General features: G+C 35.3%; 1 protein-coding gene, 1 long non-coding RNA gene and 1 pseudogene across 2 annotated transcripts; all 3 read left to right on the forward strand.

Annotated features, from left to right (window-relative positions):
* Window positions 1-306: 306 nt before the first annotated feature.
* Window positions 307-15,864, forward strand: LOC113598515 (uncharacterized). The gene is made up of 3 exons (XR_003419140.2): window positions 307-1,570; window positions 14,520-14,750; window positions 15,761-15,864. It is a non-coding gene; the product is annotated as an uncharacterized LOC113598515 (long non-coding RNA).
* A 64,281-nt stretch (window positions 15,865-80,145) lies between these two features.
* Window positions 80,146-81,116, forward strand: LOC106973052 (40S ribosomal protein S15a-like; annotated as a pseudogene).
* Window positions 81,117-97,143: 16,027 nt separating this feature from the next.
* BMP5 (bone morphogenetic protein 5) lies at window positions 97,144-211,770 on the forward strand. The gene is made up of 7 exons (XM_015070141.3): window positions 97,144-98,361; window positions 154,982-155,174; window positions 174,399-174,547; window positions 193,173-193,367; window positions 204,558-204,634; window positions 206,237-206,347; window positions 209,771-211,770. The coding sequence occupies exons 1-7, from the start codon at window positions 97,872-97,874 to the stop codon at window positions 209,918-209,920; spliced, it is 1,365 nt and encodes a 454-aa protein (XP_014925627.1). The 5' UTR covers window positions 97,144-97,871; the 3' UTR covers window positions 209,921-211,770.
* Window positions 211,771-288,358: the final 76,588 nt, after the last annotated feature.

A 288,358-nucleotide genomic window follows, 5' to 3' on the forward strand; every position in this document is an offset into this window, starting at 1 on the left:
TGTACGTTATTGATGAAAAATCTGGGAATTAAATTAAGAAAGCAATTCCACTAACAATAGAATCCAAGAGAATAAAGCTACTTGGGAATAAGTTTAGCAAAAACAAACAAACAAAAAAAAAACAAGGCTACACTTGGACTACACTAAAAACTACACAATATAGCTTAAAAAAGTTAAAGAATATCTAAGTAAGTGGAAAAGCATCATGTTCATAGATTGGAAGACTTAATATTGATAAAATATCAGTATTTCTCAAACTGATCTACAGATTCAATAAAATTCCTATCAAAATCCCCATTGATGCCTTTTTTTTCTTTGCAGAAATTGGCAAACTGAACCTAAAATTCATACAGAAATATAAGGAACCCAGGCTAGACAAAAAATGTTCACAAAGGAATAAAGCTGGAGAACTCACACTTTCTGATTTCAAAACTTACTACAGAGCTGCAACAATCAAGACAGCGTAGTATTGTAAAATAAACATCTAGATCAACAGAATATAATTGAGAGCTGAGGAATAAACCCTTACCTTCACAGTCAATTGATTTTCAACAAGGTGCCAACAGAACTCAATGGGGGAAAAGACTCTTTTCCGCAAATGGTGCTGGACAACTAGATACCCACATTCAAAAGAATGAGTTTGGGCCCTATTCTCACTCCATTTGTGAAATTTGAGCTCAAGATGGATGAATGAATAAAGTGCAAGAGCTAAAACGTGAAATCTTAGAAGATAATACAAGAACAAATCGTTATGATTTTGGGTTGGTCAATGATGTCTTAGATAAAACCAAAACAGCACAAGCCATAAAAGAAAAACAAAAGTTGGACCTCAGAATTAAAAACTTTTGCTTCAAATAGTACCCTCTATGAAGTGAAAAGACAACTTACAGATGGGGAGAAAATATTTGCAAATCATATATTGAATAAGAGACTTGTATCCAGTATATATGAAGAATTCTTGCAACAAGAAAACAACCCAATTAAAATTGTCAAAGGACTTGAATAGAAATTTCTCCAAAGATGATAGAAGAATGATTAACATGCACAGGGATGTATGTGTAACAACATGAGTCATTAGGGAAAAGGTACATCAAAACTACAATGAAATACTACTTCATGAGTACTATAAAGTCTACAGTCAAAAAGGCAATAGCAAGTACAGATGAGAATAGGGAATTAGAACTCTCGTATATTTCTGGTGGGAATGTAAAAGGGGGCAGCCCCTTTGGCAAATACTTGGGCAGTTTATCAAAATGTTAAACATAGAATTACCACAGGGTCCAGCAATTCTGCCTCTAGGTATCTACCCAGGAAAAATGAAAACATGTTTACCAAAGACTTGTACATGAATGCGCAGAGTAATATTATTCATAAGAGACAAAAAGTGGAACAACCGAAATATGCATCCATTGATGAATGGATAAACAAAATATGTTAAATCCATACAATGGAATACTATTGGTCAACAAAAAGGGTCCACATACTGATACACGTAGCAATGTGGATACATTTCCAAAACATTCTTCTGAATGAAAGAAGTCAGACACAGAAGACCGCATACTGTGTCAAGGTATGTAAATTTCCTCTCAATAAAGTGGTTAAAAAAACATGTATAATAAGATTCTAGTTCTGTTTAACAGCACATATATATCTAGGTGCTTAAATACCTCTATCTATTTTACTTAAATATATGTATATGTATTTAAATAAGCATGGAAAAATATGGGGTCACAAACATTCAGTAAACTGTTAATGGTTTTTCCCAGGGAAGGGAGGAAGAAAGGTTGAGAGACAAGTATTCATATCCTACTTTATTCAGTTCTGATTCATTTACATAGGTTGTAATACACAAATTGATTTAATGTGTTTTTCTTAAAAAATAGAAATGAATCCATTACAAATGAAGAAAGAAAAAGAGAGAAAAACAGAAAGAACAAAATAATGAATTGCTGTAATGTATCAAGATTGCAGCTCTTGTTAGTAATAGATCTGTTCATTCATTTGTCAATTAAATGACAAATAAAAGAGGTCCTGGAGATAAACATTATAGGACAGGATTTTAAAGACCTGCATCTAGTTCGTGTATAACTGTAAAAACAAAGACATATTTATAATCTGAACACTGTTCCTTTTTAAAAATATTCAGTATTTCTGATCATTAATGTTATTTGGTGGCAAGAGGGAAAGTGGTATATTTTTTACATATTGCAATTTAAAATATTTTTCCTTATGATGTTAAATAAAATAAACCTTAGATCCATTTTTGTTTTTGCATATGATTAGCAACTACAATGGTCTTTTGGATGTTTCTGTGGTTATACCAAACAAAACTGTGGCATGCTGAATTTACGTCTAGATCCCTTTATTATCACTATTTCCTATTCCTTTAACATTCCAGCTGCCTCACCATTCTTTAGGATGAATTATCAGTTATTTATCTAATAGTTATTTATGTAAATATTTATCAGTATAACAAACCAATAATTGGTTTTTGATAGCAACAGCAAGAGTTCTGAGGTAAGAGAAACAAATGAACTTTATTTGCTTAATTTGCAGTAAGAGTACTTGGGTATTATTCATAACTCTTTTGTCATTGGCAAAAAGAGTTATGAATAAAAGAGTTATTATTCATAACTCTTTTGTCATTGGCAAAATAATTAACAGTTTGTAGTTCTGAGTTCACTTTAGTCAGAGTAATTGCAAATACAGTTAGCCCTTGAACAACAGGGGTGTTTGGGGTTAGGGGCATTGACTCTGGCTCAATCAAAATTCCTCATATAACTTTTGACTCCCCCAAGACTTAACTGTCAATACCCTATTGTTAATAGGAAGCCTTACTGATAACGTAAACAGTCCACTAACACACATTTTGTATGTTATAATAATAACATACAATATAATAAAGTATGTTCGAGAAAAGAAAATGTTATTAAGAAAATCATAAGGAAGAGAAAGTACATTTGCAATACTGTATTGTATTGAAAGAAAATTGTGTGTAAGTGAACCTGAGTAGTTCAAACTCATGTTGTTCAAAAGTCAACGGTAATGCATATACCATCCTCTCTGCTTAGTGGTTTTCTATGTAACGATAAACTGTTACATTTGAAGAGGTAATGGTATTTTACAAAATTAAAAATATTTGATATAAATTAAAATAGTCCTCTGGAATTGAAACGTGACATATATAGCATAAGAACCAAAATATGTTTAATATGCTTTTTTTATATTTTAAGATTTATTTTAATTGTTATAGCCATATTTCCTGCATGCACTCATTCATTATATATTTATTGAGTTATTCTAATTTTCTGGCATTCTACTAGGTGATGTAGGAGGGAAAGTGAGTAGGATATTGACCCTGCCTTCAAATACTCATGATCTTTCTAAAAAGACAATCTTATAAACCAGGCATTGAAGTCACTGATAAAAAAGTATAAAATTGTAAACTACCTCAACTTGGATTTTAAAATACTGTGTAAAAAGAAAATATATCTCATTAAAGATGACACAAATTTAAAATATATTTTTAAAATCCAATACTGTGCATCACAAAGAAAAGCAATGTTAATACTTTCTATTTTCCCTTTTACTCCCCCAGAATTTAAAACAACCATTTTAAAGTGAACAGATACTTAAGTTGACTTTGAAGAATATTAGATCCAACTTTACATTTTTAAGGGTAGCTCATTAGAGTAGCTGATGTCACCCAACTCTATTTAATTGTCTGATCTCCAGACCCCCTCCCATTTTCACTCAAAATAGAAGTAATTGATTTTTTTGTTGCTGGGGTCCTCAGCTCACATCTCTTTGGAAGCTCTTTATCATTTTGAGTTATAATTATTTATATATACATTTTAGCTCCTTGTACAGACTATAAGGTTATTGATAACAGGGGCTCTGCCTATTTATTCTTGCATTTGCCATAGAATCCTGTGCAGTTCTTATACAAACAGGTGCTCAGCATTTATGGCACGCATAAATGATCTGCTACCAATCCAGGAAACTCAAACTTCTGAAATTTACATGCCCTCTCAATGAAAAACTTTGACTTAGAGAATGTTTCTCTGAAATCCCTGGGAAAAGTTCATCAGAATCTAAATCTACCATGTCACTTCCTTTATACAGTCCAGTGCAACTATTCTTCTGGCTCCATAAAAGTGTCTGGGACATTTGCCAGAATGTGTTGCCTTCAAATGTAAAGCTTCAGCACTTTAGAAATTGTTTTCCCTTTTAAATACTTTTCCAATAATTAGAATTTCCTGCCATCAGGTAGCACTAACAAATGCAATACCTTAAAAAAAGAAAACGCAGTTTTCCTTGAGATCCAGACTCTAGTTTTCAAAATAACCTAAAATTATCAACTAAGCGTAAATAACAGTAAACACATGTATTAACTAAAGGTATTTGAAAAGACCATGAACAACTTTGGGATTTGCTCACCGCATTTTTTTAAAGTTTTATTATGTATTTTGAGAGAGAGAGAGAAAGCACGAGTGGGGGAATGGCAGAGAGAGAGCAAGGATCCTAAGCAGGCTCTTCACCACTAGTGTGAAGCCTGATACGGGGCTCGAACTCGCCAACTGTAAGATCATGACCTGAGCTAGAGTCCAATGCATAACTGGCTGAGCCACCCAGATGCCCCTTGCTCACTTCATTTTGAGTATAAGTTGCCTTTGATTTTAGCTGGCACCAGTCTTTTCTGTACCTCTAAGAAGGAAAAGATATTGTCGATTAAACAATAATATAATGCTTTCTTATCATTTAGAATTCTTTTCAGCTTTATTGAGGTATAATTGACAAATAAAATTGAAAGATATGTAAACAGTACATTGTGACGATTTGATATATGTATACTGTGAAAGGTGTCCTCCCCCATAGAATTATATCCATTTCTTTCTTTCTTTTTTTTTTTTTGTTCAGCTCTAGTATATAATATGGTGACTATAGTTGATAACATGATATTATATAACTGAAATTTGCTGAAAGTAGAACTTAAATTTCTCACCCCAAAATAATTTATTTTATAATTATTGAAAAGGGTCTTTTGTAATTATTAGATACAGGTGTTTATATTATATTACACTTCTCCATTTACGTGCTTTTTTGGCAATATGGTAACTTTTTATTCAGTGCTGAGTCATACCACAATCTTTTTGAGGGTGTTTTGTGGCAGTTTAACACAACATGCATACTCAAAGTGCACAGTTATTAAAATTATGCTAAAACAAATAGGTACCTCAAAGTTTGTGCACGCTTAGGCATAAGTTACATTGCTAGTGCCACAAGAATGACGGCAACTTTAAGATGACTAATAAAAATACTGATTTCAGAGACCATTTACCATTTTATCATGAAAGAATTTGATCTTAAATCAATGAAATACAATATCCTTAACTTTTACTGTGTTAATTCAACTTGAATTTTAGATGATGAACAAAATCCCTTCTCTGAAATTTGGGCTCATTTTGTTCAGCAATGTCTATTTTTACTCTCTTTTTGAGAGCCCTTATTTCCAACCTAATCAAAAAAGTTCTTTAATTTGCTCTCTCAGCACTGCTGAGTATCTACGTTATAGCCTTGGACCCAAATGAATGCTGCTTCTTCTAATCTCATGAAGTACAGTGTGCTCTAAGGATTGACAACAGTTAGCATTCATTTAGTTGTTCAGGCCGGAAACCAGAAATATCTATAGGCTTGTGCCATCAAGGCCCATATGGTGTCTTTAATTATCTGCCTGTCTCTACTATGGACAAATGTTTGTATCCCTCCAAAATTCATAAAATGAAATCCTAACCCCCAATATGATAGTATTAGGAGCTGGGGTTTTTGGAAGGAGATTAGGTAATGAGAATGGAGCCTTTATGGTTGAGATTGGGGCTCTTATAAAAGAGACCCCAGTGAGCTCTCTCTTCCTCCTCACCAAGTGAGTATATGATGAGAAAATGGCAACTCAGAAGATGGTCCTTCTTAGAACCTGACGATGCTGGCACGACGGTTTCTATACCTGTGAGAAATACATTTCTATTGTTTATAAGCTATTCTGACTGTGGTGTACTATTTTACCTGCCTGAACAGAATAAGACACCCACTCTAGACTTTAAATTCTGATACAATAGAGACCATCATATTCTGTTTGTCTTGCAAACTCAGTTGCTGGTCCATAATATACATATTAAACTAAAAACCCAAACGAGAATTCACTTACCTTATTTCTTTGAACAAGTGAACCCACATATTACTAGTTAGGGACTAAGATTGAAGGGACACTTGGATTTTAATTTCCTTGATTTTAATAAGATTTTATTTTGTATGTATTTTGTGCTTCATAGGGCAAACCATGAGGATACCTAGTAAATGCTTACACTGCTCATAGTTACATAGAATTTTAGAATTAAAATGGAACTTAGAAATCAGTGAATTCTAAATACCAGATCCAAAGAAGTTCTGTATTATATGAAGTTTTAAGAAAGAACACCAAGGCAGTTGGTTAGGCACTAGACTTGACTTTGTGTCTCCTCAGTTGGTGGGAAAGAGTCAAATGTTGCTCACAGAACAGCTTTATATATATAAAAAAATAATAAAAATTGTTGAGCAGAACTTGCCTCTGATAGAAAGCTAACAAAAAATTAAATATTTAGCTCAAACCTTGTTTGACAAAGTTAATATATTATGGACATTTCAACATTCAAATTCAAAGAATATCCAAATCTGGTTTTCTTTGGAGTATAAAAAGCACTTTGGAGGATATTGAAAGATATAATAGATGGAGTGGGAAGAAAAAGTTATGGGAAGTTAAGTCTTTCATTTGTTACTTTTGACAAGCTAAGCCCAAGTAATAAGAGGCAAGGTAGTATTCTAATAAAGCATGCCTCACTGGTTATAATCGAGTTAATGTGTTCTCATCTCCAGCACATCAAGCTGCCAAGAATTTTAATAATCACAGTGCACAGGAGGATTAGGGAAGCGATATACTGTTAAGTTGGTTAATGAAGTAAAGTGTTATGAGATATGTTTTCTCAGATGGGGAAAAAAAAACAGGCAAAAACTGACTTTGGTTTGTATATAATAGCCATTTGCTCCTTACTTTAAAATAAGTTATCTAGAAAGAATGCTTGCAGTCCTCTGTACCTTACGTTTTTGTCTTTGCTGGTGCCAATAGTTTACCAAAAGTGTCCTTGTTAATAACAAATATTTTGGAGGGAAAGGGAATAAGGAGTATTCTTTTTTTATAATTATTCTTTTTTTTTTTAATTTTTGAGAGAGAGGGAGAGACAGAGCACGAGCTGGGGAGGGGCAGAGAGGGAGACAGAGAATCCAAAGCAGTCTCCAGGTTCTGAGCTGTCAGCACAGAGCCCGACTCAGGGCTTGAACCTACGAACCTTGATATCATGACCTGAGCTGGTCAGAACTGACTGAGCCCCGCAGGCACCCCTTGAACAAGGAGTATTCTAATGCTTATGAAACTTTTTGTATGCACCAGGTTAAGTGCTTAGCCCTACAGTGACCCTGTTGGATAGGTATTATTCCACCTTAGAGATCAGGAATGTGAGGTTCATGGACATGAAATATCTTGCCCAAAGTCAATTGGAAAACAGGAGAACAGGTAGAATCAAGGCTTGATTTGATCACAGGTCTGTGTCAGCTCCCAGCTGGTTTTTTCTCTAGGTCCTCCTGTCATTTCTCACTCTGCTGCTGCCCCATACAAGTTCTGTGTGTGTTTTAACTCAGATTTTGGTTTAGTGTGTGGAAAATTGTGTTTACAGGACACAATAACATGAAGTGAGTCTTTCTTGCCATCACAAACAGCACTTCCTACAACAGTGATAGGAAAAACATGGATCATGTAAAAGTTATTCTTACTATTTGCCCCAGAGCTGCAATCAAATTTTACTGTATCTAAAACTAATAGACGAAATTTAAAAAGTGATTAAAATAAAAACAAAGACATACCACAATCAAAATATTTATTTTTTGAAGGTTAAATCAGATAAACTAACATACTGGTAAGAGTGAGCAATGGGGAGTCCTAAAGGAATAAAACTTCAATTTTAATGTATTTCCTCATGTGCTTGCCCCCTGCCATTACACTATTTTACAAGAAAAATAAAGAATAAAGCTATCCACTTTATCCCTTATCCCTCATTCTACTCTGCCTTCATTGAACCAGTCTTTTGGTTAGCAAAGCTTTCTCCAGGCCTTTGGCTCATCTGTCATTTTCATAGCTAGAAACCAAATGATCTAGTTAATGTTTCCACTTGATTATTAAAGAGCTAACTATCACTTGATCAGAGTGGAATTTGTTCTTTCTCTTCTAGAAGAACAAATGTTTAAAATATCATAATTTAAATCAGGACAGAGTTAATCAATAAAAATGTCATCAGAGAACTGAAAATAAAGGCCGATGTACATACTGATAAATTCAAACCCATCTATCTAAGACCGAGAAGCTATTAATAACATATGCTTAGCCATAATTTGTACAATTTTATTGAATATAAATACTTGCATCAACCACTTAGGGAGGCTATCCATTTTAATTACTTTCTATTTTTAAAGTAATGTTTCACAGCCTTATGTCCAAGGTAGTAACTAGGTCAGCAATTTATACAACTTGGATATTATCTAATTTTCAGTGAACTCATTCTAAATCAAAGTGGCATATTTTAAGCCTGGATTTCTTCAGGTCAACATTCTTATCTGAATTTCAGGGAAACCTATCTAAAGGCTAAAGACGAAAATCAACCATGCTAATGGCTTATGCTTAAAGAGTAATCTTATGACTTGACATGAATCTATAATAAATATATATTTCTCCAGGCAATTGTTAACATGTTCAGTTAATTCTTTGTTTAGCAAAGTGAGTTAGAAAATACCATTACCTGTAAAAGGGACCATAACATAGTTTTGATAATTAATTAAAAACAACTCTTCCATTTTCAGTCATTCATCCACACAATATAAATCTATACACACCCACATTTCAACATCATAATCAATTTTAGAAAAAAAATGTTAAAAACTCCAATATCCCAAAACTTTAGGACTGATATTTAAAGTTATTATCTTCTGTATTCCAAACAAAAATTACTCTTTTGGTTAGTTCTGTTTATTAAACATTGCCACCAAGAAAGTGTCTGCATATGACCAACAAAAACTTAAAAAAATAGCTGTGGTTCAATATAGATATTATGTTGGATCTTTGAAGGTTTGAGAATTGGTATATATATATTTTTAATTTTTTTAACGTTTGTTTATTTTTTGAGAGACAGAGACAGAGCATGAGTGGGGGCCAGACAGAGAGAGAGGGAGATAGAGAATCTGAAGCAGGCTCCAGGTAATGAGCTGTCAGCACAGAGCCTGACCTAGGGCTCGAACCCACAAACCACAGGATCAATGACCTGAGTCAAAGTTGGACATTTAATTGACTGGGCCCCCCAAGCACCCCTGAAAATTGGTAGATGTTAAACAGAACAAAGCTATAGCTGTATCTCCTTACAGAACTGGCTTAAATTCTAAGATTCTAGAATTCTCTCATAAAGTTTGTTCCTTATCCCTTAATTTCGTGTGGAATTTAAGAATACAAAAGTAGAAACAGTTTTGGAAAATTTCTTTATCAGTAACTATAAGGAAAATAAAACCTCTACTCTGGGCATAATCCTATCCTTTTAACCAGTAGTGTGGGGTTTTGGAAAGGGTTAACCACAACAATATCCTCAACTCCAAATTTGAAACCAATTGAGAGATAGGCACAAATCAGACAGAAGGAGGCTCAAATAGAAGTTTTAGTGGAGATTAAAACTGGATAAAAAGACTTGGTGCAGGTATATGGCCACACTGGGCTTTCTAAACCTTGACTTCAGAATTAAACAGGTTTGCTCACCCAGGGGCTGGCACCATGGAGCCACTGCAGGGCCCCTGACAGGGGCAGGGTGCTTTCCCCTGTGGTGGGGAGGGCTGCTGTTATTGGAAGATGTGTTGATTTAATGAGAGAAAGAGCCCCAACAGTTGAGCACAGCATCATAAACTCCTTTCCCCAAATTTCCCAGTCCAAGAAGAAGAGTGAGAGAGTGTGCAAAGAATATGCCTACTGGGCACTAAAAAGGTCCTCCCCATCAAGACAAAGGGAGGCATGGGGAACCCGTGTTCCCCCTCAACTCTAAATTTAAGTGGGAGACCACTGCCTCATCCTTTTGGATTGCTCATAAATTATTTGAAATGGATGGCTGGAAACCACGGCAGGGGTTGGACTGAGGGGGTGGAGGTGCACTCTACAACTGTGTTTTGCAGTAAAAGTTGACACAGGACTATTGCATCCTACACTGATTTCCTCAGAAACAACAAATTATGGTTTAAATCACCATCAGCAGAGGTGCTTAATCAGCAGAGGTGCTGGCTAAAGGGAAGGAAAATAGGAAATCAAGAATGAAGGAGGGAGTATCAGTCATAGTTTAGAACAAGTTGCTGAAAATAACTGTGGTCTCTATATATCCTTAGTGCATTTTCTTTCTCTTTTCATTCTTTTTCTATTGAATCCACGGTATGTTTAACACTTTGCCCAGGATATGGAGGAGATGCTGGCAAGAAACTGTAGGTATGGATCTTTCTTAGGAATTCAGGATTCAGGGAACAGAATTTCTACATCATTCTCTTATGGATGGTCCCTACTCTGTAAAAATTATTTTAAAATTCTATTAATATAAACTCTGTATGTTGCTAAGTATAGAAATTAGTACAAGATGGGAGTGCCTGGGTGGTTCAGTTGGTTAAGCATCCAACTCTTGATTTTTGGCTCAGGTCATGATCTTAGGATCATGAGATTGAACCCTATATTGGGCTCCGTGCTGAGCATGGAGCCTGTTTAAGATTCTCTGTCCCTCCCTCTCTACCCACCCCTCTCAAATAAAAAGAATATATATATATATATATATATATATATATATATATATATATCATAATAAGAAATTAGTACAAGATAGAACAGAGCTCTGCATGTTGAAGGAATTAATGGAACACAGAGAATTGTGGTTCTCAGTGATGATTTTCATTTTGTTAATGCTTGGTTGCAGCAAACTAACAGAAAAATACCGGAAACAAACGTTGGTATAATATTTTCATGAAATAGTAATAGATACAGATTTTGCCTCATGAAGTTCCATTGTATACATAAAAATTTCTGGCCATTATTAGGAAGTCACATCTTTATTTTTAGAATAATCTTTGTGTGCTACATCAAAAGAGATTGACTGCAGAGGGTGATTGTAATAAAACTGACTTTCTACTTAATCACAGTGGTTCCTTAATTAGGGGACTCTCTCTTCTTTTCATCTTCCATTTTTTGAGGTTGATTTAATATTCATTTCTAGTATCCAAATAATGGTACCATCCCCACCAAAGAAAGAAAAGATACATTTAATGCAAATTCCATCCTATGATGGTATTTTATAAAAAGTACCTTCCTAATGAGTTCAGATATTTTAACCTGGTGTGTGGCCTCTAATGGATCTAATTAGATTTTATATGAATATTTTTCTTCCCTACAGAATATATCTTTAAATATACATTTTCCCTTTTTTCTTCTCTCAGCATGTATATTCATTTATACATTTTTTCTTTGTTTTCTACTTTTCCTTTCCATCCTTTCTCTCTCAAGAAAAATAATTATTCACATGGGACAACAAAAGAAAACCCAGGCAGGAAAGAAAAGTTCCATGGAGTCTAATCAAACATGGAAACTGAAAAACAGTGTCCTCTATTCAGAGAAAGATAGAACACCCTTCCCTGGTGAGGGCTTAGGACAGAAGAGGCTTTGTGAAGAATTCTGGAATAGATGGCAAGTAGATTGTCAGAGTGGCAATGGTAGCCATTTTCATTCCTGGAACAGGATTCTCTCTGACCTACTCTAGACAGAATAGTGCTCTTGTGAGACTATTCCCTGAGTCCCCTACTCCCCAAGAAAATCAGGAGCAATATAGATCTGATTCTGCTTTTCCTTTTTTAATTTTTTAAATGTTTATTTTTTTGAGAGGAGAGAGAGAGAGAGAGAGAGAGAGCGAGCACGAGTTGGGGGGGGGTGGGGGCAGAGAGAGAGGGAGACACAGAATCCAAAGCAGGCTCCTGGCTCTAACCAACACGGGGCTTGAACTCACGAACCACGAGATCATGACCTGAGCCAAAGTCAGACCCTCACCTGTCAACTGAATGAGCCACCTAGGTGCCCCTGTTTTTCTTTTAAATATGCATTTCCAAATATGACATAAAATGTATTGCAAAAACGCTGAACAGAAATAAAATATGATGGCAAAGATTGTAGGTGATTTTAACTGTTTTCTTCTGAGAATTTAAGTTTTTTTCAACATTTTAAAATAATATTCACTACTTTCAAAACCAGGAAAATGTGTTATTAAAAATTAAATACAGTTCAAGCATACAACTGCATCTTCCCTTTGGGCTGGGAAAGCTCAGAGTATAAGTGTACTTTCTGAACTCTGTCTTGCTGTTGTGATTGTATGAAGAAGAGCTACAATAGTTTCCCATTCTCATTTATTTGCAGGAGAGTTTTCCAAAGTCTCCAAACCTGATTTTATTTTTTTGTTTTGTTTGTAATTTTTATTGGAAAACATTTAGAATTAGCATTACTTCGATCTTTTGCAACTTAATTTTTTAAAGAATCATATTAATCCAGAGTCTTAGATAACCAATAGGTTTTCAAGGGTAAGAAGTTAATTAATTGAAAGGAAGATCTGACTTTTATGATACAGATTTTTAAATAAAGCTGTTTCAGTGATATTGAAGTAATTTGTCACTTATCTGAACTTCATGAACTGAAATAAAGCAAAAGTGTTTTTGTATTCCAAGTATTATAGACAGTTATTTAAATGGTGGTCTTCATTTACTTAAAAATATATGATTAGAATTTAATTATTTGTGCATATGCCAGGGTAGTGAAAAATAAGTTCTATTAAAGAGCACATACATAATAATCAGGGAAAAATTAATTCTTGAGTAAATTTCATCCTAAGGGTCCAGCAGGGAGATATGTTAGGGCCCAGATAAGATGTACGAGTTGGTCTGAAAAACTAATGGGATTCTCTAAATCAGGAATGTTCTCATCATAATCTAAGAGCATAGGTTTCTTAGACTCGGAAGAAAAAATGTGATTGCTAAAGTGATGTATTAGTTCTTGGGGGGGAGGGGCAAAGTTTTGTACTTGTGGAGATTGCAAAAAGAGGGAGTCATAACAAGGGCCTTTCCGGATTTGCACCCAGAAAGCGTGATTTTATCCTATTCATGTTAGTTCTTCCCTGTACCTATGTGGAACCCCATTTAAAATCTCATGAGAGCGTTGAGGCATGTCCTTTACATTCAGAGAAGAGACATCTAACTCAGATGCTGAGAGGTACCATATTATTGGTTTGTCTGAGAGTGTCCTGAGACGTGGGAACTTCAGAGCTGAAATCTGGGTAGTCCCAGACAAACCAGGGCAGTTGATCTCTCTACTCCATTTTCAGTAGGGGATTAGACATTTGTCACTCACACAGAGTGGGCAAAGAAATGCCACTGTGCATCAGTGAAGTCACCCTAGTATCCAGATGGGAGACATATATTTTTCTTTATCTCTCAGTCCCACAGTACCAGAGGAGGCAGGTCTGAAATCTTCATACAACTTCTTGCCATATCTCCTTGATCAAGAGGTAATTATGTGTTCCACCATTCACAGGAAAAGAACAAAAACAACTCAACAAAAAGGTGATCTTGATCACATCACAATAATAATTTACACTGGAGCTCAGATCAGAGAAAGATGTGTTTCCAGAAAACTCAGCTCCTGTACTAGACCCAAGTGGGTGATTGATTATCCAGAGGCACAAGTTTATTTTAGGCACTTCCTTTGATAACATTTAGAAGAGAAAGTTGCTGGATTAACTATCAGGTGTAGGTATAATCCACTAGTTTAGGGTAACTGAGCCAACTGATGTTTTGGACATCTTTCTGTGGAGGGGTATGATGACCAGATGTTTTTTAGAATCGGATTTACATTTATTAATCTTTAAAACATTGTATTGCATTCTGTTTCAGGAAGGTAGTTTGTGTATTCTGTCTAAAGCTTTCTTCAGCAGAAATATTTAGTCAGTTGGCATGGACTTTCTGATTAACAGTAATTTGATATCTTATAATCTCCTTCTATTCTGAAATTTATGGTTTATTTATTGAATGTTGTATTAGCCTAAACTTCTACATTTGTCAACTGCTGCTTGTTTCCTTCCAGGTCACAATTTTTTTGAGTAAATTTCTGGTGCAGAATTATATGTTGACTGATTGAGCTTCCTAAGATTCTCTACTTTGACCTGAGGGGTTTTCCTTGAACATCTTGGAGATTTGGCCCATTTCAGTGAAGAAGGGTCATGGTGCATTGTCTTTATTTGTTTTTCATACTTGCAGCTCATTTTTTTCCAGTTTGGACTAGAACATAGTATCGTCTCCATTATCTTCACTTTTTGTTAATATGTTTTGTTTTCCAGAGAGAAGGAAGAAAAAGAGGGAGGAAAGAAAGATCAAGGAAAGAAAGAGAAAGAAGAGAGGGAAGAAGGACCGAAGGAAAGCTGACCAGGAAAAAAAAAGTGCTTCTATCAATTTGGTTACTTCTTCAAAGAATGTGAAAAGTCCCCAACAAAAGTATACAAGACTTTATTATTTTGCTGAAGAAATGGATATGTTCAGCCTGCTATTTGGGGCAGGACTTCAAGGGCTGGGTATCTATTAATAAATTCTCATAGGATATATTTCTTGGTCTGGGTGGCTTAAAATCTAAATTCTATCATTTGACTTAGGTATGATCAGGCTGCTAGTGAACTCAATGAACTCAATTAAAATATATTGAAGGACCATGTCTGCTGTGGAACCATCTGGTTGTGAAATACAATTATAAAACACAAGGTCATCTGAACAACAGTTTTAGAATCTAGTTAAAATAGATTGGGTGTCTACTATGTTTCAGGTGCTGTGCTAATTATAGTCGAGGAAGGATATCAATTTGAGGAAGATGCTTCAAAAGGGTATGTGTATGTTAAACACAACCAGTTAGTTATTATGTAATATTTTCCCTAAAAGATCCTTAGAAAGATGACTATATATATAATCTGTATTCTTACTAGCATCTTGCTAAAAGAGTGACACTTTCAATTCTTTTTCCTAAAAACTCTGATTTAATTTGGCACACAATAGCATGCTGTTAATTATTAATTTTCCTATTATTGGCAAATTGTACTAAGTTTATTTTTATCATCATGATTATTACTAATCTTAAAAAATAAAAACTTGAAAATATTAAAAAGTAGACCAGAGCATTTATCGTGTGCCAAACGTCGTGAAAGTCTAGTTATTATTTTCTGTCAATATCACAGTTTTAATAAGGAGTGGAAAACATTTCTGTATGTTAACATATTTCAGCTCTTTCGACAAACGGTATTTGGCGACCTGCGAGAGGGTCTATTATAAAACCTGGGAACTGTGAATCACAACAGAAGGGATAAAAATAATGTTTTATATGTTAAATTTTAAACACTGATCATTTTTTATTATAAATTTATGTGTACCTTTTTTGTTTTCCTTTTCCCCTCCTTACCTTCCATCGCATAAGACTTAACAGCGATGCTGCGGATCTAAACTCGTTGACCTGACACCTACTTCCTAACTAATTAATTATTACATCACACGGTCAACAAAGGAAATTACTTAACTTTTCTGGCCTTTTTCTCTTTAGAATGAAAGACACAACCCTTTTCGGATATGGAATCCTTGGATGAAATGTGCTTTGAACAAAATTCTCCGTTTAGTTTGTTTGACACTACTCAGCCTTGTAATAGGGTTGTCAAGTTTAGCTAATTAAGAAAGCTTGATGGAGGGGGCCTGGGTGTCTCAGTTGGTTGAGCCACATTTCTCTTGGTTTTGGCTTAGGTCATGATCTTATGGTTTGTGGGTTTGAGCCTTGAGTTGGGCTCTGGGCTGACAGCCTGGAGCCTCAGAGCCTCGGTTGGAATTCTCTCTCTCTTTCTCTCTTTCTCCCTTTCTCTCTCTCCCTCTGCCCCCACCCCGCCCCCCCCCCCCCAGCTCGCACATACTCTCTCTCTTAAAATAAATAAATAAACATTTAAAAAAGCTTCAGGGAATGAAGATATCGCTTCTTTTTTTTTCAATATATGAAGTTTATTGTCAAATTGGTTTCCATACAACACCCAGTGCTCATCCCAAAAGGTGCCCTCCTCAATACCCATCACCCATCCCCCCCGTCAACCCTCGGTTTGTTCTCAGTTTTTAAGAGTCTCTTATGCTTTGGCTCTTGAAGATATCTCTTCTAAGAGATACAATTCCTGTGTATGTTTAGAGTGAGATTTACTGAGCACAGTCCTAAGAGGCACTTGTGTTAGACTTACATTGACCTCGTTTGCTGGTGTTTGCAAAAGGAGTGTTTAAGTTATCTGTTGTGGGAGATTTGTGCCTTAAACAACTTTCCTTTCCCAATCTAAAAGGGTTGAAAGTCTGTGAAGCTGAAATTAATGACAGTTCCTAATGTGATGTGTCCAAATTTTTGTCTTCTGACTGGTTGTGCTTTTATTGCTGTCACTGGTAAAACTTTGAGACCTATTGCTTCTGGGGCAGGTCAGGTGTGATTAATGTGCTTTGTGAGACTCATGTAATAAATCTATATACTTGTTAACAAGTATATATCTATCATTACACAGGCCAAGCCATAGATTCCTTTGCAACCTGCCTGTGAAAAAGACATCACCTGGTTACTTCAGAGCTCTGCTCCCCTCCTGTTAAGGATGCAGAGTTGACTCTTGGCACAACGAAGCTTAGAGAAACCGGGAATGTTTTATGGATGCTGTCTGGCAGTTTTGATTCAGAACTAGAGGAAGACCAACAGGTGTGAACTCGTCTGCATCTGGCATCAAATAGTTCATAACTTGAAGTCTGCAACCTTATTTTGGTGAGACTCTTGAGGACCACAAAGGAGAAAAAGCACATGGAATTCTTCATAAAATCCAACAAAACAACATAGGAATAGGTAGTCACTTTAAATGTGGTAGGAAAACATATGCTTCAAACGAAAGGTCGCTCAGCATTATTGCCTTCACTTTTACGGAATGGAGAGCTGCTTTTATCGCCGTTATTAGTCAGGGCTGTTCCAGAGTCTTTGCTCAGGCATTTAAAGGTGCACAGAATAAAAGGCAGGAGTGCAAATCATCAGCCTTTGTAAATATTATCATTGCATACCTGAAAACCATGGAGTGATGTTTTCCAAACTGTAAAAATATTAAAATGATCACAGAATTAAGGTATTTAGGAAATGACAACAAAAAAGTATCATTCTTTATACAAATAGTAACTAGATAGGAAAACAAATATTGTCATAATAAAAACAAATGAGATTGTCATAATAAAAACAAAAATAACTTATCTACAAATACATTTAGCAGCAATTAGGTACTACTGTGATAAAGATAGCTGTAAAACTCTAATGAAAGGAATAAAAGAAACTCAAATGAAAGCAAAGACAAAACCACCTTGTTCCTAGATAAGAATATTCAATATTTATAGCTCCCTTAATGAATCTCCAAAAGGCAGTAACAAATAAAATTAAAAGATATTTTGTTTTATTTAGAGATAAAGTGATACTACAATTTATTTGAAAAGAAATTAACATGTGAAAATTCAGAGGGCAATTTCTCAAAGGGTGAATAGTAAAAGTGCACTAGTCCCCACTGGATGTTAAAATATTTTATAATGCAGCAGAAGCTAAAACTGTGTTTTACTGGAATCTGAATGAAAGACGGCTAAAGGGAAATGAACACAGAGTTCACACACTATTCATGGATGTTTGTGTCCAGATGAGGTGGGTTAATGAAAAGAATCAGAACAGATTCTGTCACTCACCTGACACTGCTTACCATCTTCACTGCAGCAAAACAAGCTGGTCCCAGGTCAGCTGAAAAAAGAGCTCACCAGTAAGATGGACTCCAGAAGAAATAAGCACCATGTAGGAGAATTTTCCAGGTATGTCACTGCTACCACATACATGAAAGCATAGCAGAGTCCCAATGTGGTTATGCTTAGGAAAAAAAAAAAAAAAAGGAAGGAAAGATGGCAAAAAGCAACAAAAGTGGTTGCTAGCAGAATAGGGCTCTAAATGATTTAAAATATTTTACAGTACCTTAATTATACTTTGGTTTTTCAAATATTGTAAGAAATTTCCAGGTCTCTGTTCAGATAGCAGTCTGTCTTTCACTGTCCCTGCTGGCGGGAAGGGAAGGTCTGGTTGTCCTGTTCTGGTCCAGGTTGTTTAGATTTGGTGATGAAAGGAAGAGCTACTCCCAGATCTGTCATTTCTTTGTACAGGTATATTCCTTTGTACAGGTATATCCTTCCTTTCACCAAATCTAAACATGTGTGCCTCTCTCTTTTCCTCCCCTTTTATTTATTCCCTTTTTTCCTATGGGCTCTTCTCCATCCTTGATTTTCTTTTAAGAATTATAATCATTTATGCCTCTTGTCTTGAGGACCAGGTATTTATTTTAAAATATATCACATTCATCCATGGGATCTCCCCCTAAGTTGGTGTCCTTAGTAATAGGCTAATAACATGTAGGTGAAAAATGTATAGGGATAGTTCTTTGCTTTTTATTTAAAATTTATTGGAAAGCATTATATTCTCATGGCACTTGGTTTGATATCATTTGTGAATTAATCAAGTTACATGAGCTGGAACGAAGAGTCCGGTCTCCTGTGCTACACAGTTCAAGAGTGTGAGAAGCGGTGAGCCATTGACACAGAGGATAGCAATATGGTTTCCGTAGAGGCTCTTTGTCTTCTGCCATTCGCTCTCCGTTTCTCAAATTCCCTGTCTTTAACTATGCTCGACTCTGTATCTTACAACCTCTCCACCTCCTGTTCCAGCATATGCTCTTCTTGATTCAGTTTATTTCAGAGTCACGCCTATTTGCTCATGGATTTCCTTAAGGATCTCCACTTCTTATGCCAAGGTTGTGCATTTATTTTCTCATCAAAAGGGGGAAATCATCATTTGCCAAATGATTTTTCTGTTTTTCAGTTCATCTCTAAATGACAGCTCATGATTCAGCCTGCGTTGTCAACAGCCTCTGTCTTCCACTCTTGTTACTATAGTTATTATCTGTGAGACATCTATCATTTTCAATTTTCTCACACCAGTGGTCTGCTGGTTGGCTGAATTTATTCCATCTCTAGCCATTTCCTTTCTTATTAGATATGCCCTTAGATTCAGAGTCAGTAGCAAGCCCTGTTATCAGTAACAAGCAATTATTTACACTTTAATTTTATTCATTTTGTAAGCTAGAGGTTGGATATTTGAAACTTCTGGTTTAATTTAGTTTGTTCACTGAATTCAGTTGATCAGTCTGGCTATCTGCTTCCTGTTCTATGCCTTTCCTAAGCTCGATATTTTCTTACCAAACACAAAGATTTTGTGTTTTATTTTCTCTTCATTTAGTTTAGTTTCACAAGGGGAACTTGCTACTTTTGAAAATTTTATTGACTTCCTTACAAAGGTAGATAAGCAGCAATAAGAAATAATACATTATAGTATAGCACGATATAATACTGGTTCTTTTATCGCATAGTTAGAACACATTTAAAATATTTTTTAAAAATTCCAGCTTCATAAAAACCCTTGATGATGTCAGTTGTAAATAATCCACTTTGCAAATTCCACCTGTAATTAATATCAAACGTATCAGCATTACCATGTGCTAATGTAAGGTTTTTTACTTCTTTCACTTTAAATATCCAATGTTAATTTTGTTTCCTTATAGTCTTCACCAGTGTTTTTCAAACTTCAGTCAGAATCACCTGGAGGACTTGTTACCCCACAGACTGCTAGGTCCCACCCCAGAGTTACCAATCCAGGAGATCTGGGTTGGAGAAGAATTTGCATTTCTAACAGTTCCTAGGTGATGTTGACCCTGCATTGTATGAATCTGTGCTAATGTAAGTGTTTTGGTAAAAAAAAATTGTATTTTTTTCACTTAATTTAAAATTTGTATCACTGCTCTCCGTTTCTTAAGTTTTAAAATCTGATGTTTTATATATAAAGCTATATCTAAAAGCTCATTACAACACAGAGCTAAGTATGTTCCTGACATTCCTTGCATATTTCAATTCCTTTTCCCAGAAGCAAGCATTTTTGGCTCTTAGGGTTTCATGAAAATCAGATCATTCTAGTGCTGATCTGTCAGGCAGCCAAAGAATGATGTCTGAAACTACTGCACACTGAAAGGCACTAGACTTGGATCTTGTTTGTTTGTAGCTATTGCTCTGAGCCTACAGGGGTATCTTTGTTTATAACTATACTTATGACCAAACCTTCCTTAATACTCTGTTCCTGGGTGACTTCTTAGATTACTAGGCATTGATGCCTCTGATCTCCTAAAGTTAAATGATCAGCATCTTTAAGCATGTTGTTACCCTCTTCAGGCATTTTCATTCAAAAGTCTACTTTTGTATTTATCCTGTTAGCCTAGTGGAAACCTATTTTCACCTTCTGTATGCTACTGGTTTGATTTCCTGACATCCTTATGTTGGCTTTACAGTCTTCAGTGGGTGTCACTGTGTTCTTCTATAGGCTCAGCTGTGGCCAATGAGATACCTCCTTCCAGTGAAGAATTATGGTAATTGACAAAACGGGTTAGGGTTTAAACAATATCCAAAGAGGGGGCGTGTTCAGCAGGCTTACAGATAACCTCCTTAATTCTCAGGTTTTGATTACCTGCCACTCTGGCAGCTACCCTTTTTTCTATTAACTCCACAATGTGTGACTTGGAAGAGAAAAATATCTTGTGTGGGCTCACCTACCGAATCAGTATGAAGTGTAACTCTATGGCATGCGGATGTCTTCTATCTGGAGAAACTTGGATACCACAGGTAATTACTGTACTGCTCTCCAAGCCTTTTTTTCATCCAGGAGGGCTTGAGGCACTGTCTGCACTGTGTCAGTGCTTTTGGGAGTCTGGATTGCTAGGTAAACTTTTGTATGTGTCCTTAGAACCGGTTGATGGCTTAAATTCGTGAATTCACTCAGTTCTTGGGGTCCTCTTGGGAGAGTTCTTTCATTTTGGGTTTCCTTTCATTTCTCCTTTCTCCTTTCCTTTCCTATGTGTTCACTCCCAACATTATTATAACTCTCTTTACCTAAGTGTGAATCTTCTTAAAAATTATTTTAATTATTTTTATATAGTTAGGATTTTCTTTTTAAGACTGTGAGTCTTGTATGCTGAATGGTTCTGTTTGCAACTTTTCACACTTTTTCCATTGGAGATCATAACAGAAGCAGTGTATTTCACAGATCATGTAGCGTGTTAATTATGAAACTAAAGCCAGGTCCGTCTCAACAGTTAGAAAAAAAAAAGAAATCATTATTAATAATCCATAATGGCGTCTGAGGGGGCTAATAATAAGAATAATTTCTTTGCCTCCAAATTTCAGAATTTACTGAGAACCAAGACACAAGCATTGTCAACTGCCTATCAATATATCAGCTTATTTCAAATAAGGTTTAATGGGAATTATGGCTGGGATCTGGGGCCAAATGGATTTTTCAATACTTCATTCTAAATTTAAGTTACTATCCGTAGCCAGAGTTGGATGACGACTGCTCCCTTCCCCACTCACTCCAGCCTTGGTGACAAAGGATGCTTCTATAAACTTACAGCTTGATAGAGCAGAAAATGTGTGTTTCTTGAGGAAAAGCCATTATGAGAGAGAAAGAGAGAGGATCCCAGAAGGGGGCAAGTAGAGTGTGCTTAATTCCTTCTCTTGAGTTCCCTAGTCAAGATGAGATGATGGGATTCTATATGAACAGGAAATTTACTTCTGTCATCTCTAAATTTTCTGGGACACACAGCTGTCCAAGAAATAGTAGGTATAGACCATGCATGTCATAGAGGTCAGACACAAATTGTAAAATAAACTAAATTTCTTAAGAGTAATAATGCTTTTTTTCTCTTCCTGCATTTTCAGTATCACAAGATAGATGGGGATAATGCTCTGGGAAATATACAAATATGATTAACAATCCAAAAAAAAAGTACTCAGGTTTGTTTTCTTTTAAAGCAGAGGTATTAAAATTAAAATAAAAACAGCTGCACGAGGGAACAGAATTTGGTAATTTCAATAAACCACAAAACTGGTGAGGTCCTTATTTGAACTTCTTAGAATGAGCTTGGATATAGTAAAATTAAAGAAGTTAAGTATGTAGATAGATTAAGAGGCCGTGTAACTATTGTATAGTACTAATATCAATAGAACTTTTAGCGCAGATTTTACGATTTTGAGGTTTTGTTCATAATCATTATCCATAAGGCAGTGAAATACTCTCTTGGGAACAATTTCATTTGACAATCTGAAATAGCATGAGTTTATGCATTCTGCTGGCATATGATCATGCAGGATAAAGATATCCATAAGGCATGCTCACTTTGAGATCATTTCAGCGTTCAAGTTGAACAGATGGACCGCAGAGATCTGCCAAGTGAAAGAAGTTGACGAGGCTGGGAATATTGCCATTACCTATAAGGACAAATTTCAAAGGAGGATTTTTGTCTACCTAACTCCAATAATTCTAATGAGCATACATCTATATTTTAGGGCTCTGTGGGTACTTAGGCAATATGTTCAGTCTTGTCTCTGTTAGGCTTAATAAGGGAAGATGAGTGCAGTGATTGCTTATTTTAAATTATATGTGAATTTAATTTGAATTAGAATTAATGACATTATAAATATCTGCCATTAATTCAATTGAATAATTTCAAATCATTTATTCATTAAAATTTATTGAAAGCAGTAGGTACTGTACATCATGAATTACAGGAGATATAAAACTGAATATGACATTGTATCTTCAATAAGGAAATTCATAGGTCCTTTGGGGAGACAGGCTTGCAAACCAATAATTAAAATCTGTATATGAATGAAGTATGATAAGTAATACCACACATTAGCAACACAAAAGTACATTAGTTCATTAGCTGCACGAAAAACAAGTAAACAACTCAGGAGAAATCAATGAAGCATTTATAGAAATATAGAGAAAACACATTTTCATGATATTCTTCCACAACATTCACATACAATCTCTAATGCGTCACATAAGACAATTTTTCAGATGATGAAGTTTTGATAATATTATTAAGCATAGCTCATTGAATGGACAAAGACTATTTACTTAAGGATATTTTATGACAAAAAGAAATGAGTAAAGATTTTGTTCTGTGTTTGTGTTTTTATTGTGGTGGTTTTAATGGTGGAATGGGGTGGCATAATGTAAAGGAAACTGTCGGTAATTTTCCCTATGATTTTAATTACATCAATTTTCAAGATGAGCCCAAGGTCAAATTTTGGGATTTAGCTGATAGGATCCATGCTTTCATTCTTTCCTCTATGTTTAAAAATTAGATAATTATGAGATTGGATTTTGCTGAAAATGTGATGCATTTTCAGGTTACTTTTCTATGATGTGGAAACTCTAAAAAGACATCTGATGAGAAGCAAAAAATTTGTGTTTCTTTGTTCTGAAGAACCAATTCACAGGCCAAGTTGCACAAATAATTGTTGTTCACTAGATGGCAGAATACTAAAAGAATACTCTGGCATAGTGAGGCTAGTTTCCTAAATGTGCTGGGCAATTTGATTTAAGGGCCTTTGTGTCACTGCAAAATTCAGTGACTCATTGTTCTGTGACATTAAATATATATGAATCTTCTGAAATATCCCCTACCACAGATGAAGGTAGTTTCAACAAATAAATAATAGAATCTTAGATTTGTAAGGGACTTTTTATCATCCTTGTTAACTCTGGCATGACCGCAGACCTATGCCTTCTTCTGTGTTTCCTAGGCCAGTTATTTTCATTATAATTCTCCTGGCTTCCTAACTCATAAACCTAGGAAATATCTAGGAAATATTCTTGAATCCTTTCTCTCTCTTGCCCACCTTTAACACAATATTAAATAGCATGAACAAAGTTCTGTGGATCTACTTCAACAGCTGGTCTTTGTGATATGCTCCCCCTTCCTCTTATTTTTTCCTCCTAATACATTCAAGGCACTGCTCTGGTTAAGCCATCCATTTTTTCCACAGTCTGTTGTAACTGTTTCCTACCTGTCCTTTCTGCCTTGAGTCGTGGTGTGGCCAAGGTAACCTCCAGACTGCCTCAGCTTATCTTTCCAAAACACACATTTCAACACATCAGGCTATTTTTAAAATACTGTGAGGATCACTTTTCACCCATCAGGCAAAAAATTTAAAAACAAAATTTGATGAAAACTCCCATTAGCAGGAATATGGAGTAGAAGGCATTCTCTTACACTGATGGTAGGGCTACTGAACATCTCTATTTGTGACAGGCAATTGTGCAACATTTTGATATTAAAAAAATAAATTTTTTGAACAATTCCTCTGCTATTAATTTTGTTGCAGCATTATTTCTAAAACCCAAGCCCGTAATGAACCTTAATATTAATCAGTAGAGAAATGTTTTAGTTTGGAGTGTTTACATAATGGACTATTGTGTAGTCAGAATAAAGTGGATCAAATGTGTTGATAAGGAACCATCTTCAAGGTAAATTACTACTTGAAAGAACAAGGTGCAGAGTAAAATGCAGTGTATGAGTCATTTGTGTTAGAATATTTATTGCATGGTTTTCCCACATATACCCATGTAAGCGTGTGACACATCATAGCATAGTGGCTAACAGCATAGATCCTGGCGCCCCAGCTGCTGGGTTCAAAGCCTAATGTTGCCTCTTACTAGTTTTATGACCCTGGGAAAGTTAGTGAGTCTTTCTGAGCCTCAAGTTCATCTTTGTGAAACGGAAATGATAATAGTAACTACCTAATAGCACTGTGGTGAGGATTAAATGGGTTAATACATGTAACTTGCTTTGAATGGCATCTGATACATAATAAGCTCTAGTGTTCACTGTGAATTTATACAGTAGTCAATATCTTCCTAGAAGGATCTGTAAGCAACATTTCTGGAATTTAGGTCCAAGGGGTAAAGGATATCTCTTTTCTTTTTTTTCCTAATATACTGCACAAGTACTATTAAAAGGGAATACCTCTAGAAAAAAAAATCTTTCAGTGGTTCTCTGTGGCTTTTGGGTGAATTTGAAATGAATTGTGTCATCAAGACCTTTCACGATCACTTATGGTTTCCCTGTTTGGTTTCAATTTGTGTGCCTCTCCTATCCTGTGGTCACAGATTTTATCCAACACTCTTTGAATTTGTTATGTTCTCCTGGATATTTTTTCCTCCGATAGAATGCCCTTCTCACCCTTACAGAAAGCCCTCACCAGGGCCCTGTGCTTCTTCACAGGCTCTCATAGCACTTGGAGTGCTCCTGTGTTATATAGCTTGTTTACATGATGATTGCTAGTCCAAATATTTACCTCATCCATTTATTGTGAACATTTAAAGCCAGGAATTATGTCATTTTTTTATCTTCTGCATTCATTGTTCATGACAGTGACCAAGTATTTGCTTGATAAGTATTAAATTAATGAATAAATGAACTGTAAACAAAATCTACTCCCCCTACAGACACACCCAGAAATTCCTTCTAAAAGAGTTATCAATGCTGGAAAACAGAAACCTCACTGCGTACTTCAAACTGAGTGGATTAGGGATGTGGTTACACAGGTGTGGGCAGGCTTAATGAGTAAAAAGGTGATACTAAGGTATCTAAGTTTAATAACTGCAAGATGTGAGAGCACTACCGGGAAACAGTAGGGTTATGGTACCTAGGGGTCTGATGGAAGGACTGGATGGGGATGGTGCTTTGGAATTTGAGGGAAACTACAATTTGTCCTGGGAATCTGGACAGGGGGTGTCTGGTCTGTGTCAGATCTCTGAAGGTGGTGTGGCCCAGTGGGCACTCACATTGCTGATGTAGAATGATAGATAGGTGTTGAATTGCCCCAGACCATGGCCCAGTTGGTAGGCATATGGCTTGGCTGGCTCTCCAACTACCAAGGTAGTGCTGCTGGCTACGGTTGGTAGCCTGTTTGGAGAAGCTGGGTCTAGGAGGGAGGATTGGTCCACAGTCTGCAGCTACACAGGCAGTTCAGAGAGGAAGTGGAGAATAGGAAGGCAGTCTTTTCTTCCTTCCTCTTCCTTCCAGTTCTCCTTCACGGCAGAATTTCTTGCATCTTTTCTTTCACTGCAGTTTTCCTCCATTGGCATCTTAACAGGAAGCCAGCCAGTTGATAAGGGAGTCTGAAAACTGTAGTTTGAAGAATTTCATCTCCACCATCTCAGAGGAGTCTACAGAAGGTTAGACTTGTTTCTGAAAGACAGCAACTGCTTCAAAGTGGAATGTGTTAAAGATTTCCTATCCTTCCCAGAGTTGAATTTGTAGACCTGCAATACAATTGACAATATCTATCTCCCCTTTAAGTTCCTGCCTCAGAATTTCTGCAAAAATACTTCAAATTTATGTAACACTTCATGATTTTTCAGTGTAGTTTCACATATATTTCCATCTTACATGTGAGTTTAGATCATCCTGTAGTTCTTAGTCGTTTTTGGGTTTTGTTTTTGTTGGTTGTCTTGTTTTCAAATTTTATTTAAAAAATATTTCTAGAGTTACAAAGAATTTGCAAAAATATACAGAAATGTATTACCAACAGCAATGTATGAGTGTGCCTGTTTACCCCACAGCATTTTTATCAGGTTGTGTTTGCATACTTGCAGAACTTTGCCATTCTGAAACACCTCAGTGTTGTTTTAATATACATTTCTTTAATTATCAGTGAGTTTGAACATTTTTTCATGCTTTCAGAATTATTCCTATTTATTTCTTATGAATTGTCGGTTTATATGTTTTTTTCCCTATTTTTCTGCTTGATTGGATCTTTGTCCTTCCATTTTTAAGAGTTACCTATATATTGGAAATTTTAGCCCTTTGTAACATATGTTGAAAATATTTTCAATTGCTTTTTGACTTTACTTTTGATATTCTCTGCAACAAAACATGTATTTTGTTTTAAAATGGTATGTAATCAAATTATCATTTTTTAAAATCATCCCTGGATTTGGACTCAACATCAAAAAACCTTTTCCTACCCAGTAATTAAAGAGGACTCTTCGATGCTTTCCTTTAGTACTTGTATGGTTTCAAATTTTACATTTAGATCTCTAAACTGTTTGTAGTTTATTCTTGTGTGTGATGCAAAATAAACATGTAATTATCTCTTTTCCCAAATGACTACCAAAATGAGAAAAATTTATTAAAATATCCATCTTTCCCCTGATTAATTTAAGATGCTACCTTCATTATATACTAAAGTTCAGCGTGTGTGTGTGTGTGTGTGTGTGTGTGTGTGTTTATAAATATATTTGGATCTGTTTATGGGCTTTCTATTTATTTCACTGCTGTATGTGTCTCCATAAGCCAGTACCAAACTGTTGTAATTATACACACTCTATATTATGTTTAAGTATCTGATTGAGTTATCCCTCCCTAATAGTTTTTCTTTTTCATTTTTGCCCTGAATATGTATGCATTTTTCATATGAATCTCAGTATCAACATTTCTAATTCCATTGAATAAAAATACTTGTTAATGTTTTTGTTGGGACTGTATTACATTTATAAATTAATTTAAGGAGCACAGACATCTTTATAATGCTGCATTGTCCTATATTAGAACAAGTAGTGTTTTCCCATATGTTCAAATTTTACTTTTATGTCTTTGGAGTGTCAATGTATTTTTAGAGAATAAAATACATTGGACACATTTCTTTTTTTAAGTTTATTCCAAAATATTTAATCTTCCCTTCTGTTAGCATAGGTGAATCATATATATCTACTATCATATATAACTACTTGGTTATTGTTTGTATATGTAAAGACCATTAATTTTTTGTCAGTTTTTAATCCTGCTACCTTACTGAATTATTTTTGAGTTAGTTTTATGATTGATTGTAAGATTTTCTGGCTATATTATTATGTCATCTGTAGATAAAAATACTTTTACAGCCTGTTCTTATGACTTTAATTTATTTTGTCTATAGCAGCTAATACTTCTAGTACAATGTAGAATAGTTTTAGAGTTAATGGGCATACTTGTGTTGTTCTCATTCTTAGAGAAATGTCTCCAATGTTTCTCTACTAAATTAGACACTAGCTTTAAGACTAAGTTATACATATTTTACAAGGTTAAGAAAGTATCCCTCAATTCCTATTTTTGAGTGAGTTTTTTTTTATCATGAATGTTTTTCAATCTTAACAAAAGCTTTCTTATTATCAATGGCAAAAAATTGTATGAATTCTTTCCCTTAGAGATTCATCAATGTGGTGTACAATATTAATCGATTTCCTAATATTGAACCAACGTGCATTCTACAAATAGATCCGGTTGTTGATTATTATCTTCTTATTCTGGTGCTGGATTAATTTGCTAGTATTTTATTTAATGTTTTTGCATGTACATACACTGGTGATAATGGTATGCAATTTTCTATATTTTTACTATCTTTGGGAGATTTTGGCATCAGTGTAATATTTGTTTCCTAAAAGGAATTTGCACCTTTCCTTCCTTTTCTCTGGAATAATTTATAGAGCATTGGGTCTATCTGGTCTTTGAAGTTTGGTAGTATCCTCATGTGAAACCATTTGAGATTCGTACTTTTTTTGTGGAGTAGTTCCTGTAGTGGGTTCAATAATGGCCCCTCAAATGCTGTTTAGTCCTAATCCCCAGAACCTGTGAAGGTGACCTTATTTGGAAAAGGAGTCTTTGGTTCTTTGCAGTTGTAATTAAAGATATCAAACTGAGATCCTCTCAGATTAGTGTGGGCTCTAAATCCAATGGTGTGTGTCCTTACAAGAGGTGGAAAAAAGGGAAGGGCACACAGAATCAGAGAAAGCCAGGTGAAGACAAAGGTAGAGAGGGGAGTTATCCTGCTGTGAGCCAAGGAATTCCAGGAGCCACCAGAAGCTTCAAAAAGCAAAAATCGGTTTTCTCCTAGAAACTTTAGAGGGAGCTTGGCCTGATGACACTTTGACTTCAGATTTGTGGTCTTCAGAACTGTGCTAGAATAAGTTTCTCTTGTTTTAAATGACCCAGTTTGTGATAATTTGTTACAGCAAACTTAGAAAACGAAGACAGTTCCTTAATAACTTTATTACGTTTATGGAAATGGTCTTTTAAAGCATTCTAACTCTAATGGGGTCAGATTTGGTAGTCTGTGTTTCCTTAGGAGACTAATTCATTTTATCTAAGTTTTTCAATGTATTTGTAAAGATATCTGTAAATTATCCCCCTATGATTTAATTTTTTCTTCTGTTTCAGTATTTTTCTCATTGACATTTATTATTTATTGTATTTATGCTTTTATTGGTCAAGTCAGCTAGTGGTAGCTCTATTTTTAATTTTTTTTTCAAAAAAATAAGGATTTTAATTTACAAATCAGATATACTGTTTTCTGTATTCTGCCTCAGTTTTCGCTTTTGAAAATTATTTCTTTTTTTGCACTTTCTTTTGGCTTACTTTGTTGTTCTGGTTTTTTTTTCCAGTTTTTAAAAATGGGACAAAAATGCATCTATTTTGATTTCATTTTCACCAATGAAAGTGTATAGTGCTATACATTTTCCACTGATCGCTGCTTTAAATGTATCCCACAGACTGATACGCAGTGTCATTGTCATCATCATTATTTTCACCCAAGTTCTTTAATAGTTTTGCTTTTGCTTTTTCACTTTCTGTTTGGGAATTTCTGTGCTTGGAAATGTAAATAAAATTGGTCTAAGCCCCCAACCCTCATACCATCCAGTGTGTAAAGGTTGTCCTGTGGCTCCTGTGAATTCTCAGCATCCGAGGTAAGTGCTACCTAGTCCAAGGTAGGTCAGCCACATCTAATCTGAGAAGCAATACAAATATTTGGGGAATTTCTTCTCTTCTGTTTAGAAGGGAAATATTAGGGAGTGAGACAATTGGTCCCATGTTCTTTCCCCTATTTTCAACTGCATCCAAATAAATCGACTTTGCCCATGACCTTTTTCTCATAGTCCCCCCTGGGAAGATTGTTTATTTTGTTAAAACATGTTAAGTGGACCGTGGAAAACTAAAACAGGATAGATTTAAATTACAAAAACTACCTCAGAAGTCAATTCACAACATATGTTTATTAAAAGGGTAAAAGTTTTTTTTTTAGCATTTAGAAATGAGTTTTTAAAGAATCTATAGTTAAACAAATTTTAAGGACCCCTTTGTAAGAAATTGTAAAGTTCCTAACTGAGTAATTAAATTGTTTGACTTTATAAATTAGTAAGCTTTATAAACTAGTTCGTTTAGCTTTAATTTTAATATTTGGATGAAATCTAAAACCAATAATAACCCAAGGCATCGTAGAAAATTTTAATTGAAACCTAAATTCAAAAGGTTTAATTGAGTCATCTGAGAATATTGTTGGCTTTTTAAAATTATTGTTATGATAAAAAATAGTGCTGGTTACTGTAAATAACACCTTTCTTTCCTGAATCCTAATATATAACATGAATGTTAATTTGAGAGTAGTTCTAAATGAAGTGAAAAATCAGAAGCTAAAATTATTAAGGTACAAAAATATTTTATCAAATGAAAGAATATGCACTGAATTCTTATGTTTACATAGGAGAACAAAACAAGTGAAGACAATCTTGGCCTATTAAATTATCAGTACAATATTGTGGGTATTGACTGGATATGATGAGTGGAATCAAATAGTTTAAAAAAAGAATAAATCAGCAACACACTGAGAGAATGCAAAATTAAAATGAATAATTAGTAATTTCTATTGAAGCTGATTACTAATAGTAACTTCATCTTTAATTGTATAATGGAAATTTAACAGCTCAGTAGCATTCTCAGTAATGTGCACTTTGATAATATTCAAATATAAAATCCATGAAAAGTGTTGAATAAAATACAGAATATGTACCCTTCTTTATAAGGAAAATTAACTCATGGGTAAATATGCCAGGTTTACAATTTACAACATTTAATTGGGCATTAATCAAGTATAACATAGCACATTAGCTCTTGTGTATTTTAAATAAATACTCTGAAAGGGAACATTTAAACAAACCATCTAAAGTTTATTTGGACGGCTTGTGGGATTTGGAAACTGAGAACTAAAATTTATTATTTAGGATCTTTAAACCTAATTCCTGCTTTGAATTGTGTTGGTAGAACCATGTAAATTTTAGTCCACGAAGGGTGATTTAAGTCCCAGTTTCCAGATGAAATAGAGAAAGGAAATAGAGTGAAATCTATCTCTACATAAACAAGTCATGTCCCTTATTAATAATGCTTCAGCTCTACAGGATAAACTGGTAGGATTTATGATACCTCAATCCTATTACTCAGTAAAATCAAAAGAAAATGCAAATCGTAATCCAGGATTTTACTTGGCTAAATAAGAGGTTATTTGGTTCAAGGGACCATTGTGTGTAAGATGAGGAGGAGAAATGGCAATTCTAAACAAGAACTCCAAGGGTGTAAAAGGAGATCATTTTCACCATCTCACATTTAATACTAGAAATACATAGGAAAAATGAGGAAGGCAGACCGAGCAATGGTACTTTGCTTGTCAACCCTGCAGTTCACCTACTTTCATTAGGATGAGGATGAGTTAGTATGTTGGTCTCCAGATGTTTTCCAGTGGTTATTTCATTATTATGTACATTTATATATAGTATATTTTATACTATATATAATTTTCTAGAAATTCTTGGAAATTATCAGACTATTGGAGATGTAAAGAACTGAGCTATTTTCTGCAATTTTCAGATTTAGTGCCTGCTAACACAATTCTGTAACTTGAACACTGCTAGTTTTAGGTGAGGTACAGGGACAGTAGTGAATCATGCAGTTGCTTTAGAGTCATTCAAGCCTAAGACATCTCGATTCTGTGAAGTCAATGCTTCCCTGAACACCTAATTTGAACTAAAGTGCAGATCTAATATGTACCGTGTAACCATTTAGAATTTTAACATAGAATTCCCTGATTTCCGAAATCACACACAACCTCTCATTTTACTCTTTACATTTCATTGGTCATCTCCTTCTTTTTCCACTGTGGAAATGGTCAGAAAATTCGGCTGAGTTTGCTGCTACAGGATTGGGAAACTAAGAAGGGGAGATTCATGTCTTCAACAAATATTTACTGAGAAACTACGAAGAGACAGGCTATAGGATGATGTTGAAAGGTTGTTTTAATTCTTCAGAAAACCTCTAGTAATGCCTCAAAGATTTATGAAAGAGGGAAGAATTCTAAGCAAAAATCATTAAACCCACACCAAATGGGCTAATCCTGTTTTGGAGGAAAACAGTGACCAGTCATCTGAAACTACAGTAAACTTGCCAGATGTCCAGAAGAATGAGGGCTGTGCTCTGTTTTCTAACATTCCAATATTGCAATCTAACCAGTCCAACACTTTAATATATATGTCAGCCCTTTTTCTGAAAGGAAAAGCGAACGTTCACACTTGAAGAATTTTTATGAAATTCAGCTTCACCATAAAAAAGTTGTTTATTTTATGTTTATTTTTATGTTTATTCTAGGGATTTTAGTTGGTTTCATATTTTTGGCTTCTTCTGTTACTAACAACTTTCCCCACGAGATGGATATTATATCATTTGCCAAATTCATTGAATACACTAACCTTTCACAGCCATGTGACATGGTGAATCAGTAACATGTAATATGTAATATGTAAATTGGTCCTTTTATATGTTCTTGTATTCTCAGGCTTTTTTAATATTCTGGTGCCAGATAATATGAACAACTATTTATTCATTTGTTCATTCATTCATTCTTTGACAGACTAGACTCCAATGGGAATGTCTGTTCATTGTTTTCTTCTAAGACTTGCTGCCTCCCCTGCCCAAAGTCTACTAGAGAATCTGGACTAGGGACAAACTAAAGCATCCTTGCTACATCTAGTGAAAAACTACAACATTTAGAATTTTGCCTCTGCTAGTATCGCTGTGTTCTTTTGTATGAACTAGAGAAAGGGATAGAGAGGGAAGAAATTAGAGAGATGTGTAGAGAGGAACTAAGAAAAAAAACATGGATGAAGAGCCTGACTGCATTCAGATGCCAGGTATATCTGAGACCCAGTTCTAGTCCTACTTTGGAATGGTGAGAGATTCCTGCATCCTTTCTGTAAAGTCCCTTGCATTTAACCTACTCTCAGTGGGGGAGCCTCTTACGTGTAAGCTATTTACTTCGAGCTAATATAGTACAGTATTACTAAATGGATATTATTAGACTGCTAATAGTTACTGGGCTATATAGTAGGTGCTGGGAAACAAAGACAAATGAGATATGGCCATTGATCTCAAGCACCTCTGATTTATACAAATGCTCACTAGCACAGGGGAACACAGAGAAAGTATTGCTGTAAATAGCGATGGATTTCTCATAATACCTAAAAAGGTCAATAGGGGTCTCTCATGATTCACTGAACCACTCTTCACAATGACTTACAAAAGCACTAAGTATTAATGAACTCAACACCCTTTCTTTTCATGATCTTGGAAATAAGTTATACTAAGCAATTGTATATGAATAAATGAGAAGGATTTGACTTTATGGTGCTAAAACAGCTTTTACAATCCACTACAAGTCTGAAAATATTTTCCTTGTAATTTAAAAGTTCAAGTTTTCATTTCAAATACAGAATTATCATTAGAACTTTTGTCTTAGTTGTTAGTGATGGGATTGCAGTATACTCATGGGGTGCTAGAAGGCACTCTAAGATAAAAGACTGTCTCACATAAGGTACTTACATATGTATCAGGACTAAAGAACACATAATCTGCAAGAAACAGAAAATGTAGATGAAAACGAAAAAGTTGCCTATATTCCTATTGGCAGTATTCTCCCTGGATATAGGATGAATTACTTGCCTCATTTTTTTCCCTCTTCTTTTGTATGTGCTTTTAACTAGGGCTATGTGAAATTCTTAACTATTGGAGAGAGCTTAGCTCTTGATTTTCAAAAGTATTTTGCTGATTTCCCTTATTCAGTTCTTGTTATCTGAAGTTGCATGTATGCTGTGGGCTCAGGGCCAGCTTAACTATATTGCCCTCTATAGATTATTAGCTGGGTAGGTGATTATAATTGGCTTTAGCCAATAAGTTAATGAAAGATTGGTCATGTGATGTGCCCTAGGATAGGTGTCTGTGAAGCAGACCTATATCTGTATACATCGGCTTAGACTGCCATAACAAAGTATCCCCACTGGGTGGATTACACAACATAAAATTATTTTTTCATGGTTCTGTAGGCTGGAGGTCTAAGATCAAGGTGTTGTCAAGGTTGATGTCTTCTGAGGCCTCTCTCCCTGGCCTATAGATGGCCATCTCCTCCTCTGTGCTTTAACATGGTCTTTACACTGCGCCTATCTGGTGTCAGTATCCTAATCTCCCTTTCTGATAAGGATACCAGTAATATTGGATTAAAGCTCCCCTGTATGACCTCACTTTATTTTAATTACCTTCAAATCCAGTCACTTTCTGAGGTAGAGGGGCTTAGGACTTCAACATAGGAATTTGGAGGGACCCGATTCAGTTCACCTAACTGGCACTTAACTATAGTGCCATCTATAGATGATTAACTGGTAGGCACTTAAAGATCACAGAGTAGGGTGCCATGTCACAGGATATGCCCTGGGCTAGGAATCCCATGAACCGGACCTGTTTTGATATTACCTTAAAAAGAGAGGCAGATGACTAGATATGTGGCTTCCCAGGCCTGGACTTGGGCTTAGAAGCTGTGTGGGGATACTGGTTTGTCTAAGATCTGGCCCTGTTTTAAATCACAGTGGAAAATTCTTTCTTAATCCTTTCATGTGTAAAAAAATATTGACAAACCTAATTAATGTCCTAGATTAAAGCATGCGTGTGTGCGCACCACTTTCTAAATTAAGTATTTCTTGGATGTTCATTACTAAGTACTCTTCAGACTTTTAGCTTACAGGGAGTATGACACTAAAATACACATAGGTACCTTTTGTGTTTCTCTTAAAGGGTGGGTCCTTAGAGAATTGTATTCTCGGTTAAACACCAAAAACAGCCCACTAGGTTCAGGGACTGCTAACCATCAGCTATTAAGTAGGACTGCTTCTAAAAAATGAAACGCAAAAGAAGAGGGCCATCTGGGATACAAGAAAATGTTTTTATGAGTCTCCACAGGATCTTAACAAAAGTGCATGCAGTGAGAGAGAAGTCCAAATTTTTGGAAAACCAAAGGGTAATTGAGAAAAAAGAAAAATAGTTTCTGAAGAGAAGGCTGACAAAATCACTTAATACTTCCCATATGATAGATGTTTTTTTCCCAGTTAAAATCAGTTTTGTTGTTAATCTCTTTGTGTATCTAATGTGTAAGTAGTTATTTTGAAAAATTTCTTTCTGGCTTTCCAATGTTTTCTCAAAGATTATTCTATGCACATGCCATGTACTTTACTACTAAAATCGTTAATGGGTCAGGCGGTTGGTAGAGCTTGCATCCTGAATGAGCCGCTAGGCTATGTAAGGGGACCCTGGGAAGTTACAAGAGGTGCTTTATAATCACCCAAATCTCTAGTAGTTTTGCCCATGAAACTGTAGCACATCGACAAGCATTTGAGGAATATAGTATTTTCCATTAACTATAGAAAGACTATTTAAAGGTGACTGATTAATGCAATACAGATTTCACTCATCTGTTGTAAAAGTGGAGCATCTTCCATTGAATTAGCCATTAAATGTAGGTCTGGAAAAAAATTGGATGAGCCGTCTTCTATTGAGAGGGAAAATATTGGTCAAATGCCGTTTCTCTTAATCATTTGTAGCAGCACAGAAAGAGACTGGAATTTAAGAAAAATTAATCTAGAATCTTAGAAGTTGGACTAGCTGCTTGGAAAGCCTATGCTTGTTGGCTTTCTGAGAGTAATGATTTCTTATACCTTGGTTTGTAAGCAGGGAGGGGGTAAACGTTCATTGGAACACTGTTCTTGGGTAGCTCTAAATAATAATACACAGTAGAGTATGTTCCCTGGTAGGAATCTTATAGGCCTGACCCCAGCTCCCAGTTGAATAATTGACCCATGCTTCGCAGGCACTCCTTGCTTTAACTCCTGGCTGCTCTCAGTATGAAAAATCATTTCACTGCCGTTCCCAACTGTTTCCTGATGATGATGATGATGATGATGATGATGATGATGTGTGTGTGTGTGTGTGTGTGTATGCATGTGTAGTTTGTGGGGATTTTTTTGTTTGTTTGATTGTTTTTGTTTGGCCCATCTCATAAAACAAATATGAACTAAGAAGTATTTCTACAAAGTGCTAAGCCAGTGATTCAGCATAAACAGAAGTAATTAAAATTTGTGCTGCATGGTGGATTGGAGTGCAGGCTCGTAAGTCAGGCTACCTGAGGTTCAAACCTCCACCTTGCCAATGTACTCTTGAGCAGGTTATGTCATCACTCCCTGCCACAGGTTTCTCCTCTACAAAACAGTATAAAAATAGCGTGATTGATCTGGATGCTCGTAAGAACTGAATTGATGAATACACATCAGGAACTTGGGGTAATATTTATCATCTTGTGAGCCTGGTTAAAGTGTTAGTTAGCGTTGTTTGCCATATAAAGTATGTTATAATTAGCCATCCTAGCAGACATTTTTGTTCATGTTCCAAATCTATATGGTGCTCCTGATCTTCCTTGATGATCTTGATCAGGGTCTGTGCAGATCTGATGGGTTTGTATGGACCTCTGGGGAGTATATTTAGACTCTGGTTGCTCTAGAAAGCCAGCATCCCTCCCTCTGTCCTCCACTTTTTCATCTCTTCTTCCTTCCATCATCAAATAGATACGTTCCAAATTGTAGGCATTACACTGGGGTTACAGGTATTAGTAGAGCCAAATCTTGACTTCAGTGAATTCACAGTTTAGGTGGAAGAGGGAACAGAGTTTGGGAAACAGATAAGTAAATAGACAATTTCAGTACATTCTTGCACTGCTGTACTAGAATTCAGCCCAAGGTTCTAGACGAGCTGCTATGAGGGGCGTCTAGTCCAGAGTAGGGCAGTGGTCTGGATGGGAGGAGAGACCCTTGGGGGAAAAGCTTCCTGGAAAGGTAAAATCTGATTCAGCCTGGGTACTGAATGATGAATAGGAATTAGCCAGGCTTGAGGGGAAGGCAAACAGGTGGGTAGGCAAGGGAGAGGAAGGAGGTCATAGTATAGGGAGATGCATGTTAGCATGTTTAAAGATCTGGAGGTGAGAAGGTGTTTGGCATACTTGGAAGGTATAAGTAGATCAGGGAGGTGCCAGAGTTCACCAAGGAATGGGGGCGTGGAGTATCTTGTAAAGGCCTTTTCATCCATGCTAAAAAATTGGAGTTTTCTCAAAAACCTTGAAAAGCCATTAGAGGTTTTAGGAAAAAGAATGGTAGGAACTGATTTAGCATCTTCCTAGTACTGTGGAGAACAGATCTGAAGGTGCTACGATTAAAAGTAAGCAGGTTGGATGTAAGGACACTACAACAACGTGCATGGGAAAGTACAGCCTGAGCTAAGGCAGTGTCAGTGGGTTAAATGAAGTAGACAGGATCAGGAAGGTAGTTCTAAGAACTCTGTGGTTGTTCAGGCTTGGTAAATGAGGAAAGAGCGGATGCGTGAGGATAACTTTCAGTGGCTCAATTGCAGCAACTGTGTAATGAAACCAGTCACTGAGATAAATAACTGGGAGCTGGGGTCAGGCCTATAAGATTCCTACCAGGGAACAGGTTGGCACAGCTGCATTCATTTCTCAATCTTTGAATGTGTTTAAGTGGAAATATCTATAGGGTCTGGAGCTCAAAAGTACATGGAGTAGAAAAATTTAGGAGCCACGAGCATATAGATTGTACACGAAGACCTAGGATTACATGGTCGCATGCAGGGGTGTGGAGCAAGGTGATGATAAGCCAAAGACAACAGATTTAGAAGCAGTAACATTTACAGTGTGGTAAACTTTACACTGGCAGGTGGGATGGATACTATGAGTTTGATATCAAAATCCAAGTGAATATGGGAATATCCTAGTCATAACGATCAGGATAGCACCCATAAACTTCAGAGGAGCAGAAGCTTTGTACATGAACATGGAGAGGCAAAGGACTAGGGTGTGGGAGAGAAGTCACCACCAAGAAGGCTGTGGCAGGAACTACCTCCGAGAAGAGCCAGGTTTTACTGAGAAATGTAGGTGCAGGGTTATGTAGGGAAAGTCTGGTGAGGAAGATCAATTTAGTTTAAATAGAATGAAGCTCTTCAGGAAATAGAAATAGTTGAGTGTTAAGAGAAGTGGACAAATGATTTTGGAAGCATAGCATAGCAGTGTAAGAATGACAGTATGGGAAGAGGGAAAGTGGTCAGACAGGTGATCATTTGGTGGTAACCAAGCATGTCAGTAGAAGTCTGATATAAAAGTGTTCCTGGGCAAGTCCGGGCTGAGGTGGAGTTGAGTGTGTTTTGACAGTAGGACTGTAGACCTTGATGTCTTAGAGCTGCAGACTTCCCTCCTGGCACTAGAGCCTTGGTTCGACCCAATGTTCTTGTGATCGGGTTGAACTAGTGGTTTTTTCCTTGATTCAGAGTTGAGGAGCTTAGCAGAGTGTGATTTTGAACAGGCCCATTCTGCCCCTCTCTTCTCCCTACCTGTTTAGGGATGAGAGGTTTTTTTTTTAATTTATAGGGTGCACTTAAAAGGATAAAGCTAACTAACCTTTCTTGAGTATCCACTATATTCTCATCACTTTGAATAGTTTATATTACCTCAGTTATTTTACAAATAAAGAAACAGCCTTATCAAGTATAAGGGACTTACAGCCACATGGATATGAAGTCACAGAGCAGGAATGACAGAGTATGTCTGTTACTAAATCTTGTTCATTCTCAATTGCATTCTGGGCAAACAGCTTTCAAGTGCCATCTGAGTTTCCTGGATGCCTTGACAACCACTCAAAGCATCTTAGAACACAAGTGTAAAGAGCTAGAAACTGAGTTGCTAAAACTTGACCTCTAGATGGTTGGAATTCTGGACCAGGCTGGGAGCCATCCTGACACTCTCAGGAATTGTCATTATTGACAAAGAGCCAAATGACTCATGACCAGCCCATCTTATCATTTGACCCTTAACTCACTGGGCATGTAAGTGCCTATTGGTTCAGAAACTGTCCTAGGTGCTCTAAATGTGAACATAATGACAATAATATTGACAATATTTATCACATTTGGCATTTATTCAATAATTACTAAAAACTAGGTGCTGGTAAAAGTGCTTTATGCGTTGAGAATTCAGTGAGTTACCGTATGAAGAAGGAACCATGCTCACCACTATTTTACAGATAAAGACTCTGATCTTTTTGTATTGTATTGATACTTAATACTTTTTGTATTGTTTGTATTTTCAACAATAAGCATGTGTTAACTTCCTAAAGAGAAAAAATAACTAAAAGGTAAATCAATCATTGAATATATATATATTGTATCCACCTACTTGAGATCAAGGTTTGTCCGCCTGCCTTGGAGGAAGGAGGGTCTGGAGTATGCTTTTCCACCAGGTGCATTTATCACATAATTGGCACTTCGCTAAGCCCATTAAACACCTTGTTGATTGGCCCAATAGTCCTTAATTAGAATACCAGTTACTTGTTATAAAAATAAGGCTGGGACAAAATAATCACTGTTGTTTCTTTAGATCACTGGCCTATAGTATTTGCCTACAAGATTGTGCTACCCATCCATCCTTTTTTTTATGGGTAAGCCTGTATTTCTGAGAATAAGTGTCTCCTTTTTAGGTTTGGGGGCTTTATAGGCTTGAATTCAAAGTCATAAATGACACTATAATGAATTCTACAGGTGTTAGGTAAGTATTCTGGGACGAGGCCAGTGTGTTCAAAAGATAGAGAAACTAGAGAAGGAAAAATATTTACCTAAATGTAAAATAAGAAGTGTTAAGGTGATGTGAAGCTGCAGCAAATTTAAAGTTATTTAGTCTTTAGAGGTTGCTCTGCCCTGGATAGTCATATGGGAGGTAAAGTATTCTGTTACCCTAATAGATTGTCATACCTGACGTTTTAGTCTTTTCTCTTTTTCAGTATACCATAGGTCAATATCATTGTTAATATTGGTAGCATTATTTTGTCATTAGTTGTAAAAGTAGGGTTTTCTTCTCATAAATACATCCTCTAAAAAGATTTCCTCTTTCTCTAATAAGGTTCAATTAAATTTAGAGGTCATGATATTTGGTAAAATATATTTCTGGTTTGCCTTTATACATAATGGCACATGATTTTTATGGAAGTAATTTGGGGAATATATAATTGGGGAAGCAATTATAAGTCTATCGGACATACTGAGAAAAAGAAACTGGAAGATATTAGTGAAAGTTGTATCCTACTACATTAAAAAAAAGAATAGGTTATCCAATAAATTCAGAAAGATTATATGGATTATTCAGAAGCCTATGACTTAGCATACATTGTATATCATTTATTAGCTATTAATTATCTTAATAATTCACTTTGACTATATGTCTTTAGTGTATAACACGTTTATGCAAAATCCTCCATTAATCAAAATCTTTATCACTTTCACAACAATTTTACATTTGTTACCTTATTTGATGCTTTCAAAGATGTTCTTGAAGCCTGGGGGCAAATTATTCGTCCTGTATTATGGTGTTCATGTAATTATCATGAATAATTTGAAACTGTAGTTAAAAAAAAGAAACGAGAACCCACCTATCATTTCACTACATTACAATTATTCCCATGTATTTTAATTCTTTACAAGTCTTTAAGCCTATGTGTTAGTAATGTGTAGCATATGCAGAAAGATATAGTCTAGTTCACGTATTCGGTAAATAGACCTTGTATGCTGGGAGTACAGAAAGAGAAAGACTATGTTTCTATCTTTGTGGGGCTTATGTTCTAGTAGGTAAAATAGTATGTGGATCTATTTATTTTGTTAATATTAAGTAAGGATATAATATTAGGTAATTATTGGTGCTTCGAAGAGAAATAAGGGAGAACAGAGGGAACAGAGTGAAGGGAGGTTATGTTTTACAAAAAGTGGTCAAGAAATACATTTCTGATGGGTTAATATTTGAGCAGAAACCTGAGTGAATGCAGAGTGTGCATTTTGTGACATGTAGGGTATAGGGCATTTCTGGCAGGGGAGAACAGCACGTGCAAAGACCCTGAGACAGGAGTGTCCATGAAAAACTAATAAGGTCAAAATGGTTGTAAAGGACTATAGGTTAAGACAATATTATTAAAGGGGATTATTTACCTCATTTTCTATTGCTGGTCACCAGAAGCTTGACTCTGATTATCGGAAATATCTACCCAATTCAAGTATTTATTTGTAAAAATATTTAAAGTGAAAATTTAACTTCGACTTTTCAAGGACTTCTAGATATTTTGAGAGTGACTTAATCTATACCCTGTAAAGAGATTTATATAAATTATATTAAGTCCTTCAAAGTTATAAAAGGGTATATAGTAGGTTTTTTTCCTTAGAAATGAATTATTAACCTTAGATATGATGATGACAATAATTTCTGTGATAATTTAGTTAGGTGTCTCTTCTATACGTTCCACTTTAATTTGTCTTAGTTTTATGATAGCTCTCCATTTGGCCTCTATTGCTAAATCTTTGCTTATGACTTTGCTCAGAGTAGCATCTCAGCATTGGGACTTTTCAAATTGTTCACTCTACTTAGTTGAGGGTGGGAGGTATCTATTTTCTTTGGAAAGATACTACCAATGTTCGTATTGTTCCAAAAATTCACTATGGAACCACTTCTTACAGGGATAGTGAACCTTAAATGTTCATTACCTAATTTCTTCTGTAACCCCTCAAATTATTCTGAGACTGAAGCTCACTTTCATCTAAAAGGAATGCATCATTAAGGAAATTCTTATCTTTCTGGCATGGAAAATGGAAATCCTTTTCCCTGCTGGGAGGTAGACCCGGAGATAAAGAAAGTAAGAATCAGGGATAAGAATTCACCCTTCCCTGGGAGGAGGACACCAGGTCCAGGAGAATCTTGGAAAAAAGGCACATTCATGGTTCATCTCTGGATATACCTTGAGAAATTCCAAGCACTATACTCAGAGTGGTTTGAAAATGATAAGGCAAGGCAATAAATTAGAATTGGTTGAGGTAAATGTCTAGGTAATTGGGACTGAGACAGTAGTCTGCATATGGAGTCTAGGCAACCTAGTAGGTTCCTGTACCCTACTGGCTGAAACAGAAGTGCCTAAAAGAACCAGATTGTATGAGGGGGCTACAAAGATTGTGTCTTGGTGCAGTGGATAGGCAACGACTTCCGCAGCTGACACTAACACCGAGATGAAATGAGCCAGATGTGGCCAAGTACATCTGAGCAGATATGGGCAGAGAATTCTGAGAGACTAATTCAGTTAAACTTGATTATAGGAGAAGGTAGTTTAACTCCTTGAGTCCAGAGTTTCCCTTGGGAAGGAAGCAGGAAGAGTGAGGAAGGGAATAAGAAAAAATTCAGTGAGTTTATATAATGAAAAATCTGAGTTACTAATACCAAAAAGAAACTATTTTAAACATAAAAGGACCAGGCTCCCTTGAAAGTATTTAAAAGATTTTTTTTAATCTACTGAGTGGAAATGGAAACTTGAGACAGATGACATCATCTTTGGATTTTAAAAGAGCTTTTTTTGTATATCTGAGTTATAGTGTGCAAATTTCAACTCTCACCATAGTAGTATATTTGGCATACTACAGAGTAAAAGACTTATTATAAGGCATACAAGCTGCCATGAGTCCAAACTGATGAATTTGTAGCTTTTCAACCACAAACAATCCTCAAGAGAGGACATTTATGAAATTTCAACAACTCTTCCTTATTTTTATGTCTTTGAAAATTTCTACTCCCATCATCATATGGTCAAATTATGGTTGGAATTCCTCCCAGGGCACCCCTAATGTATCTTTGTGAATCTTTTAGTTTCTAGAATTTAGTAACATCTACCTTGTTTCTCTAGTGTCTGCCCCAGCTCAGCAATCCAGGGTCTTGAGGTGGCCTCCTACATACCTTGAGCCTGTCCCAACTAGTATCAGCATATCATCCGTGGGGCTATCTTCCCTCTCAAAGCTAATGTTGTTGACTCTGGATAATACAAAGCAGATTGTACAGCTAGATAAAATCTTAGTGGTTTATTTTACATTGCAATCTGAAGCTGGTTTAATGATTCTCTGGTACGCAGTCACTCAAGAATTCCACCATTTTCCATCAACGTGAGTACCATCTCAGAATCCTTTGGTCCTAGCCACGTAGATAAAGGAAAGAGTATTCAAGAAACATTTTGGGGGTTAGGTCTAGAGGGAACATACATCAGTTCCATCCACACATAAATGGACTTGCTCTCCTTCTCAGGAGGTGATAGGACTTTTTAAATTAAGTGCATGCCTGAAGAGAGGCTGGGAAATATATAATAGCATGTGTGGGTGGGTGTACAGTTGTCTGTCCTCTGGACTAGAAGATCAGGTAACTTTTTACCTCTGCTCACATACCATTCTCAGAGGAGACAACAGGAAATTCAAGCAGTCACTGAATCCAACTCAAAGCTCAGGATCTTAGGGCTCTGTCATCCTTGCCATCAAGCCCAAATATACCTTCTCTTGGTCCTTTAGTCAATAAACGAAAATAAGGAATCATCCCTCCCTCCTCTCATCCCTTATGTACAGTAATGATCAGGATAGGATAAACTTGGTAACATTCTTATTGATAACATTCTTATTTAAGGAGGAAGACCCTCAGAAGTTATAGGTCCATGGCCATGATGGACTCTTGTGCAACAAGCACTATAAACTATTTGGGGAATAGTTTAGTGGGGAAGACTCTTGGTCAGCCTCCTGTTTGTCATCCAGGAAGGAATCTCTTATCTGGTATCATTTGAGCCTCTTTGCCCTGTGAGAGGATTTTCCTTATCGATTTTCTCCTTGACCATATCAGAAATCCCTGCTGGTATCTCTATCCCTTTAAAACCTGCCTCTTACTAGTAAAAGTTTAGGAGCCCATGGAAACTTGTAAGTCTTGATCAATCAAGGCGTTATTATTTTTTCATTTGGACTCTTGGTTGTTTAGATAATATGTTTAAAAAAATTTTGACACATATTTATATCTGAGACAGCACAAGCAGCAGAGGGGCAGAGAGAGAGAGAGAGAGAGAGAGAGAGAGAGAGAGAGAGACATAGAATCTGAAGTAGGCTCCAGGCTTCGAGTTTTCAGCACAGAGCCCATTGTGGGGTTCAAACTCACTTGCGAGTTCATGACCTGAGCTGAAGTTGGGCACTCAACCAACTGAGCCACCCAGGGGCCCCTGGATAATATATTTTTCTAAAAACTTCAGTGGGCTTCTGAAATCTTTGCTTCCAGTCCTTTCCACTAGGGAATCATCATACTCAAAGAACTCAAAGTTCTTTTCCATACATGATTGATTGATTGATTTCTTTCTTTTTTTTTATTTCTGATTTATTTCTTTGTTTCCTTACCACTCTACCTCTCAACTTAATGGGTGCTTGCTTGAGACTGTCTCAAACGTATGTGGGTAGGGAAGTCACACTTGTATTATGATCATTGCTACAGACTTAAAGATTATTGGTTAGGATCTTTTTTTCCCTCAAAGTTTCTTTCAATCTTTTTTTTTTTTCTCTTGCTGTTGATGTCCAAAAACAAATGGTCTTCCAATGTTTCTAGGCCCAGTTCACAGTCAGGGAGAAAATTTGGAGGTATGAGACCTGAATTCATATGGCTTGTTCACAAGACTCAAGAAATGTACTAATGAAATTCTTTTAACTCAACAGGCAGGCATTGCCTTTGTGCCGAGGGAATATGCTAGAGAAATTTACAGAATTTGAAAGTGGGGGAAAGGCAGTGTCTTGAGGAACATGTGGCATCAGTCCAAAATCTCAATGTCCCTTGGGGCACAAGCGTCAATTGTAACTTTAGTTCACATATTTGCTGAAGGTGATTGTTCACTTGAAACAAAGGTAGAGCCGTGAGCATCTTCTCAAATAAGAAAATTCCTGCAGGGTGCCTGGGTGGCTCAGTCGGTTGAGAATCTGACTTTGGCTCAGGTCATGATCTCACAGTTTGTGGGTTTGAGCCCCACATCAGGCTCTGTGCTGACTGCTTGCTCAGAGCCTGCAGCCTGCTTCAGATTCTGTCTCCTTCTCTCTCTCTGCCCCTCCCCCGCTCATGCTCTGTCTCTCTCTGTCTCTCAAAAATAAATAAATGTTAAAAAAAATTTAAAGAAAATTCCTGGGACACCTGGGTGGCTCAGTCAGTTAAACATCTGACTCTTGATTTCAGCTCAGGTCATGATTTCACGGTTTGTGGGTTCAAGCCCCACATCAGGCTCTGCACTTAATGCACAGAGCCTGCTTGGGATATTCTGTCTCCTTCTCTCTCTTCCCCTTCCCCACTCACTTTCTATTTCTCTCTCTCTAAAAGTAAATAAGCATTCTATAAAAAAAAAAAAGAAAGAAAGAAAATTCCTAACAAAACATAGTGACGTTACTTTTAGGGTACATTACTAAATGGCCATTAGCTGAATTCCTCCTCCCTGAATTCAAGCTGTTGGCAATGGCTTTGTAGTTTCTCTAATCAAGAGAGGCTCGCATTCAAATGTCACCAAAAAAATAAGTAAATAAAACAAATTACTGACACTGAAAGTAAGCAAAAATAACAATTAGATTCTCAAGGGCCTAATAATCTAAAATGACTATTTATAACATATTTGAAGAAATGAAGGATATGATAGAAAGTTGGGAAACATATTATAAAATATCCAGCAGAAATTAAAAAGAATCAGAGAACATTTAGAAATCAAAAATGAAAATTTTCAGGTTGAAACTTTAATGAATGGGTCAAACAACACATGAGACACAGCTAAGGAAAGAATCCTTGGACTTACACTTTCCCAATAGTAGATGATCCTAACATTAAATGTTACCACAATTAAAAATATTTACCATATATAGACAAGTAATATTAATAAGGAATTTAGGGGTGCCTGGGTGGCTCAGTTGGTTGAGTGTCCAACTTTGGCTCAGGTCATGATTTCACCATTTGTGAATTTGAGCCTTGCATCGGGCTCTGTGCTGACAGCTCAGAGCTTGGAGCCTGCTTCAGATTCTATGTCTGCCTCTCTCTCTGCCCCTCCCCACACATACTCTCTCTCTCTCTCTCTCTCTCTCTCAAAAATAAACATTAAAAAATTAATAAGGAATTTAAAAAACAAAAAAATATACATGACCATTAAAGACAGTATTTAAAAAATTACATTCTCACATGTATTTTAAAAATGCAAATAAGTAACAGCATGTGTTGTGTATTAGTTTGGCAAAAATTAAAGGGTGATAACAAATGTTGGCTTGGAAAACTCCACACACTCCTCTTAGAAGCAAAATTTGACTTAACTTTTGTGAAGGACACTTGTTTCGAAGGGTGTAATCCTCTAAGACTTTGACTCAGACATTTCACTCAAAAATTTTTTCCTTTAGGAAAATAATTACACAAATGTATCAAGATGTTATGTAAAAAAACTATTCCTTGAAGGATTCTTTGTAATAGGAAGGAACTGTAACTATTGTAAACAGTTAAAATATCCAAAAGAGGTTTCCTTAAATGTGTTTTGTTGTTACATTGAGATGGCAAATAGCTGTTAATAATAGTTGGGTGGATATTTATTGACAAGAAATGATATTTGTGGTGTAGTCAATGAAAGAAGCAAGTTTTATAAAAATATTTGTGATACTTCTATGTATTTCTAAATGTGGGCACACTTTCATACATATATGTGCATAGGAAAAAATCTGAAAGCAGATAAAGCAAAATTTAAATGGCCAATATCTCTGAATGTTTGAATTTCAAGTGATTTTAAATCACTTTTTCTATGGGACATTTTATTTTTAACGTTCCTTTTATTAAATGAACATACATTACCCATGTGATAATTTTTATAGAAGAACACAACTTCCTGATTTGAGAGGCAGAAATGGTGACATCATTAACTTACTCAATTACTGATGCAGTCGAAAAATTCCCCCAGTATGTTTCCTTTTGTTGTTGTTGTTGTTGTGATTTGTATGCTCATAGCCTTTACAGATTTATTATTTTAGCTTTTTCCTTACTTAAGGAATTTAGAATCTTCATGTATTTAAATAAATAAACTTGGCTTCTCATTACACTTGCATTTACATGACATCGTATGACCATGTTTACGTGCATAGCATTAAGAAGGTAAATTGTGCCAGTCTTCATAATGGAGAGAGTACTTTCATATACTTATCTCTGACAGCCTGTCGCCCCCAACAGCTACTCCAAACCATCACAGCTCGACTCAAGCCAGATTCTGCCATTTGCTCTCCTCACACTCAGCAGATAATCTACTTGTGCTGCAGACTGAAACTTTCATAGCCCACCCTATCTCACTCCTCCACTCTTTTCCGTTCATGGTCACAGAGACGTTTATCTGCATCTCCATATATCCAGATGTCCATCACACCTCCCTCCATTCAATGGAACCTATTGTCCTTCCAATTGTGTCCCAGATCCCATCCCTGGTCACCTCGTTGGTAATCTTCAGTCCATCTGTGGTCTCCCATTTTCTTCTGTATGTTTCTCTTTATTACTTTACTTTCCTCTGCACATGAGCAAGTTAAATTTCTATCAGCCTAAAATGAAAACAAAGCAAACAACCCCCCTCTGCAGAAAAACCCAAACTTTTCCTTGAAATTTTCTTAGCACAGTTACAGACATAGAACATTTATGATCATGTTGATCTCTATTAAATACTTAGAGTCTGGCACTATAATAGTTTATGGGTTTACATAGACAAACAAGGCACACACCTTTGAGGAGTTTATTATTGTCCTTGTGTGTACTAAGAGCTCTGGGTGGGATTGACACAATTGCTTACAAAAGGAGCTTCACCTGGGTTAGGGTCAGGTTCTATGAAGTCTATTGGGGAATCTTTGAATAAGGAGGAGGTTACTAATTAATTAAGTGAAGATTCTAGATCATCTTCTAGTCTTAATGTAAGGGAACTCTGGATGTCAGTTGGCTAGTAGATGCCATGCCCCTTCTTTCCTTCACTGTCAAGATTCTGAAAAGAAGGCTGCAGGGTTACGTCTACTGCCATCAGGCTTTTCTTCTCTTCACTGAACCAAAATAACAGCGATTTTCTGTATAGTTCTCTTTCTTGACTTCTCAGACATGTTTGGCATTTGACCCCCTCTCTCTTCCTGAAACTCCTTTCTTCCTCCACGTCAGAAATGCTTCCCCAGTCTCTCTGGCTACCTTTCCTCAGAGGTCATTTATGGGGCTCTTCTATTTTCTCCTCTTCCTTGTTGTCTCTCATTTTTTATCCAGCCTATTTTGTCTTCGTTTGTGACTTCTACTCCCACATGTATGTGAAAAGTATTGAGGAAGGAATGGGTAAAGATGGATTTAATCCATAAACAAATCTTAGGAGAACCAAGGAAAGGAGAAGCTAAGTGTCATTTCCAGGATCTCATGTGGACTAACCTAGAAATTTCCTGAATTCACCCTGGATGTCCTAACTCCACATCCCATCCAAGTGTTCCTATGCAATCCTGAAAATAGTGGAAACCATTTCACCCCACAAAGTACTAATATGAAACATGAGCGATATTTCAGTGGGTGCTTTCACCCTCTTTCAGTGGCTCTTTTTATAATGTGTTTATTATCACCTGTAAGAATAAAATTTCTCTTGGATATCCTGATGCTTTAATGATAAAATTCTCAATATCAGTGAGACTAACTTAAAACCATGCAGTGAGCAACATGGGGTAATAGATATTAATAAATAAGCTCACATTGTCCAATGTTATAATCAAGTATATGCATATTTATGCACAGAAGTATATATAAGTGCATACATAAACTATACCAATAGGCAGACCTATTGTATGGAATTTCTACAATGTATACACTTTTTTAAACTTTTTTTTAATGTTTATTTTTGAGAGAGAGAGAGGTGTGTGCATGAGTGGGGGAGGGGCAGAGAGAGGGAGACAGATATCCAAAGCAGGCTCCGCGCTGTCAGTATTGGGCTCAAACTCATGAACCATGAGACCATGACCTGAGCCCAAGTTGGATGCTTAATTGACTGAGCCACACAGGTGGCCCCTACAACTTATACATTGACATGATTAACATATATGTGTAGTTTTGTAGCGAGTTAATTTTTTCAGAATGCTTTTGTGGCCTCACGAGGTAGGGCACCAGAAAAGGGCAGGTTGCCACAGCCTTGGCAGTGTGTTTCAGCTGGTTTGTAGTGCTGCTGGCCCCATAACTCACAAGACGGAGCCCTTCCCTAGCCCACTAGGCCGCCCCACTCTTCTGATGATCCAGCCCAGTTTGTGGAGCGATCTCCACGCCTCGTAGGCCCTATGACTATACAAAGAGGTGACTCAAGCTTTACTCCTGTTGTTCTTGCTTCCTTCATGGTGGACAGAGGGCAAGATGCGGGTAAACTGAGTGGCAGGTGGCATGTGTGTGTGTGTGTGTGTGTGTGTGTGTGTGTCTGTGTAGGCAGTCAAGCTGGGTCCCTCACACAGGTGGTCACAGTGAGCAGGGCTGGCTGAGACCCATTCCGTCAGAATGTGTGCAAGGGAAGAACAGCCTGTTCTCTCCAGCATCACTTAGGCACTCAGCATATCCAGGCTGGAAAGGGCTAAGGAGCTTCTGCTTCTGTCCTTTGCAGAGAAATTGAGAGAAGGAGAAAACAGCCTTGGTCAGGAAGCCACCGTAGGGTCTCCTTGTTGGAGGTCCTGTGTGCCTGTGTTAGTCTCATCTGCCAGGTGGATAAGCCTGGGCCCACTTGAACTGTAAAAAGTAGCCATTGTAATATGTGTGTGGTGTGCACATGTGCATGCATGAATTTAATTCTTTGTGAATATAACCTGATCTGTTAATGTAGAGTTTAAAATGTGATTATTTAGGTTGCTGACTTTTAATGCATTTCCAGAAAAGCAAATACATGTAAATAGAGGAATTCCTGAACATGCATAGGGGGGAAAGTAAAGCAGACAAAACAATCCTGAAAGGATGAACAGTAAAAATCTAACTGTTTCTGAGCATTCTATATGCTTAGTGTTTTCTTTGTTTTACTCTTTCTGTTTTTCTGAGTGTAAAAAAGTGTCAAGTACTATTTTTATATCTAGGAAACATGTCATGAATACGAAAGTTCAGTCTGTTTGCACTAAGATCGGTGGCCTCCAATCTGCAATACCTAGTAATTAATTAGTACCTGTAATAGTGATTAAAAGGATTAGATCGTCAACTATTACTAAGATTTGTTTGGCTAGTCTTCCTTAACTAGTCATTTTGCTGAGGTTTTGCAGGATTTGTTTTTAAAATAAAATTTTTATAGGCAAATACTTTGGGTATTGCTCAATCAGAACACTTTATTCCATCAAATTCTCAAGCTGTTAACCAAAGAATGAAATCACGATGAGATCATTAAAAAGGCAATTTGGCGCTTTAGAAGTCATTCCACACACTATTTAAGAAAGGCTCTTATCTATGCCAATGAAATCATGATGACTAATAGTTCCAAAATCGATATTATTATGATGCATTAAAGTTCCACCTAATTATAATATGTCAACATTTGAGCATGATTTACAAATTCTATCTTGTCAGAGAATTTATTGTCTTCATTACCAGAATGAGAAAAATAAAGAAAGTTAAATGACATACCCAAGGACATACATCATTATTTTAAATATCTGGAAATGGAACTCTGGTCCCTGACATCTAATTAAGCGTTCTATTCATTAGAAGCATATTTCCCACCAACTGTGCCCTTTTCATTAAATAATCCTTATGGAATTCACTTACTTAAAATGTGCTCTGTGAACAGTAATCATAATTTGGCTTTTTTTGTATACTTTAGTTTGGGTTTGGAGAATTACTCAAACCCTTTCTCAGAGAGGTCATGAGAAGAGAGAGTCAGACTATGGAGAAATAACATATAATACTAAGATGTAAATTTGAAAGTGTTTGGAATAAAAATCTCATTATAAGATTTTTCCCTCCCAGATATTAATTCCATTTAAATCTGTTTTCTCGAATTTTATAGTAAGCGAGACAGATATAGAACTTTCTCCTAGGCTTTTAACATTTGCTTCGGATTTGAGCTGTCACTGTTGCAAACTTTCTTCCTTGCATTATTTTGGTCCCATTGTATTTTAGTGCTCTTGAAACCACGAGGAAATTAAAAAAAATGGAATATTTTAATATTTTAAAATTCGTGGGTAAATTTGGGATACATGGAGGTCTTGCTTTATATTTGGTTTGAGTTACTTTGTTCACTTTTAGTTTTAATAAAATGTGAAACAAGACCAAACTCTCTAGTGTATAAGCCTGTTTATTTTATTGTGCTCTGTTTAGTTATTCAAGAAAAAAAAGTTACAGAAGTATAATCGTTGCCATCTGTTGTATTTGAAGTCAAATCTAGCCCAAAAGTCAAAAAAGTCATGGCAACAACCTATGAAAACAACTGCAATAATATCAACTCACTATGGTTACTGGTGAAACTTTATTTTTCTCCCAAATGAAGTAAGTTTCCTTAGAGGATTATTTTAACATTTGATTTATATCATTATTAAATTTGCCTCCAAAATCATCAAAGTCTCTAATAACGCTGTTATTTAACTCTGCCTGATAGGAGATTAGCAGATTTTTCTGTCACTCTGACTCAAACCTCCTTAGAACTCCCTCTTTGGAGAATATTATTTTAAAGAACTTCTTAGGATATGATTTTACGGAGAAATTTGTGTATATATTCCTATGCATTTTCCCAGAGTATTCAATGGTTACTGTTACAGGAAAATATAAAAAGCATGCAAATTTGGTCTGGTATGGGATTTGCATTGTGGCTTAAAACATTTGTTCATATAATGGTGCTGCCTGAGGCCATATTTTTGTCATGTTTTTCTTTAGAAATTGTTCTTGTAAAACATTAGGTGGTCTTCAAGGTAGACATGTCTCATATAAGATTGCTCTCTCTTGAGACAATAAAGGCATATATATGGCACCAATTGGCTTCTTTTGAAATCAACAGAGCTAATATTTAAAGACACTCATTGGAATTGCCAATGTATTTACTTGCGTTTTTACTTTCCAAAAGGAAACTTGAATTACCCTACCAAAGGGGAAAAAAAAAGATGTTCTGCTACATTCATACATACATATTTTAAAATCATTTTAATCCTTCTAAATATTTTTCAAAAGAAAATATAATCAGGGACACCTGGCTAGCTCAGTCTGTGGAACACACAACTCTCAATCTAGGGGTTGTTGAGTTCAAGCCCCACAGTAGGTTTAGAGATTAGTTAAAAAAATCTGGGGCACCTGGGTGACTCAGTCAGTTAAGCCTTTGATTTTGGCTCAGGTAACAATCTTGCGGTTTGTGAGTTGAGCCCCGTCGGGCTCTGTGCTGACAGCTCAGAGCCTGGAGCGTGCTTCGGATTCTGTGTCTCCTCCTCTCTCTGCCTCTCCCATGCTCATGCTTTGCCTCTCTCATTCCTTCTACCTTTTATAGTGTATACAAAAATAATACAAGATATAGTCCTTAGGAATGGAGAAGACAAGCTATATCAAAAATCACTCATATCTTCACCTAAGTAGGGTGTTATTGGCTCAATCTTGTATGGCTACCCTTATTTCCCTTAAAGTGTTTCCTACAGTTCACTGCCTTCATGCAGATGTATTATTTGTGCCCACCTCATCTGTCCTGAACTTGTCTAAATCCTAAAATGAGAACAATTTATCCTGTGCCACAAGAATTAAGAAATAGACCCCAAGTGACAGGACTTCAGAGAAAAGAAAGAAAACCTTTGTCTAAGAACATTACATAATTTGATACTTGGGCTGATAACTGAAGAACTGAGGAGAGGATATGGCCAGATATTAGTTATGAAATTTCAAGTTGTAAATGGGAACAACAAAAAATCCAGTTTGTGTGGCAAATTTTATTCATAAACGACTTAACACAGGGAATTAAAGTCTCCTAAAATGTACAGCAGGGCTGAAAGAGTTTGCTCTAAGCTGGTCCTTTAGGATAAATTCCCAGAGCATCACAAGACTGACACAGGAGAATCATCTCATGCTTCTTCTAAGATTGCCATGGGGACTACTGTGTCTAAGAACACCTCGAGGGAGCTGGTATTCAGGGGGTGAGAAAGCTGCTCTTGCTGCTGTTGTAGACTCTGGGCACTGAGCAACCTGGAAAGCGGATGGGGCAGTGATTTACAGAACATCTCACATCCTCATGGACTTTGCTTTTGGGCGGTGGAAATTGCCTCTGGCTCACTTTTCTCATTCTAAAATTTGTGCAAGGACATCTAACTGGTGACAGCTAATTTGCATCCAGAACCCCAGCTGAAAGATAGATCAGGGCATAACACCACAAAAATTGGCAAATAATACACAAGAGAGCTTCCCTTTCCACCTCCCTCAGAAAACTGGTGTTTTAAACATTTATTAGCACATCACTGATACATTGACTCAGTCTACAGTATCTTTCATAATCTTGCACAGCATATGTAATATGCAAATCAAAGTGTAAAATTAGATTTATAAGATTAAAATTTTCACAAAATATTTGATGTTAATGGATAAAAGCAGTTCCTTTTTTTATTTTTTGTAAAGATTCACAAAAACAAAAGCACAGGACTTCACAACCTCATTCTGACATGGTGGAATAAGGAACTTAAGTGGAAAATTAAAGTAACAGCTGGCACTTTGAGGCTCTTAAATCATTAAACCTACTTATATATTCCTTTTCAAGAACACCACATTTAATAATAACCTATTGTCTCTGTTTTTGCCGAATTTTATAGTTTGAAGCTGTCTAAAAATGGAGATATTATGTAGATATAATGTGAGACAGGGACTTTTTTCCTACTATCCAAACATCGTAAATATTATCATGTCCAATTGGAATTAAAAATATCCTCAGCAGCAAAAAATACATATCATTAATGGCTGAGGCAGTTTATGAGTATAAATATTTTCAGTTTATGCCACAATGAAAATTATTCTAATATTAGTCTTTTTAAAAAGTTGTATGTAGGTTGGTAGAAAGGATTTTAATAAGCCCTTGACCATTTTTTAATAATTAGTGATAATTGGATTTATTTTCTGTTTGTTTTTTAGAATTAAAAAAAATTGTAATGTTTATTTACTTTTGAGAGAGAGACAGAGACAGACTGTGAGTTGGGGAGGGGCAGAGAGAGGAGACACAGAATCCCAAGCAGGGTCCAGGCTCTGAGCTGTCTGCACAGAGCCCAATGTGAGGCTCGAACTCATGGACCTCAAGATTATGACCTGAGCTGAAGTTGGATGCTTAACCGACTGAGTCACCCAGGCGCCCATAATTGGATTTATTTTGATTCAAGCCAAAGTTACCGTTTTTTTTTCTTTTAAGTTTCAACATATTCCTAAGTGCTATATGGATATAAATTGAAGAAAAATCAAAACGGCTTGGTTTTTGTAGAATTAAGGTTAGATCTTGTATGGGAAGACACTCTACCCTCTCTTAAGCTGTATTTAAGGTCACTAAAAGGATGGAGCTTTAAAGAACAGTGGAAAGAACGACACCTTACACAGAGTTAATGACAAGAAGCAAATGTGATTGTGTGGACTTGACATTTACTTAGCTCTCAGAGCGAGTCTGACATTGTCCTAGATTCTGGAGCTAGACAGATGAAAAGCTGACTAATTGTGAGGAGATCACAGTTGCCCTTCTGTATCCTTTGGCTCTGAAGATGATTGACATGCCTGAAATCTGAGCTTCCCTCAGGCAGCAGCAGCTTCTTTGGGTTATGCTGGGAAATGTTTGAATAGGAGGAACAACAGCTAATTCATCAAGCAAAACTTTAAGATGATCTGAAGTCTCCAGGAGAGAACTAGGGATGTCAGTCGTGGGGTAGGAGTCTGCCTTACAGCAGTGTTAGCAGCCTGGGGCGAGTCTTCCGGCCTGGTGAGCAGGCAGACACTGTAAGAAGAGACTTAACTCTGAAAAGCTGTGTATCAAGGAAGTAAGAGAGCCTGAGAGAAGGTTCTACAGGCAATGACTGTGCTAGACTTTGAGGAGGTTACTTCCCTTATTGCCAGTGAAAGCAGGGAGACTTGCTTGTCAACTATTACCAATGAGCCAAGCAAATATTTATGTTTTCATCATGACAAACGGGAGAGACTGCGCTTGTGTAGATGGGCTGATTTCCCAAATTTCCTGAGTGAGAACTTTTGGCAAGAGAGAGCGGATACCCCTAAAAATAACCAATCCTTGGTGACAGTGGCCTTTTTTGAAGCTAGAGTTACAATTATAAGAAAAATAGACCAATGTCAGTGACATGAAATCCTGTAAAGTTAACTTTACTCTTCCCTGCTTTTGAAAACATTTAATTGGAAATCTGTTTGAAGGCCTTTCAGATAAAATTATTTCCTGAAATCTAACTTCTAGCTTCATCTCTTCCATTCTGGTGGTAATGACAAAATAATAAAGAAACCCAGAATTAGTGCTGGCAACTAGGAAAAAAATGTAGTAAATTTGCCATAAAATTTCAGGAACTTATGCTCGATATGGTGTAGCTGGATGGGATCTCTAAAAGCCAAATTTGAAATTTTCCCTTTTGGTGAGGTAGGTTAGCATTGAGAATTCTGGAAAATTCTGAGGCACCCTTGGGAGTGGAAGAAACGTTCCACTTGGACTCACTTTCACATCTGAAACTGAAGGCATTTAAAAGGACCTGCATCCAAGGACCCATGAGACCCAGCTAACTACAGACTGAGAAGTAAGATGCAAACCTTATTTGACAGCTTTATGCTAATAAGATAATTTGAAAAGTAATGCAAGACAAAAAACTAATAAAATAAATGGAGTAGAAAGGAGAACCACACTAGAAACAGGTAGATATACAAAAGGAATTAGCTGTGTGAGCTAAGAAAGTTAAGCATTCAATAACATAGTTAAAACCCACATTATAAGCTTCAAAGATTATAGTCTAAGGTCAATCTAATGAAGGAAATTTAAATTTCCATGGAAGGCCTGGTAGCTGGGGATTAAAAAAAATGAAGAACTAAGAGCAGCACTTGAAAACAGATCATTGCTCTTATTTAAAAAAAAAATAAGAAAAGGCAGTAGACAATAGTCAAATAAAGGAAGAACACTCTCTCAGACACAGACTTTAATCTACACAATAGGTCTCCCCTGGAACAAGGGAAATGTTAATGAAGAGAAAGTAACATCTAGACAGAATCTAGTGAAATCTTTGAATTTGGAAATCAGAGAAACCATCCTATAGCATTTGGTCAGTAGATAAAATGTCAGTTTTAAAGAAGGTGAAACCAGCAGAACCCCCAAACAACACATTAAATACATGGAGATAATGAAAAATCATTTGTATTTTTAATTAAAAAAACTTTTTTTTAACATTTATTTATTTTTGAGAGACAGAGACAGAGCATGAGTGGGGGAGGGGCAGAGAGCGATGGAGACAGACTCCAAAGCAGGCTTCAGACTCTGAGCTGTCAGCACAGAGCTCCATGCAGGGCTTGAATTCACCAACCGTGAGTTCTTTACTTAAGCTAAAGTCAGATGCCTAACTGACTGAGCAACCTAGGCACCCTAAAACATTTGTATTTTTGAGAGAGAATTTGTGATCTAAATTTATCAGCTAAATTGGTATTCATTTGCATGAATATGTCTTTTTATAAAAATGTTAGTGAAAATTGAAACAAAAAAGTGAAATGTAGTTTAAATACTTAAAATATATGCAGAATACAAATGTCACGAGAATACTAAAAAGTGTGACGTACACTGAAAAATAACAACAATAATTAACTGGATCTAAGGTCTCTGATGATATTATTTATAGCATAACAAGGATTTAGAAGAAGTAATGTATGGAGGAATTATACCAGCATGAACATACATGACTAATAAATAATTAAGTCAAAATTTAGAAAATTTTAAAATGAAAAAGTAAGATGGTAATTTTAATAAGCATAAAATCAGAATGAGTAACCAGAAATCACAAAAATGAGAAAATTATAGGTAAAAGAAATGGTTTGCCATATAAAAATATATAAAATCTTAACTAATCAAGTAGAAAAGAATATACTTCTGAGAACAGACATACGGAGCTTAGAACTAAAGTCAAAGATAATAGTTATAAGATCACAACTTTTATAATTTTTATTGTAAACTAGTTACAGAGTGTTTTATGTCAAGCACTGTTCGAGAAATAAAAGATATATCCGTGTTCTACATCTAGCAATAGGGAGAGAGATAATAAGGTATAACTATAATAAGTAAGTACATTGTATTAGGAAATGATAACACACTCAGGGAAATATTAAAAGTAGAGTAGGAGAAAGGTGACTGGGATTATGGAATGCAACTATCAGCTGGATAGTTTGGTCTGAGAGCTCTCAGTAAGAAAGTGTTATTGGGACAAACACTTGAAGAAGATGAAAAATTTCATCATTGATATTTTAGGGAAGAGTGATCGAGTCAGGGGAAAGAGGTAATGCCACATCATTTCCTCCTGGACACACAGCTAGATGATTCTTTGTAGTCTGAGAGGGGACATAAAATGAATTCTTGAATGTGGACAGAAGGGATTTATGCCTTTTCTAGAGGGTGCCCTTAAAACCTGTAGTCCAATTTTTGACTGACTCACTCTTCCTTTTTCTCTTGGTTGGTCTCCTCTTTCTCTATCTTCTTTCTCTCTCATCCCTCCCTCCCAAGCCTCCCCCCCCCCCCCCACCTATTTTGGTCCCTTGGATGGAGGAAATTAGGCAGAACACTCTAAGATGGCCTTAGGAAACAGCAGAGCCACAAGGTGAAAGAGTCTAGATTCTTGAGTCACCCTTGGGAGGGGAAATATTTACAAGCCACTCAACCTGGATAACACTGTAACATTGTGTTGAGCTATCAAGGATTTTGTTTGCCTGTTTGTTTTTAAGCAGGAAACTATTGTTACTTACACTGACTAATGCGGAAGCAATTATAAGGACTTTGTCTTTCCTGTGAGTGAAATGGGGAGCCAGGGAAGGCTTTTGAGTAGAGGAGTAAGTTGACCTTACATTTGAAGACTTTCTCTCTGGCTGCTCTGTTGGTAGTACCCTGTTGAGGTGCAAGAGTAGAAACAGAGAGATCCTGTAAGAGGCTGAAGCCATAACTCTAACAAGAAATGATGGTGGCTTACAACACTCCACCAGCAGTGGAGATGATGAAAAATTCTTAGCCTCCAGTTAGATGTTGAAGGTAGAGCCAGTGGAGTTTATTTTCATATTGAATATGGGAGTGAAATAAAGAATGATGCCAAGGTTTTTGACTTGGGTAACTGGAAGGATAGTGTATTTATCCCCGAGATGGGAAAATTGGTGGGTAGAGGGGGTTCGGTGGTAAGATGAATTTAGTTTTAGACATGTTGAGTTTCAGGTATTGAGTAAGCAATTGGATATGAGCCTAGTTTCAAAGTGATTTGATAAACTGAAAGTGTTAAATAAATAACTCAATTGTATTATTTATTTTAATCACATAAACTTTGAAAAATACTCTATATGACAAACTGTAACTATCAGAAATAGTGTTTGGATAATATCAGATGTTTCTATTAGCAAATGTGATCCTTGAGAATGATATTCTATTTTAGTTTGCATTTCTTCAGTTGCTATTTAAAATAGGATTTTTCATATTTAGTGCCAATCTCTGTTTCTAAGTTACTTAATATCAATTTACATGTTTTTCTTTTTTAAAATCTTTATTTATTTATTTATTTATTTATTTTGAGAGAGAGAGAGACAGGGTGTGAGTGGGGGAGGGGCACAGAGAGAGGGAGACACAGGATCCGAAGCAGGCTCCAGGCACCGAGCAGTCAGCACAGAGCCCATGTGGGTGGGGCTCGAACTCAGGAACCGGGAGATCTGAAGTCTGATGCCCAATCGACTGTGCCACCCAGGCACCCCACTATCAATTTACATGTTTTTCTTTGAGGTATATGTCTCTGTATACAGATTTATAAAACCCTTAGTATATTATGATATTCGATCATTTGTCTCTGATGTATTTTGCCAGTATATTCTCTCAAAAGCTCAGAAATCTGATCCCAAATCACAAATAAAAAATATTAATCTTTTTTCTGTCTTTTAATACCAATGAGAAAACAGAAGAAAATATCTCTTTTCAGCTTCATTTACTTCTCTAATTTGGATCTTTATAAAGATATGTTTTCCCTTAAACTGTTTCAAGAAATTGGCTCCCCATTTTCAAAATAATCTTTCTATTTTGACATCAAATCCCACATAATGCAGAGATTGGGATCAATGGAAACGGAGGTGGTTGATAGCTTCAGTTTATGCTTTGACATTTTGTTGGATAGCAAGTATCATCAATGGGTGACTATTAGAATCTTCCAAGGATGTTCTGAAAGCCGAGACCCCAGGATGACTTTGAGGTCAGTCCTAGAGAGCACTTTCAGTAGTCAGGAGACTAAAATGTGAATTGGTAGCAGAGAAGACTAAAATATTTATTTATAAATATTTTTACAAAACAATAAAAGTCATGAGAAAGGTACAGAAAAAAAGATTTTTTATAAATGCCTCCCCCCACCCCCTCCTCCCCTGCCATTTTAAATGTGACAAACTCCTCACAGGTAGCTTTTGCCTCATTGTGAAGCCAATACTTGGTATCTGCCAGTTGAAATAGTTTTGTCTCTAACTTTCAATCTGAAGGGATTTCCGAAATCCAGAACCTTCTCTGTGACTTATACCCTTCCCCTGTCCTTGAACAACTTAACTTTTTCTCCTCTTCTTCATTCCCTTCCTTCTCTCTTGCTCTCTATCTCCTTCAAGGGGAATATCTATTTTAAGTATCAAAATGGCTTTGTCATCTATATTCTCTTAGTTTTATATTGTTCATTTATTTCTGAACCTATTGTCATTTCCTTTTTGTGTTGTTTAGTTTTGCTCTATTCTTTTATCTAATTCCTTAAGTTGTATAATTAATGCATTAGTTACCAGCTTTCATTCTTTTATAAAGCAAACATTTAGGCTGTCCACTTCCTTCTGAATTCGCTTTAATTGTATTTAACAAGTTTTACATGTTGTAATTGTATTATATATCAAGTTTAGTATATGGCTATTTTCATTATAATTTCTTTATTGGCTCATGGGTTAAGATGTGTTTCAAAACCCTTAAATAAAATTATAAAACATTTTATTTTATCAATAGTGATTTCTAACTTAATTACATTCTGATCAGAGGATGTGTTCTGTACTAAACCAATTCTTTGAAATTTATTGAAAACTGACCATGTAATTGATTTTTTTTTTTAAGATTTAAATGTTTATTTATTTTTGAGACAGAGAGAGGCAGAGCATGAACAGGGGAGGGTCAGAGAGAGAGGGAGACACAGAATCGGAAACAGGCTCCAGGCTCTGAGCTGTCAGCAGAGAGCCCGACTCAGGGCTCGAACTCACAGACCGTAAGATCATGACCTGAGCTGAAGTCGGACGCTTAACCGACTGAGCCACCCAGGCGCCCCTGTAATTGATTTCTTAAATGATCTATATGCTGTGTTCAATTTAGTAGCATATGTGTTCCTTAATTACTATTTTAAGGTTTAAAATCTCATTGATCAAACTTGTTAATTGTGCTCTTCGGTGTTCCATGTACCCCCTCCTCCCCCCACCCCCACCCCCCCCCCCTGCACCCGCTTGATGTATCAATTACTAAGAGATACATATTAAAAACTCTACATTGGTTATTTTTTTCTCTTTCTGGTGCTCTCAATTTCTTTGCCTTATCTATTTTGTGACTTTATTAAGTGCATGGAATTTGAGAACTATTTTAACTTTCTTGGTAATTAAAACATTTATTAAAATCTATTTATGTCTAATCACATTTTTAGCTCTAAAGTTTGTTACTAGTAGAATATCATCGGCTTTCTTATGGCAAATATTTACATAATTTATCTCATTCAGTTCTTTGACTCTCAATCCTCTGGTTCATTAAATTTCAGAGTGTCTCTATTTAAATAGCTTGAGTTTTAAATTGAATCAACATAGTATTTTCTCGGATTTCATTTGTGACAGTAACCATTTAAATGTATGATGTATGATGTATTATGACGTATTTTAATGTATTGGTGTACTTGAATTTATTTCATTTCTACAGTTTTGTATTGTTTCCATCTTTTTTGCTGCTTTTTTTAGATTCAATTTTCTTTTTTCCCCTTATTTCACACTTTTCCTTTCTGTTTAATATTCTGTTAATATTCTTTTAATTAGTATCCTAGAAATTATAGCATGCAACATAAATGTAATGTATTCTGAAGTGAATTAATATCTTTGCTCTTCTGAGATGGCTCTGACTGCCTTGAGCCTATTTTTGGCTCCCAGGCCATTCTTATCTAGTGTTAATGCAATCTTACTGTTTTGTTTTTTTAAATTCTCACAGGCAAGACTTATTCAGATACCGTTTTCACTGCTCATTCCTCTCTGCATCTCAAGCCTTCCTTTTAGAATCTTTTCCTTGCCTTTTAAATGAGGCTTAAGAATTTTTTTCATGAGGAGCCCCTGGGTGGCTCAGTCGGTTAAGCATCTGACTTCAGCTCAGGTCATGATCTCACCGTTGAGTTTGAGCCCTGCGTCAGGCTCTGTGCTGATAGCTCAGAGCCTGGAGCCTGCTTTGGATTGTGTCTCCCTCTCTCTCTGGCTCTCCCCTGCTCATGCTATGTCTCTCTATGGTCTCAAAAAATAAATATAAACATTAAAAAAATTTATAAAAAAGTAAATTTTTTCATGAAGCTCTGTTTCTGGTATGCAAAAATCTTAGTCTTTTTCACTATTCTTGAAAGATAGTTTTGTTGGAAACACTTTTTTTTTTGCTGTTACTAAGATACTGAGAGACATTTCTCTTCAAATTTGAGGACATTCATTCCTACTTTCTGTGTTGCTCTTGAGTATTTCAGCTGAGTTTAGTTAGTGTTCCTTTGTAGGTAATCTTTCACTTCTTTCTAACTGCTATTAGTTTCTCTTTATTTTTTCCATATTTCTAATAGTGGATTTTCTTTGTTTTTAGTTTTTCTCTTTTCAATTTTGCTTGAGATTTATTCAGCTTCCCAATTCTGACACTTTTGATAAATTCTATTTCTCTTAATTCCCAGCAGAAAAAGAAAAGCATATTTATGGTGCACTTATAATTGTTTATGTTGCATTTTCTAGTGTAGTCCTGTCATAAGACAACTTCCATTTTGACTATGTATCATTGTGAAATCAATTGTCTACCTATAATTTTATACATGATGATTGGAAGAATTTCCATGGACAGTTTCTGGCTTTGTTCACTTTTCCTTGTTTTTTCTCCATTATCCAAGTATTTCTAGTGCCTACCACTAGAAGAAAAACTTACATTGCCATGTGACCTCTGGCTCTATACCTTTATGTCATGAAGCTAAGGAATTAGCACAGTGAGCGGTAGAATTATTCCTAGAAGCCAGTCCTACTCTGGAGTGGTAGCAATAACTTAAACATACACAAGAGTGATTGTTAACCCAATACATATATCCCACTAGAGTCAAACTAAATGAATAACTAATTCAATATCATTTTAGATAGATCCCTTGAATACCTATCACCTCTCTAAGGCAGCCAATAAACGGCGAAGTGTGACAGAAGGGAATGTGGACAAGAATGAGCCATCAGTCTTAAACGTTTGCAGTTAAATGTATTTCTTGAGAACATTTTACAAAAACATACGATCATGTGAACACAGTGATCAGGTTTCCTTGGGATCCTGAAAGGGTCTTAGGCAAGTGGGGGCCCAAAATTTGTCCTTCTGTGGCTCCATTGTAGCTCTACCTCTGTCTAGTCTCTACCTTCTTCAAAGGTATATCCTCCCTTAAGGTCACCATTATTCTGCATTTTTCTTGACTTTATATAAATGGAATTATACAGTATATATTCTTTTGTTTCTGGCTTCTGTCATTGCACATTATTTGGTGATATTCACCTGTATTGTTGCACATGACTATGATGTGTTAATTTTCTGTGTAGTGTGACATCATGTGAATAAACCACATTCTTCCACTGATGTAAATTTGAGTTATTTTTAGTTTAAAAATATTACAAATAATGCCACTATCAGCATTTCCATTGTGTCTCTCAGTGTATGTGTGCAGGTATTTCTTTTTAGTTTATACCCAGTTGTAGAATCCTTAGATTCTAAGCCTCTTCAACTTTAGTAGATAATTGCAAACTCTTTTCCAAAGTATTGTGTCAACCTCACTTCCACAATCAGTGAAATCAGAGTTTCCATAGCCAACACTAGTCATTCTCATAGCTGGGTAATGAAATAGCATTCAAGTTACAATTTTCATTCCCTCTATGACTTTTATGTGTTTACTAACCATTTGGATGTCACCTTTGGCAAAGTGTCTGTTAAACTCTCTTGATCATCTTTCTATTGAGTTGTTGGCCTTTCTCCTATTGATTTGAGGAGATATTGATAGATTTCAGATAAAAGATAGTGATTAGTAATATAAGTTGCAAATATTTTCTCTCTTGTACTGAGTTTGAAATTTTAGTAATTCTGCTTTTATATTTCTAGACAATCTGCTCAGTTCTTTCCAAATATACTTGATCCATTTTTGGGAGACTTAATGTCTTCATCTTTTTAATTTGTCCTTTTTATTTATTAATATTTTGTACACAGAACTTCAATATTTGAAATGGAGTTCAAATCTACTTTTATTTTTTTTTTCCTTTTGTACATTTTCTCTTATGATTTCTTCATTTATTTGTGTTTGGGAGGGGTGAGGTAAAGGTAAAAGGAAATGAAATCTTGGTTGTCTTTTGCTAGTGAGAACTGATTGTTTTTCCTGTTATGTGCCTATGTGTGTTAGCAATCTTAGAGTATGTGAATTCATTTCTTATAACTGATGTGATACACTGGAGTTTGTATTTAATTTGCTAAACACGGAGACACTGAGAAGTTAAATGTGTGAATAACACATTTAGATTTCTGATATTAAAAAGAAGAGAGAGAGACAGAGGGAAAGGGAGAGAAAGAGTGTATAAAAGAATTTGCATAAATAGTTTTAAGTTGGGAATCAGGATGTTGCTGTAATCATATTGGTGAGGGATAGAATAGACAGGTACAATAATAGTGGTAGTAAGAAAGGATACAGTGACTCAGAAGTAGCATGTATTTATAGTTAACATTGGTATAAGGAGAAATGGAAATAATAAGAAATACCATTGGGTCAAGACCCACATCTTTTCAAGAGGTACTTTCGTTCATTGTTGATGGAAATATAAATCAGACAAATTTCTAGGTAGGGAATATGGTAATATATACCAGAAACTATAAATACAAAAGTATAACAGTATACCTTTTTCCAGAAATTCCACCTATAGTCATAACTAAAGAACTATTTAGACAAACATGTAAAAATATATGAACAAATGTTTTTACTGTAGCTTTGTTTCTGAGGTAGCAAATTAGAACAAATCTATACATTAGAACCACCAAAAATGAAGATATAAATCTACATATTTGAACATGGAAAAATTCACAGTCTAATAAAGTAGGTCAGAAAATAGTATGTAAAATATTATACCATTAAAACAATATTATGCACTTATAGGATGTACATGAAAAATATGTAATTTAATAATGCATATATCAGTATATTTTTTCTATTGCCTTATATTTTGAGAATGACAGGGATTACCACATTTTAGAAGAGTGGTGATGCCATTAATGTGTACTTCAAAGAAGCCAGTTTGGGCTACTGGTTTAGTGGGGGATGTGACGAACTTAGATATTGTATGGGGCTTGGTTGAAAATACAATTGGGTGTATTTGAAACTCAGTTGGAAAGAGTCTGACTACAGAGAATTTAAGATTAAGTGGCTGATTGCAAATTTTTTTCTAATATTAGAAAAATATTTCCAGGAACTTCCATACTAACTTCTAAATGCTTAGTTAAAAGAGTGATAAAAGTCTCTCTTTTGGCAGTATTCATCAGCCTCTTTCTTTTATGGGATTAAAGGTAACTCTTCCCCCAACCCTCATACTATTACATATTATTATATTTATCATATATTAGTAATTCCATATAGATTAGGTGGGCTATACATTTAAAAATATATATTGTATAATAAAGTAATAATTCTGTTGGTCCCTATCTATGAACAAGTCACCTAAGAGGGTGCTGTAATTAAATTCCACAGTTCAGTAAAAATCCTGTCACTGACACTTCCTAGCATATCACTTTTCAAGGCAAACTTTGAATAACAAATTCTTTGATCATTTTCCCATTTGAAGTCTAGCCTTTATTTAAAAAAAAAAACTCCCAACATTTTTAAAAATTTTATTTTTATTTTTTTTAATTTATATCCAAATTAGTTACCATATAGTGCAACAATGATTTCAGGAGTAGATTCCTTAGTGCCCCTTACCCATTTAGCCCATGCCCCCTCCCACAACCCCTCCAGTAACCCTCAGTTTGTTCTCCATATTTATGAGTCTCTTCTGTTTTGTCCCCCTCCCTGTTTTTATATTATTTTTATTTTCCTTCCCTTATGTTCATCTGTTTTGTCTCTTAAAGTCCTCATATGAGTGAAGTCATAGGATTTTTATCTTTAACTGACTAATTTCACTTACCATAATACCCTCCAGTTCTATCCACGTAGTTGCAAATGGCAAGATTTCATTCTTTTTGATTGCCGAGTAATACTCCATTGTATATATATGCCACATCTTCTTTATCCATTCATCCAACAATGGACATCTGGGCTCTTTCCATACTTTGGCTGCTGTTGATAGTGCTGCTATAAACATCAGGGTGCATGTGTCCCTTCGAAATAGCACACCCGTATCCCTTGGATAAATGCCTAGTAGTACAATTATTGGGTCATAGGGTACTTCTATTTTTAGTTTTTTGTGGAACCTCTATACTGTTTTCCAGAGTGGCTGCACCAGCTTGCATTGCCACCAACAATGCAAAAGAGATCCTCTTTCTCCACATCCTCACCAACATCTGTTGTTGCCTGAGTTGTTAGCCATTGTGACAGGTGTAAGGTGGTATCTCATTGTGGTTTTGATTTGTATTTCCCTGATGATGAGTGATGTTGAGCATTTTTTCATGTGTTGGTTGGCCATCTGGATGTCTTCTTTGGAGTGTTTTGTTTTTTTTTAAAGAACAAAGTCTTTCATTTATCATAATATTATGGAGATTCACCTAGTGTATTTATGGATCCTGTGAGAATTTGGTAAACCGTATGGACTGAAGAATTTCAGTTTCACAGGTAGGATATAGTTCACAAATCTAAACCGACCAAAAGTGGGATAAAAAATAAATGTGTATTTTTAAAACTATTAGAGTTTAGGGGTGCCTAGGTGGCTCAGTTGGTTAAATGTCTGACTTTGGCTCGAGTCATGATGTCATGGTTCACGAGTTTAAACCCCACATCTGGCTCTCTGCTGTCAGTATGGAGCCTGCTGTGGATCCTGTGTCCTCCTCTCTCTCCGCCCCTCCCCTGCTTGCATTCTCTCTCTCAAACATAAATAAAAACATTAAAAAATAAAAAATAAAACTATTAGAAATGGTCTCTGCAATATAGTTAAAAAGCACCCACTCTTCTCCATTTTCCTAGTTCATGAACTAACTTTTTCCCCTTGAATTATTGCCTCATCTGGTCTTCTCTCAATGTCTCCTTATTTCACTCTCTTTCACATTACTCCTATGGGTAGTTGGTTAGGTAAATAATCTGCTAAAAAAAATCTTCGCCCCTCCCCACCAACTCCTGAAAGACCAAATTTTCTTGCATGGAAAGCAAGATCGTCTACATTTTGACTCCATCCCGTTTTCCTGACTTAATTTCCCTATGTGCTTCAAAGCATGCCCTACAATTTAGATACTCAAATTTTCTGGTGGTATGAAGTGAATTCTCTTGCCTTTTGCTTATCTACAAGTGCTGGAAATTTCTTCCCCATACCCTCTTTACCTTCTTAAATTCTTATTGATAGGCAGGAGAACCAGTCTGCAAAATCTGTTGTGGCAATTCATTTATCTAATGAAAATTTATGTGTCTAATGTCTAAGTAGATTTCCTGATTCTCCTCCCAATTTTGGCTCAAGCACAAGGTTGAAATGAGTGACTTTTTCAGTTAAAGGAAGACCATTCTGTAATAAAGAATAAAGTCTTCCTGGAGAACTCAGGTTGAGTATCACTGAAATTGTCACAAGTTCGCTTTTATCCTTTGGGTCCATGCATATTTCTGCTCTTACCCATGTATTTTCCTCCCAATCATGTCAACACCCATGATGAATAGGTAACATTATTTGATTGTACTGGTCACAAATTCCATCCTTGTTCTTTGGTCTGGGGAGGAATTTTTCTGTGCCGTTTCATGAACATTCAAATGAATAAAATAATTATTAAAGTATAATTAATAAAGAAAAAGACTTGAGGTCCTGGAGGAGGGAGAGATGATGATTTAAAGTAAGAAAACAGGAAATAGCATTTAGCTCTCTATTTTTTCTCTGGCATTCTGACAATAGGAAAAGTTATTAATGATACACTTGAGTTCCAACATTAGTGTGGTATTGGCTTTATTAAGTTAACACATGCATAAAATACTAGTGAGAAAGTGTTTCTCTCCAAATTCAACCCCCATGCCCTTCTCCAAAATAATAATAGTAATAATAATAATAATATTAATAATAATGATAATAATTAAAAAGAACAGAATGGAAAAATCTGAGTGTCTAGAGAAAAATTTAAATGTATCCACTTCCTCAAATTGGCCATGACCTTGGAGTCTTGCATTACACTCAGGGTCATTGCCCTTCATTAGTCCATGGAGACTAATTTGGGTCAATGCCTGGGAGTTTTCTACATGGGGGAAAAAATGAATGGATGTTTTGCATTTGTAAGATGCTTAATTTTTAAATAGATTATTTCTAAATCTGTGGGAAATGTTCTGTTTCAAATTTCAGTTGGAGCAAGATGAATTAAAAAAAAGAGATGATCTTCCTTGGATCCCTTAATAATTTTCTTTTAAAAATTACTTCCCTCCAGATACTTTATTACATAATAGATTCTTACTACTAAATGCTTTTAACAGTAATGATTTTCTTCTGGGCAAAATGTTTTCATTCTTTGTTTTTATCATGATTCCTTTCGAATCACGCATTAAAGTACCTTTAGAGGTGTTGACATCATCCCTTCTTCATTAATTATGTCTTTTGGTGCCTCTCATTTCTGTAGATAGACACTTAGAGAATAAGATATAGATAGGCTTTTGTCCTTTGGTTTTCCTTTAAAAAAAATCACTTCATGAGACTACAAGTATTTTTCTCTTAAATACTGTTTATTTCAGTTTGAGTACTTTTAAAACCTCCATTTTGGTATCTTTATTTTTAATGTTTTTTAAAAAATGTTTATTACTTTTATTTTTGACAGAGAGAGAGAGAGAGAGCGAGCGAGCACGTGGGTGAGGAGCATAGAGAGAGGGAAACACAGACTCTGAAGCAGACTCCAGGCTCTGAGCTGCCAGCACAGAGCTGGACTTGGGGCTTGAACTCGTGAGCCTGTTCATGAGATCATGACCTGAGCCGAAGTTGAATGCTTAACTGACTGAGCCACATAGCCACCCCTAACTTGGTATCTTTTGGCAGAACACTGAATATTCAAGTTTGGCTGCTGTCTGGCTGCCAGCTGTATCATTCTATGCTGTCATGGGCTTCCTGACCAATTCTCAATGATTTCTTGGTTTAGAAGCTCTCTTTGCCATAAAATCTCTATTTGACTTTTTTGATCTAATAGGAACGTATTTCCTTGGTTCTTCAAAACACTGACCCAGCCTGAGCCCTGTCTCTGACTGTCCTCCTCCTCAGGGGTGATCTTTTCCATTATCTCTTTGGAATTCCACCCCTTTTCTCTGAACAGATGAGTCACGTTTATCTAAACCTTACCTTTCAACTACCTCCCCCCCCTTCCGCCCAACCCCTTCTTCTTTTTCTGCTTATGTTTGGGGCCCCTCTGGAAATCTGAGCCTGGGGAAAAGAAAAACAAATACGCTGAACTTTTCCTCACAATGTCTTGGCTCTTACCCTTTCTTCGCCTCTGCAGCAGATACAAAGCCTCCGTATCCATTTCACACAGATCCTTCTCCCCAGAGCTCTTTTATTCCAAAGTAAAGTGAAGAATTTATAGTCATCTGGTGAATTCCAACATAGTAATTCAGTTTTTAAATAGAAATTTTACTGCTTAATATTTTGACTGGGCTTATCTTATTGATAAATATTGTTAATTACATTAATAATAACGATTGCTATCAACTGATTGTTTTTTATGTGCCTAGCGATGACTTAAGTAGTTTATATAAGAAGAGTTTTATAAGAAATCTAGCTTTATCTAATAATAATCATCTCTTCATTTAGACAATATTGTTTTCATAAATATGCTACAGACAATCAGTAAAACACGTTTAGGATCAAGGCCCTTGGATCAGAGACCTGGGTTAAATTTGAGCCTGCCAAGTAGTACATGTACAAGCTGTTAAACATTGTTTTATCCAACAAATATTTTTGAAAGTATACATGCCTTTATTTATTTTTAAGTTAACTTAAAATTGTCTGTTGAATGTTTAAATTTCATTACCTAAGCTGCATCATTAATCTAAACAAATGCTAATATCTAGCTTAAAGAGATATTGTGGAAAGTAAATACGATTATATATGCAAAACACATAGTTTAATGCTTAGCACATAGCAGTAGTCAATAAACTGTAGTTATCTCCCCCTACCCCAGCATTTGTCAAGTGGCTAAATTCCTGGGGCCAGGAATCTGCCAGAATCTCAGTACTTATATAGCACGGTAGTTTATAAAAATATTTTAGCATTAAACTGGCTAGTATAGAAAAAATGTAAAGTTATAATAAACTGAAAAAATAATTCAGATATATATTCAATCGGTCTTAAAGAAACTTCTAAGTTTTCATACTTTTCCATTTTATTTTTTGTTTTCCAGATAAAATCATTATTTTATCTGATGAAATAAGTGTTTAATTATGGGTTTGATTCTCTCCTTTCAGATAAAATTTAAAAAGCAAAGGCATTCAAGATATAATACAGCCTTTGGCTAGTCCCTCAGAACATTTTCAGAACACAGTAGAAGAAGGGCATTATAAGTTTAGAAATTTTTGAGGAAAGCAGACTAAGGGAATATAATACATGCTGACTTATAATATTAGGCAGTCCTATCAAAGAACAAAGATGAGGAATCAGTTCTATTATTTGTGATATCCTGCATGTAATTAGTAAGATTAGGTCCAAATCCTTAGCATGGAATTACATTTTCCAGCCTGCTTTCCTATTTTTCTGTATTTTCCCATGCAGTGCACGCAGGCTGGACCTTTTACTATTCCAGGAACATAGTACACAAGTGGGTGCTTTTGAAACTTTGCTCATGTGATACACTGGGTTAGGATTGCCGCTTCCTCTCCTACCCAACTCCAGTTGCCCTCCATCAACATTCTACTCAACTTTCACATCTTAAGTCAGGGTTACAGTTGCTCCTTTTCCATTTCTCCTTGGCAGTGTTGATCTTCATGTTTCCATAGCAGTTTTCTCAGTATCGCTGGTATGGCTTTTACTTGAGTCTGTCTTTTGTTGTGATTTTTTTGAAATATAAAATCTGAGTTGTTGATAATATTGAAAGAAATTAAATCATTAGTTAACCTCTCCTCAAAGGATACATCAGATCAAGGCAATTTTATGAGTGAGTTCTAGAAACCTTTAAATAAATGAATCATTTCAGTCATATAAAATTTTCAGATAAGGGAAAACCAGGAACACTCCCCCATTCATATAAATAACTTTGGTATCAAGATTAGATATAGGCAACAAAGAAAAGCTAATTATAGACCAATCTACTCTTGAACACATATGCAAAAATAAAAATCCCAAGCAAAATATTGACAAACTGAATTCAGATGATATACTAAAAGTATATATGGAAATTCTTATATTCCAGAAATTCAAGTTTGGCTTGATATTAGAAAATCTATTAATGAATTTGCCGTAATACCAGATTAACGAAGGGAAAAGAAATAGATGCTTTTCTCAATAGAAGTACATAAGTGACTTGATAAGATTCAAAACCCACTGATGATTAAAAAATAAAGACCTTGGGGCACCTGGGTGGTTCAGTCAGTTGACTGTCCAACTTTGGTCCATGTCACCATCTCCTGGTTCACGAGTTCCAGCCTTGCATCTGGTTCTCTGCTGTCAGCACAGAGCCTCTTTCGGATCCTCTGTCCCCCTCTCTGTCCCTCTGCCTCTCTCTCTCACACACACACTCTCTCTCCCTCTCAAAAATAAATAAACATTAAAAAAAAAAAGAAAGACCTTAACAAATTGAGAACTAAAGACTGTATATACTGACCATCTAGAACAAATATTGTGCTTAATGGGAAAATGTTAGAAATGTTCGTTTTTGAATCAGGAATAGGAGGAATACCCAGTGTCGCTTTATATTCAACATTGGGTAGAATCTCCAGGTCATAAATATAATTATACATGATGATTCCCATTTAGAGGACCACATGTCTTTGCCAGGAGCTGGTTATTGGAGCAGTCTGGGAAGAACAAGGCAGACAAACCCAACTGTGTTTTGTTGAGTATTTTTTTCTACTTCAGTCTCCCTATGGATATCAATGTCTAGCACTATGCTGTGCAGTATGGTAGCTAACATGTACGTATGGCTATTCAGCACTTGAAATGTGGCTAGTCTACACTGAAATGCACTGTAATTGTAAAGTACAACACTATATTTCAAAGACTTAATGTAAAAAGTACAAAATGAGTTACTAATATTTTTTTTGATAACATGAAATGCTTACATGTTGGATATATTGAGTTAAATGAGTACATTATTAAAATTAATTTTACTCCTTTCTTTGTACCATTTAAAATTGTGGCTACCAGAAAATTCAAAATTACGTGTGTGGGTCACTGAGTGGCATTACACTCCTTCTAGACAATGCTGGTGTAGAATTACTCCAAATTGCAAGATGGGAGGGGCGGAGGGAAGAGAAATGCTGGCAGGATGGCGAGAGAGCTGAGCTCTCCCTCTGTAGTGGGCAGCAGCCATCACACCTGGGAGGCCCCAGCTCTACAAGGAGAAGCCAGGGCTGAAGGTGCCCGAGTTGTCCAGTGCAGGATTTCTGGTTCCTGTCTGTAGAGGCTGAGGCGGTGCCACTATGGCTGCCTCAGACTGCAGCCAGTTGGGAGCTGCACTGGGGCCATGACTGTCATCCCTGGTGATTGCCATGAACATCTTAAGTGTGTGCTGGGCCTTTGAGGCTCGAGCAAAATAATATCCTGCTGTTAATAACTTTCTGTCTCTCTCATTAGGCTATACAATTCTTGAAGAGGTCTTGTATCTTGCCATCAGTCTATTCCGCACTATGTAAATGCAAGTATTTTGCACATGAAATACACTCCAAACTTACTTGCTGAATCAGAGTGAAATTATTTCTTAGTTTAAAACTTTCCATGGGACCATTGTTCTTAATCTTCTCATTTGCTTCTACATTTCTCAGGATCATAAGCAAGGACGCTTTCTATAGGTCCCTAACACTGCCCAGAAGACATAGGATCCCTTTACAGTATGCAGATACACAGTGCTCTTAATGTATGCTGGAGACTCTACTGTTAGTATCATTCTTATTTGTGTATATTGAATTCATTTTTTTAAAACTGATTTTTACAGTCCTAATTAAGAGGGCTCTGTACATATGATCTGTGAAATTCCAAAATGATGATAATGATGATGATGATGATAGAGGCATTTGAATGTCTCAGTTCCTGCATAGATAGTAAAATAATTTTATATTAGTTTTTTGCAACTGCTTTTTTTTTTCTTGACTCTTCTTGTACTCCTATTGCTGACAAATAGATTCATGTACTTATTGTATTATTGGACATGTACTATATAAGGAAGGCTCAGTGAGGGCTGAGAGATACACAAGGCATGTTATCTATCTTCAAGCTGCTTACTCTCTCACAGGAAGAGTTAAACACACCAATAGCTTTAGTAAATACGGTGTGTGAAAAGTGTGATAGGAGCTGTTGGAATTCAAGACTCTCAGACAGTCTGGGAAAGAAGGGTCTCTTCCACTTGAGGAGATCAAAGGCAAATATCATTGTTGAGATGGTGTCTGGACTGAATCTTAGATGGTGAGTGGAATTCGGAAAAGTGGGGAGGATATTATCTTTAGACAGAGGGAATGGCATGACAAATGGTAGAGTGTGGTACAAATGAAGTTTAATTCCATGAGCCGAGTGGGAATTTTGAGTGCTTTTTTTTTTTTCTCCATAAGTAAAAGTAGTGTCTGTCTTATGTGATAGGCAATAGGGACGTATTGAAAAAATGTGAAGATGCATGATGTGATGAAAGCAGTACTTTGGTAAGATAATGTAAAATTGTTGTGTGAGGTGACTTAAGGAAGGTTAAGAAGGTATTACACTTTAGAAGAGTGTTAGTAGGGGGAATGAAATAAGCAATGTGAGAAGTGTTTCCCAGAAGGAATTGACAGAATGTAGCAAATGACATTGCTATAGGTGATGTAGAGAAGGAAGAGATAAAACCAGAGATCTGAGACTAACATGTTGACTGACAAGAGAAAAAAAATGTGTTTTGCCATTCTAAATGCAACCAACTCTCCAACTTTCTTTTACCGTAGCTTTTCCTTCAGTAGCAAACCTATCTCTCCCCTTCTTTTACACTTAAGATTTTTTTTTTTTTGTAAAATAGTCGTCCTCACTTACTATTTCATTTTCCATACAGTTTGAAATCTGTTTTCCATCAAGGCCACCCCACCAAAATTTTTTAGGTAAAGGTCTTTGAAGATCAATCTCTGGCTTAATACAACAGGCGATTTCTATTCCTTATCTTACTTGACCTCGCTGAGCTATTTGAGAATGGTAATTAATCCATGCTTTTGAACTCTCTGGTATCTTGGGTTCTGTGACACCACTATCTCTTTGTTTCTTTTCCTACATATGTGGCTCTTTAAAGAGCTATGCTTCCTCAACCTGTTTCATAAACCTTGATGTTTCTAACCTTCTATTTTCAGCCATCATGTCTTATTAGTCCACACATGAATTCCTACGGTTTCACTCATCATTTCTAATGTTTTTTAGATAAGAATTTATTGAGCACCTATATTTGCCAGGAATTCTGTTGATAAATCCTAAATCCACATCACCATCTGTAGCTCAGCCCTTTCTTCTGAGGTCCAAATCCCAGATGCCTTTCTGCCTGCTTGAGTTAATCTCTTGATTGTCTCCCAGGCTCTGCAAAGATAGCATTCTCCACTCTGATCCTTCCACAGACCTGCTCATATTCCTCTACTTTTTTTCTTGGTGAATGATAATATCATCCATCCAGTTAAACCATTTAAAATCCTGGGAACCTACCTGACTCTGCATTTCTGTAGATGGTAGTATGGATAGAAGCAAAAGGCCAGAAATGAGATGCCTTCCTTTCATGACATAGAATTAAATATCCCCTGCAGAAATGAGAGTAGAAGGAAGGAAAGTTTTGAATAGAAAGTATTTAAATAAGAAATAACCATGTTTCCATAATATTTAGTAAAGTATGATAATAGAGATTAAAAATTGAGACTACAGTGAATTATCAAAAATAAATGTTAAATTTATTATTATTATTTTTTGCCCACCTGAGTTTATGGCTTATCATTATGACTTAAATTTGTTCAATTACACAATACTTGTTAACATTTTCTTCAGAGGCTCCCCATAACTTTTAGGATAAAGTCTCAAAAGTATAACATGAGATCCAACACCCTTTACAAATCTGAATCATGCTTACCTCTTGGGCCTTATCCCTGTCTACAATCATCTTTGCATCCTATCCTTGAATATACATGCTTTTTCTGACCTCAAAGAATTTATATTTGCTCTTACATCTTCCTAGAATATTTCTCAGCCAGTGTTCATTGGTTCTCATTAGCTAATTAATTAATTCATAAACATTTACTGAATAGCTAACAATGTATGTAGCATCATCTAGCTCTGAAGTCCCCGCAGTGAAAAAGCAAAAAATCTCTACTTTCAAGGATACCAGGTGGTCTTGGAAGTTGTGGAGGGCTTTTTCTAAGAAATGAGCATATGAGAGTAGCCCTTGGTATTCTTTCAGTTTTTAATGTTCAGGAATTGCTTTCCCATGTTTTGAAGAACTCTTCCTTTCTGTAGTCGATCTTGGTTCTTGCCAATAAGGGAGCAATCAATAAGATTCTAAATAAGTATGAAGGTTTAAAGTGGAGAAGTTTGGAAAAATAAAATGTTTTTATCTCCACTCTGACTCTGTTAAATCAGGATTTTCAGTTGGGGTCCAGGCACTTTGTGGGGTCCACAGTTCTAGAGCTTATAGTGATGTACATATAAGCTTGAACACTATTGCTAAACAATCTCAAAGAAAAAATGAACAGGAGCTCTTTTAGTAATTTGCATTTTGTTCAGAACATGGCAACTTGGAGATGATCCTCTTAGAAATTCTTCTGGGATCACTTTAAGTCTGCGACAGACACCCACAACAATCTGGGCTTAGCTCTATCAAAATACAATAAATCGTATATTTCTATCTTCTCCACTAGACCTAAGGGTAGAATTGTTATTGCTAAGGGTACAAAACTGTATTTTATATCTTGGTATTGCTCAAGGCATCTATGGCATCAGAGTGCAGAAAACTTAACAGATAGTGACTCTTTATGGAATAAAAAAGGACTCTGGGTTTGAAGGAGAACAAATAAATTTCATTTTGCACATATTGAGACCAAGGGGCCATTGACTTATTCAGTTTTAAGTACTCAGTGGGCAACTAGAAATGTGGGTCTTAAAGTAAGAAATAAGTCAGAACTAAGAATGTTAGTTTGGTAATAATCTGCAGGATGGTATTCGTTAAGCCATAAGAAATAGACATTATCTGTTTGGGAAAAATGAAACTAAAAGTGGACAAATTGCAAAAGTTTGTACATATATTATACAAATTATAAATAACTGCATGTACATGTATGTCTACATATACTTAGTGGGGCAGTAGAAGATGAAGAGATAGTGAAAAAGACCCATCAGAAGCTTTTCTAAATATACAAAGAGAAGGAGGAGAGTCAGTGGCATATGACTCAACAGACGGAATAGTGTCAAGGTGAAATAATGGGTTGACATTGTTAAATATTGCAATTATAATGTCAAACGCTATTGGAATATATCAGAAAAATCAAGAATGGAGAAAATACATTTTATAGTATAAACAGGATTTCAGAGTTGGCATGTAAGAAAACAGTTTCAGCTAAGTGGTGGGAACAAAATATTAATACTGGTAGTCTACAAAATGGATAATGATCAAATGGTGGAAGTTCATCTGAGAGAGAGATTGATAATTTGAGGGACTGGAAGGTGGAAACAAAAGTTTGTATTATACTGAGACCAATGTTGGATGGTAGAAAACATTAAAAATGGAGTTGGTGGTAGAGGATAACCTCAGGCAAAGTAGGCTTGTATGGAATTATTCCACGTGTAGGAGATTGGAAAGGTTCCAGGCAACTTTTTGCATGACACAGAAAAGGAAAAGAAAATATCTGGTGTCACAGAATCATTTGAAGATAGAAAGGGAATTAATTTCACAGTTGTTAAATGTTCTCAGTAAATTACCACACGGGCTGAAGAAGGGTGTTGAATCGGGATGGGAAGTTGAGTTTACTAGGCTAGCCTGGAGAAGCCACTGTAAAAATATTACTATCTACAATGTGGTAATAGTAATAAATGACTTGTGGTGTGGTGATGAAGGCCTGACTGATACAGCATGACTCTGTGAACAGAAGCAGAGAAAATGTTCACTTGGTAGGCTTCAAAGAAGCAGATTTGTGAGATGGGAATGTTAGAAATTTAGGGAGATGAGGAATTCAGAGACTTGATGAAGGATGGTTCTGAAGTGAGTCATCTTTTGGACTATGCCGAGTAAGGCAATACTGAGTGAATGGATTGAGAAATATGGTAGAGGGATCAAAGGTGAATACAGAAATAATAGGTTTAGTAGCTGTGAGGGTGACAGAGTAAAACACATGGGATAACAGGCAATAGAAGTGAAAGGAGAGTACTTTTAGTATAATGAGGGTTTTTCCATGTTTTTCTCCCCTTGTGGCCTGAATAGGTGTCTTACCATTAGATTCTGTGTGATTCCTGGACTTTTAGTTTCATAAGCCAATACAATTTCAAATTTTACTTACATGATGTTGTCAGTTTAAAAATTTTTATGTATTTTTGACAATTCAGGACAATACAGAAGTCTTGCCATCTGCTAACACTATAATGTGCTAACATAAGGTATATTTTAATATAAAAAAAGCAAGAAAGGCAAAATCTCAGAATAAAAAAAATAGTCTTTCTCAAGAAAGCACACTTTGCAATTATATTAATTCCTGTGCTTAAATTTACATACACATGCATACACATCTGTCTCTCCATCAATTTACTGATCTATCTTTATTGTGGTATCATCATTACCATAGTTAATTTTTTGTTCATTTTGTCATAAAGCCTTGCCATGGACTGGTACAAGACTGATAACTAAAGTTTGGGTCCTGAGAAGGTGATATTTCATGTGAATTCTGAAGGTATGGACAGTGGACATAATTTCAGTGCATATTCAAGAAGAGTATTCCCAGTAGAAGGATCATCCCTGTGGCAGGAGAGAATGTGGCAAGTTTGAGGAACTGAGAGAATGAATGTGACTGAAAGACAGAGGGTAGCATAACATGAAAATGTAGAATTAAGCAAGAAAAGTGAGCAAGGAGTTGGGGGAGAGGTTGAAGGTGACATGATCAGAATTTTTTCTTCTCATTAACTGCTCACCTCCTGCACCACCAGCTACCTTTGAAAGATCACTTATAGGGGAGCATATGTGGTTCAGTAGTGTCCTCAAAAATTCATGTCCACTCAGAACCTCAGAATGCCTCTTTATTTGAAAATAGCGTCCTTATAGATGTAGTTGGTTGTAATGAGGTCATACTGGATTAGGGTGGTCCCCAAATCTAATATGACTGATGTCCTTATAAGAAGAAGAGAGAGACACACACAAGGGAGAAAACCCTGTGAAGGAGGGAGATATTAGAGGGATACATTGATAAACCAAGGATTGCTGACAATAAGGAAAAGTTGGAAGCGACAGAGAAGGATCCCTGCCCACCCCCCCCTCCCCACCCCTCCGAGACTTTAGAGAGAGCAATGGCCTGGCTGACATCTTGATTTCAGACCTGGAGCATTCAGCGCTGTGTTGTGTGTGTTGTTATACACCAGCCAGTTTGTGGTAATCTGTTATGGCAGCCTTGGGGAACTAATGCAGGGAAATAAAAGCAGCAGATTGGAACTTTTCCTGTCCTTGTTTCCTGTTCTCTGGGCCTACAGATGTTCAACAGTGACCCTTTTCTTTTATAAGTATTTATGTGGATGATTTAGGCCTGTTGCTACGCCGCATCACCAGGGGCCTCTTAACGTACTATCTGATGTAGGTGATGCTTTCATTTGTGGTTTCTTTCTTTTGTAGGCTCTAAGAAGCCTGGGGTGATTTTAAGTTGTATTGACTGTAACCAGGTCACTCCTTATGTAGCCTTTCTGGGCTAGGCTCTAACACAGCTCAGCATTACAGACTCTCCTCTATTTGTGGCCCAGATCTGGCCTATGAAAACCCCCCAAAATATCTGTGGCTTTATCAGATGCTGGGAATACAGGTCTATCTCAACTCAGCCACCTCCCTTTGCCCCATTATCAGAGCAGTTAGCCATTGGTTTCTCGCCTTTACATTTTTTAGGTCAAAGTAGAACACCAGCCACTGTAAATCCCAACTCTAAGGCATATATGACCATGTTCTCTGAGGTGTCTGAATGAAATCCTTGTAATTAAGTTTGATGTTAGAGGCAGACACCCTCCCCAATTCTTTCCCCTGAAAAGGAGAAGGAATTCACAACGTGCCAGCAGTTTTTTTTTTCTACTTTTGATCCTCCTCTACTCCTAAGGTGAAGAACTTACTGGGTGTTTAGCTGGTTTTTATAAACCTCCTTTGAAAATTCTTATGTTTGCTTAGCACTTCTTGTTGATGTCTGATATTTGCCATTTTAAGGGGTTGGTTAAAATTTCCACTTTCAAGATCTTTTTCCTTGTGATCAGTGTTTATTGCTGGCTTGTTTCTTAGACAGCTACTTCTGTGAGAGCAGATACTTTTTTTTCTAGCAAATGTATTCCCAGTACCAACCTAAAGGCTTCACTTATGGTAAGACACTAAATAAACTCTTTATTGTATAAATGAATGAATGCAATTATAGAAGAAACATGTTTCCCTGGTACTAAATTTTAAAATAAAAATGTTACACAATGTTTTGAATAGGGACATACTTAGAGATGGACAGTGTTTTCAACATCAGTGTTATAGCAATTCTAAGTTAACATTCTGAGCTTACATTATACTATATTCTTTGATCAAGTTGTCTCAAGGAATGTATGGATGGCATATCCATTAGATTTTTTTTTTTTTGAGAGAGAGAAGGAGAGAGAGAGGGAGAGAAAGAAAACAGGAGAGGGGCAGAGGGAGAGGAAGAGAGAAAATCTTAAGCAGGTTCTATGCCTAACATGGAGCCTGTTGTGGGGCTCGATTTCAGGACTGTGAAATCACGACCTGAGCTGAAATCGAGTCAGATGCTTAACTAAATGTGCCATCCAGGAGCCCCCATTAGATTACCTTTTCTAAATACCTTGTTTTTTGGCAATTTTGAAAACTTAGAAAATGGATTTTGATAACTAATTTCTTTGATGAGTAAAAACTGTTGATATCTCTAGCTCTTTCCACCATCTTTCCGTGTCACCATAATGGTGTGCATGAATGGCCTGGCAGATGCTCTCAAGAGCATGAACAATGCCAAAAAGAGAGTCAAATGCCAGGTTCTTATTGATTAGGCCATGCTCCAAAGTCATGGTCCAGTTTCTAACCGTGTTGATGAAGCATGGTTATATTGGCGAATTTGAAATCGTTGAAGATCACAGAGCTGGGAAAATTGTTGTGAACCTCATGGGCAAGTTAAACAAGCGTGGAATGATCAGCCCAGATTTTTTTTTAAACTTGAATTTCAGTTATTTAATGAAATCAATTCTAAACAGGATATTAAAATTAAAAAATAGAGCCATGAAATGACAAGCTTATGTTATGGGTAGAAATATGATAAATTATATATGAATTAAAAAGATATTAAACACAACAAAAGCTTTTCAAAAATGTTTTCTTAGAATTCAGAATTTATGAAGGTAGATGAAGAAGAGGTGAAGTTTCCAGGAATGAACTTTGATGAAGTAATTGATATCACACAGGTAACAAAGCTTAGAAACCATGAGAAATTATTTTTCTACCAGCATTTTTTTATGTGATTGATTCTTTTCTTTAAAGACTTTATTATTATTTTTTAGAGCAGGTTTAGGTCCACAGTAAAAATAATAGGGAAGTACAGAGATTTCCCATATACCTTCTACCCCCACACATGCATAGACTTCCCTGCTATTAACATCCCCCTCTAGAGTGGCACATTTGTTAAAATTGATGAACCTACATTGACACATCTTAATCACTCAAAGTCCATAGTTTACCCTAGAGTTTACTCTTGATGATGTATATTCCATGGTGATCAGCCCGATTTGATGTATAACTGAAAGATCTAGAAAAATTGCAGAGTAATCTGCCCTCATTCTGCCAGTTTGGTTTCATTGTACTAACAATCTCAGCTGGACCATGGAGAAGCAAGACAAAACACACAGGAAATAAAATTCTGGGATTCTTTCTAGGGATATGATACATATGTGCAAATAAATTGCCTCAACTGGAAAAAAAAAGTTGATATTTAAAGTTGATTGATGGCAGATCCATATTCTTTAGAAATTGGACTATCAAGTGATATTATTTAACTTTCCATTGTAAATGTTGAGATATTGATGCTAATAACTCTCCTAAACTAAAGGGAATATTACTCATGTAAGAAACTATACATTAAATGCAATCCCTATCAAAATACCAAGAGCGTTTTTCAGAGAACTAGAACAAATACAACTCAAATGAATATGGAACCACAAAAAGCCGTGAATGGCCAAAGAAAACTTGAGAAAGAAAATCAAAGCTGGAGGTACCACAATTTTGGGTTTCAAGATATACTACAAAGGCATAGTAATCAAAACAGTATGATATTGGCACAAAAACAGGCACATAGATCATGGAACAGAACAGAAAGCCCAGAAATAAAATTATGCTTTTGTGGTCAATTTATGACAAAGGAGGCAAGAATATAGAATGGGGAAAAGATCGTTTCTTCAATAAATGGTTTTGGGAAAACTGGATAGCTTTATGAAAAAAGAGTGAAACTGGACCACTTTCTTATACCATACACAAAAATAAACTCAAAATGTATTAAAGATCTAAATCTGAGACCTGAAATAAAAATCCTAGAAGAGGACACAGGCAGTAATTTCTCTGACATTGGTCATCACAACATTTTTCTGGATATGTCTGCTAAAGCAAGGGAAACAAAAGCAAAATAAACTATTGGACTACATCAAAATAAAAAGCTTTTGCACAGCAAGAGAAACAGTCATCAAAACAAAAAGGCAATCTACTGAATGGGAGAAGATATTTGCAAATGATGAACCCACTAAGAGGTTAATACTTACAATATACAAATAAACAACTCAACATCAAAAAAACAATCTGATTAAAAAATGGGCAGAGGATCTAAATAGGTATTTTTCCAAAGAAGACTTAGAGATGGCCAAAGAAACATGAACAGATGCTCAACATCACTCATCATCAAAGAAAATCAACCACAATGAGATATCACCTTATACCTATTGGGATGGCTAAAATGAAAAACACAAGAAATAACAGGTGTTGGTGAGGAAGTGAAAAATATGGAACCCCGTACACTGTTCCTGGGAATGTAAATTGGTATAGCCACTGTGGAAAACAATATGGGGCTTGCTCAAAAAGTAAAAATAGGAATAATATATGGTCCAATATATTCTACTACTGTGTATTTACTCAAAGAAAATGAAAACATGAATTCAAAAAGATACGTGGATCTCTGTTATGGTAGCATTATTTACAATAGCCTAGATGTGGAAGCAACATAAATGGCCATTGATAGATAAATGGATAAGGAAATGTTGTATGTATGTATATGTTGTATACATACACACACACACACGCACACACACATATAAACTGGAGTATTACATAGCCATAAATAAGGTTGAGATCGTATCACTTATGACAACATGGATGGACCTAGAGCTTATTATGCTAAGTGAAATAAGTCAATCTAAGAAACAAATATATGATTTCACTGGTATGTGGAATCTAAAAAAAAATCAAACGAATAAACAAGCAGAATCAGACTTATAAATAGAGAACAAACTGATGGTTGCCAGATGGAAGGGGTATGGGCAAAATGGGTGAAGGAGAGTGAGAGGGACAGGATTTGAGTTACAGAATGAATAAGTTACAGAAATAAAAGGTACAGCATAGTGAATATAATCAGTGGTATTGTAATTATATTAAATGGAGACGGATGGTAGCTACACTTGTGGTAAGCATAACATAACATAGAAAGAAGTTGAATCACTATGTTGTACACCCTGAAACTAACATGACATTGTATGCATGTAGCTAATGTATTAATGCATTAACTAAAGTATTTAATATATTAACTACTACATAAAATCAATGCCTAACTATATTCAAATAAAAATTCTTAAAAATAAATAATCCATCACTACATCATACCTTCCAAACTAAGAAGCTTAAGCCAATAAACATTTCTTATTTTATAATACTTTATACTTTCTGGGTCAAGAATGTGACCCCAGAATAAGTAGATGCCCATGGCTCAAGATCTTAGCTGTTGGTATTTGTGGTATCATCTGATGGGTTTGATGGGGATGGATGGGGCCAGAGATTTTGCTTCCAAGATCATTCATGTGGCTGTGGATAGGCCTCAGAAGATATGCTTCTAAGTTCACTCACGTGGTGGCTAGTAGGCCTCAATTTCTCACCTCATAGGCTGTCTGAATGTCCTCACAGCAGGATGGCTGGTGACTTGAAAGAGAGAGCCAGAGAGTGGGAAAGACAGAGCACCTGAGGTAGAGACTACAATCTTTTTTTAACCTAATATTGGAAGAAAGTCCCATTACTTCTGTATTTTACTCATTAGAAGCAAGTCCATAAGTTCAATCCACAATTAGGGTGGTGATTATTCTAAGGCTTGAACACCAGGAAGTGATTTCTGAGGCTGCCTATCATGGCAAGAGTATGTAAAGCGAAAGCTAGAATTTTCATGAGCAATTCAAATTTCTGCATTGTAGAATGTGTGAAAATTCTTAACTTCAATAATTTGAAAACCATGCTTATTATTTGGCAATTCTCGCAGAAAAGTTTTTCTATGATTATTTCAAGCAATTTTTGAGAGTCCAATGGTGGGGGACACTAGTCTAGTTGGTCTTGAAATTGGTTTATAACTATTACACTGAGGCAAACAACCTAAATTTATTGAAGAGAAACCTGCCACGATGTTTTGCAGAGATATCTAATACTTCATTTTCAAATATTTTCCTCTTTATTTTTCATAGTGCATATGCATAAACTTTCTAAATCTTATAGTTTATTAATTTTTCTTTCAGCTATGTCCAGCTGGTTGCTTATTTTTTTTTAATGTTTATTTAATTTTGAGAAAGAGAGAGGGAGAGAGAGAGACAGAGCAGGAGTGGGGGAGGGACAGAGAGAGAGGGAGACACAGAATCTGAAGCAGGCTCCAGGTTCTGAACTGTCAACAAAGAGCCTGATGCGGGGCTCAAACCCATGAACTGAGAGATCATGACCTTAGCCGAAGTCAGCTGCTTAACCAACTGAGCCACCCAGTCACCTCCAACTGGTTGTTTAAATCATTCATTGATTTTTTAAAAGCCAATAATTACATTTTTAAAATTTCTGTTTGTTTTTCATATCTTCCTTTTTGTTTCAATGTCCTGGTGTTTTTTTTTTTTTTTTTAATTATGGTTCCTATTGTCTCTAACTATTTTAAGCATAGTTTTTAAAATAGTCCTACTTCAGATGGTTTTATTGCCTCCAGTTTTTGAATGTATTATACCACCCACTATTTATTTGATGACTCCTGCTTCTGTTAGATCATTTCTTTATGTGGTTTGTAAATTTTGATTTTGAACTTCTCTTAAATAAGGATTTTACTCCCTGTTGGAATTCTGGGGACCATAGGTTGTTGAAGGGACAACAGGTAGTCATGTTTGTTCAATTGGTTTAGGACTAGTTTTTAATTTCTCGACTTGAGGATTTTGCTACCATCCTGAAAGAGGGCGTATTACCATGAAGTCTGTAGTTTTCATCTTTAAAGGAGAATTTTATTTTTTTCCACTTAGACTCTCAGGCTAAATGAGATATCCAGACTTCTCCAGGTGTAGTGATCTACCACTCAGGAATCATTCTTTCATTGTCCTTGTTTTTAATAGGGATCTCAGGTACTACATATAATCTCACATAAGTCCCAAGGTCATGTTCATATCCCAAATGGCCATTTAATCTGAAGTTCCTAGAAATGAGGCTTTACCTGAGCCTGATAACTTCTTGAACATCTACTGTGTCACTTTATAAATTTGTGCTTTTACATTTCTTCTTTGTTGCTGGCACCTAAGATTTTATCTTTCTTTTCTTTACATCTATATATATATATATATACGTATATATACACATATACATATATATACATATATGGTAAATATTTATTTTTATTTTTATTTACCTTATTTTATTTATTTTATTTACCTTATTTATTATTATTTATCCTTTATTTACCTTATTTATAAGGCTGTCTATTCTCCCATTCTTAATTTTCCTTATTTTGTTTTGTCCTTATACTTAGACATCATAACTTCAGATCTTGCCCTAAATGAAATCTATGTCTATGTATAGCCTTTCATTTCTTCTCACCCACCAATTACTCCCTATATGTGTCTAGGCACCTACTGTATCATTTTTTTACCCTATAATTTAAAACTATATACATAAAACACTTATGGGGTGAGAAGGCATAAATCCTTCTAGCTAAAGAAATGCAATTAGTGCTTTGGGGAATTTGAGTGTATCATTGAAAAATCCTGTTATTTAGGGTGGTGGTGTGGTATGGTATAAAGAGAAGTAATAGAAATGTTCACAACAGAGCCCTAGGATATAAAAGTCTCTTTGTGTTTTTCATTACGAGGTCATTACTTGCCCTTCTTTACAAAATAAACAGGAAGAATTGTTTCCAGGTACTAAAGTTCAAGAGTTGGGGGACAAACTTGCAAAATAAAAACTGAAATACTTAAAGGACTCAAACTGAGAAACAAAAATTTAAAGATGGAAACTTTCGTATGTTAACAGAAATAGGATTGCTATTTCTAAAAGCTGCAAGTATGTCTAAATATTTTCATTGAAACACTGTACAGTAAACTTTTGCAACTTTACAAATTATATAACCAAAAGGTGGCAGTGTTCCATTTGGTTTCCTTTGGAACCTCATTTGTGAGAGGTATAATTTGCACATGTATTCTGCCTCTAATTTGCTTTTAAAACAATATTAAGTAATATTGCTATTACCACATGTGCCAAAAAATAATTATGATTGAAAAGAAAAAAAAATTTGACAATAGGAACCTTAAAGGATTCATTGTATAGAATGCTTTCATTTGAATAGCCCCCAAATAGACATTTTCAAAAGTAGTATATGGGTGCTTCACATCTCAGATAATTTATCTGTTACTAGATTATCTCTTTGGTGTTCTATTCTGTCTTGACTACTGATTGATGCATCCTGTAACACTATGCAAGCATTGATTTCTTTTTTCCTGGTCTAAGTTGTTAATGAGGGAAACAATTTGGTTTTTGTGTTCATAGCAGACAATATATTTTCATCAGTATGACTAAAAGTTTTCTTCAGGGAGCAAATCAGTATTTACGACCATTGATGAGCATGTTGGAAATCTCCACAAATGTATTCTTAAACTATTAATATTACAATGAATGCTAAAATAAATGACTGAAAAAGATTTCAATTCCAAATTTTAAATCTGTTCCAAAATCTTAAACGAAAGCTTACTTGAGGCAAAAATTCTCTTTTTACAAGCCTATCCTGGCAAGAACTGACCTAACAGTCAATTATTATAAACAAAGTCCAGGTTTCTTAATTAAAATACAAAATATTGGCTCGCCTGCTTAGCCTGAAATAAGTTATGTTTTGAGGAGACTGCAATTATGGTGGCGCCTTCTAGTGCCACTGATGGTCAGAGCCTGTCAGTGTTTGTATAAAACCCCATTTTTTTTTTTTTAGCCTTGCAACAGTGCTGTGGATTGTTACTTCATTAGTTAGAGATTGGCATCGAAATTATAAAACAGAATTTGAGCGATTTTGTTTCGAGTTCGGCCTGAACACCAAATGACTTTCTTTTTTATTCTCACAAATGTGGGAAAAAGTAAACTCTTCCATTTATTATGGTTACATTTTTGGGCGTGGGGATTTTATCTCTGTCTACCTATGACATATAAAAGTTAGAGTTGGCTATATTTGGCAGATGATACTAAATACAAATTAGTGAACCATTCATGGCACTTTAAGTTTTAAAACAACTTATAAAGGAAGCCTTTATGTGTTTGAAGGATAGCTATTTTTAGTTGGTGAAACAAAATTCATTTTTATGACTGAAGTTACCAAAATGAATAAAAACTCATTTTCCAGCTATCTGTGATAGTGTTCAAAGTCTTTTTAAAGGGATTTATTCATCCCTTTAAAGCCCCTTTACCACCTAACCTAAGAAGAATGTCTGAGATAGAACAAGTTTGACTTGTTCTTTAAATTCATCTTTCTTCCAGTCCCGTGCCTTCCAATTGAGAGAAGGCAAATGATAGTAAAACTGTCTCCAGTTGGTCAGTGAGAAGAAGAGAAAGATTGATGAACTGATTTTTAGATCTTAGACTCCTATGATGGTTGTTTACTTCTCCATAGTAATCTCATGGCATCTATATAACTTGAAAAAGTGAAACTATATCTTTTCAGTTCAAGAAAACTACTGTTCAAAGCACACATTTCTAGATTCACACTTGTTATAGTTCATCTGGTGCACTTGGCTCTTGTTGTTATAGGTCACATTGGCCTAAGAAAACGTCCTTTAGGAGATAAACATTCTGACCTTTTGTATATTAAATCGCAGCATGTAGCTTGTTGAGTTGTGTTATCAATGTGATAACAGTCTATATGGACCAGTCACAATCATGACTACATTTCTTAGAGTTTAATACTATATTGGTAAAGTAATAAGGAATGTGAATACTTACTAAATTTTGCTTAACAGTGAGTATTATTTATCTACGGGTAAATATGTTTAAATTTTTTAAATTTTTTATTTATTTTTGAGAGAAAGAGAAACAGAGTATGAGTGGGCGGGGGACACAGAGAGGGAGACACAGAATCTGAAGCAGGCTTCAGGCTCTGAGCTGTCAGCACAGAGCCAATGAGGGGATCGAATGCAGGAACCTTGAGATCATGACCTGAGCCGAAGTCGAATGCTTAACCAACTGAGCCACTCAGGCGCCCCATTAGTAAATATGTTTTAAACAAATGAATGAGCATTCATTCTATTGGGCATCTATCTGCCAAACATTACATTAGGCATGGGGATAGAATGATATATAAAAAGAAAGTCTAATCCTCTAGGAATTGGTCACTAAGTAATGAAATCTAATGGTACCTGACATTTATTATGTGCCAGGCCCTGTGCTAAATCTTTTTACATTTGTTAACTCATTTAATCTCATAAAACCCTGTGTGTTAGAACTGTTATTGTCCCCACTTTCAAGATCGGAAAACTGAGGTAGAACATGGCTACATAGCTACGAAATAGTCAAGCCAGGATTTACATTCATTCTGATTCCTGAGCATAGGCTCTTTGTCACTGTTTTATCTTGCCTTTCCAGTTATAATATATAGATTAATTATTTCCCAAAATGTGCAAGTTGAAGACCAGCCCTAGGATGTGTTTTGCAAAACAGCAATTATCTACTTCATAAATGATTCCATGGGAAAATTTGTATGGAAAATACTGCATACTACCACCATTGCCACTAAAATATCTTTACTTATTCTAAATGTGTACCTGCGTGCTAAATCCTTTGGGTGGTCTCTCTGTAAAGGTATAAAAATTGTCCAGTACACCTCTCAATGACAGCATTCTGAATAATAAATCTTCCAAGTGCTGTCATAATGATTACTTTGCACTTATGAAAGAACTGTGCCATTTAAGAATCATAAGAATATTCTAGAATACATATTAATAATATACCCCTTTTTTAAGATGAGGGGACTGAGTGGAAATGTTGAGAGTCCTTTCTCACATGTAACAAAGTAGGCAGAACCAGACCTGCTACTCGAAACCACGCTGATGCAAAACCTGATGCTCTAAATTGTCAAGAATGAATGTCTTCATTGTGGACCACATCTTGATAGGCTTGGGCTATATGCTTTGGACCATCCTTTTTCCTAGCCTTTGGTCATATGTTGCTTATTTGAGCTAATTCTTCCTCTCTTTTCACTCACCAAGTTCAGATGTGGACTACCTTCTTAACACTAGAGGAAAACCTCAGGGTAGATGTGCATTTAAAATCTTCTCCCTTGTACAATGGAGGAACAGTTAGTTAATCAAGCTTATTTTTCTGCCACTGCAATGGGATACCATAAAAACAGATGTGAGACGGACTGATAAAATAAGGAGGGGATATCTCTACGGAGAGAGATGCTTTATGTCCTTCAAGATGTTAGGAGATTGTGCATAAAGATAACAGCATTGAATCCCTGGCTTCATCTAACTGTCTGCAGACATAACAACCATCTTTTGGGGAATAATCTTTTCATGATAAGTTTTACATGTTTTTCTCCCCATCAAGGGATTAAACAGGAATACAAACACTGAGTCTCAGTTTATCAGTGTGGACCAACCAAAGGGGAAACTTACAGGAATCTAAGTTCTACTGTGCCATGAGCTTATGATAATAAGTTATGAAACACTGATTTTTTATGAAGCAGTTTCTCATATAGTGTTTCATTTTAATGGATTCCACAACCCCATGGTGAGGTATTTTTCCCCCATTTCACAGATGACGGAACTTAGATTCAGAAACATGACTCTTTACTATTGCTCCCTAGTTGTATGATTCCAAAGTGACCTCTCCAAGGTCATTCAGACAGTAAGTGGCAAAACCAAGATATAAATCTAGTTACCTGGTGGACATTCTCTGAGTACAAGTTAAGTGATAAAGTGTAGTGAATACTTACTGGAAAATTTAAGCATCCAAATAACATAAGGACACTTAAAAGAAAATAGTATACATATTATAGGGCAATGAGTCTAAGCTGCTGTGCCATGACTTTATTTATTTTATGCAAAAAATTCTGACTCAGCATATATAGAAGAGTCAATACTTATGTTTGGTTGAGGAATCACACCAGTGTATTTTTGGTCTTATAGTTTTAGAACCAAGCACCCATTAACATCTGTAGATTTAGAACAGTAAAAGCTCAGAATAACTGAACTGTTCCAGAATTCCATGGAAATAACTTTTACCACCTAGAGAGTGCTTGAAAACCTGACCAGTTGTGAATGTTGACATTTGTACCACTCTGTTTAAGGGACATTATCAGATTGGTCTTTGTCCAATGGGTCTTTCTCACTGATTTAAGAAGCATGTTTGAAAATATATGTAAATGAGTACAACATCTACATATGAAGAATTCCTGGATTACATTAGAAATTGTAGACTATTTGGTTTAACTTTATTTACTTAAAAATGGTTGGAAGATAACATGCAATTGATAAGCATCATTTCCATCCATTTTCTAGAGAATTTTCTAGCAGAAGTCTTAAAAGACATTTTAGAAGACAGTATTGAGTGGTATTGCATATTGGGGGATTAGAGCCTCCTATCTAGAAAACTGTATTTCATATTCAGAATATAAAAGTAATGAGAATAAAATGTTCATCTTTGGACGCAAGGTAATTATCCATTATGCTAGGTATGAGCTGGCATCCGGATATAATTTCAGTTGTAGGCTAGGTTATTTTCTTATACTTTCAATATAAGGCTACATATCTCATTAAAATTTAGTTATTATTATTGTTACTTTTTGGCTACAAATATTAAAAAGTTGTGAATGTTTCCAAAGGATTCATATGTGTATCTGAAAACACTGACTGAGATTTGGATTGATAAGCTACAATATTTGCTTCCATTTCTACAGTAGCAATTCATTTATCAGATGGGAAAAGTATTATTATACTGCAGTCTGATGCTATCATTGCCTTGCTGGTAAACCTGCAGTGATAGAAGATTTAACTGTTCCAGAAGGAGGGAGAAAGGGCTGAAGATTAGGAGTAGGGAGGTAGGATTCCCCTGAAGAAAGAGAGAGGTGGTGAAAGGGGAGAGATAAACAAACAAACAAACAAAAACCAGTTACACACTTGAAAGAGGGTTCTAGATAAGAGAACTAGGAGGATAGGCTTTTAAAACTGGAGACACAGATAGAGTTTATTATAAAATGGAGGAACAAAGATGTCAAGAGAATGCAAAGTTTAAGAAGAGAAAATCAATAGCTTTTAAAAATAGAAAGTAACTGGGGAATGAAGATGGAAAGGAGATCCCGTGCAAGAGGGAACTTCAGAGATACACATGGACATAGGAGGCACCCACAAATGTGCACGTGCACGTGTGTGCATGTGTGTGTGCGCACACACACACCACTCTGAAAACCCAAGAAAGTAGGAAAATTTCAGAACTGAACATATCCAGCATAGGCATGAAGGACACCTGTTATGTGAGTTCTGATGACTGTTTTAATTGAATTTAAAGACTTAAGTAAGGGGGAAAACCTTGTTCACATTCTATTATAACCCAAGAAAGAGCTGCATAGAAGTGAGATGTCACCTTAAGGAACATATTCTTATTCATTCTGTGATACGACAGCATTTTGTGTATTAGAAATTGAATTTTTAGCTTGGTGTTCAAATACAAAATATCTAAGGAGATTGTTCTAGAAACAAGAGACCTCTAAATTTGGGAACAGCAGGGATGGTGTTTTTATTATTGTAGTAGGTGCTGAATAAGCTGTATTCAGTGTGTAATGGGTGAAAATGTTTTTTTCTGGATGTAAGCATTGTGTATTTGTTTAAGGAATTTATTATATACCATGGAATCTTAGCAGCAATCAAGGAAAAATCAAAGGTCTTGTTCTAATTTGGAAACTCTATTATGACACCGAAACATAGCCTTATTATGTATGTAATGGTTTTGATATTTCCAAGACTATTTGTTATGGGTTCTTAACTTTGGCTACATATTAATCAGTACTAAAAAAAGTACTGATGCCTGGGTCCCTCAAAAATTATGATTTAATTAGTTTTTGGTGTGGCCCAGCCATTAGCATTTCTTAAAAATCCTCCCTGCTCCCCATTTGTGATTGAAATGTTCAACTTGATTTGAGAAACTTTGTGTTAGAGGAATCTTACGTTTATATTTTGAATATTGGTAATTATTGTCTATCATCCTCATGATTATATTTCTTCAGCATGTTATGTCTTAGGAAAAAGAGTTTACATCCTCTCATATTTCAGAATATTAATGGGTTTTGGGTGACATATGCATACACATTTTTTCTGTTGTTAATGGACAATTTTTTTGAAATAGTTGGGGTTAATTTATTAGGCTCTAAATTTATCTTAAACCTTTTGATGAGGATCTATGAAATACTGTCTGTTTCCTGGGGGGAAAAAGACATTATGTGAAAGTAGGGCCATTTAATTAAAATACTATAGATAATAGGAAGCATGCTATCAAGGTAGTTTTGCATTAGGTAATTTTAAATTTTATCATGCGTGTATATATTTATTTATTTTGCACTAGATAATTGAAAACTTTCCTTAAATTGTCTTATTTGAACATAACATGACTAGTGCCATTTATAGATTTATTTTCCACTGAGGTTAATTTGCTCTTCATGGTAATTATTGGGGTAAATTGGCAGCTGTGCCCTTTCTTGAACTGTCACAGTCCTATAGATTTTGAATTTGTCCATATGTTGGTAAAGTCTTCTCTCTGTAAAAGTGTAAACTATAGAAAGTATGAATTTAAAAACCTTTATTTTGGTACTCTCTAACTTGTTCTATCAAGTGCCTTTTCCCATGGTCCCGGCATTTTCAGGTCTCAACTCATCCCAGTGTCTACTGGGTGTCTCAACTCCATATATACCAGAATGAGCCTTGGCATGGGTAGCGTTAATTACTAGTGTTTGTTAAACAGAGAGTGGTCTCTGTCAAGGTCTCTTGCATTGTACTATAGGCCATAAAAAAGCACCTAAAAGGACCAAACAAGTAAGCCATTGCAACTCAAAAGAATGAGGTATTAATTGACAGGGACAAAAGTTGCTCTTTTGGGTCAAGGACCACATTAATTGAATAGGCAGTAACCTAACCAGCTCTCCCTGTAATGATAGACCAAGGTATTCTGCAATTACTAATGTAATTCATTGCGTGATGCTTTTCCTTCTAAGTCATTATGATTATCTAGTATTGACAGAAGTTTGTACTTCAATTTACATCTGGGATGAGGCATATAATAAGCAAATTTCTTCATGAAAGTAGTAACTACTTCATGAAATGAAGAGCCTAATCACTAAGAGATAAAGTGATTGGTCAACTAGTATGCCTAATGAATCCTTAGCCCTATGCTTCCAGAGAGTACTGTCTTAAAAACAAACAAGTAAATAAACAAAAACAAACAAACAAACAAATCCTCTGGAATATTGTTCATCATTGTTAAAAAATAGATTGTTTGACCAGTATTAATTGAGCTGCTAATATATACGGTTTGACAGTGATGAACAAAATAAAATAAGCTCCTAGTTTTATGTAGCTTACATTCTAGCTCATTTCTCAAGAAGTAGAAATATCTCAATTAATAACCATATTTGAATAATTTGATGCCCTTAGATTAATTGAAATGATAGTATATGATTATAAACTCTGTGGGGACAAGAAACTTGTTTGAAGTTTTTGTTGTACCTAAAGTATATAGCACTTAGTAGGCATTTAATAAGTATTTGCTGAAGGAATAAATAATTCCAAACGGTGGGCTATTGCAAATGAGTTTTGACATTATAAATTGCTTTACCAATGAAGATATTCTTACATGGTTAACTGCATAGCATACCCAACTATTTAAAATATTATGTCATAATATTATGACATATTATTAAAATATAATGTCAATTCATAATTTGACCAATTGTTCTCAAGGCAGTTCATTGGAGTCTATTTGTCAGATATAGTCCTTAGGTATTTCATTAATAGTGTTTGATTCGTAATGATTAAATGTTGGCTTATTCTCCCTATGTAACTATTAGAAAACCTTCTCTCATGAAATGATATAAAACTATCTTAGGAATGTGTAATAATGCAAAGCATATTGAAAAATTCTGTCTTAACTTAAAAATATTCACTAATGTCACCATTCATTAAAAATAATAACAGACATTAAAAATTTTTGGTGACCGTATTTAATTATTCATTTCCAAGTTTTCCTTAACAAATAGTAATTAGATAGAGGGAAAAGTGTAGGCTGTCGTGTTTGCGACCCCTTTCAGGTACTACAGACAAATCTAAGGCAGATGGTGGTGGGATAGCACCACTCAGCCTTCCTTTGGACCACTGCTAAGTGTGCCATATTCTTGTATATGTGCTATGTTTTGGGCTCAAAAAGAGTGAGTTGAAGGCAATTTAATATTACAGATGCTGCTCTGTTCAGTACTTGTGCATGTATTCACCAAGAAGATTCCAGAAGGCTATGTTTTCCCCGAATTCTCCCATTGCTGCCAGCCTTTCCAATCTCCTCAGTGATCTCCTTTCCAACCTTTCCCCTGACTCCCTCCAGTTGATAGCTTCTTAAGAATTTTAGAATCACATTAAAATTATTTTGGAATATTTTCCAAACTTGAGAGATAATTTAAGAATGCAGATATCATGTATATTAAGGTATCTTTCACTGCAGTCATACCTTTCACTTAGGAATTTTTGTTTCAAGGAGAAGACAACAACAAAAACAGAAGTGAAACAGAAGTGAAAGACCCTTCCAGACAAAACAGATTTACAAATACTTTAGCTTTCTTTTGAGCGAGTTTCTTTTGAAAGTCTGTCTACTGGATGTAGTTGGTTTACATATTCACAGATGAAATGCATCAAATTTTCATGAAGGAAAGAGAAAATGAACAGAAAGAATGGCAGTGAAGAAATACTTCTTATCTGGATTCAACTGTATCTGTACTCGACCAGAAGGTCACTTCCATTAGTATATACCTCAGACAAATATTATGTTATGAGAGGTAGGTTTTTATGAAGGCTCCTCTTCTTGAAATGTAATTATCTTTAGGACAACTCTTGTGATGCCCTGGTCTTTCTCCAGTCCCAACTGCTTTCTCAGCATATATTTATTCAGTATGTTCAAAGACTTATACAATTCTTAAATACATGCTCTGAAATTTAAAATGTTTATACTTTGCAGTTGCAGATACTTTATCTTTCAAATTGCTCTCATGTAAATAAATAAAAATCTACCTGGGAATCCAAATGATGTAGTAAAATGCATTTAATTGAATATGAATCTGACTTTTCATTTGGTGGTTAGCATTTCCCCTTTATTCCTGGCAAGTTTTTTGCTTCTTTATTTTTTTTCCCTCTCATTGCACATGTTGATCCTTTTGAAAAATGAATGTTTGCCAAATCTAGTCTGAGTTGGAAGGGAAGGTGGGGGAGGGTAGATACTAAAAATTCTGTCCAGAAATATTGGCAACTGATTTCCAATGTACAGGTAGGCTACATGCCTGGTTAAGCAGTTAAATTACAATGACACTGATTGATATTATAAATCACGCTCTGAGAAAATGAGTTTTTGAGACTAGTGACACCTAGACTCATTTTTATTTTTCACTTGTATCTTAAGGAAAAAAAGTCAGCACGTGTGGAAGATAATAAAAGTTGTTCTTCCTCTAGTGTGGCCAATTTTTACTTATAACTTTATGCTGTACTCTAGAGACATGAAGCATATCCAGAACTTGATAATTTATTTTAAAATGTAGACAACAACTATAGTAGACTTTATCTGGGATTGGTTTTATAAATGAAGAGAAAAAGATTTTTTTTGTTTGTTTGTTTTTGTTTTGTTTTGTATTTTGGTCTCAAAGTGCCTGATTTGAATCCACAGCAATGACCAAAACATTCTTCCTTTGGTTTGGATATGAAATAAACAATTTCAAGAATTTGAGTGGTTTAATCCATTTCTTATTGAAACAGTATTCTTTCACTGACTTATAACCTGTTTATATGATGTGTCTTTTATAGAGGTGTTCCACGTATGTCAGTACTTGGGTCTGCTACTGTGTGTACATCCTACATGACTGTCAATAAAGAAAGTTCAGCAGGGCAAACATTAAACAGAATTATCAAGTTCAGGGCAGTGAGTTTGTGTGAGAAAAATGAGGCATACAATAAAATTCTGCAAGTCCTTTCAGTATCTTGCCTTCACCAATAAACTGAAGACTTGTGAAAAATATGACTATGCTTTAGACACTGTGAGGAAATATTTAAAAAGAAATTAAACAAGAAACCAGGCGCCTCTAGGTAGAGTAAAAGAAAAACATTAAAATTTCATAATAGTTCTAGAATTTGCTCGATAAATCTACACTGGTATCAGAATAATATCCCAGACAATGAAAGTACTGTGAGCCCTAAGGTTAAGTGAGAGCTTGTAAGGAAAATTATAGCTGCACAAAAACATTGTAGACTTCCAAATTTTAAAGGCATTAAACATTAAGGATAAACACATACTTTGCTCATTTCCTTGGATTAAGTATGGTATTTTAGAAAGGTGTGCACTTTCCCCATTATGCCCATCAAATTTTGAAAACGCAAATTTCAATCTGCATGTAGTCATAAAGAATATTTGACTTGTGTTTATTTGCATGGGTTAAAACAAACCAAAGTACTGAGTATAACTTATGGGAAAAATCTAATTTGTAAGTGTGTTTACATTTCAACTGAAAAGACTTAAAAGAATCATGACACTGTATTCTAGGGTCTTCGTATGTCAACTGTAACTGACTTAATAAGAGAAATATAAATATATTTTTCTGTTTAAAATTTTTGTATTTAAAATCATTAGAGCTGGGCTATCTCCCCACCATTATTGAATTACTATAACTACTGCTTTGGGAGCTAGAATATATTTACTGGTGATTAATTCTCTACTGTATTTTATTCTAAAAAGATCTGGCTGTCATTAAGAAACAACAAAATAACCTCAATTTACAACTCTCCCTTTTATTTTTTAAGACATAAACTTCAATAACTCATAAAGGCTAGAAATAACCTGAAATATATAACTGAGATGTATGCTAATTTAGCCACAACCTGAGACTTAATATAGAAGTGTATTAAACGTGTACTATGAAAAGAGAGATCTAAGAGAGTACTATATAAAATTGGTGGCAAAAAAATTTCAGCCTGCTGCTTGAAAACTTGCTCCCCCCCCACCACCCCCAGAACTTAAATGCCCCACATATCACTGTGCTATGTTAGATGCGTGGCTATAAAATTGTGAAAATGAAGGCTTTTCTGGTAGCAAAAGGGTTAAGTTCTTTTTGCTTTACCAGTTTCAAATTACAATGAGAAGCCTCTTCTTTCCCAGCAGGGTTGTGCTTACATTACTCTTTAGATCTCCCTTGAAGAGGGCTGGTATATTTGTGCCTGCTGGAGGTGGAATTAACAGTTAGAAGGAGAAAGGGATTGAATGGACTTACAGGAAGGTTTTCAAGTAAATTCAGGGAAACACATTTACTTGAATAGTACAACCTTGAGTGTTACTTTACACTAAGACGACACAAAAGATGTTAAAGTTATCACCAAGCTGCCGGACAAATCTATATTCCAACACCAAGGTGCAGATCAGCATAGATCTGTGATTCAGAAATCAGGATTTGTCTTGGAAAGAGCTCAAGGGTTGAGAAGAACTCAAGAGCAAGTGAAGATAACTTTGGGAACTACAGTTTATCAGAAGATCAACTTGCGTTAATCCAAATACCAAAGGCCTGATCATAAATTTATATAGGAATGCATAGGTCATCTGATCAAATAATAATAGCCGTCTTCTGCTACATCAATGCAGCAAAAACTCTTAACAACTGTGGATAATTAGAAATCCAAGTTTCAGCTTTCTTAGAGATAACTACTCTTGACATATTCCAAAATATTTAAAATAGGACAGGAAAATCCGTGAGGATGTTATGTTCAGAAATGTCACTGTCATGAAGAATAGGTAAATTTGTTTTTTCAGCTACTGGGAAAGCGTACCTCCTAGGAACTTTTACATTTTTTTTAAGAGGACAAGAAGGACTAAAAATATCAACTTTTGCTTTTGGACAAAAATGCATCTGACTGTATTTCTACTTAGGAGTATTGTGGGTTTCCTCTGGAGCTGCTGGGTTCTAGTGGGTTATGCAAAAGGAGGTTTGGGAGACAATCATGTCCACTCCAGTTTTATTTATAGAAGACTACGGAACCACGAAAGACGGGAAATACAGAGGGAAATTCTCTCTATCTTGGGTTTGCCTCATAGACCCAGACCATTTTCACCTGGAAAACAAGCTTCCTCTGCACCTCTCTTTATGCTGGACCTATACAATGCTATGGCCAATGAAGAAAATCCTGAAGAATCGGAATACTCAGTGAGGGCATCCTTGGCAGGAGAGGCCAGAGGGGCAAGAAAAGGATACCCAGCTTCTCCCAATGGGTACCCTCGTCGCATACAGTTATCTCGAACGACTCCTCTGACCACCCAGAGCCCTCCTCTAGCCAGCCTACATGATACCAACTTTCTGAATGATGCTGACATGGTCATGAGCTTTGTCAATTTAGGTATGTTGTTCTTTTATTTGTTAAACTCTGCTATTACAAAGTGGAAGTTTTACTAATAGTAAAGTAGCTTCCTGGTAGGTGGTCATGTTTATGTAGAGTCATTTTCTATAACTCTCCTCCAGCTTCTGTTTCCTTTCTCTCACTGAAGCAATGTAAGATTTTGCTTTAGGCAACAAAGTCATACACACACACACACACACGTATGTACGTGTATATATTATATATACATGATTTTTTAAATATGAAAAACTAAAATTAAACACTTATGGTTGGGCAGACTTGGGTCTTTTTAGCTCTTGTTAAAATTTCAACCTTGCTTTAATGTATGAATAAACAGGCAGTAGTCTACAAAAAAGGAAAATTTATGAGGATAGCTATGCTATGGGCACAAAGGTATTAATACAAATAAAAAAGAAACAAGCATTTACAGACTGAAAAGTAAGAGTGACACTCTAAAACATTTTTTGTTAGCAATTTAGCAAACATATAAATATACATAGGTATGCCACCTAAAAACTCTCATTTGCGGGAGATAACTACTGTGAAAATATTAACATGCAATTAACTAAGATCAAATACTATTGTAAGAGATTACTATCAAAGATTTTCAGGGAGAGATTCTGAAATGCTATGAAAAATATTTTGGAAAAGAAGCTTCAAACTAACATTTCTTAACTTCTTAATGATGAAATGATATCCTTCCCATTTGATTATTTCCAGAAGCAAGAGAAATATAAAACATGCTATGTGGTCTTTACCTATGCAAAATTTTCCTTTAAGATGAAAAATGAATTGAAAAATTCTTTAATTAGCAACATTACTAGAGAATACTTTTTTAAATTATATTTTTCCCAATGCTGGTACTTTCATGGTAGTTTTTAAATAGTGACCATATCAAATGGTAAATTAGTGTCCAATATTTTATGTCTCAAAAATATTAAAGAGTTAACACTTCAAAGTGATTTTAAATGGGCTTTAATTAAAAAAAATGTTTTACTCGAGTCTGAAGATGAAAATTTACTATCTTCAGACATTCAAAATATCATAGGATATATTTATTTTTAAAGATACAATTTCATGAACAAATTGAATCAACCTGATAAAATTAGAACCATTTTAATGTAAAAACTTTCAAAACTTTGAAAACTGCAGTCTGCTTTGACATAAAATTGACATGTTTTGTTATACTTAATTAAAACCTTCCTCATATATCTCAAAGAAAATAGTCTTTGAAAAGTCAGATAGCAACAAATTTAAATACATGAATGTTTTTATAATACATGTTGCTTAAAATGCTCTGCTCATTTGCTCTTAGCAATTCTACCATGAAGGATAAGGTGCTTAATAAATCATGTTTCGTGTTACTAGAGACAAAGCTCTCATTATGAAGTTTTAGTAAGTCATCATTGGTTGCCCTAATCAGGTGTTCTGGAGGCCTTTTCTTCTACATATAATTAACAGGTTTCGTTAGGAACTTTCAAGCCATTAAATATGGCTTAATTCTAAATTAGTTTGATTGCTTTTTCCTAGTATAAGTGGTAAATGCACTGTGGCTCATGGTATATTTTACTTTGTTGCAATTTCTAAAGCATTAGTCAATAATTTAAAGGAGTTTTAATATTTTAATAGAAAAATTTCAACCAGCATGATTTACATATTCATAAAATAAAATCATTGAAAAAATTAGTTCAGGTCACGTAAAATCTGACAGGGAGGAATGTGTTATGTACTTTAAAAAACAATAGCTCAGTCATGAATCTGTTCTAAAATATATTTTATTGCAATCAAATATTTTGATCATTCACAAAATAAATATATTTTAGAAAAGAATTAAGCATGATTTTGGAATGAATGTGCCATTACTTTTTATACATTTACACAGAATAAGAAAACCAAAACAATAATAAACAGTTTTATTCGTGACTTCTTGGACCATTTTATCATTAAAGAATACTTACATTTTTTTAAATCAATGAAATTTTGGTTGTATTGTTTGGATATAACAACAAAGCAGCTTGCTAACTATATCGTGAAACACGATTATTCATTTTACTCTGGAGGAATAATATCAGATAAAACCTTCAGGAAATATTTATTTTTATCATGCTTCAACTGCTGAGTAGTGATTTATCTTCAATCATAAACCATACTGGCTTTTTTATTTAATAATTCCAAACTAAATGTCTCACGTGAAATTACTGACAAATTGATTCTGATACTGAGTATTTCTTCGTAGTCTCTGAGGAAAATTGAACCATAATTTTATTTTATCCTTAGACCATGCTTTCTAACATATCCAAAGCTTATAACCAATCACTACCTAGTAAAACGCTTTAACTTCTGTATTTCTTCCATACTAAAATAGCTCAAAGCATACTTAGAAGAGGGAAAAGTGTAATATCATGATTAACTGCATTAAGAATTTCAGTGGTTCTTAATGTAACGTTCATTAACAAATAGTATCTGCCACTTTTATCATGTTCTTAGAAGACTCAGGGGGATTTTATTTATTTATTTATTTATTTATTTATTTATTTATTTATGTGTCTTACAAGATATGTGCATCGTGGGGGCTAAAGGCAAAATACTAAATTAGCAATAGGCAAGGGATTTGTATTGAGGAAGTCACTTGGATGTTTAAATATGTGAAAAGAATCTGTTGACAGTCCCCATAATAAGTGAATTACATTAAAAGGATGTAGCAGTATTCTTTTTATTTATGCTTGTGTGTCATTTTCAAGTCAAGTAATGGATTTTCTACAATTATCTTGTCATTCAGGAAGACATTTTTTCTAACGTTAGTTTTGCTCAAGAACAATTAAAATGAATTTAAAATCTGTATCATATTTAACCAATGAACCGTTTTTTAAAATTTCAGATAAGATTAAATTTGTTTGTTCCTAAGTGAAAAATAGATTAAAACTTCCTAAAAGATAAAAATAAAATGTGAAAAAATTGCCTTAAGGTCAATGTAAACATGTAAATAGGAACACAAACACATTATTTTGACCCTTATGTTGTTTTAGTGATTTGCTCACTTTGAAGAGATAAATATTAATTGCTGTGTGAAGAGAAACTTCTCACTGTATTGGATTCACTATTTTTAGGCCAACTTTTGTCAGTCTCCTACTGTCCAGATTTTATAGGTTTACTCTTCTGCTTTGTCCCTGAAACTGGTGACTATCACAGGCATCTTTACTTAGTCAACACCATGTTATTTTGTTAAGAACAAAAATATCTTTTCGATAAAACTTTTCTTTTTTAACCATCTCTCTTTCAAAAATGTTAAGGATAGTTTATATATCAGATATCTATGCCAATAAAAGGGAAGGTTAGGTAACTTGCTTACAATTTTTAATTATATCTTCTGTTTACATTAAGATAAACACATAGTGTATTTCTAAGGTCTTTAAATTTAGAATGCAATTTTACTTGGAAATCTGGCAAGGGTACAATTAAAATGATGTCTTATTGTAGATGTTTTGAAGGAAATTACAAAAAGCAATAAACAAGGGAAATTTACTTCTGTATTATTCCCTGTCTACGTGTATTTCTCCGACAAAGAAGAATTTGGAGTTTTTTAATGATTTCTCATCGGTTGGATTGGAGTCAAAAACTTTAGGTATATTTCAAGAACATATATTAATTCAAAAGCATGAAAGCACATAAATATGATACCTGATTTTTTAAAATTTTATAACATATTTAGCATGTTATGATATGATGCAGAAAAAAAATACTTTTAGAACTTTAAATTAAACCCTTCTCCCTTTACTTCCCCAAATCATTAAACGGACCTAGTACTGGAAGAAAAAATGCTTATGTTCTCGGTTGACAGCTTTGAAAGACATCATTGATATTTATTGTTGCTTTTGGCTGACTCAAGTGCCCAGTGGACAGGAATTTATGCACAGATCTACCTAAAGATGCCTATCTATGTAGTCTCTCCAACAGGGTTATTAACACTTGTGTAACATAAACATACCCATAAACACAAGATTTTTTTGGGGGGGGGTGACGGGAAAGGAAGAAAGATGATCTAAAACCATTGTAGTACATATTCATGGGTTATACCTGGAATAACAGATACTAACAATGGGTAAAACAGTAATTCTTGAACACCTTTAACTTTTGAAGAGAAAAGAAGTTGCTGAGGGTGGAAATCTCCTTGCTCTATTCTTCAACAACCTTTGGCATCCATAAATGTGACCCAAGGGATTCTTGTTCATTGTCAAATGATGGGCCTGGCCGAAGAGATAGGTGTAATCATATGGTTTAATTAACAGCTTTTTCTCATCTTAATGGTCCTTCACAAATAGCCCAATTTAAAAGTTGAATAAGAAGTAACAGCTGGAAATGAGATGGTATGATACATGAACCCAAAGGGCTTGGGAAGGTATCACCCACCACCTCCAGCTCCCCCTTTTATTCTTCCATTTTTTCAATATTGCCTCCCTCTCTCTTCACCCCCTCCCCTCACATTATTTGGCCTTTCCTGTTTGCTCTTTAGTTCTCTGGTCTCTCTACCTCCAGGCTTTCTTGGCACCCCTCTCCCTACGCCCCCCACCCCTTCCCGAGGTCTGCCTTTGGTCCTTGTTTCTTCATAGCTGGAGGCTTAGATTAGCTGAAAATCAATTAGTTACAGCTTGATCATTTAGGGACAGTCTCCTGTTTCTCTGGTGTTGAGAAGGAAAAGGTTATGATGTGCCAACTGTGGCCTCAACTCATCAGGAGAAAAGCTCCCCAGGGCATCAGGACTTCTCTGGCTGTGGCCATCCCCTGTGATTGTTTCTTCACCACCCTATTCTTCTTTGCCTCCTCACCTCTCCTGGAGGATCCCATTGACAGAATTTAATTGTTTTTGCCTTCCCTACTTTATAGCATAATTAAAATTTAAAAGGGGACATTTAAGGGGAAAGTAAAAAAAAATGAACAAAAATAACACTGATAGAAAATGTAATTCTCTGTTTATAAAACTCCTTAGCTTACATTATTTTTAACACTCGTGTCCCATCTGAGAAGAGATTATTTCCTTTTTTTTTTAATTGAGAAAGAGGATGAGGGAGGATAAAAAGATCAAGGGGAGAGAATAATGAGGATGAAACAGAAAGAAATACGGTAATTTTTTAACAAGCCCTTAAAAGAAAGAGAATGAATGAAATGAGTCACTAGAGGCCGGTCTTTGGGTCGTGCAGGTGGAGGATGTGTTGGGAAATCCTCAGTCTACCTCATACTGACACAGCAGCTAATTCAACATCCCCAACCACATCAGCTCCAGGGGGAAACCCTTTCATCTTTCCACACTAAAATACCGAAGTGGGGAAAAGGGAGGGGGGCTGTGTGTGTGTGTGTACAAGGAGCGTACAGACAGGCTACTCACATTTACAGTCATAAATAATGCAGTGGCTCAGCTTGAAAAAACCACAGGTTAAAGGAAGGGGCTTCCCTGACGCACAGAGAGGGGCTGAGATCAGAGGAGCCACTGAAAGGGTTGGAGCCAAACAATGAATCCCTTGTTCGAAGTCGTATTTATGAGTGCTTCTTTGCACCTTCACTTCATATTTTATTGGCTGGGCTGTGGGGTTTCCCCATTTGCTCATCTCTTAAAATAATACCCTTGGCTGAGATATCCTTTAAAATGCACTAGTCAGCCCTGACAACTGGCTCATTTATTTGGGGGGAAAAGGGAGTCTTGTTGTGATTTTGATGTCCGATTGGGATGTGTAAGATCCAGTTGCCGATCTTAAAGTGATGACAGAAGATGAAAATAATACTTGGGGTATTTACCTGCCTTTCTCAGAGATATTTACGAGAATCCGAGAATCCACGTAATCAAGTAGTAACCCCTGATTTGCGTGAGTCTTGTCTAAACGAGGGCATAAAATTATCACCCAAGAAAGTAGAAACAAAATCTATTAAAGTTTGCAATGCTTAAGAGACATTTCTGATTAGCAAGAAGGATCTTTAGAGGTTTGGGGGAGAAAGGAAAATAACAACCCTCCATAACCAAAGAGAGGAAGGCAGTGAGTTATGTAAACATCACATAAAACTTAAAAACCAAGACGTGTGATTTTACGTAATGTAATTGGTATAGAAACTAAACTGGGATATGTGCTATTTTATAAGTTCTAAGACAGTGAAGACCCCTGTCTTCATAAGGTTGTGGCCTTTATTATTTTTTTAATTTATTTTTTATAAGCAGTAGAGCATTGGTGCTTGCATTAGAAGAAACAACTCTGTGTTGTAGAAATAAAGGAATCTAATTAAATTATCCCTTAGATATTGTGTTTATTTAACTTCTTTCTGGAAGTAAATAACAATATTTATTGTTCTTGTTGTTTATCGGCTATCCCGGAGGTCTTAGGGAATAAAGAATATAGTTTGAGAAAGTCAAGATAACCAGATGTAGATCTCATTTCGATTTTATTCAGAACCAAGAGACCTGTCAAAACCAAAAGATTTATTAGCATTTACAAGCCCCTTCAGCTATTCTTATGCTGTATGATATGAGAAATTCAATTTTATTTGTGAGGCATAGTTTTCTGTCCCTATGGTAACTTTGTGATTAGGCTTCCTATGTAGGAGACATAGTTATTGCTAGAGTCTTAAGTCCGTGGCATATTACTGGACACATGCCTTTAAGGTTTAATTACAGACTAAACCTGATTATATTCCTTTCTGTGTTTCCATCACAGGAGCAGAATAGCATAGAAGAAGCTAGAATACCTGGATTAGAATCCCATATTCCATACTTTGTAGCACTGTGACCTTGGGCAAGTTACTTAAATTCTCTCTGTGCCCCTAGTTCCTTATCTAAAAAGTACCAATAATAATGCCACCTTCCTCTTCCTGTGTGGAGAGGATAAATGAGGTAATAGGCATATAATGTTAAGAATAGCATTTGGAACATAGTGAGACCTCAGGAAATAGCTCTTATTGTTGCTAGAGTTGCATTTGTATCCAGTGTCTGCACTACATCTGCAGGAGTGGCTAAACAGCTTGTGGAGCCCACTGCAAAATAAAAGCGTGGGGCCTCAGTGTTCCAAAATGATCAAGAATTCCAACATAGGGGAAGCAGAGTATAAGCTCAAGTAGGAGGTCCTTCTGAGTGGGGAGTGTGTGCAACTGCACAGGTCACATGCCAGAGAAGATTACATGTTATGACAGCAGGAATCATGTCCTATTCATCCCTTTTTATCCCCAGGGTGTATCAGGGTCCCAGAAAAAAAAAAGAGCCAGCATGAGCAAACTGAGTCATCTAGGAGAGTTTACCTAATGTTGTAATATTTATTGAGTTGTGGGCAGAGATTTCTGGCAAAACGGGATAAATGCGGCACCTGGAACAGCGAGGGAGCCTTCCTTCACTACTTCTGGGCAGGGAGCAGAAACAGTTACCAGAAAACTCAGAGGAGAACTTTAGGGGGATGGTATCCTGACAGGAACTGTAGCCTTTGTGAGAGATGCCATGTAGCCAACCCCTAAAGACTCAGCAGGGAGGGAGACCCAGGAATAAATACCCAGACCACACTTCTTAGCCATGTTTTCTTTGGCCGATCCTCACTGAAAGCCACAGGGCCGTGGAGCCTACTGGTGGAGCTCATGAAAGTCAGCCTCCTGGTGCAGAGAGCAGAGAGATATGGAGAGTGGACCTCGAGGCAGACACTGAAGATATTTGGCACAAATAGATAAATGAATATTAAGTGTTTCATTACTATAAGTTACAGAATCACATCAATTTCAATGCAAGATAATTATATATCTATATAGACATATAGATATATATCTGTGTGTGTCTATATACACACACATGCGTTAATCTTCATCCTACTAATTTATTATAAAATGCAAGAGATAATCATGATTTAGCATGGACATTATTAACTCCACAAGTTGGTGGGGTGGAAAAATGGGCATGGCATGCTGAAAAAATTTTTTAAATTGTATATGGGTCAGTAATTTCATGTGATCTATTAAGATGATTTCAGAGCAAAGTGAATGAAAAACAAAAATCAAAAGTCCAAGGAGATGTAGCACTTTTAGATCACAAAACGAACAGTGGACTGCAGTTGCCAATCAGAAAGCTTAGTGCAGAGAGCACTAGACTACATGCAAATATGCAGAGCAATTGCCGAGCAAATATGAAGAGCGATATATTTTCTCAGTCTTTCCATCTGTTTGTTCTCGATCCTTTGTCGTTCTTCCTGAAGTGACCCATGACTGTGTGCTAAGGCATTGTGAGTTCTGAGTGGAATCACCCGATATCCTTCGTGTTAATGTTTCAGGCAGCAATAATGTTGGGATGAGGGAAATTGGGATGATTGTTGTTCTTAGTTACTACCTTCACTCTCTTCTGGCAGTGTTCTTGTGACTCACAGAGGCAAAATTTACTGGAGGAGCAGGTATTTCTGCTATTTCATTCTCATAAATAACCAACTGCTGAGCCTGGAGGCCCAGAGCCATCCCCCTGCCCTTTAATCACAGACAAGCACAGAGTAGACAACTCCTTTCCAGTATAGCCTATGTTCCCCTTCAAAGCTGCTAAGGATGATAATTTTAACCTGATTTTATGTCTGTAATTATCAAAAGCAGAGGAAGAGAGGGTTCAGCTTGGAAATTGTATAAGCTCCTCTACAAATAACCTTGATGCAGGCATTGAGGACTTATTTAGTCAGGAAGAATGAAGGTCAGCCATTAAATAGCCTTCATGGTTAGTGTTTTGTAGATGCTTTCTTTGCTCAGAGGGAAGAGGCATTACTTAGTTCTTGATCTCTCTCAGAATAGTGTAAATGTAGGTAGGGGCTTTGGAGTCAGACTGGTTTGAAACCCATCTTTGCATACAGTTCCACGTCCTTGAGCAAACTATTTCATTTTACTAAAACTGTTTCCTCATCTGTCAAGTGGAGATCCTAATACAGAATTGTACATAATAAAGTAAGGTTGGAGGCCTTTAAGACTACATGAAAAAAGTACTCAATTAACAGTCCCCACTCCTACTACAACTACTTCTACTAGAGTCTATGGTGTTCTTTTAAAAAAAATTTGTTTAATGTTTAGTTATTTTTGAGACCGAGAGAGACAGAGCATGAGCAGGGGAGGGGTAGAGAGAGAGGGAGAGAGAGAATCCCAAGCAGGCTCTGCACTGCCAATGTGGAGCCTGACTTGGGCTGGGTCTCATGAATCATTAGACCTGAACTCGATCTCGTGGAGTTGGATCCTTAACTGACTGAGCCATCAGGTGCCCCAGGGACCCTGTCTCTCAGTTGACTGTTGACAGACTGTATTCTTCCCTCATCAGGTTGTCTTGGAAAAAAAAAAAAAACAACAGGTGAGTCCCTGAGAGAGCCAAAAGGTAACTGTGGGGTTTCCCTTTGAGGACCCAGAGACAACATTTTCTGTGATGTGCTACCTAAAAGTGCTTTTCATGATACCTTTGGCCAGATTCTTAGAATGAACCCATGGTTTTACTTTAGTTCCAGATATTACCTATTCTATTTTTTGTTTGTTATGGGGAAGAGGAAGCTGATTGCAGGCTAAAGTAATAATAAACAATTAGAAAATATTTGGTTGGGAAGACATGGGCACTCTCTAAAAGGCCCTTTGAAAGAAGGGGAGAAAAATCTTGAAGGGTTTTAATGCTTATTTTCATAAGTCAACCTGTTTTTTTTAGTTTTAATGTTTTAAAAAGTTGATCTATGTTGAAAATCTTGGTGAATAAACTCCTCAACTCTAAACAGAAAAGCCACTCTGTTCAAATAATTACTTAATCCAGGAACTTTTTGTATTGTATATAACTCAAATCATGTTTGAATGTATGTTTTTCTGATTCGTAGCTGTTCACATTACTATTTGCATTATTATTATCATTTTATTTCTACTTAATACTTTAAGTAGAAATTTAGCTTTTAGTATTTTAGTATTTAGCTTTAAGTATTTTGACATTCCTAAACTATTTGTTTGGGCTGTTTATTTTTTTTCAGACGACAGTCACTTCTTTTTATTACTTTTCTTGAATTGCGTTCTGTGATATTTTGAAGCAGGATGGAAACTTATGAGTTTGATCTGAAAAGTCAAACAAAAGGCATATGTGTTTATAATATCCATATTATAAAGTCATCACACTGACTTTTGTATTTTATATAATACATTGAGTGGAAAAATATGAATTTTTTTGTTATTTGATAGCTTGCTGAAAGATGGTCTTTGTTAACTTTTTAATTATGATGAGTAAAGTTCTTAAAAAAAAAGTTCTAACTATATATATTGACCTATTAAAATCAACATATAAGATTTTTCTCTTCCCTACTGCCATGTCAAAACATTTACCATTCTACCGTTACCTTTCACTTTGAGGAAGAATTTATTGGAATTAAGCAAACCACTATCATTCTGGTGTGTATGTATGTGATACATTTAAAGTATATGACATTGTCACGTATATATAGTTTTAAGTTATAGTATAGTTGTAGCAGTAGTAATTAAAGCCACAAAAACAGCAATAAATATATAATTACTATGCCAGAAACTGGACTGAGTGATTGGCATGCATTATGTTAATTAATTTGCATCTCAATCATATGCATAAATATTTTTCTATTCCTGTTTTGTTGATGTGAAAGTTGAGACTTCATCAGAGGTTAAATAACTTACAAAGGTCACCCAACTGCTAAATGGTAGAATCAGTACTGGAACCATGATGTGTCTGGCTACTACTTTTTAGCTTGGAAACCCACTTCTGAAAACTAGAAAAACAGTGCAACTTTTAATAACAAGAACAATAATGGTTTCTCCCTCTTGAAAGCATTTTTGTGTACAATACGTAGTTTTATCTGGATCGCTGCAGCGTATGGCACTTGAAGAAGTAGATGTGATTCCACAGTATATAACATCTCTGGAAACCTGAATTCTGACAGGTCGTTCATTCAGCCATTTGACAAATATAAGCTGATTACCTACTATTGGGCCAGGCACTGTGCGAAAGACTGTGCCTCTTTTACTGCCAAGATCACGAGGCAAGAGGAACAAGGTCTAGGCCCAGAATCCCTGATTCTTATGCCAGGATTTTTTTGCTCAATATCACATACTTTGAAAAAAATCCACACAAAAATTCCAGTACCAAGTAAAATGAAAAGCACTAGCAAACCTTATCTGAAAGAATATGTCTTGTTATTTAAATAGCCAGGTGTATATTTAGAAAACATTTTCCAAATCTTAATCCCTTTAAATGAATTTAAATTTTTTTTAATGTTTATTTTTATTTTTGAGAGAGACAGAGACAGAATGCGAGTGGGTTGGGACAGAGAGAGGGGGGGACACAGAATCTGAAACAGGCTCCAGACTCTGAGCTGTCAGCACAGAGCCCGACGCGGGGCTTGAACTCATGAGCTGCGAGATCATGACCTGAGCTGAAGTCGGATGCTCAATCGACTGAGCCACCCAGGCGCTCCTAAATGAATTTAAAATAAATAGATAAAAGCCTGTTACCAGCAAGCAGAACCTAAGGAAGACTTTTAGTCCAAAAGACATAGAACAAAGGTAGAACCAAGCTTCAGCAAAGCATAGGGGCTTTTTCAGAAATCTGTGTTTGTAGCTATAGGGCTTTATCAATATGGAGGCTCCAGTGATTTTAAAGGTGAATCGAAAAGCTCTGGATGCTTCCTGCATATCCTGGAGCATGAGTTTGGCTTAAACACTCATTATTTATTTGTGTTGTACTGAGGATATAAGGGTAAAATGTCATACAATTTTTCAAAATTAAGTTGTTTGATCTTGTCTAAATCTTGATCCCTGACCTTACCTTACTTCTTCAATGGTGTGCTAACAAGGTTGTGTTCTGTGTATACTTAACTGTTACTGTGCATGATGTGGATTCAAGTTATAGTAAGAGTGAAGGGAGACACATTTTCTAATATAGAAACTGGTAGAGAGTTCCAAGAATTGGTATAAAGGCCTCTTTGATACATTGCTTTCAATTTACTCAGGATATTAGGCATTAGGCAATTATTACTTCAAGTTTGAAGTGATTATGGAGGAAAAAAAAACAGACTAATGTTTTATAACTGTGTTACTCTTTACCAACAGTCTGCTGTAACTGTGAAGTAAATGTTGCAGCAAAATCAGATCTAACTCTGCTGGTACTCCAACACAGTTATTGGTGTTTACCTATCAGTTGATACAAACAAACCGCCAGATTATCCAAGTGAAATAATAATAGAACTGAAGATGTGCAATGAGTTCTGCTCTACTTGGAATTCACTGTCTTCCACAGGTAGCATGTATCTGGTGTGAATGAAATACAAGACAGGGCACTAACAGTATTTCAAGTGTTAACTCATTTTATTCTCACAAAAAGATCCTACTTTAGAGATGAGGAAAGTAAGACCCAGCGATGTTAAGTCTAGTCCAAAGTCCTACATCTTGTAAGAGGAGGAAGTGAATTCAGAGTCCAAGCTATCACTGCTCTGCTTTGTTACCTTTGTGAATGTAATTGGGAAGGCTGCCATTGGGACATTGTTTCAACTCTTTGTAAAGTTCTTTATATTTCCCCAACATTTTGTGCATTGGGTTTGGAATATTTTCACTTCATTAGTAATGCTTTATATTTAAAAAAATTTTAATATTTATTCTTGAGAGAGAGAAAGAGAGACACAGAGAGACAGAGTGCGAGTGGGTGAGGGGCAGAGAGAGAGGGAGATAGAATCTGAAGCAGGATCCAGGCTCTGAGCTGTCAGCACAGAGCCTGATGCACGGCTCAAACCCATGAATCGTGAGATCATGACCTGAGTCAAAGTTGGACGCTTAACCAACTGAGCCATCCAGGTGTCCCGGTAACGCTTTATATTTTTATAGAAAATTACTGAATAGTGAGTTTAACCAAGAGTCTTATCCCTGGAGTTGGGTTCCTACAGAACTTCTAAACTGATGTGCTGTGGCCTCTTGAAGGAGGCAAATATTCACAATACTCACAGGCAGAGGGGCAAGCAGCACTTAGCAGGCACCAACGGTACTGACCTTGGTGCCATGGAACCAACTGAGGGAAGGAAAGGTGGTCTGTGTTGATTCCCAACTTCAAAAGATAGACTTGGCATGAACGGGGGTAAAATAACAACATTAGCAAAACAGAAGAGAGGCAGAATATCAAAACTGCAAACAGTAAAAGACCTCAAAAGCTGGGGTTGAGGCTTGAAGCAAACTGATAGTGGGCTCATTTAGATGCTGGAAAGCTGCCAACCTGCTAACCAGTATTGAAGCCACCTAAGCAACCTGTCCTGCAGACTAGTATGAGTGTCCTTGGTCCACTGTTTCAGACCCAAGCCTGGACTGGCCAGAGAGTCTCCTGAGAAGACTATGAAAGTGGAACTTGGGCTATAGGACGCCCTACAAATTAGAAAATTCTTCTTGCTATAGATAGAAACTCTGGCACTTAGACTGTGCTTCATCCTACTAGTTATGGCTGAATTCTTTGTGTTCTATGCAACATCGAACTCTCCACTTCTAATGCACATCTCTTGATCTGTAGCAGCTACGACCCTATCTGTTACACGTGTGGAGTCAGCTTCTTTCTCACAGCTCACTCATTTCCCACTCACCACACAAAAGCTAAGTCTATTCTTTCTGCTCTTCTGGTATATTATGAAGTAAAGACTAAGGCCTTGGGATAATTTTTTTTTTCCAAGAGGAAATATTTTTGGGCTGACTACATTTCTCAGAACAAAATGATACAGCTTATGAGGACAATTCATTTTCAGCTCCCCTCAGCTCTCAATACCAGGCAAGGAAATTCAAGAGGAACTGTAAAAAGCAGGTTTCATAGTTAATATATCAACTTCCAGGTGAACAAATGAGGACTCATCTCTGCTTTGCAAAACAAGCCAAGAGGCAGCTGCAGAATAAAGACGAGCATTTAGGATGTCATCTGCTACCCTAACAATTCTGTTTTCTTTCTCACTTTCTCTATTTGCCTTTACCTAACCACACCTACGCAATCTAGGTATAACCTGATTGTAATGTAATGAGTGTAAGTGATCTCAGTATCTGATTTCTAATTACTTAGGCTGAGATGTACTTAGAAAGACATATGATAAAATTATCGCTTATGAATAGGTCAAAAATTTAACTTTCATTCAACTAACTTCCTTGACACGTAATAACTCAAACACATGGTAACTCATAATTATTTAAATCTCTTGGGCACTTCAATCATGATCAGAATTCTTTGTCAATATTTCCTAAAGTGGATCTCATTGAAAGCACTTCCGCATCTTCTTAAGAGGTGTTATCTGAAATTTTATAGTCAACTTAGTTTGAGCCCTGCTGAGAAACCATAATTGAATAGGTTTTGTTTTTTTCCAAGAGGAGACTTCTCAGTATCTTTCTTATGCTGATTAGCTTTGTGATTCTCTGCAAGGAGGACATGGTTTTGTGGTTTCACCGGAGCCTTAGACCCTGGAACTCCCCTAACAGCCCCATGATTTGCCTACTGTTACAGGGAACGCACTCTGAGAAACACTCTTCCATGTGGAAATACTATTTTATAAAAGCCGTTTTGGAAATATGGAAAACAGAGCATTACAACCATATGATTTGTTGACACTGTGGTCATTTTATATCCAAATTAAAAAGAAATTGGAAAGACATTTTAATTCCACTGTCTAGAACCAAATATTGTTTATATTTTTATATATTTCCTTCTATTCTTTAAAAATATACCTTTTACATCAGGTTGAACCTATTTATGTAATGTGTTGTACCCTTAGTTTGCTCTTCAATTTTTATGTATTTTTATTTATTTTTTTTTTTTTTACTCTTTAAGTATTATTGATATAAAGTGTTATATTAGTTTCAGGTGCACAATATGGTGATTGATGATTCTTTTTTTTTTGTTTTTTAAGTTTATTTATTTTGAGAGAAAGAGGGAGAACCAGTGGGTGAAGGGCAGGGAATGAGGGAGAGGGAGAGGGAAAATCCCAACCAGGCTCCGGCTGTCCTCTTAACACAGAGCCTGAGGCAGGGCTCAATCTCAGGAACTGCAAGATCATGACCTGAGCGGAAACCAAGAGTCCGGCGCTTAATGGACTGAGCCACCCAGGCACCCCTAGGTCTCACTTTTTAGGTCTTTAATTCATTCTGAGTTTAATTTTGTGTATGGTATAAGAAAGAGGTCCAGTTTTATTCTTTTGCAAGTAGCTGTCCAGTTCTCCCAGAGCCACTTATTGAACAGACTGTCTTTTCCACATTGTATATTCTTACCACCTTTGTCATAGATTAATTGACCACATAAGCATGGATTTATTTCTGAGCCCTTAGATTGTTCTTGATTTTTAGTATATGACTTTTCTCATTTGTTCATTTGCTCTTTATGAGCACATATTTTATGAGCACATTTTTAATGACAAATATTATTTCACCTGAATAATTTACCAGTTATATAAACATTCTTTAATTATAGAGCATGCAATTTTTCTACTTTTTACTATCATATACTCCGTTGTAATGTATATCTTTATGAGTTTTGTAAACATTGCTGACAATATCTGATCATTTCCTTAAGATCTGTTCCTACAAAGTGAATTATTAGAACAAACGGTATTATTTTTCAAATCTCCTGAAATATATTACTAATTTTTTTTAGTAAATTTGTTTCTTTTATATGTGCACCTACAAGTAAATGTTAGTGCTATTTTATCAGACGAAACCTAAATTAAATATGACATTTATATTCTTAATAATTGAAAACTTATATTTTTTAAAATTTGTATTTCTTCTGAGTTTTTTTTTTAACATGTCTATTAGCCATTTATGTTTTGTCTTTGGGAAGTTCTATGCTATTTTTGTTCTCTCTCTCTCTCTCTCTCTCTCTTTTTTTTTTTTTTTTTGTCCTATTTCATCGTTGCTCATGCTTAGGAATTCCTCCTAGGATTAGATATTTAAGAATTATTCACCTTTTCCCCATTTTTATGCCTGATTTCTTACTTTTCCCCCACTTGTAATTTACATATAGCAGTCACATAAAAACATTTTCAGATAATTAAGAGTTTGTAAAACGTATCTCCCACATTCCATTTTGGAAAGAATTGCTCACAGCCATGCTGTGGCAGATTACTGAAATAGAAATTAAGAAGAATGGGGAATTCATAGTCTTCGAGGAGACACATTCTTAGAATTAAAATCAGCTGAGCAAATGGATTTGCTCTAAATAAACTTATGCCCAAATGATCTGTAATTTAATTATAGAACATGCAGACACCTATGACCTATGAGCATTTGGAATGCAGGAGTGTCATAAGTATCTCATTGATTATATTACTTTAAAGGTACATTTTGGGATCAGAGGGAAGGAGTACTAAGTAAATACACATATTATTTTTTGACCTATCAGCAATTGCCAACATTTAGCCATAAATTACACTGTTTCTAGTTTAGTATCCTAGTCTGAGTTTTGAGTCTAAGCCTTATTTACAGAATCCCAAGATATTTCAGCATCACTTTTTGTCATCAGCAGTTATTTAAATGATCACAGTCATGCAGAATATTCACAACCCACTTTCATCACCTTGACCTCTTTCGCACCTTCCAGGTTGATAGCTACATCTGAGGTTATGGAAGAGTGCCAGGGTATACCTGCATTTTTGTCTTGGCTAAATCTGGTCTCTAAATCATGTTTCTTCATTATACATGTTCATCATTTTATCAACCTCTCTTAGCTTTGAGAAGCTTTCTATCATACATATAATAAACTTTTTGAGTTTAATACTGTAACATAGTGTAGTTTTAAAAAAATTATTTAAGAAACAAAAGTGAACATTTAGATATGATTGTGTATTAACTACAGAAGGAACTCAACCAAAGCAACTCAAATAATTAGATAAATTCTGAAGCAAGGAATGAAGTGTATCAGGGCTATACAAGTAGATGAAAGCAAGTGTCAGAATTTCATAATAGCAAGTCTAGAATTCAAGGAAAAGTGAATGGCATGAACAGAACCAGTCACTATGATCATAAACTATTTAAAACTCAAGAAAGCTTTAGCACTGTTCTTTATATGAAAGTAATAAATCAAAATGTATAAAACATCAATTTCTGAAAGTATGTGTGAAAATTTGTGGAAACAAAATTGTAGTATGAAATCTTATCACACATTTAAAACTGCATAGTAAAGCACACAGACAAATGTAAAGTAATGTACTTGAATAATGTAATCAGTGAAGTTGAATTAATTGACACACCTCAAGAATTGCACTTTGAAATACATTGACACATGTTAAATGGTGTAAATACATACCTTTTTTTTTTATTCTATGGTATGTTTTAGAAAAAACACTAATCAGATAATATATAAATGTTAAAATATTACAGAGACAACTGCATGGCTTTGTCAGTTGAGCATCAGGCTCTTGATTTTGCCTCAGGTCATGATCCCACGCGTCAGGCTCTGTGCTGCTTAAGATTCTCTCTCTCTTCCTCTGCTCATGAATACATGCCCTTTCTCTCAAATAAAAAATTATAGAAGTTATAGATAGCCAAGAAACAAAACCATTTTCAACATTATCAGTTATTAGGAAAATACTAATTAAAAGCACAATCAGATACCACTACATGTCACAGAAATGGCTAAGATGGAAAATGGAAAAAAAAAAAAAGTCAACCAATTCTGGCAAGGATGTAGAGCTGTCATAAATTGCTGGTTAGGAATGCAAAATGATACAGCCAGTTTAAAAAAAATCATGGCATTTGTATTTTATATTCATATATGTATATTACACATATACTTGCCATTGTGATCCAGAAATCTCACTTCTAGGTATTTACCCCAGAGCAATGAAATCTTATGTCACACAAAAACTTGTACATATGTTTATAAAAGCTCTATTCATAATTACCTAAAAGTAGAAAGAATTAAATGTCTTTCCATAGCTGAATGGTTAAACAAATAGCTGTACTTTCATTCAATGAAATTCTCAACAATAAAAAGGAGAGAACTGTTGATATGTGCTAAAACAGATAAATCTAAAATACATTTTGCTAAGTGAGAAATATCGGACCCAAAAGATTACATATTGTATGATTTCCTATTATGAAGTTCTAGATAAAGCAAAACTCAAGAGACGGAGAACAGATGAGTATTTGCCATGGATTAAACATAGGCAAGGGATTGACTACTATGGAGCTGCAGGACTGTGATGGAAGTATCCTGTATCTAATTGTCATGGTGGTCACAGAACTCTGCATTTGCCAAAAGACCTAATATCCTGTTTCATGTGTAAAAGTAAATTACAAGGGATGCCTGGCTGGCTCAGTGTGTAAAGCATGTGACTCTTGATTTCAGGGTCCTGAGTTCAAGCCTTGTGTTGAGTGTAGTGCTTACTTTAAAAAAATAAAAAGAGGTAGGCATTTCATATGTCTTATTTGCAATTACTCATAAAATATATAACTTTAAAAAATACATCTTTTGGCTAAATTAAGAGAGGAATTAAATGTTTAAGGAATAAGATTTAGGAAATACCATACATGAAAATTTACTAAAACCTAACAGTGGTTGCCAAAGCTAATCTCAGTGATAAGTTCATGCCTTTAGAGCTTGTGTACTCAAAGAAAAAGATGACAAATATAGATTAATAAATTAAACATTCTATTCAACATAATAGATCTTAGAGGATGACATATAGAAATAGAAACAAAATTTACTGAATGAGAAAAAAAATCTGTAGAAGTAATATAGCTAAGAGCTGTTAATTCAAAGGACCAAGTAATCAGCAAACTTCTGGCAAATATGATCAAAATAGTAAGGAACAAAAATAATAAAAAGATAAATGATATATAATTATAAATATTTATTTAACACTTTATAGAAGACTACATTAACTCTATGCTAATAAGTTGAAAATCTCAGTGAGGTACTTCTGGTACTTCTCAGTGAGGAATGAGAAACATAAGTAAGTCAACAACATTGGTAGTTATTAAAAATTTGATCATGGCCCTGTAGAAATTTTTAATAAATTAATAAACTTGGCTAAGAAAATAGGAAAAAGAGATCATTTATAACATGGCAGAAATCTTAATTAAAATTGCTTGCAAATCAAAATTAAGAATCCTGTAGCAAAGTCTTAATTAAAATACTTGCAAAATGAAATTAAGTGTAAGCTTAAATAGTCATTTATCTTTACCATTTGAATTTGATCCTGGAAATGAAAGGATGATTTGGTATCAGGGAATCTGTCAATTTAATAAATTATATTATCTTGATTGATGGCATACCTATAATACTAGACACTCAGAATAGATCATTTTAATATTCTCTATGTGATAGATTTTATTTTCTATAATAATCATGAAATGAATCCAGTAAAATAAGACCACAAAAAATACAGTAAAATTTTATTGAATGAGATATATACACGTGTTCATATGTATGTATGTCAATAAAATAATTTAAAATTACATATAAGAAAAGAGGTACTAAATCAACATTCATAAATTATATTAGTACATTTTTTTAAAAAATGGAAATAAAAATACCAATGTCAGCATATTGGTCAAAGATGTAAGAAATAACCTTAGTGTTTCTGTTTTCAAGTCTTCTGTAAATTTGTCAATGATTTTGTTAAAAACTATCTTTATTTGCATTCAGCAACAGTACCACCATTTTTGTTAATTTGTTTTCACTGTTTCTTGATCAATGAATAATTTTTATAAATTTAACTTTGACAAGTTCCTTTTTCCTACAGCAACAGATATGCAAATAGTTAAGGAAAGTCTTAAACATATGGTTAAATTTGTTTGAGATCCACAAAAAACCCATTCCGCCTTTCTAGAAATTGCAATACTGTCTATCTGTGTTTCCTTGGATTACTTCTAGTGGCTTTCAAAAATTGTCATGTTTGAAAATTTCCTGCTGAAATATCCTCACCAGAAAATTCATAGTAAAATTCTGTTGTATTTGGTAAAAACTTCTGAGGTTGATAATGGTTCAGAATTGTTTGAGCTTGCTCTGGATGCTATTTTTGTGGCCAAGTCATGTGACACTACATATTTCTGCATTTAAACAGATTAGGTATAAATAATGAAAGCACAGTGATTATAGAGGAAAAATATAAGCAAACTTAAGTTCTTACCCATGTGCATCGAGGTCGACTATATAACCAACAGTTCTTTATATTAACTTGCAAATGATACAGTGTTTATTAAAGGATAAATAATAAAAAGTGCTAATTTGAAGCTTACATATGTATTATGAAAACACAACAGTAACAACAGCAATTTTTTGAACTTTGATCAACACAAAATTATTTCTTTGAGGAATATTTTATCACTGACACTGTTTAGAATTGCTGAGGTCTGGTGATAATAAAAAGCAGAGTAACTTATAGTTGGTTGCATTATTGTCTTTAATGAATCCCTTTCTTCCCTGGCTTTGGTGTGGATTGTTCAAACTGCCTACTCTTGGGACACCAATGATCTTAACAGAAAGTTAATGGAGTACAATGAAATTCAATTCTTGATCCTGTTGGAGAGAGAAAACTAGGTATGTAGAGATATTTTAGTCACATGGTGAAACTTCCACAAATTGATAGCAAATATTTTAACATTAAAACCTGTCTATGAAAAACAAAACAAAACAAACTAAACAACAAAACAACAGTATCATCATCAATATTTAACAGGTCTAGGGGGCTTGGGTGGCCCAGTCGGTTTGAGTGCCAACTTTGGCTCAGGTCATGATTTCATGGTTTGTGAGTTGGAGCCCGCATTGGGCTCTTTGCTGACAGCTCAGAGCCTGGAGCCTGCTTCAGATTCTGTGTCTCCTCTCTCTCTGCCCCTTCCCCACTTGTGCACTGTATCTCTCTCAAAAATAAAATAAACATTAAAATTAAAAAAAAATAATTAACAAGTCTGAAAGTTCTGAAAAATGCAACAAGTCTAACTACACATAATTAACATTATCATTTATTTTGGAATCAACTGAAAAGGTACTAAAATAGATCGGTTTGGCTAAATGAGCATACATAATCCTAAAACTAAAAACACACAGATTTCTTGAACATAAACAACCAGTTTAAAACTCTGATGAAAAAATTACACCCCAGTGACAGTAGAAAAGTAAAATCAAGCACTAACTTAAAGACATAAAAAGTTTAATAGGAACCCTTAGCAAGAACATGTACAACCTTTATTTACTTATTTTTAAAATGTATTTATTTAAATTCAGTTAGTTTACATATAGTGTAGTATTGGTTTGAGGAGAAGAACTCAGTGTTTCATCACTTACATATGACAATAAATAAACATTAAAAAAAAGAAACACTACCATGCATAAAAATTTAATATATAATAAATGCCTATTTAGAAGTAAAAAGAGACAATGTTTATTAGTTACTTAAGATATATTTTGACAGATGACATTGTATTAGTTTTAGTTGCACAGCATGATTTTCATATATGTATACATTGTGAAATGATTACCGTGATACATTTAGTTAACCTCTGTCACCACATGTAGTTACACATTTTTTCGTGTGTGATGAGAATTTTTATGATCTATACTTATAGCAACTTTTAAATATACAATATAGTATTGTTAACTATAGTCATCATGCAGTGCAGGTGAACATTTATTTTGAAGGATTCATTAGGGGAAAAAGTTCTACTATTAATGGAAATGGAAAAAATCTTGGAAAAAAGATAGCTGGTTTTCACTATATCACAAATGAGCATTTTTCCCACATAAGAAAAGGAGAATAGAATTTGAAGATCAATATCAGTTGGATAAAAAATTTGTGACAAACACAAAATATAAATATTACAAATTAAATGTATAGTGAGCTTACATAAATTAGCATAAGCACAGGACTCTAATAAATAAAAGCAGGGAGTTTAATAGAGATATGGATCAAACCACTGTTAAGGAATATGCAACTACTTATGCGTATGTTTTGAAAATCTATCACAGAATTCCTGAGAAGAAAGGAAACAACCTCCTCCCAAGAAAGCTTAATCTCTGGGAGTTAAATTTATAGTGATTTACTAATTTTTTTCTTTATATGTGCTGCTATTTTTCAAAATCATATATAATGAATATGTATTTTTATCATTAGACATATGTCATTAAAATACCTACATCAAAATTTCTTTACTTTCTATATTTCATATAAATTCCAGAATTTTCTGCATGCCTTCCATTTTTCTTTATTGAGCAACTATTACGTACAAAACAAGATTTGTATATAACATGCTTCCTGAATTGGATCAATTTAAATATAGTGAGGGTAGATAGATACACAAACAGAACAATTTTCCAAATTTTCTTATTAAGAAATGCATGGCAAAATAAAAAAATTATCCTTAATTTTTTCTTTTGGCAATGGGAGGTATGAAAATCTGGGTGAAGGCCTTTTTTTTTTCTGAATTTACTGGAAAATTAATAGAATCATCAACTCTCTTATTGGTTCATGAAGTCAAGATATTTTTGCAATGAAATATACTTCTTAAAATCTGATATAGCCCAAACTTAAAAAAAAAGAGTTTTCATACTTTTTAAGGCCTATTTCCTGAGATTTACCAGAGGAAACAGGTAGAATTCTTATCAGATGCTTCTTATGACATTTGTCAGATAAAGAACACTACAGCCATGACTAGTGTTTAAAATTAATAAGTAATTTTTGTAATAGTTGATCCTTTTAAGTTGTTTTTTACTTTTTCTCAAAATTATACACGCACGTGTTTTAAATCATGATATGAAGATTTGTTAAGAAAAATAAGAAGTACTCTCTATTTTCAAAGCCCACAGATTCCTTTAAAGTTTGGTGACTGTGCTACCCATACCCCTCTTGAGAAATGTTCCAATAATATTCCTTGGGGTTGGAAACTGCTTTCCATACCCCTTCCAGAAGTATTACCACCCCTTACTTCCAAGAAAGGACTGGCTTTGGACCCCCTCCATGGTCTTGGGAAATCTTTCTGTTCTGCCTTGCTGCCCCCACCTCTTTTCCCTCAAAAGGGTTAGCCTCTCTCTCCATCTCTGAAGTACTCAGCATAATCCCCTCAATGACATTAAGTTATAGACATAAAAAAAGCCAGGAAGGGAGGTTGCCTACAGGCCACCTCTGCTTTCTATCATAGAACTTAATCAGCCCCCGAAAGAAAAGATAGCACAAAGACGTATCTTGTGCTTGGAATGGGGAAAGGAAAATTAAGAGAAGAAAATTATAAACAGCTTTCCTTGTCCTTATTCTATTAAAACAGTCAAAGATGCAGCAAACCACAACACTGACAGTGCATGTCACTATGCACTCTATGATATATATAGAACTATGGGACACAAAACCTCCTTAAGGAGTTTATAATCTGTTAGATTAAAACAATAATTTTGGAAATGAGCACCTATTACTATATACTTGCTTTGCATCCACCAAATGCTGGATGCTGTACATTCATTTTATCATTTCAACCGCTCTACACCCTGTGAGGTGAATCCTGTTTATTATGTCCCATTTGCAGATGAGGAAGTTGGGGCTTGGAGAGGCTAAATAAATGGGCAAAGTCACACAACTAGTAAGTTAAGAAGAGGAAGGTGGAACTTATTCTGTTAACCACCATATCAGACAGCTTCCAGATATACATTTAGTAGATGCTGAATAAATATTTAATGGATGAATTTATGATAACAAATAGTTTTTATAGCAGTGCTGCTGTCAAAAAATAAACATTTTTGCAAGAGAGCTTTTGTTGGAAAAGAGCATGATCACTGAGAGCAGATGGAGAAGGGGTGGTGGAAAACATGTGCACAGAATAAGGCTCATATTGGATAAGGTTGACATTGGATAGAATTTGGGACTGCAGATATCTGTGGGATGGAGTAACAGCTTGAGTAGTGTGAGGATATAGGAGTTTGCATATATAATTGGGATCCAGCACTCCTGCTTAGGGAGTTATGAGGAAGAATGTTGGATATGCTTATATAAAGTCAATAATGCATATATATAATCTATAAGTGGATATATGTATGTATGAATGTATATACACGTGTATATATGTGTGTATATATAAATATATATGTGTGTATATATATATATATTTTTTTTTTTTCATGTAAAGTAAAAATAGTTAACTTTTATATATGGCTTGCTATTCACCAGGCCCATTCTAAGCAATTTATATCTATTATCTCGTGTAATCTTCAACAAAAATATTTACGATAAATACTATTATAGTCCCCATTTTACAGTTTAATTAAATAAAATATACAAAAGTTTAGTCAAAGTTGTACCACTAGTAAAAGGCAGCTGGGATTAGAGTCCAGGTCATCCAAAATAGATGATATATTAGAGACAAACTTGAAGTTTTGCTCTAGATAAAAAAACAGAAGAAAAACAGCACCAGCAGATTTTGACAATTGCCATGTATACTGTGAAAGGCTCCAAAATGTTCTTTGACCCTAAATTCAGGAGGAATCAATCTGATAGGCCCACCGGAATGCAATGCAAATTTAGACTTTATTAATAGATGATCAAAAGTAAGGTAGAAATAGTCCTATTCTTATCATTGGTCAGATAAATGTGGGATTGTTTTCATTATTCCTAGCCCCTATTATTTAAAAGACATGCAGAGAAAATTCAGTAGGTTCATGTGAGGTGAATAAAGGTTGTGAGGGTGTTCTAAACCATTTAATTAGTTCAGGAACACTTGGAAGGAAATCTATAAGCTTTCCATCACACAGAATTATATCTGAACTCCTTATTCTGCCTTACAAGTTTCCAAGTAATTCAGTTTCTGGCTAGCTCTCCTACAGTTTTTTCTAACTCTTCCTGCAGTTCTGGTTGGCTCATTTGCTTGTCATCAAACAAGCCAACGCCTGCCAACATCCTGCCTCAGGGCCTTTGCACCTGTCACCCACACTGCCTAAATGTTCTTCTCCTATGTATGTATGTATGTGACTTACTCTCACTTTTCTAAATTTCCACTTCCTCAGAGAGTCCTTCCTCAGTCAACTTATCCAAGATAGTATCCATATTATTCTTTCCTCTTCTGCTGATGTGAATGTAGGCATGTATGCATCCATAATGTGGTACTTATACCATCTGATGTTGTTTATCCATCCATCACTTCTTAGTCATTGTTATCACGGTTTTCATCACTAGACTATGAACTCCTTAAGGACAGGAATTTGTCAAGTTTGTTCATTGCTGTACACCCAATCCCCAAAACTGTGTCTGGCACGTTGTAGGCTCACAGTAAATATTTATTGAAGGAACAAATGATGACCATTTAGCCTAGAGAAGGGAAAAATGCAGCGTGGCTAATAATTATTATCATATACTTGAATTGAGCTTGCATAGAAGTATGGCTAGACATAATATGGAATAGCCCTGAATTACTGGTAATCACACTTGAGCTCAAGATGAGGGAGTATTTCGTAACAGTCCCAATTTTGCAGAGATTAAGTAGAGTCTCAAGGTAGTGTTCCTTCCCTGTGATGAAAGGCACTCAAGTAGCATCTGCTTAATTTCTTAGTGAAGATCTAGAGGGGATCGTGTGCAGACTAGATGAACTTTGAGAACAGGTTTATCTCTGCTTTCTTTCCTAACCAAAGAGAAGAGAAAAATGACCCCTGCAGCGTCTTTTGTCCCGCTCGATGTGTGGCTCATATTCAGAATCATAACATTTTAGGGCTGACAGACACTAGAGGTCTTATAGAAAATGAAGTTGAAAGCTAGGAAATGATATCCCCCTGCAACAGGCTTTATGTGGTCACCCACAGACCACAGCATAAGGTCCCAGCTCCTCAGTCATCAGCAAAATATTTATTAAGCTCCAGCTACATACCAGGCACTGTTTGCAACCCTGGGGTTATAGCAGGAAATGGGATAAACAAGGACTGTCTTCTCATTGTGATGCCATCCATCATCTGGTAGCTACGGTTATGAATATGTGTGTAAATGCATGTGTGTATATATTAAAAACACGTATGACTATATTGAAGTATGAGTAGTGTGCCAATCAGCTAAAGTTGGTGTGTTATTTCTAAATGACAAAGACAGAGGATAAAATGTGGTGACTGGGATGCAGGGCTTTCTCTGTTTACAAATTCACATTCTTTTGGCCTTTGAATGATTATACCAAAGTGACAGCAGTTGGTCAACCAGAAACCAGGAGTCAGCTGAATTTTTGCAGGATATTTATTCATACATTAGGGTGGTCTTCCGGGAAACAGAACAACAAACAGAATGTTTTACAAGCAATGTTATAGAAATATACACAAAGAAGCATTCGGTTGAAAGCAGAAACTTTTGCCTTACACAGGGATGGCTCAGTGTAACTTAGGCTATGCTAGCAGTTTTGACTAAGAAAGAAAATAGGACTCTTTAGAAAGTTGTCTTAGAAATAATGGCTTAAGAGTCAAACTGGATATGTTAGAATCATTTATCCTTATTAAAAAACCTTAACTGGAGTATAATTAAAAGCACTCTTCACTGGGAATATGAAAACTGTAGGAGTGATGTGATTTGCCCTACGAGTCCTTTTCAGATTTTGGAGCTCAGCCTTTACTTTCACGATATTAAGACATATTGCTGATATTTTGTAAGTGGAGTGTGAGACACTCCATAAACATTTCGTGCAGTGAAGAATTTTCTGCTTCTTACACAAATGTCTAATCCTCTCCTGGACATGGCTTGCAGGCGAAAAAACAAAATCTAGATTCTAAACCCACTCAACAGAAAAATAGAAAACACATAGATTGTTTTCTCCATTAATATTTTTCTTTTTTAAGTTTATTTATTTTGAAAGAGAGAGGGAGGGAGAGAGAGAGAGAGAGAGAGAGAGAGAGAGAGAGAGAGAGAGAGAATCTCCCCCCAACATGGGGCTCCATCCCACAAAACGTGAGATCATGACCTGAGCTGGAATCAAGAGTCAGATTCTCAACCAAGTGAACCACCCAGGAGCCTCAATGTTTGTCCTTTTTTATATCAAAGGATGGTTGTACTTAGTTATTTCTGCCTGGGATTTTAAGAAGTTCCATCTTCCATTTTGATAAATACTGTGGCTGATGTCAGTGCCCTGTATTCGAGGCTATTGTGTTCCTGGTGATATCAACTCCTGACTCTCCTGTACAGATAACTTACTTTATAATATTGACTTCATGTGGATGTTTTGGAGGCTCTGAAAGTAGGCAGAATATATCATCTAAGAGTTTTATTTCAAGACAGGAAACAATGCATTACAAAATATTTAGCATGAAATGAAGTATTGGGTTTGCCTGGGCAGTCAGGCACATTGATCCTGGGCCTGGTCAAGATGAGTATGGGGACTTGGGTGCATTTTAGGATGCATTGACTGAATCCCGATTCCTGGACTTTCTTGTTGTGCAAACTTGGACAGGTAAATCTCTTGGGACCTCCTATTCCACATCTATAAAATAGGAACTGCAATTCCCACTGTATGAGAAATTGGAACTGTAGGTATGCAATGCTTGGGACAGATCCAGTCCATACTTAGCCCCTGGTGGTTACTTTTCCTCTCCTTGCTTTGGGAAGGCAATTCGTCTTCAAACTATCTTTTAACTTCCAATGTTTACTTTCCTGAAGTGACAGTTACCAAAATATATAATCTACCTATGCATGATTATAATAATATCAGCTAATGCTTACATGTAATATAAAGGAGGGATAGAAGAAAAAGAATTTATTCTTAACTATTGTATATTTAAATATATAACGACTTGGGTCTTACTTCAGTAGACCATAAAATCAATGCCTAAACCTACTAGAAATGAAAATACTGAAATGTAAGATATTTAAGTAATGTCAGAAGAAATGTTTTTAAGGAACACACTGAAATTAGAGAGCATTCAGGAGGAATATGAGCATGTAGATTCGTGTTAAGATAAGTATTAAGTAGGAGTATAATTATGCTATCACAATGAGCCTTTCAAGTTGCCTTCTTTACTAATTTTTCTCTAATAATATAATGAGGACCGTCGCAAACAATTACCATGTGTCTTTAGCCAAATTCTTTCAAATATTAACAAAATTAAACTTATCCAGTCACTACTGGTATTGCCTTTCCCATTTTATATACTAGGGATATATCACATTTAAATCATACATTGACTACAGTGTAGAGTATCAGGTAAATACTTGGATAATTTCAGGTCAGCACCTTTATTCCACATAAGCTTCCCTCTCTACATTGAATTTTTGTTGAATTACTGGTATTTTCATGTAAATTCTTATAAAAACTTTTAGTATTATTATGTTCTAAAGAATGACCAGTTTATATTTATGGAGGTTTAGTTTGGTGGCCATTCAAAGGCAATGTGGGGCCTGAGAAAATTCTTCCCTAAGGGAAACTCTGGGGTTGCTCTTCCTGCGAAATGTCTAAGCTCTGTAAATTTCTCAAACTCTGTCTAGGGACAGGATTGCTTGCTCTGAGATTTTCAGTACCCTAGAACACTGGGGGTGAGGGGTGGGCTTGGGGAAGAGACAGAATTATATTAGGTGTCTTTCTTCCCAAATAACTTTGTTCCATAAAAGTATGGGCATGAGGAATTAAAATAACTGCCTAGTGGTACAATGTATGTTTTCCAAGAAGACTGACATGGGAAAATTTGATAAACTGAGCACAAAGGGTTCATAACTTATCTCCCAAGTCAGGAGGGACAGAAGCACCATGCTTCTTTCTCTGAATAAGAGAAAATCAGTTCTTGCTTCTCTGTGTTTCTCTGAAAGTATTCTTGCTGTGGTTTGTGATAGTTCAACCTCATATTTTAATCCAGGTAAATATATTGGCTATTTAAGGAATTTTAAAGTACACTGTTATTATTACCAATAGATCTGCCTAGTAAATAAAAAAAAAATCTTAAAGCCAGTAGGAGACGCTCATATTTATAGTAGATGAAGTGTTGCATATTCACACATTCCATGGAAATCTTGCCACCTTCTGATTATATCATTATATCAAAGCTTCCAGACCCTAGTTTTGTTTCAAGAGTTGTTCTACAGACCCATTTTATCTGTTAGGTGAATTTTCCATAGAGTGATTTAGTTACTTGCAGATGTCAAGTAATTTGTATGGTAAAATCATAACTTGGAATAATTCATAAATTTCCATGTTAATTTTTTATTGTCTTAGCATATCTGATTTGTTGTGAAACGCAAGTTTCTTGGCAAAAATATAAATCTCATTATAAATATCCATTGAAGTAAATATGACAGCTCTGTTTCCTATTATGTGCATGTGTAGTGTAAAGATATTAGCCATAAAATTTGGTGAATGTCCTCTAGGGGATTTCAAACTTTAGTATGTTTTAAATAACTTGAAGAATAGCGTTTGTTTATGGTTTTTCGTGTGGATAGGAAATAATAAATACAACTGACAGTCATGTACATGGTGAATTAAACTGAAGCTATATGATATACACAAGGTGTCATTTTTTTGTGTTTGAAATGCACTTAAAATGAATTTAACATGTCAAAATCAACATTTCAAAGTATACACTTTTAGCTAAACATCTAAATATTTTAGAAAATATTTTGGTAGGTGTTAAGCAGCATTATTACTTTTATCTTACTAAGTTTTATGTCTTGTATATTTCATGTGGTATGAAATTGTGTTTTTCTGTAGAGTTTCAGAATTACTTATAGCAAGAGTTAAACTGTACATTGACTAGAATTTCAAGGGCATGAAGACAAAGTTTCAGTAGAGTATGTAGTTTGTAAAATTGTTAATAATAGCATTGCTACTCTACTTATCGAAAACACATTGAATTACAGCAATCTGCCGTGAGCTAGTTTGGAGTCTGAAGTTTGGGAAAAATAATGTTACCTGTTAATGTGTAGATCTCATAAAATAACTTTCAAGGAAAAAGTCAATTATAAAAAGGAAATTACTTCTGGTTTAAATACACAACACTAAAAATGAGGTCACAAATATGCATAATCTGTTATAGCTATAAAATGGTATAACTTCACGATATTACATCTTCCCTCTGCTGATAGATTTTATTTTTAATTGAAAAAAGGCCTTGCTGTCCTCAGATTGATATTACAGGAAAGAGAACCCGACAATGTTTTTATTCAATTATCCAAATCAAAATTTGATTAATGAGGCATGATGACAGCAGCATAGTTAAAAGAATTGATAAATTATCAGTGGATCATCTCCAAATTCTGCCTGCTTTTCCTCTTCTGACTACAAAATCTTTCTGGGGGAAATGGCTTAACAGAGAGAACAGAACAATCAACTCTTGGGCTCCTGCCGTGTTCAGATAAATAATATGATGCTTTATCCAAAGGGTGGGTGGAAACTTCATTAAAATAAAAGCAACTCATCCTGTAGCATCAAAACTGATTGATATGTAGGTTTCTCCCTCAGTCCCTTTCTCTCTGTGTATATGTTGGTAGAGATGTGAAGGGAGCTATTTATGGTCAAGTTTGACATCATGAGAAATCTGGGAACTGATACTTATTTAAAATTTAAGGACGATTCCTTTGTAGTTAAACAAAAGTGCCATAATCTGAACTTTAATATTATTCAGACAATTCAAGTTTCTTTGCAGGATGTGAAGGATATTATTCAGGGCAGGATATTAAGAGTACCAATTCTGGAGTCAAGCAAACCTGCATTAGAATCTTGGCTCAGGCAGTACTGGAAAGCCTGGTTAATTCATTCAACATCCATTTATTAAGTGAATACCAAGTGCCAGGTACTGCATTCGATGCGATAGTATGCCAGATAAATCATTTTGCTGTTCCAGATTAGTCACTTTTTTTCTTTCTGAATATCAGACTGCTATACAGTGTGAGTAATAGCTCGTCCATTTTATTAAATGAAATCATTATATAAAGCTTCACTTCAAAACTAGTACCTAATTTTTGTTGTTATTACAAGAAAAAAGTTCCACTGAAGTAGAAACTAGTCTATTATTTATTTTAGTTTTTCAGTTATTAAAGTTGAAATAATAAAACCTGAAAAACAATAGTATGCTCATATTACCTTTAGGTAGTAGCTTGACTTATTACAGATTCTTATATCTAACATACACACAGTGTATTTAGCCTTCACTATTTGTAAATGATTGTGCTTGCAGAATAACCAAAGAGATAAAGACAGCATATTCAATGTGAAATCCAAGGACCTTTTTGTTAGGGTATCGGACACACAAAAAAATGTAGCTGAATTTGAAAAAAAAAAAAAGCATTACATTGAACATTATCAAATGGTTAAGACAGTTTTTGCTTATGCAAAATGGTTATGCAAGTTTTTGAAGTTTTTGCTCCAAATATTAAAATAGAGATGTCACTTAAGTTTTAGTTGGCTATATTTCTTTTTTCTTAATTAAAAAAATTTTAATGTTTATTTATTTTTGAGAGAGAGGCAAACAGAGATGAATGGGGGAGGGGCAGAGAGAGGGAGACTGAATCTGAAGCAGGCTCCAGGCTCTGAGCTGTCAGCACAGAGTCCGACGTGGGGCTGGAACCCACGACTCCAGAGATCATGACCTGAGGCAAAGTCAGACACCTAACCGGCTAAGCCACCCAGATGCCCCCTAATGTTTTTTAAATGTTTGTTTGTTTGTTTGTTTATCTGTTTATTTATTTAATTTTTTTAACGTTTATTCATTTTTGAGAGACAGAGAGAGACAGAGCATGAGCAGGGAAGGGCCAGAGAGAGGGAGACACAGAATCTGAAACAGGCTCCAGGCTCTGAGCTCTCAGCACAGAGCCTGTTGCGGGGCTTGAACTCACGGACGGTGAGATCACGACCTGAGCTGAAGTCGGATGCTTAACAGACTGAGCCACCCAGGCACCCCAATGTTTATTTATTTTTAAGAGAGATAGAGCACGCACGTGCTAGTGGGGGAGTGGCAGAGAGTGAGAGAGAGAGACAGAGACAGACAGAGAGAGAGAGAGAGAGAGAGAGAGAGAGAGAGAATCTGAAGCAGGCTCTAGGCTCTGAGCTGTCAGCACACAGCCCAACACTGGGCTCGAACTCACAAACCATGAGATCATGACCTGAGCAGAAGTCCGACACCTAATGGACTTGGCCACCCAGGTGCCCCATTGGTTTTATTTCTTGACTTCAGAAATGTATTGATTTGTATAGTATATAAAATACTTAAATACTTAAAGGAAACTGTTTTTAAATTTTATACCTGTCTCAAACAATCTAATGAAACAGTCAGTCTGCTTTAAAAGCTCATCATTTATCATAAGGCTAAAAATAATCTATCCTAAGTGAGTATACTTAGAAAATAAAGTGTGTTTGCATGGTAGAATGTGGCCATGCAAATTACATGTTTTTATTTGATAAGCCTATGAACAGAGAAAATTTGGACAAGTGTTACTTTATTTTTATTTTTTTTTTATTTTAGGTTTAAATGTTTCATAAGGATCAGTATCAATAGTCAGAAAACAGATTTAAAGATGTCTATTCTTAGGAGACTATCTCTGGTGAAAGCAAGCAGTTAGTTTCTCTTCAGTCTCCTAGCAAAAAATAGATGATATATATTCTTGTGGCTTAACGGAAAATACGTAAATAATATTTTTTCTTCTGACTATGACAGACTAATGGTCTTAGACTTGAATGTGAATGTTAAAAAAAAGAATAAAACCAAGCAAAATAACCCATAAATCTGGGGAAAAATATATGAGGCAATTTTTCTAGGCATTGAATAGCAGGCAGTGGAGACTTATAATCTTTAGTGGAATGAGTACTGAAGAGGTGAGATGCATATTTGCTCAAGTTTTCTGTGTGGAGGCATTTTTAGGGGCTGTATACAAGAAAATAGAACCTAAGTGGAGAGCAGCAGCCATTGAGCTGAGGAGGTAGTTGTTTAGAATCTGGGCTCCTGAGGCAGTTGACATTTTCAGGGAAAGGTACTACAGATGAGCAAGCTATGTGGAGGCACTGGACTGCCCTCATGAACTTAGTCAAGGGTTGGGCTCTGCATGTGCAGATTGAGGCTCTCTAACAGACAGCAGTGGCTACAGGGATGACTGTCAAGCCAGTGGCCAAGTCATGGGACACGCAGGAGACCAACCCATACAATATAAGCCCACCCAGAATATACAGAAATTGCTGTCTTGGACTTACGGCTAGAACCCCAGAGAAGTCAGACCTCAGGAGTAAGGATACCAGGGATAGGGCTCATACCCTAGAACTAAAGATGAACTAAAACAGATCTACTCTAAAAACATCAGAATTTTATAATTATGAAGGCTGACAACATTAAAAGGATTCATGAGAAATGTAATTGTCTTTTAAAACTCTATAAAATATATTATTCATAATCATGGCTAAAATAATGATGTGTTCAAATGAATGAAAGTGGGGATATTTCAAAGCAAGGCAGTCTGCATTCTCATAAATTCTAGAAGAAAATCTTCAAGGTCAGGCAAATGTTATCAGTATTGCAAAGGACATTGATGTAAAATCTGCAGTTACTATTATACCAGAAGTTGAAATTTTGAGTGGTTTCACTCTAAGATAAAGAATAACTGGTTGGCTCAGTTGGTAAAGTGTGTGACTCTTAATCTTTAAATTGTGGGTTTGAGCCCCACATTGGGTGTAGCAGTTACTTAAAAATAAAATCTTGGGGTGCCTGGGTGGCTCAGTCGACTTCAGCTCAGGTCGTGATCTCGCAGTTGATGAGTTCGAGCCCCATGTCGGGCTCTGTTCTGACTGCTCAGAGCCTGGAGCCTGCTTCAGATTCTGTGTCTCCCTCTCTCTCTGCCTCTCCCCTGCTCATGCTTTGTCTCTTTCTGTCTCAAAAATAAAGATAAAATTTTTTTAAAAATTAAAACAAATAAAATCTTGAAAAAAAAGAATACGGTAAGAATATCTAAGTTTATTATGTCTATTCAACATTGTATTGTAGTTCTTATCCAGTAAAATAAGTCAGGAGAAATAAGAGATACAAAGCTTTAAAAAGGAGAAGTAAAACACTATTTGCAGACAGCACATGCATGTACAATATCCTTTAAAAAATCTGCACAACGCTAAGAAAAATTAGTGGATTTTGCGAAGTCACAGCATACAAGGTGAATATAAAATAATAAGTGTAATTTTATATCCTGTCATCAAAGGATTGGGAAATCAAATTTTAAAACACTATTTATTATGCCATTAAAATAAATTTTATAAAACATATATAAGACCTTGATAAAACATAGCAGCAATAAAGAGATTTAAATAAATGTAGGGATACATTGAATTTACAAATTGGACAGCTCAAAACTGTTAAGATGATAATTTTCCCAAACTTGATTTATACATTTAATGGTATGACAGTTGAAACACCAAAAATCTTAAAAAAAAAATCTAAATTGACAAACTGACTTTAAAATTGTATAGAACTGAAAAATACCTGAAATCATCAAAATAATCTTGGAAAAAAGAAGAGCAAAGATGGAAGTCTTGTACTATCTAATTTCAGGACTTAGTATAATGTTACAATGATCAAGACAATGTGGCATTAGAGTAAGAACAGGTAAATAGAGCAATGGAACAGTGTAGAGAGTGTGGAAATAAATCCACAGAATTACATTCAAAGCATTTTTGACAAAAGTGCTAAGGAAGAAAGGAAATTCAATGGAAAAAGAAAGTCTTCTCAAGAAATGTTACTGAAACAACTGGATAAATGTACTGAAAACATTAACCTCAACCCCTACCTCACACTATACACATACCAATGAGATGGATCATATAATTAAATGAAAAAATTATAATGCTTTTACACAAAAATAGGACAATATCTTAATGACCCTGAAAGAACTTAGTAACTTCTAACGCTCTCTCCTTCCTTTTATCTTCATGTCTAGATAAATAGATAAATTGATCTTCATCAAAATGAAAAACTTCTGTTCATAATTCGCCATTAATAAGATGAAAAGTAAAGTCATACCCCCAGAGAAAACGTTATCAATATACACATCCAGCCAAGGGCTTGCATCTAAAATGAATATTATATTCATACAAACAATTAACAATAAACTAAATAATACAATACTATACTGACAAGAAAACTGAAAAGGCACTTCACAAAGAATGAATGGCAAAAAACATGAACATGTTTATAAATATATAAGAAACATTGGTGAAAATGTATATAAGTGGCAAAAAATATGCAAGAGTATTTAATATCATTTGCTATGAAGGAAATGTACGTCATAAAAATCATTGCCTAAAGCAGCAAAATTTTAAAAGATTGCACCGAATGTTGGGTAAAGATGTAGAGCAACTAGAATGCTCATGAATTGCTAATGGGAGTGAAAAATGGTACCACCAGTTTGGAATACTTTCTGGCAGTTTTTCAGAAAATTAAAAATGCACGTAAGGCCCAGCAACTGTGCTTCTAGGTATTTATTCAAGAGACATTAAAAAAAAATCTAAGTACACAAAAAGACTTTTACTAGAATATATATATATATATATATATATATATGAATTTTATTCGTAATATCTTTGAATTTGAAATGGCCCAATATCTGTCAATAAATAGATTTATCTATTTTAGGCATGTTATGATATATTCACAAAATTAAATAATAGTTAGCATACTTAGAGAATGAACAGATACCAAACATGAATAGGTACAAGGCACAAATGGATCTCCAAAACAATTTGTTAATTAAAAGAAGCCAGAAATTCAAGAATAAGCAAAACTAAGATTTTATGATAAAAATAAAAATAGTTATCTATGATGGTTGAGATTGACTGGAAAGGGACATGGGGGAACTGTCTGAAGTGAGTAACTTCTACCTTGATTGGAATGTTGGCTATATGAGTGTATTCACGTATCCAAATTCATCAGATAGCACAACTGTGGACCTAAGCTGTGCATCTCACTGTATATCAACTTTATCTCATTTAAGAAAAACTTCCATTAAAAAAAACCTTAAATATATGATTTTAGGCAGTTAACTCTACGTTGTTTTTTTACATCAATGTGGAAACAACCTTCTAATTACAAAATCCTTTATTATAGGCAAAGTATGCCAGAGCATACTTTATGCACTGTGTGGGTATTTGTGTGCGTGTGTATGAGACAGAGAGAGAAGAGAGTGAGTGGGAGAGAGAGAATGGAAGAGAGGGAGGGACGGAGGGAGGAGAAGGAAGGGGGGTAGCATTTTTGGGGTGTGGATGGCCTATACTAGCCTCTAGTAGGTTGTCATTTTACTGGATTTTGACTTTACTGAAATACTAGCACACTTTACTCAATATCATTCTTAGTTTTGTCTCCTTTTCTTGGCCCCTGCCAACATTTCAGATGAATATGAAGTGTTATAAAGATACTTAGAAAACTGCCACAAGAAATTTAAAAAAATGAAGGAACCCCTTACACAGTGTGTGATACTCAGTGTGTGCTAAAAGTCATCTAGGAGTTAGAGTAGACAGAAAATTGAATGTGTATCAGTGATCAAGTATGAAAACAGATATAGTTCTCTCAACAGTTTAATATTTTCCATATTATTTTAGAAAATATTTAAAACAGTCTGACTTAGAAAATAAGGTTAAAAATCAAACGGAGTAATAATTGTTAAAGTATCTCTAGTGAACAGATTATATTGGGAAACTTAGTCAAGTTTCATTCCCATAAATACCATGATATTAATAAGATCTACTTTTAGAGAACAATTTCCTAACCCTTCATCTACTGGTGCGTTTTGTTTTTCAAAATAGTTCAGTATAATAGGACTCTAATAGTTGCCCTTTCTGTGGTTTCTATATACCTATTTGTTAAAGCTTATTTTGAGTTGTGTAAAATTCCAAAATGCAATTAGAAGGAAAAGGGATGAGAAATATGTGTGCACTCATAACTCATAAAGTTTGACAGAGGTGTAACAGAAAATATGTGATTTTTGTAGATGTTCCACCAGGAAAATAATAGTACAGAAAATATATTTTTTTTAAGACAGAAATAACTTGGAGACGGTCCAGATCTGGAGAACATCCACAGAAGTTTTTAAAGTAACATTTAATGAGACAACTTAAAAAGACTAGAATGATTTTGCTCAAATTAAATATCTATCTATCCATACATCATCTATCTAAATTATATTTAGATATATATATTTAGTTATATTTTGTAAGTTAGCAAAGGATTCTTTTAACACATATGATTTTCAGGAGTTCATCCCATACTTTCAATGCCTAAAAAAGCACATTGGACGGAATTACACCTTAGAAATGTGAAGAACTTTGTCCATAATTAATTAGTTTTAGTCTTCCACAATAGTTCTTCTGATTTGAATTTTTATATCCCCCAAGTTCAATATAAGAAATGTTTTTAAACTGTTGTGTGAGTAGGTATTAAAGATAGATCTATGAACTTCCTAACACTGATGTTTCACACAGCCTTATATACTGTACTTATAAAATGTACAGCCAGGTGAGTCCAGAATTGTAAGCACCCTCTGAACTGTGTTTGTTGCACACCAATCTGGGGATGAGAGGACAAACTAGACAATCTGGGAAGTCTCCCGGTGATACCTACTCAGATGTATGTGTGTGGAGGGGATTTAAGGTCCCTACAACCTAGAGCTCAGCAACTGAGAACAGATCTGCAAAGTCAGTAGCCAAAAAATCTCCTTCTTACTACTGATTCATCACATAACTAGGTTCACCAAGAGTTAGCAAGTTAGATTTTACGCTGGACAATGAAACTCTTGTGTTGATCTAAGTCCCTTTAGAGTGATGGGGGAAGGTTTTTGCTTTTGTTTTTGAAATAGGCTCTCGATTCTTTGCAAAATAATTCTATATGTGTACATGCACCAGGATTTCGTTAACGTTTACTCATTAACGCTAATAATTGTGTTGCAAAAATTCAGTAGCAATCACTTTCAAGATGATTTTGAATTTTAGTAATGGACTTTATATAGTATTGAATTTAAAAATTCATTTATAGCCCTTAATTCATTGTATGGAAAACTTTAAAAGCTCAATAAACACCAACTTTACTTATTTAGTAATTGCTTTTCCTCTGGTATTTTTTAAAGCATTTATTTATTTATTTATTTTACATTTATTTATTTTTGAGAGACAGAGAGAGACAGAGCACAAGTGGGGGAGGGGCAGAGAGTGAAGGAGACACAGAATCAGAAGCAGGCTCCGGGTTCTGAGCTGTCAGCACAGAGCCCAACCCAACGCGGGGAATGCGAATTCACAAACCGGGAGATCATGACCTGAGCCTAAGTGGGATGCTCAAAGGACTGAGCCACCCAGGCGCCCCTAAAATATTTTTTTAACGTTTATTTATTTTTGGGAGAGACAGAGCACGAGCAGGGGAGGGGCAGAGAGAGAGGGAGACACAGAACCCAAAGCAGGCTCCAGGCTCTGAGCTGTCAGTACAGAGCCCAACGGGGGCACAAACTCAAGAACCATGAAGTTATGACCTCAGCCAAAGTTGAATTCCCAACCGACTTAACCACCCAGGTGCTCCCCCTCTGCTATTTTTATGAGTGTTTTTAGAATCCTGATCAAGTTCACACACGTATTGTTTTTTGTTTTGAATTTGAGCCATTTGTCCTACAACTTAATAGATAATGAAATGGTCTTATGATTCTACTCAATATTTAAGAAAGAAAGAACAAATTAAGTATTTAATTGTGTTACATCGAAACACATATTGAAAACATACCAACAGTGGTATAGATTACATGACTATTCTTTTGTTCTAAACAAGTGCTCTTTAACTTTAAATTCATCTCTCACTTTGGTTTTAAATTTAAATTGAAAACTGTTTGTAACACTTTCCCCCAAATAGTTTCTGACAGAAAATTCCTTCTTAGTCCCTTGCCACTGAAGTGTTTTTCAAGTGTTGCAAATCTGCTCTATCTGTTGCCTTTCCTCTTGAACACAATGAAGGCTATAGTTGGCATTCTAGAAAGGAAAAATGGGTTACTGGAAGTTGGACAGAATCCAAGCCTCAGACAGAGAGATGGAAAAACAGAACTATATAATCCTGAGTCCTGAACAATGTAGTTTAGTCTTAAGCACAAAAATCATTTCTATAATGTATATTCTGTTCCCCTCTTCACAATTTCAAGCTGACTACCTTGTGCCAAATAGGTGCCACTGAATATGAAGGGAATTTGATTTGCAAGTTGAATTTATTTGCAATATAGAATGTTGTGCAAAGGGTAAAACAGCATTGCTTAACCAAGTCAATATTTTCCTATACATGTGCATTTTAAATACAAAAGATGATCCCTGCTTGGTTAGGGAGTTTTGTCCCATCCATGATAATTGATTTTGTAAGATTTTGAAGAAATCTTGAATTGTCTTCTCTTTTCACTATTGGGAACTTGGAGGAGGGGTGTGGATTTGGGGACAGGGTCTTTGTTCTCATTCAGTTATTTTTTAGGTGGTATATCAAGTATAATGTAAATGTTTCCCTGGAAATGGAGTTGTGTCAAAATACTAAATAGGACTTCTATTCGCAAAAGGTTTTTCAAACTAACTGCATCTAGAGTTTTGTACCCTTTGTTTGTTACATTCTGAGTACAGATAGAGTCTGTTTCTGAAATCGCATCTGTGCTGTCAACTTCAATGTGTTCTTTTATTTATTTTTTAAAATATATCAATGAGGGCATATAAACTATGAATGGCACTTTTTTTGGAGAGTTGTATTCCCCATAACATATAGTATAGTATCAGCCGCATGCAAAGGTTCAACAAAATGAGAGTTGATTGAATTTTTATAGCCATAATTCCTATGAATGGAGTATAGATCTGAAAAAAATGTACATGGGCCAGTTGAGTGCAAATTTTCCTTTGAGAAAATATAGAATCTTAAAAAAATAAAGACAGCCCTCTATGTCAGAGACAAGAGGTGAATACTGTTAAACACCTGAGTATGTCATTTTACTTATCAAGCTAATGTAGGTACCCTTAATAATATTTACTTTTATTTAATTTTCTCACAATATAACTAGGAGTGAATAAAGGGCAGGATTCAAGGAGAGAGGAAACGAAGTGCCTGTTTTTGAAATCTAATCTAAAGTGGCTTTAAGAGAACAGACAATTTCTTATTTCAACAAGCAAGACATTAATCATAGATAGAAAAAATGCTCTAATTTAATTAACGGTAATTTCATGTTACTTTCCATGATCTTTATTTTTTCTAGAATTAAGCCACCTCAGGGAGCAATTAACCAGTTGTCTGCAGGAAGATAACTTTTTGTTCCATACCGCCCTAGTCTCCCTTCTGTTCCCTGGTCTTCTCTACCTCAAGTGGTGGCTGGGTAATAAACATTCAGTAAATGCTGGCTGAATTTCTCTTCTTTCATAAAATGTGTATTGTGTTAAAGAAGACTGTGCACTTAGCATAATGTCTCAGAAAAGGTAGTTATTATATATATATGTATATAATATATACGTATACGTAATATACGTAATATGTAATACGTATACGTAATACGTATACGTAATACATAATATATAATATATATTATATATATATACATATATATGTATATATATATAGTCATTATTATTATTGATTCTCCAAACATTATAAAACTATTAAATGTCTATCAAGGCTGGGGCACCTGGGTGGCTCAGTTGGTTAAGTGTCCGACTCTTGGTTTCGGCTCAGGTCATGAGCTCGTAGTTTGTGAGTTGGAGCCCCGCACCAGGCTCTGCGCTGACAGAGTGGAGCCTGCTTGGGATTTTCTCTCTCTCCCTCTCTCTGTCCCTACCCTGCTGGCACTGCCTTGGTCTCTCTCAAAATAAATCAATAAACTTCAAAAAAACAAACAAAAATCTATTGAAGCTTCATAAACTCATTAGGATTTTATGACTGAATATAGAATATCCTCTGTTGAGTAAGAAGAAAAGTGATATGGGGCACCTCGGTGACTTAGTCGGTTAAGCATTCGACTTCGGCTCAGGTCAGGATCTCGTGGTCCATGGGTTTGAGCCCCGCGTTGGACTCCTTGCTGACAGCTCAGAGTCTGGAGCCTGCTTCAGATTCTGTGTCTCCCTCTCTCTCTGCCTCTCCCCCACTCATGCTCTGTCTCTCAAAAAATGAATAAATGTTAAAAAATATTTAATAAAAAAAGAAGAAAGGTGACACTATAGCTTCTAATTTCTACACCATCATTAATACAGTGAATGCCACAGACTTTGCTTAAAGTTGCTGTTCTGTCTATGTGTTCTGTGACATCCCTTGCTTGAATTTATTAGCAAATGGGTATTAATGATTTTTTAATCCCTAACTCTCAGGTGCATTCAGTGTCTTCTTTTTCAAATGAATTCCTTTCACCGGTTCCATTATCACTGTCAGCTCTCTCCTGTTTAATCAGTATTCTCATCACCATTTTCAACTTTAGTATGTTTCTTTCAAAAGAGAAAAAGAAAGCTAGTTATAAGTGGACATACGTGAAACATATCTTAGCTATGAGATAGCTTTTGTTGTCACTCTGTGTTAAGAGCAGTGTAGAGGAGACTGCTCAGGGATGTTTGTAAGCTTTCAGGGTTATGCCTTGTTTGCCCCTGTGATCACACATCAAGGGGTGAGAAAATAAAACAGAACTTTAAATGTATTTTTCGTTTCTATGCAAGAGCAGTTTGTGGTGTACTTGGGTGTGATTGTAGGAATAACACTTGCATTTTGCAGACTCTAAACATCCCGTACTGTAATCAGTGCCGATGGGATTACTGAAAATGCTCCCTAGTGTTAAATATATCAAATCACTCTGTGGTTTATTTGTAAAGGAAAGACGTCCACAGGAAAAGTGACAAACAGTAGATTTTTGGAATTAGTGTAAACACTGAGGCATAGAATAGATAAAAGATAAAAAAAAAAAAAAGAAATTTAGTGGCTTATTGGAATATTTCCTAACAGGCATCGAAGGGGGCAGATATTGATTTGAAACTGTGCTCCATGGATTATGATATACGTGCACCTGGATATGTTGTTCTCTCAATTGCATATTTTACATGTTATCAGATATATTTCACATATAAGTAAATATAAAGCCAATTACTATTAAAAGTAATAGGAAGCGCAAAGCTGGATATTTAAGTGTTTAGGTGAATGTTTCCAGATGAGCTAAACATAGGTTCTGGATATAACTGTGGTTTAATTTACTTGACAGTTTTTTTTTAAGTTTATTTATTTTGAGAGACAGAGAAACAGAGGGAATGAGTGGGAGAGGGACAGAAAGATAAGGAGAGAGAGAAGCCCAAGCAGGCTCTGCCCTTTCAGAACAGAGTTTGAAGTGGGGCTCTATTCCAAAAACCACAAGATTATGACCTAAACCTATATCAAGAGCTGGGTGCTTGATGAACTGACCTACCCAGCTGCCCCTGCTTGACAGTTTTTAAAGGCCTCTTTCTGGGGAGGTATTGCCCTGGGAATTTGGGGAGATGGAGTGTGGCAAGGCTAGGTCAACTGAAACACAGTGAGAAGGTGCAAGCTTTTCCTTTATTCTCAGTTTCTAGGCTTACCATGGTCAACATACAGCACTGAGGAATAAATTAAAAAAAAAAAATTCTGTGGGAGAAAGTGACTATTCTCAGAGGACCCAGGCAGTGGGACTTTGAGGAGAGGGCAGGAACTCTATAAATATATGTCAGGAAAGCTACTGGGAGATACAAGTCTGGTTTGAGCTCACCTAGACTTTGTCAAGTTCAAAGAGTGGTATGAATGGGGAACGCCATCTTTGTGATGCTAGCCATCACATGTCTTTCTGTTCAGTCACACCCAAGATGGACTGTTTGCCTTGTGCCTGGAGTACAGCTGTTATCCTGAGACCTCCCTCCAAAATAATTCTGGGAATTATCTTCGTTTCCTTTGTGTTAAACTTCCTTTCCCTATAGCCCATGCTTTCATTTTCTTTCTGGCTTCTTTCCTCGTTTTGGTGGAGCAACTTGTGTCAGAAATTCCTAAAAAATGCTTTTGGGAATCTGATTTTTTATATATTCCATGTCTCAAAGTATCCTTGTTTTATCTTCATAGTTGATGTATAATTTAGTTGAGTATGGAGTTCTAGGGTAGAAATAATTTTTCATCATGATTTTGAAAGTATTTGTCCCTTGGTCTGCTAGATTGCAGTGTTGTTTTTGAGCAGTCTGTGTCCATTTTGATTCCTGATCGCTGTGTATGTGATTCGTATTTTGTCTCTGGAAGCTTGGATAATCTTTGTCCACAAAGCATATATTTTCTTTTTTTTTTTTTTTTAATTTTTTTTTCCACGTTTTTTAAATTTATTTTTGGGACAGAGAGAGACAGAGCATGAACGGGGGAGGGGCAGAGAGAGAGGGAGACACAGAAACGGAAACAGGCTCCAGGCTCCGAGCCATCAGCCCAGAGCCTGATGCGGGGCTCGAACTCACGCACCGCGAGATCGTGACCTGGCTGAAGTCGGACGCTTAACCGACTGCGCCACCCAGGCACCCCAACAAAGCATATATTTTCAACCTTGACACTGTTACACTTTCGATCAGTGAAGTGAAATATTTCTTTGATGATTTTCTTCCCCCACCCACATCTCTCCTTATGGAATCATGATTATTAGGACCAATTCTGGGTTAATCCTTTGTGTTCTTTCCTTTTTTTTTTTTTTTTTTTTTTTTTTTTTTTTTTTTTTTGTTCAGTCCTTCTCTTCTGTTTTCCGCTCCTTTGACTTTGATTAATTTCTCTCCTTTATGAAGAATTTTTCAACTTAATATTTCAAACTCAGATGGATTTTAGCTTTATTTCCAAGAGATGTTTAGCAATGAATGTGTTGTTGTTGTTGTTGTTGTTGTTTTATATAGCATCTTTTGTTTCATGAATGTAATACCTTCTCTTAGCTCTTAAATGATATTATGGTAGGATTTTAGTGGTTTGCTTTATTTTAAGTTCCTTCAAGTTCCTGTTTTAAAAAGCTACTTTGTCTCTATATTTGCAGGTAGGGAATTTTCTCAGATATCTAATGATGTTTTTGTTTCTCTGCTCTTAGGTAACAGTGAAAGATTAAAAAGTTGATTAGGGGAGTGCCTAGGTGGTTCAGCTGGTTGTGAGCGTCAGACTCTTGATTTTGGCTCAGGTTATGATCCCAGGGTCATGGGATTGAGCCCCACATCACCCTCCACACTGTGTGGAGCCTCCTTAAGATTCTCTCTCTCTCTCTCTCTCTCTCTCTCTCTCCCTCTCTCCTTTTGCCCCTCTCCTCTGCTTGCACTCTCTTTTCTTTCTAATTTTTTTTAATTAAAAAAACAAACCCTTAAAATATTTTTAAACATTTATTTATTTGTGAGACAGAGAGAGGCAGAGCATGAGCAGAGGGGGGCAGAGAGAGGGAGACACAGAATCCAAAGCAGGCTATAGGCTCTGAGCTGTCAGCAGAGCCTGATGTGGGGCTTGAACTCACAAACTGGAGCCAAAGCCAGATGCTTAATTGACTGAGCCACCCAGGCGCCCCTAAAAAATATACTCTTAAAAAAACCTGATTAGAAGCTTTATGCATATGGGTAGAAATTGTTAGTATAATTTTCTCTTCAAGATACTCTTGCTTTGCCATTTTATGGAGACTTAGTCCTACTTCTGGAATGGTCAGATTTCAATGAGAGGACTCTTTCATTCTCTTTTCTGAAGGGCACAAGCCTGGCTGTCAAACATTCTGGGAATCAAACGGCAGAAGAGGCCTGGGAACTCAGCTGTCATTATGCATAAGTTTGTCTAGTTCCTGTGTTTCTAGTATCCTATCCCACTCTCATTGTGTCTGTTGATGCCACCATTTCCCCTCTCCAGAAAACTTCCAAACTGTGGCTCAGTGGGGAAGAGCAATCACTGAACAGCACAGATGTGGGATGTGGAGAACCATCTAAGAATCCATCTCCTTAAACTTCTAATACTCAAGGATCCTTATTTTAACCCTCACACATTTTTAGTAATATGGGTTTTTTTTTGCTTTTTTGAGAGAGAGAGAGAGAGAGAGAGAGGCAAAGGGAAAGGGAGAGAGGCAATCTTAAGCAGGCTCCATGCTCCGAGCAGAGCCTGACGCAGGGCTTGATCTCAGGATTGTGAGATCACGCCCTGAGCCTAAATAAAGAGTAAGACTCTTAACACACTGAGCCACATTTAATATGTGGTTTAAATAAGGTTGGCCCTTAGCTTTTCCTGTTGCTGAATTTGGTCCTTTCTGTAACAGTGCATATGGGTTAGTTGGATGGATTAAGTAATATGAAGAACATGTCAACCTTTTAGCAACAAAAATATTAGAAAATAGGCCATCTGATAATTAACATACAATTGGATTGGAGACTCAGGAAGTTGTTAAATTTGAATCTAAAATGAGATAGTCTGACTTGGATCTCAGAAGACTTATTGTTTATTCCAGGTGTGCATCTTAAGAAACTTGCAGGATTTGTATGGTTTGAACTCAAAGCCACATATTGCTCAGTGATGAATTTTGCTCTGAGTTTTGTGGTTGACCTGAAATCCCAATACAAAGGAAAATCCCAGGAGTGTGAAACCAGATCAGCCAAAATATGAGATTATTCATATGAATACTCTGTGATCTGAGACCGCTAAGGATCCCTTGGCTCTAATTACATTGTGGTCTCATTCAATAAATGTGGGAAGATCGTATGATTTCTTTATTGATTTTGGCACCTGTTACATCTTTTATTAGATCTAACACATGTTCTGAAGTAGGTCTCCAATTATAGAAAACATCTTTTAATACAATGTATAGATTCATATAACTCACCGTTATATCAAAAACTGCATAAATATTACCTTCTATGACACATGATTCATTCTTCTAATTATTTTAAATACAATTTTATTAATAACCATAAAATAAGAGCAATGCTATTTAATTTTTCTATGATCTTCCTCTCCTTCTCCAAGAGTAATATACTATTTAAGGATCATAGAGATTCTACTAGTCTAGCATATATTTTTAAGCTTTAAAGTAGCTAGTGGAAACTGAAAATAAATATATGACATTAAGATTCTAAGTTATCATTATTTATTTGAATTCCTTTCAGAGAAGAAAGGAAAAAAGGAATATATCACTAGGAACAATACTATTTTGTAATATAGGCAGGGCTCATTTAAGAATAAGTGGCTGAGGGGTTTTGCTTTTGGCTAAGTTGGATTAACAGGACCTGTATATTCTCCCTCCTGAAACAATGAACCAACCAACCAACCAAAAAAAAAAAAAAAAGGAACCAGAACCTGATGCATATTCCTGTATTCGTTCATTCCACATGTATGTTGAATACCCACTGTGTACCAGAGATTGAGTTAGGAGGTGAGTATACAAAAATGAGCCAAGCTAAAGTGTTGCTGTTGTCAAGCTTAAAATCTAGTCAGGGAGACAGACAGCAAATAAACACTTCGTAGGAAACAAACGTGGGCACCGATGGCCACTTGTGGTCCTCGCCTAATAGATCAGCTACCATTATATTAATTATAGAGCATATATGTGATATATTTTTATATATCATTCTATCCTTCTTAAAAATGTATAAAACCAGGTAATTATGTCTCTAATAACTTCATATGTCATTAAATACAACCACATTTCTCTGTGACCTCTTTGAATGCACCAAATTTCACTGATGAAACCCTATTGGAAGAAACAATGTATAGTTTGCTTTTGTTTCAAAATGACATACCAAACCACAGATTGAACTTGAGTGAACCCTATTAAAGGTATAATACCAATTTAGAATTTAAAGTACTTAATTTGAGAAAGACATTTATATGTTCAGCTACAAAAAATTCTCATATCTTTCACGCTATGCAAACTCTGTTTTAACCTTCATTTTTCCTCCACAGAGAAATTCCAAACAAATTTATTCAAGCTTTTCTTTCTTCCCATTAAATATAATTATTTTTTGCTGGATAAAATGTTTCTAAAATTCTCCAAAATAAGCACTGAATACATTAAAAGTATGCTATGAAAAAGATATCCATTATGTAAATAAACATATTGAAACTCTAACTATTGGTACACTTAGGGCGAGTGGCTTCAGTTTGACATTGTATATATAATGACATAAAAATTATCTCTTAATTACAATCAAAGGAAGTGAGAATAGATTTCAGGCTTGGGGAAGGGCTGTTGAAGGGGTAATAGACTTTTGATGTCTGTCTTGTCACAGTAGCACAATAGCTAATTCCTGTGACTCCTGACCTTTTAGTGTCTCCTAACCAAGTATTGGCATTAATCTACTGCTTATCTGTCACCCACCACATTGTATAGTTCCCATCTCTGTTTTCAATTATCAGTCATTAGAGAAGGCACCGAACAATTTCAGAAGAAAACTCACAAAACCTTTGACCTGTTTTTGTCAGATAACCACAAGTATTCACTCTAGATAAACTATCATTTCATTGTATTCAAGACGTAAAGGAAGGTTCTTTGCTGTATATGCACTTACTGTAACCTCTATCACCTTCAGGTGGTTAAAAATGGACTGTTTTATTTTACTGATGGAACAGAAGAATTTGCAAGGTCATTCAGTGAAATCTGGTGAGATTAGAATGGTTGACCTCTAGCTGCCAGGCAATCTATAAAACCCACAGATTTTTCTAGTAAAGAAAACATGTGAACTAAATATTTACCAAAAGGTGATTATCAGACGGCTGGGCTTTTATGTTGACTTCTTACAGGCAAACACAAACTTTTCTCAAATATTTGTACACAGTGTGATTGAAATCTGTTATTAATATACTAAATATATTCACTTGTTATTAAATAATCATTTTTCATTACAATAAGTGAATTAATCAGGTATTATCTTCTGTTTTAACTATCAACTAATTTTTGAAATTTAATATTAATATCTAACCCACAAAAGATGAACATTTGTTTTAAGTTCCCATTAATAATTTCTGGTATAAAAAGCTTATAATAAAAACCATAACAAAATATTTTCTGTGTTTAGGATGCATTGTTGATCCTCAGGGATAAAAAGAACGAAGTGACTGTCAGACTCCCTTAAAGAGGAGATGCGTCAGAACCAGCAAATTTGATTAGACTAATGGGCAATATGTGAACATCAAATTATGTGCAGCTGTGTTCTCTATCTCATAGATGTGAAATATCTAAACAAGGCATCAAGTAAACACAATTATTTTCTATCCATCCACCCTTATAAAAATCTAGCTCTAGCCTGAAGTTTTTTTAACACTACTGAACAAATTAAAAAGCCAATAATATTTATTCCATTTATGAATATACCTATATTCCAGGGAAACATACTGACATTCTGATGATCAAAATGGTTGTGTTTTAGGACAGGTAGCCATTTTCTATCATTAAACTTTTATTGACCATTTGCTATAGAAAAAAGTCATGTTTGGGGGTTTGTGCAGGAATATGAAGATAACAAACAAAACAAAAAGAAAATATGGATATTTCTCTAAAGTATCTCACCCCTGGGGTACTTACATGGTGATGTAATAATTACAATACAAGTGGAAACTTACTAATATGATAGCTACCACTTTCTGAGAACTTGCTGTGTTGCAGACACCTACACGAAGACTCTCTCAAATATCATTTAACCTTTACAACACACTGCCTTTTATTATCGACCTCCATTTTAAAGATGGATAAATACAGGCATTGCGATGTTGAATAACTTTCCTAATACCACACTCTTTAATAAGTTAGGTAAATTAAATGGAATTCAAGTTTGTTTGTTTTTTTACTTCATATCCAGCACTCTTAAGTATGGCATTCTGTCATGCCCATTATCAAAAGGGAGGTACAGAAAAAGTGCACAGGTACTGAAAATGTCTCCAGCAGGAAAAATTAACTTGGACAGAACATTTCAAAGTAGTATTTGTGGCACTGGAAATGGAGATTTTAAGCAGACGTAGGATTTGGAGCTCTGAAAGTAGGGAATGCATTTTAGTTAGAGGAAAAAGTGAGGAAAACTATCCAGTTAGGAAAGGAAGGGGATTATTGAGGAATCATTAATTCATCCAACTTTCTTTCAAAAGTGTCAACTATACACTTGCCTGTGATATTGGTTACAAAAAAATAATTTCCTGTCTTTGGTTATTAGAATACAGAATGCATCGATGAGAATGGGAATAGTGAAAAACTGATCTGTTCCCAGTAAATTCTTACCACTCCTCGTATTGCACTGCTTATGCTCAGATTCCATATTGTGCAATGACAACGAACTATTTATTGTTCATTCTTTGGCTATAAGCTCCCAAATCTCTTTCCATCTATATGAATCCTTTATCTGGCAAAACTTCTTTAAGACCAAGCTCAAAATGATCTCCTCCTGAAGCCTCCTATACAATGTGTTGTTCCTTCCTTCATTATTCTGCCTTATATTACACTTATCCCTGGAAGCCTCAACACAATTGTATCACAATTGCACTTTTCCGTGTCTGTCTTCCTTATCATGGGCACATATCTCTTTTCTTCTTATATCTCTGTAGCTTTTAGGGATTGACCTAGAATAGTTATTCAATAAATATTTTGGGATTGAATAAATGGAGAAGTAGCACAGTCGCTAGTTTTAGGATAATCAAAATGAGTATGTGTGGAAGATGAGAAAGAAAAGCAGCCATCTGACAGCCAGGAGATGGACTGCATCCAATAAAGGAGATGGACCAAAAATTTGATATATATTGCTTTTATGAAATCAGAAATTACTTAATTGTTATTGTTTATTTATTTTTATTAAATATATCCATTTTCATGCCAATGCTTGAAATGTAAAGGGTTATCATTATAGCATTCTAATAACCACCGAGGGCTGAATGCTGGGCTCATCCAATCTGGAGCCAAGTAGAGCATGGTACCATCTTCATTGTGTCCTAAAGCTGTCTTCATACAAGATTGAATTCTTTGTGTTCCTAAGTCGTTTATATTTTGTAAAGCAAAATAATATTTACCTATTGGGTTATTAATTAAATTTTGTAAATTTCAAAATCACATGTATTTGAAATTGATTCAGAAATCAATTTGTTTAGGCATTTCATTAAGATATTTAAAATATTTAACCATCTCACCTTTCTTTTCCTTCTTTATAAAACTGTATTTATGAAGCATTTATGAGTACAAGTAAGAGTATTTTAACTACAGAACACTTGAAAGTCCATTGAAACTGTTCTTTGAAACAGCACATTCAGGGGGACAGTTTTCTCTCCTTCAGGTCAAACATGACTGGGGTGTCAAGAGGCTCTTAGGGTTTCTGGAATCTGGAGTTTACCATACTCTCCGGAATGGTTATCCATTTAAAGGAACATGTACATGTGCACTCACTGATCAATGAATAGGCCTTTATAGGACAAGTTTATGTTTCTCAATGGACTAGTCAGTGAAGGATGTCTTGTGAAGTGATATATCTTGGTAGTCACATGTTATCTTTGTTTTTTTTTTCCCCTTTAACTTTAAAATGCAGCACAGATAAGTAATAATTCTATGAGTAATCTCTTAATGATTTTTTGCACTCAGCAGCAAACAATGATCTGTACTCTTTCAACAGCTGGCTAGGCTCCTGGGAGAATGCTATCTTTGCCTTGCAGCTACTGATTATATTTGTGTCTTCCAAGTTATAGCCCTTGTGTGGGAGATTAAGGCTGGTTGCCCATGAATGCATCTCCTTAAGACTGCAGATACATCACAGAATAGATAAAACTTCAATCCTCTGTTAATTAATTATATTCTCCAGATGTTGTAGACCTAAAAATCTTTAATCAGGACATTTCTATACAATTTCTATTAGTGATAAAGACATTCAGAGAGGTGTCTGTTTGGAAAAAAGAAAGACTGCAATCAGTCATTAACTTCTGTTCAGTTGTATCTTAGCAATAAAAGGTTTCAGTGGCTGTCTTTAAACACAAGAAGCTTAATCTTTGCAAAACGTTAGCAATTTAGAGCATTGAGAATGTAGTTTGGTGCTTATATAAGGCAGTCTGTTTCTTTTTACTGTCAGCCCATTAATTATAGAATGTGACTCTTTGGATTCATATTCTACCTTTTGTGTGCTTTGATGTTGCCACTTTTTAAAACCAAATGGTAATAATAAATTAATTCTTTGGTTCTCAGGGTTGGTGAGCTTTCAGTTGCTCTTGGTAGTTCGCATAGATGGAAATATTTGCAATATTCAAAAACCTGCTTCCTGTAAGCGATTATTCACCATCATTATGATTGTATTTTGTGTGATAAACGTTCTAAATTTTGCTGACTTATTGATGGTTTATTTTCTCTGAGTTTGCAAATATATATGTTATATGTTATATATGTTATAACATATATATGCATTACATATATAACATATATGTATAGTACATAACATATTATATAATATATATAATATATAATGTATAATTATATAACATATAATATAATAATATTATATATATTATGTTATAACATATATATATGCAGTACAGCAACTCTTTAATTTTTGTAGACAGAACTGTTGGCAACCATCATCTTATATAAAAATAAAAAATAAAAAAAATAAACAGTCCAATATTGATGGCCTTATTTCACTTTTATGGTGATATTCATCGGCTTACACCTAACAATCTTCAAAACAAGCATGTATCGTAAAGAGAGTGTGGCATTAGTGTAATGTACATATGGCTGAAAATACAGCCTATGAACCTTGTTAGATATATAAGCAGGTATGAACATAGCAGTCTGGGCAGGTCATTGTGTTCTCTTTTTAAATGCAATTCCCATAGGTGTATTGATTGATACAGGAGGTGTGTTTTAAATCTACTTAAGTTTATTCCCAAACTCTCTTTTTCACTTCACATGAGAGAAATGGTATCTATGGTAAGAGAAAAAGGAATGGTCTTCACTAGAGAAAAGGGTCAACCTCCTGACCTCAATATGTTTTAACATGTGTCATTCTATCCCCTTTGACAAATCTGGGTCTTCTTTCGATGAGCTAACCCTCTTGCCTTCCTTTTTGTTTTTCCATTTGTTTTCTGTTTGTCTAGTAATTAAGAGTGTCTTTTCTACTACCAAAGAGGAATGTAATTATGATTTTATGGAGTCTTACATCTTTTAATCTGGTAATACAGATTTTATTAGAAATGATAATAAAGGTGATTAAGGAAACTCATGGTATTTAGTTGATATAATATACAAATTAAAATGCAGATTGAAAGGACCAAATATTTAACACAATATGCATAAAAAACAAAAGGTATTTATATTTTTCTGATTTTTTTTCTTGTTTACTTGCTTATCTTTTAAGCTTTCCAAGACATTTATAACTGCAGTGGGTTGTAGCACATTGTAATATATGGTGAAATAATGCTTAATTTTTACTCAAATCATCAGATATGAACAAGGCAAGGATATCTCTTACAAAAAGCTTACACTTAAGGGATATAAAACGTGGCTGTATGTTCTTTTTCAACCTGTTTGAGAAAGTTATTCTGCTGGTAGGTCTGGCGGAGAAAAAGTTGGAGTATGGAGGGATCCAGTTGGTGAGTTACAATTATTTTAAAATAAGGTTGTAGTAAAAGAATGAGCTTGCATATTAATATAGATGTTATATAATATTAATTCAAGCTATGAATACAATCACTTGTTTAGTCGTAAAAACTCCTCAGATAAGAAATGGAATCAATATTAAATAAGTGAATATAATACAGTATTTACCCAGATAAATATTTGAGGCACTGAGTTCTAGAAGAATGAGCAGATTCCAGAAAGTATGGCATCCTCTTAAGTAGGAGGATCACAGAGAAGAATGAAAGCATTGAAAGATCAACTTTGCTGAGTAATAATGAGATAAAACAAACAAAACCACATCCAGAAAATAACAAATAAATACAGTGTTGTGTTGTTGAGGGATGAGGAATTGAAATCTTGGCTGTGGAATGAAATCTATTCTCTCCCAATTATATATTGTGGGCTCTTGGGCAAGTTATAGAAACTTACAAACATAAGTAAGGTTGTAAGGATTAGACAAATATGTGCCAAACAAATGAGAGTTAAAGAAATTATCATGTCTTTTGTCATCGGGTAATGCAGCAGAATGATACTTAGTGAACAGAGCCAGATTTTGATCCATTCATATAGTCTTTCATTTAGTATTTATTGAAAGATTTCTTTGGATCAAGCATTCTTTGTGTTAGATGCTAATTAACTATTGTTGATCAAATCCTTGATTGCTGAAAAACATTGTGTAAATATACTAGCTATGAACTAGTCTCTAAGTACAGAACTGTAGGATGTCATTATGTAGGTGGTATGGACATTGAACAAAGATTTATAATGAGCTTTAGAAGACAGACATCTGTTACCGCCTAGCTGTCATCACCCAATTTCTTATTCTTAAATTAGGGATATTAATATTTCACACCTCCCTAGGATTGCTCTTTGAGGTAACTGAGCTTACCTTGTGAATATTTGTGAGCATCATTAGGAGTGCAAAGCTATATAAATATAAGTTTTATTCCATTATTCACTCCAACATGTCCCATGGAATTTACTAGTGCAGTTATAATTCAAAGCAATAGGATATAGGAATTTGAGTCATTGGACAAATCTGCACTGCAACTTTATTTTGTGTGGTATATTTAATATAAAATTTTATTAAACTCTTTGAAAATTTGCCTCCTTAAGGAGTTAGGTTAAATAGCCTGGATTAGAAAACTGAAATTTTATAATAACAGCTGAAATTCTAGCTTTCCACTTTATTATACTAACATCTCACAGGGGATTCCAAAACAGTAGATGACTTTACATAATATGAATTCAATACTTACCTGCATTATGCAGGTGTGTGCTTTAGATTGGATGCTAACCTGTGTCTCAGGCCTTATTTTTAGGACTATAATTTCTTTGGTCTAAATTTCAAATAAAAAAATGGTTGTTAATGAAAAATTGCATGATGATTGTTATTTAAAATTTTAAATATTGACTTTAAGAATAGAAAAATACGTTTTTGAATGGCTGGTTGGTTTATACATCATAAAATATGGAAGTCCTCAAGCAGAGTCTGGAACAGTGCAACCTAGTCAAACACATGAACATTTCTGTAGCAAAGTAGTAAATATTTATAGAAAGTGGGATAAATAGAGACTTTAAATTGCCTCAAATCAGCTAATTTCCAGTTCTCCTGCCAAACTAACTTGAAGTTAAACATTCAGTTTTCAGAGCTTTTTGGATTTTGGACTTGTGAATATGAGATTTCAGATCTCTAGTAAAGCATAAATACTTAATAAATTAGGACACGGTAATAATCTACAAGCAGAAGCTGCATAAGAACATAGGTTGGTGGCCTCAACTACTTGAATTCATGTTCTTTGGTCTTTATTCTCTCTGCCTCCTCAGTTTTTGTTTTTTGTTTTGTTTTTTTTTTTTTTTACCTTCAAAGTAGAGATAATCAGAGAACATACCTCATTGGTTGTTACAAAGTATAATATGTTAATATGAATAAAATGCTTAGAACAGTGCCCAAATATAATGAGGATCAGAAAAGAATAAGTTTGCAGTGAATTAAATTTAGTTCTTTGTAAACACAAGTTGTGGCCAGTTTTTTTTTTTTTTAATTTTATTGTTTATTTTTGAGAGAGAGAGAGACAGAAAGCAAGCAGGGTAGGAGCAGAGAGAGAAGGACACACAGAATCCGAAGCAGGCTCCAGGCTCAGAGCTGTCAGCAGAGAGCCCAACGCGGGTCTCAAACTCACGAACCGTGAGATCATGACCTGAGCCAAAGTTGGCTGGTTAATGGGCTGAGCCACCCAGGCGCCCAATCGGCAAGTTTTAATATGGCAAGTTTTAAGGCACTTTCAGTTATTAGACATCCAGTTTGTAGGCATTTTCTACCCTTACGCATTCCCTCTCACGTACCTGAGTCAGGAGGATGGACAAACAGTACAGAGGGAGATATGTTCATACCAGTCTAAGCTATTGCCAGCAGAAGGTTAGACGGAGAAGTTTAAATTATGAACCAAAATAGCATCCTAAAAATGGGATTGTCTTCCTTATTTAGTGAGAAGCTGATTACTGATCTTCCTGGGAGCAGACCTCTCTTAGGACCAAGATAGTGATACTTAAAAAAACAAAACAAAACAAAACTTCATGCTGAGATGGTGTCAGTATGTGCCCGACTGCCAGAACACTGTTCTTGTCAAGCTTCCCGGGGCCAGGTGTAGATTATATTTTTCTTTGCTGGCTTAGGTATGGGAGGTGGAGGTGGAGATGAGCTCCCTGCCCTCCTAAACGGCCTCCTACTCCTGGGGAAAATAAACTGAAGATTGTTTCGAAGGATGAAGGCCAGGAATCATGCATTCCTTTGTCATGAGCTTCCTCTAGACATGGAACCCATCTGGTCCTGGAACTCAGAGTTCTAGCAGCCATGGCCTCCACCCTCATTCCTGGTTGGTCGTGACCCTCTTATCTTTTCCTTAATATTAACCCTTCCTCTTGTTTAGGACCCCCAAGTTTCACATAATTACAACAGCGTTGACATTATTTCAATGATGCACCTAAAGATATTTTCCTATCTTCCTGCAATTTTTGAAACTTAGGAGTTCATTTACGCAACTTACCCATTTTTTATCTTCTTGTAACAAAATTTTAGCAATAGAACACATCACTGGAAATATGTAGAAGTATTATTATAGGCTGTAATTGTGAGGCACCTTGTGCCCAGTGCTTTGCAGTGTAATTTTTGTGATCCTGACCTATATATTATCTTAGATAACAGAGAGATTTTGAGCAAGCTACCAATACTGAGAAACATAACTCCACCACATGATAGTGCATTACTAAAAATGAGTCCTTTGCATAGATAATTTCTTACGATGGTTTTTGGTGTTCAGTGGATATAGTATCAAATAATATACTATTTTACAAAGCCAGGTTATATAATAATATGCCTCACACTTACTACCCGAATTCTTCAACATTCCATAATGTTCCCAAGAGGAAAAGTTCTCTGACTTCACTTGGTGGGAAGGTTGCTGAAGGGGGAAAATATGTTTTCCTCTCTATTTTGAGTAAGATCAGACAGAAGTCTTTGGAAGCCTTTATGCTGCCCCATGGATAAGGAGGTTATACCAAACAATGTATAAGAAGTAATAAAAGTGCTTTTTTTTTAAACAAAAGAAGGACATTTCATTTGCTGAAAGGAGAAAAAAAAAATTCTGGGGAAGGCATTTTAGAAATAATCCCTCTCGTGGACATGAATTTACTTTATTTACTTGACCTTTGCAATGTCATAAACATAGTTCTTATGCTCCTGCAATTTCTCAGTCCTCCTTGCTATTTTCCTCCCTCAGCTGTGCTAAATCTCATCACTGACTTCACCTGGAACCCTGGGGGTTTCTATTACATATCCCTAATTCCTGTATGAACCCCTCTGTGTTCTGGTACCTGATAAAATAGTAGTAATCATTTTACAACCTTCGCTTTTAAAAACATTTTTGGATACCCTTTCTAGTTAGCATCCAAGAATTTGTATGAAACCACAGAGGTTATATTGCTTTTGAAATAAAGGTTGTTGGTTTGTGGAATTTCCTTCAACTGGAAACATGTATGAGCCTGCGGTTCCAGTGTTTTCCCAGTTTTATAATATCCTACTTGCTTGTTTTCATCTTCAAAGCAGGAGAATTTACCATTAATTTCCATATTTTATAAAGGATTAACTTTTTTCCTTCCCTATTTTTTTTCTTTTCCAGTTGAAAGAGACAAGGATTTTTCTCACCAGCGAAGGCATTACAAAGAATTCAGGTTTGATCTGACTCAAATTCCTCATGGGGAAGCAGTGACAGCAGCTGAATTCCGGATATACAAGGACCAGAGTAATAGTCGATTTGAAAATGAAACAATTAAGATTAGCATATATCAGATCATCAAGGAATACACTAATAGGTAACAACTCTATGTCTAACTTATTATCCTAGCAAATGAATTGTAGTTAAATCCATTGATAATCATGTGATCTATCATATTATGTTTTCTTTGGGTGTAATGACATTCAAAGCCAGGTGTAGACACATTGAAAGTAAGAGTAATGGATCTGAAGAGTGCCTTCCACATTCCCCAGCTTCTCCTTCCTCCTAACACCAATCTGTGCACTGGATGGTCCCTGCTTCCCCCATATTTGCTTTCCAGTCCACTTGTCTCCTTTTGTAAATGAGAAAACTTTCGTTTTAGTCAGCACACACAAAATTTATAATTGAAATGATTTAAATCACTTGCTGTTTTTTTTTTTAAGTTGGAGAAGAGACCCTTTATTTCTCACTGGCATGGATGTAAATTATATGTGTGTTGTTATGTGTATTTTGATGTAAGGCACTATATTTGCAACATTCTGCCCATTAACCTGTATTTCTTCTGTCTACAAAATGGTTAATTCAAAATGTTGCAAAAAATGGACAGATAGTCTGAAATACAAAATATATGAAAACTTCAGTTGATAATTACTGCAAATGAACCATCAAATAGAAGAGTTGAAAAGAAAGCTTAGCAGAGTTGTCTGACCTTTCATCCACTGAAGAAATCTCTTGGGTAAAACCTTCATGGGTGATTAGCCACCTTTGTTGGACAGCTCTCATATGTAGTTTTTTCAAACTCTCATTGATTATTTATTTATTTATTTATTTTATTTTTTTATTTCTTAAAATTTACATCCAAGTTAGCATATAGTGCAACAGTGAAATGTTAAGGTAAAATCTGTTTCCATTTATTAGATCCAGATCATCCCTCTGGTGAAATAGTATGTCTTTCTTTGATGAGATATTTAAAGACAGCTATCTTGTCCCCTCCAAGGCTCCTCCCTCTCCTTGAAAATTTCTAGACCCTGACATTTAGATTTTTCTTGGTTTTGGAGAGTGCCAGAGTTCCCAATGGATGTTCAATGGGACATTGGTCCCTCACAATACTCAACGAAGAAAAAAGAATAAAAAGCTTCTGAGGTTAAATGCATTTGAAAATCCTACCTGCTAGACCTTTCTCTAGATTCACAATGCACATCATATATTAAAGTCTTAGAAAGGCTTTATAAGTAAGGAAACCTAGTCTTCTTCAAAATTATCTCATTATGGAATCTTTTCCTTTGGGTGCATAATACTTCATGCCCATGAAACACTGGTTCAGCAGGACATACTTTGATTAAGTGCTGATCTTATTTTGAGAGCAGTAATTCCATGGCAGAAAGATTTGTGTTCCTTTCTTAACTCTAACACTTACTAGCTATTTGTCTGTGGGTGAGTTTTCGGTTGTTTATTTAAATTTCAATTCAGTGGTTTCATTTATAAAATGAGTATACTAAGGGGCGCCTGGGTGGCTCAGTCGGTTAAGTGTCTGACTTCAGCTCAGGTCATGATCTCGTGGTTCGTGAGTTTGAGCCCTGAGTTGGGCTCTGTGCTGACAGCTTGGAGCCTGGAGCTTCTTCGGATTCTGTGTCTCCTCTCTCTCTGCCGCTCCCCTGCTTACACTCTGTCTCTCTCTCTCAAAAATAAATAAACATTAAAATATTTTTTAAAAATTAAAAAAAAATGAGTATACTAAGTTTTTTGTTGTTGTTGTTAGAGACAGAGCCTGGCATACTACATTATTTTTTTAGTACTAAATAATGATGGCACCTTAAAATTAAGTGATGAGAATTTGAAATAATACTCCATGTATTATTTAATTATATTTCTGTAACTAACAAATATTTTATTTATAATTCTGTTTTTCTATGTTTGTTCCCACATTTGGATTGTGAGCTCCTTAAAGAAAGGATAGTGTCTTAAGTAGTTTCTTTTCTTTAATCCTCAGCACTTAATTTGCTTGATATGAATTAGTTTTCAAATTACTATTGTCCATGATTGGGATAATACTCCATTAACATATCTCAAAATGCTTGAATTGTCTCTATTTTTTTGTCATTCACAATAGTTATGCACACAGAATTTGTAGTTGGTTATTTCATAACCACCCAAGTGGTTTTTACAGGAACCACTGGTATGCCAGATCTCTACCTCTAGAATATACTTATTGATTATGTGAATCTAAATACAGACTTTTACAATGATCACAATTTGATGTCCTAACCTTTAATCAGGTCTATTGTTCTGTCTGCTCAGGATATTTTTGAATGTTATCCATTGAACCAGCCATCCATTTAGCTTTCTTTCACCTCTAAGTATGTGAACTGTATAATTTAAGACATAATACACGTGATGAAAATAAAAGACTAATAGAAAAGACTATCGATAATAGTTTATACATTCATTTCTGATGAACCCATGCTGATTTTTATGAATAACACATCTGGGAATATTTATGGGTGTTGATGCTTCACAAGACTTCACAATTTTGAGAATTTCTATTTCTTTAAATATGGGACATTTGTTTATCTTGAAAGTTTGTTATCTAATTATACATGATTTAAAAAATATTACTCTCAATGTTTCTATAGCTACATTTGTATGCTTTTTCAGTACTCTTGGGTATAAGTTGGCTAAGTCTTTACTTCTTTTAACATGTATTTAAATCTAAGACACAGGATTTCCTAATGTCCTTGATATTTTCCCTACATCTTTGAAAAGTGATTTCTAAAATACATGTATATATTGATCAATTCTCAAATATTTGTATTTGTATTTGATATTCTCAAATATTTGTATTTGATATTCTGAACTCTAGGATGGCATAGATTGAATAGATTGGTATCCAACTTACTGAATAGCATTTATTAAAATTCAATTCAGTAAATTCAATTCCATATTCATTCTATCAAGTTCACACACTTGAAATCTACTATCACATATTGTTGCTAAATCATCCTGTAAGTTTATGCTATACTTATTATTTTCTGTGGGTTTTATTTTTGCCACTTATCTTTTTCAATATCCAAAATATACAAACTCCCACACGTATACCCTACATTTCAATTTTATATTCTATTGATCAGGTGAGAGAATCTCTGGAATAGTGCTTTCTTTTTCTTTGAAATTGGCATTCACCCATTACTTGGTGTTCATTAATCTACAGTGTAAGAAGATGCAGTCCTAGGTTCTTGTCTATACATCCAGGAGTCACGTTTTGCACTCTTCTTTTTGTTCCGAAGAAATAGATTTAAGGGACGGATGATATACAAACAATACATGTAATTCTTCGAATATTTCAGGTGTCCGTGTAGGATTTCAGCCAGCACAGAAAGTAGTCATGTATAGCAATAACAGCATGGAGTTTGGAATTTCCCTATGGGGAAATTGCTGTATATCTTAGGGTCTCCGTTTACAAATATGAAAAGAATAAAAGTAATAATAAGTATTTCAGAACAATAAAAGTATTTGAGATGATTTGGGAAGAACTAGTGCTTATCACAGTACAAAGACTATAGCTGATACTTTATAAATACATTGGTCAATATATACTCATATAGTTCAGTAGGAGCACCTAGTTTACTAGGTTTAGAGGATGGCATACATAGGTTAACCAAAAGTAGGTGGTTATTATGATAATAATAGCTACCATTTACTGACACCTATTTTTATGTAAAGATCAAGTAAGTCATATGATGCCAGGTGCCTTTACTTCATGAAAAAATCACCTGATCTTTGATTCATATAAAAGGAATTAGTATGCTTTTAAGTTTAATAATGAAATGAATACCACCCAACTTGCTAGCAACACCAATGAAGCTGTCTCTGAAAGCAAATGGTAAATAAATAACGCTCTTATTTAAAATACTGCTGAAGAGTGGTGGAGATGGGGGATTACTTATTTATGAATTTATTTTACAGGAATATCAGAGATGTAGACAAATTGGACACAGATTCACATATAAGTGTTTATTACAGTATTAGTGTTGGCAATTGCATAAATTGAGAATATTTCAGTTCAGTGTTAAACAGGAGGTAAGAAGTTACACTTTGTTTTCTGAAAAACAGAGATACTATACTTTAGCCAGTAGAAATTAGGTTTTAAAAATATTGGATAACACTGGAAGGTTCTCAGATTATAACATTAGTTGACTAAAAGTATGATATATGATTATACTAATTTAAAATAAACTCATGTGGAAAACAGATCAGATGGAAGCACCAAGTGTTTATTGCAGACTTGTGGGTTTGAAATTTTAATTCTTACCTTTTTGTGTACTTTTGAAATTTTTTATAACAAACATTATTTTTATAATTAGAAACAAACATAATTCCAGTTGAGAGGGAGAGAGAATAATGAATCAACTTTACGCTACACATTTCTCTACAAAATAGCCTTCCTAAACTTCTCCAGGTTGAGACCGGCAAAAACCAAATCAAAATGAAACTAAACAAAACACCAGCATTTAACAATAAGTAGCTCTTATTTTTAATTAAGCCATGGAAGGCATTTTCCCCATACAGAATATGGAGAGAGATAAAGAAATAGCTATATTTTTTTCCTCTATACTAAGGAAAGTTTTTCTGCAACAGAGAGCTTTGACTTTAACTCTGTGAAGGTGAGGAAGAATAGATTAAAAATAATTTACAAATCATGTGATCACAGTTAAAACAGAAAGAATTTCAATTTTAAAAAGTACTTTTGAAATTCAAATGTTATTATATTTTGTTTAGTGTTGATTATCTACAGTTTTATATATTTCCTAGATCAAGAACCAAAATGGGCATAGGAAAAGAAACCAGTACCTCTGGCCAATTTAAAAGCTGGGGTCACCTCTTAAAGCTTCTACCTTCAGGCTTACGGCTTTTACCTAGATTTTTTTTTCAGTTTTATTTATTTAGAGGTGCCTAGGTGGCTCAGGTGGTTAAGCGTGGGACTCTTGATTTTGGCTCTGGTCATGATATCATGTTTTTGTGAGATCAAGCCCCATGTCTGTTGGGCTCTGTGCTGACATCTCTGAGCTGCTTCTCTCTCTTTCTTTGCTCCTCCCCTGCTTTCTCTTTGTCTCAAAATAAATAAATTAATTACAAAAAGTGTATTTATTTACGTAGTCTCTATATCCAACGTTGGACTCAAACTTACGACCCCAAGATCAAGAGTTGTGTGCTCTTCCAACTGAGCCATCCAGGCACCTACTTAGTGTTTTGAATTAAACTCAAAAAAATTAAAAAGCTGGTACAGATTGTGTTATTTAATACAGTGCATTCAACAATGCATATATGTGTATATGTATATGTATATGTATATGCATATATGTATATGCATTGTTGAATGCACTGTGTTCAATATATAAGGCTTACTTTCCCTAATGTATTATCAAGGAGTGTTGTGGTGGGGATTCTTGAAGTAATTCAGATTGATGTTTTATAGATATGCTTTCTACTCAAGACATTGTCTGATCTATTAACCATCTAGTGTGTGAATTTTTTGACAGCATTAATGAATCAAAAAAATTTTAATGCCCCATTATGTCATCTCTTTCACAGCTATTTATCTTAGCAAGACTTAAAAGTCTTAAAATGATATATTCTAGTTCTACCATCTCCCACCTCCCCCATTTATTCCTACTTGTATTTAAATGTGTGCAATTTAACAGTTCTGATATTTATCCAGATTTTTATTTTTCTTGGTTAAAAAGTTAACACACTTTGCATCATTTCACTGATTTAATCTTTTCATATAAGGCTGACAGCCCCAAATTCTATATAGAAGGCATTGCTCTTCAGTCACACCTCATATATCTGGCATTATTGGGAAATGAGGTTTCCACATGATTGAATTTTCCAGATAATTCAGCTGAGGTCGGCATGCTTTTGCTGAGCTCCTACCATGTAGCTAGCACAAGGGACAGGAGGCCGAGTAAATAAAATCCCAAAAGCCCACAGCCCGAGGGCCAGGGGCTGTGGTGGGCCTGCCTCACACAGACTTTAATAACTATGATACAATGTGCTAAGCACTATGATGTAAGTATGCACTAAGTGTTGTGGAAACACAAATGAAGGGGAAATTAATTCTTCATGTGGGAAGGTGAGGGATCTTAGGGGAATCCACTGAGAGGGGTGCACCCTTGAGCTGGGCCTTTGGAGATGAGTAGGAATTTTCTATAAGGAGAGAGCAATTGAGAAGGAAGGAGGGAGAGAGAGAGAGAGAGAGGGAGAGAGAGACAGAGAGACAGGGAAACAGGGAGGGGGACATGTCCTAGAAGAAATATTCCTAAACATTAAAATGTTTAAATGTATAAATTAAATAATACAAAGAAAACTATCAGGGCCAGTGTTACTGCTACTAAGAATAGCAGCCAGCACTTCACCATTTAATGGGCACTCACCATGTGTCTGGCACTGTACTAAATGCTTTACTTGAATTAATTTTTTCGCATGTGTACACACACACACACACACATATATGCCTATATGTATGTGAAAAAATTAATATCTATATACCTATATATGTGTGTGTGTGTGTGTGTGTATATATATATATATATATATGTATTATGTATAATTCAACCTTTTGCTAATGTTCTGCTATGAATATACATTTTTGTACTCCATTGCAAAAACATCTGAAGCTAGCCTGCTCGATGTCATTAGCCACCTTCACTACTTGGATATATTTAGTTAAGCTGTCATCGTTCCAGTTCACAGTCAGCTTCATATTTACATCATCTCCCGATCCTGCAACTCTAAGATTTGTGATTCTTCTGTGGAGGTACTTCAGAACGTACATTGACAATTTCTACTCGGGAAGATTTCATGGGCTCTTGAGAGCAGGATAGCAGAGGAGGACACTTGCTGGTTGATGACCTTTTACTAAGTATACAGGATCGTAGGTACACAAGTATAGCTTAAATTTCTTCACTGTGCAGGGATTTGCGTTCTAGTTCAGTGGTTCTCAGCTTGGGTGATTTGGCCCCCCAGGAAACACTTAGCAATTTCTGGAGACATTTTTGACTGTCACAGTTGGTGAGGGTGGAAAGATGGGGTGCTCCTGGCGTCTAGTGGGTGGAAATGCTAGGGTAAACCTTTTACAATGGACAGGACAGCACCTCCACACAATAAAGAATGATCTGATCCAAAATGTCCATAATGCTGAGGTTGAGAAGTCCTTCTATTTATGTATTAATGTATTTATGTATTTATTTTTAAAGTTTCTTTATTTTTGAGAGAGTGAGAGCAGAGCATGAACGGGGGAGAGTAAGAGAAAGAGGGAGACACAGAATCTGAAGCAGGCTCCAGACTCTGAGCTGTCAGCACAGAGCCCGATGCAGTTCTTGAACCCATGAATGCAAGATTATGACCTGAGCCAAAGTCGAATGTTTGACTGAGCCACCCAGGCACCCCAAGAAATCCTGCTTTTTTTATAGATTTAAGTTATAAATTTAAACACAGGAATAAAGTGCTGTCAAGTCAATTTTCTTTGACTAATTTCATATTTTGGGTCCTGAGAATCATAGCAAGGAAGAGTTTTTAGAGGTCTTAGAGTTTGGGGTGCATGGTGCTTTGGACACATGGCTCATTGATGAGGGGGAATTAAATGTGGTGGGACTATCTTTCTGATCGTCTTCCTTATATCTTGTTGAATGGTGGGGCCTCTGTATATATATATATCCAGTAGCACATGTTTGGATTTCTCTGCAGGGGAAAAATATGGGATGATGTCATGCCAGGAAACCTGTTAAACATTAACAATATCTTGGCAATTAAAAAAAAATCTGCAGAGAGAAAACTGAACTTTCATAGTGGGAATTCAACTTTTTTTCCCATTTTTGCCATGTGTGTCATCCAATTTCATCTAATATTGCTATTTTACCAGTTTGCATCTGTACTTTTGAAATGTAAATACAGCATTGCATCAGATATTCTGAAAATTGGTGCCCTGTGAGATTCATAGCATTTGGTAGAAAAAAACACTTGAAAATATCAATCAGCTAACAAATTCTAACACTTTTAAGTTACAGCTGCTTGTGAGAGAAACTTCTGACATTATGAACTCCAGAGAATATAATTTATTAATTTGTTGTCCCTTGTTCATGTATTCCATACCAGAGCTGGACAGTGGGCTCCTTAAGTGGTGTTATGGTATGTATGTCAAACACCCAGAGGAAGATGTATGATGCTTTCTCCTTGGGTGGCCATCATTACATTTTTGTTGGACTTGGTAAGCTATCCAAAGGCAAAGGGTGATGGAAGGAGGTGAAATACTTACAAGAGTAGAAATTTTGGAAAAACTGGAGATGTCCTGTGGACTGTAAGGTTCATGACTTATGGAAGTAAAGTACTGAAACTTTTCTTCCAAATGTATCTGTGTTTCTTCCAGACAATTTCTGAAAGCTTTCCTTGACCAGGTTGAGTGCTTCTTGGTTAGATTATAGAATGGTTATACTCTTGGGTAACTATTTCTTTTCTCTGTCTCTCTCTCTCTCATATATATATATATATATATATATATATATATATATATACATATATATATACGTGTATATATATATATATATACACACACACACATATATACACACATGTATACACACATATATACACATGTAGAAATAGATATTGAAACTGAAACTATTACAATCTGGGGAATGTTTCTGCCTCAATATTTCTTGTTATGGATTATACAAATAATTTTACTTCTTTTGATAAATGTTCCACTGAATTTTTTTCTTCTAATTGATTCAGATATAAAGGTTCAGTATGGATTATTATGCATCAAAAAATTTTACTAAATTTAAATGAATTAATACCTATACCCCAAATTTGTAAGTGTAGGTTATTAAAGAAATTTCACAGTAAAAATTGCATAAATCACTTCTTATCCTAATTATTCTATCAAGCATAATGCACACAACTTATTATATACATACATACATGCAATAAATGTGTTTTGCTAAGAAAATAGCAATGGTAGTCATTTGTGTAGCATTTTTTTATTTGTGTATCTTTTCATACCTACAATATATTTATAGAGGTAGATATTTTAATCTTTATTTAAAGAAGAAAAAACAAGCTCAGAAAGGTAACTTGAAGGGAATAATTATTTTTCTAGTACTAAACAAAGCCTAAGTATAGCAAGTCATTGTTGAAATTAAGCAGATAACAACTCCACCTACAACTATGATTCTTTGCTTTATAAAGGAAGGCTTATAATAATGAGGTTCATCAGAGTATCCATGAGTCCTACTCCTTCTGCTTAAGTAATAAGAAAGTATTTGCTATAAGTCTGTGATACAGTATCCTGATAAAACAGATTTCAGCAAAAGATGAATGGGAGTCCCATATAAGGACTCATCCAATACGTGTTAGTTTACCCAATTCCCTTTGCTAAGAAGTGATTTCTTTTATAAACAAGTTTTACATGCGAAACCAAGGATAGTGTTACAAAGAAGTAACCAAGCATATGCCTATTTTGGAAGATTTTCAGTGTTGTATATGCATATTTCTTCTTGTGTTAAAAATAGTATGAGTTGTTTTGTCTTCTAAATGTGAATTTAAATGGGTCCTATCAATACCCTCACTTCTCTTGCTAAAACTTCTCTTGCTAAACTAAAAATTCCTCTACTTGACTCTGTTTGCTCCTTTTGTCCCAAATTCCATGCTATTTCTCTTTTCCTCATTTTATCCAAGCTCACTGATATAAAACTTCCCTTTAAATTCCTTCACTTTCTTATATTTATTCACCCCTCAACTCCTGCAATTTGATTCCCATAATTCCACTCTCTTGATCATCTACCAACAGCCTCCTTGTTACCAAATCTTATAGACACATTTTCATTCTTTGATGCTGCCTACAACCTCCTGTTTAACACATGAAATATCTGTATTTGTAAGAAACAACCAAAAAATTTGGATGGCTTAATGCAACAGAAATTTGTTCTCTAACTGTTCTGGAGGCTGGAAGTCCAAAATCAAGGTATTGGTAGGTCCATATTCCTTCTAAAACCTCTAAGAGAGGATCCTTTCCTCCTTCTTCCAGCTTCTGGTAGCCCCCAAAGTTCCTTGGCTTTGTCAGCATAATTCCCATCTCTGCTTTCATCTTCATCTTCCTTCTGTGTGTGTCTATCTATGTCTCTTCTCTTTTTATAAGGAGAGCAGCCATACTGGACTAGCCCCACCGTAAGGACCTCATCTCAACTTGATTATACTGTAAAGACACTATTTTCAAATAAGATCACATTTATGGGTGCCAGGGATTAGGACTTCAACATACTGTATGCATTCAATGCATACCAGGGAGTGTGTCAGTTAGTCTCAGATAAGAGAAATAGAACTACATGAATGATAAGGAATAAGGGACTTATTACAGTGATTTGTCTTTCTGCAATCGTGGGACCTGGCTAAAGAGTTTAGGTGAGGCCGTTGCTTCTGCATCTGGTGATGAGTCTGAAGTCTATAGTACAGGCAACTGGTAAGGGAAATGGATGTGGAGTAGGAGAGAATGAGGAGAACTTGAAACCTGGGAGGATAAGCTCAAACTCCAAAGACATTGGGGAACCATTCTAATTCTCAGAAATGCCAACTTCAGTGATGTGGGTGACCTGCAGGGGTAGCTGGTGAACTTCACTGTGAGCTCCACATACCTCTTGCTCAGGATGTGCAGAAGGTGAAGGGGGTGATCTGGAAGGAGGAATTGTGGGTCAGGATTTGGAGAAACTGATGTTGCTGATATCCAGAGGAAGCTCGAAGAGCTGTAGGCCCAGCTGTTCCCCACAACAAGGTGAGCCAGCTGATCAGCGACAATGCATGTGAGCAGGAGGAGAGAGTCTGGCACTCTACCAAACTTCCAAGCCTAAACTTGGCTGCTGCTTTGCTTCTACTCCTGCACAAACTTCTTATATGGCTCACTGTAACACAGAACCAAACAGGGAAGAGAGTTCTGCGAGTCTGGGTTTCAGTGGAGCTGATTTGACAAAGTATGAAGCCGTAGCAGTCCATCTTTGTTGAATTGGCACAAACATACATTTTATAACCATCCACACTTTCCAAAAAATATAAGAGTAAAATCATTCTCTGCTTTTTTATCCATCTTTGGATGTTGTTCATTCCTTTTCTAGCTGGGTCATATTGCCCCTTTGATATCCTGTCACTTCAATATGAAATATAAGGTTAGCTACTATCAAAACTACCTAAACTATACGGTAGGCAGAGGGGGAAGGGAAAAAAAAAGAATTGGTTAATATGTGTACAAATACATTAATATCAAAATAAGAAAGTAATACTCATACCGATTACAACCTTCACTTCTACAACTGGTCACATGGTTGAGGCAGGTATTTATAACTTCCTTCTTCTGTTATGTAATCTTTACACTTTTGTTTTCCCTAAGCACTACTGCTGGTCATTGTTCCTTGCCTAGTGAAGTAAACAAAACATTCATTCTTGAAGTGTCTGGGCTATTAGCGGTAATGCCTGCATTCAGCTGTAGTTTTCCATTGACCTTTATCACTGGACATGGGAATACTAAGAGGTAATATCATATATTTCGGATATTCTCCTTTTCCACACTGTGGTAGCATCAACGTGGTTTCCTTTTGACATTAAGGATCAATTAACCCACAGACTAAAGCAGCCCTTTCTCAACTTGTTGATTCACTGGCATGAGGAGTCCAAAGTGACCCCAGGCTGTCTCGATGTCTAATTTAATGGACCACTGCTAAGGCTACCAATGGTACCATTCCACTCTTGGGAACTAAGAGCTCTGGACCAACAGAGCCCAACATTTTGGTGCCAAGCAGCAAAATTTTCACTAGCTGAATCAGGAAGAGTGAGGAGAAGAGCCACTCCTGTTTCTACCCCTTGATTTCTAGAGCCAGGAGAGAGGGCTATGAGAGAAATAGTCTTACATCGGTTGCTGGTTAGAGCATACAAAGCTTCCTGAGGATATTAGTCCATTTGCACAAGATACTGACGAACAACTGGTGGCACAACTGAGTCTCCAAACAGGCCATTCCATCATCTTGCCAGGCCATCTGCTGCAAGGTGATGGGACACATGGTGAGACTAGAGAATTCCATGACATGAGCCACTCTGCTCTTCATTTGCTGTTAAATCAACTTTTTGATCAGAAGCAGCATTAAAATTCCATGACAGTTAATAAGGCATTCTATAAGTGCATGGGTAGTGATTTTGGCAGAAACCTTATGGGCAGAGAAGGAAAATATATATTCAGAATGCCTATTCCAGTGAGGACAAGTACTGCCGTCCTGTGATGTAAGTGCTTCAATCTAATTGACCAAACACAAGGTAGCTGTCTAATCCCTCTGGACAATGATACTATAAGGATTTAGAGTAGGGATTTGACCTTATGCAATTGTGGAAGATAGTTAAACAGTCTAAGTAAGGCTGTTGCTCCGCATTTGGTGCTGAGCCTGAGGTCCTCAGGAAAGACTAGAAGAAAAGATGGGTGTGAGTTGGGAAAAAGAAGGGCAAAGTAGAACCTGTGAGGTTGGTCTCATAACCATGAGGACAACCAAATTGGAACCTATCTTCAAGGTTCAATTTCGATGATGCAGATTATTTCCTAGCTACCAAATCTTTCCTCATAGATGTGTCCAGATGCCTGATGCTGGATTCAGAGGAACTGAATAAGGAGATTTCAATGGGATCTGCAGCTGCCCCACACCAATAAGGTGAACCAGCAAATCTCAACAGTATGCCTAAGCTGTAATAACACTTGATCATACAAAAGTCTTCCAAGCATAAACATGGTTACTGCCTCACTTTTACTTTCCAAATATTAACCAAATTTCTTTTATGGGCAACCCAGGTCCAGAACCTTATAGGATAGCTGCAGTTGAGTTAAACTGATGTTGTATAAAACCTACACTAGGAGTCAATGAATGTTAAATTGAAAGAATGAATAAATGAATGGCTGGGTAAATAGATTTGCAAAATGTCTCAGGTCACTCCTTGGCCCCAATTCTACCATCTTGTTTTAGGGTGGTGGCTCAGCTCAACCTTTTAGTATTCCAATTCAAATCCAGTGATCTTCCTGTAGGACAGCAGTCAAAGTATAGTTTGGGACTAAAGGGAGCTGCCATGATATATGAGAAATTGTTCTGAAAATGAAGTATGGATGAACCTGGGAACTGGTCCTCCAACTGCCTGAGTAATCATAGGACTAGTTTGATTGCCTTTTAAATTTTCTCATCAATAAAATAACAATTCAGCTAAGTAATTTATATCTCACTTAGTTCCAGTACTCTTTGGTACGTTTTGGTTACCTTCAGAGGTAGAATCCCAGACTAGCTGATTTCACATCAGGCATTCTTGGTCATAATTTTTATTTTAGTTTCATAATGAGAATACTCTCATTATTCAACTATTTAGACAGTAGAAAGTAGAGGAAGTTAACATTTCACACATTTAAAACTACATGCATAGTGTGCTACTATGCACATGTTTGGATACTTATATGGGCGTACTTATATGCCTGATTATAAAGAGAACACATAATCATGATATGATCCTATAAAAATGATAACTGCTTTACCCAAGTAAAAGATCCAAAATATTAGAGGGAGAAACTGAATATTTATATAATGTATTTGTTTATAAACACAGATATATAATCAATGCAGTTAAATAATACCATAAATAATTATGCACATATATTTTAGTCATATTGTAGAAAATATTCTTTAGTATAGCAATAGTCCTTGTTTCACTCTCAAAATATATATGTGAAAACTTTCAAACTTTTTACATGCATGTTTGACATCATATCTATCACCGTAGCCATATTTCGAGTCATATATCACAGTATTACAAACCACATCATCTTCAGGTCCATCTCTGTTGTTTGAAAAACAACATTTTTTGAATCTGTGTTTGATGCTGTCATTGGAAATACTATGTTATCAAAAGCACCGGTATGTACGTGGTTTTTGTTATTGTTTGTTTTTAGACTTTTCTTTTTTTTTAATTTTTTTTTAACGTTTATTTATTTTTGAGACAGAGAGAGACAGAGTATGAACGAGGGAGGGTCAGAGAGAGGGCGACACAGAATCTGAAGCAGGCTCCAGGCTCCAAGCTGTCAGCACAGAGCCCAGCTTGGGGCTCGAACTCATGAACTGCGAGATCATGACCTGAGCTGAAGTCGGCCACTTAACCGACTGAGCCACCCAGGCGCCTGTTTTTAGACTTTTCTACATGGATGAATGATATATCCACAATGCAGCTTCTGACTCTATGCTTCTATATATGTGATTTTTAAGAGAGTGACTTAACAAAGACAGCCAATAATTGGATTTTCAAGACAACACACCCAGGAAGAATTACTAAATTTCTTTAGGTCTTCTCCTTCTCTGCCTCCTTATCGCCTCCCCATCCCCACCCCACCCCATTCTACTCCCGCCTTTACTTCTTCCTCCTTTCTGCTTTAGTGGTAACCAAACATCTCTAAGCATCCACAAATAACATTGATTCAGGTTACTTGATGCTAATGTGTCTCCCCAAGTAATACTTTCCCAGACTTCACAGGTCAAAATTAAGCAATTTAGAGCCATCTCTGTTATGACACTGCATGTAAAAACTCACATATAGTTTGCTTCTCATTTAGATATTCAGATCATATTACATTTCCGTCTTTATAGAATCTTTTAAGGCAGGAGTCACCATACTATATTTTAAACATTGTGGAAATTGAGGCTGAGGAACCCCTTAATTGTTCAAGCTCTGTCTGATCCCCAAATCCTTTTTTTTCATTACATTACACTAATAGTTATATCATAATGATAAAATTAAGCTTTAGTTTCATCTGTTGTCATATAATGAAATGCATAGCCTCAGTTTTCTCATCCCATCCATCTAAATTTTCAGATGAGTTGTAAGAATGATGACAATTCAAAGTTTGCTGAATTTTGGCCCCTGCTGCTCAGTCTATAGTGAACTACCTACCCTCCTGGTATTTTGAGACTCCCAAGGCACATTTGCAAAACTCTTTCCTTTCTCAGTAAAATAAAAAGCACCCTTGTAAATCCGCATCTACAGCCCACCGATTTCCCATGACTAGACATGTTTAAACCTCTGGTCATGATTAAAGTAAAATCTGCTCCAATGTGTTTGTACGGAGCTATAAATGTATCTACATATGTGCATATGATTCTTCACCTTTGAGTAACTATTTTTAATAACTTTATTAAAGTTTTTAAAGAGGTCTGCATGCATGTTGCAAATCCTTTTTCTGTTAAATATACCTGTATTTAACAATTGCATGATGACTTCATTTAGCTGTATAAGAAATTATTATGCTTATTTATATCATAGTCTAGACAAATAATCAATTCTATCTGAAAAAAATACAAATTTTAGCAATTTTCAATTATTTTCATCAATATACATTTACTTTCATATATTTGTTTTTGAAAATATTTCAGTGTTGATAATTGCTATAGCATAAATAAACATAGAAGATTCACATCCAGAATAATTTATGCCTTACAAAATACTTTAAAATAGTGTTATGGGCTCAATTGTGCCCCCTTTTCTCCGCTAATTCGTATATCAAAGTCTGAGTTTCTAGCACCTCAGAATGTGACCTTATTTAGAGATAGGGTCTTTGAAGAGATAAATAAATTAAAATGAGCCAATTAGGGTTGCCTTATAAAGAGAGGAAATTTGACACAGCCACATACACAGAGGTAAGATGATAGGAAGACACAAAAAGATGGCCATCTACAACACAAGGATTCAGGCCTAGAACAGATCCTTCCCTCACAGCCCTCAAAAGAACCCTACTGACATCTGACATCTTGATTTGGACTTGCAGCCCCCAGAACTGTGAGACTATAAATTTCTGTTAAGCCACCAGTCTATGGTACTTTTTTTTTAAGTTTTTTTTTTTTAAAGTTTATTTACTTGAGAGAGAGAGAGAGAGAGAGAGAGAGAGAGAGAGCATGAGCGAGGAAGAGGCAGAGAGAGAGAGAGAATCCCATGATGGAGCTCAAACTCATGAATTGTGAGATCATGACCTGAACTGAAATCAAGAGTCAGATACCTAACCAACTGAGTCACCCAGGTGCCCTTATGGTACTTTGTTATGGCAACCTTAGGAACTAACACTAGCATTCTGAAATAATTGCTTATATACATCTATGTAAATGGACTTTATTGACTTTGCTAGAATGCAGATTTTATTTTTGGTTTCATTATTATAATTGTAAAAAATATACAAGAATTCTATTATGGACTTATTTCTTCTACAAATAAATATATTTTCTTACACATATATTTTCTCTCTACCATATTCCTTTTAAATGAATTAATATTTTCAAATATCTTTTATTAGACATTTTGAGAATTTCTATAAAAACATCAGGTGAAAATAGTAAGATGAGGCAACTTTTACAAGTTTATTTTATATTATTCATAGGACATGGTTATTATTTCTAGTCTTTCCAATGATGTAAGTTCCATTTTTTAGTGGAGTAATTTTATACTTCAAAAGAAATCACATCTAATTTTCTATAGAACGAGTGGGAATTTATTTTTAAGAGACTGTTATGAAAGGTACTACATCAGTGAAAATTGCAGAATTGTTACCATTGCATTGATTAGTAATAGACTTGATTTTTCCAAAGCATATTCTGTTGCCCATAGGTAATGCAGAAGAGTTTCTATAAAAGGACTGAGGAGAAATTAAAACATACAATTTATCAGTCAAAAATAAAATAGCTTTGAATATGAATAGGAAATCATGGAGCTTATGAAAGCAATGGAAATGTCATAACTTCAGGGGGAGGTGACTAGAAATGGATGGATTTTTCAAGCCATACTATCTGCCTAAATTTACCCTCTAATGAATTGCAAGTTGCATCTCTGAAATTCGTATATTTAAGGCTTGATTGAATCCTCTGGCTGGTGTGTTTTCTAAATATGTGCATTAAAACTGAAACCATTTTCCTCGCAGTCATGCTTGAAAATTTGGGGACTTGAGCATGGATATTTTGGGAATTTTTTTTTTTCTGGAAAAATAGCATAATTTAAAAATAAAAGAAAATATTACCTGAGTAACTACCTAAAGACCTTTGTTAATTAGTGGTGATTGCTCTCAAATTTTACCTCTTTGTTCTTTTTTGTTTGTTTGTTTTTCAAGTGTCTGTTTATATCATACCAAGGGATGACACTAAAAGCTTTGCGGAGTTTAGTAGAACATGTATACTGTATTTCAAATGAAAGCAGTTTTGACAGCAGGGTGGCGCTTAAGTATTTCCCAAGCTGCAGGGCGACTCCTTCTGTTTAAGAGCTAATAATGTGATTAAACTAATTCTAATATTACAGTCTCAAAGACACTTATCAAATATGTCAAGAATTTAACGATAAATTGTATTTTCTTGGATTCTGTTTACTTGGTGAGTTTTCCAAGTTAGGAAGAAGAGGGACAATTTGATTGATCCCTTCCCACTAAGAATATAATGGGTCCTTAAAATTCAAGTGGGAACTAATTGTATATTTTCACTGTATTGTAGTATATGCTTGTCATATGTCTCTGATATCTCAAACTGAGCCCGATTTTGGACATGAAAAGGTGTCTGGAACCCTCCTTTGGTAAACATTATGATTAAAATTGTGAAGGAGAGGGGTGCCTGGGTGGCTCAATCCATTGAGCATCTGACTTCAGCTCAGCTCATGTTCTCACAGTCCATGAGTTCGAGCCCCATGTCAGGCTCTACCCCGACAGCTCAGAGCCTGGAGCCTGCTTCAGATTCTGTGTCTCCTTCTCTCTCTGCCCCTCCCCCATTCACCCTGTATCTTTCTCTCTCAAAAATAAAATAAAAACATAAAACATTTTTAAAAAATTAAAAAAATAAAATTGTGAAGGAGGATGAGAGTTGTATAGTCGGAGTAGTATAGATGGATGATTTAAATAATCATAATGCATTTATTTTAACTTTTTTAGGTTAATGAAAGGATGTGAATAAATCAAGTTGAAATAAAGAAATGAAGATGTAGCTTCCAAAACATTAAGAATCTTCACTTCTGTTAAAAATAAATTTTCAATTATAATATTTTTTAAGAAATAATATATACATGATTTGGTTTTATTCAAAATTTGCTTTTTACATTTTCTAAGCCATTTTCTAAGTGTCTTGTGTGATGCAGATAGATGGCAAATACAGTAGAACAGTATTTAACATAGCTGATTATGACATAGTTTTGACTTTCCTCATACAAATAATGTCCTTAAGCAGAATCAGCACAGTATAAAAGGTCATAAAAGTGCATAATAGTCTATTTCTATTCTGCTTTGAAGAAGTTTTAATGCTTTTCCCTTCACCTACCTGACCTTCAATTTCATCAATATGAAAGAGCTATTGTCAAGATGACATGTTGGAAATTTGTAACATTTAGCTCCGAGGCTGCCATTAGTAAGGAAATAATAAATAAAGCAATCGCTATAATTCAACAAATATTTATGCATTTGGAAATTGAATGCTAAAATTAATCTTGATAAATGTCAATCACTGTGGAGATCATTCTAAAACAACAAGTTCATAATTATCACCGCAGGGGTCTTATGCATGCAGAGGATGTTAAAGCAAGTCAGGGTGCATCTGCTGCTCAATCCATTGAATTCACTTTTAATCAAATAGTGTGGTCTGAGACCCTCTCTTGGCCTTTGGTACCCATAAAATAATTGCATAATTAAAATGGAATGAAATAAACAAAATAAAAATATATTGTAAAAATGGGAAAACATATACTAAAAAATGAATAAAAAAGAAAAACGTCCCCCAAACAGATGCTTGCATCACCTGCCTGTGCTCCATTCTTTTAACAAGCCACATTCATCACCCAAATTAGAGTAGCTACTTTCATCTCCATTTCCATTCAATTTAATCCTTGCTAGTGTGAACTTGCCAATGATGGCTATGTACAGATAGTGGTTTCAGGGAACACTGATTACCAGAGACCAAATCTAGACCACAAAGCCTGTTTGTAAAGGCAAGTGAAGAGCAGGAAAATGGAAATTACTTTCAGATATTACTAATCTGCACCAGATTTGGGTTGGGGGCCCAACAATAAAAGGTTCTGTGTCTTATTTACCCGTCACTTGAGTCACTTGTTCCCCTTGTGCTTTAATTATCTTTTGTTATTTCTTTTAAGTTTTGTTATTTTAAAGAGTGCTTTTGGAATGTTTTCACTTAAGTATAGGAAATGATGATTTTCGTTCACACTTTTAACTTTTTTTTGTTGTTGTTCTTTTTCTCCCTAGGGATGCAGATCTGTTCCTGTTAGACACAAGAAAGACCCAAGCTTTAGATGTGGGTTGGCTTGTCTTTGATATCACTGTGACCAGCAATCATTGGGTAATTAATCCACAGAATAATTTGGGTTTACAGCTCTGTGCAGAAACAGGAGATGGTAAGCAATGAATTTCAATATTTTTCATGGGGCTAGTTCTGACACACTGAGAGTTACAACTTTGTACACAATTTAACCAAGATATGTTTTATACCTACGTTGTGCAAGGTAGCACCCGCCATAGGATAGTGCAATACATCAATTGGTTAATTGATTTATAAACATATTTACTCAACACACATTTATTTTCAGCCTCTGTGGTGGGGATAAGGGGTAAAGAAGAATTATGTAGTGGTCCTGGCTCTGAAAGAGTTTTTAATCTAGTCTTGAAGAACTGTATGCAAACAAATAGCACTACCATAACAACACCAAAAGAAAGCTATATACAAAATGCTATGGATCTATGTCTTGATTATGATGGTAGTTATACACCTATATAGTTTATAAGAATTTATAGAACTGTACATTGAAATGAACACTACTGTATGTAAAAAATATCTCAAAACTTGACTAAAAATAACAAAGACATACACATATACATAAAAGTGCTAGGGAAACAGGCAAAGGAGCTACCAATAATACAGGGGAGAAAAGAGGCACGAAATACTGCAGAAAATAACATCGTTTGGTTTTAACATATTCCAATATTTGGTCAAAGACAACACCTCCAGGGTCATCTGTTGAGTTGGGGGTGGGAGGGGATCGGTAGGAAAGGTTTATTTTGAAGAAGCTCCAGAAGTTTTTTTATGCTCACCAGTGCTCATTGACCAACTGTATGGCATGTGCTTGGCTAGATGCTAGACGTAAAATGGTATATTTAGAAATATACCAAGTGGGCTACATTGTGCCTCACACCCTGTGAATGTTAGGGCCAGGCCCAGGGAGGGTAATTTATAAAAGGATGATTAATTAGAGGGTGCACCTTATTTAAGTTTTACTCTTTTAGTTTTCTGCAGGATCAGTCAGTAGACACATTCACCCTAGAGGCTGCCCTACTCATTCCTCTTTGCTGTATTACACTACAGCCTTGCTCAAAACATACAGTTATAAGTAAAAGTTGGGTCTGATTTGGGTCTCTTTTAAAGGGGTTCATCGCTATAAGCATTAGGACTTCACAGTGACATTGTGTTACCTATATAACCAGATTCATAGCTGAAGAATACTATAACCAATGCTGGTTCCCCAAGGATTGTGTATATGAAATTAGACTGACAGATACAAACCAAATATATTACCAAGTTCATCCTCAGATCTTGATCTAGTAATAGAGTTATTGAAGTTCTTAGTGTTACTGAAGTGTTTCAGGCATTTTCCCACCAAATCTAGGCTTTTCATAGATTTTAATGGCAGCACTGAATGAAAATTTTTTAAACAATTCAAATATTTTGAAGTATAGGTTATTTTTCAATTATGGCTTTGCGATTAGCATTGAGGATTTGCAGAGTTCAAGCATTATGAATGTAGACTGAGAAAGTATGCATTTAAATAATCTTCCAAGAATTCTTACACTGTCAAACTACTGTACATTTATGGTCAGAAATGTGACTGGGAAATCAGCACTGTGGGGGTGAGCAGTCATTTCTTCCCTGGTATGTGGCCCAAACAAGAAAAATTAAATTAGTGGTATGTGCTTCTCCTAGTCTTCTCCTAAGGGAGATGCTTGAAATGTCTAACTAAATAATTCAAGAGATCTATGAAATATGATCAGCCTCTTTCTTTTTCATTCCCTACCCATTTGCACCCCACTTGAAAATTCTGAAATTTCTCTCTTTTTTTTTCACTCTTTCTTCTGTATTGGATCTCTCTGCTTTACTATCTATGTGATTTGGCTTCTGTCTTGCTTTCAACTTACGTTTTTCTCGCCAAGAACTACTTTATATTTTGTAGTTTCCTCCCACTCCTTGATTTATTTCTCCTATATGTTAGGGTAATTTTACTTTAAATTTATGTTGTATTATTTAATAATAGGGGAAGATTGTTTTGAGCCTAAAATAAATTAATATTTCATTTTTTTCAAAGGTTTCCAAGTCCGTTATTTAAGACTTAGGTTATATACAGCCTTTGTTGCTTTTCTTTATCTCTGTAATACTGTCCAATATTAAAATATGAAAATGGTTAAATGTGCTAGGCAAACTGGCTTTGTGCCTTTAAGCAATACTTAAAACAGATTTTAACCAGAGCTAGAGCATATTTGGCCTTCAGAAAGCAAATGGCCCTCCTGGTCCCTTAGTTTTATTAACTGTGACCTTATGGAGAATATACTTGTGACATTTCTCTATAAATATGAATAACCAGATGCTTCAGCTTATTATTGCTTCATTCATTACTACTGCTGATGTGCTCAATGTGATATTGTGATATTGCTTCAAACAGAGCAAACCATTTTTAATTTACAGTAATGGGTTCTGAAAACATTTACTTCTACTTCTCAGCAAAAGTAATTGGCAGTCATGATTGGATGATACTCAGATGATTTCCAATGATTTGTTGATTACCCACTTATTCATTTGTTTGGCATAAACTTATTGAGTATCTATACATGAAAGACAATATGTTCAAGGGCAATATAATCTGGGAGACAGATATATGTGGCTAATTTTAGAAAGGATAAAGCATTCTAAATGCTAAAAATAGTAGCACAATCAAGACACTACAGGAAAATGGAAGAGAGAGAGTTAACTCCAAACAAGTCAGAGCCAGAAGGACAGTGGTTCAGGTGACTTTTAAGCCAGGTCAGTTCAATAAGATTTCAAGAAATGGAGATGAGAAGAGAGGGAACTGTGGGCGTATGTGGAGTGGTGGAAGGGAGAATTCATTCCTAGATGAGGAAACAAGGTGAGTTAATGAATAGAATGGCAAATCGCATGGTATAGTCTGGAAAAAGTCAATAGCTCAGAGTTGGCCAGAACAACAATCATGTATGAAATATGACTGCAAATGCTATTAGGAAAGTGATTTGGAGACAAATCATGGAAGGAAAATGAAATCTCACTTATGTATAGTATATTCTTGTTGCTTGATCACACGTCATAAAAGAACCAGACTTGCTGCTTTAGTCAATCACAGCAACACCATCGTATGAATGTTGGTTTCATGAGGTCATAGGATGTATATTTCACCTTCACAGTTGTACCCTCTGTGCTTGGTACAATGAGGCTTGTGGGTAGGTATTAAAAATGTGTCTTGAATGATCACTGAATGAGTTTGTGATTTAAAAGACTTTTATACACCATCTGCCACTGAACATGTTACTCTTAAGAAGACATTCCAAACTATAACTTTTGGGTGATTATTAACCAAGTCAGTCTGGTGTAACACAGGAGCAGAGTTTTGTACCCAACTCACAGTACAGTAGTTAAAGCAGTTTCAGTCATAAAGTGAGGAGAAAACCAGTGATGTATATTATTAAATTTTGATTATCTTTCTCCTGCAAAAAGAGAAAAAAAGGTAAAGACGCCCATATATTTTGGAAGTCAAAAGACTGCTGAAATCAAAACTAGCATTATGATTCCTCAGAGGAACTGTGAAAAATATGTCAGTTTATGAAATATTCTTTTTAGAAATTTGACAAATGAACTGCCATCGATTTGGCAGGAGACTTTAAGAATATTCCATTGATTTTTTTTCATACAGAATAATTCCCTGAACTCCACACATTTGTTTCATCAAAATTAAGCAAACATATGAGCAGGCAAACAAAAAAGAAACACTGCTGCTTCTTAATGGTCTAATCTAGAGATTCCAGACATGGATCCACTTGTGTAAAATCACTTTCAAAGTTCTCAAGCATTCTCTCATGGTGGTTAATAGATTTCTGTGATAAGATAGTCTCTCTTTATTAACAGCAAATGAGTGGGCTTAGGTCTGTCTTATAATTTATTGTAAGATTTTTAGCTCACCAAGTTATAAAAACACATTAATCATCTGAATTATTAGGTCTTTATTAAAATTGTTAATAAACCTATGGTACCATTATTCTTTACACATATATACATACAGGGCTTATTACACAGATAGCAATTTAGCTGAGCTTTAAATACTAAGTGTTTCCCCCCAAACACTACAATTTCCCACTGTTTGATGCTTTATATAGTTTAAACCTTCCAAGTACATTAATCCTTTTTTCAAACTTGGGTTTATAGAGATGGAAAAACAAAGAGAGTATTTTTGGGTTCATTAGAATGTCTTTAAAAAATCCTATGTTTTCAGACATTTTAGGTTTGGCAATACTCAGAATGAATTTTGCCAATGACTTTTTTTTCTTTCTATTCAAACCCACTTATACGTCAAAGAAAATTCAATCCGTATGTTTCTGATTCATTTGTATTCAAGTCATCAAAATGTTGTTTTGTCAGAGTACTGTTTAATGTCCCAGAAACATTACAAAGTTCTTTTTTTAATAAGACTCTAATATCCATTTTTCTTCAAATGAAGTTGTGGCATAATTTCCAAGCATATCAAGGTAAAAATTCAGATTTAAAGACAGATTTCAATGTTTCACTGAATTTTGTAGCCAATTCAAGAAAACAAACTTCAGAGGTATTAACTATGAAATAAAATTCCATTATGATTGATGCTTAAATATAAGATAGAGAAACATAGTTATTACTACAGATAACATACAATTTAAAGTTTGTATACTTAATTTTTTCATACTTAATTGACATAAGAAGGATAAAGAAATAGAATAAATAACTCCATTCCAGATATATAAATTCTAAGAAGAAATTATTAGGAAAACTAGATTCATATCTTAGCTCTGTTTGGGGCACCTGGGTGGCTCAGTCGGTAAAGCGTCCGATTTCAGCTCAGGTCATGATCTGTTGGTTTGTGAGTTGAGCCCCGCGTCAGGCTCCATGCTGACAGCTCAGAGCCTGGAGCCTGCTTCAAATTCTGTGTTTCCCCTATCTCTGCCCCTCCCATGCTCACGATCTGTCTCTGTCTCTCAATAATAAATAAATGTTAAAAAAATTTAAAAAAAGAATATAATGGAAACAAGTTTTTGTCCCTTAATAGGCTTACCCATATAGGGATAATTGATTAAAGGCTAGCCTATATTACCATTAGAAACAATTTCCAAACCAAAGATGCCTCAGTATAAATTACTAGTATTTGACTTCATAAACCTATTAGCATCAAGATGTCTTCTTACAAAGAAGGTAGAATTAGAAGCAGTATTTTAATGTTCAAAGAACATGTGGCTAAAGAAATATTGATGGTCTTTGCTAAAGGGTTTTTCTGAACATGTCATGCTGATATTTATAGCACATTGCATAAAATTCCCACTCTATAAATGCCATTTTCTATAAAATAATCAGAAAATGGAAGATACCATATGAATTCATTGGAAGAACATCAGAGAAGACCTTCCTGAAAATGAAGGAAGGAAACAAACCATTGTAAATGTTCCTCCTCCTCAGATTATAATCTGACCCATGCTGGTCAGCAGCTGTCTATTTCTCAGACATTGTAAAGGAGTAAAATTGGAGCATTTTTTCTGCTTGTTAGTGCACAAGGGTTTTCTCTGTTGTATTTTTAGAAGTCACACATATCAGAGCTTTTCTAAAGACACAATTTAATCTTCTATTATTTTCACCAACATTGTGCAAATTAAAAAAAAAAGTCAACTTTAGTTATCAGTACTATTATCTTGAAAGTGAGTATTTTTGAACTTTTATTACCCAGGGTTCCTACTCATGGGTTTTTGTTACTGTTCACTCCTGGGAATTAACAGCTACTCCATCTACATTAATGATAGGGAATGGAATTACTCATTTTTTGTCTACAGCCATGAGGTCTGTGTTAATTGCTAATTTTTCCTACTCAGTGAAGAGTAATTCAACATACTGATAAAAATTTTCCTCAAAATTGCAGTATCGTGCTATATCTTTTAAATATGCTATGTTAAAAAGTCAGATTTTTAAAAAATTCACTGGCACCTTTTGAATTACAGAATATTTATTCCTAATTAGAAAAATATATCCTGGTGTCTACAGTCCTCATGTCATTATATGTTAAACAGACGTGTAAGTTACTAAGTTGATATTCGTTTAAACTTTATTGAATGTGAGCATGTTGATGTGAGATAGATGAAGAGTTCTTAATGTGTATCTGTTTCCATTTAATATCCCAGAATCTGCTATTTTTAAATGGGAGTATTTGGTTAAATAAGTTTGTTGTGTTATCCTAAGGATTCCTAAGAGAGTCGTTTTTACCACAGGGGAAAAATCTCCAAATTAAGCGCCTGTGTTGTCAAATGACTATTTATCTGTGTCAAGGGTCAGATGATCTATGTGGCCAGTTAATCTGAATATCAGCTGACATAGTGCTAATAAGTAGCAGAAGAAATTCAGAGATCAAGGGTGATATTTTTCTTTTTGTCCTGCTGTTTTGACTATAGTTTCTCATTATTTATCTAAGTTCAAAAAGTTGAATTATGTCTACTTATCAGAGGATCTTTTAAACATTTTGAGATTGATAATATTCTCTTCCCTTATCTGAACTTTATCTTATAAAGTAATTAAGTCATTTTTGTTCATAAAACCATATGGCTCCCTTTTGCTGAATTTATGATGATGACAATTGGTTTCAAATAAATAAATGAGAGAATCTGCATATCCAAGAAACTGCAAGAATCACATATCTTGCTAAATGTTCTGAAAATAATAGGGAGCATATACTCCTATGATTAATATAAAGGAAGTCATTCTTTATGTACTATTTCATGTTAAGGATATTTAGAGCATACTTGCTTGACTTTTAGATGAATATTTAAGAATAAATTAGGAAGATAGTTGAAGAACAGACAATAAATAAATAAATAAATAAATAAATAAATAAAATTGAACTTTTACCCCACAGTCCAGAAATTAAATTAATGTGAGGTGGGGGGGAGGGGGGAAGCAGATTTAGGCATAAGAAAAAAGAAGTGCCTAATAAGTGGACGTTAATGGTGAGAGAATGAGCTACATGTGACTGGAAGAATTCACCATTTATTTGACCTTTTTTCTAAGGATTGTTACATTGCATAAGTTATCAGGTAATTGTAATTTATGAGCTTAAATTTATACTTTAAGCATTATACATATATAAATATTATATTCAGAGAGGGTGCAGTTAGTGGAAATGTACCCTCTTAAAGGAACCTGGTATTAAATAGTTACATTCAAACCAAAATTAAAGATATTGTATAAAAACCAGAGATGGAGAAACTGGTAAAGAGAGGAAAGAAATGTTAGACATCTCATGAACTTTCTTTTGGGATAGGTGCATGTAGGTGAATGTGTGCATGCGTGCACACACACGTGTGTGTAGAGGGAAAATATTTGGTCATAAACACATTCTCAAGTAATCATGGGAGGAATCAGATATAAGTTCACAGTTGATAATCTATAATTACTAAGGTTTTTAGAGAGTTCTTATTACAGCATTTAGACAGGTTATAGTTTCTTTTACTTTAAGGGCCATAAAAACTTTTTCAGTATCATAACAAAACATAAAACTTAATCTAAATTTTTCCAGAACATTTTCTTTAAAGTGGCTTCAGTTTCCATCCTATTTCTATAGAATTTCAAAAACATTAAAGCATAAATTAATCTACGGAAATATATTAGTTTCTAAAAAATCATTCTTTGTATTAATCAAACCATGGAGAGGTATTTAGAAGATGGCTAGAAGAGGGGTGGCCTGGGTGGCTGAGTCATTTAGGCATCCAACTTCAGCTCAGGTCATGATCTCGCAGTTCATGAGTTCAAGCTGCGTGTCGGGCTCTTTGCTGACAGCTGGGAACCTGGACCCTACTTCAGATTCTGTGTCTCCCTCTCTCATTCCCTCCTACTTGCACTCTGTCTGTCTCTCTCTCAAAAATAAATAAAGATTAAAAAAATAAATTAAGAAAATAAATAAAAGATGGCTAGAAGAAACAAACTATATTGGTCACTTTATGTGAATGATTCAGAAAAGTTTCCATTGAGAAGAATTCCTGTATCTTTATGGTAAAAATGTCTATTGAAAATAAGTACGACATAGATTTCCCTTGTGGTTTAAAATAAGTATTGTTAATTTTCCAAAATCATGTAGGCTGTGACCTATGGGTTTTCGAACTCGTGTAATATCTTAAAGCACATCAGAGAACATAAATCTTTTCTGTGTGCTTTAGATTTTTGCAATTTTCCCACTGCATAAAAATGAGCAAAATCATCAATATGTCTTTCATAGTTAGAGTAACTATACATAAATATTGGAGCACTGGTAAATTTGTACTTTGTTCAACCCTAGAGTTTATTAATTCTCTTACTAGTCATATATGGTTTTCATAAACTATACTTCATGTATTTTCAAGCTCACTCTATTTATCAAAATTTATCTTCTGTCTACATAAAGATATGCTTTTTTATACCCTGATTTTGGCAATATTTTTTTTGCCAACGTCAATTATTCTTCCAGGCTAATATTTCATATTTTTTAGTTCTTTATGATTAACCTAAGTTTTACTTCCTAGGTACATCTTTAGTTCATCTTAAATAAATATTCAAACTGTGTATTTGCTGTGATGGTCAGTTGCAATAATATTAATAACTAATGGAATCTAACATTTACTGAGAGCTTATTAAGTGCCTGACATTTTACTAGCTCTTTAAATGGAATATCTACTTTATCTTCACTATTATCCTATTTCGTACATGAGGAAACTCAGTCTCAGAAAGTTTAATAATTTTGCCCATGAATCTAATGATGATTTATTTTCAGAGCCAGCTCTTATATACTATGATTCCCACAAATTATATGAATTTTGTACAAATTCCAAACTGAAAAAATAAAGGTAATTTTATAATTTCCAAATAAAACAATGCTATTAATAATGATTGTTATGGGACAAAATTGAATTTTATGTTGGACCTTTTGGGAATTACCTTTGAGTTTTTATATTTTCTGTCTGGTATTGAATTTTGATCTACCTTTTGTTACCACAAAAAGTAACAGCAATTTAACCATATTTTTTTGTTTTCTAAATCTAACTACTTCAGTATTTCTTTCAGCCCCTACACAATTATAGTTAATTTGATACACTCATAAATCAAAAAGTAGAAAAGGTAGTGATTCACTTCAACATGTAATTAAATTTAGCCAAATTTAATTTCTTTATTTTGAATTTAATAATGAACATGCCTTTCCTTGGTACAGTATATATCTCACTAATGTATTTTGATAGGCTCTCCTGTCATTTTCTCTCCCGTAATCCATATTCCTCATCATAGAATCCTCATATCTACCTCCCTCACCGCCCTTTTTAAATGGCAACTGGTGCTCACGTTCGTAGTTTAAGTTGGAGTGCAGCAAACTTGCCCTGAGGCTAGTCAAGCATGCAGTTTCCAAATTCTAAAATTATTTTACAGAAAGTCAGTGTGAAGTCAATCCTTTCCCCCATCTCACCTTCCCACCTTCCAGCATCAAAGCTGACGGCGAGTTGGTATTGTTTCAACCCTGAAGAGATCTTGGACTAGCTGAATTGTATTTTGGAATCAACACATTAGGGTGATTTTCCCCCCAAAATTGAAAAATAAATCCTCTGGCAATTAAACACGATTTTTAAAATTTGTGATTGTGTTTTGTTTTGTTTCATTTTGTTTCCCTATAAGCAGATCTTAGTTGGGTGAACCATGACTGCTTTTCTAAAAACCTGGTGCTTTGAACAAAATGATCAGAATGTAATTTATAGATCCTTTAGTTCTGTTAGAAAGGAAGAATCATGATTCTTATTTCTTCTAAAATGTCTGCATATTTTTTATCTGATCAGTAGGCTGAAATGGGCCTCTCATAGCCTAATTTAATCTTGCATAATGGTTCGTAGAGAGAAAATAATTTTCCTTTATAAGTAGATGTTGATTATGGAATATATTCGGTAATAAATGGAAGAACTTGAATTTGCTTTTACCATGTCCATTATATACAATGTTTTAAAACTAGGTTTTAAAGGCAATTTTCTTTGTTTTAATTTATAGTATGTTGATATTTCAATGAGAGACACGTGGTAAACATAATTTTCTTATCCAGATTTTATCATCACAACTCAAAAACATACGTGAAAAAGAGTTTTGAAATCAGTGATTTAAAGTAAGCAGAGACAAACAGGAGTTAGTCTTACTTCATTATCTGGTGAAAGATGTATTTTACCATTTTTTAGATTTCCCTTAATGAAAAAGGATATGGAAGTGTTTGGCTACATCTGTATTTCTGTTTTTGATTTTCCCTAATTCAGAACAGTAACCATGGATCACCAATCTTGCCAAACAAATGCCAATGTCAGGAACATATGCCAGTTATTGTTGTTCGTTATATTCCCTATTCTAGACTCTAATTCTGGTTTAACTAATGATCTGAGGGTAAATATTTTCATGGTAATATTGATTTAGAGCCATGAACAAAATGAGATTCTCCTTATTCTCATCATACACTAGAGTTAACTCCGTGTTTCCCACTCTTCTCTTTGTGAACTTCACCTATTGCAGATCCGTATTTCTTAAAGACACATTGTGAAAATAACAGCAGTGCTTGTTCTGCATCGTGAGCAGAGAACACAGTGGGAAGAAAAGAGAAGCTTTAGTGAATATAAGGCATGAGCAGCCACTGTATTCTGTGCAACTGAGAATTCACCTCTGGCACACCTGGTGTAAGCTCAAGTGGGAGAGAAGAAAACCAAAAGAGAAGCAAAAGTGTCTGACAATCAGAGCCAATAGCTGTGTTGCAAGAGGTGATCAGAATTTGAAATTGAAAGTAGAGGGAAAATACTTTGATAAGGGAATGACATATCTCAGCTGCTTAGAAATAAATGCCTATTTCTCTGTAGCGTGACACATTGCAATTTGAGTGGCATAGACACTGGGGAAACCAGTTGCCCTTTCATGGCTGGTGGGAAGTGTTGAATCCTCATTTTCCTGATTACTAAGGAAAGTCCAACCTTGAACTTAACAAAACAAGCAGCTGTAACACTTCTTCCAGACACTACGTGTGTGTCACTGACAGATCTGAGATGGATGGTTTTCCTGGAGTCTTTGCAAGGTGGAAAGCAGAGACCCAAGACAAAGCATCAGGCCTAACCAATCCTCAACAAAGGGGAACACTTAAAGGAATAGCGTGCTACTTTAGGATTGACAGGGCTGAGTGAAAGATCCGATCCTTCTCTGATTGTTATTTTATTCAGTTTTCAAGCGTAACCCGTGTGTGCTTGCAAGGTGTAAATATGGTGCATATACATTTAGTGAGGTACCTCCCTTCAATAGATGGCAACTGTTTTATCATCAGAAGTACTGACTTAGCCAACCTTCTCAATTCCCACTTTTCTTGATCCTTTTGAAGAGCATGCTTATTATTTATTATGGGTACTCATATTTATATGCGGAAGTATTCACGTAATTTCTCTCTAAAGTAATGGAGCTAATGGAAATATGAAAGATCTACTTAGGCTATGAAATCAGATGATGCTGCTGACCCAGGATAACCAAAAGGTAATGCTCTTGGAACCCAGCTATTATTTTGCATGCAGACAGCTCAGCAGGATGCACTTGCTCTGGGGGACACCACGCGTGACCTCATGGTGGTGTGAGATCTCATCGTGCGACTGCTCCCTCATGTGAGGCAGGCCAGTTCACGTTCTTTCCATAGCCAGAGACATGAGAAACGGGTGAAGAAAAGTTCTGCTTTTTTTCACTAAAAAAAATGTTTTGTGATCCAAACTTCATATGTGAAGGAAAGAATTAACTCCCAAAAGTCTTAACTTTTTTTTTTTTTTCAAAAACAGATACTTACCATGGTGTACATTTTAGGTATCTCAGTATCAGGTCTTCATTGCATATTTTGGAAAATACCTTTTACTCTCTTCATTCTCTACTAGGTGTCAAAATAAATTTCTTTCATTTTGGTGATATGGACTTGTCTAAAGATTCTGCAAGTAGCTTGTGATGGTTTCATGGCTTACTTATCAAACGGAAAGGAAAGATCAAACATTTAATGAACCATGTTTTTCTGTATGATAACAATTCTTTTGAATAATATATCATGTAAACTGGTAAAAATCAATGATTCCTTTAGACACTTATCAGTTTCCCAAGTAACTGCATTATGTTCATTTCAAAGGCCACTTTCACCTACTAGAGATAAAATGAAGTGTGAAAATAATTTAATTTCACTGCAATTAACTTAATTTCACTGCTATCAAACAAACTAAAACATGTTTGATTTCTAAAATTTCTGTTCACTGATTTCTTAACCCACAGAAATAGTGTTTCAAGGCTTTTTGTCGATTTCTGTGGAAACTCTGCTATGTTATAGTTTTATTTAAATCTATGATTTGAAAGGAAAGAAGTGTGGACTTTTTTATTTTAAAAAGTCACATCAGACTGGAAACAGGGCTAAAAATAATCCACTCTTCTCATGGTTTTGTGAAAAGAATGTTTCTGCTTTCTTAAAATAAATGAGGACTGTAAGACCAACTGCTAACCAATCTTTGGGGAGCATGTGACAGATGATGTCTGTAAAGCTTGTAGGGTCGCAGGGGAAAAGCGCTATATATAAAGAGAAGAGCTATTAAAAAATAAGTGCTTATGTGAAGGTAAACTGCAGTTCCTAGTTTGAGATGCATATTTTCACAAGCTGAAAATAAGGCCTGAGTAAAAAACGTTTGTTGGGTTTGTCAGGGTTGAGACAGTAAGCCTCCTCATTTCAGAATGATGTCCTATGGAAGGAGACCGATCGTTTTCCATCACCTCAGTCCCACCCTTGGTGCAATAAAACACTTGAGTGTTCTGGACAGCTTCCACAACTAGGCACAAACCTCTCTGCTCCTTTACAGTTCTCGGCCTTTCTTCCCCCAGGCCCTCCTTCCTGCAGTCGCATGAGTTTCAGTTCTGAATGTTTGTGTCCCCCACCCTTACCCCTCACGTGCGCCTTGACTCATCATGCCAATGTTTCTGAACACTGTTTTTTCTAATTCCCACCACTTTCTCAAACTGTGAGGCATTACAGTCCCTTCAGCAAAAATTAAAAAAAAAATTCAACTCTTTAAAAAATATCTTCTTTCTTTAAACTTCTTTACCCTTCACACACTAGATAGAGGAAAATGGATTTTTTTTCCTACGGTTATGTTACCAGGAATGGTAAACTCAGTTCTTGTCTGCAGATAATTCTCAACTCCTAGTTCATGTCACTGTGTCAGGATCTGGTTCCCAATTGCCCTCCATGGATGTCATACCTCCAGTGTGTCATTTCTCTTTTATTATCAGCCACAGAATCCTATCCTATTCACATATATTATCAAATTTGTCCCTTCTTTTGTTTTTAACACTTTTTAATAATGAATATATAATTGCACATATATAATATTTCATATAAAATAAAGTGATTATTTTTAATTTACTCTTTTAAATGTCAGTATGAAGAAGGGAATGGAAAGATCTAGCAAAGGCATTACATGAAGTGCCCAGCTCGTGAAATAGGACCCCAGAATTACTTTGAAGAACAAATCAAAGATCCTACTACCTTGTATTCTAAAGCTCAAAAAATTTTTCCAGATACCACTTAACTGTGAGTTTCCAGCAACATGAAATAGTTTCAAGTCCCAACTTTTCCTTGTTTTTGTTTAAGATTACAAGGCAATGTAAACCAACTTAAACACAAGAAAGTTTTGAGCACGAATGTAAAATTATGTTTGTGATACTTCAAATCCACGTGCTTATAACTGGCAATAGGGAGTTTACTATACAACTAGAAACTAAGCAAATTTGATCAAATTATAATGGAGTTGAAATTTATAGCTAGAATACAATATGCTTAATTTAAGTCAATTTGAGTTAGAATGCATATGGAATTTAAGTAGACAGAATTCTCTCTTCCCCACATTCCTTAAAATCTGATATAAAAAGGATTTAGTCTGTATACTGGGTAGCGAATTCTGCACATTTTAAATCATCTGTTTCTAAAAAAAGGGTAGAATCCAGTATAATTTAGAGTCACAGAAACTATAATTTAAGAGCACCAGAATCAAATTTAATCACAGATTGAAAATAAAGGCAGATCAAGAGGATATGTGGATGAGAAACAATGCACATAGAATGACATAGAATGATTTGTCTTCTATGAAATAGTCCATAAAGGATGTTGCAAGAGTCTTTTTCAAAATGAAGGAAAGGTAATTTGGGCACTAGTTCCATCACAGGTGTTTTGGGTTAAGCAGTCAATTACCATGGGTTTATAGGAGAAAAAAAAAGCAAACTGGAATTTATGCAAACATCTTAGAGCGATATCAACATTAGACTGATAAACCCTCAAATGAATGTTTTTCAAACTGTGTATTCTGGAGGGAAACTAAATGCTCAAATTTGGAACCACTTATCCTTATAATATCAACATGCCTCTGAAGAGCTGTTTTATGTCAGAGCCTCCTTTAATAACCTTCTTTTTAAAGAAATAAACATTTTGAAAGTCACATTTTCTGAAAAGAATGGCCTGAGATATAACACTAGTAACTTTGGGATAGATCTTTTGTTTGCCAGTCTACCTTCTCAGTGACTGTAAATTTGAAATGGATGGTTGTACCCTTAGGCACATGTGAATACAATCCCCTGACCCCACTGCTTATACAAAGTCATAAGGGTCAGAGTAGCGGGTCTGAAAGTCTCAAATCTCCAGCTTCAGCTATGGCAAAATTTACTAGGTTAGAGTTCCAGCCTCACATATTTCCCTCTCAGATTTTTGTGTGAGAATAATAATCATTTCTTTAGAAGGTATCACCTGAAGCCCGTCTTTACTCACTGTGTGGTTGATGAAACTGAGAAATAATATGCCCATATATTTGCTGCTCAAATGGTTTCATTTCTCTATACTCACTGGGACATTGTCCTGAATTTATACTTTCTGGGTTCACCTTTTTCTTAGGATGAATTCTTTCTCATGAGGCTGCTCTATACTCCATGCCTAGTGCATTAAACCTAGCGACGTTCTAGTTATGCCTAAGCATGCCTAAATCCCAAGGAGCTGAAGGTTGGGCTCAAGCTGGTGTCCTTATCATCCTTTTATTTAATATTCTTTTCACTACCCAAGCCCATTTCCATTTTCACTGTATATCCATCCAATCCTTAACCCTTATATATCTATTGATTTTAGCTAGAAATCAAAAATAAGGATCACCTTTGAAAAATAAAACCACTATGATACACACCTACATAAAATTTTTCTACATCAAATGTTTTAGGGAGGCTTCCTTCTTTATATAGTTGCAATATCTAAAACATGCTGGGGCGCCTGGGTGGTTCAGTCGGTTAAGTGTCCGACTCTCAATTTCAGCTCAGATCATGAGCTCATGGTTTCATGAGTTCAAGCTCCGCAGCGGGCTCTGCACTGACAGTGCGAGCCTGCTTGAGATTCTCTCTCTTCCTCTCTCTCTGCCCCTCCCCCACTCACACTGGCTTGGTGTCTCTCAAAATAAATAAAACTTAAGAAATATTAAAAAAATAAGACAAGCTGTACTTTTAAAAAGAAAATTCAACATTTTCGAACACATTTAATAAAAGATTCACTATTTTTAATACATGCAATATAGTCTGGGTCCCATTAGCCCTTTTAGCAAAAACAACTGTTCAGCCATTCAAAAGGGTTAGTCAACATGATCAACATAGGTATATTGTGTCTGAAGGGGTGATCACATAGTTACTGTTCTATTGGTGTAGCTCAAGACCCAGAGCAACTGAACAAGCATTAACTTATGGAATCTTAATAGTCACCTCGTTGCTGAAGTAAAAAGGAAACCAAAAGGAAACTTAATAATATCAAAAGTTATTTTAAAGGGAGTTCACATTGGTTTGAAGACTACTTTTCTTCACACACAATATCCACCTTTGTCAAGCCAAGAAACCCATATTTGTAACCAACACACATCTTTACAGTTTTCGGAACGTAACTCTTCAGGGAAGTATTATTTCTGCACAGATAAAAATTAAAACTTTGAAAATCTCTAGAATGATAATAAAAGATACTCTCTAGCAAACCAAAGGAAACTTGGAACTTTGTGTTAAGTGCTTATTTAACTATAAAAGGGGCAGTGTGTGTTATAATGAATGGAAAACCGATTTTACTCTATTCCATTTGTGAACATCTTGTGGCAACCTATTTTAGTATTAGAGAGATCATATATTAAAAAATGATTTCTGCAGTCACCAATGTATACAAGTAAAAATTTGGTTCCTGTTAAATTAACACTTCATTAAAAAAATCAAAATAAAAGCTCAACAAATACATTTTATGTTGTACTGCAAGATAGAAAAAAATTTTGAAGAACAGATTGCCAGTTATTCTATTCCATAACAGCTAAGTTTCTCAGTTCTTTCTTTCTTTCTTTTTTTTTTTCTTTTGCTGAGCTCTCTGTCACTGGAAACATCTTAAACCAATTTCAAGTGCTACACCTGAATAAACATGTTGTAAAAGTGTTTATGTATTGAAGTGGGTCAGTTCAAGGTATGGTATTTGGCTGGAACTTCTAATTTCTCTTTTTACAGCAAAAGGGCTGCCAGAAGGAGGAAGTCTGAGCTGAATTAATACATTTGTTACAGTGGAAGTCGAATGGAAACTGCTCTGACCACAAATCAAACTGCCTCTTTCATTTATGCCAGTGATAGAGTTTTTCTAAGAAATATAGACTCTGGCATAGAGCCACTGTAAGTTTGCATTTAAAAAGAGGAACCTATATGCTTATTTGTTTAAGGTTTGCTGCTTTGATTATTTGTAAATTCTTTGGTAGGACTGAACCTAGTGGCGTTTGTGAGGCAGATAGCCATTTTCATAACTGTGGGAACTGAGTTTTCCTGAGACGTTGTAGAACAATTGATGAGCATACGGATGCAACTTGGATTAGCACGCACTCTTCTTTTTTCCCCCCTTTTAACCAATACCTCCACATTTAAAGGACCTCTGTGTCCCTCTCAACAGCTGCACAGCCTCACATGACACAGTCTCATTTTCTGACGGTAGAAGGTCTCTGCACAATACAAGTATACACAAAAGTGTTTATGCTGCCAAAATAAATTTTGTTAAGAGCAAGAGTTTATTTGTTAAAATGCCATTGATGCCGTTTCAAGGACTTGTTTTCCTTCCCTTTCTTCTAAGGTGGGTCAGGTCTTATAATGGACTGAGGTTACTCCACAGTCTTTACTGAATAAATATTTTAAGAAAACATGCTCATCTCTCAGGGGGCGAGGCAGAGTCAATCATGCACATATTTCAAGCCACATTATATATATTACTCTTAAAAGATTGGTAACTTCTGTATCTAGAGTAGAAACGTTGCATGAGTTTTTAGCAATTCTCAACTAAATTTACAACCTAAGGTTAAACAGTTATTCCTCCTTGGGTGATTTTCATAGAACTAGATATCAGACTAGAACTGGAAGATTATATATATATATATATATATATATATATATATATATATACACACACACACACACACACATATGTATCTGAAAATTATATATATATTTCTTTATAATCATATATAAATTACATATATTTATATAATATATATAATTTTCAGTGATTTTTTTAAATTAGAAGAGCAAAACAAGAGTGAATTGTCAAAAGGGGAAAATAGTTAACACCTAACTCCTAGAGTATCTGTAGAATCAAATTAATTATCATTTAGAAAACACTTAGAAAAATGCCTGGCACATATATTGCCAATGTTCCAAACACATTTGGCATTACTGTAAGTATTAGTATTACTACCCAATGGGAGAGGTTCTTTATCAACATCTACTTCTAGTCTCTAAGACACCTTGACTTCTAATGCATTCCTGGTACAGGCTCTGGTTGCAATCATTCTCTGATACACAACCACACCGACAGCCTCAGAAGGGTCTGGGATGCAGGCTGGTTTAGAGACAAAGGTGAGTCACCTGGAGTCTTGTCTCCTTTCTGAGAATCTCCAGGCTCCGTTAACAACTTGTGAAATCCTTTCAGTAAACATCCAGGTGTGTCAAAACTCAGAAAGGGAGGGACTCTGACATTTCCATGATTACTTCAAAATACTTCTGAGGTTGAGAAAGAACTGGAATTTAAAGCAAACCTCCATCCCCAGCAGGGACTTGCAGAATGACCCGTGAGGAGCTTTTAGTGGAGCTATAGCTTTGTAAAGTTTGCTGGGCACAGGCCAGAGGTGAAGGGGGAAGGCTATCAGCACTAATTAACACTTGAAAGGCGTGCAAAAGCTGGAGAAAGTAGAAACACCCAGCCAGCCATTCGGCTTTTATCACTTAGAGGAAAATTATAGGGCATTTAATGCAGAAGAGCCCGTAGCTAATATTTTTGAAATTGTTACTTAATGTGGACATTTCCAGGCTGATGGTAGTCGAGCCTTTCCACATAAAATATTGCTGACTTCCAGGTCTGAGAAGGATCAGCTAGTGAAGGCAGCCTGAGGGTGTTCTGTGGTGAAGAATGAAGCAAAATGGAAAACCAAGCATGGATAATTGTCTGTAACAGCAAACTCTCAATGTTTATAAAAATCTGTGGCCTGCAAAGAAAACATTCTGATCATGTTTTAAAAAGTAATGTTACTTTTTCAAAGTACCCTCAGAATTCATTCACGGCAGGTAAACTTTAGCTCTTTTCATAAACGAGGTGCTTGTGCGTTCCATTCTAGGACGAAGTATCAATGTAAAATCCGCTGGTCTCGTGGGAAGACATGGGCCTCAGTCAAAACAACCGTTCATGGTGGCCTTCTTCAAGGCAAGTGAGGTACTTCTTCGATCTGTGAGAGCGGCGAACAAACGGAAAAATCAAAACCGCAATAAATCCAACTCACATCAGGACTCCTCCAGAATGTCCAGTGTTGGAGGTAAGATAAAACCAGAGCAGCAGTTGTGTGCAGAGAGTTATGGGGTCACATGTTGCAAATCAAGTAGCCACAATAAATTTACCCTTTGGATATACCTTTGTTTGGTCTATTAAATCATGCAGCAATGTTTCGAACATCCTCAGAATGTTTCATCACTGAATCACTCAGTTGTGCATTTCAAAGTAAGTACGACTCGCCTTTGTATGTTGAAAGATTCAGTTCAAATTAAAATCAAGCTGGCAGTAATAAAATTATGAAATGGCTACGTCAACAGAGTCTAGCCAAAACTGAAGTGCACAACTTGCTGAGTTGACATCTCCCAGAACCTCTCAAATATGGATGGGTAACCAGGTAGATTCAACAGAAAAATACTTCTTTAGTACTTGAAGCGATACATGTGAATCATGCAGTTTACATTTTTTTTTCTGACAATAAAAGGACAGATTAAATGGAAATTAAGATAATATTTCCATTTCCACTAATTATTTGGACGCTATTGTCTAGATAATCTGCTTTAAGTATGTGTATGTACGTACACACATACGTATAACACTTAATAACAAAATATTACAGATGCACAATTATCCCAATGTACTTGCAAGTTAATCTATTAATTGATAGAGAAGGAAGATAAAAATACAGTAGCTTGGAATGAATGGTTAACTGCCAAAATCTGAAGTTATTGAATCATATTATTTATACCAGTAAGTACCTTGTTTAGTCCAGGCTGCGAACAGATTTTCGTAAGCCTTTCTTAGATGGAAATGATGGCTATTTTATTCCAAGAAATTTTCTTTATCTATAAAAAATAAATCTGTTTGAAGGGGAAAATTTACCCTAGAACATCCCAACTGAGTACAATATGTTTGTTCATTTGAAAAGTATGTGTTCTATGTTAATGGCCACCATATGGAGTGTACTTGCCAGGCACAATGGATGAGCTGGTGAACAAAACAGACAAGATCCCTGCATATGGTATTCAAACAAATTAGAATGCTTTACTCTTCCAAAAAGACATTCAGACAATAGTTGCCATTATTCCTGCAATCTTCATTTTTTTCCCTCAATCACTTGAAACTGACAAATCATACTGCACTTTTTTGTTACTCACATGTATATGTGTGTTAAGAAATGATTATAAATAAAACCAAAATAATACGTTTTATTAAGTTTTTTACACCTGGGACGCTCCACAAACATACTAAGCTGGAGTTCACTGGAAGCTTCCTAAGAAGTCTATTTGATGTATCCAGCAACAGAAATGGGGATAGATTTCTTTATGAAATTACATTTTACTAAACTACATACCACGTATAGAGCAATGCTTTAAAATGATTTTTCAACAAATAAGTTTAGCCATATTTTTCACTTGAAAGTAAAACATGATATTTGTGCCTTGTTACAAAGCTATTTTATAAAGATCTTCACAAGATATTTAGTTTGGCAAAAATTATAATTGCTTCATATGAAAGATGGAGAAAAATAACTTTCTAAGACCTTTTCTTCCCTGTAAATACTAGCCTGTCAAAGTTGTATATTTTTCTTTTCATGTAGAATGGTTCTGAAATTGGTTGAAATGTTTTTAATTTGATGTAGCAGACTGCATTAAGAAAAAGTTTTGTTAACCATGGATAGAATAGTGAATAATTTTTTAGGAAGTCACAAAGGGAAAAGTGCAAGTTGCATACTTATTATTGGAGCTTGTAACGACTGTGGCAGAGGCGTTCCAGAGACTGAAATCATCAAAGTTCTTTTCCCTGTTGGTGAACTCTATTTATCTTCTCTTTCTGACCACAAGTAACAAACGTACTTCTATAACTAGAGATGAATAAAACACATGGAGCAGAAATCATGTAACTTTTCACCAGTTTCCTAACACTGTGTAGAGTACAAAATTATTCTAATACAGACCAATATTTTCTTTTTAAAAAGTTTGTCATTGGCAGCCATTTCTGTGAAATATGTAGTAGATGTTTTGGAGCATGTTCATATTTTGATAATAAGAAAGAAAGTAGCTGGTTTGTGTCTAGTAGACGTAACCTTTCGATAGGTAGTAATCAAGCAGACGGGAAGAAGTCTCATAGGATTTGGCCTAACAGACAGGGGTTTAAGGAAAGGGAATGCTAATATAAACACAAAATTTGATACTTAGGAGACTTGAAATGCCAGTGAAATTTTAAAATTCTTCAAATATAAATAATAAATGCTGTAATAGCACTAAGCCTTTACAATAAATTACTGTTTGAAGACTACATGGCTAAGAAAGAAGCCAATGGGGGAAGAGAGTTGTATTAGATGTTTACCTGATTGCATTTTGTTCTTCTCCAAAGCATATTGCCAAATGTCAAAAGTCTCAGTTAATGCAGGAGAATTAAAACCCAGGTCATTCTCACTTTCTCTACCCAATTTCTTTTCTCTTTCAAAGATTCTTGCCTTCCAACTTCTTAGTAACCCTTTGTTCTGTAGGCTTGCTCTATGGAAGAGCCTAGAACATTGTCTAGCACAAAATAGGAATTGTTAAGTAAATTAATGTGTCCATTGTATGGAGAAAACTAAATTCCTCTTTCAGGGGAGTATACACAGTGCCACAGTGCCCAGATTTTCTGTAGAACCTGTCCCTCTTTGTTTCTGTTTAGATTTTTGGCAAGGAGTTTGAGCAGACACATTGCGGGAGATATTGCCTCCCCATGAGGCAGCACAATGGATGTTTATTTGAATTTTACATGTGGAGGAAGAAACTGGAAGTAATAGCTATTTTATTAGTTAGGTTAAAAATGCTATATGTACTAGGTTGATAAGATTGTAAAGAATCTGCTGAGAACAAGATGCTGTTCTAAGGACTATATCAGTGCTGAAAAGAATAGAGTATTAAGAATTTGGAAGAACTGTAAAACAAATGGCAAGTCCTCGTTCACTGCAGATCTTGAAAAGTCTGCTTATTGTGTGCTGGATACTCAGTGTAGTTGAAGGTGAATCCAGTCATTAGTGGCTCTGCCTAAGATCTTGGTGATTTCTTAGGCCAACTAGTTCAAAGAGTCATTGGAATGGAAACATTTTGTATGTATTTTCAACTCTGATAGGCACTATCTTTTGCCTAGTACATACAGTATAAAGTCATGCCTCTTGGACAGACTGATGTTAATCAAAACCAGAAAGAACAATTAATTACAATTATTTCCCCAAAAGGTTTTATATCATGTAATTAACACATATTTTCATTACTTAAAAATAAGCAAATAATAACCAAAACTAAAATTCTCTCTAGATCCCCTAAATACTTTTGAAATAGGTTACTCTGATACACATATCAACATGGTATTTGTACTTCTTTGTACATGTATTTGCAAATCTTTTCCTCATTATATACATCTCTTGTGGAGAATATATTTTTATTTTGTGTTTTAATTACGTAAATTATATATCTTATGTAGTTTTCAGGACTATTTTAGAGCAGTTTTAGGCTCACAACAAAATTGAGAGGAAGATACAAAGATTTCCCACATACCGCTGCTCCAGACATGCCTCCCCCATTATCAACGTTACTCATTAAAATGGTGCCTTTCTTACCAAGGATGAATCACAAGGAAGAATCTATAATTTTTCAAGTTCATACTTTATATCAGGGTTAACTCCTGGTGTTGTACCTTCTGTGGGTTTGGGCAAATATATAACGACATGTATCCATCATTATGATATCATACAGAGTACTTTCATTGTCCTCAAAATCCTCTTTCCTTTGGCTATTCATCTCTCTCTCCCCTTAGAAACCACCGGTCTCCTTATTGTCCTCAAAGTTTTGGCTTTTCCAGAATGTCATAGAGTTGGTTTTATGGATTTTTTAAAAAACAATATGTCTCAGCCATCTTTCAAATAGAGTGACCTCATTCTTTTTAACTGTTGCAATATTGTCAGCAGTGTGTGTGTCAGGGTAGATTTAGTCATGCCACTCTTAAACAGCATTTTGGTTGTTTCCAAATTGGGGCTCTCAACATCACGGTTGCAGTGGAAACCCTACAAGGCTGCACCTGTGAGAATGTTTCTAATTCACTTGATTTATTTAATAGTTAACACTAAAAACTGTTATTTGTGCCCTGAATCATGCAAAATTTTGGAAATCCCTCCTAAAGCAACAATTATTTTTGTGCATATATTATCTATCTGTACATTTATTTATCTGTTATCTATTTAGGATTTTGTCATTTAATCCTGAGTCCACCATTTACTATTTGTAAAATCTTGGACAAGATGTCACCTCTCCCTATCTCTGTTTCTTCATCTGTAAAGTGAGAATGTTAATAGTATTTGCCCCCTCAGATGGGAATTAAATTAATTCAATGAACTAATTAATTAAATGAATTAAATGAATTAATATTAACAAAAAACTGAGAACATTGATACATAGCTTATTTGGTATAAGCCATTATCACTGTTAATTCTTAATGAGTTACATGGTTTGGTGTTTCAGAACTGGTGCATAAAGAGTTCAGACTCTTATATCAGAGAAAACTAGAAGCTCTCTCCCTAAAAAGTACCAATGTTCCTGCTTATTGGAGTTTCTTGGCCTTTGAGACTTCAGAAGCAAGAAGGATTTTATTTTATTTTTTTAATGTTTATTCATTTTTGAGACAGAGAGAGACAGAGTGTGAACAGGGGAGGGGCAGAGAGAGAGGGAGACACAGAATCTGAAACAGGCTCCAGGCTCTGAGCTGTCAGCACAGAGCCCGATGCGGGGCTCGAACTCACAGACCGTGAGATCATGACCTGAGCCGAAGTCGGACGCTTAACCGACCAAGCCACCTAGGAGCCCCACAAGAAGGATTTTAGAGGCCTTCACTAATTTGGCCAGTCTATCTGAGCAATTAATTATAAAAAATAAATTCGTCAATAGACATTAATGGATTGTGTCTGTTGCCAATTCTCTGTCTAGAAAGAATCCATAGAGAGAATACATCTGGGCATGATTTATTGTAAAATAAATGTATTCAATATTAAGTAAACACCCATTGGGGCACCTGGGTGGCTCAGTCTGACTTGGGCTCAGGTCATGATCTCATGGTCCGTGAGTTCGTGGGTTTGAGCCCCACTTTGGGTTCTCTGCTGTCAGCACAGAGCCTGTTTTGGATCCTCTGTCCCCCTCTCCCTGCCTCTCACTCTCTCTCAAAAATAAATAAACATTAAAATTTTTTTAAATAAATAAGCACCCATTGTGCAATAAGCACAGTATTAACTATATGCTGATAAAAGATGGATAACTAAGGAATTTGCCGCTTAAAAACCACTCCCACAGACAATAGGAAAGACATGAGAGTTAGTAATTATTAGGAGGTCAATTCTATTAGAGTAGATATAAGGTAGTGTAATAGTAGGAAGGAGTGAGCACCTAAGCAATACCAAGTATGGCTCAAAAGACTTCATGAGGGATTTATATGAGAAATAATAGACATTTTCCAGAAATGGAAAGGGAGGTGAAGCCATTTCAGATGGATGTGCAGTTACAGAGCCATGAATCCATGTTAAATATCTGGGCATGCAAGTTGCTTTGTGTGAGAGGGGTGAGAAAAACTAGAAAAGTATGCAGGAACCAAATTATAAAGACTAGGGTATGTGATAGTTAGGAACTATGGTGTCTTCATCCGGAAATTGGAAAAAGGAGTACCATAATCAGATATGCATTTTAAAAAGTTAAACTTGGCATCAGAGTGAAGGATGGGATGCCAAGGGAGGAAATCGAAAGCCCAGATAATGACTAGGAGGCTAGTCCAACACTCCAAGTAGCAAAGATTATAGATTGGAGAAAGGGGAAGTGGAAACCAAAACATGTGGGATGGGGCCAGCAGTGGGTGGTGAGACAGGCTTTGGGAGATGAGAGTGTCAAGAATAAGTGGAAGGTATAGGAAAATGATATGGATATGAGCCCAGATTGTTAGATGAAGCTTAGGACTTGACAGTGACACAGAAAATAAAGTAAAAGAAAAAAAACTAGAGCTTCCTGTGGGAGCATCAGTACTTTAGATATAAGCAAGGACAAAAAGCAATTCCGTAAAAGAGACAGAAGACTATGGTGAGAGATGGAGGAGGAAAGCAGGGATGAACTGTTATCCTAGGTCAAAGTTACTGGAAGAGGATGTTGAGGAAGTGTGCGGTAACCAAGAGAGCACGGGGTTTCCAAAAGGTTATCTAGACTAGAAATGGGTCAGTCAATGGGCTTTGTGGACTAATGTAGTGTAGGACATGAAGAAGAAAGAAAGAAAATCAAGAAACTTACTAAACGTTCTCACTTAGGCCACTAGGTGACAGTGATCTTGTTAGCCAAAGTAGTGATCTGAAGGGTAGCATCTTAAGAGTGTAAGGTCAGAAATAAAAATAGTGAGTAGGAGGCATTTAGGAAGCTTTTATTTAGAAATGCCTGGTGGGGAGTTGGAAACTCAGGTTTGTGGACAGTTTTTACATCAGTAAGTTCAAAGTTGAAGATATTAGTTGGATCACCCACATAGATGCCTTGCTAACCAGAATTCAACAAACACAGCAGATAGTTATTATTTTGTTGTAATCTGTTCTGTGTCAGACATTTGTATGTAGAATAACACAGTTACTGCTACACAAATCAATAACAGTAGTTCCTAGCGGATTGTGCATAAATTCAAGAGAGGGATTCATTGGCTATAGAAGATTGTGATTAAGATAGAATGGCGGTAGCATTTTGAAAATCCCTTATCTTTGAAAAGGATTGTTATGTGTTTGGAGTTTATCATGAATTTCTGTACCCCCCAGTGCCATATCAAGATTTACATTATCAGTCTATTTTAGTATTATTCCTGCTTCTTTACCTCTTAGACCTTCATTCACTTGTCATTTCCATTTTCTATAAATTAGTGAAAACCCTGCTGCTGAGGTGCTGACTTCCATTTTTCTGTTGGGCCCTGAGCATGAGAATGCTAACACCTCTTTTAGTTTGAAGCATAGTTTCTCATCATATTTGACTTATTTAAGCTTTTGACATGCTTGAGTGTTAAATTGTGTTTTGGGTATTTTTTTTTCTTTTCTTTATAGGTATGTCTATATTTCACCCACTGAAGAAGCTCATACTAGATTTCAAAGAAAGAAAGAAAGAAAGAAAGAAAGAAAGAAAGAAAGAAAACCCATATTGGTATATGGAGTTGTCTGGATTTAATTTTTCTGGCCTACCTCATAGCTAAACTAACCCATGTTTTTTACTTGAATGTTTGTTTTTCAGAGACTAGTAGACAGACCATTGAAGTCCTATGTAGAGTTCAGGATTATTGATTTTTGCTACTTTTAACCTCCATATTTTTTTTCACAATTTTTTTCTAAGACAAAATAACTCCTTGAAAGAAAAGATTAAACTTGCACTGTTTGCAGAAACTGATCATAAAGAAATTTGCATAAAGTATTTAGCAATATTTGCAATATTGGCACTGGTTTCTCAATATTATTACCGTTATGAGACAAAACAAAGAACTGATGCATTTGTAACACCTCCATTGTGGTTGAGGAATGTTAGCATACTTTTCTAGTGTGGTTGTGGCAACAGAACATTTTAATAATTTCTGGCAGAATTCTTCATTTTTCAGCAGGTTAATCTACAGTGGCATTATGTCCCTTTCATTATAATTTTCAAAGAGCTGTCAATCAATAATTTTTAAAGATATAAATTTAATTTCCTTGCCCTTCCTCCTTTAGTTTATTCTGCCAACCATTTATAGTAAACCTAATTGTAGGCTTTGCTGGTTTTGGTACCACATTCACCTCACTCATCCATTAATTTTTATTTCTGACAGAATAAACATATGGTCCTAATGCTTTATGAAATCAGACTCTTGGAACCAGATTCTGTTATAAATTTCATTGCTCGTTACCTTTATGCGATGTTACATTATATACATCACTTAGCCTTCATGAAACGTTGCATAGATGGAACAGATCTATTTGACTTTTAAGTTTTACTTTCTCTTCTTATAAACATGAAATTCATGTAACCATATATGTAGTTTATGGCTTTTCATATATACTTGTATGTGTTATTGGCTACAATGTCTTTATTCATATTTGATGGTTTTAATTAAGACAAGGATGAATGAATAATATTCCTGTTATTGTCTAATGCAGGGGTTGGCGAAGTAAGGACTCATGGCCTCTTTTTGTATGACCCAATTTCTAAGAATAGGTTTTACATTTTTAAATGTTTGAAAAAGACTCAAAAGAAGGATAAAATTTTGTTTCCTGTAGAAATCATATGAAGTTCAAATTTTAGCCTCCAAAAGTAAAGTTTTATTGGAATATAGCCATATCTATCCATTTACATTAGTATATAGCTGCTTTCACGCTGTAGTGGCAAGGTTCACTCATTGTAATGGTAGACCCCATAGACTAAAATATTTACTATCTTTTTAAAGAAAAGGTTTTCTGACCCCTGGTCTACTGCATTGCTGACTTTTATTTTCTTATGAATTTCAAAAATTTATAGAATCAAAATAACACCAGAATCAATTATTTCTTTCCCCTAAAAATTACACAGGCAACTATTCCATTTCATGTTCTTGTATTTGCTGTTACAGCATGCTTGTCAAATTTTGTCCTGGGCAAAATTGATTCCCTGTGCAATTCTTATTCTGCCCCAAGAAGAATTTGCCCAAAGAATAAGAGTGCTGTATTCTGTATGGCCCAAAGAATATTCTTTGCCCAAAGAATAAGAGTGCTGTATTTCAAATACATTCTCTTTTCTCCATTTTCTGTCATTGTCTACATATTTAATTTGTTTTAATAAAGCTAATTGCACAGCAGGGATAACTCTAATCTAGAAGTAAAAAAGCCTGAGTTCAATATTTAATCATTATTTTGTTTTCTAGGCAGAGATTTTTAAAAATTCTTTTTTAATTTTTTAAAGTATATTTATTTATTTTGAGAGAGACAGAGACAAGTGCGAACAGGGAAGGGACAAAGAAAGGCAGAGAGAGAGAGAGAGAGAGAGAGAGAGAGAGAGAGAATCCCAAGCAGCCACCATGCTGCCAGTGCAGAGCCAGATGCAGGGCTCAAACTCACCAAACTGTGAGATCATGACCTGAGCCAAAACCAAGAGTAGGATGCTTAACAGCCTGAGCCACCCAGGCGCCCCTCTAGGCAGAAATTAAATAAATAACTACATGAACTGTGAAAAGTGGATGGCAAGACCTGCTAAGACAGACTCCATGGATCTTTGAAATGTCTACATTTTCATTAGAGGTTGAGAATAATTAAACTGGAAGGTGACATCTTAAGACAGACTACTCTGTGTAGTAAACAACTACACTGATTTAACAGAGATGACTGTCAGAGTGAATGTAGCAGTTGTTCCTAAAAGAAAGAAATAGCTGTCTTCTTTGAAAATAAGTTATTTTGCTGGCTCCCTTACCCTACATTTTTTCCTCTTTCATATATCATATTGGAAATAATAAAAAATGGGTTGGTTTTTTGAATGTTATTTGTATAAAGTGTGAGTAAGCTCTAAGGAAGGCAACATAGAGTTTCTATAAAGTTCTGTGTTTCTTTGATGTTTTGCTCTAGTCTGGATACAATATGGAGGCTCTCTATTTAACCTTAATTCTTTTTTAAAAAATTCTTAATTCTTTTAAGTAATTATAAAAGATTGTGAGTTTTGCGAATTATATTCTAAAATATATAAAGGAAATAATATATTTCCTTTGCTTCAAGTTATTTGTGGAACACATTGAGGAATTCATTTATATATTCCTCAAATATTTATTGAGTACCTACTATATGTCAGAAACTATTTCTGAAATGTGGGATATATCAGTGAACCAAACAGAACCAAACAAGATTTTGGCCCTCTGGAACTTATACTCTGGTGGGAGGAAACCAACAAGAAACAATGTACATAATAAATGAATAAAAGGTATAGCATATTAAAAGATGGTAAGTGAAATGGAAAAAAAAAGAGCAAAGTGAGGGATATCAGGAATATCATGGTGGGAGTTGTGATCTTAAATAGGGTAGTTAGTGAAGGCTTCATGGACAAGATGAAGCTTAAGTGAAAAGTTGAGGAATGCCTATAGCTTCTTCAACCTTTGGATATATATAACTTTTGGATATATCCAAATCCAAGGGGTAGGCATTTCAGGGAGAGAGAAGAGTGAGTATAAAGACCCCTAAGATGGGCGGAAGCTGACCTGGGTAGAAAACAGCTAGGAGGTATAATGGCCAGAATGGAGTAAAAGAGAAGTTTAATAGGAAATGAGTGAGAGAGATGATGGGGTCAAATCATACAGGAACTTGTAAACCACTGTAAAGATATTTCACGTAGTGATATGGGGAGACCAGAGTGGGACTTTTTGCTGGGGAGTGATAGAATTTGATTTACTTGTTAGAAGGTCTACTTGACTGCTTTTGTTGTAGAAGAGCAAGAACAGAAGCAAAGGGAATTAGGAATGGGAATATTGCAGTAATTCAAGCGAAAGCTGACGTGGCTTGAACCAGGACTAGTCATGGAGGTGGTAAGAGTAGGTGGATTTTGGACCATTTCGAAGGTAGCATGTGTAGGGTTTCTTGGCAGGCCGGATGTAAGAGCAAGAGGAAAAAGCAGAGTATATTTTGACACTTTCTCTCTTTTTTGGGGGGAGGCTGCCATCAGTCAAAAATGGAGGGGTTTACAGATTGGACAGGTTTTGGGAGAACATCAAAAGCTCAACTTTGAGTATTCTGAATTTAGTGAATTAAAATCAACTCAGTAAGATCCCAGTTAGTACCTTCCCAGTGTCTACCTCATGGAAGATGTTAAAAAACATTGTATGAGCATGTAATGTATACAAATATAAGAAGTACCACTACAGTGTGAAATAATAAATGAGCATTCATTGAGCAGCTAGTACTCAATGAATGGCAGGCATCAGACCGTGCACCATAAAGCAGGGAGTCTAACTAAATTCTTGTTAGAACCTCAGAAGGTAAATTGTATCTTCTACATTTTACAGAAGAAGAAACTCATGACAAGTGATTTGCCTAAAGTTCACATAATTAATTAGGTGGCTCTGGCTTCAAACTCCTAGTTTACGATTCAAACTCCTAGTTTACAACTTTAAATACAGCTTCTTTTTAATTTTATCAGTGATCTCACAAAAGAAACATTATGATACCTGATAAGCTGCCTTGTCTTTAAAATCTGATTTTTACCTTCAGATTATAATACAAGTGAACAAAAACAAGCCTGTAAGAAGCATGAACTCTATGTGAGTTTCCGGGATCTGGGATGGCAGGTAAGAATGGTCAGTTAACTAGGGTGCTTCTTTCCCATTTTATTATAAATCCAGAGTTATTCATAATCTTTGTTAGTAATATTTCCAATATATTAACCAATTATATTTGATATGACTATTCAGTATATAAGTTACCCACATCATTTTTATTTCTCCCTTGTCCTTTTGCCATTGAAACATCATTATTAGGGTTTACAGTAAAAAAAACAACTACGCTGAAGAAGAAACATAATCCTATGATACTTAGAAAGTGGAAAAACAGGTGCTGTTGTTTACATATCCCAAAGTTTTAATTTTATACCGATTTTTCAGATTTACTTGAGTAACAGCATTTGCCCCCTATATGGTCTCAAACTCAAGAGCTAAGAAACAGAATCCTTGTCTATAATGTTATTAATAAGTAGATCTACAGAAAAAAAACATTTTTCTTGAACTTAAAAAATCTTATTGCTGTCTTTTACAAGTGCTTCACAAAGAGGGTGAGGAAGAGAATTTAACCAAAATAGTTTTTTTTAATTTTTCTAATTTTTTTTTAAATTTATTTTTGAGAGAAAGACAGAGTACTAGTGGGGAAGGGGCAGAGAGAGAGAGAGGGAGACACAGAACCCAAAGCAGGCTTCAGGCTCTGAGCTGTCAGCACAGAGCCCAACGGGGCTCAAACCCACAAACCGTGGCTTTGACCTAAGCCAAAGTTGGATGCTTAACCGACTGAGACACCCAGGTGCCCCAACCAAAATAGTTTTTAATGGCTTTATGTATTGATAGTTTAAATTGAAGTTTTTAGATTATATTATCCGATTATAATGGATTTGCAGAATTTGAGTTATCTCATTGAAAAGTAATAATAAAATGTAAGCATTTAAAAATTTTATGATAAACCTTCAACATGATTCATTCAGTAAGTTTATATTTGGACCAAGTTTTACTTCTTGGGGAAAAAAAAATCAGGACAACCATTCCACATGCCAATTTTTTGGCTTCCTAAAAAATTTCATGTGCCTTTCTCAAGAGTTTGCTCCAAATTATTTCTTCTAAGGAGACTATAAAGTTAGCACATGAATGGAAAGAAAAACAGAAAAAGGAACAAATATTAAAGCTTTAGGAGGTTGTCAGACTTCTAAAACCAGGAATGAGTTATTAAGAAGTAATGGGAATTATCTCAATTAAGTTTATTCTTCTTTTCCTTTCTGGTTCACTTGAACTTTCCAAAGTTCATAATTTCCTGTTTAAACAATATTTACAATGCTATTTAATGATTATGGTTTTATTCATGAATACATGAATTAATACATACTCTGAATATCCTACATAGCAACCTCTTGGGAAAAATTACAGAGGGCAATTTCTTGTGAAAATATTTATACTTGTGTTGTAAACTTGAACCTAAAAATAAATTAATGGCTTGAGGGAGGCTGTCATGTTAGAATAATTGTTGGATGAAGAAGAGAAACCTATCTAAACTAAATATGGGTATTCTTCAAGAATTACTTTATTTTTATTTTGGTGATTTCTTTTCTCCTCCTCCTCCTCCTCCTTTGTTTTGTTTTGTTTTGTCTTCTGTTTATGTGTGTGTGTGTGTGTGTGTGTGTGTGTGTATTTTAGGACTGGATTATAGCACCAGAAGGATATGCTGCATTTTATTGTGATGGAGAATGTTCTTTTCCACTCAATGCCCACATGAATGCCACCAACCATGCCATCGTTCAGACTCTGGTATGCTTTGTTTTTGTAGAATTGAAAGTGGTTTATGATGCAAGCATCATATAAAAGTTATTTTAAAGGGAAGCATCCATTTATAGCTATAAATGTATGATTTTTTCTTTTAAAACTCCTTTGGTATTTTTTAGAGCCAAACTAACAATTGTGGATATAGTCAGGACATTTGGGCTTGTTTAAAGAATAATCCTGATTCCAGAATGGGGAAGGATTCAGCTAGGAAAATTGGAGTAACCACATGAAGTAGTCACTCTGCACTGATTTCTTCACTATGCAATATGACTAACCACACAGGTTCCCAAGGGCCATTTCTAACCTAGCAATTCATTAGTAATCATTGCAAAAACATTGAATAATAGCCTTACTGAATTTCATCTGAGCGCTTTTACTCTAATTATTTAAGAATGTTCCACAACATATTTTCATATTATGAAATTTCTTCGAATAGAATGTAAGTAGAAGACTCGTTTCTATTTCTTGATACTAGGTTTCTTTTGTTTGTTTGTTTGTTTTAAATAATCTTTAAGGTGGATTTAATCTTCTTTTCTTCCCTTCCTCACTCAGGAATTTAGCAGTGATTTAATCTCCAATAACCTGGGCTTATTTTTGTGAAAACAATAGTTAAGTGTTGGTTTCATGCTGTCTAAATGATTCTACTATATCTAATGAGCTCGAGAAACCTCTTGAGACTCTGACATACCTGCCTTATGGTATATGACTTATGGATTTGGCAGTGGGACAGTCTGGAAGACTAAGTGAAAGGCTTCTAGAAGGTGCAATAGACTGATATAATTACAAATTAATGTTTAGGTTAATACGAACATTTTAACTGTATGTCATCAGTATAGAAGGAAGAGAACAAAGTATTTGAGATTTAAGATTTAGTGACAGAGTGGTTATTTGGTGGATGGCAGTAGGTGAGCAGTAGCTATAAGGAAAAAAAAAAAATCTTTGTGGGTGAGTCTTGTTTGTGGCCAATAAGAAACATAACTATTAGAATTTGTGAGTTGACTCTTCAGAAGATTGTTTCAGAATTAATTTAAAATTTAAAGCTAAGGGAAAGAAAATCCCAGTTTTCTTCTGAATAAGAAAGGGTATATCTAAATTGACAGATTAATCCTTGAATGACTTGGTATTTTCTATTCTCTTCCCTGACATCATAGGTACTAGAGAATAGTTAGACACCAAAGACACACATCTGTGGCAACTACAGCATGGATATTGTCAAAAACTTTGGAAATAATTTAGAGTAAAAACAAACAAACAAACAAAACAAAACAAAACGCCAGAGATAAAACAAATGTATATTTTGAAAGGCTTTCATTTAAAATATTCTTTTTATGCTTGACTAATGAGATTGTCTACTTCTGTGCCATATGCAAAGTATAGAGTAAATTCCTGTGAGAATTTTAAGATTTGTTATGCTTTCATCTTTGCTTTTTATAAATAGAAGCACTTCTTGATACAGGAGATCATTTCTGGGGAATGGGCAGGTCTTCAAGTTGTATTCAAACCTCCTCCAGTAAAAAGACTATGTGAACTCTAGCCATCTATCCTTGCCTATGAGACTTCACCATAACCCAAAAGCCAATTACTTAGAGAGAAATGCTACTGTTTTAAGCCTTGGAAGAATAGCCATGATCACTGGCTTTTTGTAGGGTCAGAGCAACAGTCACTATTAGCTTATAGAGAAATGACACTTTTTCAGAAAATTCTTTGCTTCTTTATGCTGTCATCTCAATGACTCAGCAGACTTCTGCTTCATGAGATATGCATCTAATATATCAAAGTTTCCCTCAGGCTAAGAATTGCTTAATTATTGAAAAACTCTGTCAACAAACTCTCCCTTTCTCTCATTTTTTCTTTTCATTTTTTTTTTCTTATAAATATACAAGCACATACTGTCAGCTTTTAGGGCTGTAGTCTGGAAGGCAGTGTCAAAAAATAAACATTTAAAAAAAATCTGACATGGACTTGGAACAAGACCCTGCTGTGTATCACTGTCCTGGGATATGGGACATAAGTCATTGCAAAACTTGAAGCATACATGGGAAGTTTGATTTTTTTTTTCCTGGCATTGTGCACTCTACGTTTGTTCTGTGTAGGACATGAAACAAGAAGACAGGCATGTTTGTTGTTAAAGGCAAGCATATTTGTGACTAATATGTTTGAGAAACTATTCAAGAACAATCCATTTTTTCAGAATGATTGCTTCGTGAAGCTGCCAAGGCCATTGAAACAAGGGGTTATCAATCATGTATGTGTGGGTTATGGAAGATAAAGCTGATGAGGGACAAAAGCTGCATCTGAAATTTGTAGAAACTATCCAACTTTTAGTTTTGTGAGGTCTTAGGAAATTTCAAGTTCATGTCAGATCACCTCATTTTTCCTGCTGTTTCTATCCACATGCAGGGCTCCTATATCATTTCAGCCAGGACACTGTGCAGCCAAAACTCTAAGAGTCTGTATTTGCTTTTTGTGGATCCCTCAGGACTCATCAGTGGGACTTCCCATAAACCCCTTTGGGGAAAGGGCCAGGGTAGGTGGGTGGGAAAGGGGAAACCATGTTCTGGCTCCTTGCTCAATTATTGCAAATCATAGGCAGACGGCCAGTCTGATGGAAATGAGAGTAAACCCTTTACTTAAGTATTTCACTTTCAGTATACAGCTACCTTTTAGGCTTCTGGGGGAGAGGGATATTCAATTTGTAAAATATCTAGGCTCTTTGCTTCTGATTTTGCTTGGCCTGCTTTTTTGGCGCTTGGCTAGGAGAGAAAGAAAGTCAAAGCCAATCCGGTAACAAAAAATTCTATAGAGAAGACTTGAAATCATTGCTTTAAAACAAGTTTTGGATTGTACCTGGAATATATTTTGCTGTGATTTTTATGCTTCCTTTAACTGTGGAAAATTAAGAGTTGGCATAACTTTAGTGATTTATTGCTTAATTGTCCTTTAAAAAATAATTCTTAGATTAAAATCTTTCTGAGATTCAAATCTCGTGGTGTCACTTCACTGATTTGCATTTATAACTTCTGTATAAGTTCTGACTTCATGAAGTCTATAGAAGTTGTCTTTTTAACCAGAAGCAACTCAGTGCAGGTTGCCATGTTCTTTCCCCCAGGAAAATTTCCACTGAATATTCCATAGAAGGAGTTTTCCTTACTTGGTAGAATATTTTTCAAGGCCCCAACACATAATTAGAACTGGTGAGTTGGTTCTAGGTGTTAATGCTTAAAAATACATCCTTCACTACCAGTTTCCAACCCCCACCCCAGCCATTGAGCATAAATAGGAGAAGAGTGATAGGTTAAGGGTGTACCTGACTGTGAGTGACAAAACAGGAATATTATTTGAAAGCTCTGGACAAAATGTCTTATTTCTTAAAAAAAAAACAAAACAAAACATGTTTTTCTTTCCCAGGTTCATCTGATGTTTCCTGACCACGTGCCAAAGCCTTGTTGTGCTCCAACCAAATTAAATGCCATCTCTGTGCTGTACTTTGATGACAGCTCCAATGTCATTTTGAAAAAATACAGAAATATGGTAGTGCGCTCATGCGGCTGTCATTAATATTAAATAAGAATGGTAATAAGAAAAAGATCTGTGTTAAGGTTTATGACTAAAATAAAAAGTATGCTTTCAGACAAAAAGGGAATTTCATAAAATTAGTCTGACTCATTTCATTTCTGTTCCTATGTACGATATCATGTATATAGTCACTTTTATTTATTTAATGGTATATATCTCCTTTGTGGATGCCTTATCAATAAAATCTATTTTATAGGTCTATTAAATGTAGATAGCCTGGTTTGACATTCAATGGGATATGCTAAGTCCAATTCAATTCCATTTCAACATTCTTTTTCTAATACAATCTTTATATGATTATCTGAAATCAGACAGGACTCCTTTGTCATCAGTGAGGGAAATTGAACGCATTTAGTTATGTTGTGCCAGTGAAAACTGTGATAGGATATTTATTTAGAAATAAAACTAAAACCAAAAAAAAAGATGAACAACCCAAACGAAAGTGCTTGGATAAACACAAGTTTTCTTTTAGAGTTTCTGCTTCATTAGATAAAGTGAAATCTTGAACTGGATTTGAATAAATAAGCAGTAGGCAGAACACAGAAGACGAAAGATGACACACAATTGTTGTAACTGTTTTCTTTAACCGAATTGGTGTAACTGGAGGAGTGTGTTCCTTCCTGGCTTGTGGACTGGAGATTTTGCAAAGCACTCAAAGTTTCAGGAACTCTGTGGAGACAGGCTTGAGCCTATGTCCGTTAACTTTCCAAGTTAACGCTAAAAAATCGTAGTACAACCTTCTTACCTCAAATAAATCACGTCTGCCTATTATCTAGAACACGACTTCTGCAGATTTTTTCCCCCAGATTTAAAAACAGTCCAAAATAAGGAAACGTTTACATGCGCTCCGCTTCCCTCCCCACAGACAAGAGTCACTGCATACATAAAACATACCGGAACAAAGATGCCGACAGAGCCATTTTCTTTAGCTCTCCTTTCAAACTGAGTTTGCTGATTGATGTGATGCAAGGGATTTTATTTAGGTGAAAGCACTGAAACTAAACTGAAGGAAATTACCAAAAACCCCAGAATGGCTTTGACAGAATTGCCATTTCGAAAGAACAGCTGAAATCCATTTTTCATATCTTTGAGAATGAGCTCAATGAAAACCTTATTTTGTAAGGGGATTTTGTAAACCTTCCTCCAAGAGCAAATAATTCCAAACGGGAAGGTTCTGTTGTGTGTATGTGCATGTGTATTCTTCCCTCTGAAATTAATTTATTTTCTTTCTTTGCCTTCTAAGGCTTCTCTTTAACACACAGTTACTTTGGGAAGGATGACATTTAGATGGATTACTTGCGCTTTCTGGTGGCTCCATGGTTAGGCTTATTTACAGTTCATCTAAAATATTCATAAAGCACCACTTTCTAATCATGTTTTGGACCTTTCAGATCAAACTTATATCAGAAATAGCTTCCAAAATGTTATCAGTTCATTTGTAATTCAGGTATATTGCAATGTTGTTTTAAAATACAGTTTATCTTAAAGAAAATTTGATAATAACTATATTGGGGGCTACATTAAGTAATATATTTTAAAATAAATAGTGTGCCATTGTAAGAATAAGAAACGGAAGTCTATTATATTATTCTCTAAATGTGCTGTTTAAATATATTTCTATATTTTAAAATCTATTAAATGTGTGACGCTAGTTTCTGCTGTGCTGTATTTAAGAGGGATACAAAAATGTAAGTGTGTTATGAATTGAGACTAGAAGACTATCAGATGTAAAATGTTCGTGCGTTACTTGACTCTTTATGCTGTTTTTAATTGCCAAAACTAACTTTTGTGTTTTTAATAAATAATTCACTGTTAAATGGATAAAGCAACAATCCATGAATTAAATATCTTCTTAATCGGCTCCAATAACAAAGAGATTTTGAAAATAGCAAAAATGATAGGGATGGAAAAATACCCCACTGGTTCTTTTTCATTTAAGAAAGTAGATCATTAGCATCAGTATTTTCCCACTTTTTCAAATTAGATATATGAATATATGTACATAGATGCACATATGTTCAGTTACATTATTCTCAAAGAACTATTATAGTAAATTTGTAGTATTACTTTGGTAATACTTAAGCTGCTGTCAGAAACCAGAATAATTTGGCCTATTTTAATAGAATCCAAATAACTCAAGTCTTTTTAGTTCTTTAGGTATTGGCTTTTTGTGTTTGTTTTTTAAATTTCCTGCTTTATATGCATTTTGCTTTGTAAAGTGGCCCTAATTCTTTTTGAAAGGAGAAGGGCATAAATCACAAACATTCCAGTTCTTTAAAATTAAGACAAAAATAAATCGTCTACATCGAACTAAAGAAATAAGAAAAATGCAGTGAAGAATATCCAAAATTATTTTTTTTCTCAAGAACTGTCATTTTATAATCCCTATATCACCATCATCGAATCTGAGCCAGAGTCTACTGGCTACTCTACAGTTTGGCAAATATCATCTCCCAAGAAATTTACCATGAATAATGTTTATGATGCAGTTCCATGCAAGGCAGAAGAAATCATCATTCCCAAACACAAGTCACCATCTCATAACTACTCAGTCAAGTGCTCCATCTATCATCCAATTTCCATTTCAGATTACCTGCTTTTCTATGGTTTCTCTTTTGCATATTTTATTTTATTTTATTATTTTAATTTATTTGCCTGGAACTTTGTTTAAAGTTAGAAGTGAAAATGCCTTTGCTGATAAAACATATATGTTGATAAGTATACATCCATGCATCTACACTTTATGTGTACTGGTTAAGATCATACTTGAGAAGAAAGTAGGTAAAGTAACAATCAATGCCAGTATTTATTCCTATTTAGGCAGAAAAGTGACACTTTATCCAAGTTAGCAATTTAAAAAGAGCAAAGGGTCTGCAAAACTGCCTCAACGTCTGTCGTAACATTTGTGAAAGCGTGTTTGAAACATGGGGGTTTCAAAGAAGAACCTGGATCAGATGTAGCCTTTAAAAATAACAAAGACATTTCAGAAGTTTTAAAGCATGCACCTTAAAACGTTTGCATCTCAGTTTCAACTTTGCAGAGGCAGCTAACCTCCAATCATTCCTGAGATGTCAATATAGGTACACAATGGAGAGAATGGGTAGAAGCGCTACAGCTTCAAACTAGAACTTATATGTAGAAGGATGAGAGACAAAAGACTGCGTAAACAGCCCCCAGACCCAGCCAGTTTGGAACCAGAACCTAAGTTGATAGCTTATTGAGGTGAGCAGTATTTGTTCCCCAGTTCATTGTGGCTACTACTAGACGGTGAAATATAATAGGACATACTTAAAAAGCTGGACTGTGTTTATTTTCCCACGGATGCTTCTAGAAAAAGTCCAAACTAGGAAAATAATTCTCTACCTTGAGCCACAAGGCCAATGAGGTATCTTAGATTATGCATCTTTATACTTTCTTCAATAATTCACATATACCCACACATACATGCACACATATGAATAGGCATATTTTTATATATTTTATTCATTTATTTTAAATGTTTATTTATTTTGAGAGAGAGAGAGAAATAATGAGTGGAGGGAGGGGCAAAGAGAGAGGGAGACAGAGAATCCCAAGCAGTCTCTGCAGCTGTCAGCAGAGTCCGAAGTGGGGCTTGAACTCACAAACCCTGAGGTCATGACCTGAGCTGAAACCAAGAGTTGGAGGCTTAACCAACCCAGGAGCCCCAATAATTTTGTATGTCTTAAAGAAGAGAGAATAAAAACGGGAGTACAAAATTTTTAAATGAACTTCAGGGAAGGAAAAATACATGCAAGAAGAAATTTAAAAGAACTTAAAGTATATGAAGATCAAAGGGAGTTCTAACATCTATTTAATCAGTATTCCAGAAAATTGGAGACAATTTTTGGGTCAACAGCCGACCTCTTTATCAGAGCCGCCTTCTCAACTTGGAAGTCGGTCAACAGGTAATTACTATCCTCAGATTGCTAAGGAAAAATAACCATCGTTTGGAATTCTATACCCAGCAAAACTATATCAAACATTAGGGCAAAATAATTCTTAGGCAAGTAAAACGGAGAGACAATTTATCATCAATAGCAAAACCACTGCTAAAGATTTTACCTTAGGGAGAAAAACAGTTAACCCCAAAATATATACAATAATGATGAGCAAGAAGATGGGGGTAGGCTAAAATAAATAATAATGTCTAATAATCATGGTTTTAAAAATGAAGAGAATTAAATAACATTAACTCGGGTTAAGTAGAGTAAAATACAGTGCAACTATGGAATATATAATGGAAGATGGATGGTTGGAAATGGTTTTGCATTTTATTTAATGATGATTAAACTCATTAACCTCAGAACACGAAATAGTGTGTATTTTAAATCAGGATTGATACAATTTTTCTGTAAAAGATGTGATAATAAATAATTTAGGTTTTAAGTTTCTGTTGGAACTACTCAGTTCTACTGCGGTAGTGTGAAAGCAGTCATAGGAAATATATACACTAGGGTCACCTGGGTGGCTCAGTGGATTGAGCGGCCGACTTTGGCTCAGGTCATGGTCTCACAATTTGTGAGTTTGAGTCATGTGTGGGCCTCACTGCTGTTGGCACAGAACCTGCTTCAGATCCTCTGTCCTCCTCTCTCCATCCCTCCCCAAATTAAAAAAAAAAAAAATAGATACACTAATACGTGTAGCTGTATTCCACTAAGACTTTACTTATGAAAAAAGTGGGGATAAGATTAGGCCCATAGACTATACTTTGCTGACCCTTGTTCTAAACCAGTAGAAGGGATAATTGTAATCTGTAAGATACAATCAATTCAACACGATAAAAAAGAAGAGGAATTTTAAAAACATAGCAAAGGGGAAATATTGTATATAATGAAATGATGGCAATAAATCCATAGACAGTAAGCAGACTGAAAAGGTCACTACTGCCAGATTGGATTTAAGATAATCTCAACAGCTAGTGACATTCTGTTCATAAACTTTTTTAATGTTAATTATTTTTAAGAGCGAGTGAGAGAGAGAGAGAGAGAGACATAGCATGAGAAGGCGAAGGACAGAGAGAGGGAGAGACGCAGAATCTGAAGCAGGCTGCAGGCTCTGAGCTGTAAGCAAGCTCCAGGGTCTGAGCTGTCAGCACAGAGCCCAACGCAAGCCTCAAACTCACGGAACCGTGAGATTATGACCTGAGCCGAAGCTGGAGGCTTAACTGACTGAGCCACCCAGGTTCCCCAGTAACATTCTGTTCAAAAGAGGCACACCTAAAACTTTAAAACACAGGAAGGTTGAAAGTAAAATGAAGGTAAAATATACACCTGGACAATGGCCACCACAGAAAACTGAGTTAATTATATTAATAAAGTATATTTACACTTAAATACAAACCATCCATTACTGTTTTGAGTATGAAGACACACTGTTGTTGCCTATTCACCTTTGCCATATCTTCTCATAAAATTGTTTCTGGAATAGTTTTTTGTTTTTTAATGACCTCTTTAAAATTAATAAACCAAGAGAATTTTATCTTGGCATATAATATCATTCCTTTCTCAAGGTTATTAAGACTCTGGTGATTTGAAAATTCCTTGTCTTTTAAACAAAGTTCACATTGTATTCAACAATGTACGTTGACGTCAGAAAGACTTTCTAAGGTGATTCCACATAGAAAATGAAATAAAGCCTATATGAGAGAACAAGCACTTTTCCAAAGATGTCATGACAAGAAGGAAGAATATTTGAAAACTTGGCTTTTGAACATAATGGGTCCAATGAATCTTCTTTCACACTAACCTCATAGGGCTGTTATTAAATGGAAGTAAAGTAATTTCTGTATTCCCAATACACTAGTACAGCTTCTGGGCCTTCATAACTTTTTTCCATTCACCAGGAATGCCCTCCCTAAATTCTGCCTGCTGATACTCTATTGATTCCTGGAGTGACTTCTCATTTGCTATTTCCTTCAGAAAGACCAAATACACCAAACCAGATGTGTTTTATCCCTCTAATAAACCACTGCAGCACTCTCGCTTCAGGACATGCATCACATTATGCCAGCTACTACAGTTATTTAGAAAAATCTTATAGTCCTTCTACATTGTAAGATGAAGAAGTCCTACCATGTTTACTCATTTACTAATTCCCTAAGCATTGTCATAAAGATATTGTCATAGTTGGCATTCTATAAATAATTTGGAAATGAATAGAAGGTGGCTTAATTTATTATTTTAATAGAAAATAAACAGAATACATAAAAGAAACACTGTCAAAGCTGAGACAGGGATGGAACTAAATTCCTTGTTTTAAAACAAAATGCCCCCAAGGTATCTTTCACTTTCGGGGCATTCTAATCTGCATTTCATTAAGGTGTTTTTTTGTTTTTTCCCCTGAAGTTTTATTTTGCTCTCTTGGAACATATTCTTCTGCTTCTTCATTTTGCTTGGCCTGGTGTTGGTTTTTATGCATTAGATGAAACAGCCACCTCTCCCAGTATTGAAGGAGTGTCCCTGTGTTGTTGATGAACCTTATCATTCAACTTTGCCCAGCTCTTGGTTGTCTCTCAAATCTTTGTGATTATCCAAGCAACCTAGCTATTTTTAACAGCTCCCACTAGTTAAGGGTGTGTCAAGACTGACTGACCAGGGGAAGATCTCAGTCAGCCCCTAGATTCAAGGTGAATGGAAGCCACACCCTCAGGCAGCAGCTCCTAAAGTATGCAAATATATACAGTCCTTTGGAACCAAGAGCATAAATCCTGTTGGTCACCATCATCAGGCAATCTGAAGGTGTTTTCCAAGAGGCAGTAGCAAAAACCAGGGCTCCACATGAGTGTAAAAACTCCTTTTTAGAGGATACCCATGACCTGGAGCAAGATAGAGTGAGAGTGCAAAGATGGCGTCCCCCTCTATGTTCCCAGAGAGCATCTCTGTAGCCTCTAGATGTGTGCAAAATCTGAAGCCTACTTCTAAGGCCAAAGCTCCAGGATTAGCAAGGAGTCCTCTTTCACAGAATGGCTGAAGGTGTGTTTCAGTCTCTTATCTGCACAGCACCCTGGGGATGGTAGCTTGCCAAGCACAATCTCTGTTTGTTACAGTCCTATGGGATCTAAAAACACAAGTCTCCCTGACCTCCAGAGTCAGAAAATGAAGCAGTGTTCCCTGGGTGGCAGCTTCAAACACTGGGTCATCAGACATAAAAATCAGGGCACCAGGCAAATGTAGAAGCCACACTCCAGGAGATACTGGCACTCTGGAGAGTGCAAAGTAAAGCAAGGCAGGGAGGGGTGCAAAGATCATATCACACTTAAGAAAAATGAAAGAAAGACAAAAGAAAGAAAGAAAGAAAGACGAAGGAAAAGAAAGAAAGAGAGAAAGAAAGGGAAAAAAGAGAGAAAGAGAGAAAGAGAGAAAGAGAGAGAGAGAGAGAGAGAGAGAGAGAGTGCCTACTGGCACTTTAACAAGGCAGAGGGAGAGGCTTTAACAAGATGGCATCCACGAGCCTCTGATCTGGAGAGTATCCCTGCAGGCTCCAGCCCCTCAGACCAATGCTTTGAAATTAGCAAATGAGTCTCTTTCACATAAAATCTGGGTGCTTTTCAAGGAGCTGCTTCTTCACCAGACCTTGGGAGAGGTGGGTCTGCAAGTGAGTACTTTCAATGGTGTTTCTCAGTTTACCTCACTCCTGCACCTCTCATGGGTGCAAGCACAGCTGGTCTTCAAAGTCAGATGTTTTGTAGACTCATTTCTCAGGTGCTGGTCTTAAAAGGTGGGGTGCTTAATGAGAGAAACTAGCCCAGCAGTTTTTAGTGTTTTTTTTTTAATGTTTAGTTTTGAGAGAGAGAGAGAGAGAGAGAAAGAGAGAGCGCACGTGTGAGAGCGAGTGGGGGAGGGGCAGAGAGAGAGGGAGACACAGAATCCAAAGCAGGTTCCAGGCTCTGAGCTGTCAGCACAGAGCCTGACATGGAGCTCCAATCCACAAACCAGGAGATCATGACCTGAGCTGAAGTCAGATGCTTAGGGAGCCACCCAAGAGCCCCCAGTTTTTAGTTTTGTTTTGAAAAGGAAATTGTTCCATTTATTTAGCTGTAGATTCTGTGTGCCCTGGGAGAAGTTACTGTTTAGGGTCTTCCTATGCTGCCATTTTAAACTGGAACCTCCAGGACATTCTAATTAGGATTAAACAGGGAGCACAATATGGAGCCCACAGGATGATTTAGTACTTCTAAATTATAGGAGGGAAAAACAGGCCTTCAGAAAGGTCGAAAGTGCCACCTCATTCATGTAGTGGTGATACAGAATTGAACATAGAGACAAAAAGAGTTATTTATGTAGCCATCTGTGGGAAAAAAAATTCAGGCTGAGGTATCAGAAACTTTGTGCTCGGCACTTCTGAGACAGCAAGGAGGCTAAAAGGAGCATGGTAGAACAGAACGTTCAGGCCACAGGAAAGACATGCGTTCAGGGAGATGGGGAGTCAAATGGTGTAGAGCCTGAAAGGCCATCACAAGGACTTTGAGTTTTTACTCAGAAATGAAAAGACATTCAGAGTTTTTTGAGAGGAAGTGGTCACGACTTGTGTTTTAAAAGGAACATTGGAAGTTGTGAGGAGAACACTGGGTAGGATAGCAAAACCAGATGCAGGAAGATAGTTTAGGGGATATTGAAACAATCCAGTTTTAGAGAGTGGTGACACAGACCAGTGTGGCAACTGTAGAACTGCTGAGAAGTAGTTAGAAGCTGGATATATTTCAAAGGTAGAGTAGATAGGATTTGCTAATGGGGTGTGAGAGAAGAGTGAGTTAAAGGTGACTCCCATGAAAATGGCTTGAAAAACGGAAGGAAGAATCATTTACGGAGTTCCAGCATAGGATGGGCAGGGATTGCCCCAAGGAGTTGAGAGTGTAATTCGGGGTGTGTTAACTTCTGAGTGAAATGTCCAAAAAGTGGTTAGAAATATGCGTCCTGAGATTACAGGAGAGGTCCTGGGAAGAGATATAAATCTGTAAGTTATTAGTATATAGGTGATACTTAAAGCCGAGCCATCAGTGAGATCACTGCTACCATACTAACAATAAGTGAGCGCCCTACTCCACCTTTCATTATCCACTGCTTAATTGTGCCCAAGGACTACCGGTGGGACACAGGTATTGACATGAAGAAAACCAACTTAGTTTTGCTCCTGTCTGCCACAGGGCTTTATGAAGTTTATCTCTGTTTACTGAGAGAGCACAACGGGATCTCCCTATAGGTATTGCAGAAAATAAAATTTAGGTATTAGTTTACTAAATAAACATATATAATTTTGTCATGACAATGCTTGCTGTACATTTAAAATAGTTGAAGGAGTTTTGGGAAAGTGAAGGTAGCAGTGAGAAAAAAAAAGATGAAACTAAATATCTGGGAACTTTTGTATAAAATGTCATTGACATAAATGTTGTATGTGTACAAGTTCTTAATGAAAACAAATTAAAAAATAATACATCATTTTCCATCAATTGTGTCCACGTAATAAGGTGGGAAAAGAACTTTAAAGGTAACATAAAAGGTTCAGAGGAGACGTAATGAAAATCTCTCTTAATTTTAAAATATTGCGAACAAGGTGCCTGGGTGGCTCAATCAGTTAAATGACTGACTCTTGATTTCAGCTGAGGTCATCATCTCATGAACTGAACCATGAGATACAGCCCTGCAGGAGTCTGCTTGGGATTGTCTGTCTGCCCCTCTCCCTGCTCTCTCTCTCTCAAAATAAATAAATAAACATTAACAATATAAGTAAAATATTACTGAACATTAAAATAGCTCTTCAAGAAAAAACTGAAAATCCCTTCATCGAAGTGCTGCTGATTTTTGATCATCCCCATCTCTCAGCATTGACCAGGTACAATTCCACCTTGAAACTTTTCACTGCAAGTTCCTTAGCATATTATTAAAATTTCTTTCACTTACATGGCTTTATTTTGGGCTAAAATTATAGCTGTTTTCTGTGTGTAAAACTGAGACTTTTCTTTGCATTAGGACTTAGCCAGTAAGAAAGCTTGTTTTCTAGAGAACCATGTATACTGACACAAAAGAATTTATATCAGGAGGAAACAATGTGAATATTGGTCCAAATTTTTCTAGATGTATGGGGTTAGTGTAACTACTTTATAGGTGCACAATATTATTACGGGGTTAAGGTGTTTTACTTACCATTGCGTTAAGATGTTTTACTTACCATTGGACATAATCATGTACCATCTGTTCATACTAATTACAAAAATAGAATATATGGTTAATATTTGCCAATACCTTTCTTTAATCTGTGCTGCTTGCTCTGATTTTAATTTTACTAGCTTTAAGTATCGGTGCCTCACATTTTGTCTCTAGAGCCCGAAGTCTTTTAAGTATGCTCTGTATTTTATTTGTTTTATTATTCAAGGTTTCTAACAGCTCTCTTAGGGAGTACTATATGCTAAATGATGTTTTGGGAGTTGTTTAAGAAGAGCTTGGCCAAGTCTGCTGCATGTTTAACTGGGGTGTACATTTTGAAGAAGTCTGTTTTCTTACTTTTCTTTTCAAGCATCTCCTTACAAGGATGTGGAGAGTGCCAAACAATCAAATCAGGAAGACATATGCTTAATCTGTTTCGAAGTAAGTGTACTAAACCAGTTTACTGTAATACTATCTGTGAAAAAGAAAACGAAATAAGAAAAATGTTTGTCACGAAAAAGCTGTGTAAATTGACACATGTAATTCTCTATCGTCTAAGCAGCTTTTCTTGGTGAAGAGTCTGAGTTCCTACTCACTAGCTTAGGCACATGAGACATACTTGAAGATGAAAAGACAGAAAAAATTAAGACAATGAATGAGGAAAGTATAGGAACAATCCCGTGGAAAAATGAGTAAAAATTGGAGCAGGCATTTCCCAAAGAAGGAAATAATTATGGCCAAGTAATACACGAACAATGTTCAACCTCAATAACATTTAGAAACAGGCAAATAAAGACCACAGTGAGATAGCATTTCACACCAGATTGTCAAATAGCTTTTATTAACAAATATTTTAATACTGACTGTTGGAGAGAATATGGATCATTATGCTGCTAATGGGAGTATAAATTGGTATAATAATTTTGAAAACAATTTAGCATAATCCTATAAAGAATATTTACATCCTTTACCACTTTCTCTTCTAAATATTCACCATGGAAACAGTTCTGAAGATCTTAGCTAGAATATCACACAAGAAGGTTTATGACAAAAGTGTTCAGCTGAGGAAATAATAAAAAACAAATATAGGTATGTTACAACCAAAAATCCAGACATGACACAGATGTTCATCTACAGAAAATGGGCAAATATATCATAAGAGCAGTGAAATGAGTAAACCACAAGTCTGTGGATGAATCTCATAAACATAATGTTGGAAAAATAAAGTACATCATACAAGATTATATATGTATGGTATGATGTAATTTTTATAAATCTCAAAATAAAGCAAAACTAAACAATACATCTGTAGGCATTATATGTGCGTGTACATTAAAGAATAGCAAGGGAATAACAAAAAAATAAAAATTCAAGGTAATGGTTAGCCCAAAGGGATGGGAGAGTGATTTTAATTGAGGATGGAGCTGTTTGTAATGCTAGTTCTTAGTATGAATGTTAGTATAAAATGGTGGAGTTTAGTAGTATTTTTTAAATGCATACATACATTATGTCTCAGCTTATGCAGCATGAGAGAATACCTTTACATCTTAGTGAGTTGCAACAATGATTTATTAGCTCACAATGCTGTGGATCTGCAGTTTAGATGAGACCAGGGTCTCCTTGTTCTACTGATCTTGTCTGGACTCCCTGCTGAAGCTGTGGTCAGGTTTTGCATCTGCCATGGCTGGATGATCTTAGCATTATTCATTTCTGACAGTTGGTGTAGCTGTTTCAGCTAGGAGTGGTGGGGTGACTAGGCCACATGTCTCCAGTAGGCTGACTTGGGCTTATTTCCATGCTAGTGGTTACAGGATCCCTAGAAGCTAGAAAGTACAATCTGATGTGCAAGTCCATTCAGGGTCTTCTATCACCTTTTTTATTGTCTCATAAGCTGAAAAAAGTCAGGTGACCAAGCTCAGAGTCCAGGTGGGAGGGAAATACATAAGAGCATGAATATTAATAGGCATGAACAAATTGGGGTTATTACTGCAACCATCTATCCCATTCATTTTTATATTTCATATTACTTCACATATATGCAATATTATATCATAAAATCTTGAAATTAAAAAAATAAAGAAATAAAATGACCAGTACCTAGAGAGAGATATAGGTAAAGAGTTCAGGATGCTTAATAGAGGAAGGGTTATTGTTGTTGAAGCACTCAAGTCAGGCCCTGTAGCAGAGGAAGCATTTGATATGAGACTTGATCAGTATGCAGGCTTAGGGTTTGGGGGTGTGATAATGTGTTACAGACTAACAGAATAAACGACCTTGAAGCAGAAGAGGGAAAGGCTGAAGGGGAATTTGTTTATTGCTTAAGGTGTATTGAAACAATAGGTCTTAATGACAGCAGTTGGAAATATTACCCCATCTGTAGGAAGACATCAGGTAACATAGGGACTTGAATGATAGGAGATAGGACGTGACACTTATATGTTGGGTAATTAAATAATTAAAAAAATAATTGAGGGACTGACATAAAAAAAGGAAGAATTTTGCAGTCTCCCCTGAATCCCTTTTCCTCTTCCTCATAGACCCAGAACTAACTGTCCAACTGGAAACCACATTTCCTAGCCCAACTTGAAACTAGTTCTGTCCTCATAACGAAGTTCTCACCCCAAAAAATGGGAATGGAACTGATGTGTCCAACATTTTCCTCATTGGGATCAAGGGAATTGATTGGTCTGGGTTCTGTCTTCTTCCCTACCCTTCAACTGGAATGTTGGAATGTGGGATTTTTTCTACCAGATTTGAGAGAGAGGGGGACTTTGCTTTTATTTTTAGTTCTCTCAGTTACAGAAATTAGTCATTACTGTAATGCGTATAAGCTATCAGGCAGCAATGTGAAAGAAAGTATGGTGGTCTAGAAAGTTAATACAAAATATTGGCAAGAAAGAATAGCAAAAAGGATTTTATATTCATGTCCTTTCTCATATATTGGTAAAGGCTGCCTGGAAGATTATTTGTTGAGAAAGATCTTAGGCTGAGTTTGCACATGATTTAAAAACAAAACAAAACAAAACAAAACAAAACAAAACAAAACAAAAAAAAGAAGGGGCTGAAATGGCTGAAATTCACTAGCATTGCCACTGTCTTAGTTTTAGCCCTTATTTCTCAAGACTCCTGCTATGATTACCTCCTAGCAGTGGTAAGAATTACCTCCATCATCTACACTCTTGTCTGTGGCAAAGCAGCTATGAGTTAGGTAAATTCCGTCACCAGAATAATTTAGCTAAAACATAATTCTGATCATGTCATTCCCTTGCTTAAAATTGTTCACTTACTCCCTGTCTCCTGTACAATAATATCCTAGATCTTTAACCTGCATACAAAATGCTTGATATCCTAGAGTCTGTTTACTCGTTTTCAACTGGAAAGAATAACAATAGCTATCTAGTTGTTCTTATGAATATTGGTAATATATATTTTTTCAAATAACCTAGTATAGTTCTTGGCACAAAGAGAGAAATTAGTAAGTGGTCACTATAATTCTTACGGAAAAAGATTCCTGAGCAAATGCATCAAAAATTGCTATAGGGTATGACTAGAAGAAGCAAGGAGTTAGGCAAACAGATTAGTTAGCTCACAGAGTTCACTGCATACAAACTGGCCTTATAGGGAGATATTTTAATCATGGACAATAAAATAAAACCTATTTTATACAGCACAATACCTTTAAGACAATTTCTGAATCAAGAATCTGATCAAGTTTTCTGATTTTATGCATTTATCAGGATAGAATAATACTGTTAAGTCTTTCTTCTGCATCCTGAACATGTCATTAGAACTTTTTTCCTGTTCCCCTAGAGCTCACAATCATATTAAGCAGGCCAGTGAAATGTACGTGAATATGGTTCATTATTTCTTTCTAATGAATTTACCTGATCCTTGAGAAATTAAGATTAAAGTCCCAGAACTTGTGCTTTGTCAAATATTGCACAAAATGATACATGAAATGGTAGGAAATCGGAAAAGCCTGATACGGTAATTTTACTCATGATTATTATTAGGATCCCTGTGAAAATTATAAAGTGACTCTAAAACTCTGATATTGGAATCTAAACATTTTTCAGGAGGAAGTGCTTATTATTTAGACAATTGTGGGTAAATACCTAAATTGTTCAAAGTAAAAGTAATTGCTAAAACTGTTGAGATTTGTTCATCTTCATTATATATCTTCTGTCATATCAGATGTATATGGCTCATAACAAAGAATTTAAGAAAAAATACGGTGATGCAATAACAAGAACAGTTTAGATAAAATAGAAAGATTACCCTAGGTGCAATTTAGAGAATGAATGGGAGGCAGGAAGGAAACCCAGGGGCAGAGTGTCCATTTCCCACATTTTTGTTATCTTTGCTGCTTGCTTATCACATTAATGCTGTTGTGCATTAGTGTCTACTGGAGCCCCTCACTAAAAGAAGAGCCCAAGTGCTGGCCTATGGCATCAACCTTTCTCTAAAGAATGAACCTCAGATACCACATTCCTCTAAATGACTTCCCCACAGGCAGTTTGGAAGAGGTGCTTTCTGAATGGTATCTTTATAAATCAAGGGAGGTTTATTATGCATGTTTAAAAGCAAATGCAAACTACCAATAACAAATGGGATAGCTCTTGGGGCCTGTGGGGTTAGAGAAGGAAGCCACAGGAGAAACTGGAACAGGATCTTGTGTGCTACAGACAGGGTTATGGTAGAATGTATTAATAGACACAGTTATCCAAACTTTCTTGTGTAGACATTCTTTGTTGTTGGACTTAAAATTATTTTCACCAAAAAGGCGAAGTGTATTTTTCCAGTCCTTGCCTTTGAAATTGACCACATAACTTTCTTTGTCTAATGAAAGATTGGTGGGTGTGAAATGAAAAAAGCATTGGAAAGCACTTGCATGATTGGGCTTTCACTGTTGTATCTCTGCCAATACCATAAGGATATTTTTAGGCTACTCTGATGTTTCAGGAGAAGGATGAGGAAGCCTTGGAGGGAGGTAAGGGCCCAGGGACACATGTAAGAACCCAGTCAGGATGAACAGGCTCCCAAGCCTTGCCCCAATTAGATTAGCTGCTCCAGAGGTAACATGAAGACTTAAAAAGCTTATTTCTGTATTCTGTTGAGATTTTTGTGGTTGGTTGTTACATAGCATTATTGTGGACTTAGCTTACTGATACATACCTATAAACATAAAGTGGAACTTTGTTCCAAGGGCTCTCTTCTCATTTTCAGTGGTGAAAGACACTTGGTGTATATAACAAAAGCCCTGAGTGTCAGTATTATTATGCTCTGGTTTTTCAAAATGTTAGTTCTAGGCAAGTGCAGAAATCTGTTTTATACAGCTTATTTCTAGAATAAATATTAATGTACAATATTTCTCATTTGTTTATTATTTGTCCATGGGAATTAAAATCAAGATCTACTCTTTGGATAACATCCCATCTTACCTTATGAAAAAACAGAAAGAAATCAAATTTAACTTTTTCTGTACATACCAAATAATTTTCATTGTGGTTATCAAATCACAAAGGTAGTATTATATTCTTTAAACAAATGCACTCACTTATAATTGGAATTATTTTACAATTTCTTTTCCTTTAATTTTGTAGACAGTAAATATATAATACTATATTGCATACTTTATTTCCCATTAGTCCTCATGGCAATTAAGAACAACTGGTGCATTTCTGTTGAAAGTTCCCAAATTGTCACTCTGGGAAGCTGAAGGTCAAGTTATTTCCCAAAAATAATAAAAACATTTCCCCCTTATTTTGTGTCAAGAGAATAATTATGTAGTGACCATCTTTAAAAATAAAGGATAGTTTATAGTTTGATTACATGGTAGAAGGATCCTGATACTTACTGTCACCTACTGTAGTTGATATATTTTGTTTTACGAATATATGTATAGCTGTTGGCCATTGTTCCTTATATGTCCTAATTAACATAAGGTTATTTTTTGACAAAAATAGTTAATTATTTATTTTCTGGTGGAAGATATGATAAAAATCATAACTGGAAACTTTTCAAAAGGAGCATACTATGGTGAATAAATTACATTGGAAAAAGATTTGCTATTTATGTTCTTCAAGGGCCCATCTTGAAAAATATGATAGAGTAGAAAGACTACATTGCTCTTCACCTGTCCTCATTCATCTTCCTGAATATTTCCTTCTTAGAATATCATGGCAATTCTGATTATTTCTCTCCCAGGTATCTGGAGAGATCATATACCTTGAGTCCAGTTTAGACATGTCTGTATGGGTCCATAATGCCAGAAACTCCATTTGTCTCTTTCCTGCTCTACTTAAGCAACCAAATGCCATATTCTACTGGGTACCGTTTTTGTTTGTTTGTTTGTTTGTTTGTTTTTGTTGTTTTTGGTTCTACTCTTATTGTATTTATGTCTGGGAAGTGATAAGGGTGGCATCACTAGATTAATTTCTCACCCTAGCTCAAGTAAAGTGTTTCAGTCCTAATAAAGATTAAATTTGTAAGGTACAAAACTGTAGTTACAATGTGAAAGGGATTATTTGGACAATAAGAATTAAATAAACTACTTAGTGAGAAATATACTTCTGTATAAGTGGGTCATTTGGTGCCACTTACTATACTTCCTTTGTCCAGAGCTCAACTTTCAAGAACGGATTTTCTGTAACATTGACTTTGGACCCTTGGCTACATTCTCCCTCACAGAAGTCCAAGAAATGACATTTTAATAACATTTTCTATGACAGAAACAACATTAGCAGCAGCAATAACAATAAACAACCCCCCAAATAGCAGCAGCAATGATAAACTATTGAAACTTGGTTAAAAGTTCCGTATGACAGGTGAAACTAATGAAAAGGGAATTCAATAAAAATAAACGCCTTAGCACCCTTTATATAAGCAGGAAAATAAAATACTGTATATTCTAAAGAGAAGAGTATTAAAAGCAATCCAAGAAGAAGAGTAAGATATTGACAATTAGTCCATATATCTAGTTTATCAATCATCTCTGTCAGTAGTTCAATTAGATAAGTATATTTTACAAATACGTAATGCATTAAGATTTTAGAATTTTGACTGGAGCAGCTCTGCCTCACCAAAGGGATCACTCTAATATAATCACAATTTGCCTCACCTGGATTTCAGCATATCTAACTGAATTAACAGACTAAAGCTCTAGAGCTGATTTATAAACATTTTGTTGGGACATATAAAAACTCAATTTTACCATAAAATCTTTGGATAAAATTTCAATTCCAAGACAATTAAGTATAAGTGCTTTGGATTGAATGTTTCAGTTTGAATATATTCAAGGGAAATTATTGCAAAGAAATGTAACTTTAAATTACTCAATGACACTAAATAGATACAACTGGAGGTGGTTTTTTAGTTGGAATATAAGTGAGTATAGCTATAGAGCAAAGGAATAGTTTTATTTTGTCAGTGAGATCTTGATTTTAGAATCAATAATTATAAATCTAAGATTGTATAAAGTGTCAATATGAAAAATCAATTTCAAGCCTGATCTCTGTAGTAATAAGAGTTTTGAATTCCCATCATGCAATTACCCAAGTTCCATATTAAGTTAATGTGAGTAAAATAAAGGATAAGTGAAATTATAAGCAGCTGGTTAAATCTTTACAGGTTTAAGTACCACACTAATCTGATGAAATAGGCAATTACTTTTTCACATGTGAAGAAGACATATAATATACTTTTTCCACAAAACCTGATGGAACTTCTTTGTGGAATCAGGAAGAGTGTGTTGGTGGAAAGGAATTGCCTATCTGGATTGGATATTTTGACTGTGCCATATGTTCAAGGTAATTATTTAACCACACACAGTATTCTTGAACCTTAACGATCTAATTGTCAAAACTGTATTTTTGTCAGGTTTAGCCTAAGAAAGGTCAAATAATTTAATTAACATAGTTAATATATTAAATATCTTATATTTATTAACTATATGTGTAGCTTATATTTAGGAGTATTTGTCTTATGGTATGAGGCTGTAAGCTTCCTGAAGGCAAGAATTCTTTTTAGGTGTGTGTAGTCTTATTGCTGTTATTTCTAGCAGTCATCCAAGTGCCAATATAGTATAGACTGCTTAAATATAAAAGAGGAGATGAAAGAAAGAATTAAACAATACCATTTAGGTTTTATCGCTTATTAGGGAAAGGGCAGATATGTTATTGGAATTATTTCTTGAGTTTACTATTTAGCATTTAGATTTTTTTCTATAAATCTAGAACTACTCATCTCTGAGTCTTTGATTTCTTTATATCATTTATGATGTTCCTTAACACCAGACTCACAGAACCCTAGGTCTTTGTCTCCAAAGCATTTGATTATTGATGACTTCAGATAATACATTTTCTCATACGCTATCACTTCACTAAAAGCCGTTTGATTCCTATCTTGGAATATTAATGAGATGAGACTTTCCCTGCCTTCTACCCTATTTTAGTCAGATAACGAATACCAAGTTTGTTAAATTTTTCTAAAGGTTCTTTCCCACAACCCATTCTCTATGTTGTTCAAACCTTAATTTATAAGAAATATAAGGACTGTATCTTAGTCAAAAAAGGACTTTTCTAGATTTAAAAAAAAAATCCTAGGATCAAAGTTACAGATAATCATTTCTGGGAACTTAACCGTAACAATCAACAGGAGCAGGTATGGTGACATCAAGCCTCAGACCCCTTGCCTCAGGTGAGGCAGCTTGGAGACATTTTCCCCACTCAAGGGTGCTCCTGTGGGATCAGACCAAAGAGGCTCTTAGATTTTGCCTGAGACTTCACTCTAGCTTGATGTATGAGTTTCCTATTGCAGCTGAAACAAATCACCACAAACTCTGTGGCTTAAAAGTACACACACTGAAAATTCAGAAGTCCAAAACTGGTTCCTTTGGGCTAATAAAGTGTTGACAGTGCTGAGTCCTTTTGAAGGCTCTAAGGAGAATTATTTCTTTGTCTTTTCTAGAGTGTAAAAACTGTCTTCATTTCTTAGCTTATAGGCCCTACCATCATCTTCGATGTGCGTGAGGTAGCATTTTCAAATCTCAGTTTCTGACACTCCTACCTCCCTCTTTCACTTTCAAGGGTGATTATATTGGGGCTACCTGGATAATTCAGGATAATCTATCTCAAGATCTCTAATCACAGAAGTAAGGTTCCTTCTGCCATGAAGATAACAGATTCATAGGTTCCAGAGATTATAATGTGACATGTTTGGGGGATGCTTTTTGGTGTGTAGGGGGGCATTATTCTGCCTATCACATTTAGCATCCTCCATCGTGCCCCACCCCCCGATATAATAGTTTTCCCTAGCAGCATTTTCTCAATAAATCACTTACACAGGAATCCTTGTCTAAGGATCTATTTCTGGGAAACATGACCAGATACAGGGCATTTAATCATTAAAAAAATGACAAATATCTATTGAAACTGAGGTCTGTAATTGATTCAGGAAAGCTTCTCGTTTACATGTTTACCTTTTTTTTTTCTACCCCTGGTTTCATTGAAATGGTTGGGGCCAACATTTTAAGTAAAGAATCAAAACACAATTGGGTTGGAAAACAGGAAATAGAGCTACCAGTGGACCAGAAAGTTTAAACAAACCCTGGAAGCTAAAAAACAGGTGGGATGGAATTAATGGAGAAAACAGAGCAAAAGAATCCAAGCCAAGATTCCAATAGTGAGAGCAATCAATCCTAATGGAGCCCAGGAGAAACTCTAAGATCAGTGACAATACAAAGCCTAGGAGATGGTTTGGGGAATCATCAGGGAAATTAATTAATTAAATAAATGCTTTAGTAATGGCTGGGCCTGGAGAGCTCTCTCTCTCCCTCCTCCTCTGTTATAGATGCAGATGATATGACTGACAGCAATAGCCATCTCTTCCAGGCTAGAGCCTACCACCTGTCTGGGGAGGTATTCTAGAACAAGTTTGGGCCTGTGAGAGAAGTAGAGAAGGATCTGAAATAACTGCAGACCTTTACATCGGGCACTGAGAAAATATTAAAAGAGAGAGAAGAAGAAAAAAGAAAATTTCATCTGGTAGTGAAATACAGTAAATGACTTTATCCCCAGAGTGAAAGTCTCTTTAATTTGATAATTAAGGGAAACTAGCCCACCTGTTCTATTTCCAAGCCCCCTGCAATGGTATTCATCTGTTGACATGACACCACTCTCTCATGGAAACCAATAGCTAGCTCTCTCATTCAAAGGCATAGCTCTTGAGAAAATAGACACAGCCAGTGAGAAAACCTATTAATCAACCTTGTTTTTCTTGTGTAAATTTGAATTAGGAAATAAGATCAACACATATTTGGTACACACACACACACACACACACACAACATAAATAGAAAGAAGAAAACCTATCCATTAACTCCAGAGGAATCAAAAGTGATATATGGAAAAAAGGAAATTTAAAAATTTCTAACAAGTATATTCTCAGATCGCTCAAGTTTGGTACTACTGACATCTTGAACCAGATAATTCTCCACAGGGGCTTTGCTGTGAATTTTAGGATACTTAGCAACATCCCTGGCCTACCCCCACTAGCAACTGGTAGCAATTGGCATAACTGTGACAAGCAACAATATCTCCAGATGTTGCCAAATGTCCGCTGGAAGGCTAACTAATTCCCTTGAGAGACACTAGGTGTAATTAGACAGAGTTGAGAGACTATTATATAAGTAAAGAAGAAATTGTTACTACAGAAAGAACAGTTAGAAAGCAAAAGAAATGATAATAAACAAATATTTTTCCCAAAATTGAAAGAAAAAAAATTGAATGGGCAAAACAATAAAATAGCTCGATAAAAAAACAAACTAGTGGTTTATAATGTAAAAACAAGGAACTCATAATGCAGAGCTAAAGATAAATATGAAAACAACACAAGAGAAAATAGGACAGACATGGAAGGTAGATCTAGAAGATATTTAAAAGCATGTTCAGAAGCAGAGGGAAAGAATGAAAAGATAGAAGAAACTAATCAAATAAATATTAAACGGAAATTTCCCCAAGCTGCATCAAGACAGCTCTTTAAACGGGAGCTGTACTGTAACAGCCAAAAGGAATAAACTAAGAAAGGCCTACATATGACTGCCTCCTGGTAAAAGATCAAAATACCAGTGAAAAGGGAAAAAAATTCCAAAATATTTTGAATAGGTTAAAAACAAGAAATAGATTACATGCAAATGAGTTAAAGATATTTCAATGACTCCAAAATAACATTGGATACTAGGTAACAATAGAGTAATACCTTCCATTTCTTTCAAAACATATTTTCAACTTAGATTTCTATATAGAGCCACATTATAAAGAAAGTAGAAGCATAAAAGAAATTTAAAAATTGGTAACAACTTAGAATATTTGCTGCTCATGTATCCCTTGTGAAGATAAAATCACTCAAGAAAATGAAAAAGAGAACTATGAAAACCAGATATCTTTATATTAGAGTGAGAGCTGATTAGGACCATGAAAACAAAAAGCTGAAAACCTTAGTAGACAATATACTGAAGTATGATGGTTGACACATTCTCATTTGGATTTTAGGAACTTAGTAATGTAGGAATGTATATTCTTCTCTAGGGGCTTAATCTCATTTCTTAATTCTGCATTAAGTTACATTTGTATCATCACATCACAATAAAAGTTGTTTTTACTCTCTATGTATTAAAATGAACCATTTATCAAATCAAACAAAAGTATAATTGAGTTGTTGGCCAGAATGCCAAAGCGATAAAATATAGGTATAACTGTTTAGTTACCTATTGCTGACTTCACACCTAGCAGCTTAAGACAGCAATAATCATGTTATTATCTCCAATGATTTTGGAGACTGACTTGGCTCAACTACTCTATGACTATAGTCAGATGGTGGCTGGGACTAATTTATCTCTAAGGCTTCCTCACATGTCTGGTAGTTGATCCTGTCTGCCAGCTAGGACCTCAGCTGGCCCTGTTGGTTGGAACACCTACACACCTCCTCTTCTTGCAATCTGGATTTTTTCTGAGCATGTTGGCTGTATCCAAGCATGAACACACCAAAAGAACAATGAATAAGCCGTGTTGTCTTTTATGACCTACCCTTCGAAGTCAAGTAGCATTTATTCTGATGTGTGAGATTCAAGGGGAGAGAACAAGGATCCCACATCATGATAGGAGAGTCAACATCACATTGTAAGATGAGGGGTTGGAGATCTTATCCTAGAAAACACGATCTGCCATGATCCCGCATGCCCTTGGGAAGTAAATAGAAGAGGGTAATGGAGTGCAGTTTTGGTATTCCTCAGCACTTAGTGGCTAAGAAATGGTTACATTTCACATTAAAATAGAAGAGTATGTTATTTAGAATCATAACTGCAGCAGGGTGATGTAAACAGCAGGATTTGCCAGTTCTGGGGGGAGCATCTGGGAGTAGGGAATGAGAAATAAGGTTTGAAAAAAACCTGCCAGTACTAAAGTATTATTTATTTACTAATTAAAAATATAATTTTAAAGTTAAATGCATTTTTAATTTAGATATACAAGAGAATATAAATTATGTAAACTTTTATTAATTTAACAGTTATAAAATGAAATGAAAATTGAGATAAGGTAGTATTCACCAATTATGGCCATTTATTTAATCTATAACAAGAAATATTCACTGGGGGCACCTGCATGGCTCAGTTGTTTCATCCTCTGACTTCAGCTCAGGTCATGATCTCGCAGTTCGTGGGTTTGAGCCCCACATTGGGGTCTGTTCTGATCGCTCAGAGCCTGGAGCCTGCTTCAGATTCTATGTCTCCCTCTCTTTCTGTCCCTGCCCCACTCACACTCTGTCTCTGTCTCTCTCAAAAATAAATAAACATTAAAAAAATTAAAAAATAAAGAAATATTTATTGGGCACAAACTGCTTCTCATGTGCTAAGATCAGGAGATTTTAGGTATTGGCAGAGAGAGCTGAAAAGAAAGTTAACATTTATTTGCCTGATTTCTTAATTTTTATAATGGGAACCTACATCTAAGTGAAGATGCTTGCTTTGTCCAGGAGCTACAATTATTTTAGGCAGAGTTCTAAAAGTGTCCACTCAAACTTCTTTTCTGCAGATTATTTAATCAAATCCTAATCCAGGCACTATTGTTAAGGGACTTTGCAGATGAAGAATCAAGGTTGCTAGTAAAGTCACTTTAAAGTAGAGAGATCATCCTGACCTTCTTGGTGGGCCCAATCTAATTACATAAACACTTAAAAAGCAGACATGGAAGTCAGAATAGCCAGACAGAGGGATGCAGCAGAAAGGGATACCTGGAGAGATGAGGCAGGAGGGGAGGTAAAGTGTGAGAAGGCTGTATCAAATGTTGCTGGCTTTGAAGATGAAGGAAGCTGGGCATGAGGTAGAGAATAATGGCAGCCTCCAGAGGCTGAGAATAGTCATCAACTGACAGCCAGCAATGAAATCAGTCCTACAACTGCAAGGAACAGCTCGGGAAACTCAGAAACCAGTTGAGTCAATTGAGATTTCTGACTGACAGAAACAATAAGATAATAAATGTGTGTTGTTTCAAGCTGTTAACTTTGTGGCAATTTGTCATGGTAATGATAGAAAGGGAATACAAAAACTAAAACTGGAACCAAGTTCTGACACCTCATTTTGTTCTCCATGAAATGGACAAAAGTTAGAACAGTCTTGTCACTCAAATTGTTTACTCAATTAGTTTGCTGGAAAGAAACCACCTGTACATCTGACAATAAAATGTCAAATAAGATGTTTGAAACTAACAATCCTTTACATGCCAGACTTTAAGTTCCTTAAAGCCAGCCTTGCACAATTTATACTAGATGACCATTCACAACCCCTTTCTGCTTTGTTTTTACTTTTCCCACTCTGGTTTCTACACTTCTGCATACTGATGTCCTCTAGTCCCCTGATGTTGACATACTTCTAAAGAACACGAAACTCTGCTTCCAGCCCAATTCTTGACTCCATAAACTTTTCTTCTTTCAGTACCCCGCAACTTTTGGCAAACAGTTGCTCTTTCTGCCTGTCCTCTGGGATCCAATAAACTACCCCACTCCCTGCCCAAGTGTGAATATTTTGGTCAATGCACCAAGTTTGATTAAAGATTCACTTTTATAATTATGACCAATATTCTTAAAAACAGAAAAGACTAGATTATGGAATGAGATTTTAGGCCAATAGAATACTTCTCAGATAGGTTATGTTTTCCTCTGAGCAACTAGCATTTTTTTAAAGTAGGTCACTCTATATAGATCACAGACACTGCAGTATATGCTTCAGGGCATTTTATTTTCGCAGACATGTGGGCATGTCTCCATGTAAGTACTGTGATTGTGTGTATAAATGTGTAGCAATGAACATATAATGTGATTTCAAGACATCAGTCTTCTAAATTTAAAAATGTAAAACTAATTTATTTGACTTAAGCCAAAATCTATAAATTATTGAAATTTTCACGATGATGCTGGGTATATAGAAATAGGAAGTAGTTATGGACTTCATTAAAAACTAGAGTAAATACCATTAATAAATCATTTAAAAAGCCAACAAACTGAACATTAAAATAAATGCATGGGACTCCACTGTGTTTGAAAAGATCACTGCATCTCCCAGTTTTTAGAAATAACTTTATCTTTCCCTTTTTTGTCTCATGAACTTCCCTTTGTTAAATATCCTACTCTAGTCCCTATGTATATTATATTAATGATATAAATGTATTATTAATAATACATGCACAGGAAAGAAGGCTATGTGGAAAGCAGTTTTCAAAAGCAAAAGCGTATGGTAACAAAACCTGCGCAGAGTTATTTTACTCTTTCTTGTCCCATCTCTTATCTTTTCCCCTCTTCCACCTTCTATTACAGAGTTCCTTTGAGATCGCTCAACGATAAAGGAATGCCTAGTACTTCCTCCTATACTTGGTGAGTTCACAGTTATTCATATGTTGCACCTGTATTAATTTCACATAAGTTAATCATTTTGAAGGGTAAGAAAAATGTAATTGTTTTCTCACTATTAGAGACATTTTCCTTGGTTTTGATGCTTCTGTGAATGGAAGCAGACTTCTTCCTTTGACCTCTTCTCTCAAGGAACAAAATAAGATATGCAAAAAATTAAAAATTATTTCCTTCCTTCATAATATTATATGCAAGTAAAGAGTTAAGAGTTTGTAGAATTTATGTTAACACATTTGGACTCAGTCTCAATCAGTAGCAGGAGATTCTAAAATATTATGGTATAATTCTTAAGATTATTGTGTATTTGTCTCCCTCACCTCCAGTAAGTCACATGGTTGGGGCTGAATGAAATAGCTCATTTTTCCATGTGAAGAAACACCGATCAAATATTTTCTGGTACTAAAAAAAAGCTAAACTTTAAGCTGATTTGTTATCCATACATATACTCTAAGATTTCATCTTTCACTGACATTCAATCTGGCTAGTTTTATAGATAACTGATACCTTTTGAAGGAATAAAGATGACTCATTATTTGCAATTTATGTCAGCATTTTATTCACCTGAAAAGTATTTTTAAAAAAATAACCTCTTTGAGTTAATAAAATGTGATCTTAGGTATATTGCAAATAATTAACATATTCATTGATAAATTCATATAGAAGCGTGACACTGTGTTAAGGGATGAGTCTGATTTTTAAATGTGAAAGTGTATTGTGAATTAAAAATTATTTTTATCAACTCAATGAAGTCTTTTTCAGTAACTTTAGCAGTAAAAAACTTAACACCCATCAAGAATAGATTTTATTTTAGAATAACAGACTAAGAGAATTGAAATCCAAACTTGAAAAAAAAATGGCTGTCATTTCATAATGTTCCTTTGGGTAAAAAATTAAAAGATGAGAATAATTTTCTTTTGTGATTAGTGAACTATCCCTGGAGATATTTAATACAGATTCTCAAGGCTGATACTACAGAAGGCAACAACCAAGTATTGTTCTGGACTTATGACTTTTGTTGCCTTAATTAATTTAAAGCAACATTTTTAGTTTTTACATTATAGTTATTTTTAGACAAGTCAAACTACAAAACTTTTTTCCTCCTCTAAAAATGTATATGGAATAGAATTTACCTCTCAATTTAGAACATATGTTTTTAATATAAACAAATGACATAGTCCTACATGGGTAAATAATTTATTTAGAATTCATTTCCTTTACTTTAGATGCAAACAGACCTCCGAATTACATAGGCATAATTATAGCTCTTCCCCTTGATTTCTTTCTCCACATGCACATTTAACAGCAGAGATGTCGTAACATAGCATTTCCAGAGCATTATTGTACAGAAAACCACTTCCATAGGACATTAATATGTGTTCCAGAGGGGGAGGGGGAAAGATTTGATGTATATATTTGGGAAATACTGAGTTAAGGAAATTTAAATAGGTTTATTTACTATAGAAATTATCAGAACCTTTTAATAGACTGATGTACATTTTGGATTTCTAGTAAGGAAACATAGTATATAAATTATGAAAGAATATTTGGCAATGGAACTCTTTTACCACAAAGATTTTGAAGGTAGTAGTTTTTAAAAAGGACTTTTGTGAAACACTGATGTAAGGAATAAGGAGTATATGACTAATTTATTCATTCAAAAATAATTCTTAAATAATCTCTTATGAATTTAGATAAGACACAGTTTCTTAATCATTTAGAGTTCACTGACTGAGATAAATACAAACACTTAAACTCACTGTGATAAAAAAAAATACTTAAAAATCTAATGAAACTTACACAAGAAGGAGAGAGACACTAGAAGAAAAAATACCTGAGTCTGGCTGAGGAAGAGGAGAAATTTCACCAAATAGTCAGTGCCTCTGCTGACTCTCAAAGCATCTGTCAGAAAAAAAAAAGAGATGTTTCATGTAGATAAATTAAAAGGATTTTTGCAACGTTCAGAACTACTAAGAGTCTAATACCCTAGTTACACAGTTCATGTATTAGAAAGTATCCAACCTTCTAAATTCATTTCCCTCTGTTTAGAAATTCAACTATTCGTATAGTCTTTATAAATGGTGTGTCGAATGTCCAAAAACCAGAAAACATTTCCACGCTCCGCATAAGTGATTAGAAACTCAGGTTAAAGAAAGAACCAGGGACTCCTGGGTGGCTCAGTAGGTTAAGCTCCTGACTTCACCTCAGGTCATGATCTCCGGAACCCTGAGTTCCAGCCCCCTGTTAGGCTCTGTGCACACAGCTCAGAGCCTGGAGCCTGTTTCAGATTCTTTGTCTCCCTCCCTCTCTGCCCCTCCCCAGCTTGTGCTCTTTCTCTCAAAAATGAATAAACATTAAATTTTTTTTTTAATAAAGAAAGAACCAAATTACATGAACATTCAAAACAATTACTTCACAAAGTTGACTTAAGAAGACAGGTTTGCATAACAAAAGACATGGAACTTTAAGTCTTATATAATTAACCTGAGGGTCCATACTGGTTCTGTCACTGTCAGTTTCTGGTTAAGGGCATGAAACCCAAATTTAATATTTCATGTGATGATAGAAAGATATTTAGACTATTGGTCTCCAAATTTTAAAAAATCATATACTTTTGTCATTAAAATTTTGTAGCATGAACACAATATATGTTTATGTATAAATGATACATATAAACCACTGAAATAGCAGATAGTAAACATTATTAGTACACAAAATACACGTTTAAAAATGAGATAATTGGTACATTTAAAATAAGTACAACTTTGAAATCAATTGATAAATTTGAAATAAATACATTTGAAGTAAATAATATAATACATTTTTAATTTATTTTGTCTAGTAATGGTAGAAACTATTTTATTCAATAACACTACGGGAGGGAGTATAATGTAACTGAAATTGTTTTGTCATTCTTAGAATCTTTGTTCAGTAATGTGTGACACAGCAATTTGAAGGTCTCTTTTGATTTCAAGCATTTTTTTTTTGAAACTTGGTTTTGAAGTTGCCAGCTTGAAAAAATAACTCACAATGAAATATAGATTTATAATTCTTGCTGTAATTTGGCTATTAAATTTCCATCTTCCTTGGTGTCAATAGGTATATCTTGCAAAGTATTTTGGAGTTGTACTATCTTAACAATTTTAACAATTTGGCTAAGTAAGCACCAATAATCTTCATGTGGAATGTTTTTAAAAACAGTTAATAAATACCTTTTTTCATGTTTTATATGTACTTATGTAATTTTTGTAGGCAATAATATAGGTAATTATTGTTTAACCACAAAATTGGAATGATAAAGACATTTTCTAAAATGAATTTCTAAATTCTCTCTGATGATCTTGTTATAAACATTATATTTTTCTTGAAGGTCACATAAAACATGTTTCCCAGTGCCCACTCCACATATGTCTTTGACAACATACAAATGTTGGCCAGTTACCATGATAGAAAAGGTCAGCAAATTTGGGACATTCTCTGTTTTGTAAAAAAAAAAAAAAAAAAAAATTGTTGGGGGTGAATGATCTTTTAACAATTAAATATATCATATATATAAGTAAATGAAAATGTACATGTATAATTTTAAAACAATAAAAAGTACATATCCACAGAGCCACTAGAAGCTCCTTATCCACCACTTTACTAGCCTTCTTGTAATGCCATTCCTCACCCCTGCCAGTTAACCATCAGGCTTAATTCACAGATTGCTTCCCTCACAGATTATTTATTTTTACATTCTCATGGGCACTTAGTATTAGCAGATGGTGGGTGTGAAATGGCATTTCCTTGTGGTTTTAATTTTCATTTTCCTGATTAGTAATGAGATTGGACATCTTATAACTGTAGAGCCATTTTTGGACATCCTGTACTGTGAAATTCCTATTAATTTATCTATGGTTGGTGGGGGTATTTTATGCTTTCCGTGCTGCTTTCCAGAAATTCTAAATATACATTCAGAATACTAATCCTTAGTTTTATGGGTTGCAAATGTCTTTTCCAAGATTGTTGCTTCCTTTTTTCACTCTTTTTATGGAATTGGCGAGTATCAATTCTTAGCATAGTAAAACATACTGGTCTTTTCTTCATGCTTTTGTCTTACTTTTTAAATTTTTTTGGGAGGGTCAAATTTATGTTCAACCACTCTTTTAAGTATTTTGTCACACAATAACTGATGCACCTAAGCAGAATATAGATGATTTTCTTATGATCACCCTCCATATTATTTCAGAGCTGTAAAGGTTCTGTTATTTGTGATGATAAAAGCCAAACATTAATATAAGCAAACATCAGTGATCAGTTTGTAGCAAATATGCCAAAAATAAATGATCCAGTGTGTACCTAACTCTTAACCCTCCAGCTTTGTGGCTCTCGTCTCTCCGACTAACTTTAATAGTAGATACTAGGGGGTTGTATCAACGCATACATTGAATATAATAAAAAATGTATTGGCTTTCTATTTTAGATCAAAATATAAATATAATGCTACTTTATTTCTGCACCTTGGTTTATGCGACGATCTTGTGCATCTTTTCAGGTTCACGTCCCTCACTCTGGAGACCACTGTTTAAGATCACTTACCTTAACACTGGGGCACTCAGACCTCTGAGCCTGAGTTTATGCAGACCCAGAAATTTTAAAGGAATCAATATGCACCTCCTCAAATTCCATTTGTATAATTGTGAAAGAGAACACATCTTTCTGTAACTCCTTTCCAGCTACCCCAATTCACAATGTGAATTGGGGTAGCTAACCCACATTGTAAAAGAAAGATAGCCCTCTCTTCCATCCTGAATCTTACTATGACACATTGCTTTTAACGGTTAGAACCTCCCTTTAGACATCAAATTAAGGGACACTTATACACAGGAGTTAGTAACTAAAAATATAATTATTCTTAGGATTGGATAACAAAACCTTTTACAATTCAGGCAGCTTACTTTCCTAGAACAAAATTTTAAAAAGAACCTGAATAAGCTGTAAACTGATACATTACTAAAACAATTTTATGCATATTGCTTTGTAACTTTAGTGTAAGCTTTGAAAGAGTACAAAAAATTAAGTGATATTACTATAGCTAGGCTTCTTTTATTACTCTCCATATAGTTATGGTTAACTAAAGTGGTTACATACAATTCGCAACCTCAAATATAAAAGGTAGTTATATAATTTATGCTGAATCCTGTCTCACACCAGGAACACAAAATATTCATCAATGTATGTATTAACTAATTTTAGAATCACACCAATTTTATTAAGCCACTTCCAATAAAATTTCATTTTTATGTTTAATAATTATATATTAAGATGTATATTTTGTAGATAATAACACATTAATCATAATCTAAATAACTTCACCTGGAAGAAAACTTTTGCAGTTAGAGAGTGACAGTCATAGAAAATGCTATTTAGATTTTAAATTACATATGAACTTTAATTGTAGGTAGTTACAGTAGGATGTTCCATATTTATCATTTTTAGATAATATCATTCCATTTAAATCACATTCTTGGGGGGAATTAGAATAGCAATATGATTACAAGGTTAAATGGATGATATAAAATTTTGGATTGTCTTTTCATGTGTTTTAAAAATGCATGATATGGGTACTAAACAGCAATGATATTTACATTCAATTCATTATATTTAAACAAATAATTTAACATTTTAGTTTTAAAATGTCAGAATTTGCAAACACCAAATTTGACCTTTTTTTGCAACTATTTAAGTGAGTGATCAGAAACAAAGATATCAACTTAAAATATGCAAGATTTTTCATACATTTTTATAGATAGTGCCAACAAAATATTGAAGACAAAATCACCAGGTAAATAAACTATGTATAGTGTAAGTCAATCCATACTTAATTGCAATGGTAGTGTGAGGTGTTTAGAAACACCTCTGTTTTTAGGGAGTTGACAGTAAGTAAGGGCCCGAATTGCTGAATTATGCCAGCTGAGGCCTTTAGTTCACACAGAATCAGAAAAGTGGAGCAGTGAAGCAATGACTATAAAAGGAAAAAGTTGTGATACGAGCTACAACATAGATGAACTTGAAAACATTATGCTAAGTGAAAGAAGCCAGACACAAGAAGTCACATGTATATGATTCCATTAATATAAAATATTCAGGATAGGCAAATACATAGAGACAGAAAGTAGACTAGTGGATGACTGGGGCTGGAGGAAGGGAGAATAGGGAGTGACTGCTAATAGCTAATGGGTTTTTTGGGGGGAGGGTGATAAAAATGTCCTGGCATTAGATGGTGGTGATGATTGCACAACCTTGCAAATTACGCTTTTTAATTATTTATTTTTCCACTGTGTCAAGTTAAACTTTTTATTGAAGTATAGTTGAAACACAATGTTAAATTAGTTTCAGGAGTACAACATAATGATTCAACAAGTCTATACATAATGCCATTCTCACCACAAGCGTAGCTACCATCTGTCAGCATAGAGTGTTATTGCCGTACCATTGACTGTATTCCCTATACTCTACCCTTCATCCCTCTGACTTATTCATTCCATAACTGAAAGCCTGTATCTCCACTCTTCTTCACTCATTTTCAGCCAACCCCCCTCCATCAACCATCAATTTGTTCTCTGTATTTATGGATCTATTTCTGCTTTTAATTTGTTTGTGTCTTTATTCATTTGTTTTGTTTTTTAGATTCCACACATAAATGAAATCATAAGTATTTGTCTCTTTCTGTGACTTGCTTCATTTAATATAATGTCCTCTGGGTCCCTCCATGTGGTTGGGAAAGTTAACATTAAGATTTCATTCTTTTTATGGCTGAATAATTCCATGGTGTGTGTGTGTGTGTGTGTGTGTGTGTGTGTGTGTGTGTGTGATATCTTCTTTACCCATTCACCTAGCAATGAATACTTAGGTAGCTTCTTATCTTGACTATTTATTGTAAACCATGCAGCAATAAACAGGGGTGTATATATCTTTTTAAATCAGTGTTCTCATTTTTGGGGGGTAAATAATTACTGGATAATATGGTATTTATTTTAAATTTTTTACTGTCAATTTATTTTTGAGAGAGAGAGACAGACAGAGCACAAGTGAGGAAGGGGCAGAGAGAGAGACACAGACTCCAAAGCAGTCTCCAGGATTCATTCTGTCAGCACAGAGCCCGACGCAGGACTTGAACCCACTAACTGTGATATCATGACCTAAGCCAAAGTCAGATGCTTAACTGACTGAGCCACCCAGGTGCCCTATGGTATTTTATTTTTAATTTTCTTGGAAACCTTCATACTGTTTTCCACAGTGGTTGTACCAGTTTACATTCCCACCAACAGTACACAAGCATTCTTTTATTTTCACATGCTCACCAACACTTGTTATTTCTTGTCTTTTTAAAAAATACTAGCCATTTTGACAGGTGTAAGGTGATACCTCCTTGGGGTTTTCATTAGTTTGACCCCCAGTTATTAGTAATGGTGAGTATCTTTTCACATGTGTGTTGGGTATTTCTATGTCTTCCTTGGAAAAATGACTAGTCAGTTTGCCAATTTTTTTTAAATTTATTTTTGAAAAAGAGAGAGCGTGAGCAGGGGAGGGGTAGAGAAAGAGATGGAAACACAGAATCTGAAGCAGGCTCCAGGCTCCCAGCTGTCAGCACAGAGCCCGACGCGGGGCTCAAACTCGTGAACCACGAGATCATGACCGGAGGTGAAGTCAGACGCTCAACCAACTGAACTACCCAGGAGACACATGCCCATTTTTAATTATATTATTTGGGGTCTTTTTGGTGTTGAGTTGTGGAAGTTATCTATATATTTTGGATATTAACCCCTTATTATTTGCAAATATTCTCTCCCATATAATAGATTGACTTTTTGTTCTGTTATTCTTTAGCTGTGGAAAAGCTTTTTATTTTGATGTAGTCCCAATAGTTTACTTTTGCTTTTGTTTCTCTTGTCTGAGGAGATCTATATTGAAAAATGTGAGTTATACACTTAAAAAAATAAACTTTATGACATATAAATTATATCTCAAAAAAGCTTATTTTAAAAAAATAGATGAAGCAGATATTTGGAGCAAGAGAAGACAGAAGATAAAGAGAGTTTTGATAAGAAAGTGGCTGGTTTTAGATGTATTAAAGCCTTAAGGGCTCTACTGATGTAGAGCACACTAGGGTTGTTTCACAAATAGTTCATAAAATAGAATTGGTTTTCTTTCATTCATGTGAAAAGGTCTAACTCATATTGTTTTTGATAGCCTGGTTTTGCATATGAGGAAATTGAACTCAGGAAATGTACTAACTTGTCTAAAATAAAGACATATAAATACTGTGTTCCATATCTTGTTTAAATTTATTCCTATTCCACTCTTACAAATTTAAATCTATTGTAAATACTTTCCCCCCATTTACTATTTATTGATAATTTAATTTTTTCTCCCACTTCACAATATAGATTATTTTGTTCTTGGGATAAGTTTTTCTGCTTGACTTTTTTTTTTTTTTGCTTGTGCATTAATCTATAATCCTTTGTTTGTTTCCTTCACAAAAAGTGAATCTTCTTGGAATCACTTAAGGCACAGGTTCAAAGCAAGACCAAGTAGCAGAAACCAACTGTAGCTAGTTTAAGTAAAAATTGATTTAAAGATACTATGAATTACCTCATGGAACCAGAGGCAGGAAGGTAGCAATTTCATCAAGGTATAGGGCCCAGGACAAAGAAGCTATTATTTTTCCTGTGTGTACTTCTCTTGAGAAGTTTTTCTTTTTTTCTTCTTCTCTTTCTCTGTTGACCAGCTACCCTGCTCTCCAGTTTACAAAGAACACAGATCTCATTCCAATTCCAAAGATAATGTATTTCTTACCTTAAGCTAGGGTTTCTCAACCTTGAAGCTATCCACATTTTGGACCTGATAATCTTTTTTTTTATTGAGATATAAATGATATATAACATTGTATTACTCTCAGGTGTACAACTCAATGATTAAATATTTGTATATATCATAAAATGATCACCATAATATGCCTAGTTAACATCCATTACCACACCGTTAAAATTTTTTCCTTGCAAAAATATTTTCTCTTAGCAATTTTCAAATATATGATACAGTATTTTTAACTCTAGTCATCATGCTCTACGTTATTCCTAGGACTTACTTTATAACTGGAAGCTTGTAACTTTTGATCACCTTCATTCATTTCTCCAACCACCTACCCCTCAACTTCTGGCATTCACCAATCTGTCCTTAGTACCTCTGAGTTCTTGTTTATTTGTTTGTTTTTGTTTTAGATTCCACAAATCAGTAAGATAATATGGTATTTGTTTTTCTTTGTCTGATTTATTTCATTTGCATAATGTCCTCCAGTTCTTCTATGTTGTTGAAAATGGCAGGATTTCCTTCTTTTTATGGCTGAATAGGATTCCACGTATTCCATTATACATATTGCAGTTTCTTTATCCATTCATCCATTGATGTACACTTAAGTTACTTCCATGTCTTAGCTACTGCAAATAATGTTGATATGAACATAGAGTGGGGTGTGCAAATATCATTTTGAGTTAGTGTTTTCATTGCTATTGGATAAATACCCAGAAGCAGAATTACTGGTGGTTTAGTATTTCTATTTTTAGTTTTTTGAGGAATTTCATACTGTTTTCCATCATGGCGCAATATGAATTCCACCAATTCATATTGCCATGCACAGTGGCGCACGTTTTCCCTTTCTCCACATCCTTGCCAACACTTATTATTTCTTGTCTTTGATAATAGCTACTCTGCAGGTGTGAGGTGATATCTCATTGTGTTTTTGACTTGCTTTTGCCTGATAATGAGTGATGGTGAGCACCTTTTCAAATGCCTGTTGGCAATCTCTATGCCTTTGGAAAATGTTAATTTAGAATCTCTGCCCATTTTTGGGGGTGCTTGGGTGGCTCAGACAGTTGAGTGTCTTGACTTCAGCTCATGTCATAATCTCGTGGTTGATGAGTTTGAGCCCCACATTGGGCTCTGTGTTGACAGCTCAGGGCCTGGAGCCTGCTTCGGATTGTGTGTCTTCCTGTCTCTCTGCCCCTCTTCCTGCTCAAGCTCTGTCTCTCTGTCTCAAAAATTAACGTTAAAAAAATTAGAATCTTTGTCCATTTTTTAAATGATTTGGTTCTATTGAATTGTACAATTTCGTATTTATATTAGATACTAACACCTTATCAGATACATGATTTCAAAATATTATCTTCTATTCCATAGGTTGTCTTTTTATTTTATTGATGTTTCCTTTGCTGTGCAGAAGCTTTTTAGTTTGAGATAGTGTCCAATGCTTAATTTTGCTTTTGTTGCCTTTGGTTTTTGTATCAAATCCCAAAAAAACTTATCACCAAGACCAATGTCAAAGAACTTACAACCTATGTTTTCTTCTAGGAGTTTTATGATTTCAGAAAACTTTTTTATATAAAATGGAACATTTAGGAACATTTTAAGGTTTGATAGTAGAATATTTTGGTTATATAGTTGTTGTTTATCTATTATTATCAGTAATTCTATGTCTTAGAAGAATATGAAATTCTTCTTCCAATAAATTAAATTAAAGAAATAAAAAAAAACAAAATAATAGAGTAGGTAGAGTTAAAAAGTCTTAACGACTGGAAAGTGAAAACTAAAATATTAACTATGGCTATCTCTTTTTTTTTCTAATCAGCTTTTTTTTTAAATTTTATTTTTTATTTTTTAAAATTTACATCCAAATTAGTTAGCATATAGTGAAACAATGATTTCAGGAGTAGATTCCTTAGTGCCCTTACCCATTTAGCCCATCCCCCCTCCCACAACCCCTCCGGTAACCCTCAGTTTGTTCTCCATATTTATGAGTCTCTTCTGTTTTGTCCCCCTCCCTGTTTTTATATTATTTTTGTTTCCCTTCCCTTATGTTCATCTGTTTTGTCTCTTACAGTCCTCATATGAGTGAAGTCATATGATTTTTGTCTTTCTCTAACTGACTAATTTCACTTAGCATAATACCCTCCAGTTCCATCCACGTAGTTGCAAATGGCAAGATTTCATTCTTTTTGATTGCCGAGTAATACTCCATTGTATATATATACCACATCTTCTTTATCCATTCATCCATCGAGGGAGATTTGGGCTCTTTCCATACTTTGGCTATTGTTGATAGAGCTGCTATAAACATGGGGGTTCATGAGTCCCTTCGAACCAGCACATCTGTATCCCTTGGATAAATGCCTAGTAGTGCAATTTCTGGGTAGGGTAGTTCTATTTTTAGTTTTTTGAGGAAACTCCATGCTGTTTTCCAGAGTGGCTGCACCAGCTTGCATCGCCACCAACAATGCAAAAGAGCCTCTTTCTCCACATCCTTGCCAACATCTGTTGTTGCCTGAGTTGTTAATGTTAGCCATTGTGACAGGTGTAAGGTGGTATCTCATTGTGGTTTTGATTTGTATTTCCCTGATAATGAGTGATGAGCATTTTTTCATGTGTCTGTTGGCCATCTGGATGTCTTCCTTGGAGAAGTATCTATTCATGTCTTCTGCCCAATTCTTCACTGGAATATTTGTTTTTTGGGTATTGAGTTTGGTAAGTTCTTTATAGATTTTGGATACTAACCCTTTATCTGATATGTCATTTGCAAATATCTTCTCCTATTCTGTCGGTTGCCATTTAGTTTTGCTGATTGTTTCCTTTGCTGTACAGAAGCTTTTTATTTTGATGAGGTCCCAGTAGTTCATTTTTGCTTTTGTTTCCCTTGCCTCCAGAGACGTATTGAGTAAGAAGTTGCGGTGGCCAAGATCAAAGAGGTTTTTGCCTGCTTTTTTCTCAAGGATTTTGATGGCTTCCTGTCTTACATTTAGGTCTTTCATCCATTTTGAGTTTATTTTTGTGTATGGCGTAAGAAAGTGGTCCAGGTTCATTCTTCTGCATGTTGCTGTCCAGTTTTCCCAGCACCACTTGCTGAAGAGACTGTCTTTATTCCATTGGATATTCTTTCCTGCTTTGTCAAAGATTAGTTGGCCATATGTTTGTGGGTCCATTTCTGGGTTCTCTATTCTGTTCCATTGATCTGAGTGTCTGTTCTTGTGCCAGGACCAACCTGTTTTGATGATTACAGCTTTGTAGTATAGCTTGAAGTCTGGAATTGTGATGCCTCCTGCTTTGGTTTTCTTTTTCAAGATTGCTTTGGCTATTCGGGGTCTTTTCTGGTTCCATACAAATTTTAGGATTATTTGTTCTAGCTCTGTGAAGAATGCTGGTGTTACTTTGATAGGGATTGCATTGAATATGTAGATTGCCTTGGATAGTACCAACATTTTAACAATATTTGTTCTTCTTATCCAGGAGCATGGAATCTTTTTTTCATTTTTTTTTGTGTCTTCTTCAATTTCTTTCATAAGCTTTCTATAGTTTTCAGTGTATAGATTTTTCACCTCTTTGGTTAGATTTATTCCTAGGTATTTTATGGTTTGTTATGCAACTGTAAATGGGATCGATTCCTTGAATTCTCTTTCTGTTGCTTCATTGTTGGTGTATAGGAATGCAACCGATTTCTGTGCCTTGATTTTATATCCTGCAACTTTTCTGAATTCATGAATCAGTTCTAGCAGGTTTTTGGTGGAATCTTTTGGGTTTTCCATATAGAGTATCATGTCATCTGGGAGGAGTGAAAGTTTGACCTCCTCCTGGCCTATTTGGATGCCTTTTATTTCTTTGTGTTGTCTGATTACAGAGGCTAAGACTTCCAATACTATGTTGAATAACAGTGGCGAGAGTGGACATCTCTGTCTTGTTCCTGACCTTAGGGGAAAAGCTGTCAGTTTTTCCCCATTAAGGATGATATTAGCGTTGGGTAATTCATATGTGGCTTTTATGATCTTGAGGTATGCCTCTTGTATCCCTACTTTCTTTAGGGTTTTTATCAAGAAAGGATGCTGTATTTTGTCAAATGCTTTCTCTGCATGTATTGAGAGGATCATATGGTTCTTGTCCTTTCTTTTATTGATGTGATGAATCACGTTAATTGTTTGGCAGATATTGAACCAGCTCTGCATCTCAGGTATAAATCCCACTTGGTTGTGGTCGTGAATAATTTTTTTAATGTATTGTTGGATCCGGTTGGCTAATATCTTGTTGAAGATTTTTGCATCCATGTTCATCAGGGAAATTGGTCTATAGTTCTTCTTTTTAGTGGGGTCTCTGTCTGGTTTTGGAATCAAGGTAATGCTGGCTTTATAGAAAGAGTTTGGAAGTTTTCCTTCCATTTCTATTTTTTGGAACAGCTTCAAGAGAATAGGGGTTAACTCTTCCATTTTTAAATGTTTCGTAGAATTCCCCTGGAAAGCCATCTGGACCTGGACTCTTGTTTTCTGGGAGATTTTTGATTACTAATGCAATTTCCTTACTGGTTATGGGTCTATTCAAATTTTCTATTTCTTCCCGTTTCAGTTTTGGTAGTGTATATGTTTCTAGGAATTTGTCCATTTCTTCCAGATTTCCCATTTTATTGGCATATAACTGCTCATAATTTTCTCTTATTATTGTTTTTATTTTGTTGTGTTGGTTGTGGTCTCTCCTCTTTCATTCTTGATTTTATTTATTTGTGTCCTTTCCTTTTTCTTCTTGATCAAACTGGCTAGTGGTGTATCAATTTTGTGTGGCTATCTCTTAATTGTGGAATTACCTGTGAGGTTTTCTTTGTATTTTTCTAGTTGTTTTTACAAGTCATGTAGTAGATTTTATCAGAGTAAAGTTATTGACTTTGAGAAGCTAAAATAAAATAATACTTAATGACTTCTTTAGTAAAATGCTATCGATTTCTTTGGGAACATATTGCTTAGGTTTAAAAAATATGCGAGTCCTGAGCTGGTTTCAAGTGTGGTGTGACCTCTGGATTGTCATATTTTAAGTGAGCAGGGAGGGAGCTAAGCTCTAGTGAACACCTGGAATAAAAACAATAGATTTCCTTAAATACTGACTATTTATTTAGTCTGTGTCTGTGTGATACATGAATAAAGTCGGTTCTGTCAAAGCAGACAATCCAGGAGCCAAACTCAATAAAATGTAAAAATCAGCCCCAGGAGGTTTTTGACAGTTGTGAAATCTAACTTGAAATTTCCCTTATTGCCTTGTGTTTGACAATAGCCTAAAGAGATAGTCAAAAAAAATAATAATAATTTGGCTGAATTATGTATTTATTTTACAAAACAAGAGGAGTCTGTTGGGTTTTTTTTTTAACGTTAGAATAGGCCTCATTGTACCTATTTTTCTTTCTTATTCATTAACTTATAAAGAGAAAGTTCTAGCTTTTCCATGTTATCAATTCTCCTTAGGGGAAAAGATTCAAAATATATTTGAAAAAACCCGAAGTACACGTAAAATAAAATCAGATCTCCTTACCATAGCCTCTAAGACCAAGTGAAAATTAGTGACTGCCAAGTTGCTTAAGCTCCCGTGCTCTGGTTCCACTGGCTTTCTTTGTGTTCCTTGAGTACGTCAAGCTCAGTCCCACCTGGGATCCTTGTCCTTTCTGCTCATCTGCCTAGACAGTTTTTAGTCCTAGATTCGCCTATGACTGACTCTTTATCATCATCAAGTCTTACCCCGGGAGACACAGATTTCAGGGAGGTCTCCTGATGAAGTACCTCATTTACAGCAGGCTGCACACTCAGTCCCAGTACTCTCAGTCATGTTCTGTTGAATTCTCATCCCACCATCATTCCATACTTGAAATTTACTTACTCGTTTATTTACTGTTTGTCTCTTCTCAGTAGAATTTATATTCCACCTAAGCCTATAGAGTAGATACACATTCTGTCTGTATCCCCAATGCCTACAACTGTACCTAGTAGCACTTAATAGACTCCAAAGAATATTATTGAATAAATGAATGACTAATCTTCTCTGAACAAATGACATGTAAACATATCAACAGTAAATATAAAATTTCACATGGGATATTATATTCATATATATTGTTTTTCCTAAAAATATTAATTATGATATTAATGTATAAAAAGGGAAAGAAGAAAAACAGATTTAACAATAAAAATTAACTTCAAGAGTTAACACATTAAAAACTACTTTCACAATTACAAATATTCTCTATAGCAATTTTATCTTATTTAAACTTTTGACATTTTCTCTATTATTCTCTCTGAGCAAATTATTAACATCTATATTACAATAATTGCGTGTGTGTGTGTGTGTGTGCACGCGTCTGCGTAATGTTTTTAGCGCTCATGTTCTGATAACACAACTGATTTGGGCAAATGGAAGATTTCTTTTTTTGCCTTTGGCCACATCCAGCCCTGATTTGTTATTGTTTGAAATTCTGAGAATGTTTTGCACACGTTTACAAAAGAGAAACATTTGGGCTCTGATAAACGAGACAAGCCGGATATAAACGCTTGGGGAAGATTCTTTAGGCTCTATGCAGGAGACCTGCACATCTGTCTCCAGCTGTGCAGCCACTCTGAGCTGAAATGACTAATCCCAGTTTGGCCAAAGTCAGTAATTATTTTTCCTCTTAATCTGAAGATCAAAGGTTATTCCCAGGAAGTAAGTAAGGATAGGGCAATGGACTTTCCTATCTAACAACAGTGGAGATTTATGCAAGCTATCATTTAGTTCATGGCTTGCACATTAACCTGCCGCTAATGCATATGGATGACAGCAGAAATGTAAACAGCCTTGATGTGATATTAATTATAATTGGTTAAAAGTAAATTAATCTACTGGTTTTGAATCACCTTTGCCCTTTTTCCTGGCCTTGTATTCTGACCCCAAATGTTAGGAAAATCTAGAGCTACAACGTCACACTTTTAAAAGAAAACATGTAGCTCTATGAATCCTTGCTGTTCTTCAAACTGTCTTTGAACCTGTCCTCATTAAAATAATTGTACATAGAAAACTCTTCCTTTAAATAACTCCCATAGGTGAAGACAGTCCAGTTCCACTGGTAAATTAATGAGAAATCTTATAAATGTTAAGTTTTCAATATTATTTTTTTCATCAAAGAGTTTATTATTCTTTGCAGTTAGTTTGGAAATGGACCCTATATTTTCTGTGTGTTATCTGAGGCCAAGCCAGACTGCCATGAGAGGGAAAACATAAATGAAAGATAATAAAATATTTATCAAGGGTCTGCTCTATTTGGGACACAATTATAAACATATGAATACACTGTAACATGCATATTTTAAAGATATGCATATGTCTTTTAAAAATGATTTTAACATTAACATTTTATATACAAGAGGAAAATAATTTTATAGCTCAGAACAAAAGTATCTAAATTTTGAGATGTATACCTTATTTGTGTATAGCAAACTCCTGTTAACTTCATGGGGAATAAGGAACCTAAGTAAACTTTGAAAAGGGCATAAAGATATGGGCATACGCCACACGTAATAGGAATTTTTTTTACCTTAATAGCTTGCACTAATACATTTGCATTTTTGTTAATTTTTTTAATTTTTTTTAAATTTATTTTTGAGAGGGAGGGGAAGAGAGAGAGAGAGAGCATGCACAAGTGGGTTTGGGGGTGGGTACAGAGAAAGGGGGACAGAATCCAAATCAGGCTTCAGGCTCTGAGCCGTCAGCACGGAGCTCTGTGGGGCTTGAACTTGTGAACTGCGAGATCATGACCTGAGCCAAAGTTGGATGCCTAACCAACTGAGCCACCCAGGTGCTCCAATACATTTGTATTTTTATAAATGTTTATTTATTTCAGAGAGAGAGAGAGAAAGCAGGAGAAGGGCAGAGAGAGAGGGAGACAGAGGATCCGAAGCAGGCTCCATGGTGAGAGCAGATAGCCCAATAGCTAGAACTCATGAGCTGTGATATGGTGACCTGAGCCAAAATTAAGAGTGGGGTGTTTTTTTTTTTAATGTTTGTTTATTTTTGATACAGAGAAAGACAGAGAATGAATGGGGAGGGTCAGAGAAAGGGAGACACAGAATCTGAAGCAGGCTCCAGGCTCTGAGCTGTCAGCACAGAGCCCGACACGGAGCTAGAACTCATGGACTGTGAGATCATGACCTGAGCCAAAGTCGGATGCTTAACCAACTGAGCCTGCCAGGCGCCCCAAGAGTGGGGTGTTTAACTGACTGAGCCACCCGGGTGCCCAAATACATTTGTATTTTGATTAGGCAATCTATTTTCCCCAAATTTGTATGGTGTATTATTTAAAAATTCCTTTTACACTATACTGAATATATTCTTACATGTGTATTTAAAGTGTCTATATTTAACCATCTGTAAATAATGCCAATAGTATTTATTTCTCATAAAAGCTCTGTCTCTTATTATTCCTCTTTGACATAAAGCACTGCCATAGCATCTTGATATCTGAAATATGTTCAATGTAACAACCTTTAGATTGGGTATTTCTCATCTACTTAATATTATCAGAATTATAAAACCAAGGTAAAAGTTGTCTCATCAATATTGGTAATTTATCAATCTTGCTAGCTTTATGATTTTAACTGGAAAGTCATTTGTTAATGAAATAGGTGAGAGAAAAGTAAGATAGCCACAGAGTTACTTCTCTATGTGGGTTCACCGTTTCAGCCATAACATTGGCTCCAACAAAGCTGAACTTTATAGTGTTACAAGGATGTCGATCTACTTTCAGGCATTTTGGTATTTGGGGCTCTTGTTTGTCAAAGTGTTACTGGGTAAATGGACAGTTAAGCATTTATTTTTAAGAATTAATAACACTTAGATATATTTAGCATTTATTTTTCTTAGAGGTTTTTTGGTTTTGAGCTGAAGATACTGAAAATTATTTAAAACTTACTCATATTATGGACTTTCAGTTGTTGTGAAAGCTTGGCATGTCCCGTGAGTTCCTTCTCAGTTTTCTTATTGGTAGTAAAATTATTAAAGATCCCAGATTTACAATCAGTGGTTTACATTTTAATGGATAGAATTTATTTAAATTTCAGCATGCAGTCATTGAAATGTCTTCACTGAATGGACCGTCACAAATATATCTAGGTGGACAGTCTCTCGTCATCCTTCCCCTTGGTGTAATTTGCTATAGAGGATCTGAAATGTACCTGTCCTCTTCAGACAGAGAAACTTAGTATCAAATATAACATATATTCTGCAATCCAGAATTTGGCTCATAAACCTGTTTTTTTAATCCTTAATGATCACATTAGTCCCCCAAAATATTTCAGTTTCATTCTAAGATTTCAGTTGATTATATTTGAGAGTAGAACTGTCTTGACTACAGCTGTTCCTCATTCGTTGGGTTTCTTACTCCATATTCTCACCACAGCTTATTTTCCACTTCTAGAGATTTATTAGCATTTCAGACACATCATAAATGTCATCAAGTCGACACTCATGACGATAAATGCAGGAGACTATTCTCTTTTCCAGATAAAAGAGAGAAGTAAGGCACATAAAGAGGGGTAATGCAGCTCACAGGGCTCAGGTATATTTTCCAGGGTGTTATGTGGATCACCATATACCTGAGGAAACCAGCCACTAATCACGGCTGCATAGGTGCAACCTTTCCCCAAAATGCCTATAATTGGTTCCATGTATCACAGAGCAAATTAGTATCAATAAGCCTATGAAATAATCGGTCTACTCATTTTCAGCCTTTATATGTATTTGAAAGGTCTAACAGGTACGCTTAATCTTTTGGGCTTCACCGAGGTAGCATCTCCTTCATTCCTCCTGCCATCCAGGAAAGAAATCTTAGGCAGGAAACCACACTCATAAAAATGCAGCCTTTTCCCATTCCCACTCTTATTTCTCTATCATTTCTGACATATTTCCCTGAAATCCTGCATGCAACCAATGTGTTACTTTCCTTACTCTGAAGGATCTGTAACCAAGGTCTCGAATATAGATTTAGCTTTTGATCTATCGGTCTTTTAATTATGGCCAATTGTTATTGTGTGTTAGGCACTATACTAGACATTTAATGTACAATATTTCCTTCAATTCCTACAACTCAAGGTGGGCATTATTGTCCTTATTTATAGATAAGGAAATTGAGATTCTAAATGATAAGTAAAAAAGATGAGAGTCTATATCTTCTAGCATTCAAAGTAACTCCTTTATGAACTGTACAATATGGTCTCCAGCAAAGTCAAATTATAATTTTAGTACTTAATTTATTGTTATACTGAATTAGAAAATCTAGTCTTCTCTTCAGTGAATCTTTAGGTTTTGTTTGTTTGTTTGTTTGTTTTGATGGAATTACTGCTTTCTGATTGGGAACATTCCATGAGGGACATAACTTGCATGGGTGGCTATATTTTTCTTTAAATCATTAGATTAGAGAGTTGATTTATATAAGCTTGTACACAAATTTCATCTCCTGGGGGCATAATTCTAATTTGAATATGTATTTTTATTTTTATAGCTTCCCTAGTGTCACTTATAGAAATTAGCATACAGTAGGCACTCAATAAATTTAACAAATGTTTATATAAAAAATAATTCCAGTTGACTTTCGAAAAAGGTTAAGTAGATAGAAAACCATTTGACTTTTTCATGAACTATTCCTAATTGTTTACAAAGAATAATTGCATATGAACGGAGGATTCCATTTTCCATTCTATAATTTACCATTTAAAGTTGTTCTTCCAAGGACTTTCTATGTGGGTTTTTTGGATTCATTAAGTCCAGTGAAATGTGGAATCTTTGTGCAAGTATAGAAGTACATTGTTTGAGAAAAGGGTTTGTAAGATTGGTAGCAATAGGGGACAATTGATTTAGGTAGAAGTGAGGCAACGTGAGAGAACACAATGCTTACCCTTGAACTCATTGCCAAGTGTAATGACTTACTAAGTTAGTGGTATGAGGTGGCTTCCTAAAGAAGGAAGGCATCTTATCTCCCCTCCTCCCACCACACAGGTATGTACATCCACACACCACAAATCTCCTTGTCTGAATGCATATATATCACAGATTTTCCCAGATACAAATTTACTTGTGCTAATTATGTGCTCTTGTGGGAAGCAGCTATTTTCCCTCTCCTTTTCCATTCAAAATTCACTGAACATTTATTGAGTAAGTACTGAGGGGTTCTGTGCCAAATCCTGGGGATTCCATGGAGACTGGTGCATAGCTCTCAAAGAGCTTGTGGTCACACAGAGGAGACAGAGTAGGATGCAACTATTAGAAGATACTCGGTTTAAATGTCTAACAGAGGTGATAATTGGAGTATTTAGCAAGAATATCTAACCCAGTATCATCATTGAAGGAAGACTCCTTGGAGAAAGTAGTGCCAATGCTGAAATTTGAACCTGGTTGAATTTGTTGTTTATACTACAGGGTTCTGTTGCTTTAAGTAGCCTCAGCAGATAGAACTTTGGTGAATTGGAGATTTTAATTAGAGGAAAGTAAATGTTTTTAGGATACAAAATGCCTCTCCAAAGAATGTCTTCACCCCCATGCCACCTTCCTAGACCCAGATAACATCTCTCCTGCCTACACACTGTGATAGCATTCTAGCTGGTTGTTTGAAATCTACTTTTGCCTCCCGATATCTGTTTTCCACACTGCAGTTAAGTAATAATCTGGCAGATCTGTTCATGTACTTCCCTGCTTAAAAACTTTTCCACGCAGTGCTATTGCTGGGTCATAGGGTAGGTCTATTTTTAATTTTTTGAGGAACCTCCACACTTTTCCAGAGTGGCTGCACCAATTTGCATTCCTCCTAACAGTGCAGGAAGATTCCCGTTTCTCCACATCCTCTCCAGCATCTATAGTCTCCTGATTTGTTCATTTTGGGATGAGCACTGGGTGTTGTATGGAAACCAATTTGACAATAAACTTCATGTGTTGAAAAAAATAAAAAATTAAAAAAATTAAAAATAAAAACATAAAAACCTTTCCATGACTTGCCATTGTCCTTAAGATAAAGACAAAACTCCTTTAGATGGCTAAGCCCCTGTGGTCTTCTCCCTTCCAATCTCTCTAGTCCTATGTGGAACCATGCCTTCTGCAGTTGGCGTACATACCTTTCAATCCACTGTATTTATCATTCCAGCAGATTGTTAGATTCAAAGCCCCTTCTACTCTATCAGCTATTTGTCCCTGGGCAAGTTGCCCAACTTCTCTGTGCTTCAGTTTCCTGTCTGCAAAATGGGGATAATGAAACCCCTATTTATTTCATAGTATAAGGATTATAGAAGAAAATGTGTAGGTGGCCATGTAATAGGAACTAATATTTTAAACTATTATCATTTCTTGAAAGCCTGTGATATGCAGGGAACTATATTAGGCATTTTTCATATTCTACACGTTGTGAAAATTAATCTCTACCCAAGCATTCCTTTCTTTACCAGGAACGCCAAAATCTCCTACACATCACACTCCTCTAGAAAAACAAATCGAGGGGCGCCTGGGTGGCGCAGTCGGTTAAGCGTCCGACTTCAGCCAGGTCACGATCTCGTGGTCCGTGAGTTCCAGCCCCGTGTCGGGCTCTGGGCTGATGGCTTAGATCCTGGAGCCTGTTTCCGATTCTGTGTCTCCCTCTCTCTGTGCCCCTCCCCTGTTCATGCTCTGTCTCTTTCTGTCCCCAAAAAATAAATAAAAGTTGAAAAAAAAAAGTTTAAAAAAAAAAGAAAAACAAATCGAAAGAAAACAAGATAAAGCAAAAATAGGTCACACTGTATATTTAAGGCACTAGACAAAAAGTTACTTGATTTATTTTTTCACTGTCTAGTTTTTAAATCACATATGTATCTAAAGGTAGATAAAATCAAAAGCTTTTATTGCCACAAGCTTCTGGATCCAAGAGTCATCAGGCCTAGTTTGGTGATGGTTCCAGGCACATTTGAAGAATACTCTTAAGTATTGTCATCATTTCCTTCCAGAAATGTGCTAAGCATTTTTCAAACGAATAGTACACTATCATACCCAAACTTCATACCATATAATGTATTTAAGCTTCCTCCTGGACCAATGTTTACCATATCTGAAAAAATAGGCACAGTTCCCTAAGTATCAGAGAATCTGAAAGATACTATCTCATTCTGTAGTTTAAAAAAAGGCCCAGTTACAAACAACTCTACCTACTAAAAAGAGGCTTATGTGCACTCATGAGTTTAAGTTGAGTGCTTCTTAGAGAAATGCATATATACCTGGGATATAGCATAAAGGCAAAGTTCAAACAAGCATCCTAAGAAAGGGCCATAAAAATTGTTGCATAATTCAGCATCAATATAAACTCATTTCAAAGGCGACTAAAACCATCCTTAAGAAATCTTACCAATCAGCTTGTGAGTTAAAATCATATGATGATTGTGTGTGTGTGTGTGTGTGTGTGTGTGTGTGTGTGTGCGCTCTTGACAACTGCCTGAGATTCTGGGAACTAAAAGCACACATGTCCATCTTTACCTCTTTGACTTCCTTTTTCAGCTAACCTGAGCCTAGTCTTGTGTGTGTTTCTCTGAGTTGCTGTGGGAGTACTTTCTCACTTTTTTCTCCAATTTGCAGGACACCTCCCACCTACCCCCAACTCTTACTCCCCTCACTTCTTATTTTTACATCATTTCTTTAACTGGTCTCAGTAAAATAATTATTGCTTGACTTAATGGGCAGAAGGCATTGATCAAACTCCTTAATAACACAGCACTTTCAAAATAAGCATGAACTTGGCTGTGTCATTGCTGTTGAACAGAACGGTTTGACGTTGAAGCAGCACTGTGAGCTTATGGCCCAGTGCAAGGACTTATGAATGTAGACCTATATCTAGATTACAGAAAGGCCTTGCCACAGGCACTTTAACTGTGGCACTTTTCAAAAGAATCCATGTATGTTTCTTCCCTCAAAAGAGAAGATGGGTAATTTCACATGTTATGTTTTCCAACTCCTCTGAACATGGTGGTGAATTTTTTAAATTCATTTTATGGCACGACTTCATAAATTCTACATAAAACACAATGAATATACCTCTAGAAATGGAAAAGATGTGAAGACAGTTTCTTTCTATTATACTTTTATGACAGGGAAAACCTTGTCTCTTATTTCATGAGCTTTTTACCACCATCTTGCTGAGGTAACCACTTCAAAATTTTAAGGTTATGACACAAGCACTTCCTTTATTTTCTCTTTATTTTGAAAATCCAGGCTTCAGGGCCACTGGGTGGCTCAGTCAGTTGAGTGTCCAACTCTTAATCTCGGTTCAGGTCATGATCTCACAGTTCATGAGTTCAAACCCTGCACTGGGCTCTGCGCTGACAGTGTGGAGCTGCTTGAGATTCTCTCTCTCCCTCTCTCTCTCTGCCCCTCCCCTACTCACTTGCTCTTGTTCTCTCTCTCAAAATAAATAAATAAAGTTTTTTAAAAAGTATATTTTAAAATCTAGACTGCATTCCTGTTTTTAAACACATTGTAAATATTTCAAATGATTAAAATAATGCTGTTTGTTAAGATAAATTTTATTTACTTAGGAAATGAATTACATGGAAGTATGCTATAAAAATGCTTAAAGAATGTTAAATTAAAAAATAACAGATTATTTAATAGATTTAAAAAACTCTTTTGTAGTTAGCAGTAAAATAACATTCAAATGGATAGAATATATCAGATCCTTTTGAGACCTCTGAATTTACTGAGACTAGGCTAAGTTAAGTGCTATAATAAGAAAAGATCAAGAATTTGGTGTAGCGTTTATTGTAGCTTCTAAAATAAGTAATTTTTGAAGTTCTCATTTTATAAGAATGCCTATATTGTATTGTGATGTAACTTCATGAAGGTTTTTAGATTTATAAAAATACAAAAAATAACTTGAAGAAAAGTAGGGAATTTGGTTAAGTATTAATATCAGGATGGAATTGTAGAGAAAAGATTATATGAAGGGCAAGGAAGATAGATAAGAGAAAATTTGAAGAAGGAAAAAATGTAAACGCTCTAGCTCAGAAAGAAGGCTTTTGTAAAGAATGAATGCCATCCACCGAGAGATAGCATTTCCATGTCATATAAATATTTCTGAGCTCGATGATTAATCCTAAGTATTTTTATTTTTTATTTTTATTATTATGTTTTTAAAGTTTGTTTTTGAGAGAGAGAGAGAAAGAGAGAGAGCAGGGGAGGGGTAGAGAGAGACGGAGAGAGAGAATCCCAGGCAGGCTCTGCACCATCAGCACGAAGCCAGATGTGGAACTTGAACCTAAGAACTATATCTGAGCTGAAACCAAGAGTTGGACACCCAACTGACTGAGCCACCCAGGTGCCCCAATCCTAACTATTTTTAAATCAAATTCATTTCACTGCTATTGAGGATATTTATAATCTCCCATCGTTGCATATAGTAGGAACAGTCTAATGTGAAAGCTGAACAAGCAATGTGAAATACTTGAAACGCCACTAATATAGTTTACATCTTTTTCTTAAGCATTAGCCTCTTTAGAAATTGCTCTTGGGGCACCTGGGTGGCTCAGTTGTTTAGGCTTTCGGCTGAGGTCATGATCTCACGGTTCCTGAATGTAAGCCCTGAGCCGGGCTCTGTGCTGACAGCTCGGAGCCTGAGGCCTTCTTTGGATTCTGCGTCTCTCTCTCTTTCTGCCCCTCCCCTGTTCATACTGTGACTCTTTCTCTGTCCCTGTCTCTGTCTCTCTCTCAAAAATAAATAAATATTAAAAATAAGAAGAAGAAGAAGAAGAAGAAGAAGGAGAAATTGTCCTTTAAGTTATAAATAATCCTGACAAGCCATTGGTAAGGAGGGGTTCCTGAAGCAACACAAGGGATTCGGAAGTGGTGAAGTCTGAGCGCACCATGGGAGTTCCTAGGAGACCTTTTATTTGCCTTGAAGTTTTGACTAGGTTCCCCACTGCTTGCCCGTATGGGAAATCAGGAACTAGTTGTGAGCCTGCCTGGGTGTTACATTTTGCAATTTCTATGCCTACTGAGTCGGAGAAGATGGTACATTGGTGTATCCCTTGAATTATAATTTAAAAAAAAAAGCCAATGTCTGCTAAAGAGAATGTTAATTAATTTATTATTTCTTAATTGAAAATATGGAATCCAAGAATTTAAAATTCATTTTTGGATTAGAACATGCTTTGGAAATATCCAGGCTAAGGAAAATTTTAGTACTGTTAGCAAGAAAGATATTTTTATGATGGAAATACTCGGAGCTTCATAGCTCTTAACCTGGGTAATAATAAACATAATTTTCAATGGTTTGGTACTACCTCAGTAGTTGAAATGGAAAACAGGATAAAAATAGCTCAAGCTCCAGAGTTTGGGTATTTGGGTTTGTAGAATGGTTTAATACCATGTAGATATAAAAACCAAAACTCTCATAATGATTTTTGTAGAAATGAAGGTTCTCAGTGAACTAATTTTACTCAATAACAAAGCACAATTTTCCAGTGATTATCATCAGCCTATATATTTCCTTCACTACCTGAGATTTACAGATAGCAGGTATAATCACAGTACTTTGTTTTCTGGCAGTTTTATCCCCAGATCTTTTCAACATAATAGCGGCATCTTCTTCTGAAACCAGTAAGCTTTCTTTGATTGTGTCTTTAAAGAGGTGAGGTCTAATGTTGACTTAATTTCTTTGTACAGTTTAAATTTTTTGTAATGCTTTCTCCTGGCTGTAAAATCAGTTTCAAATAATTTTAATGCTGCCTTATGTAGATTTGAATCAAGAAATAGAGGTCAAATGCTTTTTTACTTCAAACATTGGAAGATTCAAGAGTAAGCGTATTTTTAGCTGGACGTTCTGAATTCTTAGTCTTGTTATGCTTTGGGAAATAGAAAAAAAAAAAACTTGCATTGGCATTCGACTTGGTGTAATTTGGATCCTTGATTTTCTGGCTTCGGTTTGTACGCTAAGCATTTGGCACAGTGAAGCCAAGACCATTATAAATAAACCCCTGGCTTCTGAAATACTGGGAGCATTATGTTCATAATGCAAGAAAACTTAAAAACATTGCTTTCATTGTAATAGAAGCTGCTATAACAATCCTGTAGAAGTAATGTTTATATCTGGATTTATTTTTTCCCAGTATTTTTGGTAAAAGCCTTACATTTTTATTTTGTAAGTGGCTGAAAAAAATTGGTTAAATGAAATCAAGATGCGCTGATGCCAAAAAGACGTGTAAGCAATGAAATATGATGACTTAAAAAGTAGGTTTTGTTTCTACATGATCCAGGCTTACCACTTACACTGTTCACATACATTGGATATCTGCCATATTCCTACTTTGCAGTAGGAAGAACTGGCCCAGAAGTTTCCTCTTTATATATTTACGTGGTCGGGAAAGGAAATCCCCTGGAATACTTACTTTGGTAAAAGTTATTGTGATTTCTCAATGCTCATAGATAGAAAAATCTAATACTCATAGAAAATTTAAATTTATTTTATGAATTGATTTGAAACTGAATTGACCTGACAGCTAAGTATCACACGGGCAGACCAGTAACAAATCTGGCCATCCCTTAGGTGTTTCACTTAAGCATATTTCCCTCTTATTGCTGACACATATTATTTTACACTGACCAATATTTACATATTCTGCCCTGACATCAGTTCTCTGGCAACTAGGTGTCCTGCAATTCAATTTAATTCTGATGCTGACTACCCATGGTTAGTGTAGATCCTCCAGGTTAAGGACAAAATCCTCCCCAAGATTGCTCCCACTGCACACACTATTTGTAAGACTCAGAGACGCCAGGATTTCTGACCGACCAACTAAAATGTCAGACGTTTCTAGGACCTTCATTTGAGTTAGATAATTTGCTGGAATGACTAACAGAACTTATGCAAAGCATTATATTTTTGCCTATGATTTTACATAGTGTACAGATCAGTAACAGCTAAGTGGAAGAGATACATAGGCATGGTTTAGGGTAGAAAGTGGGAAATTCAGAGTTTCTAAGCCCTCTTTTTTTGGAATCAAGGCATGTCACCCTCCCAGGACATCAGTGGGTTTACCAACACAGAGGGCATAGTCCAGAGTTTTTATGGAGGTTTTATTATGTAGACATGGTTGATTAAGTCATTGATCAGGCAAAGAACTCAAAAGTCCAGCTCTCTTCCCCTTGCCAGATTTGGCTAACCCAAAGTCCAGTGCTCTAATGCTATGGTTGGCCAGGGTTTTTGAAATTCTATTACAGGAACCAAGGACAAATTCATTATAACACACATATGTACGTTTAATTGAAAGTTATTTGATTGATGGTCTTCAAGACAATTTTTTTCTCAAGTGTTTATTTGTTACGAAAACAGAATAATGTTTTCTAGGGAGTCTTCTAGAATTATTATAATTGAGTTATCATGATAATAAAATAGGAATGTGAATACAACTTTGAGAACTAGAAACCTAATTTTGTGTCATATAGCAAAAATAATTGCAGAATTGGTGTCACTAGAACATGTTTATTGTATTTAACATTGCCTTACAGAAAATATGAAAATCTAAATATGTTTGGTTGGATTAGTGAAAAAAGTAATTTCCCCTTTCCATGTTATTTATTATTCTCCAGTTTTTTAATTCTTCTCCTACATGACAGGCAGTACATATAAATACTCACATTAATAAGGAAATTTAGAATAAGCAACAAATATTACTAGATAAGTTCAATGAAAAATTATGCATTGTTCATAGCACAGCATCCTATTTTAGGATATCTGATTCTATTTCCATAGATGCTGTGTGCCTGTAGGTAATGCATCAATTCACAAAATCATTTTAACTATTCCTAATATATAAATGCATGTGTTCTTTGGCTTCTCCTCTGAATAAGTTTAACATTGCCCATTTGCCTCATTAATGCAGAGTTAAAAAAATATATTACAGATATTCATTATATGTCTTCTGGAGAGTTTGGATTTTTCTTCTTTTTGGAAAATTACCCTTTAAAAGAGATTATCAAGAGATTGATTACATGGCTTGGAAGAAAGCAGGAGAAAGGCAAACAAACATGGTTAGTTTAGTTACTTTCAAACCCTACCAGCAAGTCAAACCACTTCAGAAAATCTGTGTTTAACACTTCAGAAAATCTGGTAATTGGTATTCATTGTTTAGTTCAGTCTCTCATTAATTACTAATTTGTTAAATATTATTGTTTATAATTATCATTACCTAATTAAGTAATTATTGCAAGTTGTAGTTATGATGTAGGTAAGAAATACATTTGTACTGAAGAGTACCTTTTACAAACAAAAGGGATCCCATATGTAACTATCCTGTTAAATACAAAGAAAAACACAATTTCTAGGGAAATTCCTTGAAAATCATCTACATGCTGATAACTCTAACATTTACATCTCTAGCCTAGCCTTCTAGCCTGAATTTCAGATTCCAGTGTTTTAGGCCTAAGCAACTGGAAGAATGGATTTACTATAATTGAAGTGAAGAAGGCTGCCGATAGGGTGATACTTAGGAAGAACATCACAGATCATTAGATATATGAGGTTGAATTCAATAGCAAAGTCTCAGTAGAAATAGCAACGGGGAGCTGTCAGCATTTGCATGATATTTATAGCCAGGCGACTAGATGAGATCATCAAGGGCGTCAGTGTACATGGAGGAGAGAAAAGGAAGAATGAGCCCTGGGTTTCTGTACTAAGTGTCTGGGGATATGAGGTGAAACCAGCAAAGGAAACTGAGAAGGAAGAGCCTGTAAATTAGGAGGCACACAAAGAGATTGTTCTATCTTGGAATTCAAGTGAAAAAAGTGCATCCGGGAGACCAAATGGTCCTGAGAGGTCAATTAAGATGAGGACCTAGAATTGACCACTGGATTTTTACCTATGTGAAAGTCATATTACTCATAACAGGAAAAAGCCAAAAATACTCGAATGCAGTGGATTTCAAAACAAATTGGAAGAGAGACAAGTGTAAACAATTCCGTCGTTTAACTGATTTTGTTTATGCCTGTGTCTCCTGGCAGACTTTCCTCAAGATGGAAGCTAGTGTGATCCCTTTAAAACTGAAGTCAGATGCGGTTACTCTCTACTACAAACTTTCCCATCTTACTGAGAATAAAAGCCAAAATCCTTATCTGGCTCTTCCATTATCTTTCTGACTTTATCCCCTACTCCTTTGGCTCTAGTTCCTTCGCCTCCAGCTCTCCAGACTTCATGCCTGAACTCTCATGCTTCAGCGACTTTGTTCTTGTTCTGCCTTTTAGTTGAAATGCTCTTTTTTCATATATCCACATACTTCAATCCTTCCCTGAATGCAATATCAGTGAGGATTTTGGGGGGCTATTCTATGGAATATCATGCCTCCCTCCCCTACCTTGCACACAGATACTCACTTTTTGGACTTAAATTTTGTCCTGGGCACTTATCACTAGGTAACATGTTTTACACATTTATTTAGGTTCTTTGTCCTCTCCACAATGTTAGCTCCATAAGGGCAGGAATTAAGTTTATTTTGTATACTAGTATATTCTCTGTGCTTAAAACAGCACTTGTCACCCAGTGGGAATGCAATAAATATTGAAAAAGCAAATGAGAGAGATATCATTCAGCTCCTTATAAAATAAAATAAATCTCTGTTTTAGTTTTCATACAGTAAAGATAAACACCAGAAAATTACATCATAGTCTATTTTAAGATCATTAGGTGAAACATTTATGACTATCTTAAATGTCAAAAATAGAAGTAATAATCATTAATCTTATTGCAAAGGGTTTGAGTTTTGAAGGAAATTCAGACGTGAAATAATAGATTAAGTTACTTTGAAATGTATGTGTAAAGATAGAAATGGTATTATAATAGTATTATCATTTACAGTTATAATAATAGTGTTATAAAAATAGGAATGGTATAATTATAATTTCACATTTGTTAAAAGTGAAAAATATTTTCAAACATAAGACACCATAATTATACTTACTTCTATGAAATTAGTAAACTGTTAGGAGGAAGCATTTTTTGGAGCAAACACTTAAGTACACTTTTGTTTAGAGTAAAAATGATCTGAAATGTCTCAATCAATCATAAGAATTGCTATCATCAATAAATGTTATTGAATGATATTATAATATGTGAGACAGAAAAAAGAACAGGTTCTAAGAAATATAAAGATTCTTGCAGTCACTAAGAAACACTAAAAAAAAAAAAAAGCTAACAGAAAACTGAATATGATAGGCAAATAGTAGAAGAAACCAGAACAGCTAATAAAGTATGGATAGATCCTCACTGCCTTAGAACTCAGAAAAATGCTTATTAAATCAATAATTAAATGCCACTTGACCTCCACACCGACAAATAATTAAAGAATGGAAATGCCAAGTGTTGGTTAAGATACGGAGTAAAACATTGTTGGAGGGAGTATAAATCGATACAACCAATATGACAATTTCTAGTAAAGCTGAAATACACATATCCTATGATCCAGTTTGTCTGTGCCAGTGAAACGCTGTGGCCACACCTTAAATCTCCAATTAAACTGACTTTGTTATAATCCTAGGGAGACGGAAATGGAACATGTTTGGAACCAAGAAATTGAACTCTAATTAACTGTGTTGTTGGCTTTTTGGGGGCTTCTGAACTAAGGAAAGGTAAATGGTCAGGATGGAGGCTAGACATAGGACATACAAAGCTTAAAAAATTAATGTAACTCTATTGCTCCCTATGAAAAATGATAGATGATCAGTTGGGATAAATTGTCTGAATCTCTGGGCTAGTATATGCCTCTATTGTAGGCTTTTTCATTCTTGGCTTTATGGACATTTGGGGCTGAATAATTGTCATGGGGGACTATGTCTTGTACAGTGTAGCATGGTTAGCCCCATCCCTGGTCTCTACTGCCCAGATGTGAGAAGCACTTACTTGGGACAACCAGAGATGTCTTGACATGTTGCCAAATGCCAAATGGGAAGGGGAAGAAGTTGGACCCCCTATAGAGAAAGTTCACTGATGAATGTCATCAATATTTCATTTGACGTGAAGGTAATAGTTCTGATTGTGTAAATTGGCCGTCTTACTAGAGTTGATATCATTCTCTCTGAACCTCATATGCACTAATGAAAGTCCAGTTTCTTGACTTGCAAAATGGGCCAGAAACTAGAAATGGTGAACACATCCACATATGGTCACTTTTTGGAATGCTACCCTATGACTGGCTGGTCTTCATAGATAACATCACTATGCCAAAGTCCTTTGCAACTGTAATAACAGCCAGTAAGATTTTGACACATTCAGTCCCTTCTAGGAATCTGTTATGAAGAAACAGAAATTAGGACAAAGATTATGTACAGAGAGTTCATTGTTATGTACTTTGAAAAATGATTATATTAAACTCTTTCTACCATTCTGATTCAAATGATCAAACCCAATTAAACCTACATAAGGAAAAACCAAAGAAAACAAAACAATAAAAAAAGAGTACAAGTAATATATTTGTATATTCAACAAGATTGTGAGGATACCGAGTAACTGGATTTACACATGACTGCATCCAGAAACCCACATTATGTCAAGACTCCCTTGTTTTATCTTTATATCTCATCCTTGCTTTTCTACGTTGACTTATCTCAAATGGTAGCTGAGCATTCCCATATAGGGTAAGCATGAATAGTGTTAAAGAGTATTTTTAAGTCCTCCAGCATCCAAAGATAAGCACTACCAGGGCGCCTGGGTGGCTCAGTTGGGTAAGCGTCTGACTTCAGCTCAGGTCATGATCTCACAGTTGTGAGTTCAGGTCTCGCATCAGGCTCTGTGCTGACAGCTCAGAGCCTGGAACCTGCTTCAGATTCCGTGTCTCCTTCTCTCTCTGCCCCTCCCCTGCTTGCACTCTATTTCTCTCTCTCAAAAAATAAACATTAAAACCAAAACAAAACAAAAACAACAATGATAAGCCCTACCAACAGATTTTCTTCCATGCTTTATGCATGTAATTGTTATGCATGCATAACATCCCCGAATACACACACACACACACACACACACACACACACACACATTTGGGGAACAAACTAGATATATATAATTTTATAGCCTGCTTTAGTTACTTAGCACTTTTGTTTTTTGCTTTTTACTTAGCACTTTTTTTGATGAAGATTTCCTTGTTACTAAATTTTATTTGAAAATGATGTTCAAAGATTGCCCACTGTTTCATTCATGTCTACCTTTATATAACCATTTCCTGCAAGATGTTTCCAACATTTAAGATGCTTTCAGTTTCCCACTGATATATGCTAAATGAAATCTCAAGTAAAATAATCAAAAACACAAATTTGTTATTCTGTCCTAGGATAAATTACAGAATTGGTGAGTCAAAGAATATGTATCTTTCTGAGAATCTTAAAAATAATTGCCAAAGTGACTTTGAGAATATTGTCCTGATTTAAAATTTCAACAGTAGGTGGCGTGGGGTGGCTCAGTCAGTTGAGCCTCAGACTTTGGCTCAGGTTATGATCTCACCTTTAGTGAGTTTGAGCCCTGCGTCAGGCTCTGTGCTGACAGCTCAGAGCCTGCACACTGCTTCAGATTCTGTCTCTCTCTCTCTCTCTCTCTCTCTCTCTCTCTCTCTCTCTCTGCCCATCCCCTATGCACACTTGGTCTCTCTCTCAAAAACAAACATTAACAATAAATAAATAAATAAATAAATAAATAAATAAATAAATAAATAAATAAAATTTCAACAGTGTGTGTATTTCCATTTTATTCCTATAAATCTGCTAATGGATATTCTAGTTTACAAATGTCTTTGTAAGTTGGACAGGTACTTTAATTTGTTTGAATCATTCTTCATGTATTTATTATTTATTTGCCCATCTTATTTTGAGAACCGTTTAAGTGTTTATTAGCATTTATTGGGATGGTTTTCTTTACCTTATTGATTTATTTATTTTTATTTCTTAATATTCATTTATTTTTGAGAGAGACAGAAAGAGAGAGAGCATGTGTGAGGTAGAAGTGGGACAGAGAGAGGGAGACAGAGGATCTGGAAGTAGGCTCTGCGCTGACAGCAGAGAGTCAGATGCAGGACTCAAAACTCACGAACCGTGAGATCATGACCTGAGCCAAAGTCAGACACAACCAATTGAGCCACCCAGGCGCCCCTCCCTTATTGATTTAAAGGAGATATTTATGTGGTCAATTTATTAACTTTTTATCATATATGTCACAAGCACATTTGTCAATGTGTCCCTTACATTATAATTTTGTGTTTTTGATATATAATAACTTTGGATTCATATTTAGTCAAATTTTCACTTTTTTTCCTCTTCACTCAGTCCAATCACCAATACCTGTTGTCATATTTAAACACTATTATTATAACTACAGTATCTGCATAAATCTAATTTCAAACATACTTTCCTTTTTCAACTTTCTAGCTTCCTCCCTATAATATGCCAACTTCAGTAACTCTCCTCACCTCAGGACTCCCCACTCATCAACCCATTACCATTTGGTCTCCTTCAAGTCTTGATTTCCCTTATGACCCAACAAAAAGCCCATCAAGATAATAAATCTCTGGAAGATCATAAACTCCCTTATCCCTCTTATTCTACCTTTGCCCATTCAATAAAAATTCAATCCTGATCAGATTCAGCTCTAGACTGTTTACCATATGATTCATTGTAATGAAGAAAAAAACAGCCATGTTATCTGGTTTCCCAGTAAACCAATGACCACTAACCACAACTGACCCTTTTTGCTTCAGTCACATCACAGTTCCTTAAACTGTTAACATCCTTCTCTTCTCCAAACTATCAGCTAATGGTCTTCACCATTATTTCACTAAAGAGATGGAAGTAACCCGCAGAGGGTCCACATTCCCCACTGTCACAACCTGTCAATCTGTGTATATTGCAAGGGGAACTTTGCCAAACCTCTTTTCCTATGGATGTCCTGTTTTTGTTCTATGAAAATCAAATGTTACAGTTATCCACTCAATCTCAGTCCCTCTTCCCCGGGTCATTACTTAATTCCAGAAATGGTTCCCTTTCTGGTTGGTTAGAATAACCAATCATCCCTTTCGGTGCTGTATTTTAATTGTATCTAAGTGTGGTCATTGTCCAGGGACTAGATCAGACCTGTAAATTTGTGGGAGAAACCATCGTGGATTCAAAGGTCACAAGGCTTGATTCTTTACCATATTGAGATGACACCAGCCCCTCAGCTCTTTTATAGATTCAGACAAAAAACTGGAGAGAAGTCAAGGGTGGAAGAGAGTATTTGAAAAGATTGCTTTCCCCCCAAGAGTCTGAGTGATCCATTAAAAACTATGTAAATGAAAAGATACATCATACGTTTTTTACAAAGCTTGAGTCAAATTTTCTTTTTTCTATTTTGCTCAGTGAAGTTTTTGTTAGTGTTGGAATAATATAATAAATTTTTAGCACACAAGATGAATTTCTAGTTAAAGATGTAGTCGAGTGCCAAACTTCTTATTTTGTCTGAACAGTATTAATATAAACTGGTAAATAAATGACATAGATTCCAACTTTCAGTGAAAGGAAGTGAAGAAATTCCACTCATACTTTCAGTTAATTAGCTAGAAAATATTTCAGAAGAAATGCTTTAAATCTGAAGTAGAAACGTTCTTTCTATAATAATAAATTTGAGGATATTTATTGCTAGACTTATTCAGAACAGAATCTGTCATACCTTTTATGAATATCATCTTTAATACCCTCAAGTCTTTATGTTCTCTAATACCCTTAATGAATATCATCTTTCCGAAGTACGTATGAGTAACCACTCATGCCTAATGTAGGAGTTAAACAGACACAGAGTCATTTGTAACAATAAATAGGAAGCAGAGAGACAGAAAGTGAATTTTGATTAAGGTAGACTAGAGTAACCAATCATCTGCCTCTCTCTTCTTTCTTCTAGGGTGTATTAGGAGTGGATGGGATCTGGCTATTTCATTTCCCTGCTGAGTTGTGTAGTATGAAGCCGCTCCTCAGTCTCATAGGCCCAACCATACTGTTTTTAGATGCATGAAGGGAAACTTTTCACTTTATTACTGGCTACTGCCTGGAAGTTCTAGACCTACTTCCCTAAACAGATAGTACTCTCCCCCAGCAGAACCAGTAGAGAATTTGTTGTGGGTACACTGTCTTTAATTTGCTACCTCACCTCTTCTACCAATCAGTCTGTACTTTAATCAGACTTTTCTCAAAATTTGGTGGTAATTATAGTGAATAGATACAAAGGAAAGAAAGAAAACATAGAATTTAACTTTACTGGTAAGTTGTATTCTACATACACCAGTGGGTCTGCTTTGAGGGGTGCCCATTTTTTTAAATTATGTTTTCTCCATTGCCAACCAATCACCCCCTTCCCAACCTGACCTAATGTTGTTTTCTTCTAAACTCTAAAATGAAAATATCTACTATATTTTAGGATACTACCTTTTATTCCCAGGAATGATTTGCCTCAGAATTCACTGTCTTCCCAGCCAAACCCTAATCAATCTAGATATTAATGATTTCAAAGCTCCATGTGATTAGTCATTAAAAAGTCAAATCCTCCTAAATGGTGTTGGCCATGCAGGGCTTTGTCCTTCTAAATCTCACCAGGAGACCTAGACATAAGTCTAATACCTGTGTGTTTATTCTCCCCAAAGTCTTGAAAATAACTGTAGACCCTCTCTACAGTCCCTTCTCCTAAAGATAAGTATTAATTTTCAAAGCAGTAGAGTTAAATTCCACAATGAAGAAGAGAATTATCTTTGTAACTGCTTCATAATTTTTATTTAAAAAATTTTTAACATTTATTAATTTTTGAGAGACAGTGCATGGGGGGGGGGAGCAGAAAGAGAAGGAGACACAGAATCCGAAGTAGGCTCCAGGCTCTGAGCTGTCAGCACAGAGCCTGACATGGGGCTCGTTCCCATGAACCGCAAGATCATGACCTGAACCAAAGTTGGCTGCTCAACCGACTGAGCCACCCCAGCGCCCCATGCTTCATAATTTTTAAAATGTCTCTCTCAGTAGGAGTCTTCTCACCTTGAGAAATGGGTTATGACGGACATTTATAATGTAAACCTTTAATTTAAGCCTTTGAAAGAGTATTTAGTTTAGGAAACAAATATTTGTTAAGCACCAGTTGTCTACCAACATGGTGTTCTAAAGGTGAAACCTTGGTTAGAGAATCTAACCATATACACCACAGCCTCCTGTGCTTCTCAGGACAGCCCTTAAGAGGCCACATTGCCTGTTTACTTGCATGAATCTTCCATCAGATTATATGCATCATATGGGTGGGACTTTATAAAGGTTCTTTTTTGTCTCCTGTCACCAGTATTTAGCCCAGTGTACATTACACGTACATCATTGGAACATTTAGAGTAGCTTCTTAATGCATTTTTGAGTGAATGAGATATAAATCTCATAACAAGATATTTGACATATTAGAGAGAGAAACATACCTATGTAACTGATTAAAAATTATATGGTAGGATAATACATGGAATGGTTATCTTGTAGTTTATTTTTGTTGCCATAGGACAGAAAAGCATGAGAGGTACATTTGCCTTCATGAAAAAGTCCTAGAGTGTATAAGACCTGTGTTCTGAGTTCTAGGCTCCTTTTTAGTGGGGTGAGAAATAAGAGTTCCTTTGTGTTTCTTGGAACTTCTTGATAATAATTCCTACACAGACTGCTTCTTGGAGGTTTAAAGCGATTGAGAAACTCATTCTAAGAACTGATGAAGTGGAAGATGCTTGATCCAAGAGGGCAAGACCTCGACTCTTCCCTCTCAGGGCTATGGGAGGGAGAGCTGTGTACTGTGCCTCAGGAGGCTGGACACTGCTGTGGTTGAGAGCTCAAGACTTCTCAATATGGAGGGAGAGAGCTATTTGAGTGGTTCTGAGAGCCTGGACATTCTCGGTGAAGACAAGATGAACTTGTCTGCCCAGTTTTAGTTCCTATAAGCCCTTAATAACCTCAGAAGCTCTCTGGTAATGGTTTATATTGGGATATCCTGGCAGTGGAGGGCTAGGAACCAAATTTAATGTGCTGCAAAGTGTCCTGTAATAACTCAAGCTAATTAACTGTACACTCATTGATATGGAAGAGGTCAGAGAACAATTGATTTTTTTTTCCCAGGGACTTCAGTATAGGATGGAGGGTTATGAAACTTAGAAGAAATATTTTAACTTTGACTAGAATTAGGGGCAGAAGAAAAGCATTTGAGGAAGAAGGAAGAGAATAAGCAAGTGTGTGGAAGTAAGAAAATGTGTGTTCCAAGGAAAACACTTACTTTGGTGTGGCTAAAGCATTGCTTACCAATATTTCTGGGGGCATGGGGCTCATCTACAATATTTTCATATATGGTACAAATACTATACTCTGGGACCTTAGATAATTTGATTCAATAGGTCTGGAATGGGATTCCATTAAGCAGAGTATGAAATAGTTCTGCATGTGTGTCTGATGCACTCAAAGGGGTGAGAAACATAAGGATAGAGGGATGATGTAGCAGGAAAGACTAATGGGACTTTAGCCAAAATCTAGAGAGAACTGGGTTTTGGAGGATATTCAGCCACTTGCTGAGAAGTTTGAACTTCGTATGGAGGGAGTTCCATCTTTCTCTATATACTACATTATATTTTATTATGTGGGTATGTGCCATTTTTGTGCATTATGTGTTTCTCACATTTAGCATTTATCAAAAGTGTCCCACACCTTCCTTTCCTTCCTCCATTCATTCATTCATTTAATAAGCACATATTGAACATTGTTTATGTGAGAGAGAGAGATGTATAGATATGGATGTAATAGATATATTCCCTGATTTCAAGAAGTGCTTACTTAGTATGGTTCCCTTAATACTTAGTTACACTCTTGGTAAAAATTTTACCATTGGGTATCAATTTAGAATTTATATCAACCAGTTACTTGTATAGGGAAGCTTAGGCCATTTCCAATAAGAAAACAATACTTTTCCACAAAGATATTGAACACTTTTACTTCTAAAGACAAAAATCTGCCTTTCAAAATATCTAAAAGGAGGAAAGTTCTAATCTAATTAAATTGGAATATCATCGTAATGGAAATATAAATGAATTTTCTGAAACACTTATTAACTTTGTTGGTCTTTTTGTTGTTCTTATTTTTCTTTTTTAAATTTTCACTTAAATTCCAGTTAGTTAGCATACAATTTCAGTAATAGAATTTTGTGATTCATCACTTACATACAACACCAGGGCTCATTTCAACAAGCGCCCCTCTTAATACATCTCACCCATTTAACCCATCCCCTAACCACCCCTCCTTCAGCAAACCTGTTTGTTCTCTATACTTAAGAGTTTTTCTTGTGGTTTACTTGTCTCTTTTTTCCCCGTGTTCACCCGTTTTGTTTCTTAAATTACACATATGACTGAAATAATATGGTATTTGTCTTCCTCTGGATTGACTTAATTCGCTTAGCACAATACACTCTAGCTTCATCCACGTCATTGCAAGTGGCAAGATTTCTTTTTGATGGCTGAGTAATATTCCATATATATAATATTCCATATATATATGTGTGTGTATATATATGTGTGTATATATATATACATATGTGTATATATATATGTGTGTGTGTATATATATGTGTGTGTGTGTATATATATATATATATATATATATGTGTGTGTGTGTGTGTGTGTGTGTGTGTGTGTGTGTATATATGGCCTACCTCTTCTTTATCCAGTCATCAGTCAATGGACATGGATGTTTGGGCTCTTTCCTTAATTTGGCTCTTATTGATAGTGCTGCTATAAACATTGGAGTTCATGCATCCCTTTGATTCAGTATTTTTTAATCTTTTGGTTAAATACCCAGTTGTGCAATTGCTGGATCGTAGGGTGGTTCTAATTTTAACTTTTGAGGGACCTCCATATTGTTTTCAGAGTGACTATACCCAGTTTGCATTCCCATCAATGGTTTAAGAGGGTTCCCCTTTCTCCACATCTTCACCAACACCTGTTGTTTCCTGTGTTGTTGATTTTAGCCATTCTGACAGGTGTGAAGTGACATCTCATTATACTGGTTGGCCTTTCTAATTTAAATGTTTACTATTCATAATGACTACCTTGAAGAAATTTCACTCTTAATAGGCTCTTAAACAGTGGTGGTTGAAGTAGTTTTTGACAGTTTTTGCATAACTTGATATATTCAGTATGTGGGTGGGAATATGTATATGTGTATGTATATACTTTCAGGCAGAATTATAGTTACAAATGGTTTTGGCTTCAGATTCAGACCTCGGAATATGACTCAGTTCCATACCCTGACACTTTCCACTGTTATAGGTTAATCTTTTATAAACTTATTTTGAAAAGATGTGTTATGGTTATTTTAAAACTCCTTTAAGTAGAAATATTTCAAAAGTATAACATGTTAATCATAAAAGAACTCTAAGAACACATTTCTTCCCTATGAAAATTTTGGTGAAGCATAAAAAAAACCAAAGGAATATATTCTGCAAAATGCTGAAATAATGTCTGGAAAATATGTGAAACAGAAACCACCACACAATGTAAATTAAATGCCCATATTTATTTATATAATGAGTGTGACCCTTAGCGTATAGAAGATGACTCTTTTTTTTGACTGTGGTTTTCTTGTATGAAGGAACACTGTGTGGCCTGGGTTCTACTTAATTAAAAGCCATTGAGGGCCTTCCCAGATGTGAAAGGGGCCTGAGTTGAACAGTGTGTTGACATCAGATGAATGGGCAAGGCCACCTGCTAGCTCCACTTTTGGCTTTGTGGATGATTTGCATTCCTGTGGCCTGTTGCTCGGCATGACCACTCTCAGCACTTCGCAGCCCCATGGCCTGTTTAATATCATGGATGCCTTCCAGTCATGAGGTCCCTCTTCTATATTAACATCAGCACACAATAGCAAGGGGCTCGTTCCCTGATATCTCTCCTCGCAGTATGATGTTTTTACTTAATGCAGGCCACATAAAAGAAAAGGAAATTCTGGATTAAGATAAAATAAATTTCTTCTTGCCTAAAATCATTAACAGAACGTTTGTTCTTTCATGAAGATAATGCTCCTCATTTTAATTGGCAAATAGGATGAGTTAGGCCAAATATATAAATCTTGACATTATTAATATCCACAGACTGTTTCCATTTTGTTTCTTCAACTTTTTTGCAACAGTCAGGCACCCAAGTGTGTGAAGACGAGACTGCAGAGGCTGAGATGGTATCAGTCTATAAACCTAAGGAATTTAAAAAATAAAGTAAGATAAAATCTGGGAAATTTTATGTTTCAGAAAAGAGATATTGGAGGTAGCAATAGAAGCGAAAGGAATGACTCATAATACTGTAATCTAGAACATGTTAAGAGCACAAAGGGAAGGGTGTTATTGAAGGAACTTGCCAAACACTTGATTTTAAATTTTTTTAAGGAAGCAAAACTAATGGGGATGTATGTAGGTAGACTTGGAGAATTGCCCATCAGAAATTGAAACAACAGCTTATCCAAACACTATCAGAAGTATTGACATACATAAAGTGCCTCGTTGTTGTTTTCCTTTTTTTTCAAAAACAGTTCAGTCTTCATATTAAAATAGAAATCAATACATTATTTATATACGTTGCAATAAAATATGTTTGATTAATAAAACACCTGAAGCATCTGCATATATCTGTATGAGTTTGAGGTACAATTGTTCTAAATGGAACCAACATTATTCAAGCTGCAATAAGCAATTCATAAAGAAACAATATCACTATTCGGGGGGCTTATAAAATGCTAAAAGTTCTCCAGACACAAACCAATAATCACAGATGGAATATCTATAGGTAATAGAAGATGGTATTTGCGTGCAATGATTGAACCTATTTAGACCTTACTTTTAAATAATGTCATATGTGGCCTAAATAAACATGAGTGTGCGAATAGAAAAATGGTATAATAAATGTAATACTTCAAAACATGTTTTTGTAATATTGTTTAAAAACTAATCACTGCCATTTTATTCCAAAGATAACCCATTTTGAACTTTACCAGTAATGGGATAATTTAAAACAAAAGAATATTTTGTAATTTAAAAATCAGTGTTATTATTAATCACATAGACTGCTATGTTATTTTTAACAGTCACATTATTTTTCAAGAGACTCTACATTTCTTTTGATTAAAAATTGTTTTTAAAGTTTTTGGTCTGAATAACTTTGAAACACTAGTGGTTTACTTGTTTTCTTCTTCTTTCCTCTCCCTTTTTTACAATAATTCTGAACTTGTAAGAGGTATTTTCAAGTAAGGCTGAGAAAAAAAAATTCTTCTCTAGTTTAATTCTGTGTATTGAACTTATTTCTTTATGGGAGTTTGTTTTTGATTTACAGTGTCACATAGGAAACCAAACTGAATTCTGGTAACATGCTGAAATAACTGAGGCAGGTAGCTTTCCCACAAGAAATACTGGATGAAGTAAAGCTGATTAGAACAGGTGGCTGAGAGGCACCTGGGTGGCTTAGTGGGTTAAGTGACTAGCTTCAGCTTAGGTCATGATCTCATAGTTTGTGAGTTTGAGCCCCTGCATCAAGAGCCTGGGGCCTGCTTCAGATTCTGTGTCTCCCTCTCTCTCAGTCCCGCGCACACATTGTTTCTCTCTCTCCCTCTCAAAAATAAATAAAATATTTTTAAAAAGTTAACAAATAGAAGAATACATAGCTGAAATTTTCACTCACAGCCAAGATGGCATAATAAAGATTTGATTTATGCTCCAATGTAAAATCGCCAAAAATGAAAAAAAGAAAGAAAAGAAACTTTACTTTTTATTTTATGTATTTTTAATTTTTTTAATGTTTATTTATTTTTGAGAGACAGAGAGAGACAGAGCATGATCAGGGGAGGGGCAGAGAGAGAGAGGGAGACACAGAATCCGAAGCAGGCTCCAGGCTCTGAGCTGTCAGTGCAGAGCCTGACGCGGGGGTCCAATGGTGAGATCATGACCTGAGGTGAAGTTGGCCGCTTAACTGACTGAGCCACCCAGGCGCCCGAGAAAAGAAACTTTTTTTGACAGTATACATCAGTCAAAGGAGAGTGATCAGTGAGATATAGAACACAAATGAGGTGAGTCATATGATAGCCCAAGGACACTGCCTTGAAAGAATGTCCAAGTTACTATTCAGGGACTAGGAACCTAGAAATTTATATCTAGCTAAAATAGCTTTCAAAAGCAAAGGTGAAATGAAGACTATTTTTGGTATCCAAACCTGAAAGAATTAATTACCAGGAGGTTCACGCTGTAAGAAATGTTCAAAGAAATTCTCCAGACAGAAAGAAAATTACTCCAGATGAAGATACAGATATATACAAGGGAATGAAAATTATCAGACATGGAAACTACATGACTAAATATATAAGATCGAAAAAAGTCTCTTTAAAGATAATTGTTTAAGCAAAAATAACAACAGTATAATATGAAGGTATAGCATATAAATAAAATATATGAAACAACATAATGTGGGAGGAGAGAAATAGATATAATTTTAAGGTTTTTATATTTATGAGGAGTATGAAATTTCTAAAATGTATACTGCAGTAAGTTCTATAAATCCTAAAATAACCGCAGAAATAATAGTTATGGCCAATAAGTCAATAAAGGAGATAAATTGAAATTATAAAAATAATCCAGCTATTAAAAAAATAAGGCAGAAAAGAGGGCAAGGAATGAAGGGAACAAATAGAAAAGAAATAGCTAGATCATAGAGTGAAATTAACCATATCAAAAATGATCTAAACACCCCAATTAAAAGATAGACTTTGTCAGATTGGACGAAAAAAGAAGGCCCATCTACATGCTGCTACAAGAAACAAGCTGCAAGCATAAAAAAAACAAGCAAGTAAAAAGTAAAAGGAGGTGGGAAATTTATTAGGATGAACACTAGTAAAAATAAAGCTAGAGTCCATGTTAGTATTAAATAAAATAAATTTTAGAGCAGAGAGTATTGCTGGGGTTAAGAAGCTATTTTATAAATTGGTCAACTCATGAAGAAGACATAACATAATCCTTGGGTTAATGTTCCTAAAATAGAGCTTCAAAATACATGAAACAACAACTAATGGAACTGCAACAAATAAAAGATCCATAATAATTGTTGGATATTTTAATATCCCTCCTGAATAATTGATAGAACAAATAGTCAGAAAATCAGCAAGTATATAGGAAACTGGAATAACACCATCACCAACCTGACTTAATTGATATTTATAAAACACTTTACCTGATAACAACAGAATACACATTTTCTGTGAACATGGGATACTTCCTAATATAGACCATATCTACTATATAAAACAATTCTCAATAAATGGAAAAGTACTAGGGTGATACAAAGAACATTCTCTGACCATGGTAGAATTAAATTAGAAACAAATTAGAATGAGTTAAGTTGGAAATACATCTGACACATCCCCAAATGGGAGGAAATTAAATAACACACTTCTAAATAACTGATGTGTCAAAGAAACGGAATGAAAAATTAGAAATTATTTTTAACGACAAAGTGAAAACCCAAGATGATTAGCAATTATTTTTAACTAAGAAAATGAAAACATAAGATCTCACATTTATGGAATACCACTACAAAATGGAAAGCAATACAAAAGGGAAATTTATAGCACTGAAGTTTCAAATTAATCACCTCGGTTTCCACCTGAAGACACAAACAAAAGATGAGAGAGGAAATGATGCAGCCAATATCAATGTAATAGAAAACAAAAGCAATAGTGTAAATCAGTGCAACCAAAAACTTCTTTGAGAATATAAAATATTTGAGAATATCATTAAAATTGTTAAACTTCTAGCCAGACTACGAGAGAGAGAGAGAGAGAGAGAGAGAGAGAGAGAGAGAGAGAGAGAGAAAACACAAAGTAATCACATCTGGAATGGAGAGGTTGAACACCAGAGATTTTACAGATATTGAAGAACAATATTATGATTATTTGTTCAGATGAATTGTTTGGATGACACAAACTACAAATGTTGACTCAAGAAAAAATAGATCATTTGAATAGTACTATATCTATTCAAGAAATTAATTTCCACAGGATAATTTCAATCCAAGGTGGCTTCAGAGGAGAATTCTGTCAACATTTAAGGACAAAATAATAACAATTCTACACAGACTTTTCCCTAATTCATTTAATAAAGCCAACATTAACCTAATATCAAAATAGAACAAAAATAGTTATAAGAAAGCAATATCTGTAAACTGAAAACTTCAAAACATTGTAGAGAGAAATTTAAAGTTACCAATGGAAAGATATACCTTGTTCCTGTCTTGAAAGACTCAATATTGTAAAAATTTCAGTTTTTCCCAAATTGATATACAGATTCAAAGCAAGACCTATCCAAATCTCTGCAGTCTTTTTAATGGAAATTGACAAAACAACTTTGAAAAAGAACAAAGTTTGAGGGTTCACATTTTCTGATTTCAAGATTTATAAAGCTATAGTAATCAGACAGGTGGTAATGGCATCAAGGTAGGCAAATGGATCAATAAAAGAGAACACCGTTCAGAAATAGATCCATACATATACAGACAACTGATCTGGGGCAATGCACAAGAAATTCAGTGAAGAAATGAGAGTCTTTTCAACAAGTGAACAATTGTATACTCCTATGTAAAAAAAAATCCATTGTATATTTAAATACCTAAAACAATATAAATTTATTAGGCAAAAATCTTTGGAAGCTTGAGTTAGGCATTTATTTCTTAAATATGACACCAAGAATATGATCCATAAAAGAAAAAATTGATGTTATAGTTTATCAAAATTAAAAGCTTTGTTCTTCCAAAGCACTGTTGAAAAGAATAAAAAGACTTGTTGTGAACGGAGAGAAAATTTCTGATAAAGGACTTATGTCCAGATAAATAAGATCAATAATAAGAAAACTAAAACCCAATAAAGAAATTGGCAAAAGATTTGAAGTGACACTTCACCAAAGAAGACATATGGATGGGAACTAAACTTATGAAAAGGTGGTAAAATTTGACCATACCTCCTGTAGGCAATGATGTTGAACTACTGAATTTCTCAGATACTCCTGGCAGAAATATAAAATAGATATAGGCACTTAGGAAGACAGTTTGACAGTTTCTTAAAAAGTTATACATTCACTTATAAATATGCAAATACATATGCATATAAATATGCAAATGTATAAAAAGTTATGCATTCACTTATAAATATACAATAAGAATGAATCTCAAAACAATTATGCTGAATAAAAGAATCCAGACAGAAAAGAATACATTGTATATCACTACATTTATATAAAATTCTACAACATTCAAACTGACCTCAACTGACAGAACAGATCAGTGATTGCTTACAGCCCTGGTGGGAGTAATTACAAAGGGGAAGAAGAAATTTGGGGGAGGATGGATATGTTCATTATTTTGATGGTGATGATATTTTCATGAGTATATGTGCATATCAAGGCTTTTTAAATGTACACTCTATGTGCAGTTTATTATATGTCAATCATATCTTAAGTTATTTATTTCTTTTAAAACATTTACTTATTATTTTGAGAATGAGAGAGAGAAGCCGAGAGAGACAATCCCAAACAGGCTCCATGATTAGCCCAGAGCCTGCTGCTGGGGTCAGTCTCATGAATCATGAGATCATGACCTGAGCTGAAATCAAGAGTCCGATGCTTAACCGACTGAGCAACCCAGGTGCCCCTGTCTTAAGCTATTAAAAAAATAATAATTAAAAAATAATCCCACAACAAGATACCACTATACACACATACAAATGCACACAAACATGCACAGTCATAAATGCATATCAAACTATATGCTTTAAATATGTGCAATATGTAGTATTTCTGTCATATCTCAATAAAGCTGTTAAAAAATTCATAGCTAAATGCTAGGTGGCTCAGTTGGTTAAGCATCTGACTTTTGATTTTAGCTCAAGTCATGATCTCAAGGTTCGTGATTTCAAGCCTTGGGTCAGACTCTGCACTGGCAGAACAGAGCCTGCTTGGGATCCTGTTTCTCTCTCTCTCTCTCTGCCCCTCCCTTTCTCACGCTCTCTCTCTCTCAAAACAACTAAATAAACTTTAAAAAATTAGAAGATCCATAGCTAAAGGAATAAGGAAAGAAAACAAAGCTCTGTATGCCAAAAGTGCAGAGAAATTAAGGCTGGAGTGCTCAGGGAAACCTGTCAGAATGCAGTAGCCCCTAATGGCTTCGAATCCGATAAGGCCATTGGGATGGAGGTTCTGGTAGCCATTCCAGTACAGGAGACTCACTCTGGGCCTTTTTGTGGTGTGGAATTTGGGCCACCCACTAGAGAAAAGCAGGAAAGCATATTGGAACTCTGGTCATTGAAGCGTCACCTGTAAGAAATCAAAATTACAGGCTGTGTTATGTGAAACTGTAGAGTCTGACATTGTTCAATTGTATAGAATCAAAACCTTAAGAATTTACTATAAAATCTCTTTCTGCACCATGGAAATCCTTGAGGCTTTTGGTAAAAGCAAGCCTCAAATAATTTTGTAGTGATACTTTCACAGTCCAGAGCACAGTATTATTATATCATCATATTTTACTTATTTTTTAGAGTTTATTTTATTTATTTTGGTTTTTTTGGTGTGTTTTTTCCCTTTTTTTCCCCAATATATGAAGTTTATTGTCAAATTGGTTTCCATACAACACCCAGTGCTCATCCCAAAAGGTGCCCTCCTCAATACCCATCACCTGCCCTCCCCTTCCTCCCGTCCCCCATCAACCCTCAGTTTGTTCTCAGTCTTTAAGAGTCTCTTATGCTTTGGCTCTCTTCCACTCTAACCCCACCCCCTTTTTTTTTCCTTCCCCTCCCCCATGGGTTTCTGTTAAGTTTCTCAGGATCCACATAAGAGTGAAACCATATGGTATCTGTCTTTCTCTGTATGGCTTATTTCACTTAGCATTAACACTCTCCAGTTCCATCCACGTTGCTACAAAGGGCCATATTTCGTTCTTTCTCATTGCCACGTAGTACTCCATTGTGTATATAAACCACAATTTCTTTATCCATTCATCAGTTGATGGACATTTAGGCTCTTTCCATAATTTGGCTATTGTTGAGAGTGCTGCTGTAAACATTGGGGTACAAGTGCCCCTATTTTATTTATTTTGAAAGAGACAAAGACAGCATGAGCAGGAAAGTGGCAGAGACAGCGAGAGAGAGAGAGAGAGAGAGAAAAAGAGAGAGAGAGAGAGAGAGAGAGAATTCCAAGCAGGCTCTATGCTGCCAGTGCAGAGCCCAATGCAAGGCTCAACCCATGAAGCTGTGAGATAGTGACCTGAGCTGAAACCAAGAGTCAGACCCTTACGCCGACTAAGTCGCCTAGGTGTCCCTACCTTCATATTTTAAAAAGGCAACAAAACTGGAAACATAGAAGTCTATGCCCAGTGAAGCTATCATTTAAGAGTGAGTGTGACGTAGAAGGATTTTCAGAGTAAAAATGCAAGAAGTTATCACTCCCAGATCATGACTCAGAACATGAACAAAGCACTACTTTCAGGTAGTAATTGTACTGAGAAGGAAGGGATAGAAAAAAAGGAAGAAACAACAAGCTATCAATATAATATAGCCATTGAGTCTGAACATTAAAAATAATAATTACCTGTGGTATGAAATAAAGTGAAAATACAATACTAGACAACAATAGCATCTGGGTTAGGATACAGGAATTAAACATTTTTTTTAATTTGTTTTTATGTTTATTTATTTTTGAGAGAGAGCGAGACACAGTATGAGCACAGAAGAGGCAGAGAGAGAGGGAGACACAAAATCCAAAGCAGGATCCAGGGCTGAGCTATCAGCACAGAGCCCAATGTGGGGCTCAAACCCACAAACTGTGAGATTATGACCTGAGCGGAAGTTGGATACTTAACCGACTGAGCCACCCAGGTGCCCCAGGAGTTAAAGCTTTTAAAGGTCCTTGTACTCAATTGCAGGATAGAAATATTGTTAGTTGTAGGCTTTGTTAATTTCTTAAAAAATGATAGATTTTTGTAGCAATTACTGAAAGAATGGTAATATAAAATATAATATACAAAATATACATGATAAGGAACTGGAAAATTTAATTCAATAAAAAGTAGGAAAGGGAAAAATTAGAGAGAAATGGACATAAATAGTTCACTCATATCTATCAACTGCAAAAATTGTATATTAAATAATAATTTCTCAAAAAAAATGGATTGGGATACACATGGAGAAACTTTAACCCATTGTTGATACTAGTTGAAACTGAGTGATGGATAAATGAAAATTAATTAAATTATATTATTCTCTATTTTTATATGTGGTTGAAATTTCCCAAAGTAAAAATGTAAAAGAATAAAAAATTTCCTTTTATAAAATTTTACAATGAACTTTTAAAATTCAAAACTATAAACAATAAATAGATTGGCTCTTAAAAAATTCTTGTTATGTTCTTTTTACAGAGGCACCTCCAGAAGGCACTTTACAGGTTGTTTGTAAATTGTAAGAAAGAAAAAATACAAAGCAAGGGCTGTGGAAAAATTAATTTTTGAGAAAAAAGACTTTTTAAAAAAGCATGAAGGAGTTGCTACTTAACAAGTAACATAAAATTCAATAGAAAATAAATTTTATTAATGAAATTGCCTTATAGCAGTGTTTTTACTTAAAAGAAAATGAAATTCTTAAAGGCATGAAATCTGCATTTTTATGATCAAAATAATCTAAGGGTAATAGTGAATTTCATTAATTCCTTCATCTTCATAGCTACTTGAATAATTACTGAGCCTATGGATGAGAGAAAAATTAAAATAAACTTAATAACCCAGTTCAATTAATAGTTATAGGTGATAGGTTTCCTTAAGGGTTTAGAGGACACAGACATTGTCTTGGTAGGAGCTTTAGAGGGATTGGAGTTCAAAATGAAGGAGGCAGAGTGTCACTTTGCTGATATTTGCTGTCTCTGTTATTTAAAGATTTCAGTAGAGTGAGAAGTAATTCGACATGCTAGCTGACAGCATGTTCACTGAGGCAGACATGAGTTTGTATTCTGAGTGCACTTTATACTGGCACTATGACCTTGGACATACTACTTAACCTCGCTGACCCGTGGTTTTTCTCCTCTGTAAAATGGGGATAATGTGGCTGCTTTACAGAATTGTGGCAACTAAATAAGAAAACAGGGTGCTTAGTTATAATATTAAAGGGGCAATATTGTGCTGGATAAAATGAGGCTAAAGAGGTAGAAATGTGAGCATTGATCCAAGAACTGGTAAAACTGTAATAATAAGTTTTTTGGGGTGTTTTGTTAATATTTTATTTAAAATTATTTGGGGGACAATTATTATTATTCTGAACTGTTTATAGTAATGAAGATTTATTTTAAGATATGAATCTCCAAAAAAAAGGGAATTAGCTATATAAATGATGACAAAATGCAATGGGATAATTTGCAGCTTCTTTAAACCTCAGTTGTTTCATCTGAAAAATGGAGATAATACCTACCCCTTTAAGTTACTGTGAAGGTTATCTGAGATTCTATAAGTAAAGTATTTAGCACAGTGCCTGGGACAAAGCAACACTCCATTTTGTAAATTCGCATGTGTGTGCATAGAAACAAATTTGGGAGTGTATAATATAAGTAGGTATAGATTATGGTTGAGTTTGTATGAAGAGCTTTATAACTTTTAATATTTTTATTATATTTTCCAATTTCCTTATAATATAACCATGGTATTTTATTTTATTTATTTTATAGTTTTCAATTGCAATGATAACAATATTGGAATTGAATCAATAAACCAGGTAATAAAAAATAAGATTAGAGTAAAGGGTCTGTTATTTGGAAGGATCATCTTACACAACACTTCCTTCTTCTATAATTTTTTCAACCTACATGCTCCAATAATGCATTAATATTTGTTTAAATGTATGCATTTTTATGTTATTATTATTAATGAATTTTATAACTCTTGCATATAGCAAATTATTGACTTATAAACTAACAATATGACTAGTATAAGGAAATTAATAATGTTTGAATAAAAATAAAATTGAGAAATCAAACAAGTATAAAATCCACCAAAATATCCAAACTAAGAAGGTGACAGAGATTATAAAATTTCTCAGTGATGGTTCTAGGTAATTAGTTTATGAGAAAAAAAGTGACTTACGGTTCGTTTCTTACAAAATCATCATTTTGACAAAAACCTCATCTTGTTTAACTGGTTTCTTCTAAAGTTCTTTCAACTTAATTGTATGTCCCTGTTTTGGAGTTGGTGAAAATAAAATGGAATTGTCAAGAGATTTGTATCAGAGAGCAAATTAGAATGTGTGCTTAATTTCAAATCTTGAAAATGGTGTTTTCTAAAGCAGTAGAAAGCACTTAAGGTTTTATTGGGCAGGAGGGTAACATCAGAAATGTGATATTTAAGCAAAATCACTGTTGGCAATGTAGTCAATGGGCTGGAAGGGACAGAGTTAATTGAGCTGAAAACCAGTATTGATGAACAAAGACACATTTTGTGGTTTGCTTTATGTACTAGGCTTAGTCTCAGATCTGGTTTAAGGCAACAGGACATTTCTCCAGGAAAAGTTGCTTTTGAACCAGAGGGCTTTCCCAGAGGTACTTAGAGGGTTCTTACCATCATTACGAATGCACCGTGTCTGAGGAAAGTGGTTCTGTTTCCCACTTAAATGTTTCACATATTTAGATATTGACTATAGAGAGGGATAAGAGGTTTCATTGGAAAACTAGTTACCACTAAAACTTACTTGAAAAACATTGTACTTCTGTGGCCCTGCAGTGCACAGGAAGAAAGCCTTCAGTTCCATGATTTCATTACTTTTGTTTGAAGAGTCCATTGTGAAACAGTCTTTCATTCTGCTTATTGTCTATCCTGAAGATACTGCAGAGACATGGGTTTTTTATAGCATGGTTTCATTGTGGCATAATCATTTTGATATTATCTGCTTAGATTGGGGATCTTCCTCTTTGAGAATGTAAGTCTTCATTAGAAGCTTAAGAAAAATATTTAATCTTTTCATTTAAACCTATTATGAGAAAGGAAGTTAAGTCAGTAAAGTTAATACAGGTTTGCCTGAAGTGCTACTACTCAGTATAGTCCCTTGATCAACAGCATAGGCATACAGCCCGGACCTCCTGCATCAGAACCTGCATGGAAACATGATGACCCTGCGATCATGTGCTTGTGATGGTCTGATAGACACTCTCCTGAGAGCACATGGGCACCTGAGTCCAAGGAGTAAGATTTATGGACAGGCACTGAGCATATTGGTATTAACAGCTTACATTACATTCAGCTTATTGTTAGAAAATACCAATAAGTATTGAATAATGCTAATGTGTTGGGGATCAGTCTGCACTGTTCCTTTTCCCCTTTCTCCTCACTCCTATTTGTTTTTTTAACTGGTTAATAAAGATAATTCTGTGAAAGCTTTGTTTCTTTCCTCAAGCTATATCCAATGACAGTAACAGATTGGAAGGTCAATAAGATTATTGTTTTTCTAAATGATATAAAACTAGGTTTTTTTTTTTTCCTTTCTAAGCAAAATCACTGAGTTAATGAGATAGGCTAGTGTAAAAACAGCCACCTTCTCTTCATGGCTTCTCTTCCTCCTTGCTCAGTATCATTAGCTGTATCGGATTTCATAGGCACTGTGCCTGACAACCTAGGTGCCATTTTACTATTATGTCATTTCCAGCCATTTTTGGTCCCTGTAAGAGCATAAATCAGACTTATTAGTAACTTATTTTTTTTTATTTATTCCCTCTATTTCCTTTTATTCCATTTCTTCGTTATTTTGTAAGTAGAATAATATGCATTGAGACTCTAAATGTTATGCTATTGACCTTTCGCTGTCCCTAGTAAATTCAGTCTTTGCAGCTATATCTCCATTTTTAATTCAAATAATGAGGAATGGTATATAATTTGGAGGAGAAAGGCAAGATAGACTCGGAATAATCTTTTATCAGCTTGGAGATGTCAGGTGTTTAAATCCGTATTTAATATTACCTCCACCATAGCTCTGGTTTCTTGAAATACCAGTCATCCATGAACCGTTACCCTGACCTAGACTGGATAATAATTCTCATGTGGTAGCTTTTTGGCTATTTACCTACCCCGTAAGTGTAGTCAGCATGGTATTATGGGAAAAGTCTGAAGGCTAGAGTATGTCCATGAATTTAGTTCATACGAGGACACAGTCTTAATGAGTGCTTAAGGGTCAGCCATCATCAGAGTCGATATAGCCATCATTGTCAGATTCTAAGTTTTTACACATGACAGATGGCATGAGTCAGCCAAAATGCATAAAATATGATGCCATACAAAACAGTTACCTCACTGAATAAATGTGTAAATGAAATAAGATAAATGTGAATGGTCTTTCAAAAGAGAACATATGCCACTGTGATATCATTTGAAGGTTGTGTTTTACTTCACACTCTCAATGGACTATGAGATTGAGCTGTAAGTAGATGTCACTAAGTTATCTTATCTTCATGTAATCATTTGATAACAGATATAGTCTAAAGTAGGAATTATAGCATTTTGTGACATTGAAGGCATATTTTAATTGAAAAATTAGTGTAGCGGAATCCCCAACCAGAGAAATTTCAAAATTCCTTTGACTCTAAAATAGGAGCCCATATGTATGAAGCAACTTTTAGTATTATAAGAAAAACAGTCTTGACTGTTAGAAGTGTGAATTTTAATGGAATGAATTTTCCTTTCCTCCCAATATATCTCAGGCTGTAGAGAGTATTATATAGGACATACTTTGTAAAGTCATACCCTTTAACTTTCTTCTTATCTTGGCTTGGTAAATCCTAGAAAATAATGATTATATGACATTTGCTAACACTCAGATTATACCTATTACAATACCACCTCTCGCCACCATTATAACTATGTGCTAACTGCCATTGCATCCAGGTATATGAAGTAATATATAGGCCCCAAGTGCCAAGCAAATGCAAAAGCAGGCAAAGCATTTTCCCCTGCATATGGGAACCATCTCTTAGGAACTTAACTTCGACCTAGATAGGCAGTTTGAATTGCTTCTATACTTCCTTTGTTAAGAAACTATTTTTATTCTTAGAACTAAGCCTTTGCTTTTGGTTCTTGTATGAAAACCGTGGACAGCTAAGACATTGGCAAACTGGAGAGTTTTAGTACACGGTGTTTGTTCCACACCTTTTGAAAGAAAGTATATGGGGTTTGTTACTACTTTGGTTATTTCAAGGGCTGTAAAGATTAGTCTCAACATTAGTTCCCATGCTGTCCCTGCACTGACATTATTACATTTGGGCAAATGTGTACTAGTGGGGGAAATGGGCCGTGGAGAAGGGGTGAGGAAAAGAGTGGAATTTAGGCTACACTGTTGCTATCAGCACTTTCTCAGTGCAAGG

This window comes from Acinonyx jubatus, chromosome B2 (assembly GCF_027475565.1).
Source record: "Acinonyx jubatus isolate Ajub_Pintada_27869175 chromosome B2, VMU_Ajub_asm_v1.0, whole genome shotgun sequence".
NCBI classification, from domain to species: domain Eukaryota; kingdom Metazoa; phylum Chordata; class Mammalia; order Carnivora; family Felidae; genus Acinonyx; species Acinonyx jubatus.

Bases quoted from the DNA above. Each gene is read 5' to 3' on its own strand.
- BMP5 (XM_015070141.3), top strand. From the start codon at position 97,872: ATGCATCTGACTGTATTTCTACTTAGGAGTATTGTGGGTTTCCTCTGG. The intron at 98,362-154,981 runs GTATGTTGTTCT...TTTCTTTTCCAG, and splicing joins CATGAGCTTTGTCAATTTAG to TTGAAAGAGACAAGGATTTT. The intron at 155,175-174,398 runs GTAACAACTCTA...TTTTCTCCCTAG, and splicing joins ATCAAGGAATACACTAATAG to GGATGCAGATCTGTTCCTGT.